Source organism: Anser cygnoides, chromosome 6 (genome assembly GCF_040182565.1).
Source record: "Anser cygnoides isolate HZ-2024a breed goose chromosome 6, Taihu_goose_T2T_genome, whole genome shotgun sequence".
NCBI classification, from domain to species: domain Eukaryota; kingdom Metazoa; phylum Chordata; class Aves; order Anseriformes; family Anatidae; genus Anser; species Anser cygnoides.
The window spans coordinates 40,828,869-41,101,525 of NC_089878.1; the positions used below are offsets into that span (position 1 = coordinate 40,828,869).

At 46.6% G+C, this 272,657-nt stretch overlaps 3 protein-coding genes and 2 long non-coding RNA genes across 18 annotated transcripts; 4 read left to right on the forward strand and 1 right to left on the reverse strand.

Annotated features, from left to right (window-relative positions):
* Positions 1-13,841: 13,841 nt before the first annotated feature.
* On the forward strand, positions 13,842-41,115 carry LOC106046895 (uncharacterized). 7 transcript variants are annotated; one of them, XR_010832285.1, is made up of 5 exons: positions 13,842-29,551; positions 36,875-37,039; positions 37,122-37,236; positions 37,825-40,025; positions 40,160-41,115. It is a non-coding gene; the product is annotated as an uncharacterized lncRNA (long non-coding RNA). The 7 variants fall into 7 exon arrangements; XR_010832281.1 differs by having other exon boundaries at positions 37,825-38,505; positions 39,349-41,115; XR_010832283.1 differs by having other exon boundaries at positions 37,825-38,505; positions 39,860-41,115.
* Positions 41,116-41,292: 177 nt separating this feature from the next.
* On the reverse strand, positions 41,293-43,095 carry RPRM (reprimo, TP53 dependent G2 arrest mediator homolog). Its single transcript, XM_048081013.2, has 2 exons — positions 42,064-43,095; positions 41,293-41,975 (listed from the first exon to the last, which is right to left on the reverse strand). Exon 1 carries the CDS (start codon positions 42,765-42,767, stop codon positions 42,426-42,428), a length of 342 nt encoding a protein of 113 aa, XP_047936970.2. The 5' UTR covers positions 42,768-43,095; the 3' UTR covers positions 41,293-41,975; positions 42,064-42,425.
* Positions 43,096-54,733: 11,638 nt separating this feature from the next.
* LOC106043870 (uncharacterized) lies at positions 54,734-77,698 on the forward strand. The gene is made up of 6 exons (XR_001211931.3): positions 54,734-54,988; positions 55,334-55,388; positions 55,520-55,692; positions 71,880-72,035; positions 73,328-73,489; positions 73,664-77,698. It is a non-coding gene; the product is annotated as an uncharacterized lncRNA (long non-coding RNA).
* A 13,586-nt stretch (positions 77,699-91,284) lies between these two features.
* On the forward strand, positions 91,285-213,609 carry LOC106043905 (polypeptide N-acetylgalactosaminyltransferase 13). Of its 8 annotated transcripts, XM_066999164.1 has the most exons (14): positions 91,512-93,170; positions 93,550-93,838; positions 101,756-101,855; positions 102,523-102,770; positions 133,535-133,703; positions 150,820-150,986; positions 151,983-152,190; positions 153,168-153,338; positions 161,083-161,200; positions 169,532-169,712; positions 185,094-185,233; positions 188,153-188,251; positions 198,718-198,852; positions 209,760-213,609. In XM_066999164.1, the coding sequence occupies exons 4-14, from the start codon at positions 102,629-102,631 to the stop codon at positions 209,898-209,900; spliced, it is 1,671 nt and encodes a 556-aa protein (XP_066855265.1). In that variant the 5' UTR covers positions 91,512-93,170; positions 93,550-93,838; positions 101,756-101,855; positions 102,523-102,628; the 3' UTR covers positions 209,901-213,609. The 8 variants fall into 8 exon arrangements, with proteins under 8 accessions (XP_047936957.1, XP_066855265.1, XP_066855266.1 ...); XM_048081000.2 differs by lacking the exons at positions 91,512-93,170; positions 93,550-93,838 and adding an exon at positions 91,285-91,440; XM_066999165.1 differs by lacking the exons at positions 91,512-93,170; positions 93,550-93,838 and adding an exon at positions 95,806-95,824.
* Positions 213,610-231,102: 17,493 nt separating this feature from the next.
* On the forward strand, positions 231,103-271,189 carry KCNJ3 (potassium inwardly rectifying channel subfamily J member 3). The gene is made up of 3 exons (XM_013193603.3): positions 231,103-232,000; positions 236,277-236,493; positions 267,902-271,189. The coding sequence occupies exons 1-3, from the start codon at positions 231,323-231,325 to the stop codon at positions 268,483-268,485; spliced, it is 1,479 nt and encodes a 492-aa protein (XP_013049057.2). The 5' UTR covers positions 231,103-231,322; the 3' UTR covers positions 268,486-271,189.
* The last annotated feature ends 1,468 nt before the right edge of the window (positions 271,190-272,657 follow it).

A 272,657-nucleotide genomic window follows, 5' to 3' on the forward strand; every position in this document is an offset into this window, starting at 1 on the left:
TTAAAGATGAAAGGTACAACGCAAGGTAGACAGTTTAAATGCTTAAAATGAAGGGAAGACAGCTGCTATCCGTATGCGTGACAGCGCTGACAGGCTCGGCTGTGATCTTATGCAGAAAATACCCTTGACAGCAGCAACCCAGGCTTTAAAAATATGATTTACCCAGCTAAAAGCTATGGACAAAAAAGGTTCGCCCATAGTGTTGTTATAGCATAAATATGCTTGCTGTGTTCTCAGTTCTACCCTTAGTGTTGGTCTCTAAGCATTGCAAGAGTGTATAGGTAAATTGGTTGGTTTTTGTCACGTTGTCTGCAGACACAGAACAGCTCTGCTCTGGGGCCAAGGGCTTCCAGCCTTCCTCCTCCTCCTCCTCCTCTCATTGTGGTGGTGGCGATTCCCCTTCCCCGCGCCCTGCTGCTCAGTGCTGCTGCCCGGAGCAGTGACTGCACGTGGCTGCAAGAAATGCTGAGAAAAAGCCTTTGTGCCAGCCCAGAGTGCGTTGGGAAGCCTGGCTGTGCCTCGAGCAGCGCCTCGAGCTCCGGTCGTGTCTCTGAACAAAGAATATCCCTGGGATGGGGGCACTCTGTCTGTGGAGTGCCTATTTCTGAGTGTACAACAGGTAAAAATCGAGCTCCGCTCCCGCTGCCACGTCTGTCCTTGTGGGTGGCACCAGATGCTGGTGTGAGCCCTCCTGCAACCTGCTTTGCCCAAGGAAGTGTGTGTGTAGCCGTGTAACGGGATGCTTTCCTTGCTCGTTGTCAGCTTGGGGACAGCTGCTATGGGTGGCTGTATGGGACAGATTTTAGGAGCAAGAACTGCATTACAGAGCTGCACCATAATTGGAATTATCCAGAACTAACTCCAAATACTTAGTACTTAAACTTAGTGTTTAAAAGCGGACAAAACCTAAGGAAAATGGGGAGCCAGCTCCCAGCAGTGCCTTGTTTTGCTGCCCCAGCCCTGCTCAGTGGCAGAGCTGCTGGAGAGGGGGAGAGGGCAGCCCACCAGCCTGGGACCCCATCAGCCACACTGCCTGGCAGCTCTGTGAGCACCTGCCTGGGCAAAGGCGCCTGGCCGTGGTCTTACTCCCAGACTGGTAGCTTTAAAATGTTACCTGAGGTGATGCTGAGCGGCTTTGAAGGGCTGAAATAGTTTTTGCTGAAAGTAAAAATCCATGTTGGGATGGAGGCTTGTGTGCAGGTGACCCAAAGCGTCAAAACAGACTTATTTAAATATTTGCTGCCGTTTGGATTTCCATCACTTCCAAAAACCCTGCAAAGTTATGCTCAGTAGTTATGCAAGGAGTCTGCAGTAAGAGCATTCTGCTTGATCTGGTGTTTGTTGTCGGTCTGAAGTCGGTGAGCGCGGACCGAAGCCCCCTTGCTGTTTCAGGAGAGCAGCAGGACAGGCCCATCGCCGTGCTGGGCTCCTGCAGCCGGGCGCGGGAGTTATGTCTGTGAGTGCTATTAAAAGGAAAGTCGCTGCAGGAGGGCAGTAGCTTTGAGGCGTATCTGCTCATTTGAAATATTTCAAAATCGCTTGCAACACAGAAAGGCGTATTACAAAACAGAAAATAAAATATTGCTCTCTGCTTTCACTCACCTCTAAAGGTAATAAACAGAACAAAATGCTATTTTATTAGTGTCTCCAATTTTTTCCTCCCATGATGTAATTTATATAGTAAGAGAAATAAATATCAATCTTTAAATTGCTCTCAGTGGTGCAATACCAACATGCATTGCAGCTCTGATAATGTGCTTGATTTTTTTCCAGCTCAGTTAGTGTCACACTGCAAAAGTAAGTTGTATTTACACATATTTCTAAGCCATGTGCACGACAAGCTGCAATATAAATCAAATCCTGTGAGTGCAATGCGAGACTACTACTCTGCCCCTGATTTTGTTATTCCAATTTTAGTTCCTTACGCCATAGTTTGTGGGGGAAAAAATCTTTTCAAATCCAGTCTGTTTGCTGCTAGCTCTGCTTTAACGTGATTTTGCAGGGTTTGGAAGGCAAGGTGTATTTATCCTAAACACACGCCTCCTTGCATGTAGTGAGAGCAGCTGACTGAAGTGCTGCCATCAATCTGATGTAAATCTGTATGGGCAGAGTTTCATTAAGCTACATACATTTTATTAGCAGTATGTCAAAATCATTAAAGTCATAAATTAGAGCTCTGAGTAATGAAATTTGTTTTTGTGTGTGCACATTAATGTGAAATAATGCAACCTGCTCTAGCGTGGCCGTGTGAGGAAAGGCGCAGGCGTGACCAAAGCTGTGGTGAGCAGTGCGGGGGGACAGGAGAACACGGCAATCCCTCCTGGTTTTGTTGGTGTCTGGGGGCTGTGCTGTGCCTCTCCAGGCTGGGAGGCGAGCCCCTCGTTCTCCAAAAGAAACTGCCAATTCTTTCACCTGTAGTTACACACACTCACTAAGCAAGGCTTTTAGCTTGCCCTGTGGATACGATGGCAAAAGCTAATCAAATACTTCTACTTCTTGGTGAAAACAGAGGGGCCTCATGTCTGAGGCCAGCGTTTTTGCACCTACTTTACTTTTGCGTTGTGCCGTTGAAGTCTAACACGGCATTGCGTTCAACCTGACAGTAAGCGACCGGTGTTGGAGGCTGCTGCAGCACCAAAAACGGGGACAACAGCTCTGAGTTCATATGTGTTTTGTCTCCTGCAAACTAGTGACTGTCTTAAGATTAATTGTAAGGATACTATTATTTCAGCTCTTCATTCTCCTCCAGTTTGGACACACAGTCCAATTTTCGTCCCATTTGAAAGAAGCACGCATTTCTCAAAATAACTGTTTCTGTTAAATTTCACAAAAGCTGGTTATTGCCAAGGGAAGGAAGTCCCGGTGATGACTCCTGCTGACCGACGTGCTGCTGGGGGCCCTGGGTTCCTCTCGGTCCTTGCTTGACCCTGGTGGTGTGGCTGCTCTCCAGGGACGCTCGGCGTGCCTGCCCCTCCCCGTGCTCTGGGGGGGCACGTGGCGGCAGCGCCGAGCGTGAGGACCTGTCCAAGCACCGTTCCTCACCTGCTGTAGGCTGGTTTTTGCTCAGAGCACCATCCACTGATGGGTATGGATCAGCAAGCCTCAGTGATGCTTGTGTTGCCACTGCTCTTCATTAAGGCTGGGCTAATTGCCCCGGGTCTGCCCAGCGTTGGCTCTGCTCGCCCGTCGTGTCCCCAGCACGCCGGTCCCTGCTGCCTATCTCACCCAGCTGGCTACGAAACAGTACTTACAAAATACTTACCTGCAGGGGCGGCAGGGTTTTTTCTGCTTTCTTTTGTCTGGTCTCCTGGAAAAGAAACCCATCGTAACCCACGTATGAGCCTTTAACAGTTCGATTTGTCTGCTTCTTCCCGCTGTTCTGCACAGTGGCCCAAATGCTCAGCCTGCCCAAGGGTGTTCACGTTTGCATGTTTCAGTAGCAGTTAAAGTTTGTCCTGCGGGAAAAAAAAAAAAAAAAAGCCTTGCCACAGACCGAGCTGCACACCTGCTGCCCTTGAGGTGTCATTTTCCCTTTAATAGCGATCAGTTCAGTAAAGCTATTTTTTTCTAGTTAGCACCTCGGCCACCTTCCCCTCTACCCCTCCCTGCCCTCTGGGGCTCGACTGCCAATTGTTGAAGAATTTATTTTTACGCCTGGGAACGTCGCCAGCTTGGAGCGGTTTCTTTTGCGGCAGATGCTTCACGCTGTCCATGTGTTTATTAAATCTCATGCTGATTACTGCAGGTTCCTAATTTGTCCTCTGGACTATATGCTTCAAAGAAAAAAGGCTGGACAAAAATACTTGAAATTTTAAGAAGGCGTATAGCGAGGGTGACATATGGCTGGTGTCATGGCTCCTTTTTTAGTCTCAGTTTACTGCACCACCTTCTCATAAAACCGAGAAGGGCCTTACCCTTTAAATTTTATTTGTACAGCTCCTTGGGATGCGAGACAAGAAAAGTACTTTGTAGAGTTTATTGTGTTGTACTCTTGCATCGTCAGGTCCCCAAGGCTACGAGCTGCGTAGCCCTCCGCGCAGTGTGTCAGAGTAACAGGAGGCGTGGGAGATGCACAAATCGAGGGGCACCTTGCCCCCGTGAAACCCCTGACTGGGCTCTGGCGGAGGAGGATGTGTGGCCACCTCGGGGGACATCCTGCATCCCGACCCCATGGGCATGCCCATGGGCATGGTGGGGTTTTGGCAAACTTCTCCCACGTTAAGGAAACGATCCTTGGAAGGGTGATGGAGCACCGAAACTGCCACAGCCATGGTGCACAGGTCACGCTGCCGCCCCACGGGCTGCTTTGGCTCTGCTCTGTGTTGCTTCAAAGCTTTATGGCACTGCAGCCCATGGGCGTCCTTCCTGTGGTAGTCCTTTTCACAAAAATAACGTGCAAAGCACGGTTGTTAAAACTCTCTTTGTATTTAGATATTAATCATTAACCATCTTGAGTGGAAATGAGTTGAGCTTCACCATGCAGTTGGCTTCCATTGAACGGAGAATTGTGTTTTGGTCATAAGCTTAACTGTAAATTAGACAAAACCAGAACTAAAGCTACTACATTTATTTCAACAAATGTTAGAGCAATTTGAAAAAAAAATCGAAAAGTTCAGCAAATTAAAAAAAAATTGGCCAAATCAACAGTAGCAATTAATACTTCAGGACAGACAGCATGAACAGGCTAAGTGTAAAATCAAATATTTATTTTTCAATCAAAACATTTTCAGATCAAAGCAGATCAAAAAAAAATTAATCTGTGCAGGGATGAAAACAGTTTTTACCCTGATCGGCTTCCTCTTGCTGCTAAACCAGCATGTAAATTATTCACCAAGTCTAACGCTAATGATAACGATTTTGCGCTAGGCTAATTTAAACAATAGCTTTACCCCTAACCTCTGCGTTGTTATCCAGCGTGAGGCGTCCACTGATGGTGTTCCCTGGGCTGTTGTACAAGAGGAAAGTGAGGCAGGGCTCGCAGGTGAGGGAAGGAGGCTCCTGTGGCTGTCCCCAGCTCTTGCGGCTGGGCGGGGGGCACAGGGAAGAGCCCCCCATCTTCCCAGCTCCCCAGCCTCTGCCCTGTGCCCCGCTGCTCTTCAGAGCTGGGTGCACGATCCACCCCCCTTCAGCTAGCTGCCACGTCTATTCAAATTAAGTCTTTAATTAAAATAAATGCAGAAGGCTTTCAGTTAGACCAGAATGAAAATTGGGAAAGTTGTCTGACTGTTTCTCAAAATCTTCATGAAGTATGATAAGACTTCGGCGTTATTATAAGACTTAATTATACCTTCAGTGCAGCATGCTGAGCTGATCTTAAAATAGCGTGATTTGTTTCCTACCGTTTGTTCCTTTAACAAGCTGCTAAACTGCTGCTTAGTGGCCCAAATTATTTCCATTAAAGAAATATTTATTGAACTTTATCTTAATTTAAATGTGAATATTTCCCTTGAAGAAAAACTCGAGTGAAACAACAGGTGCTAGTGCAAAGAAAAGTTCTCCAGGAGCCTGCAAAAAACAGTTCTGTTTGGAAATGATGGTTTTGGATGGAAAACAAAAATTTGATGGTAGAGGTAAAGCCAAAATGTTGGATTGAGTATAATTAACTGCCACCATGCGATGAGTTATGCAAGCCTTGAGGTCTTTAAAGGACTGCATAGCTCTCTGTAAGGTGCTGGAGACAAATGGTTGGGTGAACATGCTGGGTGAGCTGCCGGGGGGTGAGGTACCGAGAGGCCTCATGGCACTATTGCAGGGATTCTTTCAGCCCTTAGCATGCATCAAAACATTTTGGGAAGGAATGCGCCTATCTGACCATAACAATAAAAAATTAATTTGGTACCTTCGACTTCACAAACGCTACCTGTGGCTAAGTAGAAGGCGCAACAGGACGTTACTTTTAGCCAACTAATTGTAGAAAGTGATGTTAGGCTTTATTTCTGCTTCTGAGTTTAGAGGTGGGTTTTGCAGTTTTATTATTACACTCAGCTATCTTAAAAGCCTCATGCTGGCTTCTTCAAAGATCTGCTGAAGCTGGAAGCAGCCACTTACCTTTCTTTTGATTTTTTTTCAATAATGAATGTGTTATTCTACTATGTAAATGTAAAGCCTTTCTAAAAATAGGAAGTATTTTTAAGGGGCTGTTTTTGTAACATCACCTAAACTAGTTGTTCGTGTTCCCTCTGCTTTCAGTATTCTTCCAAGCGCCTGTTTGGGGTTAGCACGTGATGGGCCTGTAGCACCTCCACAGATAGCATGTAACAAACGGGGTAGGACATCAGTTTGGATGTAAAACACCGCTGCTGCTGAAGTCGATGGCACAGGTAGCATTGGCACCAGCAGGGCGGTGCTCGATCCTCGGGATTTTGTGCTTGGCTTTCAGATTTTTTAAATTATTTTCATGCCTGAGTACTCTGTTTGGACAAGGTTCATCTATATTCATACAGCTGTCTGCAGAATTGAGTTTCGTTCTGGAGTTGTTCAGTCCCTTTGTCTGAACTCGGGGCTGGGGCTGCAGGACTTGGGAGGCTGTTAGGCTTCGTGAGTAAGGAGCGGCGCCGCCTCCTGCGCAGTAGAGGGGCCGAGAGCTTTCTTACCAAATTTATCTCTGCCTTTGCTCTGGGCATAGTTCCAGGGATGAATTTGGCACTTTTCCCATATTTTCACCTGAGGGAAAAAACACTTCTCTGTTCCAGCAACCATTTCTAATTTTAGTTTGCTGGAGGATAAGCATGATAAATAATTCTGTTTTCACACAAGAGTTTCTTTGCATAAGTGTTGAATTTTTTGCCCACGATAAGCACTCTGACCAGGACATACATTTCTTGAAGTTATTCTGACTGAAATTCCCCATAGGAAAAACTAACGATACTTTATCACAACCTGATCTCCCTAGTCTAACTTGTACATTCAACAAACTCTAGAAGCAGCTGTGCTTTGCTTGATTTATATTGCTAAATTATTCAGCGTGTAAGTCCAATTTACCAAAGGGTTTAATAAAGCAGTTAGGAAACTTGTGACTGGCCAGAAATTGCTTTGTGCTTACCGTTTTGTGTGCCCCCAGCCCCCTGGCCCTTTCAGTACGGCACTTGGAGGTGTGGGAGCAGTGCGTAAGTACAGAGCAGCCTTCAGAAATGTCTTTCCAGCCTTCAGAAATGCACACGTGGTCTGTGCTAGGAAGCTGGGAGGGTCACTTTGCTAGGATGTCGTGAAAAGCAAATGAGAATGTCACCCACTGCAGGTAAGGAGACCTGCAGCATCTTCATGTCCTTGCAGCAGTGAAGAGGACCAAGCCCTAAAAGGGGGATGATGTGGGCGGACGATCTCAGGAACCTGACTTTTTTTAAAAATGATAGTGACAGTTTTTATGGTTTATGGCTTAAACCACTTTTATAGCATTACTTAAAGCCAAATTGAGAAAGTTGTGCTCCAGATGTTGCTCTGTTTATCCCAGTGCCACGGAACATCCCAGCTCCATTAATGACCTCAAATGAGAGGGGGGACCCAGGCCTGTCGCATCTAGACTTTGGACACACAAATTTTCATGGAAAAGAGCTATTTTGTCACATGAAAGATTACCACTTTACCTTATGGCTTCTCCAGACTCTTCTTAAGTGGCACTTTGGGATTCTGGGCATGCAGCTGTGGCTGCAAAGGTCTGTTTTGTGTTCTCATTGAACTCTACACCTGCTCAGCTTTGAACTGTTCCTATGAATTTCCTCAGAAAATGTGACCCTGGCTCACACTGTTACACAGACGAGGTCAAGCTCTGTAGTGCTGCTCTCATTTTCCTTCTTTTTAAGGTGTCATTAGATAAATTGCATTCTTAGAAACTCAGTAAAACCTGTATTTTTCATGTTGTTGGACTTCTTTTATGTATTGCCAGCGCCATTTCCTTCCTCTTTCAGACAAGGAGAGGCCCTGCGGAGCTCCCTCATGCTCTGCTCTGGAGATCTTGTGCTGTGAACGCTGCTCTGGCAAAGCGAGCACAGCACTGAGCCCTACTGTGGCAAACTAGATAAGCAGAGATTAAAAAAAAATAATAATTCTTGCTTTGAAGAAGGCTAATTTTGATTTTAAATTGTTTGGTGATCCTTGCGATCTATCCCAGCAGTCTCCAGATGCACTCCTAGCAGGTGCTTTAGCTTCGTAGGAATTTGGGGCCACGTCCATCCCCACGAGCGTGGAGCAGCATCGTGGACCCGTCCTGCTCTGGCTGCTCACCTTGCGAATTGTTGCAAGGTGAGCAAATTCACAATTGCAAATTGTTGGCAGTGGAATTTTTTGACTTTCCTTAATGAATGGAGAAAATTATTTTTAAATGCAAATTTGACTTAAAAGTACCAAATCTTAAAGGTCTCTTTTTGGGTGAATGTAGATCATTTCCCTAACTGTCTTGTTATCTGCCTTGATGCTTTCTTCATGCTATCCTTGAATGAAAGGAGTCAATGTGACTGTTCATCACTGAGATTTCTATTCTCCGGATATCCTTTAAGACCCACTTAGGCAATAAGTGTTCATGCTTCTCCTATTGTGGCTGGGAAGAAAGGTCAGAGATTTTTCAAAACTCACAAAGAATCAGACTTTTCTACAGGCAAACACTGTGCCAAATGCATTACTGCTTTTGAAGCTCACCCCCAAAATCTGGGGAACAGAGCTGGGCAGACTGTCCACATATTTTAATCTAAGACAGGTTTAAAATATATTTAAAAACATCCTTAAATGTGCAAAAAATAGGAATAAATAACATCAGTTTTTCTCATTTTTATCGAACTAGAAGGGCTCATTAAATCTATCACAAGATATATAGCTGCGAGTGTTTGTAACGTATCTCGTGCAGATATTTTATGTTTAAAACAAGATCATGAACTGAAATTTTGAGGTCAGATTAAACCTTGTTAGCAAACCATCTGTCTAATGGGTAACAGCCAGTGATGGATATCATTGAAAGATGGAATAATTTATGAAGCTTGGATAGCTTTTCCCTTTCTGGCTGCGTGCTGCTCAGTGGGGACAGCAGCGCTGGGGGGATTGCTGGGGCTGTTGGTGGCCGGTCCCATGGGATGGGGCAGCCCCCCCAGCTGCCACCTTGAAGCGCTCCCTGGCACCCCGTGCCCATCCTGGTACATACGTGAGAATAACCCAACAGGGATTTACACGGAGCCAAGGCTCCTGTCGCGGGTTGCTGCTGCTCTTGCACAACGTGGGGCCTGACCTTTAAATAAAGGCAGAGGGAGTTGTCAAAGGCAGATAGAGCAGCGTGAGGGAAAAACAGACTCTTACTGCTAACAGTGCAGATCAGAAGCTTGCTGTGGTAAGATTTTTTCCTTATTGTACCTCAGGGACAGGAAAAGACCTTGGGCAATGGGAGGCTGCTGGTGGCATTACGCATCCCGTTTAAAACTAACATCTGACAGTGACAGTGAAGTTGTCTAGGGAATTGACTCCTTTTTCTCTGGAATGCGATAATTATTGAATTTGAGTTTCTTTTTTATTAACTGGTGGTCTTTACAATAGAAGTGAGGCTTTAATTGCTACTGTTTTGATTTTCTCTCCTTTGTTGAAGAGTTGAAGACTTTCGAATTTTAAACCTGTGAAAACATGAATTCGTCATGAAAAAAGCAGTCAGGGAGCATTTGATGATTGAACCCTGCTGCTAACACAAGTGGTGAATAATTGAAAAGATCAAAAACAAAAAAAAAAAGCCAGCTTGTGGATGACTCTGTTGTGCTTTTCCCTGGGAGGCTGATGGCCTTTTTTAATGAAGCCTGTATATCTGAAATCCTGCTAAAGAAAGTAGCCAAGCTAAGTTTTTTTTTTTTTATTATTAATCATTTTTTATTTAACAAAAAGAAAGAAACCTCTCAGGCATCCTTGGGTGGCCTGTGGTTCTCCACCCATGATCTTGCTCCTCTGCTTGTCTTTAAAATGCGCCATGTAACCTGTTGCCTCCAGCTGGGAGGCACGGTGGATGTGTGTGACCATGGGATGCTTCCTGCGCTGAGCTGTCCTCCGGTGTGACGCCCACTCGGGACACACGTCCGTCTGCCTTGGTTTCCTGCACCTGCCCCTCTGGGAGGACGAAACACTCAAATGTCCCCGCGGGCAGGTGGTGTTGCGATGCTGAAAGCTGGTGCTGGCAGAGGGGTAGGTCCTTATTCAAAAAGAAGTGTTTCCCACCCAAATGAAGATGGTTTTTATGTTCCCGGTTGGCTTTTTATACAGATTAGGCAGCACGTGGAGGGAAGCTGGCTGATTTCTTATGTGAAGGTGTATCCGAGTTTTAACGTGGTCGTCTTCAGGCTTTCCTAGCAGAGCCCTGCTGAGGCTGTGGTTCCTCGCTGAGGTTCAGTATTTTGTTCAAATGCTGGAGGAGGAGAAAGTCAGGGGTAGGAGCTGGACGTGGGACGTGCATGGCAGGAGTGGTCTGCCTCCAGAAGATGAACTGCTCTGACCACTTTAAAATGGTAATAATAAAACCACACACACAAAACAAACAAGGAAACAACAAAGGCTTCTCAATAATGAATGATTTGCTGGCCACAACAAAATTCTGGGGGATGGCTGTGTAAAGGGCTAACGATTAATTCCCGGTGGGGTCTGGAAGCTGTGGGTGTATGGAGGCATTTCTGTCTCCAGCCCCAGCAATGCGGGGAGGCTTGCTGTACAGACCAGGGCAGCTTGCGTTTAGCAGCAGGCCTTTTTAAAACAGGCATCAGCATCAGCGTGAAAAATGTCCAAGGGAAGCAAGGATGCTCTCCAGTGACAGGGCACCACCAAAGAGTGCCCTGGAAAAAATAATTGCCCTGCAGCAGTATTGAAACCTAATGGATTTTCCTGTGCAACTCCAAGGCAGGCAAGAGAGGAAAATCAGCGTATTTCATTGGGCACAGCATCGTGTCGTTTTCCCATGAGGATGTGTTGTAGCTGCAGTGTGGTTATGTAAAATACCTCCACGATCAAGCAAGTTCTTCATTTCTTTTATGCTCAAATCAGTATGTTAAAAAATAAAAAAATAAGAGAGAGAGAGAAACTCTGGGAGATTTGAACAGTGTAGAAAATGCCATTGTACCCTGCTGTTACATAAATTCAGGTTCTCTCCCTCTCTAAAATCAATTGTCCTGGGAAGCTGCACTGCAAGCTGACACATGGAAGCACTTTGTCACAAGCAATTATACCATGCTACAGTAAATTGCTGCACAATCTATTACATTATGGGACACTCAATGTGTGCAACATTTTTCTCTAATCAGTCTGCCTAATTACCCATTAGCAGAAATGAGATTTGCAAGATTTTCCTAAGACTTTTCCAAAGAAAAAGTATTTTTAAAAAGGAAATGATAAGTTTCCCTATTTAGTATTTTAAATTTTATCTGTTGAAAAGACTGTTCTGTTCTGAAATAGGGGAAATTGTTGTTTAACTAACGCCTTCTCACTGGAGAGCATCCTATAGCCCAAGCCACCGACCTGCACTAATCTGGCAGGCCCATACACTAGATTATTGTTCTGGGTGGTTTGTGCAGGACGCTGGCCAGCTCTAACACTGACTGGAAGACAAAGCAGAAATATTCCTTTATCAGGTACAAGGGAATTTGAAAATATAAGCAGCTCAAAAACCACCTTATTGTGACTTTTCCTGTTTGCCATGACTAGCAAATCCAGTGCAGGAGGAGGGTGAGCAGAGGCACCCTCGGTTTAAATCCGTACAGCCAGAGTACCTTTGCTTCATTTAGATCATGACCAGTTGCACCAAGGCACAGCTTAAAAATTTCCTAAACACCATTTATTTGAAAAAACGAGGAGATGTTGCTGACTGCTGTGCGATATGGGAGGAAGAGCATGAAAACTGAAGCTGGTATGAGGGACCAAAACCAGCAATGCCTTTCGTAGAATGCTCTTGCAGACGCAGTCAGTGGGGCGGGTGGCTGTGGCAGGGGCACGTAGCACCATTTAATGATGCTATCCAAGACAAAGAGCTCTGGGGCTCTGTGCTGAGGCTTTAGTAGGTCTGCTTGGAAATCCTTTAGTTCAGTCTACTGCTTTATGTACACACAAAAAATGAAGGTTTTTGTACCTCTTTTGACCTTTGGCTGGCATGCCTCCCGCAGACTGTATACAGATTGCAGTGGCTACGCAAAGGTTATGTTTTTTAAGCAAGGTATTCGTGTTCACCTCGCTACAGCTGGACATCTTCAGTAGCAAAAGGTAAGCTGAGATAATAGCAGCCTTCGTACAAAGGAGAGTTTGGCTACTCTCAATGGGGAGAGCGTTTTATTGTCGCCTTTCTGGCACTTCACCTTCTTGATCACTTGAGACGTTTGTCCCATTTTTTCCTGCAGGTCTCCCCTCTGTTCGCCAGCACCTCCGACACCAGCGGTGCCCTGAGCACCCCGCGCTGGCAGGCGGGGGGGACGCGGGGCTGTGCTCCAGCTGCGCCCCCAGCACCCGGCTGCCGCCTCCAGCTAGCCACAGGTCTGTGTTCCGCACAGGGGCTGCGAGCCCGGCTGGCTCTGCCCAGCAGCGCTGGCTCTTTGCTCGAGCAGCCGGGCGTCACGACAACATCTGCTCTCCGTGCTGCTCTGCAGACGCCTTGGCTGAGACGAGAGCAGAACAAGCACGGTTTTCACCACTTCCCCCTCTGCTGTTTGTAAATTGCTTTTCCCAGATGAACTGCTTTATCTGTTAAGTGCTGCACTTCTGGCTGGTTTTGCCATTGCTTCTTGTAAAGTCTCCTTTCCTTCCTGCCCTTCGCTTTCTCATTACGCTTTTGTATGTCGTCGCCTGTTCTGGCATAATTTGGCTGGTGCTTTAAACTCTGGTGCCTTTATGAGTTATCACCGTTTCTGACCATCTTGACAAAGACTTTAGAAAGGCTTGCTCCTTTTTGCAGCCTTGCTTGGATTTTGATTTGATTTGGAGGTCTCATTTTAATTCACTTTCACCTTAGGAACATGCATAATTTTGTAGTGACTTAATTTCTTTGTTCCCTCTGGGTAACAGGGAAATGCAATCACACTTAGGTTCCTCCGGTAGCTCCCATCCAGCACGCAGCAGCAAAGTGTGTTTTGTGGCTCAGATGTGCTGCACGCATACTCGGTTTTGGGAAACATGACAGCCTTACCTATTTTGAAGGAGACGTCCCCGAGGCAAGAGCCATGTTTCATTTAGCAGTTAAATTAGATCAGTCCCAGCAGCTGCGTTTGGGATCTTTGGGAACACGACCCCTGGAGATGCTCTCTCCTTGTCTGCATGGCCGTGCTCCTGCAGCTCCTGCAGCGCTGCCAGAAGGCGCGTCGGGAGCTCCAACCCACGGCGCTTCCTCGGGGGGAAGTCAGAGAGCATTAACCTCTCACTCCAACCTGCCACTAATTGCAAAGCTGTGCACAGACAGAACTGCAATCGATGTCGCCGAGGAGTAAAGGGGGTAAGGAAATAATTCGGGAAGCAAACAACAAAGTGCTGCCGTACAGGGTAGCTAAGTGCTGTAATGAGCTCTGCTGCTCTGCTTGGCGATGTCTGGAGATGTTGTTTGAGTTATGTGGTAACGCAGCATGGACATTCACAAAACCTGAAATGGTCTCTTTGCATGCAGCTTTATAAACAGCTCCAACCTGGACCCTGAAAGCAGCTGGGATGCCAGCTGCTTGGGCTCCTGAGCAGCTTTTCTGTTCAGTTTCTGGGTCTCAGCTCCCTTTTCTCTCCCAGAAGGCACACAATGGGACCTTACGTGCCTTTTTATTTCATTTTTTTCCCCTCCTGTCCCTCAGAATGACTTCATCCTTCTTTTCCCTGCTTCGCCGATTGCAGCATGCCCACTGCTGGGTGTTTGTCAACTCCAGGCTGGTTTTCCCTCTCTCTTTACAGGAGTTATGTGGTGGATCCAGATGGACCAAGCTATAAGGCAATAGCAACCGTCAGGTGAACATCATCCTTTCAAAGGTAGGACCGTAGCACTTAGGCAAAGAAGTGAGTTTTTGGGACATTTTCCCGGGGCACAAAACCCAGGTAAATCTTGACTTGCCAGGCCTGACCCAAGCACATGCAGGCCCCGTGGCCAAGCTAGCGTCCTCCCTGCGGGGTGGTGTCAGGACGGGGATGTTCCCATGGCCCCCGCCTCCCCTCTGCTCTGCTGACACGCTGCGAGGCTGAGCAGAACTGGGAGAGACAGCAAAGCATGTCCGTGTGCGTACGTATACACACGTATATATGGCTTTGACAACGGGTGGATATTGCCTGGGCAGTTAGTGCTTGTGTGGCAGAGATGCGGTATTTTTAAACTAAAGGAAAAAAGACTTTAAAAAAATAATCGTGTTAATAAAAGCTGATTGGTTCCTAACTTAATTAGAGATGGGAACAAGGGAGCCCGAGTGACATCTGTTACTTCTGCCTTCTGCAACGTTTTGTTTTTTCTGTGGACGTCACTCAAGGAGAAGCATATTCCTTATCAATTTCTTTTGAGAAAGAGTTTCAATTCCTTAGCAATTAATATCAGAAATAGCTATTATGTCCCTATATTATGCCCCTGCCCTGCAGAGGAACACAAGACAAAAACCTTGAAACTGTTGCTTACACAAAACCACAATAACGCACAGGGGATGCACATGAGAGCAGTAAATACTGTTCTGCAGTTAATTTAACTGCTTAAAGGACTCGTGTGTAAAACAAATCACATTGTACATCCCCGACATTACCTTGGCGCTTTGTGCTCCACCTTGTAGCCCGCTTTACACCAGAAACCCTCCTTCTCTCACTCCCTCGTCCCGTGTTTTATTTTCGACATGAGACACGAGCTCCCGTCGATGACACTTACTTACCATAAATCAGCCGCAGTCAGAGCGGGGCCCAGGACGGGCTGCAGAAACCTGAGTGCCATTGATCCGCGTGATTACCGCAGGCACCAAGCCTTCCCTTCCTCCCGTCTGGTCGCCGTCTGCAGGCTCAGCGTGCCCGTCCTCTCGTTACTTCCGCAACCGTAAAATGCCTGATTTATTGTATTGGGCTGGGGAGGAAGGCTGTTTAACTCACCACTGCCCTGTCTGGGCCCCCGGGGTGGGTGCGAGGGCCAGGGACACAGCCAAAGTACCAAAGCATCTGGCTCTTCGCTAAGTACTAAAGCAACAGAGTTTTCTTCTCTGAGCTGTGTGACTGCGAGATTAAATGGGTACAACAAAGATTCAGGAGAGAGCAGTTGTTTCAGATGCCTCTGCAACTGACCTGCAGCTGCCCACGTTTGCATCCCTCACCGCTGTGGTTCGGCTAAAGGTCGGGGGGGAAGAAGTTGCGTGCTGCTGGTGGCACCACGCTGGGAAGAAGTCCAACCAGCGTGGTGCAAAGCAAAGAGCAGCGAGCAGCAGAGGGGCGTTAAAAGCCGCTCAGGTGATTTTCATTCTGCTGGCTCCAAGTAGTGTGCGTGGAAAGCGTGCCTGAAAGCTGGCTCCTGCCCTCGCCTTGTTCTGAAGGGGGATGTGTTGGCTGCTGCGATGCTTTTGGGGACTAGCCGAGTATTTCTGGTCGAAGCTTGCCCCGAGCATTGCTGGGGCTCTCAGAGCAGCACATCTCCACCAGCATTGCACCCAGCAGCGGCTGCCGGCCCCTCCGGGACCACGTCTCCAACAGGCTGGGCAGTGCTGGGGTGTCCCGGGGGGGCTTCAGGAGCACTTCTTGTCCATGACATCACCTGCAAATTCCTAAATCACGTTTAATTGCAGAACCTAGGGAGTACAACACACATCAGATTTGAATGGGCTGTGGAAAGGACAAAAAACATTAGCAGTTGTAATATAGAGCAAGTTACTGTTCCCCCGACAGATATTTAGCCTTCTGCCTTTAAACATATGGGGGAAATATAAAACAATAAAACATCACAGGAAAGCTGTTACCTTTCAGATCCAAGTATAAATATTTAAACTCGAGGTGGCTGAAGTTTCACTGCTCGCTGTCAGAAACGGGCTGAGGGAAGCCAGCCGGGCTGGCAGCCCCGCAGCACGGAACGTGTCGGAGGACAGCGCCGGGGCGGCTGCGTAAGCTCTTAAACCCAAACGTGTAAATGAATTTATTCTGTGCTTAACGGTGCTTCGGCACGAGCCCAGGCGCTGCTAATCCCGAGGGCAGGCTGCCCGCAGCACCAGAGCCGGGGCATTTTCTGGTTTGGCTCTTTGAGTTTATTCCCAGGGGGTTCTGCAGCGAAAGGCGACAACGCGCTGCTGGGGGTTCGCTGGAAATTTAAATTTTGGTGTCCAAGAATTTTATTGCAAGCTAATTTTAGTTAAATAGCCTACCTGGGATTCACATGGAAGTGAATGCTTCTGAGTTTTCATTTCATAAGAGCCGGAAAATTTGCTGGCTGGGCCACGTCCCCTGTTCAGCTGCAGCCCCAGCAGGGCCCAGCTGCCCCTGGGTGCTGAATGCACCTTTGCTGTGCGACTAGTCTGAGAAACCTTACATGTAAAGTCCACAAAACAAAATTACTTGTTCAGTCCTTTAACTCGCTTTCTGCAGGAATTTATTAGTCATCTACAGCGCATCTCAGCACTTAAGATCTCAGAAATAAGCAATCAATATCCTTGTAGAGGGGCCGGGGGGGTTGGGAATTACGAAGACCCCGGGCTCCCAGCAGGGTGCGTGTTAGCTAAAAGTGCATTTACAAACACAGCAGCTGGCATCTGTTAGAGGTAAATGGTTTGAAAAAATATCTTTCCGTTCCTCACTCTGCACTATTTGTTTTGATCATGATATAAACAGACAGCTTAATAAAATGCTGAAGTATAGCTGCTGAGACTAATGCCCAGCTGGCAAAATATGTGATCTCTGAAGCAAAATTCGCCATATTTTGAATGCATATATTAAAACCAAAGCTTGCTGGTATGTTTTTATGATGATTAATATTTACAATGCTGTGTTTACAAGTCACTGTGAAATGAATATCCATTTACTATTTTAAAGTGCTTAATTTTATGAATCATTTCCAGCTACTAACCCAGAACTTAGAGCAGTGTGTAACTTCGGTACAGCTGGAACTCTTCTGCCTATCCATAAATTCAAACAGTACTTCCCCAAATCCCCATTTCCTTCTTCTCCAGTGAAACCCAGCCTCTACCATGTGCCTCAGAGAAAAGTATTGCGTTTTGGTAAACCATCACAGGGGGATGTGGTTTGAGTTGATGGACTCATTATTTGCAGTGACACCCGTGTCCCCGTGCAGCCCCCTCCTCCCTGTGCAGGTCCTGGTTCTGGGGTTTTGCTTTGCTGTGAGCAGGGCTTCATGGTTAAACCGACGTCTACCTACGTGGTGGGATGGCTGAAAAGCCACACATTTTCATAAAAGCTAGTTTTACTAAAGTCTTTGAGATCCTACATAATTTTTTGCATTTTTCCTCATCCTGCAAGGTAAGGTTTCCTTGGAGATCACAGGTATATTCCTGGCGAGAGAACTTGCTGACGGAGCATCTTATTTAAAAATAAGGATGGGGTAGGTGGGCTGAGAAATAACAAAGCGACGAATCTACAGCATGAGGAGTGCTTTAATTATCTCAAAGATTATTTAAGAGAGGGCCGAACTGACCTTTGGGTGGAGTTGTCCCGTCCGTGCCAGCCCCCTCCCGCTGCCCAGGGCTCCGTTTCCTCCAGATTTCTGCCACGCTCCTCTGGCAGCTCGCAGGGCGAGGTGCTGGTTTCCTCACGGTGCGTGGTGCTTGCACCGTGCTTGCCGTGGTTTGCCTCCAGAGCAGCTGGTTGCAGTGCGGGGACGTTTGAACCTTGGATCTTGAAGGTCTTCTCCAACCTGGGCGAGTCTATGATTCTGTGAAATATAGCAGGGATTATGGAAGTCGGTGGGTCCAGGGGTAGTTCAGGGGGTTCCAGCTAGATGTGGCATGCAAGAGGTTTGTGTGTGATGCGTTTATGCAGGGACAGGCTGTTCTGGAACAGCTTCTCCAGCCCTTCCATCAGTATGCGCTCTTCCTCCACCGGTGTTACTTCACAGTCCCGATTCCTGTGGTAAAATGGCTAGGAAAGCCAGGCTTGGCCTGAGCCCAGGCTGCCATTAGGCGAAGAGGAGGGCTGGAGGAGGCGGCCCTCCTCGTTGTGTCTCGCTAGAGGCAGGACCAGGCCCCTGGCAGACGAAGGGCACTGCGCCATCACTGCCCGCTGCCGCCGGGTGCCCGGCAGGCTTGTGCGGCACCACACAGAGGGCTTGCTCCCTCTCACCATGCCGGCATCTCCCACGGCTGGAATTAAATGCAGCGTCCTTTCCTGGGGACCTCGGCCTCGCCTGGGTGAGAGACAACAGCCAGGAATGATTTGCCCTGTTGCCCCGCCGTACAGGGTTGCGGGTCAGCGCAGGCAGCCCAGGCTTGGCCTCAGCACGCTCGCTGCAACACAAAACCGCTCACGGAGGGAAGGAGCTGGCTCCTCAGGTGATAATTTCCAGTAATTAATACCGCAGGGAGAGCTCTACCCCCTAATAACATAACAACCCAGAAAGCCTGCCAGGGAAGTGCTTTTTTCTCAGGGTAATGCATTTTGTTTCTGCGGGTCATTTTCCCGACAGAAAGCAGAAATATTGCCTTGTAACAGAGCAGGGCTCGGAGCCTGGCTCCTCACACACACCTCTGTTTGTTTGCACCTAGCGAAACTGATAAATGTTAAAATAAAAAGCTGTGCCTCGTTTTTTAGCTAATTAATCACTTTAGTGCTCTTTGGCTTAATATTTATATAAGGTTTATAGATCAAATCCTGCGACTTGTAACTATTGGTGACTAGGGATCTATTCTTGCTAGGTGGCCTCTGAATTGGGTGGGAATTTTTATTACAGGGAGGCATGAATAAAGGTGTTAGGGATTCAGGTGGCACGAATCAAAATGCGAACATCTTCAGGCAGCGGATTCACTCAGCATTGAGTAAGCTCTGCTGTGGCTTCTTCAGAACTGGCTGCAAGCAGCTAATTACGGATCGGCTGGTAAATGGCACGTTCTCAAGAGCTGTTCTGCCTCTATCCAGGCCTGAATGCAGGATGCAGATAAACTGAAGGAGGGGAAAGGAGCAGAGCCCCTCTCTAGCGCATCTCCGTAAATGCGGCTAGTTGTGTTCAAGCCTTCGTGTTCTGGGGGAAGCATAAAAATTAGTTGCAGGAAGGAAAGAAAAAGGCAAAAGTCATTCCCCCGGTGCTGCCCCATCCGCTGGTGCTCCTCGCCGTGCACGCGCTGCGCTGGCTGCAGCAGGTGAGGCAGGGTGGCAGTGAGGGCTGCAACTAAACGGTGCTGGCCCTTACACCCAGAGCCAGTAACAACGTGCTCAAAAAGAGCGCACAGCCAAAGAAAAACAGCAGGTGCCTCATCCCCCCGAAATGAAAATGGTAACTAATAGGAATTATTTCATTTTACTTTATTTCAAGAAGCTCTATTAAACAAAAGTTTTAAAAAGCAAAGCTCTCTCATGCCTGGAATCCACCCCAAAATGCTTTCTAGAGAAAATAGTATATTTCAACTGGCTTGGCAGATGTAGCGATCTTTTTGTACTTTATTAGGATAAAGAGTCAGTCTTCTCCATCCATTGTGGAGATTTAATAAAACCTGCTTTCTGCTATGCTTACTGTAGCTCAGCGTTTCCTTTGCTTTTCTCTGCTTCTTCACTTCTTTTTCCAGCTCATGGCAGAGGGGAAGCGAAGTGCAGCAGTTTTGCAGTTTGCTCCTGCTCTGGGAGCATCTCACACACTCTCATGGTGATGTTCCTGTGAGTTTGTGGTGTGGGACTGAGCACGGAGCATGGCTTGCAGGGTGCGGGGGTGGGATGCCGATGCCTTTCCTCCCGGGGGGTGTTACAGAGGGAGCAGGGAGAGGGGTCTTGGCTCAGAGCACGCTTGTAGAAGGGAAGAGGAGAGAGCTAAAATACCGTCCTTTTACTTTTCTTTTCTCTTAAATTACAAGCCTCCCATCCTCACTCTTTTTGCTCATGTTGATTTGGGGGAACACAAGAGGAAGGGAAGGTTTTGTGCCCTCAGCCCAGCTCCCAGCTGGGCTCCCAGCTCTGTGCTCGGCCCCCCAGCTCCCAGCTCCATCCCCCCGGCGCGGGGATGCTGCAGGAGGTGGGTGCCCAGCTCAGGATGCCAAGCTGGTGCAGAGAGAGGAATCTGGGGAAGAGGAGGAAGGGTATGCTGTACTGTGCTGCTGGGGCTTGGTCCTGGCAGCACGGCTGTTGCAGCGCTTGCTCGTAACTACCCACCGAAAAACCTCCATTCTGAGAAGCTAATGAATGCACAGCAGTCTCAGACAAGTACAAAAAGCAGCATCTTGCTTGGCCCCAGGGGAAATTTTCCATTACAGCAGTGGAGACCTCACTTCAGCAGAGCCAGCTTCTGGTTTGCAGGACAGTCTGTGTTAGCAGCACCGGCAGAGTCTGGCCGAGGATGCTGCAAGTGCCCCCCCTGCTCTCATCATGCTCTGCAAGGTGCTCACATCCCTGCTTAAAAAATGACAAGGAATGTTGTTTTTTTTTTTCCTTTTTTTTTTTTTGGTCCCCCTAAGAATCCCAATAAATCAGAGCCTGGCTCTGCCCCCCTCCTGTCTGCTGTCCCACACGTGCACCCCCAGCACGCCCATGCAGGCAGGACAGGCACGAGGCGGCCGTGAGGGCAGGTTGGCTGCAGCTGGTCGTGCTGACCCCAGCAGTCCTCATGTCCCCAGGTCAGGATGACAGTAAAATGAGCACAAAGAGCCAGTGTTAAAGACTGCTGAAACTGAAAAGGAGGAAGAACCCTCCTGATTTTCTCCCAGTTTGCTGAATCCAAGTGCAATGAGCAAGCAGTTTTATCTACGGAGGCAGCATGGAAGTAGTCTGACCCAAACGAGTCTACATTAATACTTTCTTGCATAAAATGTCAAAATGAAACACACAGTAATTCATATTTATGGGGAATATAAATTGCTTTTTATTTAATCTTGCAAGCATGAGAAAGAAAATTAAATTAATTCCTGAAATCCAGATATAAATAAGTTTTGCTGTATGTATAGTAACTTGCCAGCTATTACTCTAGGAGATTTCTTAAATTTTGTCTCTGCTTTATAACTTGGAAGTCTCAGCAAGATTTGCAATAGAAGGGAGGATCTTCCAATCAGACAATGATGTTCTTCCCTGCGGGGTGCAGGGGCTCCAGCTCCAAGGCTAAAAGCATCCTGCTTTGAAACCCAACGGGGCTGAGCGGCTCTGGCATCACGGCACCTGCATTACTTTGTCAACGGGAAACTGAGCGGTAATGCGGATTTGTTAAAATCAGGAGAGGATAGGCAGCTTTTAGAATGGAAGGATGAAGGGGCTGCACCATTTACCCTGGCCCTCCCATTTGTGATGAATTTGGGGTTTTTGATGCATGTCTGTGCCCTCCCAGCTGCAGGCTGGGCCTCGCCGTGCAGGAGCAAAGCTGGAGGTGTAAATGTGTGTCATGGAGAGCTGCCGCTGCCGGCCAGCACGGGCTGATCCATGCAGTACGATTGCTGTGAGGCCCCTTCTGCTGCGCACTCTGACTTTTTCTTGTGGGGCTTATTTCAAACGCATGCAAACCATATAGAAGGCAGAAGCGTTCCCTGGCGATAGGCACCTGTGTGCTGCAGACTCTCCCAGGCGGCTGGACCGCTGCTGGCTTTACGTGGTTTCCAGTAAAGATTTCCCGTCTCTGTACCGGTGCCCCCGGGCAGCCCCGGTGCACGTGGGTGCAGGGAGGAAAGTCCTGATTGCCCCCAGCATCACCTCCTCTCCCGCCCCCGCTGCAGAAAGCACAAAAGCCAAAAACCTGCGCTTCCCCGTGGTTCTCCTGCTTCCCTTTGTCAGGTAAAGGCAGTGCTTGATTTGCTTCAAGTTAAAAGCAGTCCGGACACTGTGCTGTGGTGTATGTATTACACCATTTCGTTAGAAATTGGAAGAGGAAAGAAGGAGAAGGTGATTTTCATGCATCCTCTCAATAAAAGACAGAAATCTTAGAAAAATTCATTCCTGTTGTGGGATATGTTGGATGTTGGAACTCTTTTCTTTCTCTAATTATGCTCTTTAGTACAGCCTCTCTATTTAAACCGATGATTGTTGCAGCTGAAGAAAATATACTGATGTGTGAACTTTTTAAAGCTTGGAGTTTTGTTTATGAACTAGGTAAAATCACAGAATCATTTTGGTTGGAAAAGACCCTTACGATCATCAAATCCAGCCGTCAGCTAACGCTCCCGAGTCCATAACAAAACCATGTCCCTAAGTACCACGTCCACATGTCTCTTAAATACCTCCAGGGATGGGGACTCCACCACCTCCCCGGGCAGCCCGTTCCAACCCCAATCGCCCCTCTCCATGAAGAAATTCTTCCCGATATCCAGGCTAAACCGCCCCCGGCACCACGGAGGCCCCGCAGCGCCCCGCTGCCGTGCCGGCCCTTCCTTCGCGGGCGGTGCGTAACTCTTCCTGCTGCGCGCGCCGTCACGAATTGCTATCAATCAATTCAAGGCACAAACAAAGCAATTAAAAATCAATAGCTATGCAGCTATTAGAGAGCAAGATTTCATTAGGGTTAATAATCGCAGGAATTAGGGAACTAATCAGCCCTAGTGATCTCCAGGAGAAGCCATCGCAGGCTCTGCATCCAGCCTGCCCACAGACCTCAGTTGCTGTGCCAAACGCTTAGAATAAATGACTAGATGTTATTTTGTAACTAATGGTCACGATAATGACCAAAAATCAGGCTTGTAGCTAATATCTTACTTGTGTACTTGGCAGTAATCCTACTTTCTGTAGGATAAATAGGAGCAGTGTGCTGTGTGGGGAAGGCTTGTCCTCTGTTTCTCTGTGCCTGAAGAGACCATTTTTTTTTCTCCATAAAACCAGCTTGCAGGCACTTACATTTTTGTAAATTCACTTTGGTAGCTTTTGTCTCTGGGTCACAAAGCAGCAGCTGATATCCCTGTGGCCCCGTTCCAGGGTACCCACCAGGTGAGCTCTGCCCTCTCCCCATAAAATCCAGCCCGTTCTGGTGTTTGGGTCATTTCTTTTTCACTGCAAGTTAAACAGGTCCTTGGAGGCTGCTAAAAGTCTTAGCAAAACATCCTAATCACCCAGAAATCAGGAGGAGCCTTCTGGGTGTGCTGCCACTAATCAGTCCATTTGCTGCAGGCACGACTCATTCTGCTCCTTAATTCAATACAGCAGATGCGAACCCATTTCTGCTCTGCTCCGCATTGCTGCTGGGTGGGTTGTCATGAGCCCACCGTGCACCACCACGAGGACGGTGCTGCCACTTTTCCCTGTAACATTATATTCTACTCATAGTGGTGCCCCAGGAGCAGGCGCTGGGGCCAGAGACGTGAATTATTCGCGCCCTGCTCTTTGCTTCAGTGACAAAGGGTGACGGGTGTGTGGCTTTGCAAACCCTGCCAGTAGCAGTGATGCAGATGTGCAGTTGTTCACCACCCTGAATGAATACCAGCTCCCCCTGAATTACGCACAGGAAGGTCAGTGGGAGGTGTCGGACACATGCATCCCGCTCTGAGCAGAGCTGTTCCTGTAAATCTTTCATGGCAACACCACCCCAAAGCAGCAGGATGATGGTGAGGATCCACAATGGACCTGAGCAAGGTGGTCCGAGAGCCGTCTGTGGAAGTGGTGAGTATGCAAGACAAAATATAAACAGCGAGATGAGGTGAGGAGACAGAAATTGGGGTCTGAATATGAAGAAAATAGTTTTGGTCAAAGCCCTGGTCTTAGACCGATGAGAAGGTTAAAGGGATGACTTAGCAGTATTAAGCCTGTCGTGGTTTTCTGTTAATTGATATAAAAATATTCTATTCATCTCTTTTTCACAGATCCTGACTAACTTTCTGGGAACCTCTGGGGTTGTGGTGGCATGCTCCCTGGTGCTGCTGTAAGTTCCAGGAAATGTGCTGGGATATCCAGAAAAAAAACCTGTTTATTTATAGCATCCGACATGAAGAATACCGGTAGAGATATTGATGAAAGGCACAGATCAAGCAGATGAAAAAAAAAAAAAAAAGGCATGTTAATGTAGGCTGTCTCCAACAGTACTTGGTGAGCTTTGCTATTGCTCTGGCTTTGCCAGTCATTTTCCAAGCTTACCGTGTAGGGTTGTTAATTATATCCAATGACAAAGTAGTCAATCGAATCTAGACACTTTTTTTTTTTTTCCTTTTAATTGAAGTTAGCTAGAGAGCTCATTTTAAAACATCACGTAGGAAGTCTGAGATTTAATACGTGCTTCAGAAAAGTAGCAATAATAACAATCAACTTTGGCTTTACTTCTCAGCTGGCAGAGGCAAGGAGCCAAGAAAAACTCATCCATCCCATGTAACGACAAAGCCGGGCCAGGGCTCTTCACTGGGCTGGGCTCGTGCTCAAGGATGAGGCACTCGCGGTGTCACTGGGGCTGTCCCACCAGGGCTCAGCGCTCGTCGATGCCCCGTCTCCCCAGCTGTGAGTTCTGCCTTCTCCTTCAGTGTAGGAAGGGAAAGTGAGGTCCTTGTTTAATTCTATTAATTAATCTCCCGCATCAGCTCTTTGTTTCCATTGAGTCATACTAAAGGAATGCAAAAGCGATGCGAAAAGGTGATCACTTCCAGGCAGCTGGCGTTCTTGAAAAGACAAAATGGGGACAGTCTGACAAGTTATTCATAAGAAATAATTATCTTTAATAAGCCCTGATCAAGTGTTTGTACCTGCCAATGTGCATCTGTGCTTGGGAAATGATCTGCTCAGAGCCTCCCTCCAGGAACACGAGCCCTCAGTGCAGGGGCCAGGCCCAGCTTCCATCTCCTTCAGACGAAGCGATCAGCCCCGTTCTTCTGTGGCATGACCAGCTTTGATTAGAAGCACCTGAAGCACTGCTTCGCTGCCTCTGACACCGTGTGTCTCTGAATACACGGCACCGTGCTGCTTACATCAGCTGCTGCTTGTGGTGGCAGACGAGTGCATGTGTTTTCACATCGGGCTTGAAGCAGGAACTTCTACGTATGAGCTGTGTAAGAGGTGCAAGAAGACCATTTCTACTTAAAACTGACAGGCAAAAATAAATTATGCATATACTTCATTCAAGTAATTACAGACATGAAAATGTAGATATTTTTGTATGGGAAACACTAGTCATATGCCACCTTTTTATTACTGAATTTGTCAGTTAGCACTTTTACATTTTTGCTGTGATCTTAGTGATTAAAAAAAAAAATTGCTACCAAAAAACTTGCCCATCCCCTTATACAACAACTGAACCAGATGTGTCTCGTGTGCCAGACCAGCTCTGTGGGACAGCCGCGGGGCAGCCGGCGCCGGGAAGCTCAGCCTTCAGGCAGGAACCACCTTGGGCTCGTCCAGTTTGGGTCGACACAACTCTTCCCAGGTCTGCCCTTGACTGTTAGGGCTTCTTGTATTCTGAATAAATCAGAGTGAAAACGTGCAACAATGTAAGCAAGGAACAATCCAGTCCAAGTCCATCAGATTGCTAAAATGCTCAGACATTTGTATATGTTTGCATTTTTTTTTTCCAGATGCAGCCCTGTGATTTCAAATTATAATGAGGTGACCTGATTTTAATTGAACTAACCTTTATAGATCAGTTGATAGGCTTAAATATTTGCTTATATTAGCAGAGAGAAGGAAACCAAAGTCTTTTGCATAGTTACAATTGCCAAGGAAACCACTCTGCTGGTATCCACATTGGGCATTTCATCTGCTCCTGTGTGTGGCTGTTGGAAAACTGTCTGATTATAAAAAAAAATGCTTCCAGTCTGACTAGATGTCTAGTCAATGTCTGTGTAATTTTCTATCAGTTTATCCAAGAGCTGCTGCTGTCCTGTGAAAGTTTGTGGAGTCGCAGGCTCTTGCTTCTAAAAAGGTATGCAGCCAAATGTGAAATGTGACCCTTGATGGGAAACTACGAATTAAAAACTGTCTGTAATTAGAGTGCTTTCCAGACATCTCATAGTTTTTCCGAAACAACCTTTTAACTCTGTGATTTATTTTAGTCTTTACTTTAAACTAGGTCAGTCTTAAGAATTTCTACTGCTTGAAACACGCTACCAAATCAAACACATTCTAACAAAGACTAATTGGACTCCATTTAAAAATAAGTATTATGCCTGGAAAAGCAGTTTTCTGAAACTGAGCAATGTGTTTAAATGAGTAACGACACAAAGCTGTACACAATTTCTAACTCAGAAGCCCCCTGGGGATTACACGTGCACTTTACTAAAGAGATATCAAAATTAAGCACTAATCCAAGAGGCAAGCTCGTTCACGGTGCTCGTTTTGAGACCAGCCTGTCCCTCTTCAGGCGAGGGTGGTGGGCAGCGCCTGGGCCGCGGGCACATGCTGACGGATGGTGCTCTGATTTCTGTCTGCACAGACACCTCAGTTTTCACTCCTCTATCACCGCGTGTGCTAATGAGTCGTGCTTTGAATCAACTTCTGATCTGTGTTTTTTAATCCAGCTCGGAGCAGGCTGTCTGTGGGGCTTTGTGTTTGAGAGCCAGTATAATTATTACCGGGAGGTTTTCGGAAAGCTGTGCTCGCAGCAGAGATAGCATCTCCATTCCTCTCTTGGTGCTAATCAGTTTATGTGAGCCTGCCTTATGCACAGCTTTCTGACCATGCCAAATTCTTCCGAAACAAACACTTCATCCATGGTTATCAGACAGCAGCATGCCTGAGAAATTACATTATACTCAGCAAAAAGCCTCCGAAAGCATGGATTTGCCACCTCTTTTCCTCAGAGAGCTGGACAATAGCGGGTTTTTATTATTGTTCATTTTTCTTCTGTCATAAGATCTGTCTTTTATTTTTCTCTTCTATATCCTGGACAATTTCTAATCCTTTTCCGTAGGCCACACAATAATAGCTTATTTTTCAGTTTAAAATGAAATATGACTAAAGTCTCCAGTCCGCAGGCTGCCTGCCCCAATCCTCCTTGTTTTCCTCTTACTTTTATTTTTCCTACTTTAACACAGTTCAGATAGTAGCCATAGAGGCCTAACCTGCATGTTCAGAAGCTGGAGAAAAATACCTGGCAGGTGCTGGCCTGGCACCATGGCCTGCCAGCACTCAGGCTCTATTTCCAGAGAACAGTAGCTCTCTTATCCCAAGAATAAAATTTAAAATAAATAAATAAATAAATAAAAATTACTTAAAATCTCTTTCTATATAACTTAGAGGAGGAATGCACTTTCCTTCACACTGGAGGGATATGTAAGGTCACTGAGCAGTACTGTGTTCTTCATCACCCCAGTCCCCATGGGGCAGGCGTTGTTTCCAGGCTGGAGATAGTGGCCCTTGTGCCCCAAGGCAGCAGTGACCTCCCACACGTGGGCTGCCAGAGCCATCGGTCACTTGCTCTTGTTCCAGCACATGCAGGGCGCAGGACGGGTCTGGGCATCTCACAAGAGGAGAAAGAAGAATTAAAGGAGGACGGTGTTTTTGGTGTAAAGCTGCTGTGCTACAACACTGCCACACGCTGTATCTGGGCACGGCCAGGGTGGATGTCGTGGGTGTCCCCTTGTACAGCCCCTGGGGGACGTGCTGGCTCTGCTGAAGCCCCATAAAATGACATCTTCCCGAAGCATCGAGGCAGACATGCTGCTTGGGCCTGCCCCCAAGGTCTGCAGACCTACCCACAGCTGCAGTGGCGATCAGCGATGCGTTTAGCCTGCGTCGTGCTATGAGTTGTGACTGTCCTGCACCAAGCTTTGAAAGCACCATGCCTCCTTTGTCCCCTTGTCCCCCCGGGGAGCAGAGGTGGGATCCAGAGGTGGCTATCACCTTACAAGGATGTGCCGACGCGTACATATCGGCATAAGACACTGCATGCACTCTCCTAGATCTTGACTTTCTCATGAGCAATTAAAAATGAACATGACAACCTGTTGGACAAAGAGTTCAGCTCTTAAGCTTTGCTATGGCTGTGGTCCAGAGCGATTCCAACCTGGCCAGACACTTAGGGGGAGAAACGCAATTACAACGGCATGGCAGGAGCCCCGTCCCTTTGGTAAGGCAAAGGTCATTTTTCCTACACCACTGTCCAAAATCGTAAGACCCTTTGCAGTTGAAGGAAAAGGCTGTGTCATTCTCAGAAATAGTCCGTTTATTAATTCCTACCAAAACTGCTAGAGACCAATTAAATAATAGTATGCTGCGGACAGGGACAGAATAGATTTTGCTCTCAAGGGTTTGCATTAGCGGCCACCAGACTCATGAAGAATGGCAGCATTGCCCGAAATGGTATGACGGTATTTTCAAAAGCATCAAGGAGGCTGATGACAAATTTCCCTAGCACTCCGGTATGTAAATGCCTTAAGCTCCTTCTGTAGTGTTTGCCCCGATGCAAATGGTCTTTAAATAAGTGCTGCAAAGTCTGCGGTAGCGAGGAGCTGAAAGCTGTGTGAGCTGCACAGATGCAACGTATCCTTCACAGAGCAAACTACGGATCTCTGTCTCACAAACAAACAGTTTCCATCTGTTCCCTCAAATTAATGATTTCTAATTAGGCAAAATACATTATTTCTTTCATGAAATTCAGTGATGATTCTAAAAATGCAATAGGACCTGTAGGAAGCTGCGTTTGCATGAGCCTTATGAAAAATCTCAGGCAGCGGCAGAAGATGGCTCACTGCTTGTCAGATAGCCAGGGTGCCATCCAACAGACACACCAAGGAGGCTGCTGAACTTGCTCCTTTTGTAGTAGAGCCCTGAGTTGCCTTACATTTGCAAAACGAGGTCTTGAGCTGAGGAACGAAGTGCATCACGAAGAATAAAAGATGGGAGCAATTTAAGAACTCGTACTGATGGCCAATTGACTCATGCTCTCAATCTAGCCATTCCACAAGCAGAAGGAGTCGAGATGTGGATGGAGGAAAATGGCAAGCGAGAAGCTGTACGTGCCCATTCTGTTACAGCTCTTGGGGCATGGGCTGAAGTCTGATCCCGTGTGTGTGCAGCACCCGGCCCCCTGCACCCCAAGGGGCAGCACGACCCCAGCTGGTAGCTTTGTGGGCAGTCTGCACTGCCTGGCCTGTTCTGCTGGAAAAGGCCGGTTATATCACATTTTGTCTGCTTAAAAACACTTTAAAGAGTTCACAGGGCACATGCCTCGAACCCTGCAGAAAGCCTCCCAGTCCCTTTGCTGTTATTAATAACAGCACTCTTCCCAATTTACATATGCAGCTGGAAGCCTTGGAAGGGCTCCTTTAAACATCCCCTTGCATAAATAGGGGCGATTCCAGCCCACCAGCTTCTTGGTTCTGCTTCGAGAGGATGAGTTGGATGCCTGAGTCGCAGCAGCAGTGGGCTCCAGGGGTACGGGTGTGTGCTGGGAACAGGTGATGGTGTTTTAGGGGGACGAGGGCACTCCCCACGAGCTAACTACCACAGGAAGGGGTTGGGGTGGTGCAGGGACCTGCCTTACTGCAGTGGCGCTTGGTGCAGCTGGTATTTTACACTTTTTTTTCCTCTCTCTTTTTTTTTTTAAATTCACATTTTTGGTCCTCTGGACTCCTTTGCTCAGTTTTCCCATCTCCTGGCATTAAAGGTAAGATAATGCATCTCTCATTGCACCTGGTTAATTAGCTATCATTGGGTAGGCGATACTCTCTGCTTGTATTTTCTGCTTTATTTTTTTAAGCACCTGAGGATGTGCAGTCCAGGGACTGCTGATTTTGGGTTGGGCAGTAAAACTTAATCCCTTCTGAATCACTTATTATTACGGGTGACAAAGAGTTTATCGGAGCATTAGCTGTTTCTCTGGACTGTAACAGCAAGCCTGGTTTGCTGCTGGCTACAAGCAGCTCCCCTGCAATTATTACTTGAAGCTGATGGCTGATGTGAAAACTGCTCATCATCAAAGCCATCTCAGTACCATCAGGCTCCATTTTTCTTTCTCAGCATGCATGTAGAAATTTTACTTATCTAGGATAAATATTCATGCCAAATTCCTATTGAAGTATAGAGAATAAAATTTATCACTCATTAGAGAAATGGAGCCCAGAAAATATAATGAACAGTGTAGCCATTTTCAATGCAAAATCCATATACATTATCCTGCTATCCCCCAAATTGCTCTTCGGGTCAAACAAAGAGACACTGCAGAAATACGAGTGAAGTAAATTGATGAGCCTGGTAATTAAAATGTCACGTACCGGCAACTTGTGCTTACCCCTGTTCCTTACATCATTGCATGAAATTTGGCAGAACTTTTCAGGACTCTCCAAGGTTTCTGGTTGGCAATGGAGGCGTGCAGGTCCCAGCGTGGCCGTGTCACGCTGCAGGTGTTTATGTGCACCCACGGAATCGGGCTGTGCCAATTCACAGCTAGCGAGCACCAAAGTGCTGGAGAAATGCGAGAATATTTAATCGCATTCAGAACCTTTCCCTTCTCCTTGCTGTGGTGGTGTTACTCGGGTGGGCAGCCGAGCTCCACCACAACCGCTCTCTCACTCCCCCCCTCCTCAGGTAGGAAGGGGGAGAAAATACCCAGGTTATGAGGATGAGGATAACCACCCAGGTTATGAGGATGTGTTTTTGTGCATGTGGCTGCGTGTGCACACAGTCTGCAGCAGTGCAAATATTCTGTGCAGTAAGTTCTGTAGGTCAATAATTCCACTTGAGGAAAAATATATATATATATATGTTTTTTTTTTACACTAATCCCCCCCCTAAATCCATTTTCTTGCACAGTTCCTTTCCTGCTTGGAACGTTTACATCCCTACTGCCCAGGACTTGGGCACATAGTAAACTTTTTATTTTTATATTGTGTACTTTCACCTTGTTTCCTGAGGTCACCAGTGGCAGTGCAAGAGGAGAGCTCTCCAGGCTGAACTGGAGGTGAGGATTTGCAGGTGGAAAGCTGTTACCAGTGTGCTGGGCCATTTATCTCGGTCCTACATGCAATAGCCTACTTTAAATACGGATTTAATAGAGCCGATACTGGTATGGCTGGGGAGAGAACACCGACTTCAATTTGCAGTGTCAGTTCTGGTGACAGGTTCATCCGTAATGGCACGAATTAGTTGCAGCAGCTTTACCTGTGGCCATTTTGCATACATTGTCTGCCTGTTCTAGACATCTTAGCCAGCTCTTGTTTCCTAAACGCAGGCCTGTTTTTTCTTATCTCAAAAAACTCTGTTTCATTTGAACATGTCTTTACCTTCCTGAATCTTGTCCTCCTGTCCCATCCCAGAGGGGCAGCTGCTGGTGGGTTTCCTGGCCTTCACCCTGCCAGGAAATGACTCCTCGTTGCCTCCCACCTGCCCTGCTGGCAGTAAGGGGATTTTTTTAGAGCATTAAGGGAGCCTTCATTCAGCCCCTTCCCATCTCCTCACGCCCTGCAGGACAGCTCTGTACAAGGACCCAGGGCTGTGCTGTAGACATCCCTCTCTCTGGGAGGAATTTTTCCAGGATTGCTGTTCTTTGGAAGAGTGCCTGGTACGTGAGTATGGCTATCCATCACCTCTGGAGCCATTCTAACGCTTCTCTTTCAACTGCACGTATCCCACTTCCCTGGGATGTACTTTGCTACTTGCCTTTCGTACGTTTCCGTTTTCCCACTTTGGATTTCCACCCCAAACAAAATCATTGTGCCACCGAGCTGGGGCTTTCACAACGCAAATGAGGGCAGCTGCACCCAGGTGGCTGAGCAAACGATGACTGAAATTAACTCTGCCTCCGGCGTATCGTCAGAGGTGCTTCGTGCTGTACTCCTAGCAAGAGGTTATAGCGATGCAGTATGTCTGTTTTACGGTCTCATTAAGTCATAGCTGCGCTGGATTAAAGTCTCCGTCTTATCAATCATTTTTCTAAACCGTACTAGAAGTGAACAAAATCCGAACTGGAAGGCAAGCGTAGCCTGATGCTGTAATTATGGGCCAAACTTTGTGTTGCGTTTTAGCTTTTCCAAAAGGAATGCATGATACACTTACTTCCTACTTGATTAGTTTTTTCTCTTAGATTTGGAAGGAACAAACTGCATTTTTTTCTGAAATAAAATAATTATACCATAGAGATCTTGTTAAGTATGTTACAGTTCAAAGACGGGAGATATAGTGGTGTGTTATTCCTGTTTTGCAGCTGCAATACTAAATTGCGTCTCTGGAGAAGCAGGGATGTATCAGGTGTGGATTAATCTCAGTGCTCAAATATTACCTTTGGAAAGCATTTTGTTTGCAGAAATCAGAATGCCATCGTGGTTGGGAACAGCCCCAGCGATGCCATTACACTTAATGCTGTGCTCCAGGCCGATGTAGCAGGGATGTAACCGGACACTTGCGAGGCAGCACGGGGATATCCGCAGGAGAGCACGGCTGGCCAGGTGTTTTGTCTTTGCCTTCCCCAGAAGGAAGATGGAGATGGGCAGGAGGTAGGGGAGAGAACAGCGTGGCTGCTGCCCTAAAGCTGCTCAGAAACCCCTCACAGGCACCTGGGCCGTGTGCCTGAATCCCTCTGGGATCTGTCTCTCTGAGGACCGCCAGCTGAGGGGGAACGGCGTGCAGTCCGCAATTTCCTTTCCAGCACGAACTGTAGGATTGCTGTTGGGATTGTTTGCACGTACCCCACTATAAAAAATGACCCTGACCTCTAGACAGCTGCATAAAAGCCTATCTTAAATAAGGAAGCCATATATTTACTGTAAGAATTGAAGTCACTGTGGTAAAAGAAGGAGAAAAGGCATGCAGAATTAAGTGCAGCAAAGCTTTTTTTTTTTTTTAAAGTGTTTTCTTAAAGAATACTATCTATGGTATTGTTACTAGATTACTAGATAGGAACAACACAGCTGTTAGTCACAGGGGGCAAAGGCAGAAACATTAAACAAATTTGTTCTGAAAATAAGTACTGAACTAGCTAAGTGCTCTTAAAGTTGCCTGAATAAGCTCTAGCCCACTTGGGGCTACACCCCAGAGGTGTAGAATTAAATTTCACATCCATCCATCCATCCATGCATCCAAGGCATGGTAGGGGAATGGCAAAACTTTCAAATCATGAATTACAAAAGGCCAGTACAGCTGCTGATGATCTATATGGCTTTCTACAAGATAGAACTTATCAGCCACACTTTACCCCTGATACAATGTGCATTTTGATGTTGTTTAACTTGTTTAGCTTTCAAAATTTATTTAAGGATGAATAAAGCAGGCTACGGTTACAGGGTCTTGGACTGTGTCTGCGGAACCCTGGTTTTGAAAGGGCTTCTATGTCACGGCAATTTAATCAGCAGAAGGTAAGAGAATTGTGACATTGTGGCTGAAAGAACAAATATGCATTTGCTCTTTTTTGTTCAAAATACACCCATGCACTTTTTAAACAGAGGAATACAGATTTATGTGTCAGCGAGGTTGTGTTGCCTCTGTGTTCACTTCAGTGAGGCTGCTACTGGAACATTGTGTTCGGCTCCAGCATCCTGAATTTAAAAAGAAGATGCCAATTAGCTGGCAAAGATTCAAATAAGTTCTATGAACACAGTTACACTACAAAAATGTCTTGTGGTTAATTGCAAGAAAGTCCAAGGCTTAGAGCTTGCAAATCTCATTCATAAAATGGGAATTGGTAATGCAGAGCCTGTCACTGTGGAAAAAAATGTAAGAAAGAAATCAATGAGTGACATGAGATATACTCAGACAAAAACAGTGTGCAATTTCTGAACACTGAGGATAACTAGCCATTGGAACTGCTGTGCTGAATCTCCATAGATAGGAAACAAATTAACCTCAACATTTAATATTTTTCTAGACATGATCTAATTAAAAAATGGGTTATTAAGGGAAGACAGAATGATGATATCCCTCTATGGTGCATGAATAGATTTCAATGTGCACCTACAGAGATGTTATCACCCCAAACAAGCAGTTTACTGCTCCTTGGTATGCTCTTTCCAAGACTCATGTGCTTATTAAAATGTGAATCAGAGCTACTTAAATCCACATGCATGGGTTATGGATTGGTATCTTCTGGAGAAGACAAAGAGTCATATTTTTTTTGAAATAGGTCAAATTTGTCACTGCTTCCTTCTGCTCCCCAAGCAATCCTCGCATGGCTAACTTCTCTGAGGTGCTGGTAGCGGAGGCAACTCTTCAGGAGAGTGATGGCCCTGGGGGATGATATTGCAAGCACAAACGAACTCTTCTGATTAAGTGAGTGAGCCACCGCGCGCTTTGCTTCGGGGCTTGCCTCTTCGTTGAGGTGGCACGAAACAAATAGGAGCATCCAGCTGTCCGTGCCCAGGTACACCCTACCCAGTGGTGCTCCTGATCTTAAAGGATAAAAAGGGGGTTTGCGGCTGGAGGAGGGTGTAGGACCGAGGTTCTCTGGCACCTGCCATGAGCAGTGAGCAAGGAGGAGGCAGGGGTGGAGAAAGCACAGAAGTGTTATCAAAGAAAGGACTGAAGTGTTATGAAAGTTATAACCTCTCCTTGCCCTGCTTTCTTATGAAAAGGGGTGTTTCTAATCTTCTGGAAACAACAAAGCTCCCACTTTACTGTTAAATTGATCGTTGCTTCCCTACTGGAGCGCTGTAGCCCGTGGACACCGTCTCCCAGCCATGCAAGCCGAGCGGCCCAAGCAGTGAGGGCGAGGATGAGCAGGCCCCGACCGCTGCAAGGCGTCGTACACGTGTGCAGGCTGTCGGGATTCATCTGGCATTTCGACAGAAACATTTTAAGATGAAATGAAGAAGCTCCTGGCAGGAGACTGGGCATGGTCCAACACCAGCTATCGGGGCTGTCGGTCCTGCTGAGGTTGGTTAAGAGCAGGGCAAACTCTTGTAGGACTTTCATCTCCAAGCACTAGGCTGTCACATTTTCTGACAGGTTGGTGCCTGACTGAAATCCCTTTTTTGAATCAATTGGAGGAATGAATCTTTGCAACCCTGCTTAGAAACAACGTAAGCTGTTGCCTCCTTGCCCTGCCGGACAGCAAAGCCAGAGCTGAGCCAGACGCCCCTGACATGGTATGGAGCCACAGCGCTGATGGAGAGGAGAAGCACGGCACAGCACGGGGCTTTGATAAGCATTAAAAATAGTGCAGCGCTTCGATTACTCCCTGATCTCCATTTGCAAATGGTATGAGAACGTCCATGTAATTTCTATCAGAAGTGTTTTTGCAGTGTAACTGCATGCTTTCCGCAGTCCAGCTGCACTCCCACTAGATGCGGGGCCGGTTCTGCGTTTCTCCTGCGGTGCTTGTGCAGAGCCCATGGCTCTGGTGCCTGGCGCTCTCCACAGGCACCATTTGCACAGAGCATGCATGCTCCCAGCAGCACTTAGGATCTAGGAAATTGTGGTTTTCTTCCTAGAGCCACCCTTTATGAACTGGGAAGATCCCTGGGCTGAGTGGAGGGTTGCTGGGGTACAGGGCACGACTGGCTCATCAACTCCGGAGTTGTTTCAGTCATGGCACTCAAGAGCTGAAGCTGTGCCAAGTGCCTCGCCAGGCTTCACACTTCCTCTCTCTTCCACAGGCATTACAGCACGAGCTCATAATATTTTCCCCAAAGCCTGCTTTTAATTAATGTATGCAGTTTTGTTGTCTGTCCAGGATATGGCAAATGTTAGGTGTCATTAGTTAATACCTGCTGTGCTCCATTTCCCAATGATGCTGTATTTTTTTCTAAAGCAATTCATTTCTCGCTTTGAGAATATCCTGTGGACATGCTTTGTTCAAATTCAAGATGTTATTTGTGTACAAAAATGGTCACGGTGTACCATTTGAAAAGGAGCTAATGTGATAGCAAACAAATGGAGTGTGTAAAAAAACAAAATTACTTAAGATGCTGTGTGATTTCCTCTTCTCTAATACAGCATGAATATGCCAAGGAGATTTGTGCCCAGTGGAAATCAGCAGGCTGGAATTAGGCGATATTTACTGACAGGGATTAATCCTCATACAGGTGGTGCGGAGGGAGGCTGGTTAGACTGTGGGGCATTTCCCTGCAAATGAACCAGTGCCAGGCCAGTCGTAACGAGGCAGGGAAGGGGTATTTAGTGAATGACAGCATCGCATAAACTCATCTGGTAGGAAGAGTGCTGAATAATCTCAGCAATCTTTTCCATCTCGAACACATACATTTTGGTACATAGAGTTTATATTTGGCAAAGGGGAAGGGAGATGTAGGTGTCATTAATAATGAAGAGATTTTAATGAAAGTTTGAATGGATTTGTGAACCACTGAACATGTATTCTGAGCACTTTGAGTGGCGTTTCCATTACACACACAAATGCCCTAATTGGCAATCGGGTCTGAGAGCACCGCGTTTGCTGTCAAGCAGCCACCAGCCTTCTGGGGAGACGTGGCTGATGCCGGCGGAGTGAATTAAAGAAAACAGCTTCTTTCTCCACGTCCTGAAATTGCTGGTTATAATTCAGTTTGTTCTCTTTGTTTGAAAACCTTTGAGTAGTTCTTAGGTGTAGTTAATATTTACAGCATGATCGGTGTTTCTCATTTCTGTAGCTTCCTCAGTGCACAGCAGCAAACTGAATGACGGAGTTTCCTAAGGCAGCAAGGGAGAGGAGCAGGTCCAGCTCTTTGTGAATGCAGCAGTATCCCGTAGGGAATATATTCTTAAATTTAGAGCAAAAGTCACAGGTAAAAGAATTTTTATATCTTCCCAACAGAGACTGTTCCACAGCCTGATATCTCCCATGCTCAAAAGTTTCCTGCAAGCCAGAGAAATAACTCTATCCCATGGCCAGCCTTTTGTGTTTTTTTTTGTTGTTGTTATTTTTGTTTTTTTTTTTTAGGGCTGAGCTCCAAAGTGTTTTCTACCTGATCAGCTTATCCTTTACAGTTGTATCACATGTTCTGCATTCTTGTTTCCAGTTTTTTGTTGAAGCCTGCATTTATTTATTTGTTTATTTTTTTAACAGGAAGCAGGGATAATATGCTTTAACTTTTGGTTAGCCCTGAAGAGGTCAGGCAGTTGAACTGGATGATCTTTGAAAGTCCCTTCCGACTGAACTATTCTATTCTAATCAAGAAATGAGGAAAAAAAGGAAAAAAATCATTTGTTACCTGGAGGAACTTAAGAAAAGGTAATTTTTTCCTTTTGCCTAGTCTGAACCTCCCCTGGAGCAGCTTTGTGCCGTTCCCTTGCATCCTGCCAACTGTTACCAGGGAGAAGAGACTGGCACCTCGCTTTTACCACCTTTGTTGCCCTCCTCTGGATGCTGTCAAGGACCTTAACGTCCTTCTGATATTGTGGGGCCCAGAACTGCACGCAGTACTCAAGGTGAGGCCACAGCAGTGCTGAATCTGGTGGGCTGATCTCTTCTGGCCAGCTGTCTGTGCCACATTTAATGCACCCCAAAATGCGGTTTGCTCTCCTGGCTGCCGGGGCACGGTGCTGGTTCGCATGGAGCTGCTGCTGACGTGGGCGTCCCAGCTGCCTGCTGTGATGGCTGTGTACCCAACCGGAGCTGGGGCTGCCAGCCATTATTTATTGCACGGTATATCCACAAAGGAGGCACATGCAACACTGAGCTTTTGTGTGTGCGTGTACATTTTGCTTTCACATTTCTTACATTGTAAAATCATTCCCAAGGCTGTTGCAGGCACTGCGGGCCAACCCTCATGCTCCTGGCTGCAGCTCCTGGCACAGGGCAGAAGCCAGACCCCGTCGGGAGCCGGGCAGCAGCTCCGTGGCAGTGCTGCTCCTGCACGGCCCCGCCAGCGCTCTGAAACGGAGGCAAGCGGGGGGAAAATCCTAACCTGATTGTGGTGGAATAAAGGGCATAAAAGTGATAGATTGCTTTGTGTATTTTTCATATCATGTGCTCATGACACTTTTTTTTCCATGTGCTAAAAATACCTTCTGGAGCTGCGGAATGGGTCCCCAGCTGCTAGTGGCCAAGTTGATGGATACGCTCAGTTCTGAGCAGTCTGGGCTTCCTTTGGTTTCCTTCTTCAGTGACGGCATCTGGTCCTCAGCTACAAGCAATTTTCGGCATTAAAGAAATAAAGGTGTCCCATAAAAGAAACCAACGCCCCACAAGGGTAGGTGAATTGTGTGGCCACCAAGGTCACTTGCTCTGGGCTTAAATTTGCTGAAGGAGGAAAGAGAAGATGGTGCTGCTAAAACTTTGCGTGTGAGTGTGTGTATTTTCCTACCCAAGCAGGTGCTTCTAGCTCTCCTGTGAACACCCACTCCTTTTTGGAAGCCTGCTGATTTCCCCGACTTTGGCAGTACCTGAATTGACAGATTCACCAGGCTCTTTTTTAATGTAAAAAAAACTTTTCCTTTTTTTATCAAGTTTCAGGTTTTTGCCCCTCAGTGTCCGTGGTGCTTTTCCCTTGCATTTTGTACACTTTCTGCTGCTGGCTGGCTTCTCTCTTTCTTCTTTTTTTCAAAGAAACCTGCATCACCGTTCCAGTAATAGGAAGTAACGGTGCAGAGGAGACTGGGAGCAGCAGAATCGTCTGAATTGTCTGAAAAAAAGCTGGCTGCCAGCCACCGGGCACACATGAAAGTATGATGTGCAACAGCTATCACTTTTTAATGGTGAGCTAACTGAAAATTAGATTTTTGGACAGCAAGTTTAATCCTTAATTATGGAGAGGACACTGCTGTTTTATAACATAAAAGAATTGAAAGACTTGATGTCCCTCGGGGCTCCTTTCGCTACACCAGTCAGACAGCCCGAGTCATGGTCTGCTGAAATCAATGGCAACGGCAGAAGCCGTTCACGCACACAAACAGTGATGGGAGGAAGGAGAGAAGAGCATTGGTAATGATTCATTCTTTAATGGTAATTAATATGGGCTCAAACCCAGCTAGGGCTGTGTGTTCAAATGGGTTGCCTATCCGAATACGAGCCTGAATATTTTTAGGAAACCCTTCCTCTAAGGGTCCTAGCTCCAGCCAGAAGCAAGCGCTCTGCTTGTCACTTACAGTGAAGATTTTTTTTTATTTTTTTTAACTGCAAATAAACAGTGGGACTAGTTTTCCTTATTAAAGCTAAATTGCCTTTAAAATCAATGTGAATTTTGCCTGAATACAAACCCAGAGTAAAGCCCTGTACTTGCATATATCTTAACTGCTAAAGTGCACCTTTTCTGCCTACTTCAGACATGGTTTGATTATTATTACGACTAAGATGTGGGAAGCATACAATTAAAATTGTATAGCTATCGAGACAAATTTAGCCCGAGTACACTCAAAGGGTTATCTAAAAGCAGCTGCAGTTGCTGGAGTGTTTTTAATAAGTGTATCTCATTTAAAATATTGAACAAAACACTTCAGTGCCTGTTTGGGAAGTGGCTAAGATACCTTTTGATTTTTGTTCTGGAAGATTAGTGCACGTTTTGAGCTGAAAGGGGCAATCTTTTATCTCGTGTTTCTCAGGCTGCGCTCCCAGCTAACTGCAAGGAAAGAGGAGACCTGATGTGGGATGAGAGAGAAATCAGGTGGAACCTGGCAGGCTGCTGGCAGCACGCAAGGGCGTTTTTAGGAGTATTTACGGGGTATTTACACAGAAAAGGGGCTCTGGCTCCTGGCTGATGCTCCGCAGGCAGGGCTGAGCACGGGCACGGCCTGGCCGCGGCTCTAGGCTGCGTTACTGCCTTCCAGACAGCACAGCGTGTTAGGTATGGAGACGGTCTGAGGTGAGACTGCTCCAGCCTTGCCCTGAGAAAAGTGAGATTTGAGCTAATAATGCATTTTAGACCGCTACATTAGTAGCTGATGTAGTTTAGCTGAGGCTGCCCCATCCCTGTGGTGCCCAGCGCCAGGCTGGGGGGGTTCCCCGTCCATGGCACCGAGGAGTTGCAAATAGTGCCCAGGGAGGGAATTATTCCAGCTGCCGTGCTCTGGTGGGGGCTGTATGGACTTTTGGGGCTCGTTGTCTCTGAAACAGCTGCTGGGAGGCTGCGGTGAGGTCCTGGTGCGAGTCCTGCTGAGAGGCCCTGCTGCAAAAACCTGGCCCTGCCACAACCACCGAGCAGCGCGAGGGCCAGCATTTTCAGACAAACCCGGGATTTGGAAGAACTCATGTCTAACAGTAACAACGGAGAGCTGTTCAGGTCTGCCAGGTCACTCTTACTGAGTCTCCTGTCCCTCTGGGAATTTCATGGGTGGAAACATTATAGAGAAATGGGAATTCTCCTTTTTGGTGGTAAAATTGATTGTATTCTACCATTTAATCTGAATAAACTAGGGACAAGGATGAAGAAGCAGGTCAGATGTTCATACTGTCTTCAAGCCAACTATGAGGCAATGGAGCCCTTCCTCGAGGCACCAGCTTTATCCCAAATGCACCGCTTTCCCCTGACAGCTCAGCACCGCAGAGAGGTGTTGGTGGGAAGGCAGCCTGCGTCAGTACCAAAGCCATGGTGCTGCTGGCTTTGTTTCAGCCTGTTGTAGGAGCTCGGGGGGCTTTCCTGGTCAGCACCACAGCCCAGGGCTCTTCCGGGTACTTTTTTAGGCACATCCTGGAAGGATGTGTGAAGGGAGCTGCGAAACCTACGATCCCCCTCAGGTGTGCAGGCTGGTGGCTGTGCACGCACCGAACACTGCTCCCGGCATGATTGGAAGCCGCCTGCACCCACACCATGCAACGCGAGCTAAAGCTGGTATCAGGGCCATTCCTGCTGCCCGAGATGCTTCTTCCCCATGCCATCCTCTCCTTGCCTGCCCGAGTGGATTGTAAATATCCCAAATCTCCTCCTGGTCTCTGAGCACCAAAATCCCCACGGTACAGATGGAGAGTGCAGCCTGAGCGACGCCAATGGGACTGGAAGCGTGCGAGCACCTCTGCAGCTTGGAGCAGGAAAGCCCCTTCCCCAACCTGTCTAAATTGAGGTCTCTTTGTCGAGCTTAAAAAACAAGCCTCAAGCACATGATGGGGGCGGGGGTAGGGAGCTCTCACCTTGGAAGGGGTCCTTAGATTAGACTGACTTTGTGAACTCTGCAGTTTTCTTACAGAACCAGGAAATTACCATCTCTCAGATTTACAGTGCTGGAAAAAACTGTGGCTCCTGGCAAAAGTAAATCAAAATGTCTTACGCTTTAAGTGTTTGCTATAATTAATAAAGAGTACATAATGAATCTAGCCCTCAAACGATGTTCAGATATGCAGTGCCCTCCTTGCAAGGAGGTGCGCTGCGTTACCGTGAAGTGACGCGAGTTAAAAAGTTTGAGATGTTTTGCAATGAGTGAAACGTCTCTGTTAGGAGTTTTCACTCTTATTGTGTTGTCTTTAAACACTGCATTATCTTCTGTTCCTGCAGCATTAAGCAGTAAAGAAAGGAGGAGAGTTTTGGTTAAATTTCTCACTGATGTTTCAGTTGATAGATAGCTTAGTAACGTTTATTTTGATTTAATGACAAATTCCATAGCGTATTTGTTCCCGAGAGAACAGGCAGATCTGTTCTTTTTCTTTCCCTTAAATGAGTACACGGCTGAGATTTCTGCTCATCTTAGGGAATCATACTACATTGCGAAATTCTGTTTTGTCTCATTTTCTACCAAAAGTTTATTCACAGTCAGGAGGTCGTCTCAGGCTCCAGCTTTATTTCACACCCTTTTAAGCTCTGGTGCATGTTGTAAATGCTAAGTTTCACCTTAGTCTATCTAAGGGAAAAAACTCATAATAGCATCTCCTAACGACACCCGTAATAATTTGGCGGTTTGACCATCTTCGCACCAGCTCAGGAGCAAGTGAGGGAAAACCAAGCAGTCTGAAGCCCCCACAGCTCCTCCAGAAAACTTCCCGACTATTATCAGCATTACAAACAGCGACAATTAACAGTCTTGCTCCAGGACTCGGGGTGTCAAGAGGGAGAGCTGGCTTACGGGGCTTGAGCCTTTCCGCACCCGTCCCGCTGCTGCAGTCCCCAGCGAGCGTTTGTGCCGGTTCCACTCCTCCCACAGCAAACGTGGCCACATTGATTTATCGCCGGCAACCAGTCCAAGCCCTCGGGGATATGATAAACAGCTATGCAAGCCTCTCATAGAAAGATGTTCTGTTATCCCTATAAAGGAAATGGATGAAGGAGAAAAAAAAAATTTATGAGAGCATAAATCTCTCCCCCCCCCCGACGCAAGACTGTAGCAAGTCACCTGCTGGCGACCCTCCGGGCGGGCACTCGCGCTGTTCTCTTGCGGGGGGCACGGGGCCACGCGGCGGGGGCGTCGCGGGGCAGCCCCGGGCGCGGCTGTGGGGCGGCCCCAGGCCAGGACCGGGCGGCGGGGCCCCGGCCGGTGGCGCAGCCCCGCGGGTTGCCCCCGCCGCTTCCCCGCTCCCCGAGCCCCGACGGCGAGCCGCGGCGAGGCGGAGGGAAGGCGACCGGCCGGACCCGTTGCCCTCACGGCCCCTTTTAACTCGGCACCTGCCCAACAACCGCTCCCCGGGCCGCCCCCGTTTGCCCCCGGCTCCCCCGGCCCCGCAGCCGTCGGGGCGGGCGGCGTCGGGGCGGCGGCGCTCAGTAGGGCCCCACCACCACCGCCTCCGCCTCCTTGGACGGCCGCCGGTCCTTGACCAGAAAGTTGATCATGCCCTCGGACTTGATGAGCAGGTTGCAGCCGAGGAAGAAGATGCCGAAGACGACGGTGAGGGCGAGGACGCACATGACGGCGATCTGCACCACCCGCATGATGTACACGCTCCGCTCGTCCGCCGCCGCCGCCGCCGCCGCCCCGCCGCCGTCGGTGACCACGGAGGCGGCGGTGCAGCAGCGCAGCGCCCGCTCCAGCTCCAGCGCCGCGCTCCCGGCGCCCGCCAGCAGCCCCGCGGCCGCCGTGCCGCCCGCCGCCGAGCCGTTCATCCCGCCCGGCCGCCCCGCCGCCGCCGCCGCCGCATGCAGGCGGGCCGGGCCGAGCCGAGCCGAGCCGGGACCGGCCGAACCGGGGAGAACCGAGCCGTGCCGAGCCGAGCCGGGGCGAACCGCGCCGTGCCGTGCCGAGCCGAGCCGTGCCGAGCCGTGCCAAGCGGTGCCGAGCCGCGCCGAGCCGCCCCGCGCTGCCCCGCTCCGCCCGCAGCTCCGCGCCGCGCCCCCCGCCCCGCCCCGCCGCCCCCGGTGGGCTCCGGGAGGGGGCTCGGGGGCAGGGGGCTGGGGGAGAGCTGCGGGGGCGCAGGGTTTGGGGGACAGGGTTCGGGAGGGAGGGGCCGGGGACAGGAGCTCCGCAGGTGGGCGTCAGGGCTGGGCTTAAGGCGAGTTCTGGGGGCGGATTTCTCGGGGGTGGGTTTGGGGAGGGGTTTGGGGTTGTCAGGGCTCAGGGTTTGGGGTTGTCAGGGCTCAGGGTTTGGGGAGGGGGGTTTTGCAAGGTGGGTCTCTAGGGAGCAAGTTCTGAGGTGGGGGGGTTCCTCACAGGGGGCTTTTGGGGAACGGGTCTTTGAGGGTTTCTGTGAGCGGGGTTGGGGAGCGGTTTTGGGGAGCAGGTTTCAGAGGTGGGGGGTTCTGGAGGCAGGTTTGGGGAGCAGGTTTCTGCCACACAGGTTCCCGATGCTGTAGGAACAGCCAGACCAGCTCCCTGGGGACCGCTGCCGACAGGAGCTGCAGAAACCCAGTGGGATTTTGGGGTTGCACCCAGCCACAGGCATGTGGCAGCGTGTGGGCTGTGCCCCCCCTGCAGCCCCACAGCCCACAGCCGGCTTCTTGTCTCCCCCGTGGGAGCACCACACGTGGGAGCGTGCCAAGGAGCAGCGTGAATTTCCTAAATCCGTATTGCTTTCCCAATGGATTTGCCTGTGGGATTTTCCCTGTGGCCGTGGGGAGCGAGTGTCCCAGGAGGGGGTCCCAAACCCTGGGGACGCACCCGAGCGCAGTGGGGACCAAAGCAGCCCCTGAGGGAGCCCCGTGTGCCACGCCTGGGTGACTGGGAATGCCTCCAGGGGGGATTCTCCGTGGGATGGGGAGATGCTGTGCTGGGGCAGCGGGGACCAGTGTGGGGCAGGGCCAGGGCCCCCCTCGGGATGTGGCGGGGTACTAAGGGGGCCCCCAAAAGCAGCCCCTCAGGGCAAGGCCACTCGCAGCAGCACCCAGTGTGCGGTTTGGAGATTTGGGGGATCCAGGGAGGGAGGCGGCAGCCCCCCGGCCGCGGGGCAGTGATGAGGATCGGCGGCTCCCACGCCTCCAGCTGAGCCATGACTTGGGATATTGCTGAGCGGAGGATGTGGACGCAGGCACTGCCGGTGCCGCGAGCAGCAGGCGGCCGCTGCCATCGTCAGCACTGCCCGCTCTTTGCTTGAGTGGAGATTTAATTACTGCAAAGAGAGGGAGAAATCTGTGTGCCAGGGGCTGCGAGCAAACACTGCCCATGGCAGGCTGGGGGCAATGGCCATGCGGCACATCACGCTGTCCAGGGCTGCTCCTTGCAGGAATAAACGGTCCCATGGGAATAAACTAATGGGGCGGTCGAGGCCAGGCACACAGCAGTGATGTTTCCCGAGCCCCTTGCAGCTAATTCATCTCAGGGTGGTGGCTATTTTGTTAGCTGCTCACAAACAATTCCCCAGAGCCCAGACACAGCCCTCTGCTCACATCCTGGTCTCGCTGCCCCTTGTTCCCTCGGCGCAGGGCTGCGGGGTGCCGGTGCCGGTGCCAGCGCAGGGTTCATTCCCTGCAGCACTGAGTGCGCCTGCTGCTGCCTCCCGCCCAGGGCAGCCCACCTACGAGGCCGTGCTGGACGAAGTTTGCTGCCTTATCAGATGGGACACGAGGAGAACATTTTGTTTTTACTGTTGAAGTAGATAATATTAATTCTAATTAGCGACGGGAGTGCTGGCAGTTATTTCAGCCAGAGGAAAGTGCTGGAAGAGAAGTTCCAGCTCCACATGGCTCCTCTTTGCAGGGTGCGATTCCCTTGCCAAAAGGTGGATCGGGGTCGGCCCCTCGCAGGTCTCACAGTTCACCAACTTCTGGCACCTCTCCCCACTGGTTAGGAAATGGTTCACATCCCTAAGCTGTGTTGGGAAAGCGCTGGGTGCTCCTGCACCTGAAAAGTTAGTGGCTAAGGGTGGGGAGGATCCGTGTGAGTGCCGCGGGCCACTAGGGAGGTTTTTTTTGTGGATCAGTCATTTGAAAATCCTAGCCTGAAAGTGCTTCAGAAATGTGTCCTAGTAAATGAGTCTCAGTGCCCTGAGGTAGCAGCGACATTAGACCCATGCTAGATACCAGGATGTCACAGCACAATAAAGCAGTGGTCGTGTAAAAACACACAAAAGAGGGAAACTGCAGAGAAGGCACTCTCTGGTCATGTACGTGGTGACCTGTAACACCAAAATTTAATCTACTTTGGTTTTCTGTGATGAGGAGCCAATATAAAGAAAGTCTCCTGGTCTGAACAGGCAAAACTGTGTGCTTTCAAACCTCCCCTCTGTAATTTAACAGAGGGATTAAGGCAAGGTGTGCAATTTAACCTCCAAAAATTCATGTCATTGCTTTTGTTCTTTTCATCCTTATGATTTGCAAACCACAACTGGAGAGCTTTGAAGAGTGAAGTGTGTTTCTTCTTGCCTATTGAAAAAAGTTTCTACAAGCTTTGGCGATGCAGATTTCAGCGCGTGCAGCACCACGTGGGTGCAGAGTACTTGCTGTAAAGGATCGGGAAAGGGCACGCTCTCCTCCCCTCATCCAGGATTATGGGTGCTTGGAGGCTGGGGGCACCCGGAGCTCACCTGCAGGGCAGCCCCCAGCCTTGGGGGAGTTTGGGATGGGGCTGGGATGGGGCTGCAGTAGGAACGGGGATGGGTTGGGATGGGATTGGGATGGGATGGGATGGGGTGGGGTGGGGTGGGGTGGGGTGGGATGGGATGGGATGGGATGGGATGGGATGGGGATGGGATGGGATGGGATGGGGATGGGTGTTTTGGGTCTTTCCCATAGGTAGCAGCTGGCTTCCAAGAACAGACACTTGCGGGAGTGAGGGACATTCTGGCCAAACGCTGCCTTCATCCTGCGGGACTTGATCTGAAATCCAGCTCCCTAGGCGCTGCTTGGCCAGCACCAGAGCGTGTCAGTGAGGCCGGCGATTCCTCCGCCCGCGCCTGCTGCAGTGTAGCTGTGGGTCTGAGCCCCCGGCAGACAGCAGCGCCTGGGAGAAGGATGCCCCCCAAAATTCCGCTCACGACGCACGTGGGCCACCAGCGCTGCCGAGGGGGCCGTGCATCTCAGCACCCAGCACGCCGTGCTTGCACAGGAGCGGGGATCAGGCTCGGCGCTGGCTGTGGCTGTCCCCACCCAAGCCAAGGCACCCCACTGTGTGGCTGTGCGGCCTCGGCGTGGCTCTTGGTGCTGAGCGGCACGGTAACTCCGGGCTGCCGGGGCCGAGGAAAGCCGAGCGTGGATTTCAGGTCGTGCAGTGACATCTAGTGTGTGCGGGGAGCTGGCAGCCGGCGTGGCGGGGACACGGGCACGGGCACGGACTAATTAGTCTGACTAACGATTTTCAGCGGAGATGGTGGCTGCCTTGTTTCCTTGTGTTCTTTTTTCACGCGTTTCATCTTCAGATGCTCCCTCACTCGGGGTCTCAGCTAAGATGAACGCTGCGTGACCACAACATTTTATTCTTCGGCTGACATGGCGTGCACACTGAGCGTAGCCCGTGCTCGGTCGCCCCAGTGAGCAGGACGAATCCCCCCGGCATTTTGCCATCACTCGACGGCCACGGAGGTTTCCCCAGCACGTGCCACAGCCAGCACCGAGCAGGGCCCGAGAGCCAGCACGGGAGATGCCTCCAGCCCCTTCCTGTCCCTGTGTAATTCAGGTGGGCAGCCGCAGACATTTTGTGGATAATACTGAAGAGGATCGAAGCCAAAGGGCTGCCTGGCCCTCCCCACGGCTTTGGGTGGTCAGATGTTTCCTTATTTCCTGCTCGGTGGGACCCGGGAACAGCCCTAAACCTGGCCTGAACCCGTGGTGCTGGCATGAGCCACGTGGCCAGGGCCTGCCGTGCCCGAGCGGCTTCCCCCTGGGCACTGCGGTGCCTGAGGAACGGGAGAGCGGGGATCTCCCCAGGGGATTTTAGATTTATTTATTTATTTATTTACTAGTGACTTCGTTTATCATCTCAGTTTGTTCTATTTTGATCAAGGCAATGAAAACAAGGCTCCGTCTTCTAAACTATTTTATCCAAGGAAGTGAGAAATTGTGTATTTATAAAACATGCCAGTCAATGGATGCGTGAAACACACTCTGTTCCATTTTGGGTGTATTCCTCTGGTAATTAGCTATAAATACAGTCTCATTTGGTGACTGATTTTAAGCGTATTTATTCTACTTAGATGTGGAAAAATATTCATGTTGATCAGCTCCCCCGAGGCCTTCATCAGGCAAGCTTAATGAAAAGAACAGACAGGTGCTTTTTATGAGCGCTTTTTTTTTTTTTTTTTTTTAATTTAAAAGAAGGCTTGTGACCGTACCTCTTTCATCCTGGTCTCCAGCTGAGAGCTCATGCTGTCAGCAGAGTTAATATCTCACAACAGGACCCTCTGGGCTTCTGAGTGTAAATATTCACGGCATCATTCTCCTCCGTTTTCTTATAAAAATTGCAATAACTGATTACGGAAGCTCGGAAAATAATGCCATGAATTTACAGGGTTTGATTCAGTTCACAGTTAGGGTGGCGCAAACAGGAGTGTGAGAAAATGGAGTGACATCGGTGCCAGACTGCTGCAACTGGCTGCCACCTGGATGTACAATCTCTTTACAGAGTTCAGTTCACCTGCAAACACCCCTGCGGTGGGCACCCCTGCTGCAGGTCTCCCTGCAGAAGCGGAGGTTTGTCTCCCCGCTGCAGGTTTGCTTTGATGATCAGCTCCTTCACCTCTGCAGCACTGCTTCAGGCAGCAGGCGCTGCTGGGCGGATTGCCAGAGCACCTGGCCAGATGTGCTGCACAGGATAATTTTTTTTCCCAAAAGATTGCAGTTACGGAAATGAATATATTTACTTGTCTTTCACTGAATAAAGCCACCAGGCTCTGTGCTCACTCTAAGCTGTCTTAGCATGTAATTTGGCTGCCTACTGGGATGGAGGTAATTAATGACAGAGGGGGAGACAGCTGTTAACGATTGGATATGGACATGACACAAAGCGGTACGTCTCTATGTTACAGAAATACCCTTCCCTGCTAATCCTGCGGGAAGTGCGAGTCAGTGCCCTCACCAACACACCAGCGGTTTTCGGTGCCCTCCGTGAACTTACAAATCACACCCAGGGAGCCAGCCCTCGCGGGACGAGCCTGCCGGGTGGTTGGGCTTGTGCAAAACCGCGGTCTGACGAGAGGTGCTGCCGCGTAGACATGGTGCGGGCACTGCGCGGTGCCAGACGTGGCTGTGCAGCAGAACTGTGTGGGGACTGAGCTGGGGACATCGCCCCCAGCCCCCTGGGCACTCACGGCACGGCCACAGTGGGCCAGCAGAGCTGCCTTTGGGCAGAGAGGCTGGGTGCCCGGGCTGGGGACCGCAGGGGTAGCACCTGCCCGTTCTTGTGTGCCATCAGCGAGCTCAGGTCAGGCCCCGCGCAGCACCGCATGTTCATTAAAAGCTGCTTTCAAATTAAGTGAACTTCAGCAGCGGTTTTCTCATCTGAGTTACCGGTTCTCGGTCGGCAAAGGCATTTAAAATGTGTCTCTATTGAAAAATTAACCGAGAAATGGGTTTGTGGAGGCTTCTCAGCATGCATAGCAGTGATGCTTCTTCAGGGTCAAGACCTGCAAAGACGAGTTTACAAGTGATGCTTTAATGAAACCACTATTAGCATTTAAATGGGAAAGCATTGACCAAATTTTTAATAAAATTACCTCTAAAAGGGAGCTTAAAATAAGCATTTTAAATTAAACCAATTTCCTCAAGCTCAAACTGGAAAACCGTCGGGTGATAATGGAGTTGAACGAGCTGAAATGCAGGAATGCTAATACACGAATCAAGGAGGAGAAAATTGCCTTCCTTGACGTCAGATGAGTTAGCTGGTTTTAGCTGTACAACTGCAAGGTGTGGGCATCACCACGGCCCACTCGGGCTCTGCAGGGACCAGCCGGCTCCCATGCTGGGGACAGGTCTGGGTTGTAAATCGGCAGTGAAAACGGGCGCAGAGGGGACACGGGGCTTCCTGGGCGAGAACAAGTGCCAGCAGGCAGCAGCAGTCCCACGGGAGGGCCAGGGCTGCCCACGCAGCAGCTGCCCCCCCCCCAGCGCAGGTGTGGGGCTTTCTGCAGATAGCGCCCCGGCTGTTATCACACATCGCGCTTCTGGGGCTGGCAGCTGCAAGCAGGTCTCTTACACCGCTGCTGGCAGATGGCACTTCGCAATTCCCCCAGGGTCTGGAAAACACCAGAGGTTGCTTTCCTTAAAATGATATTTCTTTCTGCCTTGCTTTTCACCAATAATTTATAGTAATGTGTTTTAATTTCAACACCAAGTTTTGATTGTGCCTCTGCTCTGTAAGGATTCAGACCCATTTTCCTGTACCCATTTGCACTCTTCAATAAACATTTCATTTCCCTGCAAACCTCCAGCATGCAGTGCACAATCACAAGAAGTTCCTCGGGAACTAAAACCATCCCCAGCTGTGATGTCCCCAGCATGCATGCTCAGCAGCCTCCAAAAGCATAAGAAATACGGTGCAAACCAGGCTTTCAGCTGTAAAAATATGCTTCTATCTTTGTTAGGTGTTAGTGGTAGACCAAGAGTGAAACAAATTTTGGAGAAGTCTTTTGGAAGATTTTGTTTTAGGGAAATAACTGCCACTGTTGATCAGAACTTTTCGAAGTTATTATCAGTCTCCTAGTCACAAATTACCAGACAATATATCAGCCTGTTCAATCTGTCATAATCTGATGATATTTAGTCAATGTTTTACTCAGTATTTTAATACCTCAGCATGCCCTAGATCACAGGATAATGTCCTGCCTTCACAGGGTCTGGTAGCATTTTCTTATATAATGAGTAAATAAAAAAGCCCCACACGCTTCACCCTCTGTGATTTAATGATTTAAGGGCGGGCGCATTTGCTATGCAAAGATCCTGCCTGGCCTGCATGTGCTTTCATGCCACAGCCTTGTGTGAAGCTGGTGGGAAGAGAGGAGACGTCCAGAGGTCCCCGAGTGCCACCTCCTGCTCACAGCAGCTCCTCGGAGCCAGCACCAGCCCTGATTCGTGCTCTGCAGCATACAGGATTCCTGCTTGTAGCAGCAGATGAAGGGATTGAAGTGGGAAGGCTCAGCATCCTTCTTGAGAGTACTTGTCTAGTTGTTTACAATTGTTGTAAAATAGCATTTCCTCCTCCGCTGTCTTTTTAAGCTGTCTGATTTTTCAGCTTTTAACAGGAACCTTTCTCATAAACCCTCACAGTGTGACCTTACAACCCAAGACTGTGGAGGATGTGTTCTCGTTTCAGAAGTACAGTGAAGTTCGGTGGTATCTCTCCCTGAATGACACACCCCCGGAATCCTCCTCTGATTTCTCTCAGATGCTGTCAGTCTGCCTCTGCTAAGCGAGATCAATTCCCAAATCCATCCTCGAAGAGCACTGCTGAGATCCTTCCTTCGGCTCATCACTACTTGCTCTTTTTGCACACCATCGAGGTATTTTGGCCGACGCCGTGCCACTCACTAACCCCCCCATCCTCCCCTTGCAATGAATCCCACCTAGCACTGCTGTAACGCTTTTGCAGGGATGAAAGCCCACATTCCTTTTGTCCAGGGGCTGCAACAGTCTTCTGGTCTGCTACAGCTCTCACGTACGGACACAGCCCATCGTTATTTCACTGCCTGTTTCACTCTTCCTCTTTTTAAGCTGTAGGCATTAGTGTGAAATTAACTTTATTTCCAGTGGGGCAGTGGTAGTGGAACAAAGCCCAGCTCGGGTTGAGGCACTGCATGGACAGTGTCCTGGCGGAGGAGGCAGGCAGCCTGAAATCCCCCCGTGAGGGAGGAGACCCTTGGGTTCCTCCTTGGCTGCTCCTCGCCCCCGCAGCTAACAGCCCCCGGGAGAGGGAGATGGGAGAAGGAGGTTTAATTCTGCAGGGTTTTTTTGTTTGTTTTTTGTTTTTCCTGAGGAAGTTTAATTGCATTAGCATTTGGTTCTGCTTATTCAAATTGCATGAGCTGAGGTTGCAAGGGATGGATCGAGACCTCGCCTGGCGTCTGGCTGCTCCTGCAGCGGTGCTGGCTTCTGGGGTTTGGTGGGGAACGGGGAAAGGATAGGGTTGTTCTCCGAGCGAGTGCTCCTCTTCGGTTGCCCAGAATAAAGAGATTTATCCCTTCAAACCGTGCTCTCTTTCACTGCACTGCCACTGCCTGAAATGGGGCAGTGAGGTGAGAGGAAGCAAATTTCACCTTTCTAACAGCATTTTTTAACCTCTGTTCCTCACACAGCTATCAGTGGCTCTGTGTGCAGAGTCTGTGGTAGGGTGACTAATAAAAATGACTACAGTTACCGGATTAAATTTCAGCCTTCTGAAACAGTGGATCAATATTTTGATGTTTAGAGTAACAAGTCATTTAGAAGTTGAGTAATGGCTTAGCAGTCTTGAGATGGGAAAAGGATAAGAAAAAGTCTGTGCTTTTACCATATACCTGCTTCCTCTGGTTGGTAAATTGTGGCAGAAGTTAGAGCTCAGGGGAAAACGGGCTGCCCTACAGCGCACGGGAGCTCCTGCGGCGGAGCGGGCACTGGCTTTACCCTGCGACAGGGGCAGGAATTCTCCACAGGGTTTAGAAGGAAAAAGTCAGTGCCAATCTTTTAACTCTACCGATCGGTTAGCATGAAGCATCTTCCGAAAGACTAGAGAAGTACTTTCTTGTGTAGGAGAGCGTGTCTTTCTTGCAGCTGCGGGAGCTCGCAGCTCCCCATGGGGGAGCGTGGGCAGTGCTCGTGTGCCGGTGTGCCATGTGTGTGCCATGTGTGTGCTGTGTGTGTGCCGTGTGTGTGCCGTGTGTGTGCCGGTGTGCCGTGTGTGTGCCGTGTGTGTGCCGTGTGTGTGCCGGTGTGCCGTGTGTGTGCGCCGTGTGTGTGCCGTGTGTGTGCTGTGTGTGTGCCGTGTGTGTGCCGTGTGTGCCGTGTGTGTGCCGTGTGTGTGCCGTGTGTGTGCTGTGTGTGTGCCGTGTGTGTGCTGTGTGTGCCGTGTGTGTGCCGTGTGTGTGCCGTGTGTGTGCTGTGTGTGTGCCGTGTGTGTGCCGTGTGTGTGCCGGTGTGTGCCGTGTGTGTGCCGTGTGTGTGCCGTGTGTGTGCCGGTGTGCCGTGTGTGTGCCGTGTGTGTGCCGTGTGTGTGCCATGTGTGTGCCGTGTGTGTGCTGTGTGTGTGCCGTGTGTGTGCCGTGTGTGTGCCGGTGTGCCGTGTGTGTGCCGTGTGTGTGCCGTGTGTGTGCCATGTGTGTGCCGTGTGTGTGCCGTGTGTGTGCTGTGTGTGTGCCGTGTGTGTGCCATGTGTGTGCCGTGTGTGTGCTGTGTGTGTGCCGTGTGTGTGCCGTGTGTGTGCCGGTGTGCCGTGTGTGTGCGCCGTGTGTGTGCCGTGTGTGTGCTGTGTGTGTGCCGTGTGTGTGCTGTGTGTGCCGTGTGTGTGCCGTGTGTGTGCCGTGTGTGCCGTGTGTGTGCCGTGTGTGTGCTGTGTGTGTGCCGTGTGTGTGCCGTGTGTGTGCTGTGTGTGTGCTGTGTGTGTGCTGTGTGTGTGCTGTGTGTGTGCTGTCTGTGCCGTGTGTGCCGTGTGTGTGCTGTGTGTGTGCTGTGTGTGTGCCGTGTGTGTGTGCCGTGTGTGTGCCGTGTGTGTGCCGTGTGTGTGCCGTGTGTGTGCCGTGTGTGTGCTGTGTGTGTGCTGTCTGTGCCGTGTGTGTGCTGTGTGTGCCGTGTGTGTGCTGTGTGTGTGCCGTGTGTGTGCCGTGTGTGTGCCGTGTGTGTGCCGTGTGTGTGCTGTGTGTGTGCCGTGTGTGTGCCGTGTGTGTGCTGTGTGTGTGCCGTGTGTGTGCCGTGTGTGTGCTGTGTGTGTGCCGTGTGTGGTGCCCTGCCATCGGAGCCAGGTGAACGCTCAGCCCTCGCCATGGGAAGCGACACGTCTAGCACAGTGGCCAGGAACTGCTCTGGTAGCCAGGGGACAAAAGCGTGGCTTCTGAGTTCCTCCCTACAGCTTGGTGAGATGCTGTTCCTCGATAAAAATAGAATTTTTAACCAGCAGTCTTGGAAAGCACTTTATACCACACCATTAGGCTTACAGGGCAATAAAAACATTTCTTTGCCTGTCCAAATGTAAAAAGAAAAAAAGAAAATCAATCTCTCTGGAGCCAGTTGTTATTTAATGTTCTTACTTTAGCAACGTGGCTCAGTCTGTCATGGACGAAGTTAGCTTTCTGTGGTGTTTGTTCCAGGAGCGAACAAACGCATTTATCTCCGAGTTGCTTTCACCTAAAGCCAGCCTGGCACAGGACCGCGGCTGGGGGAGCTGGGGGAGCTGGGGGAGCTGGGGGAGCTGGGGGAGCTGGGGGAGCTGCTCTGCTGAGGCCTGGGGCGCTCGGGTGCAGAACGGGGCCTGGGCCTCCTGGTGCCACCCGGCTGTGGGGTGGAAGGCCGGCAGCTCCTCCACTTGGCACCTTTCCCTCAACGAGGTTTTATTTCAAAATAAAGCCAAGTGCCCCGTGAGCAGGACTGGCAGGGCCTGATGATTAGGGCTCGTGGGCAGCAATGGCATGTTTCCAGGGTCAGCCTGGGCCCTCGTGGGGCTGGCGAGGTGGGCGGGTGGCTGTCGTGCCCTCAGAAGCCTCTCAGCTGCTTCCCAGAGCCACCACCAGAGCTAAAGGGAAACTGAGGAAAAAGGAGATGACCTTACAGGTGGATCAGAGAATCATTAAGAGGGGCATAAATCACATAATCATTAAGGCAGACCCTGGTGTCCCAGGCCGGCAGGACGGGCTGCTCGGGCCATGGGGCACCGGCTGGGAAGGAGCCACCGGGCACAGCTCGGGTTCGAGTGCCCAGCCCGCAGCCCTCGCTCGGTGACGAGCCCAGGGAAGCAGAAAGGACATGCTTCAGGTGGGAGCTTTCCCCGTGTGGGCTGCCCTGCAATCTGCGCTGCGTGAGGCAGGTAAGCGGTGGTAACAGCCCCCAAGCTATCTGCCTGCCCTGGCGATGTGAAATGCGTGGGGTTGCCTCTGCAAACTGGTTTGAGATGGCTTAAACACGTGTCCAGTCGGCTTGCAGGCACCGAGTTTCATGCATGTGCAAGAAATCTAAAACCTTAATCACATTTTTCTTCTGTGCTCTCACAATTGACACAGAACACGGAACAGCTGCAAAACGCAGTGCGGTGAGATGGGGAGCAGAGCTTCTTGTGAGCATACCTGTAGTGGGAGCTCGTTGCATCTCTCTTACTTTGTGCATCTCTTGGGGATTATTTTGCTGTTGGTTTTGTCCCTAGATAATATTTATTATTCTGGTCAGAACCAGCCAAAAGGCATAAGCATAATGCAGCCTGCTTCTGAACCCCTGGCTGTTCAGAATACCTGCTCCTCTGCATGCCAGCCTGCAGCTTGGCTTTCTGTCCTGACGCTTACAGCCTTCTGAACTCCATTGCTGGAGCCTTGATCCTACAGAGCCTCAGGAAGGACACCAGAGCACACACTGTATCTGGGGAATCTGCACAGGGAGGTCTGAAGACAGCACCAGGAGCTGCCGTGCTCAGAGCAGCCTCTTGCAGGACTGCGAACACCCAGCACAAGTCCTCCCCATGCCCAGGACACCAACTGCAGCCGGAGCGGTGAGGATTCTCGTGCCCAGCCCACCTGCAGCTGGCACTGGTGTCCCCATGCCCCAAACTCCAGCAGGAGCCCTGCCCAGCTGCCCAGCATCAAGTCGCCCCATGCCAGAGGGCTTGCAGCTGGCTCTTGTGAGCCACCTCCCTGAGCACACTGCAGCCTCTTTAAGTAGTCTGCGGTGGCAGGGTGAGCTGGTTTGTGAAATATTTTAGTAGCAGGACGACTTGGCAAACCTTCTGTGCTGCTCCGCTGATGACACAGTGCCAGACTGCAAAAATGCTGCAAAAATGCAGTGTAATCAATAGAGTAAGACAAAAGAGCAATCAGTGCTTTATATTTACTTAATTAAATACTATCTGATGCTCGACCTCTAAATCTTTTGGACTAAATTAGGTTTAATATCTAATTATCAGTCACGTGAATGGTATTGATTTAAAATCATGATGTTTAAGTGGTCTGATTTTCAGATATATTAAAAAAAACAATTAAAGCTTTCATTATTGTATATAGGATGGGCACTGGAGAAGTTTTCAGGAAAACAAACTGTTTAGACTGAATGCTATGAAGCTGGAGGGTTTTGTTAAGACAATTTTCTTTTGCTGCCTCTCTTGTAGTACTCAGATGCATTTTTTTTCCCTTAATTTAATAAAGGCACTGGTGGAGCACAAGGAATACTGATGAACACATGTCCAGTGAGACGGGCAAGGTAGGTCCTCCAAGCCCCAGGTCCCTGCTAATGGCTAGGCACTTCCTAAAGAAGCTGCAAGCTTTAAAAGCCATATACTATCAGCCCCATAATATCGGCTACAGTGGTTTTTTCCTGTCTCCCCCTGCCAGATATTGAAGGAACTTAAGCTGCGAGGCTGGTGCAGACAGAGCCAGCTGGCTCTTAGTCCTCCCTTTAAAAGTCAGCTTTCAATGGCCATTAGAACAAATTGAGAAGACGTGTGTAATGGCTTTGGCAGGGCTCGATGCAGAAAGAAGGCTGGATAACGTATGAACAATGGGAGGTAAGTTTGTGGAATTCTGTCTTTGCAAACCCTGTGAAAGCCCCTTTCCACTTTGCAGAGAGAGAGGCTTTAAAGTTGGAAATTGTTAGAATACAGCTGCCTTGCCATGCTATTATTTAACAACTTTATAATCTAATACATGCGTTGCCCTTGGTTCTCTGTGCTGCTTACTGTGGGACATTGTAGGGATGTATTTGTAGGTATTTTTTCCATGTTTTGGAAGTCCTTAATACCAATATTCTTGGCTAAGACTGTAGGTGCTTTTCTCAGGATGGCTTTCCATGGGTGCTACCATTGCCAAGCAAAGTCAGAAAAATTGTTTTTCCCTCTCAAGGGCAACTGGGAATCTTCTGAAATCCAGCTTTTGTTTCTCAGAAGGATTCTACCCCTTCAAATATTTGCCCACGATGCACCTTCTAATGATGAGCTCTGTATTTGGCACCTTTTATTGTCCACCATTTTCCTTTCCTTTTTACAGGATGCCCACATTTTTGTATTTCTTTGCCTGAATCCTGAGCAGAGTTTAGTTATGTTTGTATTCTATATGTAATTATTTTATTGCAAGCATTGCAGAGAACTCCAGAAGTCTTCTGTGTTGAAAGATAATTTCTGTGAAGCATTAGATACATAAAATTTGCCAGACTTGGAAACTTTTTTGTATAGAGTATGTTAACGCAGCTGGTGCATAAGGGAATGTGTTTTTTTGGATGGTCTTGTTGAATGAGCACATCCCAGGCCCTGGAGCTTGGGATCAGGGTGCAGGTCAGGCTGGAAACGGGAGGAGAGTTATTTTTTTCCTTCCAAAAATGAGGGAAAAAAATCTGATAAGACTTGTGTGTACTGCCCCTGACAATCACCTTTCTGCGTGCTGGGACGAGATGCCCCTCACAGTAACAGACGCTCCCGTGCCCGGCACTTCACGGTGCACACCCCAGTTCACACTCAGTCGCACACACACTGTGTGAGCACACTTGGAACAGGAACAGGAGTTACACTGAGACCAGTCCTTAATAACCCGTTTTTCACACTTTCCACGCTGCTTGGGATTTCTTCCAAGATCTGGCCGGGAGGATGTAATCCTGCTGACATAGCTCTAGGCTTAAAATGAAATCAGTTAAGGATTTCATGATCTTCCTTTCTTTCCACCAAGTTATTCTGAAAGTGTGGAAGGAGGAAATTGAAGTGGTTGGATTTTTCAGCCGCTACTCTCCTGTTATGTGTTTGTTGAAAGGAATCAGTGTTTTGCTTCTTGCACTCATGCAGAAAATACTGCCAGAGGTAACTGGTGTTTTACTCCAGAGCTGGTAGGGAGCGAGGAGTGCTAAGCTCAGCCGGTGCATATCCTTTATCTTGCACAATGGTCCTGAAGCGCGATAAACACCAAGAGAAGAAAGTAAATATAAATTGTATTTTTAGGGGGGATCTTATTATTTACGAGTAAATAAGGGAATAACTTCTAATAAGTAATATGATAAGATGCCCGTGATGGTTAAGCAGCAGCCAGGCGAAGTGCTGTACTGTCCTACAACCACTGCAGGACGGGAGCAACGCGTGTCCCATGAGCCAGATGCTTCAGATTCCCAGGTCCCAAGGGAGCCTCACCTTCCTGCAGTAACTCATCCGAGCACACGGACAGGGAGGTTCATTTGCAGTGGCTTTGGCGTAAATTCTGCCCCCCAGGGACACATTGCTCAGCATCCATGGGGTTGCTTTGACCTGCGTGTGACAGTCTGTCTTGCACAAGCGCTTCTGGAGTTCCTGTCTGTTGGGGCAGTTCACAGCAGGGGTGCTGGTGTTCGTGGGGAGCCCAACGTGGGGCTGTTAGATGGGGAGGCTTTCTTTTTAGGCAGTTTTGTGACTCCATCTGGATATATATCTCCATATCATCAGCTGTTTGAATATGTAAATAGCTATATTGGGAATGTGGGAGAGGGCTGAGAGAAATGCAAAACTGGGATACTCAAGCAAGAAAGGTTCTGAGGTCGGCCTGATGCTGAAATCGACTTTCAGTGGAGTTCAGAACGCATTCAGCATGTCAGTGGTGCTCTGAGATGTACGAGAAAGGAGGGCTGTGGGAAACAGGCTTTTGCTGTGGCTCTTCTTGCCTAGCAGGTTATTAAATTTTCGAGTCACTGTTTTGTTGTGAAATAGCTGTATTGGAAAGCACTCGGATGATAGCACATTAATGCAGCAAATGGAACTAAAGGATAACTGTAATTAAAGCATTAGGACACAAAGAGCCTTTCAAGACGTTCCAGATGTATCCAGCCCTCGGAGAATCAGGGAATTTGGTTGCATTTACCAGCTTTTGTTGAGCTTGCTGGCCACCCAGATCTAGTTTTGGCAGGTCCATGCAAAAACCTTTCAGCAGCTTGTTGCTGTGTATGGGGTTGAAACCGGGGCTGGTTTCACCCCCAGCAGCTGGATGATGACCTGAGCATCGGGCTGGAGTTAGAGACAACTCTCCTCTAATTACAAGGCACAGAAAAGCCCCTTTTTCTGTGCCTATCCCGCCCCGTGCTGCAGGAGTGCTCGTGTTGCTGGTGGTGGTGGTGTTGTCTGAGTAGTGCCTCCTTGCCCACGCCTGCCCTGCTTCCCAGGCGAGAAGCAATTTATTCTCCTTTCCACCTAGTTCACTATCTCTTCTGAAAAGATCTTGTCAATCAGGTGTAATTGCACTAAGTTAGGCGCAGCAGATCGGCGCACAAGTACTGTGTCAGAGGGCCCGGGTCCAGATGAGCTGTTGGTGCAGCACCAGGCCAGGGGAGCCAGCGCTGGGGGAACTGGCCCCATGTCTCTTGCAGGCTTTTCACCGAAATATTTTTTTTTTTTCAGTTGTGCTGTATAGCTTTTCTTTCATTTGTCGGAGTTACTTTAGCTTTCCAGTCAGTGGAAATAACACAAAGCTTAGCCAGAAAGAAGATTTTAAATTCCTAGCTGATCTATGCAGCTAGCTAACAAGCGAAGCAGGCTGAATCCCACAGAAAGGTGGGCCACGAGCTAAAGTCCCTTCCACACACTCGGTTTAAGCCGTTTTCTGTAAATAACGCTTTGATGCGCCTTGCCTTGCCGTGGCCTCGTGCGTCCCGGTGCCGTGGGCTCTGCGCAGAGCCCAGGTCCCTCTGCCTCTCGGGAACACCTTATGAATCCCCCAGCGCTGCGTTTTAACCTCTCCATCGAGCACTGCAAACTCGAACTGATCAGCAGGTAGGGAAGTGGCAGTGGGGCAGGTGATGCCTGCAGGGCTCAGGCTGCTGCGTGCGGCTGGCAATCCACGGCCACCCGTGCTGGGGAGGTTTTCATGGCCCGTGTACAAAGGAATGAGGGAAAGAAATGTGTAAGAGAAGGCTGCACGTGCACCCACCTGGGGCTGGGGGCTCCCGCGTGCTGCTGGCCCCCTCCCAGCACTGATGTGCAGGGGGCTGGGGGCGCCTCGGAGGTCTCCATCCTGCCCAGTGCGTGCTGCTCCCGCTGCTTGGCCTCACGTATTCAGGCTGCCACTGTCAGTTCATTCAGGCAGTGCTGATTAGAGCGCTCAGCGAGTAATTAGCTAAACGACTTGTGCTGCACGCCAGACAGTCCGGTCTCTAAGCAGTCCCTGTACCTCAGTGCTTTGTGGTTTAAAAAAAAAGGAAAAAAAGAAGGGATCTTGTGAAAAGACACCAGAAGAGAACACTTTACTGCACCCACACATGTGACTAGATACAAAGTCATAAAGAGAAAACATCTGTTCCTTCCCCGACACCTCGCACAGCTTGTATTGTTTTGGTAGGGATGATACATATACACCAGAGGGACGCTTGGCCTATGGACTCTTCTACCCTGAGCAGCATCGGACGTTTGGGTGTTACTTTGCACTAAAAATATTTTTCACTAAAAATATTCACCTTCCATAAGGATAGGGAACACTAATCCCATACAAGGATTACATTTCTGAGGATAATATTTTACGGCACCCGTAAGCTCGGATGCGTGGTGGTTGTCCCTTGTCTCTGCTTCAAATGAAAAAAAAAAAAAGGCACGAAGCCGATCCCTCGCTGAATTACCATTTTCAAAGTGCGTCTTGCAGAAGTCCTTCTCTTTGTCACATACAGGGAAGGAGTTTCATGGTACCGTAAAGGCGAGCTTCTGACTGTTTCATTGGTTTTGGAACTTTTATTGGCTTTTTTACTCTTACTTTAAAGTCATTTTTGTTTTCATCTAGTAGCGGTCAAGGCCCACAAGCTGTGCTGTCTGACCCGACAAATCCCACCTTGCTGCTGTTTTTCCCTCCCTAGACATTTTCGGGAGCACCCAGAGTGCAAATGTTTGGGGTTCGATTACACCAAACTCCCCTTCTGTGAGCACATGCGTTGCAGTATGTCTCTGGTTGGCACCTGCTGTCAGCTGGCTGTGTGCCTGGCTAAATATCCGTGCGCTCCGTGCGGGGGTTATTCCGACGGCAGGGAGCTGCTGGGGCTCGTGGACACAGAGCTGGGTGATGTGGCTGCAGGGCTGAAGGAGAGGGATCCGTCTGTCCGCGTTTGTGCTGCTCCCGGTGTTGGCCCAAGGTCATTTCTTGCTCTGCACCGGCGTTTGTTACTGAAACTTTCTCACAAGTTTTCTGTGAGCCTTGCAGTAAGAGGCACCTGGACAAGGGGTGTGCCCAAGGGGCAGGGTGAGGTGACCGTAGGGGCACTGCGGCTTTCCTGCACGTGGAAAAAGTGGGGACTGAAGACCAAGGAGACTGGGAGCACTGAGGGCAGGGAGCGACCCGCCGTCACATAGCGATTTGATTCCTGTCCCCAGCGGAGCAGGGCTGCACCAGTGTGATGCTGTGTCGGCGCTAATTAGCCAGGTTAATCCTCAGCATTAAATTCAGCTGTGCTAATTACCCTGGGTCCCGTGCTGCTGCCAGCTTCTGACCCCATCTGCTCCCCTGTGGGCCCGGGCAGCGTTGCATCGGGCACGGGGCTGCCCCACGGGAACTGGTAGGCTCTGGTTGCGCTGCCATGGGCAGTGAGCAAGAGGCTATTTATTTATTTATTTATTTATTTAATTACTCGTTCCCTCAAGATTCCACCCAGTTGGCTTTGTTGCAGGCGGGCAGTGGTTTCACCCAAAGCAGAGGCTGCAAAGTGCAAAGCAAATGCATCTCATACTCTTGAGACAGGCTCGCTGGGGACCGGCACGCGAGGAGCTGCAGCCAGAAGAACAGCCGCTCTCAGGGCTGACAGGCTTAAAAATAACCAGTAAAAACCCACTACCTGTGGGTAGTGCAGAATAAATGTGGCAAAAGGATTTTTAATATGCACTAGCACCCACCAGCACAGATGCTGATGTTACGATGGTTAAGCAATATTAACTTGTAATCTCGTAATTTTAGGTTCATTGCCTCGCAGTGTGCAAAACCCACACCTGCCAGAAGCGCATTTAAAGGGAAATTGTAGCGCAGGTCCCATTTCAGCTTATTAAGCCAGTGAGTACTAATTATGTTTTTTGATGGATTTCTAAACAAAAGCTTTTTATTTATTTATTTTGCAAAGAAATCGCAACCTGCTGTTGAAGAAAGCGGAGCTCGGGTACTGCTTCTGCTACCCCGAACGGGCGGGCTGTACGGCTGCACCCTTTGCGGCTGTCCCCGCTGCGCCTGGTCCTGCTGCTTGCCCCTGAGCCCTGGCACACCTCGTGCTCGTTTGTTAAAGGTCAGCAGCACCCGAGCTGCGTGGGGATCAGAGCTCACCTCTCCGCAAGACGAGTGTGCAGTGTTTTTCTAAGAAATGAATCTCTAGAGGAGCTGCTAGCCGCAGCACTGGCTTTTCCCAGTTGCCTCTGTAAATTTAGGACATGCTTAGAAATATTTTACACACAGAGGTAACCAGCTTCAATAAAGAAAGGAACTCATAGCTCAGGAAAAAGTACAAAAATTAGGAAGATGATCAAATAAAACATCAGGCATGGAGCTATAAGCATTAAATATTAACGTGAAAACTCCAGGACTGCAGCATAGGATTTGCAAACACTTATGTGCTTGAGGAACTTTAAAAATTAAATTGAAGAAACTTTAATATTTAAGCGCTGTGTTTAAAATTTAACTGGTGCATTTCTGCAGGGCGGTGAGGCCGATGCTGGTGGGGGGAGCCCCTCGGCGGGCCGCAAGGCGCTGCTGCTGCCCCCAGCAGCACGGTCAGCGGGCTGGAGGTGTTGGGGTTGGAGCATCAAAGTCTGCGCCAGTGCTGTGCACGTCTGTATTGTTGGCCTCTCATGCAGCAGTGGGGATGAAAATGGGCTTGGGGATAAAAATAGGCTTGCCTTAAGGTTTTAGCACACATGCTAAGACTATGGAAGACATTTCTGCAAAGCCAGGGAAATCACTACATGATACTTTCAGTATTTTCCGTTAAAACACGGTAAAATAAATATGCTTTTCATCTCTCTTTAATAATTTTCCGAAGAAACTGTGAAGGCTACAGGAAGATCTAGTTGGGGAAAAAAAAATCCTTAAAGTTTTTTTTTTTTTAAAGGACTGCATGTAAATCTTTACTGGTGGATGCATTCACCTGAGTACCAGTTTTTGTTTGTAAATGGGTGAATCTCTGGGCTCAGCACCCTTGGGCCCATTCTTGGTGCTCATGGAGCTGCTCCATGCCCCATGTGCACAGCACCAGGGCCAGGCAAGGGGCAGCACCCTGCACCACCCTGCTGGGGGATGTGCATGGCCAGGGGCCCTGCCTGCTCCCTGGCAGTTGTGATATGGAAGAAATATCCTTTAACACTGTATTGGCAGTGCATACCTTCTACTTGTTGCTTTTGATGCTACTTCCAATGGCACTGTGATCCTTTAAATTTTTAAAAATATATTTATTATTATTTTATTTTCTAAAAAGAAGCTTGGTTAGATAGAACATCCTAAAGATCTCTTCTTTTGGCTCTGGTTTTTGTTCTGATGTGTCACCACTGCTGTGCTGAGCGGCCGTTTTCATCTCCGTAGGATAAATCCTAAATAAGTAATTTCCTTGTGAGAAGAGGGACTGCGCTTAGGCTGCGAGGAGGCCGCACGGAGCTGCTCACACCCTGCCCAAACCTCCCTGCTGGGGAGAGCATCGCGCAGCGCTTGGCACTCAGGGCACAGACCTGGAAATGTAAAACCCAGGAATAAAATTTAGAGCTTGGGAAAACTGGGTATTAATAACGTTCAGCCATATGTACGCTGATTTCTGCAGGGAGAGGTACAATTTTATGGCCAGGGGCAAGCTAACGCTCGTTTTGCGCCTCTGCTTAGCACAGCCCAGGGGTGCTCACCCAGCCAGCAGCTCCTGTGGGAGCCGGCTGCTCTGCTGGCAGGGCTGTGTTTTTGGGACAGGTAACGGTGACTGCAGACAGAAGGCAAGGCAGAGCCGTGCCAGAGGTCCTCCCACCACCACCAGCCCTGACACTGCTAACCACATCGCCAGCGAGAGCCTCCCGCGGCTGGGTCGTTCCCCAGCGGGATGCCAAAGCCCCATAGGATGCCTGTGGGGTTTAATGGTGCCTTGATTATCAGTGAGCAGCAAACAGCAACGCTGATGGTAACAACAGGTTATACACCGCTCCCACGGGGAACTTAACAGGTGCGCTTTTGGAAGGACGAAAGAGATTTTCCACGTGCTCATCTGATAAGAGGGTGTTAATGCTCGGTTCGCCCAGGTCTAACCCCAGCCTATGCTATACCTAAATCGCCTACCTGGGAAGAAATTAGGGACAGGTGATTTATTTGGATATTGATGTTCAGACGGTGAGCGTGTTTTTAATTTTAAATTCGTATACAAAGAAGGACACACATGAGAGACCATAACCTAAATTTTAATTATGTGAGTAATTGCAGTCCTCGGAGCAGGCATTTGGAGCCAGAAAATGAATAGTGTGAGTTATTTCATCTTCTTAATTAACATTCAAAATGCATTTTTATTAAGAGTCAGTTAAAAGGTCGACTTTAAAACAGCTTCTGCCATTTGCTATCATTTTTCAAACAAATATGGCAAAATTGCAGCAGCTCAAGCCCTTTCAGCTTGCATACGAAAAACTTCTTCATTTAATGATGCTATGTCTTCATTCATTTGTCATTTTTAATTAGCATTTTGAAGTAATGAGCGGTTGTTCTTTGCATGGCAGATCTTAATGCTAGATTGTGCTTTCCTGCGAAAAGTTAAAAGGGAGGGTTATTTGGCACATTCCATTTTTTTTGCTGTTTCCTGGCAGTTTGTAATTCCAGCAAAACATTGATCTTCGGTTTACATTCTCCAGAAGTATGTTGGGGTTATTTGTACCCACAGCTGAGAGCACTGTACGGTATTTGTACAGAACCAGGGTAATAAGGAGAGGTAATTGTGCACAAGTACTTTGAAAGGACGAAGTATTTGCACTTGGGACAAATAGTGTCCAGGCAGCGCAGCTGAGCTCCCAGCTTTTCTTGCATCTTACCCAAATGCTAGAGCAATGCTGGTTACGTGCACAGACCCAAGGGTCAAAGCAAGCAGAAAGCAGAACTGCAAAGCCAAAAATCAAACTAACAGCACAAAAATATAGTACCTCAATACAAAGTAAAGAAAAAAAATATTAGAGAGCAGAGCTGGCCTCCTGGTAATGAGCAAACGGAGCCTGGGAAACCTCCACTTATTGCCTCCTGCCTTTGTAATGCGCAGATCCCGGGACTGTAAGGAGTTTTTACAAGACTTGCAGGCTTGATCAAGAGTGGAGAATGTGCTGTGTATTCATGCAGCAGCAAGCTTTCCAGAACAAAAAGGTCAAACTGTACCTGAGCCCAGATTCTGAAACCTCAGTGTAATGCCGTTGGCAGCCTTTCACCAAAAATGGCATTATTTCCACCAAAATGCTGCATGATTTATATAAACCAACAGAGTGCAAAACCACTTTGTTTCACAAATGTCACCGTCTCGGGCTCTGGCCAAGCTGCTTCCCCTTTGTCTCCCACCCTTCTGCTACCCCTTCGCCCCACTTTTCAGGTACAAATCCTGGCTTCTTGCACGGGAAGAGGCAGAACCAGAGGGCTCTTCAGTCTCTAAACTCTTGTGTGTCAGTTACACAGCATCTCCTCTGCATTGTTAACTTGATTTTTTTGGGGGGGGGGGGGGGGGGGGGGGGGGGGGGGGGGGGGGGGGGCAGCACATGATATCTGAATGCAAAAGACTTGTGCGTGACTCTGTGAATGTGTTTGTGCTTGGCCATGTTAATTACAACTTGGTCGTGGCTCTGAGAAGCAGCAGCTCGCTGCAGAGCGGTGCTTCGTTCAGGGGTCTGGCACGGGGCAGCAGCAGGGCAGCTCCAGCATCGGCCGTGACGCCCCAAAGGTCGCCCGTCACAGCTTTCCCGAGGATGGAGGCACAAAGGCAGTTTCTAAGAAGGATTTTGAGATGCAGAGCAATTCAAGATTCGGGGTTTCTTCCTGTTATAAACACACGTGTTCATGTGCAGATAAGATTATCTTCGAGCCCAAGTTGCTTTATTGTGGCTATGACTGAGGAGCCTCCCAGCACGTTAAAAGCCTTCACCTTGCTCCTGGAGGACTGGTGTGCCACGGTTTAATGCGAGGCTCCGCATCAGGCCCATGGATGGTCTGAAAGGCAGCCCCCGCCGAGGTGAGCTGCTTCCCAGTGCTGCCAGCACCATCCCACCCCAAACTGGTGGGTGGGAGGCTGCTGCCTGCGGCGGGCAAAACGAGAGGGAAAGCGACCTCACGGATCTTTGACTCTTCACTGGCTCATCAGTTAGTGAAAAACAGCACCATGCCTAAGACCTTTTTTCTTAAGACCCTCAGAGATTAATCACATTAAAGTAGGTCTCATAAATAATTCACCACTGCTGACTTAATGCCTTTTTTGTGCAAAGGCCAATTATCAAAACAAACATTCAGCTCTATGTAGATCAGTAAATGAAAAACGTCATTTCTATGACATGTAATATATGTTTTCATTTATAAATTGTACCGGCACATGGAACTTTAAGTGTCTCTCCCTCCAAGCTTCTTTAAAAGGTTCCATTAAAAAAAAAAAAAAGAAGAAAAGGATGTGGTAAAAACCAGCCTGCCAAGAAGGACAGAAGAACTTTAAAGGTTGTTAAAGCTAGTTTTGTTTCCAGATTAATGGAACTTTATCCTAATGAAACCATTCTTTTACTGGCTCACGTAGATCCAACTTTTTCTCTTGTTAATAAAGCACTATAATTAGCTACTACGGATGGCTGCCTGGGAGGCTCGCAGTGCTCACCCAGGCACAGCACGCCGGCCTGATCCAGCCCTGGGACCTCCCGGGGGAGGCTGTGTGGGCAGCCTCGAGGTCTCGCCACCCAGCATCTGCACCGATGTGTTAGAGAGTGGGGGTCCGAGGGAGCTGGAGGAGGAGGAGCCGAAGAGGTCCTGGTGACCTGGTGGGGCCGGTGGGTTAAAGCCCACGGGTGTGTGCTCCAGCTATCTCCTCTTAGACGGTTTCCAAGGACCTCTGACAAGGCACTTTCAGTATAAGTGGTCTTTTATCAGGGTGGGATGCTTGACTGCAAAACCAGCACTAACCAGCAAACTTGAACAGGTTTGCTCTGGCTTAATGAAAAAGGCTGTGCATAATTCATTAATTCATTCCTGCAAAAATTTGCATTTTTCTTGAAAATATTTTCTCAGTTTTATAATAAGCGAATCAAAGTTATAAATCCTAAATGTGCTTTGTGGTAGCGTTCATAAAAATAATATACTTCAAGTGCATTCTAAGCACGCTCTTTAAAAAGCTCTTGTGGCTGATGCACGTAGGCAGAACCTGCAAAATGCTCCCTGACAACTCCCCGCAGCGGTTCGGGGACTTGGCATCGACCGAACCTGTGCTGTATTAGATTATCTCACCGGCAGCTGACTTTATAACACACGTGGCTAAATCCCTCATCTATATGAAAGTGAGATCTGGATCATTTCAAATTTTAACCTAGATGTGGGTTTGTGGAAAGGCATGTCTTTAAAGTTTTATGGCTTTAGTGTTCAATATTCAGAGAACTCCTTTGACTTCAGTAAAAAGTGATGAGATTTGAGGGAACTTCTGCTTTGCTAGATGAGATATTCGGTGTGATTTAAGTGACTCCGTTGATCTTGCAGAAGAGTCTCTCAAACATTATTCACTCCTCTGAGAAATATGGGATTGTTGAAAGCCGTTAGATTTTTACCATTATTGTTTAGGTTGTCTTATAGAAGGATGGATTGTCCCGTTTCGCTGATCACAAATCAGTATCATAAACACTATATTCTGTAATTGCATTTCACGTAATAATTTATAGTTTCTTTAGTAAGAATATGGCTTATGGCATATAAGATAGAAGATAGACATATTTAGCTAATGGATTTTTCTAAGCCACTGCAAAAAATTTATTTGCATTATAACTTCTCCAAACCATCCATTTTTACACTTGTATCCATTTCCAAAGCAAAGCAAAATAATTTTAATCAAGTCCATCTGCTCAGGCTCAGAAGGGGGAGGGAAGGGGAAGGAAAGGCAGGTTATTTTACAGGCGAGGTATTTGGATATGAGGTAGGAGGATACTTTGCATGCTGTGTATTAAGTTTGGGCCAGGTGTGCTCTGTTTCCTCGCAGCCATTCCAGCAGAGGAACGGGCAGCACGGCAGAGTCCCGCAAGGCTTCACCTCACTCTGTCAGGTGGCGGGCGAGCACCCCCAGACCCCGGAGGGCTTTCCCTTGCACGGCCGGCTTGCTGGAATTCCACGGCAAGTGCATGCTAGTGCACGTGCTCCCATGAAAGGTGCAGGGGGTGAAGCTGCACCGTGTGCCTTCCCCGCCGCTTGTGTCGGCAGCCCCGTGCCACAGCCCTGCTGTGCACCTGCACGGGCACTGCGAGGTGCCTGCGGCTCCCAGGCTGGATACGCCGTAGGGCAGCCGGCCTGTCGTCTGAAATCGGAGCTAAGGAAATTATTCTGAACGTCTCGGCTGCTGGAAGGGCTGCCTCCTCAACGCTGCACTCCGACCCCGTGACTGCTGCTCCCAAAGGGCAGTTTTCTTGAAAGCTGCCGCCCTGCTTTTTAGCCAGACACCAAGCCTAGAAATCCTCACGGCTTTCGCTTGGGGCACGGCCCTGACATCTGGCTAATTGCTTCACCCCTTGTGCGCTGCGGCTCTGTGCCTTCTCTGATGAAACGCTTCCCGGTTCAGCTGTTTCGCTCCTGCTTATTAACTCTTCCTTTCTGGTCATGCTCAGTGCTCCTCTGTCCGTAATGTATTTGGGAAGGAAGTTGGCAGCGGGAGATGCAGCTGGTGAGAAGCAGTTATGCCACGCTTTGCTTTGGTCACTCTGTGGGATTGTGTTTATAACACTGTGTATTTATTGCTCAGGGGCGTAAGGGGTGGCACTGAACCCTGGTGTTGGTAGCCCAGGAGGCAGGTTAAGAGGATCTTTCACCCTCCGTGTGCATCCCTAGTGAGCTCTGAATTTCACATCTATTTATTTTTTACCTTTCAGAAGCACCCTAAGGAAACAGAGGTGCTCGTTTACTGTGCAAGCTAAAGTGCTGTTTGCGTTAAGTTCCAACAATTGTAATGGAACGACAGCACCGTACCCCCCCCCCCCCCATTAAAATGCATTACCAAATAACGAACTCCATTACCCAGATTTACCAAGCCTAACTGCCTGTGGGATACAGCTGCCCTTACCCAGCCCGTGGGTCACGTTACCGTGCCGAGACAGTGGGTATGCCCCCGTCAGACCCTTCCTCAGGAGCCCCTCGGAGGCAGGCAGGGCGATGGTGGAGCTGGTCCCCCTGAACCTGCTGTCTGCCAGCCTTTCCCCTGGCGTCTCCTTCCTCTGGATCGCTCCTGGTCACAAAAAGTATTCTTACTGAAAATTTGTCATTTAAAGCATTACCAGTTTCATCAAGAAACTTAGAAACGTTTTTATTCACTAAGCCTGATCTTTGGAACCTATCTGTACATAGCCATCTAGCTCGCTCTGGTTTTCTTTGACACAGCCGAGTTTATACCAGTAAAATTTTAGCTGTAGCATAGATGTTTTTGCACAAGTTGTTACAAGGTTTTGCAAAATGTTTGGCCCAATTAATATTTGCCAGAAACAAGGATGCTGTGTACATGAGCTTCTCTGGAAGACTTAATTTTGTTTAACAATCCAGACTAAGAAGGGGTCTCCAAGACGTGCTGTCATCTGCCACCGCTCACCCAAACCCTCTGCCACAGGTTTCATAGGATTTAGGAAATATGCTAGGAACCATATGCTAGCCCAGGCACAAGAATCGTTAACTGATAATGTCGAAAGAAATAATCAGCTGGATTCTTTCTCATCTTTATTTTTGTTGTCTTCTCTTCTGTCTCCTTCATGTTCAGTTTCAGTTTTTCTATCTAGGTTAGGTGTTTGGGGATTTCTCTATCTCCTACTGTGATTTCTTCACGTCCAATTTTCTCTTCTAAAGACAGCTTTTCTGTCCACGGCTGATAAGGCTTGTGTTTGGAAGATCGGGCTTTTTCCTTCACTTGTCTTTACCTCCTTCTTCCCCAGTGCTGTTTCTCTCCCCTGGCCAGTTCTCTCTTCCTCTCCAGGGAGCGTGCCTGGTTTTTCTTTCCCTTCTGTTTTCTTTTTCTTGCTACCACTCTTATCTGCAGCTCAGCTTGTCTCACATCTTTATGAAAATATTTTCTCCTATTTTTTTTTTCTTTTTCCCTTGACCTTCTATTCCTCTTTTGTTTATATCTCATTTATATTCCAAATTAAGTAAAAATTTACTGCTTTTGCTTCAAAGAAGTAGATCAGACTGGGTTCGCAAGGCCTTTTGATACAGGACTATGTCACCAATGGACTCAAAACACCTCTGGGGTCAAGCATAAAATTGTTCACAGCTTGATGGGTAGATGTTATTTTGACATGAGACAAGGTGTTTTTGTTGTTGTTTTGGTTTATTTGTTTTTGGTTTTGCTTTTGTGTGTGAATTTAACTTAATATCCCATGCTTTCTTGGCAAACAGTCCTAAAATCCCTCTTTGTTTCAAAATCATCATTAGTCAGTACGCCCATCTGCTCTGAGGACCCTCGAGGTACTGGCTGAGTCTGGTTTCTCCGTGACTGCTCAGTAGCAGGAGATATTACAATCCACTTCTCCCCACCCTGAGCGGAATGCCACCATTTTGCAGCAACACAGTCTCATGTGAAGACGATACAAGGTAGCTATGATAACTCCAGGAAAAAAATGAGGCTAGGCATGGAGCAGCATTAGGAGTGGCCCATGACCCCTATGAAGCCCTGCAGGAAACCCCTGCAAAGGGAAATTTGGAGAGTAATTTCCAGCACGCTGATCTGTATCGAGTGCTCACCACGTGTGCAACTTGTAATATTCAGGATGAAGTCATACATCGAGCCATTTCAAAGAAAGCTGGTAAAAAACCTCCCATTTTAAAGCTTTATTGTTATGTTCAAAGTTGGTATTTTAATAAAGATATTGAATTCCAAGAATGCAGTGAGAATTTCTGGGATGTATTTTACTGCTCTTACCTTCATTTTGCATTAGCATTTTATGCCAAATTAATTTATCAGCTGACATGCATATACATACCTATGCATGTAAGTGTGTATATGTGCATATATGCGTGTATTATATATGGATAAGACCTTAAATAGCTTTTGTTGTTGTTACTGCTTTGCTTTTAATTTTGTTTCTGTTCATGTGACTCGTATCTATTCAAGTGATAAAGATTTGACTTCATGGGCTTCTGCATAGGCTTAAGTTTACAGTTATGTTCTTAGGCTGAGTGTTTCAGAAGTCTTTGGGGTATCTTCTGGAGCAATTAGCACTGCAGTAGTGTCAGAGAGATTGCATAAATTGCCACAAGAGTGAGGAGTGAGCAGCCCCTGAATGATATGTGTATTTGTGCTGCATGCTAAGATGACCCCAAACTGCAAGACTTCTCTGGCTAGTTTTAGAAAGCACTCGTTAGTGAGTAGTGTCCCTGAATTCTTGTGGTGGTGTGAAATTTTCTGATTTATCAACATTAAATCATGATAGATACTTATTTGAAAATGTATATGAATATAACCATGCTGTTTATCACCTTAGCTACAAAAAACACATACATTGTTCCAAAACTACAGAAGGTAAGTACAAAGAGATGTAGAACAACTTTCTGACTACAGCATGTAGAATGAGCTAAGTTAGTGATGATTTTGTTAACAATATTTGTCTACTAATAGGAAATCAACATCTACATTGTTTCACAACTGCAGTATTGCTTTTCTTGTACTTTCTGGTAAGCTCTGATCCAATAGGTCTGTTTTCAACGCCTCTGTTCACCTTTAACAAAAACATGAATAACTAAATACAATATCTTCTATTGATTCTTAACTACCCTCCATGCAGTTTCTACAGCTGAATGTATGAAACGTAGCCATAGCCTGTGCCACATGCAACCAGGTTTGAAATGATTGAATTTGCCTCTTTATTATTCCATTCTAATTCCCTTAAGGACTTCAGATATATAATTTGGGGACTCAATCTAGCTCTGATTTTATATCCAGTAGATTACCTTTCAAGTGTCTCCTTGAGTACCTCTGCACAGAAAAAAACAAAGGAACAATATGCAATTCAGAGTATTGCCTTTCCTCGCAAATATCAAGCTTACAATGGCTAACAACTGACTTTCTGTTCCTAGGACAGCAGTGTAATATCAGTCTCCAGACATGTTCTTGCAGCATATGACAAGATTTCCAGCATTTCTGCCTTTCAGTCAGAGCCAGTAGCCACTGAATAGATCAAGAAGTGTTCGCATTTTGCTCACTATTCAGTTTCATTTCCATCTAGTTAAACATGAGGGGGACGTAATATATTCATTTTGCAAGAAAATTCTATATTCCTTTGAAGTGATGAATGATTCAGCAAGGCACTATCAGAGTCAATAACAGTTTCGCTAAGCCGTCCTACTCTCCATTGTCATGTAATCAAAATACACTGCAGTAAAGGACACTTTGCATTCTCCCTTTCCGTGTTACCAGCCCGCTAATATTCTCTATAGCACATAGTCCATACATTATCTAAAATGCCTGTTGCTCGGATCCTCTGCTTACAATGCCTTACAGTTTAGCTATCTGAAGTTTCCATGCACGGAACTATTTTAACTCAACAATAACAGGTCTTTTATATCTCTATGTCTCTTTCATTTTTTAATGCAGGTTTTCTCATCCTTCCTGATGTGAAATCAAATCACAGCTGTAGGTAGCGTCAGAAATGAATCCAGCAACTGAACGGGAGTGGCAGGGAGACTGAATTACACCCTTACACCTTTAACATAGTACCTGGCTGCGGAATTGTGGACAAGCTGGTGGACGGTAGGTCCTGGCAATGTCTGAAGAGTATATATGCACGTACAACTGCATAACGGCCTCTTAATATCTTCCCTCATATTTACCCTTGAATCTGTGTGGTAAGGAAGTGTGATTGTCTCCATTTTACAGGTAAGGACAAAGTATTCAAGGAGAGCATTCACCGAGGTTAGCTGTACCCCACAGACACTGATTTTCCTGGCCTTTTTTTGCAGACAGTAGGAAGTGGTGTGAGGTATGGTTTGCCAGAGCTCTTCTCCCCACAATTCCTGAAGACGGCTTTGTGGGTCCCACTTCCACCTGCCCCCAAATGGCTTGCCAGAATTGCATGTGAAATCCATGGAAATGTCAGGATTTGCATCTGGATAATCCAGATCTCTAACCCCTAACCTTTGTTCTATCATTTCTCAGTGCACTTGTTTTGCTAGGGGAAAGAGTTGAGTTAAAGCAGGAGGATGACGCCAACAGCAGGGTGTGAAAACACGAAGCTACAGGCACGTGTGCCTGTGCTTGTTTGCTGCAGTGCCTGGAAGTGCAGTGGTAGCCACCTGGCCTCTGCAAAACCTCCACTGCTTTACAGTCAGCTGTGTTTTCATTACACAAGCAGTAACTGAGAATTACAGAGCATTTAAGTTCAAATGATTAAAAAGGACGCTTCCCAGGCAAAAATATTTCCATAAATACTGTCAAAGTGCCGGCAATAAAAATTTCTATGCCACCGCAGAGTTTGGACGTAACAAATAGGTAGCTCATCTCTGGTGCAGTACAGGCATAGAGATTTGCGTCCAAAATGTAATTTGTTTAGATGACGTTAAGCTCCTGAAAACACAAAATTAGAATTAAATACCTTCTCAGCCATAACCATAGAACTGCACTCGTGACGCTAGAATACGCTGGAGCACAAGTGCTTTAGACAAACATAACAGGCTGAACAAACAAGCAAGAAGCACTCCATATGCATAAAGGATGCAATTTGTAAGCATTCTTGTTCTCCAGCAAGGCAGAGCAAGCAGGCAGCAGTCAAAATGATCAGCAATTTCACAGAATGTAGATATTACTATATGTGTCCCCAACTATCATTATTTTAATTGTCACTTTGTCATTGCTGGTGATATTTTCTTAGCTCTTCTTTTCCATATGTCATTTTCTAAATAAAGGCTTGGAAAATAAAAGCCTTACTTTGGGCTGAGTTCTGTTTGGGGAAGACTTACCGTTAGCAGAAAGGGAATTCGATAACTCTCTAAGATCAGAGGCCAGAAACTCACACTGTTCTCCTCCACTGTGTGCCTTCTCTTTAGCTCGCATGGTCTGCAGGGCCAGCAGGACCGGGGCAGGACGTGGCAGGCTTACTGGTAGGGTCTGAGCTGCATTTGGAACGAAGACTTCAGTCTGAAGCGCTGTAGCCAAGGTGAACTACATCCAGAGCGAGAGATCCAAGGAGGCGCTGGTCTAAGGGACAGGTGAGGCTGTTGTCAAAGATCAGTACGGGGTCTGCGTGTCCCTTTGGTGCTCTACTTTCAAAGGAATTCTTTGCTAGGATTAGATCCTGAGTAGTTGTACAGCATCTGGTGTATACGGAGGAAAAAGAGGGTTGTTACACGTTAAAACGTGTCTTCTGTCTGCCTGTTTTTCAGAGGAAAGGTAATTTCAGTCTATGCATCTCCCTTCAGCCCTGGATACCAGAGGCAAACCACAGAATAAGGGCTACAAAAAGCCTCCAAGAGGCAACATGTATGGTGGCATCATCTGGGGAATAATTCGTTCTGAAAATCTGCATGTTTAGCTTTTACACTTCATTTAACTGCGAAGAAGCAAAGATATATTGGTGATTCTCTGCACAAGCATTCAACGTGGAGATACATCATTCAGATGGGTCTTCAGCCCTGACGCTAGGCATAGCAGGTGATAAACTGAGCTCTGCCGTGTGAGGTGTGTCTCTGAACACTGCCTTTCTCAGCTGCCTTCTCCATGTGCTGCACTGTGCACCATAATTTTTTTTCAGTTACAAATTTATTCTCTTTTGGTCTGTTTTACAGAACAAAAAAAAAAGGAAAAAGAAAAGCTCAGCTAGGCTCAGTAGTAATGACACAACGATGCATAGGCAGTGAAATGAGCAAAAATGTATTTTATTGCATAGGATTAAAATTAAAGTTGTACTATGCAACTCAGTGACTAGTATTTATGGATGATTTGGATGCACATTGCATGATACTTCTATCTAACATTTATGCCACATTGTTGTTGAAGAGATTGACCTGCTTTAATTTAATTTTCTATAGTTGATTTTCCTGGCCATCAAGGAATTATTTTTATTTTGTATGTACTGAGTGTCATGTTTGTGAAATCCCACCCAACTCATCGTTTTGACACACTTCTGAATTTCAATGTCTGTGATCATGGGTCTGTTCATTCTACTTCATGCCATGTTTGTCTCAGAAAAGGTTATTGAAAAGATCTTAAAATTAACAACTGTAAAGCTGAAACCTGTAAAGCTTCTCTTGTATGCTAATCTCAAACCCTTTTCTTTCTGGCATCCATCCATGTAGCTGAGGGAAGTAAATAGTGGGTCCCCAGACAGATGGCCATTAAGTCCATCACTTGAATGCCAACCAGTCTGGGAGCTATCAACCTTTCTGAGAACTGAAGGGTAAACCAAGTAGTTAAAACAGTGTTTATCTGGCCTCCTGTTTGCATGTTTTCTTCCTAGGCTTTGCTCACATTCTCTATAGCCTAAGGCAATCCCTGGTGAAATAAGTTTACCAAACTTGGTGCTCTGTATTCTTATCAGCTTTATTTTAGTTGTTAAATATAAAGTATCACAAGCTGAATATTATCCTTGGCATGCAGATGAAGGAAACAAACTCTCTTGTTCAGACAGTGGATCATAGATTCATTTAGGTTGGAAAAGACCTCTAAGTCCAGGTATTAACCTAGCACTGTCAAGTCCACCACTAAACCAAGTCCCCGAGCACCACGTCTACACATCTTTTGAATACCTCCAGGGATGGTGACTCAACAACTTCCCTGGGCAGCTTGTTCCAATACTTCACAACCCTTTTGGTGAAGAAATTTGTTCTAATATCCAACCCAAACCTCCCCTGGTGCAACATGAGGCCATTCCCTCTTGTCCTATCGCTTGTCTCTTGGGAGAAGAGCCCGATCCCCACCTTGCTACAACCTCCTTTGAGTGATAACGCCTCCCCTGAGCCTCCTTTTCTCCAGGCTAAACAGCCCCAGCTCCCTTACCCGCTCCCCAGAAGGTTTGTTCTCTAAATGTAGCACAGGTAGCCGTGGTGCTATGATCTTAACTGAAGTTTGGGTAGGCTGGAATTTCTGCTAAGGTGATATTCGTATCAAGGAAAGCCACAAATCTGAGGAGCTTGTTTATAGCTGGAGGCTAGCCTAGCTAATTGGACCAAGCAGTTTTTGATGCACGATCCAAGATTTGGACAAAACATTTTGATTCATATTATCTGAACGCTTCATAAAGTGTGATATTTTAATTGAGCCTTGGTGAAAAGTGGTGAAACACACGGGCAGTTTTACAGAACAGCTTTCATATGCTGTTCTTTCTTTCAAAACATTGCTGGTCTTTGTTTAGGAGATGAAAACAGCACAGGTATCAGGGGAAGATCCTTGCCTCTCTCAACTCCATTTGCTGTACATACATTTTTGACATGCCTCCCTGGGGCTGCCACGAGCTCTAAGCTAAATAGTTCATCGTGTCTGCACATGCCATTTTTCTTCCTAGCTGTCCTGTCTATCCTGGAAATTTTGCTACATCTGTTGCCTTTTTAAAGATTTAATATTGTGTGTTGTGGTAATAATGAGTATTAGTATGGGGTATTTCAGAGGCTTGTGCACAGGGGTAACCAGGTCTTTTTTCTGAGAACAGTATTTAAGGTTTCATCAAAGTTCAGCCTATACTTTTCAGAGCATGTTGTATTTATCAACTGAACCTGATCTACCGTTCCGCTAAATTGATGATTTGGCCAGAGGCTGTCAACCATAAAGTTTGGTAGTCTTACAACGTTGTTTCCTAGCTTGTATTTCAGGTTATCCTAACAGCTTTTTATCTGTAGTTCCCTAGATTCTTGCAGATTTCTTTGATGAGTGTTATTTGGTCATGGAGTTATGTAGCACTTTAATTTTCCAGTTTGATCCGACCTCTGCTCTTTCAGTCTTGGTGTTTCTCTGACAGTCTATTCTTGTTACATTTAAAGAAAAAGTATTTCTCCAGCATCTTCTATAATAAAAACTATACGGATAAATACTTCAGCTTTTCAAGAGAGTCTTTATCCTACAAAATTACTTTCCTTATACCCTTGTGGCTAAGCCTATTCCTTAGCTCTCTTGCAACTCGCCTGCTTCTGAGATAATTAAAGTTTTTATATCTTTGACTGTCTGATCTTTACATTCTCTCTAAGCTCATCTGTTACATCCTACACTTAACTACCAGAGTTTATTACTTGCACACACATCTTTGAAAGAAAAAGATATCTGTGCCACATCTCTCGTGCTGTTGGCATGATGACCTCTGACCTCCATAGTTCCATTCTCTATTGTAAAGTATTAAGAAAAAAATTTCTCATGCTTCTGCTCCTCTGAGTATTTCTTAACAATTTCCTTCTTCTACTTCTTCTTCTTCTTCTTCTTCTTCTTTTTTTTTTTTTTTTACAAAATGTATGGTTATTATTGTTTTTTTTTTCAGATAGTACAGTTTTATTGGGGTTATTAAACACTTGGAAAAGTTTCAGAAACAAAACTGGCATCTTAAGTGTTGTACTGCTAAAACATGATATTAGACTCAAAAAGAAATCATAGCTTTATCCACAAAGAAATCAGTTGCTTTTTTGTCTCCCGATAGACATTATTAGGATGCGAAAATTCATTACAAAATTAGTATAGTATTGGAAAAATGGCAATACATTAAATAGCTAAAATGGGCATATTAAGTCTTTAATTAGTCTTTTACTAAAATAATGTCCACAATCGGCACATCTCTGTAACTCTCTAAGTCCTTGATTAAGAAAAATATTTTACTCCTTGGTGGAAATTTAAAACTGAAAGAAGACCTTTTAAGAAACTGATGAAGATGTACTTTTTGTAATATTTATCTTTAGCATTACTTTTCACAAATAGGTAAGCAAAGTCTTTTGTCAGGATGATGTTCTGAAGTGAAGATTGCCAGAGATATTTGGGTAAACAAATAGGTTTTCATAAATGAAATTCAGTCATTGGAATTTCAGCTTGTATTCTCCCATATATATTTGTTCTGCTGCCTGCCAAGTTCTTCATGTGGACACTCACATCCAAACGCTGTCCTCAGTCATGTGAGTAGCCTCTTTTTTTGCACAACAAAGTACAAGGGGAAGCAGTTCAGGAAAACAAAAGAACTTAACTAATCTAACTCAAGAAAACTGAAAAGAAATTGTACTTTACAATAGGCATGCATATGAGAAAACAGAATGAAAACAAAATTGCAATCAAATCTCAGAAGCATATTATGGGAAAGAAAGTTATAGAAAGGAAAGAATGTATTGTGGATAATTTCAGGAACTATTAAATGTTTAACTGCCAGTTCAAAAGGAAATAGCAGAGCTGTTTCAGGATGAGGTCCTTAAATTTATTTGTTTATTATTACTATCCATCTGCAATAACTTGACATTCAGTCTCTCTTGCCCATCCTGTTTTATCCCCATAATGTTTCTCTCCTCCATGAAGCACTCTCCCACCCCCAAAACAAACAAACAAAAAAACTGGGGCACGCACACGAATCTGTGTAGAAAGTAAACCTGATTTCCTTTGGTATTATAGCATATACCAATGCAAAAATTATTTGAGAAAAAGGAAACCTCTGAAAATAGCAGTAACACTGCATTTCTGGCATTATTTTTCTGTTATTTTAATCCATGTAAATCATGTGAAAATTTATCACTGCATAATAAAACCCCACCAGTAACATTTCTTGCATTATTATTTGATAGTCATGCTAACCTAATGCCCCACTAGTACATTTCCCATTAAAATTCCCAAATTCATAAAATTTGAAATATAATAACCATAAGAAATGAACTTTTTTAAAAAATGTTTTTGTGATATACTGAACATGAAAAGAGTATTTTGACAACACTGACAATACTAGCAATGCATCTATTTAATTTAATCCTCAAAGTGTTTATCTGCATGTATATTTGGCTAGTTTCCTCCTTCTCTGCACTGCAGTGTTTAGCAGGCTGATGATTTAATTGCAACAATCTTCAGAGCTCTCTCAGTGCCTACAGGGGGATATTTAAAGGTAGATGTTAGTCTCAACCTCACCAGACATCTGCTGGGGCCCCCGTGCAGTCGCTCACAAGGCTGCTCAGCAGAGCCACCCGAGCAGGAGCACCGGCCGCCCTGATCCACCTCTCCCTGCCTGCCGCAGAGCAAGCCAAGGTATGTTAACCTCATTAGACGACCGTTAGCTTTTGTGAATCTCTACATCTAGCTACACAGGAGTGCTCTATATAATGTGCAACAATAGTCTTTGTGAAACACTTGGCTTTTTAATCACTGTTTTTTCTGCTTTTGTGCTGCTTTGATTGACATAGCTGCCCAGCTCCTGCTGATGGTGAGCATGCCTTATCTGTAGTGCAGCAAATAGAAGCTGTATACCCAACAATTTGTTTATTTTGCCCTTCTTGTCTCCATCTTGGCAAGAAAAAGTCTTTTCTCCTTTACTATTTTCCCACATCAGTTAGGAACAGGCCATGGAGCCAGCTGGTAGGACTCAGTTCACTTAAGGACAAAAACCGAGAAGCCATAGAGAAGCCTAAGCCATTGATTTCCAGGACAATGTAGGCTCCTGCAAGGTCGTGTACTTTCTGATACAGTGGGATGTAGAGATTCCTGAGATGACGTAGCTCCAGATAGATCTATACGACAAGCTAAAATGCTCACATTTCTGCTAGGACTTTTGCATGGAGCCACACAATGGACAGGCACTTTGTCATGCGTTGCAGACATAGCACAGGACAGTAAGTGCTCTTAGTCATTTTGCAAGAATTTAGGCTTCACATGGACTGCCTACTAAAATTGCTACTTGGCTTGGAAGTTATGTGAAGATTTTTTTTTATTATTTTTTCATTTGAATACAGAAATAAGGATACTAGTGTAGACTGAAATAAGCTTGTAATTACTTGAATTAAGCAGAGGTCTTGGAAAGTTAATACTCAAGCAGGGTATGCTACGACATTATGAATACACTGTAGGGTATCACGTTAATGATCGTTGTTTTTGACTTAGTCCAGAACAGTACCATTCAACTGTACTGCAGTAGTTCAAGCTGTAAATGAGGGGAAAATCGAGTCACTCGATAGTCACGCGCTGTAGTTAATGTTTGTTTTCTTTATATTGCATTCTTCTTATTTTAAGGAAAATATCTGTAAAATGTGAAAAAGAACACAGCAGTCACTATTACTGTATTACCATTTTAAGACACATTTTTAATTCGCCTTTATCTCCTTGTTCCTTTTCCAGCAAGGGACCAAAAGCAATGGCAATGACAATGGTTTCCTTCAATAGCACAGTATGTTGAAGAATCTTTTTTTTTCCCCTTTTTTTTTTTCTTTTCAAAGTCATCTCAGGTTACGTACACTTAATGGAATGTATCTACTCATGTCTTCACCTTAGAGTGAATTATACATATTTCTACCGGACATCTATGGGTTTGTCCTTTATTCCTAGTTTTTTATTTCATCAGTAACTCGCTGTCAATTTTGACATCCACTAGCTTGAACTGGTTTTGCTCAGGGATACCACACTGAAGAGGTTTTCAGAAGGTCTCCAGGAAAGTAGATTCTGCTAGGCTTAGTGTCTAGAACATTTTATTGAAAAATGTTTTATTGAAAGCCTACTGTTCCTTGAAAAATGTGGATGACATCAGTTTGCTTTGCTTGTCATCTCCTTTCTTTATACAGGGTGAGCAGGTTTGCCGTCCTTTTTTGCAAGAGACTGAAAATAAGAATTGAAAACATGTTGTAATATATGTACTTTTGCACTGTTATGTTAGCTCTAAGTGGTTTTGGACCCACCATAAACAATGAAATCCCAGTGGCAGCTTCATTGGTGTAAGCCTACACATGCTATTCTAGAACAACATGCAGTTTCAAGTAGCTTTTACAGAATGTGTGAATCTAACAATACAAATAATCTAGAGCAATGGTACCACACCAAGTGTCATGCCTGTGGGAGAACAGGAATCTAATTCTAAAACCTTACTTTGCACTTTTAACTCAAGAGAAAATCCATAACGTTAACTCCATGCCTGCTGACAGATAAAGTTTCAACAAAGTCTTTGAAGTCTTGAGGGAAGGGGAGGGTTTATGTCGAGGTCTCATGAATTCAGTCTTGTTTGTTTCTTGACCTGGCTCCTCGATGTGGCCCAAACCTGCAATGAGAAAGAAGGAGCAGTGCCGCGAAGCTCCTGAGCTCTGAGGGTAAGGATCCCAGGTTAAAAGCTTCCCGGGGCACCTACGCTGCTGGGAGAGCTTCTGTCAGTTAGAAGACGAGTTTAAGTGGAGGATGAGGGAGGATTTCTTGGCTCTGAAATCATGCAGTCATGAGAGTAAGACAGGGATAGCAGGAATAAAATGTAGATATTACTGGCAACTCATGCAGACGCAAAGGAGAAAACTGGATGAGGACATGAAGAAAAGAGAAAAACCTGGATGCTCCCTCCTACTGCGGTGTGATCTTGTAACGAGGATCTAATTCCGGACCCAAGCTAAAAGAAAATGTTTAATGGTCAGGGAAATAAAACACAAACAAAACTCAAAGAGTACTGGAATAATTTTATTTAAAATCAATTTATGTTCCAAGTGATAACTATTTATCAGAGAGATGAAATATGGAAATCAAAGGTACCGTACATGATATAAAGTTTCCCTTCCCAAAATAAGGCAAAGCAAAGGAAAACAAAACAAAACAGCACTGAGAAAAAAGAGAGAAAATGCCAATAGTCTTCAAAGACTGGAAAAAGAAAAAGTACATTTATAAAGACATGGTGTGAAATGTTAGTCACAAAAATAAAACAAGGTGTGGTGTTTGTTTGTAGAAGTCTTCATAAATTTCTGTCATGATGTGCAATGTTCTTGTAATTGACAGCTTCTGGGGGGAGAAGAAGGGATTTGACAATAGGTTGCATATGATGAAAAGGCTTGCAAAAACAATGGGCAATAAAGTTTTAAATTATCTTTTAAATATTCAGAGACATTTGAGGGCATCGCCTTTGCTAGCAGTTTTATTTTGGTAAGCACAGAGTAATGAGATTGGATTGGGTTATTTTGTTTCTACATGTGTAAATGTCTCTGCTGTCTCCCCAAATTGACAAAAAGCATTAAAAATGCATAAATGATGTTACGGCTTTGTGGTAGGAAATCATATTTTGAATTCAGATGCAAACAGCATTCTTTCAAATCAGAACTGATCAACAAAAAGAACATGGCCAGGATTAATTGGCTGTAGTGGGAGTCTAATGACTGCAGGAAGGAAAATATTGACAGGGCTGATACCAGAGGAAAGAAAAAACCCCTTGAGATTCTGCAATGTCAGTGAAAAATAAAAAAAAGATTCATCTTAAAAAGAAGGAACGACTAGAATAAAAACAAAAGAAAACAGAACAAAAACAGCCTCAGTTTCATAGAGTATGATACCAGCAGCAGAAAGTCTACCTGGAGGATGTGAGTGAGCACGAGAGGCTGTTCCACAAAGCCCTCTTTTGCCACGAAACCCAATGAATCTGCAAAGTTTGGCTTGACTCCGCACCGGTGTGTCTCCCTCCTGGCAGAACGCATTCCCCAGAATTACAGTAGCTTTTGCTGGTGCTCAGAGGTGGCAGCTGAAAGCAGCCTGGCACTTGCCCTATATTCTGTTTCTGTATCATTTTAACTACATAAATCAGGAAATGGGAGCAGTTAGAAGTACCCAAGGTATACACCTATGGATATTGCAAGTATTAAGTCTCTGGTTTCAAACTCTCCAAAGTATTGCTCATAAGGAAAAATGTGTAAACAATTTCTATTCTGCTTTATGTTCACATAGAATAATTTCAAATGGTGTCAGTACATTGAAACACTTCTCTGATTTTAATTAATTGATGAATAGGAAGAAAAAGTCTCAAAATTTTGGTTGTAAATAATGCCCCCTGTTTTGTAAGAACTTAATTTGAAAGATTTTCCCATTCAGCAGTAGAGCACTCATAGTTCTAATAGATAGTCTGAAATAAATAAGCTTAGAATTGGGCAGCTGTTCCCAAATTAGCACTGTCACAGAACTTGACTTCTAATCCTTTTCTTATGCAGACTCAAGATTTACTTCAACCCACAAAACTCCACTATACTTGAAATTTAACTCATTCTTAGCTATGTGCTCCTTCAGCATGAGTGACTGCATGCAAAACCACGTTGTTCTTTTCAGGGTACACAGAGATGCAGGAGAAAGCCAAACCATTTCCTCTGGTGAAGTTACAAGCCCTAACTGAGTTAGGAAAAAGTTGATGGTGGATAGCAGCCTCTCTGGATCTGCCATGCGTGAAGTGTTGACAGCAGCGCTGAACCAGGCGATTGAGTCACTTCCAGGCGTGGACGTCACTTGGAGGCTGACTACAGCACAGCAGATGCTCTCCCAAGGTGTGGGTGGCATTTTCCCACCACAAGAAAGATTTCAATGAACTGCATGGTTTCAGATGGATGTGTATAATGCCTCGCAAAATTAAACCAAATGTGAATGCATTTCTTTTTTTACATGGGAAATTCTGCAAGCAATATAAATGACATTTGGGTTCTGCCTTGAGAAAACATTTGGAAGGAGTATTTACAAAGGGAAATCTAGTTTCTCCTTTCACAGTGCACTTCATTTTTTACAAGTAATATTTCTGTTATTGTTGTAGGTGCCAAGGTCAAAACCCTCTTTATTTAAATGGAGTAAATGCAAATGTGCTGTGAGACACCAAGTTTACACCACAATGGGTAATGACTGTTCATTTATTTGTAAGAAAGAACATTTGCGGTTTATTTTTGAGCCAAAAAGATTGTTGGCCGTTATTACACGTATGAAAATGTGGTATCTCATTTAAAATGTGGCAGCAGCTACTGACAGAAGCAAAACTAACCCCCAGAAAACACTGTAGATAGAATAACTGTTTTCGAAATATGAATGAGGTCACACTTGGATGTGATCTATGTGTTATTAAAATCAAAGATTTCCCTAGGCAGAAAGCCATTAAGCCTGAGTTAACGCCATAAATATCTAACAGCTACTTCAGGTGGATAATTCTGATTAAAATACTGCTGTAGCTTTCTCAAATCACACTCCATGAATACAGGTCTGGAAATTAGGAATACGATGTTGAGCAGTTACCCTCTTGCTTATAGACGTGACAGGGGAGAGTTTGCCCGGAGCGCCATTAGGTGCTTGGTGGTAGGGCTCTGGCAGGGTCAGTGGGTGCCAGGGGTGCCTCTGGCACGGCCTCGGCTCAGTGGCTGCGGTGCCTGCACAGGATGCGAGGATTTGGATTTAATTTCCTCCTCTGCCTCACAGAACTTCAACCTGCAGCTCCCATTCCCGGGAGAGCTGGGGAGACTGCTGGCTAATGAGGCAGGAAGGAAATTTCTCTCAGTCCACCCTATTAAAGCCGTATCACTTTGTACAGAATCATTAAGTATTAATTGGGCCAGAAAGAAGGTAGAGGGATGCTGTGGATAGCTGAGTCCTAAGCCTGCTCCAGCCAGTGTTTAATTTTCTCCTATCAAGCTGCCTTTCGAGCAGGGTCTGGCCACAGGCCTGCCTGCTTGCAGCGGTACGAAATTAATTACCATCCCTTGCTGGTGTGCCTGGGGACGTGGGGTGCAGCACGGGGACAGCCAGCCTCACACCTCCTGAGCAGGCCATTTCTGAGGGCATGGGGCCGGGCAAGCAGGGATGTCTGCAGAAAGTCGGCTCTGGTGGCCTGCAGGCCTTGCTCGTCTGCATGGAGGTCACACCTGGGAGACCAGGCCTATCAGTTCAGGCCTCCCCGCGCAGGGCTGATAATTATTTACAGGTTTTCCACAGCCCCCATGGATGATTTGTGCGCTGCCCCACTGGGTTGAAAGGAGGCAGCCAGCGTCTGTGCCCTGTTTTGTGTGACATCGAGCTGAAAAGAGGTGCTCAGAAGTCTGCTGGAGCCAACAGAGCGGGGCCCTCTGGCAGCATCAGCCTCGACCACCTCCCAGTCCCAGCAGGTATTTATCTCCCCACAGCTCACTTTGTAAGCAGCGAGTACATCTGGACTACCCTTTGGCTCACAAAGGATGGGGGATCTTGATTTTAAAAAGAAAAGCCATTCTGCGTGCCCTTACGGCTTACAAATATGCAATCACACAGGTGGAAGGAAAATGAGAACACTCAGGCGGAGAGCTACATCTAAGCAGTGCCACCTCAAAGGAAGACAAACTTCCTCGCTCGCTGCCAAGGGAGCAGCTCAGACGTGCCCCGGTGTGCCAGCCCCCCTTCCCCTGGGTGAATCAGTTCTCTTGTGGCCTACGGGCTGCTTCAAGCATGACCCGCACGTAGCTGGATCAAACTCCCATTATCTTTTCATGTTTTCTAATTCAAGACTGCCATTTCTATACTGTTTTACTTTAATTTCAAGAACTCTAACCTCGTTGGTGAAGCACTATTTTTCCTCCGAGTTGAGACCAAGAAGACGGTAATCTCTCTGATCGATGCCTCTGAGGTTTCCAAGATAACGTGCTGAAATCCCAAAGGCAGTTTTATGGGGTGAATTCAAGATGCTTCCTATTTCTAATAAGAAAGCTATGTGATTTCCAATGTTCATAGTGTTGTTTCTACGTACGGTTTTGAAGTACAATTTGCAATTCACACGGATAGAGATTGGAAGCACAGATTAAGAAAAAAAATGAGAGGATAACGCTAATAACAGAAATTTTAGCTTTAAAAAAGGAGATCATTTGAAGGGGAAAAATAAATTGTGTTGTAGGAAGACAAGAAGAGGGTCAAAGAAAATTGAATTTTACTAAAATGATGTCTTCATTTATCATGTAAGTTTTACTAAGCGAAGCCAGAGAAATGATATTAGACGTGACCAAAATTGTTTCTGAGCTTTTGCAAGGTGACAGAGCCTTATAAAGTCTCTGATTGTGTAAAATGTTACGAATATCAAAAGCAAGTACTCCAAATATGGAAATTTCATGCACTTCTTGACAGAGGACCAGATCTTGTCCTGCATAATGGAACAACTATTGAGCTAGTGCAGTTCTGTGACCCAAGGGGCTACGATTGCCCCTGTGGTCCTCCAACAGAGGCAGTGCTTGGCACACCTTATACCACCTGGTATACCATACACTGATTTTTGAGGTTCTTTGCCATGAATTTAGGACTTGGAGGAAGGCTCCTTAAGTCTTCATCCATGTTAGAACATTGAACTTGCTTGGGACCATTCTTTGGCAATGAGAACAACCGGCATGGGATGGCCTCTTCCTCACAGATGAATAGGCAATCCAGTTTTAGCACCTGTGTGCAGATGCAGAAACGTCCCTTAGAATTTAATTTACTTGGTTTCTGGGACCAGGGACGCCTCACAATTAAGCACTCTGTTAAGGACTCAGTTGCGTTGATATAGTCACTATACTGGTGACACAGAAGTGAAAACATCCTGTATGACATAACCAGATCAGTCTGTCTTCTAGGCAGTGATTTGTTTCCTAAAGTAAATCAGAATGACTAACCAAACTTCTCTCTACCCTAGGAAGGTAAAACTTATCACCTGGAAAAAAATAATAATCATAAGTTAAGCGTCCCCTCCCCTCCCAAATGAGTTTTCTTAGCTTAATTGACTTAAAGTATTTTTATGCCCTTTCTGTTTTTAACAACTAGTCAAAATTAAATCACTTCTGGCCTAAAATTAATGGTAAGTCACAGGTAATGAAAAATCTGTACTTCAGACACTCCCACAATGGATGAAAGAGCTTCACTCAGAAGGGTATAGAAGTAATAAACTTGTAATAAATGTCAGAAAGATGTGAGCCCTTTATTGGAAAAAAAACTCATGTACTGCTTTTAACAACCAAACCTGTCAGTTATATAAATGATAATGTGCATTGAGGGAAAGTAAGCTATAAATCCCTTATTTCTGAAATGAAATTTCATCAAACATGAAGAAATAGGTTGATGACAAAATTAATTCTCTGTAATGCCAAATATAGATGCATCTGGATAACAGTGTTTTGAATTCGGAGCAAAAAGGGTTTTCCCAAATATTTTCCTGCCTCATAAAAGCTTTGCATCCAAAAGTGCCCCTGTCCTTTTGATCATTCTCACCTGAAACTGTGGACAATTTTGCAATATTATCTTTACCACCATGAGCAGGTATTGAGCAGAGGCTTGAGTGCCAGTTGCAGGATGCACACAGTCAAACAACAGCAGGCTGCTGCATTCAAGGGAACCATGAGCAGAAATGCTCTTTACCACCTCCAGCACAGGCTGGTTCAATGAGTAAATGCAGACCTCAGGCTTCTGGCTTCTCACTGGACCTGAAACAGATTTCACTGAGTTCACTGAGAGCTGAGATTCTTCCTGGGCCCACAGCTGGAGACAGAGACTCCCATTCGCTGCATAGGTTTAGGTTTGGTTTTATAGATGGTTCCCAGCTTTACTGATCTTACTCTTCCATTCAAATTTGAAGCAGACTGAAGCATTTAAATAACAAGCAAAACGTGGAGTGGTATTAATGCTAATGCCCTGACATCCCTTCAATTATCAGAGAAATGTATTTTATTCTTCAATTTAACACACGAGTAAACAAACAACAACAACAAAAAACAGAAGCAGAGGTAAAGTGATTCTAGAAAGACAGGACAACCTGTAGTAGCCTGAGGTTTACCCTTTATAAATAAGGAAGGCAAGACACAGGCAGTTACTAAGATGTGAAAAAAAAAAAAGGAAAAAAAAAAGGAAATTAAATCACAAAGCCCAGATGACATTTGTCTAAGAGTCTCGAGGAAAGTGAAGTCTGAAGTAACTGAACTACTGCCAAATGTATGTAATTTATCATTACACACACCTACTATATCAGATGAGTGGACTAAGTGTCATATCCTGCTTTAAAAAAGCTCTAAGATTTGTGTTCAGGACATAAAGAGAGTACAGGGCATGAAGTATTTAAATGCAAGGGTATTTCAACCTTCTCATACAGGGCAGGAAAATTTATCTCAAAGGTCATCCAATTTCTTTTCAAATGGTAAAACCAGGCTGTGTCGTTGTAAAGGAAATCTCTGTCAGAGGAGGTATGGGATTAACTGATGCATTAGCTGTGATTGCTTTAATATTATAAATGATACTTCATGGGTTTGATGAATAGTTACATTTGGTTTACCTGCGGTTCTGCATTTGAAAAGATAATATAGAGAAAGCAATAAAATTGAGTAAGTAGAACAGTATAGGGCTGCTATTACCTAAAAATAATAAATGAATTACACTGAAAGGCAGTATACATGCAATAACTGTCAGTCGGTTATCTATCAGCCCATTTGATTTCTATTAGGTGGCAGGAAAGACTTCTATATTTTGTGTAATTATTGATGTAAAATTCAGACGAAAATGAATTGGCTTCTTCCTTCAGCTTTGTTTTCCTTTCTGCATAAGACCATACACAAGTCAAAGGGATCTGTGCCAGGAAATAAATATACATATTTTTTTTTTTCTCCAGCCTCACCTGCCAGAAAAAAAAGGTTACCTTCTGGCATGACAGATTGGTTAGAAGGTCACGGTAGATATCCCAGTGGAGCTAGGGATACATTTTTTGGCACAACATCATATATACATTTTAAGTAATGCAACACAATATTTAAAAGTACTTGCCAAGAAAACACACTGGTTTTATTTAAGTGCTATTCAATTCCAGCCCGTTCAAGCTTAGCAGTCGTGAACTTAAGCAGGTCTCGACCCACTGGTAAGCAGGCTGACAGGGATGCTGCTAGTGTACCTGGAAAGCAAAGGGATGTTCTGTATCTCTGTTTTCTCTGGGAGGGAAAAAGAAAAGTTCTAGTAGGAGAAAAAAAAAGTACAGGGAGAGATGATTATCTGTGAGGATGTGGTGCAGCTTCTGTATGTAACTGAGGAGATCTGCACTATCCTACTGCCTCTAAAGACTAAGGAAGAGACCGAAGCATCTGAGATCACAGATATCATAAAAAGTGTATCAGAGATGACTGCCCACCATTTTTCAAAATACTAGAATGGAAGACCACCCAACAAGAATATTAAGCAGCCACTACAAAACTAATGTGGAGAATTTGAGGTACTTTTAATATAAAATGTATAATTAATTTTGGAACTCTGTGGCTCAAGATGTTGTTGAAACCAGAAGTCAAAAGAGATTAAAATAGGTATTAAAATAAATTCACAGAGTTTCTATAAATGTATGTTAAATTCAATGGACAGAATGCAGCCCCCACACTGGAAACTCCACACTTCTAATTGCTGGAAACACAGATTGCTGAGAGAAGTAATCTTTTACTTTATGCTACTTTATGATTTCTCTATTTCTTATACTGCTTTCCAAGCATCCATTCTAGATCACTGCCTTTGATTCAGTCACGTATGTCCATTCTTATGTTATGTGTCCTTTACCGTTACATATTAGGTATTGTGGATTATTTTCCCCTCAAAAAATGGAATTCTGTTTGTCATGGTTACCAGCATACAGCTCACCCACAGTAAATTATAAAACAGATGCTTCCGTGTAAACACCGCACTGTTACACAAGCCACACATGTAAAGTTTGCATACCTAATCTTGCATGTTTTATTCATTCCTCTACCTCCACAGCTTTATTTTGCATTCTTAAATTGTGAGGAATATGTCACTCTAAAAAGGACAGTACTGCTATATAACGCTATCCAATGCAGGTTTGGAGAAAGAAGTCTTTGCTTGGCTTTACGTATCATTTGGCCACGATATACCGAAGGATAAGAGAAACAATAATCAGTGACAAACTAGACAGGTTACTGCAGAACCACCGACAGGACTGAAGCAGAGTTGCTCAATATGCACCACCTTCACTGAAATCACCTAGACTTCTGAGTTGTCGAGGCCTTTAAAGGAGGGACAAGGACAATGGAAAAGGCAGGAGAAGTCTTGCTACGCACACATGAAATAACCACTACTATGGAGGAAAAAATAAGGTATAAAAACTTTTTGACATGGAAAGTGTCTTTCATACACTAGTTTAGAAATCTGTGCCGTTGCATTGTCAGGAGCTTGTTGAAAGTAAGTATCTTAGTAACATTTGGAGATTCGCGATTTTCATGAATAAAGATAGCAGATGTCTATTATATGAACTAAAAAGAAAATTATAGTGAAAAGTGAACGTTTCTGCTCTCTGACAGTGCATGGCAACTAGTTAGGTGGAGAAAACAGTCCTTCTGTGAGACAGAACTGCTCAGGAGTATTTTTATGTTGCTCTTTCAAACAGGTGGCGTTGCCTAGAATCTAACATGGCGCTGGGACGGAGTGAGTAATGCACACTCAATTTTGTTGTTTATTTTTTATTTATTACTTTTCAGGGGGAGTATTGTTTTAGCCTGTTGACCCAGTACTAAGAAGGATGCCAAACTCTGGGGGTTGTTATTTTCTCCTACTATGTTGATTCGCTTCTTCCTACTTGGAACAAACGTCCTAATACTAGTATTAAAAATGAACAGAGAATACTTTGCACTTACACAGGCAACGTCCATTTCTGCATCTCAACATACTTTACGGAAAGCAATTAATGCTTACAACACCCACGTGAGGTTAGAGATAAGAAAGCTGCAATGCAGAGGAATTGACTTGCTCAGCCTCAGAGAAGCACAGAACCATGGATTTCAAGTCTCGCACTCTAACCACTAGACTAAGTTGTCTACTTCGTTATACTAAGTCTATATTAGGAATAATTTAATACTTTGGAGGCTCTGTATCACATACTCTGAACTGACTTTGTACCTCCATAGAGAAGTAAAAAAACTCTGAGCAATCCTTCTGTATGTTTTGAGAAGAGAAACAAAGACCATCAAGCTATTTATTTAATGTTATTTTAGAACATATTGAAAAATGCTTCTACTATTTTGTTCTGAGTGCAAGCAATACAAAGTGTTAAGAGGTTTCTCATTACAAAGCAGCTAGTCTATGCAGTCAGTTCTCAATGTCAGAAAAGATGTTATGCAAGTGACTATATAAACTGTTGCAAGTCGAGACTTTTTCACCTTGCTCTGGTGCTGCTGAGTCTGATGGTGCACTGGTAGGAGGATGGAGGAGGCACTGCCACGAACTCACTGCCGAAACAAGGAGCCTCCTGGAGCCCTCACCTTCCACCCACTGAGAATACGAGTGCCTATCTGTGCAACCCTTACCTGGCTGTAAATGTAAGCAGGAGGGTCTGGCTTTGTGTTGCTTTCCTTTTCTAATGAGTGAGATTTTCTTACGAAATCAACAGTGCTTCAGCCTAAGCGAAAAACATTTTGACACAAGAGGTAGGGCCTCCAAGATCGGTGGGTGACGCTGTGAAAAAACATTGGATCAGCAGGCAGAGGCTCTTTGGGTGAGGTGGCAGAAACCTCCTTTGAATTTTGCCACAAGAATGGTGACGTACATCTACTTCAGGGCATGTGTTTCAACAATAATTGATATATTTTTTCCCCTCAATGGAGAAATACAACGTTTTGAAGGGTAGCTGAAACTTGCTGCAGGGTCTGGCAGCCAGGGCTGGGACGCGGGGCAGGAACACCCTCGCTTAGCAGGCGCTGGGAGCTTTCCCCACACACTGGGAACTGTAGAGAGCAAGAACAAGAGTGCCAGTCACTTTTAATAACCTGCAACAAGGGAGGGTTGGTTACACTAGCTCACAGCTTCCGCCAGGAGCAGCGAGGCTCCCCGTGAGGTGCTGAGGGCTCCCCGCTGAGGGAACACCTCAGGGCGGCACGAGCGGGCCCCTCGGCACCCGGCGGCCTGCAGCACAACCGCTTGGTGCCGTTAACACCGCGGCGGGCCGGGGGGCCGCGCCCGTTCCCGTCACCGCAGCCCTCCAGCACCGCCGAGCTCCCGGCGGTCTCGGGGAGGCTCGGCCGAGCCGTGCCGGGCCGTGCCAGGCCAAGTATCGCGGGAGCCGGGCGCTGCCGCAGCCGTTGGGCGGCGCCACGGCGGGGAGGCGGTGGCGGAGCGGAGCCCGGCCCAGCCCGGCCCAGCCCAGCCGAGCCGAGCCCAGCCCAGCGCAGGGCAGGGCAGCCCCGGCCGCGCTCCGGGCCGCTGCTCCCGGCGCTCCCGTGCCGGCGCCATGCGGAGGAGGAGGGCGGCGGCGGCGGCCCCGGGCGGGCGGCGGCGCTGCTGAGCGCAGGTGAGCGGGGCGGGACGGGGCGGGACGGGGCTGCCGCCGAGGGGCCATCCCCGCCGCCAGCGGCGACTTGCCGTGCGTGGCAGCCGGTGCCGGGGGGTCCCCGCAGCCGGCGGAGCCCTCCCGGGGCTGGGGCTCCGGGCGGCGCTGCGCCGGCTGGGCTGGGCTACGTCCCGGTGTGGGTGCGCGGCTGTCTCCCCCGATAATCTCCGCTTCTGGAAACGGGGGGCCGGGAGAGAGAGGACCCGAGCGCCTCCGGGAGACCCGAGCGGGGTTTAGGGCAGACGCGGAGCAGCGCCGTGGGCTGCGGGATCCGCGAGGGGGTCTCGGGGTGCGGAGCTCCGGGTGCGGTGCGGGGCCGCTCCCGTGCCCAGCGCCGGCAGCGGGGCTGGGGCCGGGCACGGCTGGGCTGGGGCCGGGCTCTGCCCTTCAGAGCATCCTGAAGTTGGGGTGCCGGCCGCGTGCCCGGGGGTCAGCCTAAAAACTTCTCCCGGGCTCACGGAAAACGCAGGTGGCTTCCTCAGGATAAAAATACCGGCGGTGAAGGGAGCTCCCTGCCGGAGCCGCCGCCGCTTCTCCGCCGCTGCAAAACGGCGGCGGGCTGAGTAATTTGTCTGGGTGCTTCTGGGCGCCTGGGAGCAGCGAGGGGAGGGATGGGCGAGGGGACGGGACGCGCTGGGCATTGCGCCCAGCAGGGCGAGTGTTATTCGCACTGCTCGGCGGCTCCCACACTTTGTGAAAGCAGGCGAGGCCTTCAATCTTGTCTTGGTTTGCGCTGGTTCTTCACATAGACTTTAACAGTTCCCTGTGCTGTGCCCAGGGTTAACAGCGCCCGATTGCCGGTGGTCGCGATGCTCTGCGGTGGTCCCTAAAGCTGTGCCAGGGTGCAGGGGCTAACGAGGGCAGTTATAATTGCGATTTAACTGGCAGGCTGGTACTTCAGGTAGTGCTTTAGGTGGGCTCGTTACTACAGATGCTGTAGGATTTTTTTTTTTCATTAAGAAGTAGTTACGGCTAGCTTTAAACTGAGAGCGTAATACAGCATAAATCTGGCTTCCCCTGGGATCTCTTCTGTGAGGTCTGGAAGCGATTTCTTCGCTGGAGCAGAGCTCTGAGGAACAAGCCCTGCAGTGCCTTCCTGTCGCTGCGCCCGTACGTGCGGCTGGTGCTTGCGACTCGCGGACGATGAGTGCGCGTTACCGTGAGGCGCCGAGGCTGGAGGAGTCGGGTGGAAAGCCAGCCTGGCAGCCTCCTCTTCGGCTGCGGGCGAGCTGTAAGAAAATACGAGCATAAACAGCTTCGCCTTTCAGGCACAAATCAAGAACGAAGGGGAGGACGACATAGCCCTGTATGGTCTGGGGATTTATGTCTGTTAACTCCCGCCTCCCCCTCCAAAAAAAACCAAAATGATTCTCCCTAAGCATTTCGGAAGAAAAGAGGTGGCGTATCTGTTCCCATCATCCATACCCCAAGAACCCTCCTACTAGGGAAGAATAAGTTGTAAAAGCGTTCCTCACCAGCTGCAGCAAAGCTGATGACCACTTTATATTTTAGAATCAGACTGCGTTACTTTCCTCGTAGCGTTAAGCACAGTTGCTTTGGGTTGAGGCAAAATATAGCAGAGCGCTACCTGACGCCTCTGTCGGATGACAGAAAAATTAAGGCCAAGGAAGAAAAGCAGAAATGCTTGGAAATAAGAAACTCGGAAACCTTGTCATATTCTTCTGTGTAAGGTAAGTAACAATTCTAGTGTTTTTTTGTGACGTTAGCAGATGCATTCAAGAAAATACTTTTCCTGAAGGTATGTGAGTCACATTTATGAACGTAGGAAATACTGAATAAAAATTATATACAGTGTAGTGAGATCTGTGTGCTTTTGGCATGCCTGTTTTTCTTCAAAAACTTAGAGATTAAGAAAGAATTAGTATGTACTCGACTACTTTTTGATGATTCAGTTTCAAGTTAGAGTGAGTATGATGTGAAATATCTAGGTTGTCAAAAACGGCCTTTTTAGTGTTCACAAACTTTGCTATTTCAAGGCCGTTTTGTGGGATCGGAAACAGTGACAGAGTTCGGATTTCTCAGCATTTTAAAGGGGTTTCTTTGGCTCAGGTACGCAGAAAAAAGAGCGGCCGGGCCGCTCTCATCACCAAGCAGGGAAGAGCGCACCTTCAGCTGGCGCAGCTGCAAACGCTCCTTGGCAGCCACGTCCTCCAGGTTCGTGTGAGCAGGGATCCTGCCGCTGCTGTCTGCTCAGCTCATCTTCTGGGTCGAGTCGGCGGCCGCTGCCGAGCGCTGTGCGCCGGTGCTGAGTCGGTCACTGCCCTTTCTGGCAGCGCTCGGTGAGAAGCCAGCCTTACGAACAGCACTCCTGCAGGAGACCGTCTTACGGAAGGCACCGGTAGGTTTTTTGTTGGTTGGTTGTTTTTTAAGTGATGCTGGTTTCAGGGGTTTAAAGTTTTGGGCTTGTGGTTCTGTCTTTACTCGCAGAAATGTCTTTGCCCGTTGAATGAGTGGGGTTGGTGCAACACAAGTGTTTAGCTGTTTTTTCGGTCTTACTCTGATGTTGATGACGAATGTGCCAGCATGGGTTGTTGCGGCCAGGGCAGCTGGTTCCGCATCTCCGTGGGACACGTCGTGTTGGCGCTGGCGAGCCACACGTTTGTCAGGAGATCCTCCGGTGCTCGGGCTGTGTTCTTCCTTGGGTGCTTGGCACATAAGCTTTGCCTGGTTGGTGTCTGACTTGCTCCAGCATTTTATTCGTGTTTGAAGGGCTAGAAAGCTGGTTCTGGGTGGTGTCTGCCAAGCCGTCAGTACCACTCAAGTACTTGTTACTTGTGATTTCAGTGGTGTGTGTGGGAGAGCACCCACCATCTGAAAACAAACAGAGCTGGTGGGGTTCCCGTGTCCGTTAGCTGCGACAAGGCCACGCAGCGGCCTGCAGGGTCACCGCGCCTGTCGCCTGCCAGGGCAGGGTGGAGAGCGGGCTGGGGAGGCTTCGCCTCCAGCTGCCGAGGCGAGGAGAAGCCCTGCAGGCCGGTGACCGAGGTCTGCTCGCGTGTTTGTAGCCATCGCTGGATGGCTGCACCTCGGGGATGGCAGGAGGGGAAGGAGCCGGAGGGGGACTTGGCATTTCCAATCTGTTACAGCACCTGGGATTGTCTTCTGATACTTGGGTATCGGGTTTGTCCCCATATTCTTTTAGGGTCAGTATTTCAGTTGGGTTTACATATTTTGTGCTTCTTGCCAACAGGTCTGTAGAAACAGTCTGCTGTAGTACAAGGCCGGTGTGTGAAGGCATGGGCTGAAGGCAAGGGAATTATTTACAAATTCGACATCCTTTACAGGCTAAGTGGCTTACAGTGAGGCTGCTCTGAACACAAAAAGCTTTTTTTTTTTGGTCTAGATATTGGGGATCCAAGACATGTGTTGCTTTGAGGCATTGATTCTGTGAAAAACTGGTGCCAGGCACATTGCTCAACTCCGGTCGGAACAAAGCAGCATGAAATAGAGTAGACTTTTATTACTAAGAAGTTTGGTTAGATGAATTAATAAGTCTTTTCCACTTTAATTTCAGAGCCATGGAAATGCTTTTTAAAATGAAGAATAGGTCTATTTTTAAATGTCAAGCTGCCTATTTCAGGAGAGGAGAGAGGGGGAGAAGCTAATTCTTAAGACACAAAACACTTGATAGCTCCACTAGATGCACCAGATGTTTTTTTTCTTACTAAATGTGAAAGAGCTTCCTGTATCGATCTCAGGGATTGACGGTTTGAATATTGTAAGTTCTTCAGGTAACTATACATGAATTAATAAACCTCTTATGGTATTTGATGATGATTCACGCTTTTTTGGAGAGTATAGTATGTATTTAGGTTTGGTTCAATCAATGTTAAGTCAGCTTTTTTCGTAGGTGAAATTTGTTTTAAATATATTTATTTAAAATGAAGGCATGTCTCGGAAAAATAGGGTGGCAATCCTTAGTCATTTTTAAAGCAAGCTTGCTTCTTCATTTTAAATGATAATTACTCACGTAGCAACTCTGAAAAATGTAATTTGTAATGCAATGTAGCACATATGGCATCGAAACTTAAGCAGTGGACTTCAGCTTGTTGGATCTAACTTTGTGATGCCGCGGTCCTAGCACGCATGGATGCAGTTCTGTTTATATAGAGCCTGTCCCTTCACGCTGGCCGGCTGCCATTTGGTGCAGCACTGCCTACGTTGCACTCTGATTCTGCAGCAGAGGTTGACAAAAATCTTTCTGTGCCAAATCTCTCTGCTTCCCGTGCTTAAATATCGTTGTTGCCTGTCTCTCCTCCTGCAGCTTCAGTGAATCGCAGGAAAGCTACGGGAAGCATCGCGTTCGTTCTTTGGTTTGTCAGAGGTGAGGACTGGGAACTCCAGATTTCAGATGAAGTGGACTCTGGTCTGTTCTCCTTAGAACAAAGGACAAACAAAAAGGACATTTGTGATCACTCCTACTTCTTCTGGAGAATTTCCTCCAGCAAACTTCTTCCCGAGTACTCTTCAGCTGACCTACCCGTCTTTTGCAGAAGCCAGATCCAAACGGATCTGGTAGAGCAGGCGTGTGCTGTAGATCAGCTTTGGAAGGTTGAAACGTGGCTTTCCTGGAGGCTTTATGGGCGCTTTCACTACTGAGTAGCTTCTGTTTTTAACAATCATTCTGCCCCTATCACAAACTCAGCTTTTGTTAATATAACCCTCATTTGAGTGCCAAATGTTGCATTATAGCAAGGATTTTGTCCAAAGCAGTGACTTAATGTTTCTGAATTGGCCAGTTCATAAAGTGGTCTGCTGGTCTCATGTGCTGTACTCTCGCGGTCAGTATCACAACAATAGCTATGGGCATCTGAGTTTTCTGTTTCTTAGCCTCTAGCCTAAATTCCTTCAGTAAGTATGAGGGGAGCATTTGAAAGGCTGTGAACTGAACTGCTTGCTAACATATAGAGATGTCAAACAGAATAAGTTTCAGTGCTGACTGAGGCGGTAAAGTTGCATATGTTAAAAGAATGGTCTGTGTGACAGATAATAGATTCACTGGAAAATGCAGTGTGCCTCGGTTAAATAATGAAAAGGCAGGAAATTACCACCTGAGTCATAACATACTGTAACTCCATCCACTTGCTCGCCTTTCTAAAGCACCTGTGATCTGAAGGTTGTACGCAGCCATTGGTGTGTACCCCCAGAGGTCAGCCAGGCCGTTTTCTGTTCCCCCATGCCCCAATACCGTGTTTTCCCCCTCAATATTTTCAGTTTAAAGGGGTGTAAAGGAAGTGAGTAGGAGGGATTCTGCTTGTAGTATGATGCTGTGCAGTTATTGGGGACGTAGTCTATATGGAAATGCGTAGCTTTATCCGACACTGCTTAATGAAATCTATGCTATAAAACACCCAGACAAATAGCAGATTATCAGGAATAGGCATTTCCGATTTTGCTTTGCAGCTGTGAGGCATTGCACCTGCAATACGTGCTGCTTAATGGCAGCAGCAAGAGCCGGGATGCGATGCAGAGACACAGCTCTGCCTGTCCTCCCCCGAGAAGGCAAATTGCTGCGGGTACCGCTGGGGCTGTGCCTCTGCTGCTCTCGGCGTCGTACCCATTAAAGCTTTCCTCGTCTGTGGCGAAACTCGGGTGCCTGCCAAGCAGGAGATGGAAGCGGGGCTCCCTTTTCTGTCCCCGTGAGGTGTCGGTGGGACTTTGGGGTGCTTCGTTGTTCCCCTCGGTGCTGCCCAGAGCTCCCCCCGCTGCCAGCCTGGCATGGCTCTGCCACAGATGGGGCCGCGTGTGGCAAAGGGGGGTGTGCTCAGTGTCCCCCTCGTGCCCAGAACGCGGTCCTAGGGCACGTGGCAGGTTTGGCTGTGGTTTCACCGGGCTCCGGCTCCTGCAGGCACTTCATTAAGCTTTGACTGCCGCCATCGGGAACGGCGTCGACTTGGAAAAACGGCATTCATCTCCATTTCTGATTGCATGCCATGAGGGGTTGTTTCTGAACCAAACAGTGGCTTTCACTGTAGCAATAACTTCCAGTTTGCATCCCTTCTTAGCTAAGCGTCTGCAAGTTGGTTCAGAAGTCGTTAGTCAGCGTAGGCATTGCTGTGAGCCCGGGTGGCTAACGGGGGCTTCGCAGAGGTTGGAGGCTCCAGGGCTGGGAGTTCGGGCTGAAGTTCTGATACCAGTGCTGGTACTGATCTGTGAGGTGTAATCTCAGCTCTAGGATTACATCCAGAGTGTAGGTGGGCTCTAGGTCTCTACTGGCTTAATAGGAAAAGCACAGTTAAAAGTGCTGAGTGATAAATTGGGCGATTCTTCTGATTTTCTTTGGAGGAACTTCTGTAAGCAGTTTGTTTCTGTCTTGCCCAAGGATTAGGACATTTAATTCATATGCAGCTGTAAGAGTGGTGGTAGATTAAGAGGCCATTCAAGGATGTACTCATACTGATTTACAGTTACTGGCCATTTGAAAATGTACGGGGATAAAGCTCCATTAATTTTGTTCTGAATAAAACAATTTTGCATGCAGTCCTTGAAGAGCTGCTGCCTTGGACTTGCTCTTAGTCCCACTGCTGTGTTGCCACAATTAGTGTCTTAGGTCCACACCTGAGCCTGAAATCACTGCAAATCACGCTGATAAAGTGTGAAAACAAAAAGCAGTCAGAGGAAACCATTGGGCTGTGAAATAGAAGGATGCTTCTGAAAGGCACCCAGATGAAGGTAATCAACAGGCATGTTACAGAAAGCTACTTCCAGTGCTGCAAAAGGTGTTCATACAGTGCTGCGAAAAGTGCTGCCGTGGGGAGGCCACGGAGGGAGCCCCCCAAAGGAGACCATGGGGCCGGTCCTTTTTTTTTTTATCATCGGCAGGAACGTACTGGCTCAAGAGATGGTTGTGGGTGTAGTCAGTGTGCTGGTGTGGGCTGCATGTCCAGCCTTGGAGGGGGTGAGCATCGCCAGGGAGCAAAGCTGGTGGGGGCTGCTCAAAGCCCTGGCCCTGGGAACGCTCCCCTTGTTTCTAAAGAAAGGATCGGTTTTCATCATTTTTTTAAAAATCTTGCAGAAATACCATGGAACTAAATTAAAAGCTGCTTAGGCAACTGCATGGAGTAGTGATGAATGCCGTAGCTGTGAGTCCCCGAGGAAATTAAACGTTCCTCGTTCCGAGCGTGGCTCGGCTGTGTGAAATAAATGGGGCACGGGGCTGTGCGGTGACGTGTGGGGAGAAATGCTGAAGCGCTGCTTCCTTCTGTGGATGGGACCTGCTGCGTGTGCCGAGTGAGAGTGGGCTCTGCGGAGGGGTCTCTTTAGTGCCTGAGAAAGAGAGCCACCAAACCACAAATTGCCTCGAATTCTGCCAGTTTTTCAGAGCCTGAATTTGCACCCTGCGTAACATTCTCTTACCACAGCATTTTATTGTGGCAGTTTTAGGAAAGCCTGGCAATGCACATGACTTCTAAATTTGCATACCGTTTTCTATTTTAAAGCCCTGTTTTTATTGCTTACAGCACTGCCAAACTGCAGTTTTTTTTGGGGCAGGGATTTCCCTTGCTTTGTTGCTGCGAGATACTGTTTTTAAATCGGCTTTATTCTTAAAGTGGTAGCTGAAAAGCCCAGCACGTTCACCTTCCTCCTTCTCCTGAAACCTCATCGCTTTGTATTTTAGTAAAAAACAAACAAAAAGAACATATTATTTGGAGAGCTTCATTGTTTTTGAGGTTGGGAGGAGGGGCTGTGGGCCATAAGAATGGCTGAGATGGTGCGGAAAGGTCCCCCCGACCCAGTGAGCAGTGCCGGCCACGGGCACCCAACGTGCCAGGAGGGTGCCGGGCGTCCCCCGGACGGGGTTCTGGAAGGAGCCCGCTTGTTGGCGGCCCTGCTGCGTGCACGTCTGGGGACCTGCCTCCTGTTGCCCCGTAACAGCGTGTGGGTTTCTCTGTTTCCCCACCTTGGGTGCCTGAACTTCCCACGCTCTCTTCACGCGCAGTGTTTTATAGAAGCGTCCCGAGACCAGTGCGAGTGGTCTGGGCTTTGCATTTTATTTATTCATTTATTGCATTTTGTTACCTTCAGATTGCAGAAGGAAGAAGATTGCTCCTCTGTGCCAAACCAAGGGCTAGGCAAATATTTTCCTTCTAGTACTTTTCAGAAAAGCCATCTTAGCTGGTCAAAACAATCGTCAAATTACTGCCCGAGTGTGAGGTTCGGGTGAGGGGAAGAAATGTCCATCCTGAAACAGAGCTAAATGTAAATATATTCCAGTTACAAACTTCCATTTTATTAAAAAAAGTAATTTTGCCTGAAACTATGTATATTTTTTTCAAATTCAACTTGGGTGTTGAATTGAAAAACGATTCCATTAGCGTATCCTGGCCATTCATATGTATCCATTTGGAATTCAGTACAAATAGGTTTTTCTAAATATATTTTCTTAAAAAAAAAATAAAAATAATAATAATGAGCTTGGTGCTGGCTGGGCCCGCCAGGGAGCGGGACGGCCGCTCGGCCCTGCCGGCTGCGGGACGCGGCTGGTGCCAGAAGGCCTCAGGGAGAGCGGGCAGCCCCGATCCCACCGCGTGGGCCGCATCCTCCTGCGTCTGGGAGGGTGATCGGGGGCTCCCTCCTGCCCCAAGGCCCAGCTGCTGAATTTGAGGTCCAAAACGTCGGCCTCATGTGCGCGGCTGGCCCATGGTCAGGCCTCCTGGGGGTGCAGGCGACTGGGATGGCGTGGACTGTTGAGCCGAAGGAACTGCGGGTGGCTTTCCGTGGGCAGTGAAATCGCCACTTAATGTCTTCCCGAAAACCAATATTTATAGGGCACGAGGAGTGGAAGTCGTGGTTCTCCGCCCCTGGTAATCCTCACTTCTTAGCGGAGCGATTTTTGGCTGGGTCAATGGTTGGAAGGTGAGGACAGAGGCCTCTCGCACAGGCGGCGCGGCGCCACCCCGCAGCCAGGCGCCGTGCCGGTGCAGGATCGGAGTTACCCGGCCTTCGCTGCACCTCCAGGTCAACGCAGGTTTCAATTTTTTTGAAGAAATAATTTTTTTAAATCAAAACGTTAATGCTTTTTTTTAAAAAAAAGTTGTCATTGCTGTTAACATTAGAATAGCTTGTTGCCCTGCCTTTATTTGAGCCCCCGAAACCTGCACGGCTAGCAGTGCTGTAGCGGACTGCGGTGGTTCTTGTACAGATTATTTGTTTAAAAACCACACAGCACTGGGAACGGAAGATTTTTCCAATCATCTCTCTACGACTGCTATACTTCTGAGGTTTACTCAGTTATATTAAAACAGGAATTGATGAAGAAAAAATTTCTTCTGTATTATTAAGTGCCTGGGGAGGAAGTGCCTTTGTATCTCAGCTGGTGCTGAACAAGTAACTATTCTACTCAGGGCTACAAAAGCCAATTACAGCCACCATGGTGATGCAGGCTGCGTGGGGAGGGTTAACACTTCTGCTATTTTCTCCTCTTTTCTTCTAATAAAGATCAGTGTTAATTTGGTTTTTTTCTTTGCCATTTTCTTCCTGTCATTAAACTGTTCCTGTTGGCTGGTGGGAACGTGAATTGTGCTAACCTAAAACAAGTATTCCACAGCCCTTGAAATTTTAAATCAACTGGCTGGGAATCATTTCGGTGAGGAAAAGAGCTATTGGCTGCATTTACATTTAAGACAGATGAAAAACTTTATTGACTATTGCATAATAAAATAGCACTTAAAGAATAATTTGAAAAACTGTATTGTTCACTCTCTTCCATCTCGTTTGTTCAAATGAATTGCAACTAAAATGTAATTTAAACTTCTTATAAAATATTTTGGAACTATTTAAAATGAAAATGACCCCTTAGGGAAGCTCCCTTAGCACTGTTCTTCCTGCGTTGAGCAGGGGGGAGAGCTCGGTGTGGTGTCTGTGGTCCTCTCACGTCTCCCCGTGTGCGGCAGGCGTCTGTGGCTGTGTGCTGTGGGGCGATGGCTCTGGAAGGGACAGACGCCGATTCACCGTACGTAACGTGGGATTCACCATACGTAACACGGCAAGGGGAGCAAAGCTGGGCCGGGAGCGAGTCGTTAAACCAGGCGATCTGCCCCTTGGGGTACAGCTGGATGGAGAAACTTAGTTTGTTATAATTATCCCCCCCCACCCAAACTAAGATAGAAAAGTGTTATATATAAAATGAAGCTTTGTTAAGATAGGTAGGTTAAAATGTGGGCAAAACTTATGAGAGCTTTCTTCATAAGCGCCTTGTTTCTATTCTAGAAAAGGCAGTCAAGTGGTAAGGATGCCTTCTGTTTGTGTTTTACAGGCACCTGGAAGGGTATCCGGTGGTTCGGGGCTGAGGCAGCGCTTTGGGAACACGGCCGAAGCAGAACTCCCACTCTTGACGTGGAATGCAGTTTATAATGGTAAGAGTAAAGTGTTTAAATATACCCTCAACATAACTTCGTAAAGTAGAGACTAAATATAGAGACCCTCACACTTAGCTTTTGTTGACCAAACTTTATACAAGAGCCTAAACATGTAGATGGGTAAGTGCCATATTCTCTGGCAGGTATTTTTGGTGGTAAGGCTGTGTGCAATTTTTTTTTTAATGCAAGATTAAAAAAAAAGAAAGCTTCTAGTCTTCAGAGAACTTATTTAAAGTAGCATTATAAACTCTTTCTTTGAGGAAAAAGGAAACTTCTGTTCTTTGTGTAAACGTCTAATGTTCAGCAAAATGATGGATATTGGTTAGCACAATCTGTTACCACTACTTTGGCCTTTTGTATGCTCTTTACTAAAATTTGTTACATTGCATTAGAATGATTATATATATCATTAGAATGATTAAAGTATTGTGCTTCTAAATGCAGGCATGTATGGAGACTACCTGTGAAGTATGAGAGTTTAAAAGGTTGCTGTTCATGGGGAGATGGTAGAAAGGCTTTAGCTTGTGTTGGAAAACAGAAAGTACCTGCGTATACGGAAAGAAACAAATACGTGATATGAAAGTGCAGTGTTAAGATGTGTTTTTTTCAATTCAGACTGTGTGTACTTGTTAGCTAAATATGACCTGTTTTCTTTTAATTGCAGTGGGATGCCTGTCTCTGCTTTCCTGTTGGATTTTAACTGCGGGAGTTGATACATCTCAGCAACTGCAGTCTTTCTTTAGCATTTTAGCTAGCGACAAAGGAAAGCAATGAGGAGATTTGTTTACTGCAAGGTGGTTCTAGCCACTTCTCTCATGTGGGTACTTGTGGACGTCTTTTTACTTTTATACTTCAGTGAATGTAATAAGTGTGATGACAAGAAAGAGAGGTCTCTGCTGCCTGCTCTGAGGGGTAAGTGCCAAGTCTGAGATATCTCTGAAGGTCATAGATATATTTTTTAATTATTTGGCCCCATATTATTCTCTGTACTTTCTAAATTGTTTTTCCAATTCAAACAGAGAAAATACCAGGATCTGCAGTACTTTGTTTTATTTTCAGATATCTTAGTATCTGACCTTTTGCTGTAATGAAGGCTGAGTCTTGTATGTTTTTTCAGCAAAAACAATATAAAATGTCTGATACGTAGTAGAAAAAAAAGTAATTACATTAAGTTCCTTTTTTATATCAAGATCATTTTTTAAACAGAAGGCATTCGACCTACAAAAAGAGTTGATGTTCTGTGATTCCTTTTTCATTTGTGAAAGGTACTTACCTGTAAGCTTGCTTTTAAACTCTTATTATTATTTTTGAAGTATTCGTTGGGATTTCTTCAATCAATTACACTTTCTGAAATGTCTGTAATTGGTTGACCTTTTCACTATTTAATTGGATGATTTGTGAAGAAAAATATTTAATATTAAAACAATAAATTTTATTTGAACATTATCAACTTCTGAAAAAGTAAATCTAGGTTATCTAGGTTAAAAACAAACAAACAAAAAAAAAAAACCTACAGCCCTGGCATATGCCACTGCCACCACCACTCAAATTTAAATTGGAATTGGAGAATTTAAGTTTTTAATTGGAATCTGGAACTAAGTATGAATTTACCCTTTGTACACTTTTGGGTTGGCAAAATGTTATGCAATACTGGACTTTTCATTTTAAAGTACTCTGTTCCTTGGGCTACTTGAAATGATGCTTTTGCATTGAATTTCCTGAATTCCCCGTTGTGTGCTGGTTAGAATCTCCGTGTGAAAACCTCATCTCTGTGTACGAGGAGCACTGCTGCCACTTGCTCTCAGCTTTGAGAAACAAATTATTTTGAATATATAATCTTTCTACTTGAAAGCCTGGTAAATGCAGTATTGAATCTGATGCTATACTTTGCATATTGTTCTGTGATCCCTGAAGAACACTTTGATTATAGTACTGTCTGCAAAATTATGACGGTGTATGCAATATGAAGACATGGAACAATTTTATTGGAAATTGATTGCGTGTTTCTTTTTGTCATATTACTGAAATGGGAAAAAAGTTTATCTGATCAAAAATTAAGGATAAAATAGTTTTTTTGTTGTTTTTTTTTTTTTTTAAATAACAAAAGCTAGTACTGTCGAGTTTAAAACTGTATCCTTGACTGATTCCTATACTCTGGTGCCAAGTGGAGTTAGATTGCAATTTCAGTAAACCAGAATTGCTGAACGTTCTCACTTAAAAGCTTTAGGGTTTAGGAAAACATTGTTTAGTAGATAAGGGCTGTTAATTCACCAAAGACTTTCATAAATAATTGCAACAAAACCACCTGTTGTCATTGGCAGTCGTAGCTGAAGGCTTGGAAACAGTATGAAGGTTGGGGTGTTGTGTATTAGAATAACCACCGTTTTGAAGTACTGTGCAGACAGCTCCAAACCTGTGTGGTTTTGAGTAAAGCTTGGATTCCAGTCCCCTCAATCCAGACTTAGCTTATCTGACTTGTGGTTTTATTCAGTGCCCTAAATATTTTTGCTGTAATACATAGTGATATCTATTCCCACGCCAGTGAATGTTTTGAAAATAAAATGACATCAGAGCTGTGTTTTGCTTTGTTATGGAGATCTTGCAAAAATTTATTTGTTTCTGCTGAAATTGTGTGTTCTGGTGGAGCAATTGCAAAAGTTCATGATAGCATTTCTAGCTTCCCATCCAACAGGCTACTAAATTTCCTTTACTGTAAGCCTCATGAGCTATTATGGTAGAAATTAAGTGTATCACTTCTTATTTTTTTTCTTCTGTAAAGTACCTGCTTCTGTACCATCATCTTTGTTTTAGATTGGCAAATATACTATTTATAACTCTGAGGATATAGATTATCTGTGAACATAAAAAGCAACATAATTACAGTATTTAAGTACATAAGAATATTTTATATATATATATATATAAAGACAACAATAGTCAACATACTGATAAAAATTTAAATGGGCCATGGTAATCCAGTATTTGAAGTCACTCTTATGATTAGAGAGGAAAGATTCTGCTTACACAAAATGTGTTTAGAGGTAAAAGAGGTAAACTTTCCATGCCTTTTTAGTCATAATTACTGCGTTGTAAATGATTCATAAAGACAACTTCAGTGTAGATGTAAAATGTAGGCAGTCTCAGTTCGTAGACTGGGACGCAGCTGTCAGAAATCCCCTCTGATGTCTCGCCGCACGTCTCTGAGCATACAAGTGGTACGTACAGGAGCTGGGTGTTACAAGAGCGAGCTGTCGCCGCATTGGGTTGGTGGCATTGGTTAACGACTTGCAAGCGTTGTCCTAATTAACCTGGAGCTGGCTTTCGGTCAAGTCGTCTTTACTTGCATCTATTTTTGTATCACGATCGAAGGAAACAACACGTACGTCTTAAGCTTACTTCCTGCTTAAGAAGAAAATTAATACTGGACAGCCTTTCAGCAGTCCCTGCGTATACCAGTGGCATGTGCAGAAACTTGTGAAATGTCCTGTCGGTAGGTGAGCAGTGCTGCTTCCCCGCAGCGTAGGCTCTGCACCCAGAGGGGCGGGTTCTTCCTTTGCTGCTTGCTCCTTACTTTTCTGTGTAGGCGGCTGAACATACTTCGTGGTGCTTGATGCACCGTTGTTTGTGCAACGTCGTCACCTCCTCAGGATTTATCAGACAGCAGTAAGTTCCCAGGACATGCATCAGAGCTGGAAGCCTTTCCACGAGCAGCCCTCCCTCCCCGTTCCCAGAGCTGCCTTGGGTCCTGCAGCCAGCTGCACGAGAGCCTGGAGACCGCCCTGCGAACTCAAGGCTTAGCGTGAATGGCAGGAGATTCAGTTCTGACCATAGCTAAATAACTTCAGGATAGCTCTAGGAGAGGTACGGGTTTTCTGGTGAGCATCACGTTAAGGGGAAGCTGGGTCTGGCCTCTCCCCAGCCTGAAGCAGAATGAGGCAGCCAGCGCGCAGTGTGCTGGAAGGGGACAGGGCAGCGCTGAGCATGCTCGTGCTATGAATAACAATTCTAGTTCAAATGATTTTTTATGGGCAGCTCCGTGGTGGTGAGGTGTGTGTTGTTGTGATTTTATTTATTTTTGCAACAGGTGAAGTGGCAGAGATGGGCGGAAAGGTAGCTGGCTCGAGGATGAGATTGCAAATGCTGTTTTCTGTTGTGAATTAATTGCGTTCAATCGAATATTCCCAGCAGATGGTTCTTCTGAACCATACAGTAACTGCAGCTGGCGGGACAGGATGCTCTCAGGTCTGCTTGAAGAAATAATCTTTTTGAGTTTTAAAGCAGAAGCCCTACTTACACGTGGACTAGAAGTTGGTTTACTAAGCACAGCGAGCTTACAGCAAAGGAAATGCTGTTTAAACCAAGGCAGTTTGGCAGCCTGGCATCTTATCAGTTAATCTTTATTGTAATTCTCTACAAACTGTAGTAATTCTGAGTGCCCCATAGGGCTTCTTTTCTGTGGTTGCTGTGGCCTCCTCCTTACTACAGCCGTGCGTGTGAGAGCAGGTGAAGACGCCACCCGTTTGGGCCAGGCGATGTGAAGGGGCTGGGGCTCAGCAGCCTGGCTGCAGGCGGCGGGCAGAGGGCGAGCGGCGCCTGTCAGTTTCTGTGCATTTTGTGCATTTTGGTGCATTTTGGTGCATTTAGTGCTTTTCCTTGGTTCATGGTGAAGGGATTTGAAATGCAGAAAGACTTCACTGCAGAAAAACCTCTGATCTTTAGTTTCAAAACCCAAATTGTTAGCTTTCAAAACAAAAATACTAAATTTAACTGTCTTTGAAGACACTTCTTGTGTGGAAGCTTTTGGAAAATATGTGGTGGGCTTGGGGGAAGTGAAGTCTTGCTCTCCAAACAAAAAAACGAGGAGCGTGTGCAGTGATTGAGACGGTAATTTTTAAGAAGGTGTGATTATCTTAATTAAAGTGAGTGTGAGTAATGAGATGAAATTGTAATTTTGAATGCTTGTCTTTGCAACGTGAGTAATGTTTTCCATGCAGCTTTGTAATGTGACTGTGCTTTAGATTTTCATAGTGACGAATCTTTAATATTTTGGTGTCTGGCGTTGTTATGCAGTTTTCTGTTTCTGTATTATTAACCGTGTTCTCAAGAACTACAAAAGGACTTGCCATAAAGTCGGTATGAGTTATTAAAATGCTATTTTGAGGAAAACTCCGTGTAAGAGGAAAGTTCACTTATTCAGATCCTGCAACGTATTTCTGTATTTAGGGAGAAAAGGTCTGTTGGGATCATGTAAAGCAAGTGAATGAAACATTTGGATGCTGTATTAAAAGTTTGGGGTTATGGCCAAGTTTAGAAAATAAGGCATTCATTTTGGCAGTTGCCGTGGCAACGTGTTTATCTGTCAGATTACTGCATGCATGGGACCGTCTGCAAAAACAATGGGAGCAAAGATTTTTAATAGCATACCATAAGGATTTAATAGATGGATGAATATGTACATTGCACTGAAGTCTTGTCACAAATTTGTTGACAAATAAAATCTGAAGTGCTGATTTGGATATTGTGACAACACATTAAGATAATTTATAGATCTTCATCAGGCAGTTCAAGAAAATGCATGATGAGGGGAAAACTGTAGCATAGCAGACATCTTGTTCTGATTGCAAACTTTATTAAAAAAGACAAAAAGAGAGGAAGCAAACTTCTTTTCTGAGAGATTTGGTGTCGCTGGTCTGAAGGCCCAGGCTCCAGCCAGAAGGCCGCGCGCGCCCCAGCAGGCTGCGGAGGGTCGGCTGGCAGGTGCCCCGTACGGGAGCAGTGCTCCTCCAGGGCTCCCTGCTGACTTATTTATGACATTTAAACATCTGACGTTAGAAGAACGCCTGCCAAGGTCTCTTGTGCTCTCTCTGTTGTGGAATGGGACTCGGTACATGAGGGTCTTTGGAAGTAGGACTTGCGTCTCCTGGGAAGGACGGCTGTGCTGAATAGGAGGCGTCCGTCCTGCCGCTGTAACCAGCTCTGGGAACCACAGGAAGCCAGTGATAACGTTGTGAGATACTAAGTAACCTTTTTTCCTGCTTTGAAGAAGAATTTAAAAAACAAACAGTACTCCCCCAGCGATTCTCTGTGATTCCTGATCTGCTTGCGAAGCAGCCGGCCAGGGAAGCCCTCTGGAGTTGTGGAACCCCCTCTTGCACCGTTCCTGCCCAGGAGCTGGGCTGCTCCCCAGCTCCGCGTGCCCCCTGGCGAGGGCAGGAGGATCCCCAGGGTTGTCCTGTGCCGTGTAGATGGTCACGGTTGTGGTGCTGGAGGCTGGGCATGCCTCCCAGCTGTACAGCTCGAGTAAGAGAGCACTGTGTGTGTATTCTGGGCACCGATGTGTACTGTGCACCGTGCGCCCAGTGGGTTTTAGGCGTGTACTTACAGCTTACATCTTGGAGCAGTTGCTCAAGCCAAGTCTAGTGAAAAGCATCCTCTGTCCCACCCAGTCTGAGGTTCTGTATGACCAGAAAGCTGTGGTGCGGTTTTTTTCTTTTTTTTTTTTTTTTGGCCAGTGCTTTTATAATGCTTGACTTCAGTGTAGCAACCAGTTAGTGCACAAATATCTAGCGGAATTGTGCAGCAAATAGTGGAAAGTACATTTTTCGATTGTTGACAGTAAATATGCAAATATTGGAAGATGTCAGGAGGACTTTCCATCTGTGGGAGCTGACAGCGATGACACAGTGGTGATAGAACTGAGGTCGTGCTCTCCCTCGCAGCCCCCCGCTTGGATACGTGGAGCAGTACGTGGCAGGACTGCATGTCAAAGCTCTCTGGGAACTTGGAGTTGTCGGTCCTGGGATGATTTGTTGAAATATGCCTCCAGCCCCCCACTCTCCTGCCTCTCCCCTTACACCGTGGCTTTTATAAAGATTATTCTTAGCTTTCCAGGTGATGTTTTGTAAATTAATGTGAAAAGCTTGCATGTGGAGAAGCTTATCTTATACCCTAGAGGTACGAATAAAGTGCGGCTAAATTTACATCACGTTACAGATTTTAATTGAGAAGGGTATAAACTGTTGTTTTGTTTTTGGCTTGTTTATTTTTGTTTCTCTTGAATTTCCCACGCTGTTTTGAAGTGTAAAAATGCCTGACTGACAGTATTATCCCTAATATCCAGATAACTTGCCAGAAGTCCCTGTAAAGCCTATTGGGAATTCTCCAAGTGGCAGCCACCGTGGGTGTAAGAGGAGAGGCCTAGCTCATCTCAACTTTGTTAGCAGGTAGAGCATATCAGCTTGTACTGTCTGTTATTCCTGTAGCTCTGTTTGGTGTTGTTTCTTTCTTTCAGGGAAGCTTTTTGCGTTTGCATTTAATCTTGCTTAGCACCAGAAGCGTTTGTCAAGGTGGAGTTCATGAATAAAGTGTAGAGGTAGACATGCCGTGCTGATTGGGGCTGCATATTTTTAATAAATGTGAGCATTTTGCCAGTAACAGCTTATTTTTTTTATCTCTAAAGGTATAAAAGAAAAATAGATTTCGTGTAAATTGTTGATAATTTGCTACCACCCATAGGTAGAAAAATGTTACTGTTTTTAGTGACGTAGATTTAATATAAAATCTTAATTATAAAAACAATGAGCCTTTAAAAACTTGAAAATACAGGGAAATACAGGATTGCTTGTTGAAGATGGACAGGCTTTTCAGTATCATCATTCTTAGAAACAGATACTCCCTACTTCAGAGCTTTTGTTCAAGATGGCCGGTTTAGACTGACTGGGGATGCTTGTCACTGCATGGCGTATGTGTTTGCACGTGGGGAGCACAGCAGTAGTAGACTTTTGGGCTGTAACTAATACTTTCCTCAGTAACAGGAGGTATCCTGATAGCAAGATGTGTAAACGGTATTGCAAGGCAGAAGAAAATGTCATTCTTTTAGCCCCGCTGAGAAGCGTTTGCAAGTTATTTTTAATAGGATTAACAGAAACAGATTTATTTTTTTTTCAGATCAACAGTCATTTGGCAATGGCAGAATATGCGGCCCAGCTGCACTGTAGGTTTATAGGTTTCCTTTTTATGTTCAGCAGGTGAATCATAAGGTTAGCGGAAATCCTTTTCAGACACCAACTTTTCTTTTTGCAAAGTACATGTCGCCTTGTAGACCTGCTTGCTTGCAAAACTCATTGACAATTAATACCTTAGTTTTAGGAAAGCTAAAAAAGATTTGTGGAAACTGTACTTGCAGCATCAGAAGCTTTTATAATGGGTATTGTCTATAAATTATGACTCCTTTCTTGTTATCGACGCCACAGTTCTAGACCTTGAATGAAGCTTCATTGATTTCAGGAAAGCTCTGCAAATAGTGTCAGTGTGCTCAAGTCTCTTTGCAAGAATTGAGCCTGAAAAATATGAAGCTCAGACTGCCGTCAGCCTCTCTTAATTCAGTTTTAAACAATCCTTACATTGTTCTACAAATTGTACAGTGCAGTTGAATCTCTTACTGTTTAAGACTTGAGCACAGCAGAGTGATTTTCCATCTTGAATGAGTTCTGTGTAGGTTTTAAGAAATGCAACAAAACGCTGGAGAAATCAGAGTTACTGAGAAGGCATACAGCATAATAACAACCAAATGTGACGGGCCACCTTATACGCTGCAACTCTTCTATTTTGCAAGGGAGGAGAAGGATTTTTATAATGCTAGATTTAAGCCACTGCTTTTATGACTGCTAATTTTTTCATCTCGAGTAGTATCAATGGTACGAAATTGGATTTATCGCGGAGAAATACTTTTGAGTTATGTTTCTCAGTAGTAGTACAGTTTGGAATTTGAATAACAATTACAAATCATAGTATCTGTTGTAAGGCCCTGATTGTTTATGTATCTGAATGCAATTCTTTGAGACTGGTTTTAGTAGACGTCGTGTGGAGTATTCATGTATGCTGTAATGAACGTTTTTAGCTACAGACATTCTCAAGGGCCTTGATTACCAAACCTGACAAGCTAAATCGTGCATTCATTTGCATAATAAAGATAGAAGAATCAGAGTGAAATTTATTCCAATGTCATCCCGCTTGTCCTTGGGATTCTAGTCTGTATTAAAAATAAATTAATAATAATAATAATAGTAAAACAACACCGACTCTTATCATTAGGTTGCTGTGCAGAAAAAAGTATTCTCATGAATGAGATTCAGAATGCCATCTGGTATTCCATGCCCTCTGTGATATGTCAGCTACTGGTGGTGCAAAGGTCTCGTTCACCTTTTTTTTTAATTGGTTATAAAAGGCCTACAGCTTAATGGGAAGGGAACTAGGAGGCACTCCAAGGCTAAGTTACGTGGCGGTACAACAACAGTGCACTGGGGAGAATTTCTGCATCCAATGGGTATGACTTCTGGCACCTCTGTATCGGGTTTTATTCTAAATAGTTAAAAGCTTTTCTGAGGCTAAAAAGAAAAAATATATAAAAGACCTTATTACTTCTATTCAAACATTAAAAAAAAATTACCTAGAAATATGTGGAAAAGTATTTTGTTTTTTATTGGGCCATCCGCACAGAACTTGTTAATGTCAGTACTGTACCAAACCCAACAAACCAACCCCCTCCCAATTCATGCCTTAGCCTCTTAGCACGTTACATTTGGGGAATTTTTGGCTCCTAGAGAAGTAAAATGCTTTAGCGGTGTGTTGCACCCTGCTTCCAGTGTCACCACCCAGTAGTGAAGGTTTGTGTTCATTTCTTCCTTAAACTGCCCTGCTGAAGGGACCAGTGAATGGAGGCTGATCAGTAGTTTATTTTGCACATGTTCAGACGACCTCTTGTAATTAATTAGATCTTGCACATTGGTCTCTTTCCTCGTTGTCTTTCCTGACTTCCCTAGAACTTTTCTCGCTCCAGGTACTCGCTGGGTTTAACTAAAACACGGCACGATCCTGTGCTTACGTGGAAATTCATCGTTTTGCCTTGTGTCGTGTGGCTTTGTTAGGGCTCTGTCGAAGCTGGAAGTAAACTGGAAACATTTAACCCCGAAGTGCTTGGTGTTGAGCTGTTTGTCACGGCGGGCTGCCTTGCTGCGACCGTCCCGTCCCCGTGCCTCCCCGGTGGGTGCTGGCAGCGGCGCTCCTCCCGCACCGGGCCCTGGTGGCAGGACCGCAGCCGCTTGTCGGGGGGCCCGGAATTAGCTGTGGCAGTAACAGCGCTGGCCTCCCACGAGTCGCCATTAATTGCACGCCCCATAGCCGTGCTATATATAAAACCAGTCTGTGGCAGTGCTTCTGGAGTCGGAGCTTTCGGCAGCGTGAGGAGGGGAGCGAAATCTGGCTTGTGGGCTCCAGCGCAGCGCGAAGTCACTGCCCAGGGAAGCACTGCGAGGCGCCAGCGTGCGTGGCGGTGCCTTCTCTTCTTGGTCCTCGGCTGCTCCTTCCTGTAGTATCCCTGGAAAGACAGCCCTTTCATCGAGAGAAGACAGCACCCACCATAAAGTTTGCAAAAATTTGGCCAGCCAAGAAACCTCTTAAGAGGAATGACAACATACATTTGGTAGGGAAGGCTTTTTTTAAAACGTACAAAGAAAGAAATATAATTCAATTATCAGTAAAGTTTTGTTTCCAGGCTTGTAGGAATAAGTACAAGGCTGATCTATTAACTCAGTAACACCTTTTTAATAAGGTTTTCTCAATGGATCCAAGTGCCTTCTGTTTTGTAGCGTTTACACCTAAGGCTAGCACCGCGCCGCTGGAATTAGCGTGTTGCGTGCATTTGCCTATCCGAGGAGGTGTGTGCCGTAGTGCCTTATCCCTCCTTAGCCTTCCCTTCCACGTGGGGCAGGGGTTTGTGGAAAGCTGTCCATGTGCTGACTGAAGTCGGTACTGATGCATTTGTTGTATTCCTTCTAATATTCCTGGAAAAAAAGATGCCTTGGCTTTCCAGTAATTTCCTTGTCTGCTGTTTGCACAGCTTGCTCTTAAATGTTAGATATTTTCACATCTAATCGTCTGGAAAGTGTTTTTATATGCAGAATGCCTATTTGTATACTCTGCTGCAGTCAAAGAAATAATATGTGGGAAATGTTATTTTGTATTAATTTAAGCAGCAGTTTGTCAAATTATGTTCTGAAAGTACAGTGGTCAGCAGCAAGCTGGCACTGTGCTGAAGGGCTATATTCACTATAGTATGTTGTAGAATAGTTTCAAGTATGAAAAACTAGTATTTAGTTAAAGGGTATTTATTTTGTAAAGGAGCATTCTGTCTGTAAAAATGCAGGGATACATTTGTGCTTAGCTTATGTTTTTTTCTATTCAAACTGAATTTCTAACATTTTGCCATTGGTCAGTGATCATGTGGTTAAAAAACTGTGAAGAGTTCTCATTTTTCATTAAAAAAAAGAGGTACCAAGTACTGAGAGTATTTACAAAGAACATGAGTGCTTTTCAAGAATAATTTGGAAATAGTAATAAATTAAATTAAGCTCGTTTATTTACAATGATGGCTTTGTGTGGAGATTTAAAGGTTACAGGTCTTTCAGCACATTTAATTTTAAAATTCATGGGATGCTTCTGCATAGATTTGCTGATAGGATTGCATTGTGAATATGAGGTAATTTTATCCTATAATTTTATTTAATAAATGGCATTTTCCAATCATAAAACCTTTAATCTAAAGCCCTTGAGTTCTTTATAACTTAACAGTGTAAGACCCCTGCGGAGGCGGTGCTGTCTCAGCAAAAACTGTAAACCAGCGTGTTGTCCAGGTTTGTGCCGCAGAGCGGGCGGGCGTCGCACGGCCCGTGCTCCTGGCCCCACGGCAGCCAACAGAAGTGTGCCCGAGGGGCTGTGGCGAGTAACATTTAAAAAACAAGAAGACCCCCACGTGTAGACCTCCATAATAGGGCACAGGGCGTGATTATTGCAGCAGATTCAGCTGTAAGTATGATACAGTGATAAAATGCACAGAGATAATTCTGCGCTCCAGTGCGTTGGGTTGCAAGAACACCTCTTGTAATGCCGATAGCTGAAAACCAGATAAACTGTAATCGTAAAAGGCTTTCTTCCTTAAGTGATGAGTACTTTTTAATAAAAAAAAAGAAAAGAAAAAGAAAAAAGGAGAAAACCAAACTTGTCAGCCTTTCATGGTGTAGGAATAATTTAACTGTGTTAAATTCACTTGTTTTAGGCTTTATATAATGACAATTTCTCTTGTTTGTTATTCCAGGGGAAATCAGAAGTTTTAGTACAGCATATCGGGACCTTAGTGCTGACGGGTTCAGCAGTTGGTTCCTCTTTTGATAGTCTTAAAATTTAACCGCATTGAATTATCCTATTTTAAACTTCATAAAACACTAATTTGCCTCATTTTGCTACTTGGTGGAAATGACAATTTTTGAGTCAAATGTACCATGGCTCCAGCACGGGCAGCTTTAGTGGTTGGCACTGGCGTGCTGCTAAATCAAAGGGCTTTTTGTGAGCTGCTCGAGGAGAATAGCTGGCGGCTGTGTTTGCGGAGTTCGTCCCCTGCTTTGCCATCATGGGGAGGCCGGGCTGCGCTCCCCCCGGGGACCACCAGTTCCCCCGGGACCTGCTCCGTGGGCACCGCTCGGTGCCGGCCTTCGGGCGCTTCCGAGTGAGATGCGGCCGCTGTTGCCCTCAGGAGAAATGCCGGAGTATGTGTTGAGCAGAAAAGGGGGTGGGAAGAGGCTTCTGTTGTGTTTTTTAATTATTATTTGTTTGTTTCAGTGCCTCAAAAGCCTGCTGCTGTTTATCAGCAATACAAATCTTTAATCTTCAAAACATTTCCTCTCAGCATTGTGTTTAATTTCCTCAAGGATTCGGTATTTGGTGTCATAATTATTTGTATGCCTATATAGTCCTGAGTGCTTTAATCCTTATTACATGCCCTGACAAGACAATGAAATTGGAGTATATGCTGTGTAAAAAAGCATCTGTATTTAAATACTGACTATCCTTCAGTTATTTTGTTTTAAGAATACATTATTTGATTGTTCTGGTATGGATGCTGAGCAAAGAGAGCTAACTTTCCTTATACCCACTACTGAGGTGGAAGAGAAGAGTGCAGGATGCGTTTCTTTCTATACACCCAAAAAGAAAGCAGAGGAATGGGCTTAGTGATTTTTCTTTTTTTTTTTTGGCTTGATTGGCCGGAAATGTTTATGCATGCTGATGGTAGGAAGCCAGTGTTTACCTGTAGGTTTCATTTCCTTCCAGAACGCACCCGGGTTTTGTCTGGTACCCGCTGCTTCGGCGCAGTTCCGAAGGTGCTGGTGCTGAAGGAAAGCGCTGTTGCTGCCTCTGCACTGGGAGCTCTTCGACTGCTTTTAACTGCCGGCTCTGTCAGCTCTAATTAAACTGCTGTGCTTGGAAAAAGTTCCTTGTGGGAATGTTTGTGTCTTTCTGTAGGTTTAGAAGCTGCTCTGATGTTGCTTTCAAAAAGAAAAGAAAAACTGCCAGAGCTGTGAACCTCAAATTAGGCAGGGCAGATGCTCCAGTACTAAATGCTGTTTATCTTGTGTGAATTTTATGGCATGGTGAAGGTATGAGCCTGAGAGAAAAGAATTGCTTCCTTACGAGTATGTCGGGCATCTTAAATTCAGCCAAACTAAACTGGTCTTGGTGTATCGACTGTTATCGGGGGTCTGTGGTACAAGGAATAAAGGCACAGATCATTTAAATGTATTAAAATTACTCACTGTGATTCTTTTTTCAGTTATCATCCTTTCTACTATTGTAGGAAATACATCTTATAAAACCTATTTTATACCTCTGGCTGTTCTCCTTTTGCATCCTGCCACGTGCTGGGTGCTCGCAGTGGGGTGCGGTGCTGAGCAGAAGAAGGCTGCCCCGTCTCATGCTCACCTTGCCCTCGGCAGCACCAGGCTGTGGCTCTCTGCAGCTCCTCGGGCCGTGCAACGTCAGGGAGAAATGGCAGAGGAAGAGGAGAGTAATGATGAAACAACAGCCGACAGGTCAGCGGAATAGCAAGGTGGTATGATGGGAAAATGGTAAAGCATCGGACTCTAGGTGCCTTTAATAACCGATGGAGAGATGGCCATTCCTTTAAAAAAAAAAAAATAAAGCCAACCCCAAACCAGCAACTTTAGGAATACAAATTAATAGTCTATTTCTTTTGCAGTATTATAAGGTATAATTAAAACCTGCTGCCAGAATGAAAGTGTAATTGCTAATGTGGATTACTACACCAAGGAGACCTACAACAAGAGGAAGTATCAGGCATTTGGTGGCAGTTTGGAGCTCCCAACTCTATATTTTCAGTTTCCTACTGCTTTTATGGTCAGAATTGTTACACTATAAGTGTGGAAAAAGAAGGAAAAAAGCCTTCCTAAATTATCACAGTGGGTACAGTTAAAAACAACCTTTTGAAACAGTGCAAGTAGATAAATACCGCCATCCATTTCATTTGTAAGCCTTAATTTTAGCTTGCAAATACCTGTATGCATAATCTTTTATTGAAAATAATTTCCGCTTTGGGCTTTCGGTAATTGATGGTGGAATTGATATTCAGGCTGGATCGTGTGCAATCCTTGCTGTTATAGCAGAAATAAGTTAGAACAATACTGAGCTTGTAGTTCTAGTGCTATCCTGTCCGGTCTGCTACTTACTGGCAACCTCGATGCTTTGGTATGTACTTGATAATAAAATTTAAGATTTCCTTTAGTTGGCTCATAGGAAAAATTTAAACTCTTGCCATCAAAGTTAAGCTTTTGGAGGGGATGGTGGAAGGACTTTGCAACCCAGCGGGCCTTGGGATAACACCGTCACCTGGCCTCCAAGGCAAGTTTGTAGGGTTTGCTTGGCGGTGATCCCTGTTGGTTAATGTCAGCCCAAGCATCAGAAATCATTCTGCACGCAGACGTACTGCACCTCAGGGCGCTCTGCCCACGAGAAACAACATCTTGGAGAAGGCTCTCTGGTGAACAGTCAGAAGCATTGAACATGTGGATGAAAAAAATTCTTCGGTAATGGCAGAATCTGTTCAGGAGGTTATTCAAGACTCTCGTGAGCAAGCTACAAATGTCGCTTGCAGATTTATCAGGGTGGGTATTTACTGGGTGGTTCTGTGCTGATCTTTTAGAATATATACTTTTGTCCATAGCATGCTTGGTCCTCCTCATGTTGGAATGAGATAAATATGTGAAGAAAATGATATAAATCACAAATTAAGTACGAAATAAAGCAACAGAACTAGTAAGATCTGGCAGTGGGAGCATTCAAGCCCAGTCACCCCAATTGCCTCTGGGGTTTTGTCTTTGCTAGTTAAATATGAGTGTGTACCTGTTGGGTTGAAGGTTGGAGACAAACGTAGTTCATCGATGGACATGAGAAGTCTGTGTTGCAATGGAAACTTACAAATTTGTCTATAACATGTGACTTTTATGCAGCTGTGCTCCTATTCCAGGTAAAAGCACAAGGCTGCAAAGTGGGCGCCGTGCATGGCTGTTGGATCGCCCACTGCAGGGTCACTTGGGGGGCTTTATAACGATGGCCCTCGTGGATGTTTGGTGCAGGTTGGTGGGGCACGGGAAGCTTTTATTTATCTTTAAACCAAGTAAATAGCGGGGACATGAATGTGTTTTCTTAGCTTACTTGCTCTGCCTCCTCTTGTGTGAGACCTGCTGCTGGGAGGTGGGAGAAGGGCTGCTCGTTCCGTCTGAACGCAGAGGGAAGGAGCGCCACAGAAAGTGTCTTGGTGGACTCTGCTGTCTTGAAAACATCGTGTTGTAAACTAAAAACCTGTGCTTTATCCTGCCCTCTAAGATGCTGGTAATGAGATTTACAGAAGTACTTCTGGGAATTCCCCAACGATAATCTCACAATTAATTCCACGTTACTGAGGGCTGTTGTCAGCCGCTCACCTTGTTCCGTTGCAGCTGGGGCCGTCTGTGATCGGCACAGGTCAGGGAGAGGAGGGCAGCGAGCAGGGCGGCTCTGATCCGCTACGGTGTATTGGGCTTACGTGGAAGGTTTTGGGGGGAGCACCACAAGAGGAGCCACGGGAACGCGGCTTGCTTTGCTGCTCCCCAGGCCCCCGCGGTGCCGGCCGTGGGACACGCGCGCCCCGGGGGAGGCATCGTCCCATGCGTGGCGCTGCCTTGTGCTCCCAAGGCCCGACTGCCCAACTTCCCAGCTCTGGAAGCAGCGTGCCCAGAACCCCTCTGGCTGTGCTTGAGCGCTGCTGTGCCTGTGGTGCAGGCAGAGCCTGAATTTATGCACGCCTTGTTTGTGCCAGCTGTTAAATGGCAGCGATGATATTTCACGGATACAGAGGAGCCGTATGAGGCTTATTACTGCTTGGAAACGTTGTTGGCTCTTAGGAGGCAAGAAATATTAACCTACTTATTAAACAAATAGCATCAAAATTAATTTTAGTTGCGTTTTTAAACCTTGTTGTTTTTCTCTTCATTATTCTGAAATCTTCCCAAACAAGTCTACGTAGCTCCTTTGCGCTGCAGGAAGGATTCAAGCCTCTGTGTGCTTGACTTCGCCGTCCGTGTTTATGTGAAATTCCCCTGGATGTCACAGCTTCAGTCAGTGTTCCTCGGGTTGAAAATGCTTGTTCTTAAATGGGTTCTTGTCAGGGAGCACAAGTAATTACTCTCGTGCTTGCGTTAGCTACCTGTTACTTACTGTAGTTTGTGGAGCTGATGCTTTTGAATTTGTTTGATGTCTTTTAATCTTGAGACCCCATAGTATGTGTTGCCATAATGATGATGCTAACACATCCATTAATTTAGCTAATGCTTTACAAAATTTAGTTTTCTCATCTGTTGCAGCCATACATAACTGCTGAAACACGCACAAGATGTCACACCCCCACAAAACCTCTACAGAAGAATAAACATATTTATGTATCCTCTAAATGCAGTCTGTCTGTTTTCCTGCAGGCTTCATGCTGTGCTGAAAATAGATTTTACTGAGTTTTAGAAGTACATGTTTAAAGCATAATTAAACTGGGTTTGGATAGAAATGTCTTCTCCTTTGCTTGCTCCCCCTGACAAGTGCTCTCACACGCTGTTTGCTTGGCTACGAAGCCGTTTTTGCTTTTGGCTTTCTTTGGTCTGAGAGCTGATTGTCTTTGACTACTAGGTGTCTATTTTTGCATTTTAAGTGTTTTTTTGTTTACAGCACATTTCCTGTCCTTTTGCTGTCTTTCTAGATTAATTTTTGTCACTGTTATCTTTCAAATCTTCTTTGTCTATTCTTTACATTCATCCATTTTTTTCTAAATCCGGTTAATGCCCTGTGGAGTTGTTGGTATTTTAACTTTATCTAACTGCTTCTCGTTGGAGACTCCTTATTTTTACCTCTGGTTTGTGGGTATGTTTTGAAATGCGTGCGTGCAATTTCCTTGCAAGTTTTGATGCAGCAAGCGGTGCCACTCGCACCCATCCAAGGCAGTAACAAGTGAGTATCTGCAGTAAGTTCCCAGCAAGTGCTCCGATGTGCGTCGGCGAGCCCCCGGTGGAGCTGGGGGGCTGCTTTTCCCCTGTCGGGGACCCGTGCCCATACGGCGCGCAGCCCTGCCTGCGGGGAGAGGCGCCTCCAGCCTGGCCGCGGGAGGGGAAGCTCCGTGGGGTGGCACTTCCACATTGCTGCCTTCTCGTCGGGATCCCGTGCCCGCAGCCTGCAGGGCCTCAGCCACCGCCGTGGTTCCTCTCGCAGGTGGGCTGCGGGGCAGGACTGCCGCGGCGCGCCCCGTCCGGCGCGTCAGCTGCTGCGGCTCTTTGATTGCCGCGTTGAGCAGAATTAACGGGCGCATCCGAAGTGGTGTATCGCGAATAAATAAAGGGGAGCCCGGTTAAATCAGCCTGTTCCCTCACTGTAAGCTCGCTTTCTTTGCTCCCTTTCCAGCCGTTGGCCGTGGGAGCCTCGCTGGCAGTGGATGGACTGCTCGGGAATTAATCTAAATGGAAAATTGCGATGTTCCTGACTCAGTGAGGGTTTGCTCTTCCAGCAAAGGGAGAGGGGGTAATATGTAAGTGAATTTTGTTTCTAATGTGAGCGCATTCATCCTAGCCTTACTTAGTGTAATGAATTTCCCAGTTTTGTATTGCAGGCTTTGTGCAGATTCCACAAGATCAATTAATATGTGGCAGGAATTGTAAGAAAAGGAGTCCTCTCAGGAAAATAAATGATTCTCAACAACATTTCATATGGGTTCAGCTGGGAAGTAGTGACAAGAGAAATACCGCATAATTTAATTATGCGAATGCTTTTTATTTCCATTTTACAGTTCAGGTTTTCCATTGGAGTATGTTGCAAGCTGGAAGACATTAGCTACGATATTGTCCTAATTCAATGGGAGTTGGTTTCTTTTATGGTTCTTCTTTCTCGGTGTTTGCATTTAAATGAGAAACCTTGGTACGTTCCTAGCTATGCGTTTGCAGCTGTGCTATCTTCTCTTCCAGGAACATCTTTCAGGAAAGATTGCTCCATAGGAAGCTAAGCTTTCAGTATAAACCATAGAAAGACTTTAATATATATCTGTATTCACAGTGTATTGTTAATGGCAAATTAGTTTTTACGTGATTTTATGGATTTTTTACTTTTATCAGCTCTTGATTTATGTGAAAAGAATGTGCCTATGAAGCACAGTTTATTGTGTAGTTAGCTCTTTTCAAAAATAACAGTGCTGTATCGATCATCACTGGTGTCCTGTATACCTGTATGTGCCTTTTGCTTTCCTTCATCTATTTCAGCAATTAAAAATGCATGAAGTGCTTTAATTAATTTGCATGTAGGGTGCAGTTTCTTGGAAGAATTAGTTCTGTGTATGGAAGCATCATTGGCTCTGCTCTGCCCACAAATTCTGATGTTGCAGTGGGGATCAGCACTTGGTGCAATGAAGCAGAGCATCTGGCTCGTCACAGTCTGGCTGGAAGGTGCTGTACACCCAGGGCATTTCTTCACTGACTGGAAGAAGAAAGAAATTGTTTTAAATTCTGAACGAGATGGCATCTTTTTTTTTTTTAATAAAAAAAAGGTAATTGGACATAGCTTTTAAAACTAAGTACTTACATTTACCAAGTTATATATTCATATGTATTTATACAGAATGAGTTATATATGGCAAGTGACTTGCATCCAGTAAAGTGGACTAATGAAGAGACTGACTTTTTTTGAAGTCTGATTCTTCTCCTACCGATGCATTAAAATTTTTCTACTGTAGGTGTTATGTATGTGCTCCCCTTCTACATGTAGGTTATTTCGGGGTTGGAAAGCCACCTGGTGCTTGTGTTCAGATACAAGTTTAAATTTTCCAGGTATTTAACTGATAAAAGATTTCCCAGTTTAATCTCAGATTGCTTATTTTGCAATTGTACTTTTTTTTCCTGTGCCTCTGTAGGACGTAATCTATTGGTTTAATTTTATTTGTCGATTACTATATAGACTGGTCAGTTGGCTACATATGTAGATGGGAAACTTTGGATTAAACCAGTGATGGGACATGTCACTGTTACGACAAGAACAACGTGGTCCTCTCCTCAGCCCTATACAGCGTTCTCTAACAGGATTAAGATGTGCATGTGGCCAGAAGGCTGATGTTTAAAATTTCATGTGTATAATACCACCTGCAGAATGTATTGCCTGCAGGTTAAAAAAGCATCTGTAACACTACAGATCGTCCTGCTTTCATTTAAGACAAAATCAGACACAATTTCGTATCACTTTGGCGCTTGACCTCATTGTTAATTCATGAATGGGAATTTACAGTGCTGATGTCTGATAATGAAAATCCTTCAGGAGGCATCCTAACGAGCACTGCAGCGTCTCATGTTTTTGGTGCTGCCTTCAGTGCCTGGAGCGCCAGCTGGAGCCGCGGTACCGGGGCAGCAGGGATGGGCTCTGCTCTCGTGCTTTCCCTCTGGGTTGTGGTCACCTGTGGTGTTTCTGAGGTCAGCTGCTAACTCTCTAACTGTCTGTATTAGAGACTTTCCTTTTAAAAAATACATATTTTTTTCTGTATTCTGAACAATAAGCCATGGTAAAATTGTAACACACAGCTACAAACCTATTTCATTTATGCTTTTATGCTTGTCTGTAACTAGAAATAAGACTTTTGATTCGTGGCTGCTTTCAGTCTCCATCTCTTTGGTGTTTTCTTGCTGCTTACCAAATCCCGCTGTAAAACCATAGCCTCTTGCTAGAAAGCAGCTGACAGGACCGATGTATAACCTTGCGCAAAGCATGACTTGGCTGCGGGGGGGAGCTGTGTGTGCTTGGGGGCTGCAGACCATGCGGAAATCCTTTCCTGTCCTACAGGCGTTCGGCCTCACTTCAGGAGAGGAAGCAGCAGAGCTCTGGAGGGTGAAAGCGGTAAATCCCAAGCTGATTGAGCAGCGTTCACAGTAAGAGGCAGCCCTATGGGAGAGGGTCCTTCATGTGCAGCTGGTGGCAGGCGTTTCGGGGTGCCTCGGAGAGCTCCGGGTGCCCTGTGTTGGGGTGCCCTGTGTTGGGGTGCCCTGTGTTGGGGTGCCCTGTGTTGGGGTGCACAGCTTCCCCACCAGCACGGGGACCCCTGTGCCCGCTCTCAGCAGGAGCGGGCCCTGTAAACACCAATTCCTCTTTGGAAATGGGTTCGCTGCTTGTAGGAGAGCAGTATGAATTTCTCAGGGAGGAAGGAGATTTCTGAAGTTGCTCAAGGTTTATTTGCAAGGCGGTGGCTCGTCGTGAAAGATCCTCCTTCCTTTTTTCTCGTGCCAAAATAACGTATTGTAACCTAGACCAAAGTACGTGGCTTCCATGAACGAGAGATTGATGCGTGCCGCCGAGATGTGACATAATTGCCCATCAAACCTTGTATCAAATACCAATTAGGATAATGTATGGCGCTGTGCGCATCCCGCCTCGCAGCGTGTCGATTCAAGCGGCAGTTGTCCGGAAAGCAATTAATTCCAGCGCCCGTAGCTAAATGGGTTTGGGAACCAGGACTCGCTCTAACGCTCGGGGACGAGTTACGTTGCGGCTGCTCCCCGTGGCTGTGGAGAGGGTGTGCGGGGAAGGCCCCGGGATGGAGCTGGGCAGGGTGCTGGGGGCAGGCTGGTACCCTCAGCCCCGCTCTGCACCCCCTGTCCAGGGCCATATGAAGCTGCTTTGGTGGCAGGGCGCTTGTGGGTCATCCCATGGGCATCACAAGCTCTCCTTCCCATCGCCCTCCCCTGAGCCTCCCGTGCCTGCGGCCTGCTGCCTCTGGGGCGCCCGGTGCCCTCCTGCTGGTGAGGGGAGTTTGGGGTGGTGAAACTTGCTGCTGGTTGAGACAGGGAGGGAGAGGGACTGAAAACATCGACCTGTTCAGCCTGACAGGAGAAAAACACAGAGCAACCACAACGAAGAATCTTTTTGTAAAGGTTTACGGAAGGTACAGCCGCCTGGATTTATTTATACATTAAACATTTCCCTTTTCGTAGACGTGGAAAAAGCAAGCGTGTTGATGAAAGCGGATAAAACGCTGAGATAGGAAAACTATATGTCAGTAATGGTTTGACTTTATATAAGGCACTCTAAAATATGAGGCTGCTGTTCAGGGAGGGTTTAAAAAATAAAAATAAATGAAACTCCTCTTACCTTCATTCCATTCAATTACTGGCTGCTTAGTGTTGCCTTGCAGAAGATTGGTTTGACCGCCACCATAAATCACACATCTTTTCCTCATTCTTCAACATTTTTGGCTTCATTTGTAATGGTGAATTTTTCAAAATAACTACTGCTGCTAAAGCAGAGGGTGTGTGGCCTGCGGCTGTCGCCCCACAGCAGCCCAGGGACCTGGAGCTGCCCCTTACTGGAGCTGATGGGCCAGTCCCAGTGAGCACGGGGGGTCCAGCCCCCACGGGCTTCTTGCTGGCTTAGCAGTCAGCATCGGTTAGGTATTTGCATAGCGTCTAAATTAACATTGGTGTACCGATACGTCTCTGCTGCGTTGTTGCTCGCTTATTATTTTGAGGGAGGTAACTCGTACCTCATTTGCTGTACAGGCACAGAGTTCATTTATAACAGCCCTATATGTGATAGATGGGCGTGTGGTTTAGTGGGACGCCATCCTTTCCTTCGAGGGAACGGGCTCATCTCCAGCCGCTGGGTGGACGCGAAAGCATCGCCGCTCCAGCGGGCGGCCGCCTCCTGCCGCGGGACTCGGCGAGCGGTGGGTTGCTGCCCCCTGCTTCGGGACAGCTGCTGCGGTGTGAGCCCCTTCCTTCGCTGGGATGGGTGCCCAGGGTAGGTGTCTGCCGCTGAGCTGCAGCGCGTGCAGAAGGGGGTGTTTCTCTCTTACCCTTTACTTTGGAATTTTCATTTTTACTACATTTCTGTGGTTCTCTGCATGTATGTGCCTTCCACTCTTTTTCCCTGAGCTGTTGTTAAGAAATACGAATTCCTGCGCTTTCCTCTGCTGGTTCCTGTGCCCAGTTAAAATGCTAAGAAGGAATCGGCATGTATAAAGCCTTTTCCAGAGGTCTGGCGATTACCGTATGTCAGGGCTCCCGCGTTATGTTGTACTCTTGTTTATCTTAGTCCATTATATTGGAAAATTAAAGCAAGCAATACCTGGGGATGCTGTATTTTCTTTTTAAAGAAGATATCAGCCTTTCATTGCCACCGTCATAAGAGACATTGCTTATTAACTGCTTAGGTATCATGCAGTAAGACTGGAAGGGGATGGCTTGGATTGGGGGATTGTTGGTATCCTCTTGAAAACAGCTTGACTGTTCAGCCCAGTATCTCTGGCTTCCGAATTTTGTATTACAGCTGATTTGCTAAAAAGAGTGGTTCTGAACTGCATTGAACTAGCATGGTATTTAATTAGACTTTGTTATTTTTTAGCAAAATCCAGTAATGTCTATTACTGCGATGCAAACAATGCTAGTAACTGCGGAGACCTTTTAAGCTTAGGGGGTTGCATCGTGCGGTTATGTAATTGTGCGTAGGCTTCTTAGGAACTCATGGAGAGTGTTGGTGAGAATGGACTTTTGTTTTTGATGTGAAGATGCCTTCCAGATCTTTCTTAGAAAACGACAGCCAGCATCTATAAGTAGAGCTCACATCCCCCCTAAATTATTATTATTATTTTTTAAAAATCTAATGATTACTTTATTCTCACTCCAGGCCGCCTTGTGCCCTTTTCAGGCATTTTGCTTTGAGGCGGTCAGTAACAGTGTAGTCTGCTGCGTCTGTAGACAACAGGTGGAGTGGGAATGCTGAAAAAAGGGTATTTACTGCAGGAGTTACAGTGAGTTACAATGCTTTTATTATTGGAAAGCAACTTTCTTTTTTTTCTTCCTCCAGATTCATGGAACTCTTATCTTGGAAGATATTGTAAAGTAAATGACCTATTTAATGATGTTTATGACAACTTTGCGGGATTTATTGCTACTGTATAATTAAAACTAGAATTCTTTATGTTCCGGATTAAGATAAGTCTGCACATAGTTCGGAGCAGCAAAAGATGCATCATGAAAATGGCAAGGGCTGTGAATTGATCCTGTCGTTTATTGGATTCTGTATGGAGTTGATAAATTATTAGGGCATAAAATATGAGGATTATATAGAGAGTCTTATAGCCACTATGGAGATGCAAATTTACGAGGAACATTGGGATAACTTTCTGACTAGGCAGTTCCTGAAACTGGAAAGTGCTTTTTGATGCCATGGGTGTTTTTCATTTTTTTTAAAGTCTCTCTTGATCGTGTTTGTACAACCACATAACACCCTCACTGTTCAGAGCACAGGCAAAGTGCAAAAGCCCTTACCCAAAGTGTGCTTGGTCGTTACTGCGTGGAGCTTTGGTTCCTGCCTGCCAGCATCGCTGCTGCTCACGTCTCACCGAGGGGCTGGAGGCACCGCAGGGTCGTGCCACGGGCTGCGGTCTTTCTGCTTGCTTCTCCTCGGGGGGAGCTGGTGGCTGGGCTGCCTCCCTGCCCCCAGGGACGCCAAGTAGCCCCCCAGGCTGCCAGAGCACCAGCACATCCTGCGGCGCTGGGCCAGGGGTGGGCATGGGCCCCGCTGCCCCCGCTCCCTGCTCGGCTGCCCGCTAAGCAGCAGCGTCGCCGCGCTTGAAGGCGAAGCGCAGGCGTTGCACCGAGGCGTACGGAAGGAGAACAAACGTTTGGAGAAAAAGCAAGAATGCATGGACGATGAGTCCTTGTATCTTCTGAGTGTCGCCGTGTCTTTGTGCAAGAGTCCCCGTGCAGAGCCTTTACGGAATTGTTAAATAAATTGAATGTTTTGGAATCTATTGGGGTCAGCTTTTTCTTTTTTTTTTTTTTTTCCTTTCTTTATCTTGAATTTTGTGCTTTCTATTCTCCACTCCACCAAAGACCTCAGCACTTCTCGTAAGCCCTTGTGAGGGGGTTGTTTTCATTTCCAAAGGAGGCCTATCTCCTCTGACAGATGATGAAAAATGTCTGCAGGCAGAATGCTGGAAAAATAGCATTTTTATTCTTTGTGGGCATGCTTCGTGTCAGTTCCATTATCCCCGCGTGCACCAAGATGGTCACTGAAGAGATGAGCAGTTAATTCTTGTGCTTGGAGGTAAAGCTATTTTTGATGGACGCTTTATTTAAAAAGCACATTTTTGAAAAAGCACAGTATTGGGAATGCTCTTCAATAAGTTAACAAGCAAAACTGCTGAATCACTGCTGCTGTTTAGGTGCAACTATTAAACAGAATTAACTGAGGCAGGGTAAGACGCATACGGATGCCTTCTTTGAATAGCGTTCAATATATACAGCTCCTGAAATCACACAAGTGTGACAAGGTGCAGAAGTCTGCTGGGAATTGTAGATTGCCTTGGTTTCAAGATCTTGAAAGATAATCACAGAAGAAGAGTTCTGCTGCAAATTAAAGCAGCCTCATTCTGCTAGAAGCCTGTGAGTTTGTGCCCTTGCAGGACGACAGCCCCTTGCAGGACAAAAGCCTTCCTGGTGTGCTTGGTTCGAGAGGGACTGCGCTCCTGGGGGCAGGGGAGATGCGAGGCCCTGCTCGGCCTCTCTGTGGGGAGACGGCTGAAGGAAGAGGTGACACCGCTTGGGAAGCGGTAACCACGGAGGGGTGAAGTGAGGATCTGCAAGGGCATCAACAGCCGGAGAAGGCTGGTGGGGGATTCCTTGTCTCCCGAGATAAAAACCAATGAAAACGTGAGGCAGCAAATGCAAATCACATCAAAGGAACAGGGCTGCTCTGCTAAGCTGTGCAGCTCATCAGAAAAATTAAGTAGATCTCAAAAGGGAGTACGCAAGCTGCCAGCTCGTAGAGCCCTCGAGCTGCCAACACAACGGTCTGGGTACGGCCCCACCTCAGCACAGGGAGACCTGGGGAGGACTCACGGTGTAACTCTGCGTGTTCTCCTTCCCGGCGGCGATCGGTGGGTCGCGGTACGCAGCCAGAAGGGTCCTTGTCCTGGTCTAGGAAAGCCCTTGTGTTCTGTCACCGAGTGGAAGGCTCTCCCCAGACGGGTGCAATTAACAGAGGTTGTTGGTTCCGGGGTAACGAATTGTAATATTAAAAACTGCAGGAGGCCTGCAGATGTTTCACCTGATCGGTTCTGCCGCTGATATTGTTTTACTCCTGTGTTTTTTGTAGGTCTGTTGTGAATTACTTGGCACATGAGTTTTTCTTAATTTGCATGCGGTATCGTCAGCACGGAGTTTGGGTTTAGTCCTTCTGCTCGGCTTTAGCTGCGATTTCTCTGTGCTCAGCTCTCCCCTCACAAACTTCTGATTTTGTCTGTCTGAGCTCAGCCCTTAATTATTCCTGAGGAGCATCAGCTCTCCAGTGTTTGTGTGCTGAGCTCGTGAAAGTTCTCTGTTTCCTCGGGTGGGTCAAGGTGGGAGCACAGTCCGCTAAGTTACCGCGTTGCTTTGATGTCACGGTAAGGCTGTAAAATGTCCGTCCGCACAAGTTTCAGCGGATGCTTTAAGTGCAGTTAATTGTGTTGTGTGGGGGAAGTTTTGGCGACCTCCTGAGACGCCCTTCTTCCCTATTTTTCTATCCCTTTCTTTCATCTTTCATTTTAAACAATGGCAAGCAGAGTACAACTCCATGTTCATTAACCATCGGGCTTTGATGTTTACTGAGGGTTGACTTGATTGGACTTGATGATCTTAGGAATGGTTGGACCTGATGATCTTAGAGGTCTTTTCCAACCTAAATGGCTCTATGATTAATCCATTGTTTGTGAATTCACCGAGTGTATTAGGGATGTCACTGATACCGGCTGGAACATTCATGTTCACAGAGCTAGCAAAGAGCTGTTAATGAGAGACTGAGACTCATTTCAGTCTGCGAAAGGGAACGTGGTCAAAGTGAGATAGAAATCTCGAATATAAATCAAAATACAGTTTTTTTGGTTCAGTTTCTCATAGAAGTGAATTAATCTGGTACATTAAAATTTCATTTTCCCCATTTCTTCAGCGTATAAATATATAAATATATTGGCTGAATGAATATAAATAAGTAAGTACACGTATATATAATCATCCTCTATTTCTCACTGGGGGCTTGTTTTGAACTCTCTGAAATCTGTTTCCAGTGCCCTTGCAGTGGGTGGGGATGCATTGCAGCTCCACAAATCCCCGTGCCGTCCGTGTGTATTTTTCAGGAACACGCGGAGGGTCCCCCTTCCTCCTGCAAGCGGGCAGGTTTCCTGGTTTCAGGATCTCTAAAGCCGGGTGAATGTCACGCTGTACAGACTGCCGGTGCCAAGGTGTACGAGTGAACTTGAGCGGCAGGAGAGGCTGCCTGACGCCCGCTGCCAGCAGGATGCCTGGGCCTCCCGGCTGTGAGTCCTCTGGTGAGGAATGAGAGCCTTGAACAATGCTTCTTAGATAATATCTTAGCAAAGCAAGTCAAGGAAATGAATTTGGGAGATTTTTGCCTGTACGTGGGTCAAAACACCAGTCTGTGCCACGGACAGAGCATGAAGTGTAGCAGCGTAAGACAAACGCGTCAGCACCTCCCTCCCCGAAGCTCAGGAAGCTCATAAAAACTCCATCAAATTACCGAGGACTGGTACGAAAGACCAACATGAGCCTGTGGAGACCTATTGGCAAGGGCAAGTCACAGAGTGAGGCAGGAATAGGAGAGGACAGCCCAGCGTGACATTGAAGTATTGCACAAGTGTACCAACAGCAAGAGGAAAGCGCGATAAGGAGGGACTCGGTTTTCAACACAAAAGAGAGGCTTATAACAAATGAGGCAGGGTTTTTGTTTGCTTGCTTGTTTGTTTCGTTTGGCATTAGTATTCCCTAAAGATTTTGACTTAGGAGTGGTAAAAGCGCTTCCAAAGCGTTTGTGGATCAGACACACCAATAAGCTTATTGATGGTCTGCCAGGTAACATTGGTAGAGGAAAATCAAACACGGGACGTGGCAGCGCGGCCTTTTACCCGTGGGATTGGGCTGGGAGGGTTGCTCCTGCTGGGCAGCCTTCCGTGGGGTGGGTCAGCTCTTCCCATGGCGAAAAGGGCCTCGAGGCAGCCGGGATTTGACAATTTGACTCTCCTCTCGTTGCCGCGGCAGAGGGTCAAAGCTGTTTGCTACTCAATCTTTTCAAGTCGATGATCTCCATAATACTACCAAAAAGACGCATAAAAGCTACTTGGAAAAGGTATTTTGCACAGTAAATCCTAAGTGATATATTTTAAGACGTACTCTGTAAGGAAATTGCTTGCTACGCTCATTTTAGCTTTTAAACACCGGTACGGACGGAGTAATTCATAATCAGCAGCAGCGTGTGCTTGCTGATTGTTGCCTCTTTTACCATGCATGCGTTCTGAATATTTAAGAAGCAGATTACAGTGGCGTTTTTTTTAATCCTCTAGATGCAGAGGTTGTTATGGTTTTGTTCTGTGATTGAAATATATATATTTACATCGTGATGACTTTGGTATGAAAGCCTGGGATACAGGTTTGGTATTTCATAACATGTTGGAATGGTTGGGTTTGAAGCATGCTGCACTAATGAAGTATCCTGTCCTTCCTAGGAAGGAGGTAAAGCAGAAAATAAAAACGTGATGAAATGACCATAGTATCATTATCTGGGGGAAAAAAAAAAAGTTGTGTTTGGGTTGAATAAATAGCAAAGCATTCAGGTAGAAATATTTGTTGTGGCTTTAAGCAATTAGAAAACCAGGTTGGATGATATACCTGGTATTAGAACTTTAGTGACAAGATCTTTAGTGTCTCGGAAATATTCAGTGCTAGCAAAAACGTAAATTCAATTTTCTATGAAAAATTGGGTCAAATTGAATATTTGCAGTATATCTGTTTGCTAAATATTCCTTCCAACTCTGGTGTTATGATATATACTTAGTCCTGATTTTAGTATTTTACCACGCAGCTTGGTTTAGTTACAGAGCCAAACTGCGTGGCCCGGCTGGACTTCAGGTAAGGAAACCGTACAGAATTGTAACAGAACAGTCACAGATATGTGTAAGCCATGGCTGCAATGTAGTGTGATACTGCTTGGCTTTGATAAAGCAGCGAGAGTGGAAAGGCTGGTTAGGAAATTCCTGATTAGTTTTATAATAAACTTCAGGACGGCAAAATCTCTTTGAAATTTTATCTTGATGAACCTTAGCAAACAACAGAACACCGAATCTTGTAATGAAAAATAAGCTTTGCAGATGGAGTATGTAACTCTTGCTTTCAAGAAGAATGAGCAAAATTTTTCAGGCAGAGGTAAGTTTGAGTCCCTGTAACGGTACCGTGCAGACGAGCTGGGATTTCTAATGAATTTCCAGTGAATTTACACTGGAGCATGACATCCTCTGCAGCTGTCTTTGTTGTCTGGGCTGCGGTCTGGAACCCTTCACTGAAGGTATTCTGCATGTTCTAGGGAGTACACTTTTAGTAGTGGGATAACTATAAGGAGAGGCAGCAAATTTACTGTCATAATTATCACTCTGCTAATAATACATTGATAAATTATTTTCACGTTTTTTTTTCGTAGACAATATGTTTTAATGAAAAGTTTCTGATTTCTATAGAAGAAAACTGCCACTAAGAAGTTTTTAGCCAAATCCAAAGCATTTCAGCAGAAAATCAAATCAAGTCGGTATGTCGCCTACTGCTTCAGCCGCATTTCAGTGTGGGTGCCTTGCTCCCCGTTTCATGGGGAGGTGGAACTGACCTCCTGCCTTTTTTGAGGAATTTGTTCCTTTCCATTAATGTTGTGTTTTTCATGGAGGAGGACACTGGCCAAGCGTCTTTCTGTGCTTCTCCATCATCTCTGTGGCTAGGCTGATGCATTTATACAGTCTGTTCCTGGCTGCTTTTTGGATAAATTGGTGACCTCAGCCTTCAGCAACCATAAGGAGGCAGAATTTATTTCCATAAACAAAATTTGCAGCTTGAGGGACCAGCTCGTCAAATTACAGTCTCTGCAGAGCCTCATCCTTTCTCCAGAAAGTGATGATATAGCAGAGTTTAATTACCAGCCATTAATTCCACGTATTTTATGTTCCTATTACGCGTTACATAAATATTCCGTATGAAATGGTCCAAGAGGCGTTTATCAGCACGCACAACGTGTAATGGTGTGCGCACGTGTACAGCGCAGGATGGGGAGGTTCCAAGAAGTGCTGGGTGGAGGTGGTGCGGCTGCGCGGAGGTGCAGGGCTGCTCGGAGAGGCAGCTGCAGGAACAGCAGGCTTGTTTTTCCCATGCTTGCTTTCTTTCTGGTGGTATGTCTGAATGGGTTTGACTGTGAGGTATGTTCTCTAAGATAAAATTCTACCTAATAGGGAACATAAAGAGCAGTATAATCATTAATTCCCTTCCCAGAGCCAGGTGAGAGGAATCAGCAATTCTGCTCAGACATGAAAAAAGGTATCTGGTAATGCGTTGAGCGTGCACGCAGTGCTGGTGCCAGTGCCACCGCCTGTTTGGCTCCAGGGAGGGTGCTGCCTACCCCAATACACGTTAACCACTGAGGCTGTCATCCTTCGGAAATCATGTTGGGCGCAGAGAGCTTCCGAATCGCCACTTAGGATGCCAGAGCAGCCCAGGACTGAAGCAGCCATCTGATAGTCATTTCATCTCGCCTGTAATCGCAGCGAAACCTAATTCATTTCTTCTTGTTGCAGCATATAAAAGTGCTGCTTCTGATCAGGGGGAAGGATGAAAATGTATCAAATAATACTGCTAAAATGTTCTTTGCTCAAATGAAGCGTAAACTAGAACCGCAGAAACAAACCTTTTAGTAAATTTCTGGGAGATTCTTCTAGCAAGCACTGATGTCTGGTTTGCTCAGAAAAAAATCACTTTTCTCCTTAAGAAGTAACTTGTTTTACTTCCTGTGCATTGCTTTAGAAAGGGCTTTATTCTCCTAGCACTCTTTGTTGCAAAACCAAATGATTTAATTACTGTTCAGCAAGCGGAGCCGTCGTAAGTGCCAGCCTTTAAGGACAGCAAGAATCAAAATTTTCAAAATACTTTTGCTGCTAAAGACGAAAAGTGAAAGCGGTGGCAGAAAAATAAAAGCAGGACTGCTAGATCCCTTCCCTAAGGCAGACGGTCCGTGTTGGACCAAGGGCTGTGTTTCAGGCACTCAGCCTGACGAAGGTCACGGCCAGCGCCGGCTGCTGCCCGCTTGTGCCCGGGCAGCCCCGGCCGAGCCCCGCTCTGGCGGGACGTAGCCGTGGCGCTGGGGTTTTGTTATTCCTGAGAGCAGCAAGTAACAGTTATCGCTGGCGAAAAGTGAATCAGTATTAATTATTCAGCCTGAGTCGAGGCTGATTTGGGGTGTGAATGTAAAATCAGTCACAATTCAGGCTGTCCCGTGTGCAGTTGGCTGATGCAACTTCCACGTAGCGGGTGGGGAAGCTGGACCCTGCTGGTCAGCTGCACGCTGGGGTCGGAGGAGGACACAGATGGTGCTCCTGTCATCCCTTTGGGGGCTGCTCGCCTCAGAATAACCGTTATAATCACTTGTATGCTTGGCATGTTTCTTATTATATACTATTTTCTAAAAAAGTATTCTTTAATTTGTTCCTTTTTTTTGTGTGTGTTCTTGCGGGAGGTGCTAGGATAACATCGTTTTCGTTAGAGTTCAATTGTTGTCACTGTGACGTCAAATTTTTCAAAGTTAACAAGATTCAGACCTAATAACGAATTGACTGTACAAATATTGCGTAAAACTAATCTTTAATTGTAACGAGGTTGGGATACTATATTTTTCAGGATTATTTTGGAGGCTAGGAAATGAGATGGAGGGACAGGGTTTTGGGTTTGTTTTTGTTTTTTAAAGGACAGGTTTATAACGTAATATGCCTGATAGTTGGGACTAAATTAAAAATAAAAGAAGTTGGTTAGAATGACTTTAATTTACATGTTCTTCAAATACTTCCAGTAGCTATAAAAGTGTTGTCCAAACCTTTTGTTTGCAGGATCTCTCTGGGAATATGGTGCTGTGCATTGTAACTCTGGTGTATCTCGTGCGAATACTCATGTGCTGCCAGTGTGATTCCAACTAAAAGCTGGAAGTGCACAAATCTGTTTTTATCATGTTAGAAAGGAAGCGGATATATATTCAGATCCAGACAGACGTAAAATCTCACAGTTTAGCATACAGAAAATTCTGATGTGTTGTTATTGTTCTGTATTTTTTCTAACATTCCTTCTCGAATGCCCAAACTTGTGGAGCCCTGTTGGTACAAAATACAACAGACACCCATGTATTAAAAGTTGGCCTTTTGCTGTCTTGTATTCCAGCTGTTATCTCTCGGAACCAAGAAGGACCTGGAGAGATGGGAAAGGCTGTGCTCATTCCTAAAGATGACCAGGAGAAAATGAAGGAGCTGTTTAAAATCAACCAGTTTAACCTTATGGCCAGTGACTTGATTGCTCTAAACAGAAGTTTACCAGATGTGAGACTAGACGGGTGAGTGCCCAAGGTACTGTACGACTCTTGGCACGGGGGCCACAAGCAAAGCCACACTGGGCTCCTCCTCATTTCAAAGCATCGGGGACAGCCTGGTTGATCCCAAGTGGGTGTTAGCAGCAGTGCTTGCCTGAAGAAGCTGCTTGAAAAGTCCAGGGTTCACCAGTTCTGCATTTGGCTTCTTATACACACATTCGTAGGAAAAGAGTTACTGCATCACAAATGTTATGATCCTATGTGATTTATTTTGTGAATAGATGAAAATTGTTAGCTTACAGCAATCAATTTACATTGTGGCGCATAGCAAAATGCTGTTTTGCATTTTTTTCCCAAGGAAAACTTTAAGATTTTAAAATAATATGAAATACCAATGTTTACTTTGTAAATTTTCGTAATTGTGCTACTGGCATTTGAAAAATGGCATTAAAAGTTGACAGTTTAACTCTGATAAGAGGACACTACCAATACTAGCAATTGGCGTACAGGAATTAATTTTCTTTTAGTTCTGTCCGTAGGCATTTCTGGAGTAATCACAATTTTAAAGAACCTTTTTCAAAATGTGCCGTTTTTCAAATCTGAAGGCTTTAAAGTTTGATTATTTGTTTGTTTAGTTATTGAAGTCTTTTAACGTACAGCCATCGTTTTTGGGTGATGCTTGAAGTTTCTGTGTTGACTTTGAGACTGTGCAGTACAAACTATACAAACCATAGTTATGAATACAGATGCCTATTGTTGACTTGCCAACATGCATAAAATACCTCCTTTCTACAAGACGTACTAAAAGCAAAATACAGAAACCTAGATGCACTTAGGTGTCCCGTGTGTTTTCAGTTTGATGGGAATTAAAAGATGGGGGATCCTGTATAGAAGCTACTGGCTGAGCAGGTGAGAGAGCTCGTGAACAGCTCTGCTGTCTGAAGGCTCATGTGTTCACAGCTGGGTAGACCCCAGTTACGCTGCACTGTCTTCTCTAGTCTCTCAGCTCTGCCTTAAAACAATTCTCCCCATTCAAACCAGCTGGAGCCTGCACTGCTGGTAATGTAATGACTGATGTTCTGGATTCCTTAATACGTACTTGGGAATCGATTTATGCACATGAGCATTTGCAGGGTTTATGAAAACTCTAAGGCAAGCTATATATCACAAAAACCCCTCAATATTTCCCATTATTTTACAATATGGCATTTTAAGGATAATTTTGTATCCTATCATTCTAGTTGCTGCAGCTTGTAAGAAATGCAAATGTAGAGAAATATTAGCGTAGCTGAACGTATACAAGTTGCCAGGTCTTCTGAAGTCTCCCATTATTTTTAATTTTTAAGCTGAATTGTCACTTAGCTGAAATCCTTCTTATTATGCTTTGTTTCAAATTAAATTCTTCAGGTTCCCATCAAATTTAAAATCAAGCAAGTACTTTTTTCCCCCTGGATTTTATTTGTAAGTGTATGCAAATAATAGAAGCGTTGCTTTAACAACAGACCTTATTCACAAGCAACACAAGCGATGCTTCTCCAGAGTGTGATCATTTGTAATTGGTTGATGCCAATTTTCCACAAAGCAATACCTAAGACTGTTGCCAGTAAAGATGTACTTCATGTAATGAGAGCATCAGGAAGGCTTTATTGCTTTTTGCTTGTTTGCTCTTCACTGCTTGCCCTGCAGAAGAGCGCTGAGTGCAGTCGTGATGAGCTGCTGGAGCTGGCTCCGGTGCTGAGGTGGTTCCAGCAGGCGCAGGGACCTCGTACGGTTCTGGGAAATGAGGGGGATGTGGTGCGCTGCTGGCCCGGCTTTTTCCTTACTCCTACCTGATTGTTTTCTTGTACCACGACGCCCTTGGCAGAGGGCCCACGTACATTTAAACCACCCAAGTAATGGTCAGGTCAGCACGACGTGCTCCTCTCACTCGAGACCTGAAGCAAGAAACAGGACCGAGTGTTGCGCACGCTGGAACGAGGACAGCAGTGCTTCTCGGTCTGCTTCGAGGAGCTTTTTCCTTTTCCTGTCAGCAGTATTGAAAGGAAAGTGAATTCTGAATAAACAAGTAAAATGAATGCCCACTCTAAGAGGGAGATGAGTTACTTAATACTGAGAGAAATCAAAGTGCTTTTCTTTGATGAAAAGAAGTTTCGTATTCTATCTGTGTTGAAAAGACAAATTATTGTGGGGTTTGGAAAAAATAATCACTTTCATACTTTCCTCTTCTGACAGATGCTTTCTGTACGTATTCTGTCTTTAAGGAGTATTAAATTGTTCTCAATGCCGCTTCATAATGCTTTACTATTAAGGAAGAGTATGATTTTATGGTTAATGCATTTAGTGTCTGACAGAAATAACTATTTTTGTTGGTGGGGGATGGAGGCATCCATCTGATTAGCACTGGGTGTCTAACTTACCACACCTTTTACTCAGAAACGCAAGCTTTTCTTTCAGAGGCCAGGAAGTTCTCTTTGGCAAAATTAGATGAGTAATAATAGACGCAGCGACCCTCAGTCTGGGGCCGGATCCACGCCGAGGTGCTGGAGAAGGGGCTGGCTGCCTCCTTCTCAGTGATGGCACCGCCGAGCACGAAGCAGACAAGCGTAGGCTCAAAGCAGAAAATGATGTGTCTGAATTCCCACACCCCCTCTTCAACAAAAAACGTACACTCAGCTTGTACATAGGTCGTTTGATGACTGTGAGCTAATGTAGGATTTACACGGCACCCACAGTACTTGTGTTTGTAAAATGAGGGAGAAAAATGTTAGACTCCTTTAAAAATAATAATTAAAAAAGTCCTCTCTATCTCTCTCTCATCTCATCATTCTCCCAAACAGGGATGTTTATGAATAGACCTGATGTGAAGTCAATGAGAGCTTGCTTAGACTTCAGCAGGAATGAGGTCCCTCATCGGGAGATCACAAAATCCTCCTGCTGTGTGCTGTAAAGAATGTGTATGCCTGAATTCCTCTCCATCCCTGCTTCTGTGGTGATATTTTAATTCCCTCTAATGAATGCAACTGTCACGCTAACTGGTTAACTTGCTTCCCATTATGCCTAGCGTAGTGCACCAACGAGTGCCATTCGATTGCCTGAGTTCTGTTGGTAATGGCCAACTTGAAGATTTTAATCAATGTCAGATCTAATTTGAACTAGCTATTGATTAAACCTTAAGAACAGTTTAATTCAGCATAGAAATGTGTAATTTTGCTTCTAAGTGTATTCTGCAGCAAGAGAGGAAATCTGTCTTTTATGAATGAATAGCTGCAAGTGCTATTCTACAAATTGCTAAACCATTATAATCGGACTTTCTTATCATGGAAATTTAGGGTAAGTTAGCTGTTGTGCTCTGTGTGTGTGCTTACGAGCATACATTTTCTGATCAGAAACTCACATAAGAAAATACTTCTACTTTTCTGCTCTGGAAAACCTTTTTTACAAACAGCAGTCTGGGGCGTGCAGAATTTGTTTATGCCAGTTATCGATAACCACAACATTTTAGATGCTGTATAGAATCAAAATAACTGAGCAGGGATGTAAGCTGTGATGAATACCTGCATCATTAATCTTTGCATTGTCTGAAAATCGTCTTAGTTTATCTTTGAAAACTTCGAGTGGACTGTGGTTAGTTCTGACTGGCCTTGTTGGCGTCATGTTATTGAAACCTCTGAATATTAAGAGACGTACCATAACCATGTTTCTTGACTTCTGATGAAGGCAAGAGAATCCATTATTCAATTTCAATAAAAATTCTTGATATTCTTAATAAGCAATATAGTTTTCTGAGCAGTGTGGTAAATGAATGTTTAGTATCTTTATTTTGGTTAAAGGAACTGCACTTAAAATTATCCATCAGCTTGGGTTTCCAGAACAAAAGCTGCAGGGAAGCTTGTCCAAGCCTGGGAATGGGGAAAGGCCTTGAAAATTGTCATGTGTCTGAAAAGCAAAATTTGGTCAGAAATGCTCAGTGCCTTTTGGACCAACCATAGCAAAACAAGACCAAAACACTGCACAGCCTGGGGGAAACAGGGTGTCTCAAACTTCATTGCTGAGAATCTCTTGTGTTGAGTTGCTTGATCATTCAGAACCTCTTTTTAAAAAACGATTAACAAAAACATGCTGTTTTCTTTCTGTAGTGATTTTCTGATGAGTTGTGTTTTTTGTTCTTGGTTTGTTTTTTGGTTCATCACACATTGTGAGGACTGAAAATGCTCAGCTATTGCTCTGATGCTTTTTACAATGCAAAAATCGTGGTTATTTCTTGCTGGGTTATTTGGTTTGTCCCAACTCCCTGACAGCTCTGATGCAATTTACAAGCTGCTGTTGCTTCTTCCTGACATTTCACAGTGGGAAAGGTGAGGAAGAACTTCAGAACTGATTTTCACAACTCTGGAGGGAAGATTCAGTAGCAAATGCCTTAGGTGACTATAGTTAACAAGGTCTTTTGTGACTGCGGTCTTAGTGAGATTATTTTTGGTATCTGGACCATTATATGTATGTATTGCTGTCACTGCATGTCCAGAGGCCTCCTAGAAAGTGCATGGTACGGAATTTCAGAAGCAAAAGGAATGCTGTCATTGCTGTTATGCTCACCCTCACCTTTTTCTCAGCTGTAATCCTGGCTTAAATGCGGTGCTATGGTTTTGTGCTGGCTCCTTCAAATCCAGAACCGTGACACACAGTCATGGGGTGGGAAAGAGAGGCCCTGAAAGAAGTGGTGTAGAAGTAGCAATCACTGCCTGTGAATATCTGTGGAAGTCCTTTGGTGCCTCTGACACTCTGTTCCTGGGCAAGAAGCTTTGATTAGATTTTTTGGTAAGGCCACTACTTGTTCTTCATCCAATTTAGCCCTGATAGGGGAGGGCAAATTGTTGTGTTTTGTGATGTTCACATCTAATCCATTTGTCTTGCACCATCAAATATCGTTTTTGTGCTTTTACCAGCTCTCAGTTGCGGTGGTTAAAGCACACGAGTTCCTTTATTGCCAGGTTTTGTCTGCCCACTGCTTCATATAATTAAAAGCTAATTTATGTTTTAAGATTTTACTGTGAGTATAAAGTTATGCATAGAGAAGCTATAAACCACCCATGAACAAGAAAGGTCAGGGAGAAATCATAATTAGTTTCAGCTAGAAATTATTTTTAAATGACAATTCAGACATTATTGCACTTTGCCTACGTGGGGCAGGGAGGGGGGTGTTTACCTGGGGAGACTGCCAGTAGGGAGGAAGGTACAAGCAGGTAATCTGTACAAGATCGAAGGCAATTCCCAATGCATAGATTAGCTAAAGGCTTCTTAGGATTAAAAAATGAATATTAGTTCTCCAGCAGTGAGAAAGATATGCTCACAAGGCAACAGATGGCTTCTAAACTGGTTTTCTGAGTCTTTCACCTGTGCTTTTGTATCACGAGAGGCACAGTTACAAACTGTTGCTGTTTCCCCTTTGCTGTCGTGTCCCCCATAAAGCTGGGGTTCGGTTCCATCTGGCTTTATGCTGTAACCGCGTACTGCAGCTTCCTATGGAGGGGGCTGGTGGGGCAGGGGCAGCAGGCCATCACCCCCATTGCCTTGCCTGCCCTAAGGGAGGGGAGCTCCTCTCGGTTAAGCTTCCACATAAACGTTTAAGGTGGCGCTTCCAAATTACGGCCTCTCTCAAAAGCATCCTGGTATATGTGGGGAAATTCAACCTGCACTCCGTTTTCTAACAGCATGGCAGCTGGTGTGTCTCAGGGCAACCCTAAGGAGCCACAGGAGCTCACAGGGTGTTCTGTTCGTTACTTGCATTGTAGCCAGGCCCGCTGGATGCCCGAGAGGGTGCAGCTGCACCTGCGAAGTGCTTGCAGCCCCTCCTGTGCTAGCCTGCCGTCTCCTTGGCTTCCCCCACTCATTAACTTGCAATTCCCCTACTGCCAAAGCGGTACCAAGCACCACGAGATTCTCACCCTTGGAGACCCCGAGCCTCTGCCAAGCATGCCAGAGCTGCGGGAGCACGTCTTCAGGTGGGCTTGGGATCGCTCCTGCGAGCCCTGCTCAAAGCCAGCAGTTTGCTTTACTTCACGCCGCTACTGCTGAGCAAAAAGTGCCCTTCTTCCAATTACTTTATCAGAGTGACAGCTAGTTATTTGTGGTTTTGGCAAGGAGCGAGCGATGCAGAGATGAGGACGTGGTGCGTGTGCCAAGTGGAGCCTGCTGCATGTGAGAGAACAGCCACGGATGCAAAGGGGAGGTGTTGGATCCGGCACCGCCAGCAGAGCGCCCGCGCGGAAGGAGAGCAGAACACGTAAATGCTCAGTAGGGTGTATTTGTACGACAAGTTGAAATTGAAGTGGCTTGCTATTGTTGATCTGAAGTTGGATGAAGCTTCTTTACATCTGGAGGTGCACAAAAGTGGCAGAAATGCTGCTACAAAGGACTGCGTGTGGAGGCTGTGCAAGCGTTTTTGGCTGTTGGCCGAGTTCTTGATGCTTAGTGGTGGCATTTATTTGTAGACACTGATACACACGAATTTTTGAAGACGTCCTTTGTTCAAAGAACTTCCAAAGAGTGTGATTTCCAGAAATACAAACCTACTTCTCGTTGGCACGCTGCTTTATGCGGTCTGCAGTCTGCTTTGGAGTTGGGCAGTTAGTATGGGGACATATGGAATAAAAGAACTCCTTACTTAGCTGTAAAGTAGCTGAAAATAAATTTCAGTTCCTGGGAGTGCTACTGTCAGCTTAGGGGAGTGGCCTCACTGGAGAGGCCCCAGAAGTCATTCTACTTAAGTGTAAAGAATGATCTTATTTATGGAAAAATTGCTCTAAAGCAGGATCAAAAAGAAGAGCTATTTCCTTTATTGATGGTTTCAAGTGACTTTGGATATTAATAAACACTTTAACAGTTTGTATAAAACGAAGGATATTTAGTTCCTGTGGCAAGCACCGTAGCGTTATTTGGCAGGTATTGTTCTCAGTTTCCTTCTAGTCGTGAATTTGCAGACTGTCTTGGAAGCCAGCCCCAGTGGCCCCTTACATCGCTCCTTTCCCACGGCGTCTGCAGGACAGCTGGCACGCAGCCTGTCCCCCGAGGCTTGGAAGTGGGGACGGTGATTGGAGCTGCGAAGGTGGTTGATTGAAGATGTTGATTTACCTGGCTTGCTTGTCCTGTAAAACTGTTGCTGTTTCACGTTTTTTAGGGTTATCCGCATTACAAGGATTAGCACGTTCCTAGTTTTACCGCAAATACCGTAAATGACATAACAATGAGAGGTTAAACTGTTAGGTGCTAGTCCTCACGCGGTATGCACTTTGGGAGGATATGTAGTATTTAAACACAAAAGATGCATATTTCTGCTAGATAATCTTGTATCAGTTCTGCTTTTCCTTCGGCGGCAGCCCCAGGGCAGCGCCCCCATGTACCCCCAGACCGGTCCTGTCCCTCTCCGGCAGCAGCATCCACCCTGGGAAGCGGCTGAAACCCATTTTGCTGCTTTAATAGCGCAGGGCTGCTCAAGCATGAAATTGCTTCCTTCGTGTAGAGCCGTCCCCTTTGCCTGGCAGGGCAGGGCTCGCAGACTGCCGGTTGCTGTGGTTGCTGCCGCTGGCCCAGCCGGTTGTCGTTCAGCTTTCGTATGTACCTGTTAGGGAAACGTGGGGATGAGTCTCGAGGTTCAACTGAGAAGTGAGAATAGCCTGCAAAATTATATTCCGCAGCAAGAAACCAGCCAATCATAGTTTCTTTACTAAAATAAGAGCCCTTAGTGGTTAAAACGCATGGTTATGCTTGGTTTTTTTTCTTTTTTTTTTCTTGAAGAGGTCAGGGAATGGGACAAGCAAATGCCATCTCAGCCATGCAGGGCGATAGGTGCTTCTACAACCGGATCATCAGTTTAAGTGTGTTTCTGCAGGCAGTCGAGCACTGAACGTGGACAGTGAAAGCATTGAGGATCCCTGGTTCAGCTTTTATCAGCATGTATGGAGGGGGCTTCGGCACCGCAGGTGTGCACATCGCAGCATTCTGGCTTCGCCGAAACAAAAACCGGCTGTAAGGGAAACTGACAGCTTTTTTCTGGGCTTCCAGTTCTGCAGCGCTTGACTCGGGCTGTGCTCCGGCGGGTCCCTGGCAGCGCAGGGTGCAGGAGCAGTGGTACGCCTGATGTGCTGCCTCGGCGAGCCACCCCTGGGGGGGACTTCTTGTCACCTGTGGTCGCTCCACGGTGTAAAGCAGAGGGTGCAGACCGCCAGGATTGTGGGTTATGTCCATAAAAGAGAAGTGTCGTGTGGGCTCAGCCCATGGAAAGGGCTGCTGTAGAATGAGAGAAGCAGCCAACTGCTGTGAATCCAGCACAGCGGTTTCGTGCCTTGCAAAGCACGGCATCGAGGCGTGCCTTATCGGAAACGCGGGGTGAAGAGCCAAGCGGCTGGCACCAAGGTGTGCCACTGCTCTTGTCTTCACGTGATGCCAGCAGAACTTCCCCCTTAGCTGGCGGCTCCAGATCCTGCTCTAGAGACTGCTGCAGAGCCTGAAGGTCAGGGTGCCACCCTCTCTGCCCGGCAGATCACGACAGAAAAGCGGTCTGTGGAAATGTTTCCTGGCGTCTTATTTTCTATACTGCAGGTACGAGTAAGAGGTTTTGGGACCCGAAGTTAATACTTGCTCAAATATTTTGGGAAATACGTTAAAAAGTAGGGGAAGGTTAGCCTGGTGAATTTCAAAGAGGATTCAGCAATGATATAATAAAAAATGGCAATGGAAATGGAACAAAATTAATGATGAAAAGCCATCCCAGAAAGCCTTATCTGATCAATTGTAACTTCCATTACAGACTTGTCCTGAATTGAGCTGCAAGCCACATGTAATTGCTATCATTTTCAAATTTGTGGGGGTATTGATACTTCCATTTAAGGATAATGTAAAAATCCCTTCAGCTGACAGTTGAAAGACTTAGGAACGGCAGATCTTAGATTTTTTTCTTAAGTGGAAAAAGTAGAGAAAGAAAGAAGGGGCCTGTAGTAAAGTCCTCTGAAATAGCATCCTCTATGCAATGCTGTTTGCTTATAATATAATTATAATAATATAATAATGCTGTGTTGTATTAACATGGTCTTCCTCAAACATAAAAAGAACTTTGAGCATTTAGTAATGAATTCTGAAGTAACTTTTAAAATATCGAAGCAGAGTTTGGGGTTGAAAACCCCCAAGGAATATTTGATGTTCAGGCTATACCCAAAGCCTGATGAACAGAGGTAGCTGAAGGTGTGATTGGAGGGTCTTCGCTCCTGCAAAGTGCAAACCTGTTTGTACTCTGCAATGACATACTGGAGAACAATTTTCATGAGATTTTCACATCTTTCATCTGCTGGATATCAAAATCGATTAGCTTTGGAGTATTTTGATACAATAGCATTCAGTAAGGCAATGTAGATGCGGTTCTGGCACAGTTCTTCTTTCCTCCAAGTGAAATAAATTCCTTTTCAGTTAGTTTCTATTTACCTTTTATTTGCATAAATTTCAGTTTAAAATAGGAGCTGCTGCAATTTAAGCGAGTTTATTAAAGTAGAGTTTAAACCTGTGTGTATTGAAACATTGCAGCAGAATCTAATACATGATAATGCGATGTTTTTCCTGGCGGAGTGGTAGTTCTCTGCACGGCGATCAGAAATGGGCTCTTCTGCAGCTCCCGCCGAGTTAGCACTTACGTGGGGCATGGCAGGGGGGAGAAATGACAAATCGAGCTGAAAATAATTCTCCTATTCTGGCAGGGAATTCAAGCGCTCAGTCTTTTCTTCTGTTCATAATATTGTACCACGTATTTCATCAGAGCGGTTTGAATTTCCTTAACTAACAGATCTTATACACGCTGTATATGAGAGAGCTGTATTTAGGCCGCAGGATTCTCTAGTACAAAAGTTACCGCTTACTCAGAAATAAATTATTGCTTACTGTGACTGCTTAACTTATACTCCAAAGTGCAATTTTTAGAAAACAAAACCAAAACCCCAAGCTGCGGTGATCTGAACACGGTGCAGTTACTGGCGTTGAAGGGAAGGTTTGCGCCCTGGGAGCATTCCCGAAATGCAGCTCTCCACAGGCACGTGCGGCCGCTCCGAAGGCTGTGTCACACCAGCAGCTCAGCTTCACGTCAGGTTCGCGGTGTTTTTTTTTGCCAAAGGGAGATGTTTTTTTGGTTGTCCTTTTCCGGGGAGGGAAACCAGAAGTGGCCCTCTCTCTTATTGCTGGCCATGGAATAAGCTGTTGGTTTGTGGGAATATTTTTGAGCTGAAGTGTACCATTCCTTACACTTTTAAAGCCTGTTCAAGATGAAATTACTTTGAATTCAATTACCTATCAATATTTCTGTGGATACCAGCGCTACCCACCTGGAATAATGCAATATGCGTGTGCTCTTGAAAGCCAGATACAGCAGAGCACAAACAACTTCCGTTATGTGCTATAAACATAGAATAAAGCGTCATAAAGTGCCTGGCGTATAATCAATACCCATTAATATGGTTTGACGTCTTGTGAGGCGATGATGGCAGCTGGTTTTGGTTCTAGAGGGAGGTAAAGGAACAAGGCTGGCCGCCAGCTTTGCGGAGCAATGGTGCATGCCTCTCAGCAGCACTGAGACCTTGCACGCTGGCTTGATTTCATCGAATCACAGAAGGGTTTGGGTTGGAAAGACCTTACAGCCCATCTAATTCCAACCCCGTGCCATGGGCAGGGACACCTCCTGGCTGCCCAAATCCCATCCAGCCTGGCCTTGAACACTTCCAGGGAAGGGGCATCCACAACTCTGGACAGCCTGTGAAATCCTGAGAGCGACAACAGCCGTGTGAGCCGGAGAGGCCAGCGCCGGTGATCCACCTGGCTCAGGTCGCCCAACGTCCGCTGCCCCAAAGGCAGCCCCGAGCGGTGCTGCTTCCCCTGCACTGCCTGCCTGCCAACGGTGACTGGCAGCAGCACGATAAAAGAGCTGTGTTTAAGTCACCTATAAATAAATATCTGAGTTTCCCTGAGCTCACTTGGGAAGTGGTAAGTGCTTTCCCCAGAATTGGCATGTGAGATACTTCTTTCCAAATAAGAACACATTTAAATACTTGGAGTTTGTTCTAGTATGTGTTAAAAATTAATGATGTTTCTTTCTGTTTTCTTCTTTGTCCTTTATTTAAATATTAATTCAATATTGATTCATCCTAGAAGGAAAACCACTTTGGGAACGTGATAACCTATTTAAAGGTGAATTCTTTCGTTTTGTGTAAAGTAATTTTTGATCGTTCTTGGAAAAATGACATACCTGGACATGACACTAAGACAATAGTAATAATAATACTGCAGAGTATTAAGTTTACTGGAAGGTAACCATTCCATACAGAGATGAGTTTATTGATTTAATTTGCCATATAACTTCTGATGCTTTGGCAGTTAAATAAACTCCAGTGTTGTCATTTTTAACAGGCAGTGCTGCAGATGATCTTGCTGCATAATGGGAAATTCATCACTTCTGGTTATGCCATTCTTTGTTATGGGTCTTAAGGTGCATTACTGTGAAATTAGGAGTGAGTTTTTCTCGTGTCCTGATACTGCTCTGGGTTTTTGAGCTATGACCTTGTGTTGTATGTGACAGTGTAGGTACGAGGCGTGATGGCTGCCCTGGATGAAACGACGGCTCGTGGTTGCATTAGCTGCAGGGAGACATCCGTGCTTGGGAAATGGGCAGCACTGAGGTGGTGGCTGTGGGGAGCTGCAAGAGGAAGAGGTGCATGTGGCAGCGCTGTCCGAGGGGTGTCAGGAGACCTCTGCCTTGTCCGCTTGCCTTGCTGAACCTCTGCGAGCACGTGGCAGGCAGGTCGCAGCTGAGGGTTAAAGGGGTCGTAGGCACGGTTCAAGTCCTCTTCATATCTGCCTATGTGTGTATGTTTATGTATGCATAGGTGTCCGTACATGGTCATATAAATAAACATGTGTTGGATACCTGAATGAATACGCTGCCACAGTTGCGCATGTAGTATTAATCAGAACATAAATCTGAATTTAAAATGGACGGAGGATGCACTGTGTGGCAAGCCGAGGGTTTACTAGTTCAGCGCTGGGAAGTGGTGCACTCATCCCTCTTCTCTTCCTATTACCTCAGCCTGCGGCATGCACTGCTGCTGGATGCTCGGTCTGTCTGCGCCTGCAATCCGGGATCCCTGTGCTGTATCGGGCTGATAACCCCTTCATGTCGCTGATTCCTGGGCTGCCTCGTGTTTCTGTTTTACCAAGCCTGTCCCTGAGCTGTGTGAGGCAGCTGCCCTGCCCCGCCGCAGATGGGGACGGAGCCGCGAGGGCGCATCCTGCTGCCGTGCTCCCGGAGAGGCCGTGTGCGCTGGTGCTGGTGGCGTTGCGGTGGCCGCGGTCCTGCAGCAGGCTGGTCGGCAGGGCCGGGCTGGCTCGGCACAGCACGCCAAGTCTGCTTCAGTAAGAGGGATCGTGCCAGTGTTCAGCATGACAAGCCTTTCCCTTGCATTTTCATGTTTTGCATTTTCACTGATGCAAAGCACCAGAAGGTAATGACAAAATAATCACGAAAATCCCACGAGCCATATAAACTACATATATTTAACATAGTTCTTTGTTCCCCAATGCATCACATCAAAAATACTACATAATAAGTGGTATATAATAGTTATATTCTCATTTTTTTCCTCCAAGTATTTTGCTTTTCTGCATGACTTTCTGTCTTGAGTTGCTTCCTGAGAGCCTCAGTACAATTCTGCAAGAGAGAAAATCGCAGCGCAGCCCTTCATGTGCACGTAATTTGCCAACGGGAAAGATGGTAAATAGAGTCTCACTCTGTTTCCGTGTTATTGATCTTGAAAAATGTGTTTTTCTCGCGTTTAAACAGCTGTATTTACTTCATGTGTATTCATAAAGTAACATCTGATGACTGCATGAGAAAAAACAATGTTTCTGGGAAAGTGTTTCCAGTGTTGGTGTATGTTGAACAATCAGCATGCATTGTAAATAACGGAGGGGTGGCAACGCAGGAGTCCTTGTGTTTGATAGCTGTGTGAGAAGCAGATGACTTATTTATCACTTCTTCAGTGCACGGTGTATTTTTGAAGTAGAAAAAATGCAGTGTGAGTCACTGTAATTATTTCGGTAACGGGAAGTGAAAGGTTTTTATCTTCCCTGCGCTTACAGACACCTTCATGTGAGCGGGGTGTTCAGCGGGTGTCTGCTCGCTGGAACACCGGTAGAGGTGTGCTGCAGGGGTGGGACGGGGCCTGGTGGTGGCCAAAGCGTCCTGGGGAAGGGCACGGCACACGGCAGAGCCCAAGCCTGGCACGCCGCCCTTCTCATGGGATGTGCCGCACCAAAATATCCAAGCTGATAGCGGCGTAGGTGCTCTGGGACGTAGTGAGGCTGCTGGGTGCAGGTTGGTGGTGGTGGGGCGGTTGTGCTGGCTGTCCTTTGTGCAGCTTGTGAGTGGCAGTGAAGAGCAGGAATAGGGATTATACACGTGCTGCATGGTTGTCATATCACTGGCATTCATGTGTTAATCTTTGAGGTGGATCCAGCGCTCATGAAAATTGCCTTGAGTGAGTTAGTGGAAACTAACTGATGTCCTGCTTCCACTGGAGAGCAAAGGCAGATTGTTAGAAGTGTAAGCTTCTTGTTCAGACCCGTCTCGGCCTCGTGCCAGTCGGTATTTCAGCCTCCACCTGCCTCTTGTGCCTTCCACCTTACTTCCCCTCCACGTGTCCTTCAGTGCCGAGCTGACAGGCCAGGCTCGCCGTGAGCGGTGCCGGTGCTGAGGTAGGTGAGTGGGGCCTGCAGCGCGGCGCCTCCTCGGCGGGAGGTGACGGGCAGCTCTCTGGGGTTCAGTACATAACCCGCAGCTCTACACGCTAACGGGGTTTGTGTTTCATTCAGGCAGTAAATGCTCACTGTGGGACTGGTGGTTGTGGACTGAGGTCCTCCCAGTGACCGGCACAGGAGGTGGCCGTGTTAACGTGCACGCGTCAGTTAACAAGCACTGAGGATTTGTAGCTGTGCAGTTTACGGCTCCAGAGCAGCTGCTTTTTTCAAGTTTGGTCCTTAAGGCACTGTCCTGCTGTGGTAAAAACCTTCTTTCTGAGGAAAGGAGGAAGCAACGTTCTGTAAGAAATAAAACGTGGAAAATGCCTTGAACTTCTGCCCTGCAATGCTCAGGTCTTTAAGGTGAGTGTAACGTATTGCTACGCCGTGGTACTTTGTGTTTTTCTTGGAGCCAAAGTGGCTGGAATCATCAGATTGCCAAAATAACTTAGGCTGTCAAAATTTGTGGTGCTCAAAGGTTTGGAGGGAGCCCAAAAATGTGTACAAAACCCTTTCTGGTAGCTAAAGCACAAACATCCCCAAATTTACCTTTGCTCGCAGCGTTACTGCCTGGGCGGTGCCTCGCCCCTGGCCTCTGCTTTACCCCAGCAGCCCTCCAGAAGCTCCCAGAAAGCAGGAGGAAGTTAAACTAGCTGCAGAGCTGCTCCTCCCGCAGTGCCTCTGTTGTCACGACTCCTGGGCTTGCTGCGTGTTGTGGGTGGAGGTCAGCGCGGGGCCCACCGTGCCGTCCAGGCTGGGCTAAAGGTTCCTCTGGGCAGGTTAAGTGCTGCAATAACATCTAATGAAATATGGATTTTATGCTATAATGCAGACAAAGTACCGGCATTTACATTTTCTACTGAAACCAAATGACCCAAATTAAACTAAGTGTATGGGTTTAATTTAGTCTCTGATGAGCAGACCAGATATCAACAAATCCCAGTTCATCACTTGATGTAGCTGAGAAACTATACATAGCATGCCGCCAGAATGAACTCGTCTGGAAATGGAATAATCCTCCTCCAGGGAGGATAATCCCACCGTGTAATTGTCTGAGCGACTAAGGAGGGGCGTGCAGAGAGCCCTCTGTAGTGACAGGAGGAGAGGGATTCCTGCCTTCACGGAGCATTACCTCACGTGGTCACTGTGGAAGCTCTGAAGAAGGACGTGCAGTAAGGATGCTGCTCCCAGGCGTTCATGGCAAGATTTGTTATCGTTTAGATGGGTCTGCTGCAAAACGCAGGACACGCGACCTCTTGAGAAATGTCCTAAACTCACCTAGCCCTTAGCTTCTCTGGGTACCCTCACGTACCTTGGAGAATAACGAGAACAATAGCTAAAATTCTGGAGATCTTGGCAAACACTAACTGATGACAAGCATTCTGTTCCTTAATATTCCGCTTGTACGACCAAATTAGCGTTAAGCTGCAAACAAGGAAATATCTGTTCCTTCTATTCTTGTCATTTCACTGCTGGTGCATATCTCTGAACATTTTTAAACATAATCTTATATAACGTCTCTCTTCCAATTTCCAGAATTGTATCTGTTTTAAATGTAATTAAAATGATTGTTGTGAAATATGGGCCTAGCAGAATTATGCCAGCTTTGTATAGACCCTTTCAGTGTGCCTTGGAAATAAATAAATTCGAAACGTCTGGGTTTGGACACATTGTTCTGCTAAGCTTGCACTCTTAGGCACCTCTGTGGACGTGGAGGTTAATGAGCTACAAACTTTTTAAAAATGAACTTTGAATCTAAATCATAGCTGATGTCTAGACACATAATTAACTGGATGGCTGAAGTTGCAAAGGTGAGATGAGTACAAGCAAACTTCAGCGGTCCTCATCAAAGGATGTCAAGACTGTTACGTACGTGTGCGCACATATGTATGTGCTTATATATATATGGATAGCTACTGTTAGCACCGTATTTTTTGCATTTTTTTTTTTTTAGATGACAATGAGGCAGAAGAAAAGCTTAAAGAGAGTTTTGTTATGGTAGATGATGTTTATGAAAGAAACTGCATGGACAAGCTGACTTCTCTTTAGGGACCTTAGCCATTTGTCTCATGGATTCTTCATACAGAAGTTTGATGTACTAAGGAGGCTTCTCCTAAAGAAGTACTGCATTTGCTGGACTGGTTGATTTTTCAGATAACATAGATAACTATAAGTGATATATTGTGTTTATGTCACAGAGAATGCAGAGTATGTAAATGCTAGTAAATAATTCACTAATTTAGAATTCTTTGGTAAAGCTTTGAATATGCTGTATTATAAAGAATATGCACTAAAATCCACATATAGTTTATTCTTACATTATGTACAGGTTAATTCCCTAGTGTGTGTATGCCTCTGCTGAAAAAAGCAAATACATGCTTACCTCTCTGTGCTGGAAGTGCTTTCCTGCATTAGGAGCACGGTAATAATATAATGGTTAGAGCTAGAAGATCCTAAAATGATGAAATATCAAAAAAAAAAAAAAAAGAAAAAGAAGTGGAAACTCTTTTAAGTCACCATGGTTAACAGTCCATACTGAGTGTGTTTAAATAGATTTGACCTGTGTTGACAGATGGTTGTAGGTATGCTTGTATTTTTGTGTCAGATCTGGAGAGAATACACAGATTTCTGGATTGACTTTTGTAGGAAGCAAATAGCTGTAATGTGCGTTTGTAAAATCAGCTGTGTTTGGTGCCTGTTGTTCACTTTGCCTTGATTTCTGCAGTTTCAGAAAATAGGTGAGATATTCGCTGCTTGTTCTTGCACTGAATGGGCATACAGAGTGTTCTGGAAAATAGTAATCTTCTTCTTTAAGAGAAGCCACTGAAAATGGGAAGGTCTCGGAGGCATGTGCATCTGAGATCACAGGATTTGGGATTTGTCACAAGAAAAGACTTATTTAGCCTGTTAACTGCTTGATATGTTGTATGTTAATTGCACCTTGTCTTGTGTGCAGCCAAGTTTTTGCATTTGAGGTGCCAGAAGCGCTCAGGCTGTGGCTCCAGATGCCGATTTCTGGGCGCAGAAACACATGGGAGCGAGGAGCCCTGTGTCTCTGTGGGCAGTGAGTGCAGTGGTACCCCACCTTTGGGGGTTTCTGCCATGCATTCTTAGCAAGAAAACAGAATTTACAAGTTCCTCTGCCTCTTGGTCTTCTCCCTTGGGAGCATGAAGAGATCGATAGCTGGTTTGCAATATATCCTGTTCAACAGGCTTAAAGCCCCTTTTCCTTGAGACTCTCCTGTTGGTAGAGTTCCTTAGGATTTACTTAAAGATTAATTTCCCCCTTTCTATCTGTTTTTTCTGTATGTGTTGGCAGGTGCAAGACAAAAGTCTACCCTGATGAGCTCCCGAACACAAGCGTAGTCATCGTGTTCCACAACGAAGCCTGGAGCACTTTGCTTCGGACCGTGTACAGCGTTATAAATCGCTCGCCTCATCACCTGCTTGCTGAAATCATCCTGGTCGATGATGCCAGCGAGAGAGGTGGGTGTTTGCACCGAGGAGTTGCACTTCACGTGTCCTTGTAGCGCCGTTTGAGGATGCTGCACCATTGCATCAATAGGCAAGAGCTAAAATACAATTTCAAGTAGTAACAGAGACGAAGGTTGGTTATCAGGCTGTAAGGCTAAGTGTGGTGCTCCTATCCAGAATTTCATTAGTGCTGTTTTGCACTATGGTTTCTCATTTCACGTTGCTGCGAACAGCAGGATCCTTCTCCATCTCTCTCTCTTTTTGTCTCTCTCTCACTGTCTCTCAGGAGCCCTGTGCTGTGTTTCAGGTTTTACTGAATGTCCAGACTGAGCCAATTTCCTTCTACTGCTCTATTGATAAACTGGTATTTGTGGCTCAATTCTTTTGGTGTTGGCCCTTTTAATTTAATGTAACCTTATTTTTAAATCAGTGTTTAGAAATAAAACTGTGAAATGTGAAACCGATTTTATCTGGAAATAGAATGGTATTCTGTAAATGGAGTGGATGGAACCATAAACATCTTCACCTTGTGCAAGACCAAGTAATTTTTCTAAAGCAACAAATTCAGGAGTTCTAGGGGGTTCAAATGGTGAAATTCTTCAAAAATAGCCGTATTTGTTTTTAGCCATAGCAAAAGTGTAATCATTTTATACTCAGTATTGATTGTTGACTTATTTCTAGGAAACTGATTGTGACTTACTTAAAAATCTTTTTTTCTGTGAAGTTCCATGAGGTGCTGGGGTAATTATGTGTGTCTGCGCAGACTGTTTTCCATGGCTGAGTTGAACCAAGTTGCAGTGTGAACCTCTATAGCTCTGCTCTTGGTCTTCAGAAAAACTATAAATGTGTCCAAATGCATTTCCCGTGTTATGCCATTGTTCATGCATGGCAGCCCTTGGACGGCTGAGCACAACACAGACACTGCAGGTAGGTTTGGAGTCCTCAGTAGTTGCTGAAGCCAGCTAAATAGTGTTTTTTGTCTTTTATTTTTTCAACCATCTTTGGCAGAATTTTTGAAGGCCTCATTAGAGAATTACGTGAAAAAGCTGGAAGTCTCCATAAAAATCATTCGGATGGAGCAGAGGTCAGGACTGATCCGCGCGCGGCTGCGGGGGGCGGCGGCCTCCACAGGGCAGGTGATAACCTTCCTGGACGCGCACTGCGAGTGCACCCTGGGCTGGCTCGAGCCGCTGCTGGCCAGGATAAAGGAGGACAGGTGAGGTGGCTCTCACGTGGTCGGGTGCAGGGAACGTGCCTCCAGCCTCAGCTGGGGCTCCAGGCCATTCCTTGATCGCTATGCAGCTAAAAAAAAAAAAATAATAATAATAAAAACAAAGTAAAAATGAAAAAAATGCAGTGATCTGAAAAAGAAGATTTTAAAAGATTTAAGAGGAAGATATAGTATTCTGTACTATTTATATCTAAATCTAATTCTAAATATATAAGCTTTTGATTCTTAGAGCAGATTTCTGTTGCTGACAGTAAGGGTAGCAATGCCAGCAGTAACAGTGACTCAGACCATTTACTTTCTGAGCTCCAAGTGTCCTGGCCCATCTTTCTCCCTTCTTTTCACCAGGTGCTACTTCTTGTCCCTGTGACCTCCCATACTCTGAAATTTGCATGCTTTTTCTTTTTCCTGCACGTGCATGCCTGCAGACGCAGGAGATGGGCTTTGTTCTCATCTACCAAAGGCGTATTGCGTCTGCTCCATGAAGCATGGGCGCATCTGTATGATAAAAGCAGCCCTGCTCGAGTCCTGCAGCCCCAAGCAGAAATAGTCTTGTGTTTGTCTCACCACTGCCAGTGTTAGAAAAGAGGAGAGGTATGCAGAGGGAACTGGCACACGTAAGAAGTGAGGAGGAGACTTTGCCAGCACCGAATGGTTCGTGCTGCAGGGGTGAAGTGTGCGACAGTCACCCCTGCCATGCGGGGAGGATTTGGCTGACAAGCAGGAGGCCCCGGGCAGGGTTAGGAGCGGGCAGCTTTCACCTCTTGGGAGCGCAGCAGGAATCAACATCTCCAAACAGCTGCTGACCACAGAAATAGTGATGTTTGCACAACCTCATTTGTGGAAGAGAAGCTGGAACCGTGGTAAATTGGCTTTTGTGCACAGGAGCCTCAAAATAAAACCATGGGATATTCAGAAAAAAGAGTTTGTTTTTAAAGAAGCCTTTTTTTTTTTTCTCCTTACAGGAAAACTGTTGTCTGCCCAATCATCGATGTGATCAGCGATGACACATTTGAATACATGGCTGGGTCAGACATGACTTACGGAGGGTTTAACTGGAAACTCAACTTCCGCTGGTATCCAGTTCCCCAGAGAGAGATGGACAGGAGGAAAGGAGACAGGACCTTGCCTGTGAGGTAAGGAGAGTGAACCGAGCATACTATGGTGTTTGACTCTACTCTAGATTGTTCATGCAGATAATAACACTTAATACTTAAGATTTTGCTGCAGTATCAGAGAATACATGTCAGATAGTTGCAGCACACCGTTCTGGGCAGAAAACACCAAAATCTGACTTATTCTTAATGCTGTAAGGTGGTTATCAGAGCTGAGAAAACTCATTATATTTTCTTTTGAACATTTAGTAATTCAAACTAATACCTGCTATATAAGTATTGAAGTTCCCCATGTGTTTGTTTTCTGCCAATAGCCTTGTTGAACTTATGTTTACAGTTATTACTGTTTTCATAATTTAAAGATCTAAGAATATGTCCAGAATTCCTCTGATCCTTCCTAACCTCCTCCATTTAATTGCTCAAACCAAGGTCTGTAGCAAAACCTCGAGAAAAATTTTAAGTGAAGTTGAAACCAAACAAATTCAATAAATTACTTGCCATGGGTTATTTGCTCAGCTCTAATAGCTTCTGTGGTCTTCATGAAAACTAAAAGAAAAATTAAAAAAAAAAAAAAAAAGCTCTTAAAAGTGGATGTAATGGTTTCAAACCTGTCTAAGAGACATGATGAAGTGGAAAGAATTTCAGTCCTGCATACCCCCAGCTGTGGGCAACAGGCAGATAAAGAGAGAGCCAACTCAGGGGACAGCAGTTCACAGCAAAGCTTTACAAAAAAAAATTCCAGGTAAGGCAGTGGGTGGGCGAAGAAAAGCTTTTCAGAACTACTTATGCTGCAGATGGCCAAAATCTGTCATTTTATGTCCTTCAAAGGCTGGAGTCAGGGAAGCGCTGCATTTTTTAGATTTCTTTCTCAGGAAGCCATCTGAGGAACCATCTTTTTTTCCTCTTCTTTACCGAGTTAAAGAGGAAAGCCGTGCCTCACCGCTGAAGCTGGTACTCAGAGGAGGCAGTAGATGCTCGTGCACAGGCGGAAGGGAGGAAGCCGCAGGAGGCTTTGGGGTTGTGTCTGCTCCCGGTGTGGGCTGCTCTGTGCAGCTCCCCGGGTACCTCAGCCCTTCCCTGGCTCCCACATCGCCCGTCCCTTCCTCCTGGGTACCGGTGGGTCAGCCCAGGACCCGGGTCAGCCCTGTGCCGAGGGAAGGTCTCAGCAGGCCATCTGCCACTGGGTTGTGGTCTGGGTTTCTCACCCTCTCTGGGCCAGTTGTGCCCGGTTTCCCAAATGCGTGCTTGTCAGTGCCTTCTTTGAGTGTAAAACCCTTGGGAAACGCGCGGTGGGCAGGGAGCAGAGCTGTGCTCGAATCCGTGGAGTGCCCTTAAACGCAAGCAGCGCCCCAGGGAGCAGAAGCGGACCCTGTTGTTAGCAGAAGGGTGATGGCAGTATTTTTTGAGTCAAAAGAACTGTTCTTCTCGTGATCTAAAATTTTATCAGCCAGCTGTGAAGTCAACTATTTCAGTCAGCTGTGCCAGAAGCTATTCCGTTAAAGCTGAGGTGTGCGTTAAAATTCGTAGAGTTCATTATCCTAATGAGCTGCGCAGCCTCACGCCTCGCTGGCTGCTGCTCCTCTCGCATCCTTCGCCTTGCGCTAGTTCTCCTGTCTCTCCCGTGTCAGATCCATTCACAGATGTAGGGGGGGTTGAAAGAAATGCAAATCCAAGTTCATATTTCCTTATTTTGAAATAAAGGAGTACTTAAAGTTAATCCAGAACCATACATGTAATTGACTTTTAAAGTTATTAAAACAAGCAAACAGAAAAAGCAGCTTTTCATTTTTTCCTTGCCAGCTTGTAGCTGGTGATTGCTTGTGCGTTTTGGGACTTCTCCTGGTAAGGATGGGTGTTAGTGAGCAGAGTGGGGGTGAAGGAGCCAGAAGTTAATGACAAGAGCAACGTGTTCCATAATTACCCCTTTGACAAGTATTTCAGAGTGAAGTGATAGCTGCAGGGATGTGTAATTGTGCTGGCTGAGACACAAAATGTTAGCTTTTAGACACAGATGCCCTTTCTGGCCACCTAGGGGAGAAATTTTGCTCTCTTCTGTATTGGCACGAGATGCTCCCTACTGCCCATGTCATCTCCCATTTTACCTGGTGGGAGGGGAACCCGAGAAGCAGCTGCAGCTGCCCTGCTCCAGCATCTTACGGATGCAGGAAATGAGAAGTGAAGGCAAAGCCTTGACGGAGACGAGCTGCCATGCATCCCTTTTACTTGACCAGGGAGACTGGGAACGCAAACAGATCATCCGAGCATCTCTGTTATGGTACAAAATTTAGTCCCCCACAAAACCCTTGCCATCCCCAAACCTTCTGAGTTCATCCTTCTGAGTCAAAACTGGTATGTGAGATTTCATCTGGAAACACCGGCAGCTGGTGGAAACTGGGCGGAGGTGAAACAGACTTCATCTAGGAAATAACATTCAGGAGGGCATCAGCTGCTTTCAGTGCTAGCTGGTATCTGCAAATGCTTATCAAAAGCGGTCCAAGAGATTGTAGCAGTAAATCAGTCTCAAGGTGTCAAACACAATAGCAAATTCAGCATCCCAGGAGAAAAGGTATAATATTTCAGCTAAGTTCAGAACGTTTTTGGCAACCACTGCTACCTGACTATTCAAGAATTGGGAGGCTGAAAAGACAGAAAAGCGTAACCCACACCAAAAATTTAGAAACAAATTGATGACTTCATTTTTTTGTTTGTTTTATGTTGCTTTCACCATTCTGTAACATTATTTTAGTCTCACATATATTAAATATGTATGCATTCATATTTTTAATTTGTAGTCAATGGAAAAAGCATAGAATACATAAAAATTGTTGACTTACATGTTTGTTTGTGCATATGCATAATATAATCATTGCACTCAAATTCTGCTTTTTGTTACACTAAAAAAGCCATGTAGTTGGAAAAATTACTCAAATTTTTACCTTTTGTAATAACATTGATAAATTCCTAACATTTCTTTTAGATTTAATATCACAGCGCATGCGTTTTCAAACTATGAGGGCAGTGAGGCCGTGGCCCAGGCTGCCCCGAGGTGGGGTTTGGGCAGCCTGGGCTGGGGGAGGTCCCTGCCCATGGTAGGGGTGGCTCCGGGTGGGCTTTGAGGTCCCTTCCAACCCCACCCCCTCTGTGGCTCTTTGAATTATTTTATATAGGATTCCTTGTTTGGGTGTAACGTTTATTATTGTATATACATTTTTATGACAAAGACCAGAATAGCTTGCTGCTAAGAGATCGCTAGTTGGCATGAACAGAGCTCAGCCATCCTGTACCCTGTGACCATTAATCCCAATGCCAAGTTGAACATAGACCATGCGGTGTTCTCAGAAGGTACCAGGTTCTTTCTAGTTAGTGGGTGTGAAACACAGCTAGCTTGTTTGCTTATGGAATTAAGAAACAGTTAAAGACGTAAGTTAGGTATTTGAGTCAACTGCAACATCCGCCCTTGCTGGAATCTCTGGAATTGATGGGAAAAGGTTAATTAATTCAGTGACTCTGGTGTTAAAACCCTACAGCTAATTGTCATGCGGTACAGCTGTAGAAGAACTTTCTTACTGGAATCCATTAGAAAAGTTAGGCTGTTTGTCATACTTTCAGCAAACAGAATGGTGGGAATGCGTAGGTGCCTCCCATACTAATTAGCAAAGCTTTGCCGTGGACAAAACGGGTTCTGGTGTAGGTACAAGCACGTACGCTGTTGCAACTGCTGGGCTTTACACGTGAGCCCATAGCACTTTTCCCCCCTTATTTTCTTCTTTTGATTCTTAAGCACTCACTTAACATCCTTTTTCTTGCTTTCGTGTTCTTCTTCCTTTAGCTAGCGTTCTGTCAGGTCAGCTAACACCATGACAGCGTAACCTTTCCCAGAGCAGTCAAAGCGGGTAACCTTTCCCCAAAGAATCACAGTTTTTGTGAAGGTATCAGAAGCGTTTGCAGGTTGCAGATGCTCCCGTTCGCAAGTGGTAGGTGAGGGGCGGCAACACTGACGGTGCGGAGCCCGCTCAGTGCCCCCAGCCAGGACGGAAGACGGGTAGGAGTCAGTGGTCGTTAGGTAATGGGATTTCCATCCTTTTTTCTTTTTTTAATGTAATTACAATTTTTTACATGTATAATGACCAGAAGCAAAAGAAGGAATATCGGGGAGCTTTCAGATGGTGAAGTATCTTTGCTAGGACCAAAACCATAAAGTGAGAGTAGGAAGTGGAAATATTTGGAAGAAATACCTGAAGAAAAACTTGTTCATAGAGACAGAGCTGTTGAAGACAAATAGTTCATTCTGTGAGGCGCATTGCAGAAATCAAGTGCGATCTTTGGCTTTGAGAGCAAACGTTACCTGAGATGGAGAGCTTGGGGGGCTTCCAGGCAGTGCTGCGAGGTGTGCTTCATACTCTGATGGTACAGCACCCCTCAGGGCTCACGTCTGTGGGCGGATACACACCCAGGCCCTTTGGTTTGAATAGTGAATTCTGTTCCCTGCTGTTTTAAAGCACCTCAAGGATTTGATCTTGTTGCCATGCAAAGTAAATGCAGTCGCTTCCAGCGATTGTCACGGGATTAACCTCCTGCTTTGCACACTTTGTAAGTGGTTAGGCCTTTTCAAAATGTGTTATTTAAGTGCAAAGCTGGCTTCTGTTCCCAGAGGGCTATCTGGGAGCAGGACCTGGGTGGCTGCCCCGTGCACAGGGGGAGCTGGCAGCCGGAGCTCTGCCCCCGGCAGCTCCGCGATGGCCCTGGCCCCGAGCCTGGCTCCAGCACAGCGCCCTGCTCGCTGCCTGGGGAACAGTCCTTGGGTTTAGCTCTAGATAGGGCTTTTTGGCCCTAGACAGCCGTGCAGTAAAGGTGCTTCCTGCGGGTGCTCAGGTGGGTGTGGTTAGGTCTGAGAATTACTGAAACGGAGTCCTGGGCAATGCGGTCATCTCCCTTGCTGTGGTAAATGGTCGTGGAGAGTGCCAGCGAAATCCAGTGGTCTTGTTAAAACTTGCATTATTACCTTCCTCTTTTTCCACTGAAAAATCCTTGGCCAATATTTGTACATTTGTCATTAAGTGAACTCATTGCTCCTTCTGTAATTTTCCCAGGGGCACTAGAAAACAGTCTGTGCCGTGGTCAATTTACAAACATCTCGTCTTACATCCGCAGTGTAGTATCAAACCACAGAATGTTTCTCACAGCACGTTTCTGTGGGTATTTCCATACCTGCCCTTCGTTTAGTTAGGACTAATGCTGAACTGATCAGCAGGAAGCAAGGGCCTTGCCCACCATTGCTTGAGGAGCGTTCCTGCACCTGACGGCTTCGCTGAGCAGCGGTCGAGCCGCTGACCGCCGTACAGATGCACATGTACAGATGTGACTTTGGACCACGCTGAGCCGATGTACGGGGCTCAGGGCTTAGGGAGGTGATGTCGGGTGGCTGTGGGCAACTTGCAGCCCCATGGGGGGCTGAGCCCAGCTCCCCCGGCTGCAGCAGGGTCTGGAGTCCCACCAGGGCTGCTCCGGGCTGTCCTGGGACAGAGCGAGGGGCTGGCTTTTGGGGGATCTTTGGGATGCTGCAAAACCAGGGTTGTTAAAACCCCCTTCTGCTGCACTGCTGTCTTTCTGTGAAGTTAGAGATGTAGGTACAGGAATGGGAATCCTGCTTGCTGCTAACAGTTACAGAAATTAAAAGCAGACCGTATCTCCAAAATGAAATGAGAAGTGGGTTTGAATGATGATTAGCATTAATCATAACATATTACTGTAGTTGCTAGTATGACTCCAAGTAGGCAAAATATAGCTAATAAGCAAAAAGCTGAGAAAAAAATGTAGAAACCCTGCCTTTTGCTAAAATTACTGTTTCAGCTGTTTTTACAGTGAGAGCTCTGCAGATCTGTTTATGCAACATTAAATTTACATAGCAGAGAGTAGTCCTGCCTGCTACATTTCAGTTATTTAAGAATCTGTGGCACATATCGGTACAGAGTTACTTACATTTTTACAGCCTGAAATTCAGCACTTTCAATTTCAGTTAGCAAGTAGTTTGGGAAACACTGCTTTATTTTTCATAAACTTTTGCCTATGGCATTTCAGAAGAATCCTGATCTTGATGTACAACTCAATTGCATCATTCAAAAATCATTTACATCGAATCTTTGCAGGAATGGAAAATTTGACGGTATTCAAGCAAACCGCCTTCCTCCAGGGAAGGAACTGAAGGGGGGAAGAGGAAGGGCAGGGGGCACAGGCTGTGGGTTTCAGTCCCAGAGCAGTGGGGATGGCTTTACTCGTGCCACACCGGTGGCATTTGCCATCTCACTCATGCAAGGTGAGGGCAGTGAAGCGGCTTTGAAGCCTGTGAAGGTTCAGCTGCATCCCAGTGCCAGCCGGCTAATTAACCGAGCTGTGGGTGCTGAGAGAAAAATAGAAACAAAGTGTGGGTAAACCCGGTGTTATTTCACTGTTAAACTGTGCTTTTTTTTTTTTTTTTTAATGGCAGTAGCGATAGGCAGCTGGAAGGTAATTGCTCAGCAGACACATTGCCCTGACCGAGGTCTGGGGGTGAGCGGGAGCTGCTCGCGGCCCGGCTGTGCCCCATGGCCCTGCAGCACGCGGCCTGCTGGGCAGTGTCGGGGTGCCTGCAGGGTGCCAGCTCGCCCCGCTCTGCCCCTGCCTCTGCTCCTGACTGCAGGCTGGTTTCCGATTTTACTGAATTTTCTGGAAGTGCACACAACCAATTCTTGTTGGTGCTGACGTTTTTTGGAAAAATCCTGGGATGGCGTTTGCGTAAGGCAGTCCCCAAACACATGAACTCCGGTGGAAGCTGTGCTTTAGGGCAGAAGTGCCGCTCACGCTTCCCCTGCACAGGTCCAGGGGACAGAGGTCTGTGCTAATCTGACCACTGAATAACAACTATTCCTAGCAGAATGCACAAGCAATTCACTAAACAAGATCATGGAGTAAATGAGTGTGTTTCTGTGACCGAGCCCTTTGTTAATGGCTGCAGGCCGCAGCTACCGGCACGTGTACGTGCATGCGTACCTGTAGGTGCTGGGGCAGCCTTAGGCCTCCCTCAGCAGTGGGCAGCTGCGGTGGCAGGGTTGTGGCTCCCAGCCCGGGCCGGGAGCAGCCCTTTGGCCTCCCCCGGGGTGCTGGGGGTCTGCTGGCACAGGCTGGGGGCCAGGCTGGAGTCCAGGCCGGGGCAGGGGCGCGGGGCTGTGCTCCTGCAGGCTCCAAGAAGCAGTCTTCCTCCAGCGTGGGCACTGAGCGCTAAAAAAAGCCCCCAAACACGTAGAGCAGATATTTACAGGGAAGTAGGACATCTTTACACGAAGAGAAGTTGCACTCTGACTGGATTTGCCTGTTGTAAGGATTTATAATCCTGTTAAGAGAGATTATGCCTGGTAATTTTATGCACATTTAGTCTCCCTCTAAGGCAAAGCTGAGGCATTAAACTCTCTGCGCTAAGCATTTCCGATTGGATTTACACTGCTGTTCTGGGTGCAGCAGGCCACAATTCCATCCACTTTACCATTGCAAGGCTCTGGCAGGACGCGGCGGCGGTGCGGGGCTGCGCGGGGGCAGCCCGGCCGCTCGGGCAGCGCTCTCGCTGGCACCGGGGGGGCTCTTATGTCCGTGCATAGCATATATTTACAGTCAAAATGTCTGGGGAGATGTGTGCTGTAGTGTCGCGTGATAAATTCCACAGTGTCTTTCAAAAGGTATTTTTTCTTTTCTTTTCTTTTTCCTCTTTTTTTTTTTTCTGTTTGTTTTCAACTAGGACCCCTACTATGGCTGGTGGCCTATTTTCTATTGACAGAAACTACTTTGAAGAGATAGGAACTTACGATGCAGGAATGGATATCTGGGGTGGCGAGAATCTTGAAATGTCTTTTAGGGTAATTGCCGTTTTCCTTCATTTTCTGTCGACAAACACGGTTTTGCTGTAACAGTTGCTACGCTGCAGATAGGGTGATTGTGTTTTAGCTGTCATGCAAGTCATGGGTTAATTTTAATTCTGAAGATGTTTGGGGATGCCTCATAGCATTTGGTCCTTTTTACTGCATGAAACGTTTTATTACTATTTGGAAACTTCTACTCTACACTTCTGAGATGATAAATATGTTAGTAATATCTTTCTGTATGAAAGAAGCAAGGCTTTCTGTGAGATGGTGCGAATGCTAACTGACATAAACAAAGTATAAATGTGTATAGTTTTTAAAAAAATACATGTTTTAACAGAAGTTTTTGAAAGTGTATGCTGTCATGAACTTGCAATTTCTGGCTGGGATTTTTATTCTGTGTGGGATCCAAGCACACAGAAAAATTTCACAACGTGCAGAGAAGCGACTGTATTTCTACCAGGGATAGGTATGTTGTCCGTGACAAGATGAAAATCTCATTGAATGAAATGCATTTAGCAATTGTCCTCAAGGCATAAATGAAAATTGGAAAACTGAGTCTTCAGTAAATCATTTTTAGAAAGGATGTTGAAAATGACTCTTAACATCTCTGATGTATCACAATTTTTGCATTTTAAGTAAGTATGCAAAATAAAACCTGTTATACCTATCCAAAACCCATAGAACAGCATGGATATATTCTTTCCTTTTTATTTTTTTCCTCTTTTGTCTTCAGCCAGGGGTTGGTGGAATGTTTTCTATTGACAGAGACAACTTTGAAGAGTTTTGTCAAGCACGTATTTCTAGAGGAGGTCAACTGAGAATTTGAAATCATTTTCAGGCCATTTTTTATTAACTATACATGGTTCACTTTCCAGTAAAATAGAAAGGTAGAGAGACTTCTTCTGAGTGTTAATGTCTCAAATCAACATTTGTTGGTATGTAGGCTACTAAAAATGCTCCTTGGATGTATGTGGGCCTCTGTGTAGGAGCATATTTTTAATTTAAGCCTGTAGGATAGTAGACTTGTTTCTCGTGTCGTTAGAAGTGATCCATGAAGCAGAGAGTGAATAGCACTGCTTTAAAGCATTAAGTATGTGCCTCTCCTGTGTTAAATCTGCATGTTAGTACTGTTCACTTTTCACTTAGTATCAGCGAATGGTTTCTGTGAAGTGAAGTTCACCTCATGCGCTGAAATTTTAAAAATCAGAAATGCTGATGCATGTAAAAGCCTGACCGGGTGAATCCTGAAGCAATTTGCTGTTGCTTGTCTTTGTTACCGCTTCCAGAAAGTATTTTACAGAAACAGTTTTGGGCCTTCACTTTGGAAGGGTCCCGTTCTCATTAGCCTAAACATTCAACTGTTTTTTTTGGAAGAACACTGGGTTTTCATTGTAAAAAGGGTAATCCCTGAAACACTGACTCTAATACAAAGAGACAGACGAGATGATTTTTGGTCAGAGTGCGTAATGGATAATATGGAAACTGATTCTTTGTGTGCTCCTTCCGGCAGTGGCTGGTTTTGTTAACAAAGATACAAACACCGATCATTTTTCAGCCAGGCCCTGTAAATGCAACAAAAAAGAATAATTTACAATTCCGTGGTCTTTTCCCACTCCCTGGCATAACAGATTCTTCTTGGCGGAAAGCATTTGATGATCTGCTGAGAGCAGCGTGTGAGCATGTATTCGGCTTCCAGCCTGTGCTGGAGACGTGCCCTAGATAGGACATTCCTAATGCCCCCCCTCGCCGAATAATGCTAACGTACTCTGAAAACCTTTCCTGAGAGGTCTGGCGGTTCCACGGAGCTCTTCTGTCTCCTACTTCCCTGCGGCGCTGCCGGAGGCTGCGTTCCTGCTGGGGGCCGAGGGAGTGGGGCCGGGTGCGGGGGATGGAGCTGGTGAGGAGCGCTGGCCGCAGCTGGCCCCACGTAGCCGGGAAGGGCACGGCCACCCTGGGGACCCTAACCCCAATGCTGCGGGGCTCCCGGCAGCGGCAGGGCATGGGTAGCTGCAGTGGCTGTGCTGGGGGCTGCCTTTGGTGTGGCTTGCAGTTCTGCTGCCTGGGTTTTCCTGTAATTGGTACTTGGATTTTTTTTTTTTTTTCGTTAATAATCATTGCTTGAGGTCTGTTTCAGTTCGGATTTGAAAGCTATTCAATGCTTCTGTGAGCAAGCCGGTGATTGGCCTAAGTTATATAAATTCCGTGGGAGCGCTGTCATGAGAGCTGAATTTCGGCTTTAAATTAGAAATGTCAGTCCAAACTCTGTGAGCAGACCAAGAGCAGTGAAGCAACGCTCTCAGCGGACGGCGTTGCTGCTGCAAGCTGCCCTCGTGGCCAGCAGCTTTCCCTCGCTCCTTCGGGCTCCTCCGAGCAGCTCCTTGGGCATCCTGCTGGAAAACGTTGTGCTGTGCCCTCACATTTTCCCTCTTCAACTTCAAGAAACATTACCGGCTAGGAAAGCATACATTGGATTAATAAGAGGGCACGGTGTCACAGATGGAAATGAAGTGACATGTTTGCAGTGCAGGGATTGCCCTGGAAGTGGAAGATGGCCGTGCTGTGCTGTTTCCTAGCATTTAGAGCCTTTGTCTTTAAAGAAAACCAACCCCGCAGTCAAGTGCAACAAGTGCAGCTTGATCAATAAGGTACCAAGGCCTCGGAATTTAAAAATGTGCCTGATGTAAAGCACCTGCAGAAAATGAGAAACAAAGAGAGGCTGCTGAGGTTCCTGCAGCAGCCGCCCTGCGAAGCTGCAGTTACCACGGAGCTTCCCGCACGTCTCTGTGAAGCCAGGGGCACGCTGAAACTGCCCCTGGTTCGAGAAGGTCGCTGCGGTAGGAGTCAGCCCCAGGGACAGCTCCAGGTCTTGTTACGCGGGGCGTTGTAACACGGGGAGAGCCGCTGGGTTTGCTCTCAGTTGGGTGTGCAGCAAACAAGCCCCCAAAGTCCTGTCCTGAAAATCAGCATGTTACAAACTGCCCGTGCCACCCCGCGCTACCGTCTGCAGCTGTTCCCTGGGCAATTAGCGGAGGCGGTGGGATTATCCCCGACGGGATTATGAGAGGGATCAGCAGAATTACTTGGGTCCTGCCCCCCTTATTGCTGGGGGCACGTGGGTGCCGAGTCCTGGCCAGACCTGGCTTCCCCAGGGATTTCCTCCTCTCCCTGTCGCCTGAACGGGCAGCGCAGGGGTAATGGCAGGTGACGGATGTCTGTCCGTCTGTCTGTCCTGGGGCAGCCGCCCGATTCCTGTGAGATATCGAGGTAACGTGCACTGCTGTATACAGTTTCCTCACTCCTGGGCAAATCGATGTTTCATCTATTAGCTGTGCTGCTGCTCACTGCTGAGCGGTCTTTAACGATTCCTTCTGGAGGATGTCTTTTAATAACGGCAATTTGAAAAAAAAAAAAATCCTGGCAGGAATCTCTTATAGCCGGGGAGCGGAACTTTATTACACTAATGAAAGCATCATTTATTCTTAAAGATTTTATATATATATATGTATGTATATATATATATTACTTATAGAATTCTTCGAACATTTTCAATCTTCTCTTAAATTCTGCATTATTTTTCCAGATCAGAAAACGCCCTGAAAACTTTATAGCCAGAAAGGAGCTTTTATAACTTCAGACAGGCTATTGAAAATGATCTGTCCATCAGAGGAAAAAAATAAATTATTAATTCTTTAGAAAAAAAATCCAAATAGGACAAAACAAGGCTAGAAGAAGCAAATGCACATGCTACCAAGACTAAGGTGCTGCTTCCCTTTGTTTGCTGGTGGATGTCAGAAGTGCAGCAGGCTATGCAGACGTGTCCGTGTGCATTTCCTAAGAGGCGTGATGGACCGATGTGTCGTGCTTGGTCTCTGAAAGGTCTGCTTTCTTTCTTTCTGCTTTTCTGGTTCGGCTGCTGTAGGACTTTGCACAGTAAATGCTGAAGGCTCAGGGGTGCGTGATCCACCTGGCACTTAGCACAGTGCCCCGTGCTTAGAGGCTGCTCGAGCCAGCAGCGGCAGCCGCGCGTTGGAGGTCGCTGCTCTCCCGAGGTACATCTGTGAGGCTGGGTGCCGGTGAGGAGGCTTTTCCACAGAGCACAAAGCACTACTGATAAGAAATTTCCAGCCCGACGGTGCGGGAGGCCCTTACTTTCAATTGCAAAATTACAGGTGTAACAGAGCAGCTAAACATGTCGAAGTAAGCGCTCTTAGCACGGTCGCTGATTTGGGCGACGGGGAGACCTGCGCTGTATAATTACAGGCACGATGGGATGCAGCATCCGCGAGGCTGGAGAGGTTGCATGAATGTGAGATTATTTTATCTTCAAAAGTACGCTGTGACATTGAAAATCATTTTCTGTGTGGCTGAGTGGAATTTGGGGTATATAAATCCCTAATCGCCTGGCAGACAGATGGAAAGTACAGCTCTGTGGTTTTCAGTATTCCTTAGGTGCTGGACTGTGCTCACTGATTTTAAGAGCCTGGTTTGCTCATATATTGTACTCGATATAGTTGTATACATAAGTCTAAAATATACAGCATTTCCCCCCCTTTTTGGTCCACATTAATTTTTACGTATGTCATGATTCTTGTGTTTGTGTAGGGGAAAATATTCAAGGTACACTAATTCGGTTAACTTCATTATGGTGATCTTGTAGATGGGTATCGGAGTTTTCAGGTTTTTGTCCTATTACTTATGCCTCACTGCATAGCAGCCAACAAGTTTAACTGATTTAATGTAACTGTGCTCAAGTGTTAACTTACTTTCTGACTGCAGAAATCACTGGGGATTTTTACCATAGCCTCGATCTATGAATATACAAGATAGGTTTAATCTAATACCATCGTCAATAAGCGCACATTCAGAAATGAATCCAAAAAATCCCCCTGATGTAAGTAAATATTTATTTCCTAATATGAAGTAAATAAAATCATTAACATAGGAACAGCAAAAACAAATACTTACAATCTCTTCAGCCTGAAATTTTTTAGTTTTATTTTAATCCCAACCTCAAAAAGCAGTATATCTCCTGGGGAGTTGGTTTTACGTGCTTTGGCGTGGAAGGAAGTTGCAAGGAAGCCCCGCTCCCCGGAGGGAGGCGGTGAGCGGTAGCGCAGCAGCCGGCGCCGTGCAGGTTTGCTGCTGCAGCAGCTGGGCCAGCACCTGGCCGGCCCCCGCTCCACTGGCCCCGAGGGACGGGGCAGCGAGGGGAAGCTGGGCCCGGAGCTGCTGTAAGTGTGCTGCCGAGATGCACCCGTGAAGGATGACTCCGCATGCGTGGTGGTTCATTTGTGGTCGTACGTAGGTAGTAAGTACTCCAGCCACCCAAAAATAAACAAACACCTAAGCTAAGCCACAGGATTATTTTTTTTCTACTTGTTTTAATATTTGGAGTAAAGCCTCGGTGTTATTTTTATTTGCATACAAATTATTCTTAGTAGCCTTAAACATTTTTGATTGATGGGTGCTGAGATTTGTGGGAAATGACTTTACCTTGGTGTTCAAACATGATGGAAGGGAAAAAAACTCCTGACAGCAGTCTGTACAAAAAGCAATCTGATGGACCTTAATGCGCTCATTTTGTGCAATAATGGGAATGACTTTCAAAGGTCTATGAAAACAAAGGTAGTTTTAAATAATTAACGCCTATATTTAAAAAGGGATAAATTATGTGGGCAAATATGAGCCATAGGTTTAATTCCATAGTGTGCAGTGTCTTACCACAAATTTTGAAGGAATTAATATTTGTAAGCCAAAAGATAAGTAGAAAACAGATTAGTCTGGCATGGATTTACAGAAGCTAAATTACAAAATGCTGTGGGTTTGACAGCTTGGTTTCCAGACCAAGGCAATGTGGCATCTCCTCTCTTCTCTGACACATTTCAACAAGGGGTACTCTGGAAATTATCTCCCGAGTCAGGAGAAGATGGAGATTGTGAACTGGGTACAAGAGGAGAGGTCCTGCAGCGAGGATGCAGTGATGGAGACGGCAGTTGTGAGGCAAGAGCTCATGAGCTGGAAATTTCCGAGGGAGGAGAGAACCTTGGTGGTGTATTTTTAAGGCTGTTTAAATTTTCAGACTCATACAAGGAGGAAGGCGTCTTAAAAATGATGACGTGACAGTAACCAGTTTATGAATAGTTTAGTGTGAAAATTAGAATTATAACTTTTTTTTTTCTTTTAATTTAAATGCAGTACATCAGTCTTGTACCAGAATATCTGTGGTCAGTAAAACACTCCTGGCAGGAATTGGATACCTGACCTGAGGTGGTGTCCACAAGTAGCTCCTCGATATCAAAGTGTTAGGGACAGTTTTGGTATTCACCGTACTTGCAATTAAGTGTGATCAAAAGTATGCCATCATAAATCTTGTCTATGTTGTGCACAAATCTGTGCAATCCCACAGTCTCCAGCCACTGTATTTGAACTTTTGGAAAGTAGTCCTTTTACCAGTGAGCATTCGGGAAAGTTTTTTCTTTTTAATATTGAAAAGATGGAAGTCCTTCTCCTCCGAACACTTTGCAGGTTTATCTGCATTCCTATGGCAACTGTAATAAATAGCAGATTGTACCAAGGGCAGCCAAAAATATGCTTTAAAAGTGTACAGGAACACACGTTTTAAAGTGTTAGCGTGGGAGGAATTTCCTGCCGAGGAGGGCGGTCGGGGGGACCTGCGGGAACGCCGATCCTCAGGCGGAGACGGAGGGTTAAAGTGCACCCACAATTGTTTGTGCTCGTTCCTGTCCTGCCCGGTGGGTGACTGCTGTGGTGCTGTGTCGATACATTAGCAGCGTGTATTTCGGTTTTAATGTGTGCTCCCTTTTTGGGGCGGCCGTATGTTCCTTGGCATCCATCAACTTGAAGTTTCACCTGAACTGACTGCTTGTCACTGAGCTGCAAAACACAAGATGTTAAACACAAGAATATTTTGATGTTGTCATTGCTTATCCCAGCGGAGTACATCACTTAGCATACTAATGAAATTATATAAAATGATCTAGCCCTAATTAAATAAAATCTGCATTAAGTTACTATGGTAACTGTTATGTCTGTGTCAAGGAGCTCTAATTACAAGACTGTACCAGCGTTCTTAAGACACCAAATGGTCCTTAAACTCTGCTTTTTATTAGTAGGAGGTATTGGAAATTTTAGTTCTGCTCTCTGCTTAGGCGGAGAGTAAAGTGAAGGGTGGGATGAGCCTCAATAGTGAACTGGGCAGTTGGTAATAACCCTTGTTGCCAAAAAATGTCAACAAACTTGGTGCAGAGCGAATCTCAAGGAATCGACGTTGTCTGGCAGAGCAACAAGGTTTTGTAACCCTGCTGGCACCCAATGCAAATCTTCATTTGGCCCTGTTGTACACATCAAGACCCAGCTGCCCGTGTTATGCCTCCAGTCATGCAAAGCTGGACCTGCAGCCTTCTGTAGTTCCTTCCCTGGTTCTTTCCAGAGCCTAGAAAGACGGGATATTGCAGAACAGATTGCAGGTAATGCACCAGCTGATGTGTATCATCCCAAGACTCTAGCGAGCTGCCAGAAAAATATGTTACTTCATTTAACAGCAGGGTGTTGCAGTCCAGGATTAAATGATTGCTTATATTTGGGCAGTCATACTGAAGGCACTGGGCTTACTCAGAATGTGGGTTTGGGCTCCAGCAGGGGAAAGGGAGAACTCACAACTTGAAGCCATCAAATTCTCTTGTCTATCTGTGATGTTAAGGGTGCCTGTGCTTCTCTTTCTGCTGCTTTCTATTTGTGTGTTGTTAACCGTGGTCTGCTGTGTCTTTGCTTGGGTGGCCGTGAACATAATTTTGCTTTAAAAATATGTGTATGTGAATAGATACAGAATTAAAAGTTCTGCTCTGTTTCTTTAAGTATTACGTATTCCTGGAAAACTTAAGTAGACAGATAACATCTGTACCCTACACTTAACAATCCATTACAGGATTACACCTTTCTAAGGCTGGGATTTGTGTATAGTTATGTTTATAGAATCACAGAATGGCTTGGGCTGGAAGGAACCTTATCGGTCATCTAGTTCCAGCCCTGCTGCCATAGGCAGGGGCACCACCCCCTAGATCATGTAACCAAGTGTGCCATTCCCAAAAGCTTTCATGTTGTAGCTAAAGTCTGTGCGCTTCCATTGCTATCACGAATTGTGCCCCAGCTATTGCCCTTAATCTTTTGTTTGAAATTCCCTGTCGAACTGTGACCTGGGGAAATAAATCAGGAGATAACTGCTAACCTGTCAGAGTCCTTCCTGCTATAAACTCGATGTGTTTTGGATTGGTTTTAGTCAACGTTTTCTGCGTGTTTTGATTTCAGATTTGGCAGTGTGGTGGCTCCCTCGAGATTGTCACCTGCTCGCATGTTGGCCACGTTTTCCGTAAAGCAACACCTTACACCTTCCCTGGTGGCACGGGGCACGTCATCAACAAGAACAACAGGCGACTGGCAGAGGTCTGGATGGATGAGTTCAAAGATTTCTTCTATATAATATCCCCAGGTAAGAAATTACTTTCTTGTTGTGTAATGAATGATATGTGAAGTTATCCAAAAAAAAGAGGAAAATGTCAATATGAGGTGCATATAGGTAAGTGTACACATGTATACATGTATATGTACCAAAAGTTTTATGTGACATAGAGCAAGGGATTTTCAAAATTCAAGGGAATGTTCTTTCCATGTGTCAAAGCCCATATTCGGTTCCCAAGGTAAAAATACTAGCTAAGAACGCGCTCCTTCTGAAGATTATGAGGATTTCTTTTGAGAACGTGATTCTTATCTTACCAGTTTGAAACCAAGTAGGAAAGCTCTTTGTCCCCTATCTAGTCTAAGAAGCACATTTGGCCAGATTGTCCTTTTGCTTTTATGGTCCCTGAAGGTTCCTTCAGAGGATGTTAATGGGAAGGACAGCAGCGATGCTCTGGGTCACTGCACTCCAAAAGGGCTCCTGTGCAGGGATCAAAGTGCCATGAAGTATTTTCACCATGTCTTGCTGTTTCCCCATTACCAAATATCAGTCCTGAGGAGAAACATTTAAATATACAGATTTTTTTTCATTTAAATATACAGATTTTTCTTCCTTGTGTAACTGATTTTCACTTGTCTTAGTATGACACCCAGAGCATGCAAGTTATGTACAATTATAGTCACATACATCACACATACAATTATATGTGATAAAATAGATCTTCCTATTTGATCTTCCAACATTTGTAAAGGGCTATATTGTGGGTAAGTATTATAATGAAATAACCTAACGTTGATGTATTGAAGCTCGGATGTTTTTATCTAAAGATAAGTAAGGCCTCCATATGAGTGAGCTGAATGGAGTGGAGCCCTTAAATATGAAGTGGGACGTGAAGGTTTCTTCAGTCTCTGAGTCTCTGATGTCTTCCTCGAGAAGGATGTCTCTTAGCTTGGTATAGAGTTGCTTCCCCACAGGTTCCCTGCACTGGGCAGAGCCATTGCTTCACCTTGTATAGAGAGTGAACATGTGAAACGCCATCATATTTTAGTTTCACTTGTTTTTATCTTGTATTTAAACATCAGCTTACTTTATGAAACTCTTAAATAAGCTTTAGACTTTAGAATAATAACAACTTCCTTGAACACTCTCACATGGCAGTTTTCATGTTCATACTTTCCTCATTGAAAATTCTTTTGATCACTTGAAAAATTAGACTTGGAAACATTTATTTTTTTTAATCAAACTTAGAAATTGAAATAAAACCTTTTTTTTCTGTGAACAAATCCAAGAATCAAAAACTTCAGCCATGGCCATGATCAGGGAAAAAAGAGTGTGTAACTTCATTGCTGGCTCTCTATAAAGACTGATTTGCACCTGTATTTCTGTAGTCCTTTGGTCACAGCCAACCTCCTGAAGCAGGCATTTTGAGCTAAACCTTTTTTTTTTCTTTTCTATAAGTCAAGACAAATAGTTTTATGTAATTTGATTTGGCTGAAATAAATGAAAAAATAATATTAATATACTCTATAATATTATCTTTGTTTTAAAGATTTATTTATAAAATGGAAAACCATTTGGGTATTTTTTTTCCACTCCAGACAGTTTTACCGGTACCACAAAATTGTGCAGTGAATAAAAACTGAATTGTTTCTGTTTAAAAGCCAGAATATATAAAGTCTTCACATACAAAAGTCAGTTATTTATTTTTTATAATATTTATAAACTATTATCTAAAATGTTTGTGATAGAGGGCAGTCATGGATCATATAAGCTATTCTTATTTTATTTTGTGTTCTGGGATAATCTTCCCGTTCTTCCACGTTTAAACTTTCTTCCAATTAAAATTCTATAGCAACAGAATCAGTTTACATTTTTACTGTCACCAAGAAGTAAACCCCGGACCATATTATTATCTCTGTAAGTTTTGTGTTTCATCTCCAGCACAATTTACTGTTATTATACCTCAGCTCATTCAGGCTGTAAGCCTGCTTGTTCCCACAAGCTGTTTTGGTGCTTTGATTTTCCAGGGCTTCATGACATCTCAGTCAGTCATCGGGTGCCAACATGTAATCATCAGCTGTGATGTCTGAAAACTCTTCGTTTCTGAACGGGCTATCACAAGTGTCCTGTGGCTGTCACAGCATGCGCTCATAAAATATTCTCAGCCTATCCTGGAAAACCTTTATCAAGCCAAAGAATTGAAAATACTGTAAAAAAAGATATTTATATCTGCACCTATATGTGCACTAAGGATAGACATATGTAAATGTGTATGCAGGTAAAAGATGGAAGCATGAAACCAATGGGAAGCGTGACAACAAACTGATTGCCATCAAATGGAGGCTTGGGTTGGTACTGAGTCTTTTGGGGAAGTGTTTGTAGGTGCTGCCTGCCATCTGGCAGGGAGGTAGGAAAGGCAGCTGCATTGTAAGGCAGGGTTTTTTTTTGAAGTCCCCTCTCAGTATTTGCATCTTCTGCTGTTCCAGTTCAAGGCCAGGCTGGATGGGGCTGGGGGCAGCCTGGTGTAGCGGGAGGTCCCTGCCCATGGCAGGGGGCTGGAACTGGAAGAGCTTTAAGGTCCCTTCCAACCCAAACCATTCTGTGGTTCTACGGTTTTGTTGTCTTCCACTGCCTGTTTCTTCTGAGTCACCACGAGGATGAGTGGTGCTCAGTCTGGAGGAACAGACCTGCTCTTAATGCTCCCGGAGTTTAGTCATCATTTGCAGCGCCGACTGAGCAGGCATCTGCCCCCGTTCCACACCTCATGGAAGGGCACTACAGGTTTCACCAATTTAACAAAAGGCAGAGGATTCACACGACGTGAGTGAAAAGCAACTGCACTGATGGAATCTTCTTAACTAGGGAAACTGAACTGCGTGTGAAATAGGCAGGATCGTCTCCCTTTATAATTGGTACTTGTATCTACCCAATTAAAGCTGAAAGAATAGAGTACGTGATGGAAAATTTGGCTGGGCTGCTACTAATGTAATTGGTTTCTATCCTCCTGCAAGAGGAAGGAAAAAAAAAAGAAAAAGAAAAAAACCCGAAACGCTGAGAAATGGATGTCTAAGATGATGTAGAAGTGAATTCAAACCCGATACACAATGCAATAGAGTTCAAACCATAAATGTTATCGCATGGGATTAGCCATTCTTTTATTCAGTCATCCTTTATTAAGTTCTGGTTTTGTGCGGTCTCATAATACCAGATTCCCATTGTATTTCTACATAAATGCTTTTCTAATAATTTATCCTGAAAGCGTACATTTTCTTATGAGTCTAAGGCAGGCAAATGCTGATAATCCATCGCATCCAGGGGACTGGCACTACGTGCTTTTATGGTCTGCCCTGGCAGTAGGTTTTCCTAGGCTGATTAGGAGTTAGCTGCTTTAAAGCATTTAGGTAAGCTGAAGCTCCAGAAATACCATACTAAGGGCTATTTAAAATACAATACATTTTAAATGAGATTTTATGAAAATACATATCAATGTGACTAGAATGGTGATATTCACGGTAGAGAAATTTAAAATTTCCAGTTTCCAGAAGAGTGCAAGGTGAAATTGCTGATGGGTAGTTTCTTTCTTTTTTTTTTTTTTTATTTTTTGTGTTCAGATTTCAGCTAAGAAATACGTCAAAATTTTCCATATTTTAATTTTCAGTTTCCCAAATGCAAGACTAAATATCCCTGATTGGAACAGTTTTTTGCTTTTTGTTTTTCTTTTCTCCTCTCTTCCATTTCTTTTCTTTTGGTTTTGGGATCTTCTAAGCAAGGGTCCATGTGATTACAGCAGGACTCCCCCAGTAGGACATGAGTTTTTTAATATGTTGTTTCCAGAGAGCTTCTACTGAGGTATTCTGAGTTGAGTGAATAATTTAGTGCTGGGCAAAAGGTTAGGTTTGACTGTAGAAATTAAAATAAAAAGGACATGGAAAAACGTCTGGTTTAAGCCTACATTTGACAGGCTTGACTATTTCTCTAGCACATCTGCAAAAGATTTTTCCTGTTCTGCTCTTTCGATGATTTGATGTGTCAAAGCTCCAGCAGAATGCAATAATTTGGAACCAACCAATTTAAAGGAAATACAGCTCAGGAAAGTGGATGTGTTTGTTGCCGTCTTTATAGTACCCCCTCCAGTAAGAGAGCACTGTGTCTTTCAATGTGTGCTCAGGCTCTTTGTGCCACCCTTTGGCCATCAGCACTGCCAGGAATGAGACCTGCAGTGTTTTGGGGTGCACAGATCATATACAAGGTTTTAAATACTTGTGTGGAAATTTAACTTTATCAAATATTTTCTGGAGGATAATGCAACATCTGTGGAAAACAAATGAGTTAGGGGAAAAATGGTATTTTAGTGGTCAGTAGGTTCTGGGGGCAAATGCAGGCAGCTGAGAAGGTCAGATGACAAGTAAATTCACAGATGCTTCTTACTGTTTTGTTTGGGTCAAGGTACAACAGTGAAGCATTGCCTGCTGAAAAAATAAATGCTTTTCAATGCTATGAAAAGTGGTATATAAGCTGCAGTATATAAACTGCCAGAAATATGATTTCTGAACTCTGTAAGCCAGGTGGCTGAATTACCTCACTCTGAGGGCTTAAAAATGTGGGACAGTTGAAAGCAAAGATATAAATTTGATTTTCAGAATATATTGTTACGGAAGGGCTGCATGGAATGATGATAAGAAATACCTATTTCCATCTATCAGAGCGTGCACATTGCAGAATGCCGTATGAATTGTCCCTCAAAGCCATCCCTCTGTAGATTTAAGTAGTTTAAATAGGGGATTTAGTTTCGGAAGTGGATATGAGGAATGTGCCGGGCGATACAAGTCAAGCCCATAATCCTTTCTGCTGCTGGTGCCCACCTGGAGCTGCCTGCACAGGGCTGCTGGAGCGGGCACGGTTCGGTGAGGCTGTCTTTTGTCCTGGAGCCGAGGGGATGCTCTCCGGGTTTGGGAGTGGGGTAAATATCGATGTGTCATCTTCTGAACTCACTGCTATCCTGCTGTTCGGCTGGTAGGAAATGCCCAATTTGAAAGTTTGGAAAGATGCAGACACCTTTGGCCACAGAAGCCATTGTGAAGCGCTGTCTAGAAGAGCGCCTGCCGTGTAAGAGGTCAAATAAATGTGCATTTTGAAGTTTCCCGATTAGAACTCGTGTCCTAGACAGGGCTAACAGATTATTTTCTATTATATTAGAGAGGAGCTTCTGCAGTGACTTTGGACAGCCAGTTTTGCAGCTACCTTTACAATTTCCTAGGTTTCAGCAAGCAGCGGGGGAGACTTGTCAGCACCATTTTTTAACTTGGTTGTCCAATATTAGGCTTCCCAGCCTGAATTTCATCAGCTGGTTTTGGAAGTGAAAAGACATCCCTTTTCCCATTGAAAAGATCAGTTCTTGCCGTAGGCCATTTTAATTTAGGCTTCTAAGCACAGCTATAAATGCAAGGCTATCTTTAACGAACCATTTTTCAGCAGCCTGTCATCTAGGGGGACAGCAAGCATTGCAAATACCGCTTTCCGCAGTAATGTCTGCGGGAAGGGATGCTGCTGGAGGAGGCATCGTTTTCCTCCCTCCACCTGGGGAAGACATTTCTCCGTCAATTCCCCTGTCAACATTTCCCCAGGGATGGCACAGGGCTGGGCTTCTTTGCCCTTTTTTTTTTTATGCCAGTAGGGTGCTGAGGTGGCTCTAAAAATGCAGTTTCCATGGGAAAAGATGTGAAACTAATAAGATGGAAAATTAAAAGCAGCCCGCAGCATTTCAGCGGGGGGTGTGGGACTGTGTGGGAAGGGGACATTGCATCTGAAACCCAGGATGCTTGGAGATTGAGTTCAGCCCAGGCCGAGCTTGTGTCCCCCTCCTTCGAGCAGGCCTGCGGCCTCCTGCCCTCTGCGTGCGGCGGTGCTGCCCTGGGGTGCCTTTCTTCAGCCCCACGTGTACGAGGGAGGAGTTTGGGCAGTTGTATGTCATGGTGGGTAGGAGATGTTCATGGCCCCTGGTCCACCACCAAGGCAGGGTGACTGTTGGCTTTTCTTCCTGTTCCAGTTGGTCACTATTTCTTCTTCAGTTGGCCTACTGAAACCCTGAAGAAACTGGCTAAATCCTGACGTGGGCTGGAAAGTGTGCGTACTGCAGAGAAAACACTTTCATTCGCTGCTGAATACGGCTACTGGTGATAAAAATAAGGCCTCAATTAGACAAAGCAAAGGGGCTTATCTGGCCAGCCTTGATGTACACAGGGGTCGTGCTGCCTGAGGAGGGAGGGAGGCAGGTTTGTTCTCAGCACATGTAGGTGCCTACAGAAACTGGTGATTTCAGCATGGTGTTAGGACTGTGCCAGGGCATCCCTTGAAGAGCCCTGGCCCAGTCACCAAGGAGACCCTCACAAGCCCATGAAGTATCACCGTATCACCCCTCTTCATCTCCCCTCCGAGCCAGGCTGGGAGATTATCCCACCGGCCGAGTTGTGCGGTGCGTTGGCTGTCCTGGTGGTTCCTGGTGGTTCCCTGATTGCCAGGTCCTCCCCATTCCACCCGGTGAACTTTACTTTTTAACCTCCTCTGTATTTTTGCATGTTCCTTGCTGGTAAGCATCCCGTGGGACAGACATCCCCCCACCAAATGCGTGAGCTCAGCTGTGGCCAGCTGCTCAGGACTGCTTGCTGCACTGCTTGCAACCGTCAGGTGTAGGTACAACAGTAGAGCCAATCCAGGACAAAAATACTTGTTTTTTCTCACAACAATTTTTAATGAAACCGTTTCTTTTTTTTTAGAAAAGTTAGGGCAAAATACCAATACACTTTCTGTATTTATTGTTAAACTGAAACTTATCTTTCTATGAAGAAAACTGCCATTTGCATCTGAAGTGAGCACAAAGCAGCAGAAATTTGGTGCTGCTCAATGTCCTCTCTCTCTGCGCAGTTGTGCATTTGCATATTTGCACAAGATTTCGATAAAAAATTCAAACAGAGAACCTACAAAATTTTATTAGAAGAGAAGAGTGAAATTAGGTCAGTCATACGGTGATGTTGGCAGGACAAGATTTGTTTAATTCAAAACTTAATGGCTACTGCTATTTCAGTGACTGGAAGGAATTTCAGTATTTCTGTCCTTCATATTTTCAGATTTTTTTAAAGTTATTTAAGAATGTAATTTATAAATTCTCAAAATATGATCATGTTTTTCAGGATTAAGAAGCAAATAAAGAAGAAGTGTATTTTATGAAATTAAAAAAAGGATAACATTTTAATTAAAAAAAATATAAAAATAGTAAATTTTTTACAGGTAATTGCAAAATGTCAGAAATTGTTCACAATATTGTTGAACTTCTTTTTTATCCTTTTGTCCGACATATGTTTCCTTTAGGTTATTAATCTGAAATATACAGATCTCCAGATAATTCTGGTAGAGAACAAAGCAAGTTGCATTTTAGTAATTAGGTCTCTGAAGCTATTATCTATCAGCACACACTCATCTCCCCAGCTCTCCTCTGGGACCTGGTTCATTTGAATTTACAGATTATGTACTAGGAGAAAGAGGAACCAATGGTTGCTCACAGTGGCATTGTGTTAAATATATCTCTCGGCATAATGAGGGTGCACACCTGGTAATTATAGTTGGAGGTAAAAGTCTTGATTAATCAAGTTATGAATTGCTTTCTGGAGGCTGTCTACTATTAAAAATACAGCTAACTCCACTACAGAAGAGCCCATCTGAAATATTTTGTGGTCTTACGTATATTTAAAACTGCTACCTTCCCTTATCTTTGTAGAAGCTATGTGGGGATAAGAATAAAATCTTCTATTTCCGCTACCCTTCAATTTGGCCATCCTATGTGTTGCCTGCTCATTCATGCCTCATGCTCAGGTGAGTTAGGAGCCAGAATTATTAACATAACCAACACAGATTTAAGGAAAAAAAAAACCACATTGAAAAACCTTATGGGTTAAATTTTGTCCAAAATATCTTGGGCTGAAAAAACAGGCTGAATTTGTCACATGGTGCATTTTTATATATGTGCAAGGACAGATGCATTGTGTGCTTAGGGAAGGAAGTTCTTTTTTTTTCGTGCTGTTATACATTGGTTCTAAAAGGCAAGAGAGATGTCTTCCTTGAAGAAAGCAATAGGGCGGGGAGCTGTAAGGACAGGCAGGGCGATGCTGGCAGAGGCTCAGAAAGCAGGTAGCAGGGAGTGAGGTGGGGCCTCGGTGCCGGGGGGAGCAGCACACTTGTCCTGGCACTGCCGGCTTGGCAGCGGGCAGTGACTGCTCAGGGAAGCTGGCATCGGGTTGAAAGGTCCCAAAATGTAGCCGTAGTACGGAGCACTTTTTGTTTTAGTGGAAATACTGCATTTGACAAGGAGCTTTGAATTTTACTTGGCAGGAGCCTAACTATGAGTCTGCAGAGTGATTACAGCCTAAAACTGTAAGAGCTCAATTCAGGAGAGTTAAAAAAAATATCTCAGAAATACTAGATACACTTCAAATGGGATTAAAGGAAATCCCTTTCTTAGAGAAGAAGAAAATAGATTAAGTTGTTCTGAAAAACAGTGGAGTTGCTGCGTACATATGGCCCACGTTCAAATCGCTGTCAGCGGTACTCTGAGACCCGCTTCATTTATGGTGAGGTTAAAATGGTGCCGGCTGATTGAGCCTGCAGAGGAGACTTTCCTCCTAAATCAGTACAAATCCGTGCCGTTTTCTGAATGCAAAAAATGCTCTTTCCTGCCTCCTTTGGAATACAAAGTACCCACAAAGCAGGATGGCTGACCTCGTGCCAGGAAGGCAGAATGTGCCCAAACGCAGCACCAAGTGGCGAAGCAAGGTGCGGCGTATTCATCTGTTTTCACCAGTTCTCACACTGTCCCTCCATATCAATCTCTCCTTGGCATCTCTAATGAAAAAACTACTAGCTTAATACTAACACATCACTATTAGTATATTTAGTAGTCAGTTTTCTGTTATTTTCAGTGTTTCGCATTAAAGTATCAGTGTAACTGATGTAAGTCAAGGGTGCAAGGTTACACTCTGGATAGTTCTTTGCTACTACCAACGTCTTTCTTCCTCATATGCAAAATGTACATCTTATTTTATTGTTTCCGAGACACCTAAATATTTAGGTGTATACCCAAATAGATTTGCACGTATGTGCCTCCTCAGCTTGCTCCGGTTACCTGCCATAGTATTCCTAGCAGCATTACTTACTTCTTTTTCTAGCTGTTCCAGCATATCTCATTCCACTCAGCCTGCGTATTTCTAAATGTAGGCAGTTATGTCAATTTATGCATTAAAATACTGTATCTAATCATTGAACGGAAATAATTATATGCTCAGAATAGGCCTGCATTTGCACAGTCAGCTGAAAAAGATAATGCACATAATAGTTTGGTTTCTCTGTGCACTCACTGCATTGCTAAACCACTTATCGTCTTAATAATCAGTTAGTATTCAATTCCCAAATACTAGCTAGTCTATTAAGGCTAAAATGCAAAGTTACATTATTTTTCATGCACTTTATTTAAGGCATTATAGAGAATTTAAATATAGTATTTTAAAGTTTTAATTTGGGATTACAAGATAAGTGCTTGTGTTTTACCGAGATTTACTCAGCAGATGATGTGCAATCCTCCTTTCAAGTGTAATTGTATAATTAGGTTGATAATGACTGTATCAATTTAGCAAGTAAGAGCTCTTGATAAACATTTTCACTCTTCCCTTACCGATTTAGCATTTTAGTGCTAAAGGACTGCCAGAGCTGCGAGTGCAGTCACTCCAAAATAAGTTCATTCGACCCGTGGCGTCACGGTGCCGAAGGGAGAGGTGCACGCTGCCCTCACGCACCACGTGCTGGCTCCAGTCTGTGCTGGCACAGGGATGGAGCCGTCGGGGAGAGCTTCGTGGGACGAGTGGTGCCACCTCACCCTGAGCCTGCCTGCCTGGGCCCTGAGCCTGCTCAGAGTAAAAATAATGGGGGAAGAAAAAAGGAAGCAAGTACAAAAAATATTACAACTCCTCTAGCATCACAATTACCAAAGGGGCTCTCTGGGTTCTTTGCTCGACCTCATCTTCCAGTCACTGCAGCTGTAGGGCTGCACGCATCGTGCGCCAGGGATGGAAATCCTCCTGGTCAGTCAGGCGTGGCTGTAGGCTAGGCAGTAATTCTGCCCGAGGCAAACGTAAATGTAGGTCCTCATAAGCAAAAAAACTGTTCCTTGACTCCAAATGCATGAATGTCTCCTGAGGTGCCTTGTGCAGGCCTTATGCAGATAGCAGCAGTACGGCTGCTGCAGCATCAAAAAATACCTTTACTCTGTTCTTCCTGTTAATTTTGCAGACACTGATGTTGAAGACCCAAATCATATTAGTAGTCCTTGCTTACTGAGCTTCCCTGAAAAAAAAAAAAAAACATCATATTGAATAGAAGCAATTGCATTGCACAATACTTCTCTTTATAGCATTATCCCGTTTCTAAACTGCTCACATAAAAATTACACTTGTCTGTGTACATACACACAGACGTTTTTTGCACACACGGGAGAGGAGATGCTGAGGCTGCGGGAGGGCTGAGGACAGCTGGGCCAGCCCAGTGCCTCCTGTGTGCCCGCAGGCTGCACAGCTCTGGGAGCGGGTTTGCCCCCAGCGTTGCTTGTAGGAGCAAAAGCTCTGCCTTGTGTCCTGTGTGGGGCTGCTGGCAGGTGAGTGTACTCCCAGTGCCGCGTCTTCAGCCTTGAGCCTTGGTTAGCTCACCCGGCCACCGGAATCGATCAAAGGTAATGGTCCAAAAAATAATAACGTTCTTCAGAGAGCATTTCATGTTCGAGAGTCACCAGAATAGCAAGTTACTAATGTAGAAAAAGAGCAGAAGAAAGCAAACAGTGGGTCGGTGATGGAGCAGTGGCACAGTAGGTGCAAGGATGACAGGAGCCTGGTCCCCCTGTGGGGTGTGGGAAGTAGCCACGGGCCGCCCGCCCGTGGCAGTGGTTTCCTCAAAATCTTCATTGCATGCCGTGTTTGAGAGTATGAAACAGCTGCATCAATGTATCTTAAATTGCTCACAAATTGATGCAAGACCTTTTCAGAGAGAGGCATTTTGTTGGTATTGTGTTTTTTTAGCTTTGCTTTTTGAGTAAGCACATTTCTTGGTAGTTTCACTTTTTGGTGAGTTATGCGTGTTGTTCTGGCAGTATAAATAAGACATCAAGGAGTTCCCCAGCCAACTTCATTAATGTTTTGGCTAATTAGAAAATGCATTTGTTACCAATTAACGTCTGCTTTTGATAGAGGTATAAAACGGAATTCCCTGGATTTTGGAAGCGTACAACATCACGTGCTATTTTCTGAGCTGTGTTATAAGCAGTGTGGAAAGCACAGCCAGAGCTGCCTGGCGTTCAGCTGTCGCCCTGGGCAGCTGGAGGAGGCGAACGGCTCCTCTGACGCCAGCAAAGCGGCGGTGGGGAAAAGGAAAAGGCAGCAGAGCATGCTGCAGACAAGCGTCCTCCCAGGCACTGGTTGAGCCACAGTGATGCAGAAAGTGGTGTTTTTCCAAAATGACTTGCGAGGGTTCTCAGTGCTTCTCTGTAACGTGCCCCAGGCATCCTGCTTTTGCAGACTTAATTTAGCACTTGGCCGTGTTTACCCCTGTGAAACATAATACAATTCCAAGTACAATGTTGGTAGTAAAAAAGCAAACATCATCAAATAAAAGCATTGCCAGCTGTGGAGTTTGCAGGTAGACCCGGTTCTTAGCTTTGTCATTTAAGGGAGGCACTGCAGATAGCGAGCTGCTGCTGTGCAATGCAGCACGGGTTTTCAGATCTGAACTACAGCCTAACATGCTTGGACTGGCTCCTCTGGTCCGTTGCTCTCCATTTGAATGCTCTGGAATATTGATTCAGTGAAATGTTTTCTCTTAGGCTTTTCAAGGCAGCAAAAGACAGCAAAAGCCTCATTTGGATTAAGTTTTCTAAGGGTTATTCTTACATAAAGAAAATGATTTCCAGTTCTGCAACTTTGTACTTCATTCCAGTGAATAGTTTTCATCTTTATCATCATGAATAAATGGCTTGTTACGCAGAAACGGTACCTTTAGCCAATTTCCAAACTATGTCCTTGTATACCAATTTACAGGGCATGACCATTGGAAAAAATGCAGGTGTAATGCAATTCTGCAGCCACTCAATTTGTTCCACTTGAAGCGCATCAGCCGGCCTGTTAATATAACCTGCTTCTTTCCTGAGAGGTTTGCTTTTCAACATTACACTTCCTTTGGCTTCTTGTGATGTTTTGTTTCTTTTTTGCATCCGAGAACATTTCACTTACATTTTCTTAGTTAAATGTAAGCAGACTTATTAGTCATTAATTATTTTTATATTTCCTCTGAGTCCCACTGATTATTTAGCAAGTAATGACACCGAATAGGTATTGATTCCTAATAGCTTGGTTTAAATCGAGCAGAAGGGGCTATGAAGGTTTACTGGAGATCTATACAAATTAGGTCCTTGCTGGAAGCAAGAGCGGAGCGTTTGGGCTGGCATCATGCAGCGTGAACGAGTGCTGCCTAAACAAGTCAGCCTGGCTCATGCAAGACGAGGAATGTCTGTAATGAAGGGGCTTTGGGAAAGGAGAACGCGTCGGGGTTGTGGTGGGGAGTATTCTCCATTTGGTATAGGAACCTGTGGAGAGGAAGGGAAGGGAGGGCTTCATTTGGAAGGGGCGACTCCTGCCTGTGTGCTGGGGAGCCGGGCACCACCACAGGGCACACGGCCAGGTCTTGTGGGATCCCCAGGTGTAAGAGCCTGGGGATAAAACTGCCCCACTGCGGTGGGTATGCCAAAGCCACCAAGGGCTCCCAATCTTTACTGCTAGGCTTCATTAACGTGTAAAACCAAAATTTGTCTTGCTGCCATTTGTTTAATTACAGAAAACTCAAGTATGAAGCTGAGTCAGATTGAGTGGAAAAAGGTTTATTGCTTTCTATTCCAGCAACACCAGGGCTGAAACAACTGTGGAATTAGAAATCCATGTAAGCCAAATAGAAACAAGGTGTTTGGTGAATCCACAGGGTTTTTCATTGAGGGGCAGCATTTCTGATTTGGTTTACAACCAGCGTATCAAAGTGTGCGTGTGCAACGGGGGAAGGCTGTGTTGTTTGTGATCTCAGAGCAGAACAGTGTTAATATCCTTTTTCCTCATGTTCAGCTTCATCAGATCCCCACAGTACAGAGCGCTATGCAACTCAGATATTGCTTTTCTCCTAACCCCTCCAGTGCCCTCCCACGAGGAAGATTAGCCTGATTAGAGGTAAGGACGGAGCAGCACGCGTGCCAGCAGCACGCTTCTCTTCCTCTGCAAGTGGCAGCACTCACAGGCCCCCACTCCCCTCTTCCCAAAAAAGCTCATCCTGAAAACATAAGAAAATGTAAATACAGTCTTTTTTCTGTAAACAAAGATGTGTCCAAGTTGCAGAAATCCTGCCGACAAAACTTGTTTAACAATCCAGTTTAAGTCTTCACTTTTCCACTGTCCCGTAAGTTACTATGATTTAAATATGGATAAGAGTGGCGTAAGTTAAATTTTTGTTAATAGCAATAAGTGGTTTTACTGTTGAGTACTGAATTTCTTTAGAGATGGTTATCATCTTGTGCATTACGGCGTGATTTCCTAGCAGAATATGCTGATATTCTTGAAGTTTCACCTCTAAAATGGTTTCAAAATGAGATCCCATAGATAAATGGAAAGTAGAAGATGATGGAAATGCAGCATAGATTTCAGGTATAAATCTGGTGGTGCCTTTCAAACTCTGATCTGAAACTATTTCTATGTAGCACTATCACTGTGGCTTGAAAACTGGCTGAGGACCAGTAAGCAGTCGTGTTATAACCAAAATAACACTGCGCTGAATCCGGATGCGCCGCAGCTGTGCAGAGTGCTTCTTTAAAGTAAAAATAAATACCTTGCTAAATATAGTTCAAAGTGAAGCCCAATAGGCTGAGGAACTGTTTCTAAAAGCCTAGCCCTGCTGAAGAAGCAGTGGAGGTACCTGGAGACTGGCCCTTTGTGCTGGTATCTTTGTGCTGAGCTCCTTCCTTCGCTGTCCTGTTCCTGCAGCGTGTCGGCCTTGAGAGGGGTGTTGCAGGCTGCCGGTTCACTTGTGTGTTAACCTCCGAGAGATGCGCAGACCTGCACAAGTCAGCCTGCTAGGAGGGTGGGAATGGCGATGGTATTTGCCTGTCATATGCCCTTCCGAGAAAGTGTTAAGAAGTTGAGTATATTGGTTGCCTTTCTTTGGCACCGGACGGGTACACCTGATGGGTTTCTTCTCCACGTAACGAGCTTCTAGCCCCTTTTTTAAGGAGCTGTTGGGAAGGCGTGGTGCCGAGCTGGCTCGCTGCGGGCTGCAAGTGCTGTGGGCAGTGCTGGTGCGCGCCGGCTGTCAGAGGGGGGTGTTTGTGCGCGATGCAGCCGTGTCTGACCTCGTTCGTGCCATCTCCAGTGTCTGGGGCGTGCAGCCCTGCCTGCGTGCTCCCACGTGCATTTCCACCTCCCTGGGCGCACGCACGCCAGCAGGTAAGTACGTGACTTGTCTTGCTGTCGTCTCAGCGGCACCGTATGTTCTGCTAATCCATATGGTCTAAATTAGCACGCAGACTGCCGCCCCCCTAAGGGCTTCCCAGCTGATTTCCCCTCTCCCTGACTCTTCATCTACGTTTTCTCCCTCTGTGCCCCACGTTTCCTACTGGTGGCCCTCGCACCACCCCTCGCTGGTGGCAGCAGGATGCTGCTGGGCTCGGGTCTGGCACCCGGAGATGGGTGCTAGGAAGGGTGCTGCTAGGAAGGGTGCTGGGGATCCCGCTTTGTTATCGGGGCACAGCACCTTGCAAGGAGGAGTGGCGGGGTCCTGGGAGAGGGAGCTGGAAAAGTTCAGCCAGCGTGCTAATGGACCACGGGGGTAAAGGTGTTCATGGACAGGGTTTTCTTTCTGTGAGCATCAAAGTGAGTAAACAGGGTATAGCGTTTTTTAAAAGGGGATCTTGAATTAATCACTATTTGGTCTGAAATTCTTGGATTACATACATCTGAACTTTGGTCCTAAATGATTAATGTCTTGGGATACAAAGGAATCAAGGAATTCAGTGGTCTTTGCTTTCTGGATTGGAAAATTATCGGAAAAAGAAAAAATGTAATTTTTTCAAGAGTTTCAATCTTGCTAAATTAATTATTTAATGCTTGTAAATATCTGTGGTGTAGCAGCAGTGCATGTATTCACCCAGTGCTGTATTATAATTTCAGCAAATGGCCCTTGGTAAGAAGGAAATTGTTAAAAAAAAAAAAAAAAAAAAAAAAGAAAATGATCAGTGATGTCTTCTTTGTAGCTTTGCAGGAACCGCGCTTTGATCATGTCTCTTAACAATTTCAGGTGTCGTTAAGGTGGATTATGGTGACGTGTCGGTCAGAAAAGCACTAAGAGAAAACCTGAAGTGTAAACCCTTTTCGTGGTACTTGGAAAACATCTACCCCGACTCGCAGATCCCGAGGCGCTATTACTCTCTTGGCGAGGTAGGAATTACTCATTTATTATGCTGAATTAAACAGTAAGTGTGCCACGCACGTGGCGAATCACTGGGAAGGTGAAGTGGCTTTGGAGAAAGAATTAAAGTGCTTGTGTGCATTCTCTGGATCTTATTCACCTTTTATTTTGAGCAGGTTATATATATGCAAAATCTTTTTTAAGGGGGTATTGCTGTTATGGAAGTGTTCACCATTAAAAATCCATCTTTTAAATTAAGTTGCGTATCGGAAAAACAGGGTTTGTGATTAATGTTTTCAAATGATTAAATAATGTGGAATAGTTGAAAAAGCTTTCCATCATCATTTATCACTTATATGTAGAATAGAAAGTAAGCTTCTTTTTGCCCCCCTTCTTTTTCTCTTTTTTTTTTTTTAATGAAATGTGGTTGTTCATTGATACAATGTTTTCTGTCTAGGCTGCCTGGAGCTGAATATCACAGGCATTCCTAATAATCTGATGATTTGAGTACTACCAAGAACCGAAGGCTCTTTAAAATTCAGATAATTTGCTGTTAAAAATATTCTATTGAGTTGTATCTAAGCTGACTTCTGAAAGCTCTTGAATGCTTTGATTTAAAGGTAGCTACTGATAGAATAGCAATCAAAGGAGCAAATGGCTTTATTGCATCCAGGAAAGTAATTTGCTATTGAAACTTGCAATTGTAGTGAAAAATAAAAGCCACAGTAGGGTTTTGAGTTTAACTATGACAAAATAAAGTGAAACATGGGTTTACAGCAAGGAAAGAACTCATCTAACAAGTGTCAAATAATAAGGATTTGTACAGTATTGTCAGACTGGAAAAATAAAAGTATGAGGAAGTAATACAATAGTTATTAAAACACCTTATTTTTAACAACACAGCCTCAGTTTCTATGGAAACAGGCATTCAGGCAGGATCTATGAATTAAAACTCATGCTTGACTGTTGCAGCCGCCGACTGCCAGTTGAGCAGTAAAGTGGATTTTTACACCTAAAACTCCAGTCCCCTAATCAGCAGTAATGGAGAATTTTAAAAACATCTGAGGTGTATTCTCAGAGTAGTTTTCCTCTCTTCCAGCGGCGAATTGAAATATGACTGTTGCTTTTATAAACTAAGTGCACAAATTTAAAATGAAATTTCCACAGTGTGGAGCTGTACGGAACTGAAGTTCTTCGGTAGCTGGTGCAGCTTTTTCATCTGAGACTTGCCAGGCAGATCCTGAAGGCTGCCAGGTCTTCATTTGCAACTAAATTTTCCCTTCAGTTAGAACATAACCTACATGCAGTTACTGCGTTAGATTTGAATTTCCTAGACGAACAAAAATATGCCTCAGATAGGGCATAAGCTTTTGGCAAAATGTGGTGAATGCTGAATATGCTTTTTTGTATTTTACTCATTTCACGTTGTAAGTGAATAGAAAGTAAATGCAAGACAATTATTTTGTAAAGCTGAGACATAATAATCATAGAGGACTTTTCAAGTCACTTTTCATTTTAGCCCTCTGCTTTAATGAATCAAGGGGTTGCAAAAAAAAATACCTTTGTCATGAAAACACTTGACTGTCTATTTCTACAAAAAGGTGATTTAAGAAAAAGAGGCTTGACTGCAGCTTTTCATGAAAACGAGTTTGAGAAAATTGAAGTAGCTCCATAACATGTGAAACGAATGTTTCAAACATTTCACACTTTGTTGTGAACAAAGATGAAGTTCAGGCATTTTTCTCGTTTACCCACAGTTCAGGATTGGAATAGTGTCCAATTCCCCGATTTGTGATGCTTTTTAACAAGGAAAATTCCTGCTAGTCTCAGCTGGGCGAATGAGCTGACTGCCAGGATTATTTCTTTACGAGCTGGCTCGTTCGTCCCCACTGCGGCTACGGGGGCATGGGTTTGGGGAGCTGATGGGCAGCGGTGGGGTCCGTTGGTGGGTTACCGGCTGGCAGCCCAGGGCTGGAAACCGTGGGTCACAGCAGTCTCCCGAGGGCATACAGCCCTGCTGCTGGCTTCTCTCGGGGGATCAAGCAACGAAGAGCGCGAGCCTCGAGGGATTATTCCCCAGCAGAAGGCGGTGCGATTTCGGTCTGATCGATTACAGTGCTGGAGCAGGTGAAGGAAGAAGCGGCCGCGTGAGCACTATTTCGCAATTCACTGCCGTGCCTGTTAAGCCTCTGAAAGTGGCGCTGGGAACTGGAGATGATTGAGACGTGCGCTAAATGCCATGCAAGTAGTTTCAGAGTACAGTTTCACACCAGTTTTGCCAAAGCACCGAGGCCCAAGACGTGTCTTGACCTTCCTCCCATTAGCAGGAAGATCGCCGCGTGCTGTTGGCAGTGGCAAGGAGCAGGGCCCCCTGTTTGTGCAGCCCTCCTACAGGAGGGCTGGGCTCTGAGAAGAACATTTTATTGATGAACATTGGCAGTATCAGTAGGTGACAGCACCGTACTTGTTAGAGCAGAGGAGGGAGAAGGTGCTCAGTCAAGAAGCTGCCCGGCAGCCCCTGCTCGGAAGGAGTCAGACACGAGACACCGAGACACTGCTCACACTCAGTTTGTCTGTCTGGGGACAGGCTCGGCCCTGCTGGAAGGAAATAAAAACTCGTGTCTTAGGCAAACCACTGCGTTTGCATCGTTAAGCATATTTCACTTGTTAACAAAACAGCACAGGGCACCGGATGAGATGCGGCTTGAATGCCGTTCATCCTCTCACTTACTATGTAATTTAAAACCTCATTATGGTTTTTGTAATTATTTCATATTCTTTTGGGAGTGTGACATGCTTACCAATTGCAAGTTGAAATGCATTCATATAGCTGAATGCATAGATAATGTACTTTTCCTGCAGCCTACAGTTATGTAATTTTTTCCTGTGCAAATATGGCATTTAGAGATGTACTTTTTTACGGAACATTTCATCTCTTTTTTTTTCAGATCAGGAATGTTGACACCAACCAGTGCTTAGACAACATGGGCCGCAAGGAAAATGAGAAAGTGGGCATCTTCAACTGCCATGGCATGGGAGGAAATCAGGTAAAAAAAGAAATGAGAAATAAATGTTAAAAAAAGTGGTTTTTGTATAGTAAATGCTTCAATCTGCTGCTGTGTAACCACGGGCAAAATAGTTATCTGGAAAAACTGGTTAGAATTCTCCTGGAGTAATGCAGGAGCTGCAGTTTCACCTGTCAGCATTCCTTTCCCTCTGCAGAAACAAGTGCCGCTCGTGTCGCTGCAGGCAGGTGGTTTGTGCTGGGCACCTGTGATGTGGTCGTGCTGGAGACACGTGGGCCCTCGGGCACCGCAGCTCAGGCATGGAAGTGCTGCATCACTACAAAAAAAGAATTGCAGCAATTAGCAAACATAGTGATGGAAGTTCCAAACTTTCTGAGATTTTGAGCTTCTTAGGCACTTTAAAGGTACTCAGAAAGCCACTGTTTCAAGTAACAGCTGCCCATTTTGAAAACATACCGGTTCACATCCATAGGTCCTGCATTTATAGGTCCAGAGAAGTATCTAAGTGAAGACATTGAATTTATTCCTGTTATTTAGAGGGCAAAGAAATATATTTAAAGTTTACAGATGCTAACGGTAAAAAATTTGCTCATGGATGTTAGTTTATTTGTTGATGTTGGGGGAAAATACATTTTTCAATGTAACAGGTAAGAATCTAGATCTAATCTAGATAACTCACCCCTGAGTCATAGCTGACTCTGTAGGTCCAGTGTCCTTTATACTTCTCACGTCAGCCGGAATCCACAGATAAATGGGTTGTGTACGCCTGCAGAAGGGACCCAGGGACACTGTTCCCCTGTGTTTGCGTGAACAACGAGCACTATCTGTGATCTGGTGGAGGTTTTGCTAGGAGTGCCTGACCTACATGCGGAACATTATGCATCCTTTCGAGCTCATACACAACCCCCATTAAAAGTTATCTCTATTAACTTCTGTTATAATGAGAAATTAGAACTGAGCTAAGTCATGTAAATGCTGGGGGCGGGGGGGCTGTACGGTTACAAAAATAGCTGAGGAACAAAACTGCTTCAGAATGAAAATGAAGCAAAAATAATACCTAGCTCGTTAGAGCCGAGCAAGATGCATGTGTGCTATCCAGCTGGAGGCACAGGCAAATATCTCATGGCTCCCAAAGTGGTTTAAAGGACTCGAGGATAATAAGATTCTAAAAATATGAACTTCTTTAAAAAAATAAAGAAAAATGACGTACATTGACTGAGGCCCCTCATTTGGGAATCGTTTTGAGATTACAGAACTGTGGAGGATTCCTTGTTATGTTGGCATGGGCATTTCTGATGGCCCTATTTCAGTCACCGGGTCACAACTGAGTTAGGATTACTGAGAGTCTCTAAAATAAACACTGCAAATCTAATGCAGTAAAATGTGACCTTAGAACTGTTTTCTCTGCTTTATATGGAAAGAAAATGCGAATGTCCTCAAAATCCTGTCTTCAAATCAGCTGCAGTGGGACAGGGCTTTCATGGCAAGAAAATTAGGTTTGGGCATCGATGCGTCACTTTCCCAGCACGGAGGGCGTGCACACCCGCCTGGTGAGGTTCCGGCTTTGTGGCATTTTAGAGGAAATTTATTCCATTCACTGGCCTGGCACTGGGCGAAACAGTCCTCTGTTTTTCCTGCCTGCAAGCATCCCGACGGGGCGATGTTAGTCCTTTACTGCGTTGCCATGGCAATGGCATCTCCTCCCGTGGATGTTCGGGGCGCTGCGCACAGCCGCCGCCAGACGCCGCCATCCCGCACGGCCCAGGGCACCGGGGCCATGTGGGTTCTCATATGGGTTTCCACGTGGGTTCCCACGCAGGTTTACCCGTGGGTTCCTACACAGGTTCCCATGCAGGTTCCTAAATGGGTTTCCCCGCAGGTTCCCTCCCAGGTTCCCACACGGGTTTCCCTGCAGGTTCCCCCATAAGTTCCCCCACGGGTTCCCACGTGGGTTCCCCCATGTGTGTCCAGGCTGTGCCGGGCAGCGAGGGGCCGTGGCACCGTTCCCTCCCCTTCTGAAGAGCAGACAAAGCCACAAACGAGTCCCCACCGTCCTGCATTTCCCTTAACAAGAAGCTTCACATCAACCAAAGCCCCACTGAAGTGACGGTCTGGGGGGATTTTTGCCATTTTTCCATGCAAATGGGGAGCATTTTATCCAGATCCGTTTTGAGTGAGTGGGGAATTGCATCCACCGGGAGTTTGCTCAGTGGTACCGTGTCTGGGGCAGCTGCTGCAGGCTGCCATCAGAAGGAGTCTGGTGTTTTATAGGGTTTAGTAAGCAGGCAAGGCGAGCACCACTGCCTTCTGGCAGTGCTTCATACAGAAAGTTCAGGCTCAGTACTCACTGACAATTAAAAAAACCAAAGACAAAAGCCCACGCTTGTTAGAGGTTTTTTTTGCCCAGTTAGCTCTAAGTAATGAGTCTTTCAGAAACTGTTCTGTTCCGTAGGTTTTTCATAGATTTTTCATTTTTTCCCCATTCACAGTAAACGTATAAATTTTCAAATGCCTCTCAAACGTGAGCACTTTGTGTAGCAGTATGTAGAAGATTTTTCGTAAAATCTCCCTCTGGAAGGATTTATTTGTATGCTGTGGTAGATTGCTTGTTGCTGAGGATAGGTAGAAGCATGTGAGCTGCCTGACTCTCGAGGCTGCCCTTACACAGCGATCCTCCCTCCTGAGGGCGTCAGGCAGAGATGTTTGCAGTGCGGACAACTGTGCCAGCAGTGGGCAGGGGCACCTCGAACCCCGAGCATAAGCCTTCTGGTGAAAGCTCCTGCTTTGGCCATCGGAAACACTGAAACACAGCAGCCATACTTCACGTTTTTATGTAGATAATTTATCAATGGCTGCAGCCATTCAGCAGTGCACCTAACAGCACTTCGGGCACAGGGTGCAACAGAACAAAACACTGAGCTCGGTGACAGCTGGGCGCTCCTTCGTGCTGCTGGTAGTGTTCTGCAGCTGGTCTCAAACCAGTCGGCTGCAGCCCGTCCGTACAGGGAGCGCTGGATGCATAAACACAGCGCCCATGAGAGGTTTCATGAGTGGAGTGCTTTGATTTCATTTCTTAATTGTAATATCTTAAATAAATGCTAGGTTTCTTAAATGGGTACCGGGAGGTAGCTTAGCCAGCCCTTCTTTGCTTTTCCTGCCTTTCTCACCTTTGGCAATCTCCTGTTTTCCCTGATCTTGATCTATGTGTAGCTTTTCATCCTCTAAACAAAACCGTCGTGAGCAAAACTAATTATTTCTGATATTTGGCTAGTGCATTTTGCTGATATATGATTCCCTTGCAGACTTTACATCATTCTTATGTATTGATGTTATAAACCTCTGGGCAGGAACTGTCTGACACTCTGGATTTGCTCAGGGTGCAGCACAGCAGAGCTCTCGGTGATCTCCAGCACAATCATAATAACTATGATTAATAGGGAACAAAGGAGCAGTGCCTGGCTGTTAAATAACAGCATCTTTTGTTTAACGCAGTCAGAATGAGAATACTGACTTATTTTTAGAGTCTACGTAAAAACTGAATTGCTTCTTCTTTAAATTGGCAGAAATAGTCCCCAGGGAATGGAGGAAAACTAGCAGTGGATGTATAAAATCGCAGCAATGAAGCCTGGGTAGCTAAGGTGCAGGATAGGAGCATTGGCTGTACCTGCTAGGAAGCATGAATTCAGTGTGGTGCTGCTTCTCGGGAGGAAGGGGGAGAGATGCTTCAGAAAGGCTCTGAGAAATGCTTTGCACTAACAGCTTTTGTTGCAGATGTGTAGGAAGCCATCCATTATGAAGTGACAGCAGCCTGAGAAACAAAACCAAACCAACAAAACAAACAAGCCAGCCACAGCCCTGCCACCGCCGTGGAGCCAGAAGTCAGCTTTTGTTGCGGTTTTTGTGCAAACTGCTGAATGCACTTGAAACCCCTGTGCAGTAACAGTGGTTAAGAAAGGACAAAAGATTCCCTCGTGGAGGACAAAGGGCTTGATATCAGGAAGCTGTGTTTGCCGCTCACACAAAGGGGTGATTCCACGTGTGTTTTCCCAGTGCCATCTTCTGAATCTGACACAAAGCCAGTTCCTTAGCAACCTGGGAAGCTGTTTCCTGCGGCACAGCTCTTCTGTGGCTGTCCCTGTCTCCAGTAGGCGCTGCCAGCCAGCACTCATTTCTGCAATTTTATTCATTCTTTCGTGCTCGGACCATTTAATGTAGCTGCAACTACTGATTTCAGGCTATGATAGCTGGTGGTAATTACAGTGTTGTCTTGGTCTGTGGGCCTGAGCACCAGGATAAATGAATTCTTGGCACTGGTGGCTGGAGGCAGAGGGAGCAGCGGAATAATTTTTGTATGAGCTTTCCCATGTGAACAAGTCGATCCTGGCTTGGCGGTGTTGGTACCACTGGCTGCTGCAGGTGACTGTCTGTGGGATGAGATGAGTTGCTTTCATGCCACTGAGGATCATCACCTAACCTGTTTTTTAGGGATAAAAGCTATCACTACTTCCAAGCGTAGGAGCAGCCCCACAGACAGCAGTGAGGTTAGGTTTATGCCTTCCTGATGGGACACAACTGCCTGGGTGGGTTGGTTTGGTGGTTGTTCGGATATCAGGTACCGTTAAGGTACCAAAGACTAAAGCCTGCTGCTTACATCATCTGGAATTAAAATAGGGCTGGATCCATCCAATCCCAAGGACTCCAGAGGAAGGGCTGGCTCGCTGAAGAAGCGCGTCTGCCCCAAAGCAGAAATTGCACTTCTGGACGAAGTTAGCCTCCTGTCTGACCAGTGCCCAGCAGTGCCCAGCTTCTGAGGAGGTGGTTCGTGTGATTAGACTTGATAAAGACAAAATTTCAAGTGAATGGGCAAAATATCTAAATCTTTTCTCCCCAAAGTGACATAAGAGGCAATGTAACTGTCAGAGTCCTGGATCTTTCTTGGACGGTAGTGCCGTCAGCATGAATTTGCGTGTTTTAGTAAGGTGACTTTTGGTGTTTAATGTGTAAACAATTCGAGGACAGGAAAAGTGCTTTCTTTGCAGCTTTTAATGGAATATTTTAAATCAATTATGAAAGGTGAAATCAAAATTTACCTTTGGGACCTCTGTAGATAATTAAAATGGTTGTCAGAATAAATTAGATTTTTCTGTACTTGGTTATGTCAGGTCTACAACTGTGTTTAGTGCTCAACAGACTTCTTCCTTGATTTCACAGATGCATCTGCCACATTTAGTTCCACATAATACAGTATAAACTAAAAGTTTATGAACAGTGTTCTCAACATGGGACTTCTTATGAGTTGACAAAATACACTAGCTAATTGTTTTCCAAATAAAATGTCAACTAAGGAATGGGAAAGGACAATATATATGTGGGTGTATATATATAAACAGCGACAAATTTGTATTGATTACTCGACTGATGGATGTCCAGCTAATAGTGTTGCTTGGCGCTTTATAAGCATCGAACAAATGAATTCTTTTCTCAGACTTTTATTGAGGGGGACACTTTGAAAAAGTAATAAGATGGTAAGTGGTACTTCAGGCACCTCTGGCAGCTCAGACTGGCCAGCGTCTTAGTCCCAAATGTAGGCTTTAGTGGGGTTTGGCTTTATAGGGCTTACATCTGCCCCCCAGCTTGCTGTATGGAAACATATTAATAAAGGGTATAAATGAAATAAAAAAACATAAGCTGACTCCTGTAAAACATGCTGTTGCTAATAAGCAATAAATCTGTCTATATCAGGATTGTAAGCTTTATTAAGTCAAGGTGTTGGTGAAAAATATATGGTTCCTTTTCGTTTGGAGCAGCTTCATAAAAAGCAGAAGAGAGAGAAATTTTCTCTGTGTATCTATATAGAAAATTACTATATCAGTTGTGAGAGTTTTTTGTGGGTTGTGACTCTGGAGATATTGCAGGGGCAAAAGAAGGGTTTTACCATTAGGGAAAGGACTAATTCAGGCACCAAGCCTTCTCTTCCATCGTGACGGTTCCTACTGGTTCCTGCACCAGGGCTCTCTCTCTCGCCATCTCAGATTTCCTTAACAAGAGTGATGGAGATACAAACTGTTCCAAAATCATCTTTTACCTCTTGTTTATCTTTATTAATGTCTACTTCGGTCATACTGGGGGCTTGCGTAGACGTGATGAGGATTAAGCCGTCAGGCAGCGAGGGCCCCCCAGCCAGCCCTCACAGCTTCCCCAGTTCCCGCCTGGCTCTGTCGGGCTGTCACGCATCGCTACTGAAAGTAGTTCTCTTAATAAAGAACGGGTGGCGTAATGCATGCTTTTTGTCAAATACAGTGCTGCTCAATATGAACAGGGCTGACTGAGTCCATGCCTGCACATAAGGAAGAATTCAAGGAGCCCGTACTATGGAAAGGGGGCGCGAGGGCTGGGAGCCCCTCACCGCTGCCACCAGCGGGAGCAGGCCGCGCGCCAGGACGGGCAGGTGCTGGCCCCTGCGCAGCCTGCCTGTTGGTAAACACATTGCAACCCGCTAAAAAGGCACCATAGCCGGCTGCTCGTGGGTCCGTAAGCAATGGGGAGTAAAGAGGCCTCTCTCCCTGGCTCCTGGCGCCGTGGTGGCGCAGCACGCTGCCGCCAGGCCCAACGCCTGCACAGCACCAGCGTGCCCCGCGTGCCCGCGGCACCTCCATAGCGCTTACGGTGCTGGAAGGCTGGGCTCTCGGCAAGGGGCTCTCCTGTCGCGCCCTGCAATGTGTCGGGTGAAATACGCTACTTAATTAGTGGTAAGATGAGACATATTGTTCCTCAGCCGCTATTTTTATATGGTGACATTAATATAATTATATCTATAATTAATATGGATGTTAGTAAAATGGTGGCCTGATAATTTTACATTGTCTTAATTAGCATTCATTTTTCTTTCTGAAGACTGCATGTTTTGCAAATCCATCTTCTGTAATCGTTAATTCAGACATCGCTTATACTTTCAAAAGTATAATGGAGCAGTGTATTGCAATTATCAAAGAAGAGAGGAAAAAGAAAGATGCAAATGGAAATACATTACAAAATCCAAGTATTTGCTTTCCATAAAGCACAGAAGAAAACATCTGCTATGTCTCTGAGGCTAGAAGTGTCTGATGCAAATATGTTTACTGTATAAAAAACACAACACAAATAAGTTGAAAATTAAAGTAGAAGTTGCTTCAGGATAAATGCTACTGGATAAATCTCTTAATAATTAGCATGGTAAAAGATAAACTATCTGCACAGTATATGCATGGAAGTACATGAGTGATTCCTGCAACCAAATTCTGCTATTTCAACTGAAAAATACTTTGTGCTACAAATGTTATCAGTGATTTTCAGATTAATAGAAAACTTGGCCATTTTTTTTTTGTTCCCCTTAGAGCATGAGAGCAAACAAATAATTCTGGCATTTTACCAGAGTAAGATTTTTGGTTGAAGGCACGTAAAAGAACGAACAAAGCCCCCCAAAACACTTTTTGTGTTGGATATTATGGTAGCATGGTAGCTGAACAGCTGCTTTAGATTAACGGTTCCTTTAACCCAGGCCTTCAATATTTAAACTACGTGACATCTTTCTCTGCCCAGTCTGGTCCTGAGCCAGTTTTGGCCAAGGATCGTTTTTAAGGATGTGACAGATTGGAGTTCTAATGCTGAGCGCTGCATTTAGTATGAGTAGCACTGCTGGAAAATCAGGGAATGTTTTACTTATAAATGAGCTATGTCTAGGGGGGATACATATCTCTCCCAACGCATAAGTATATATTTTTCAATAGATGCATATAGATATTACAGATTAATAGGAACACCAATAGTATTTTCGTCCTGACTTAGGTTGTTTATTAATTTATCTCAAATTACCATTTCTTGACTTCTGTGCTTATTATTCAAAAAATAACAATAATTCAAAACAATGTAGTGAAGGTGGATTTTCTGAGGCCATGATGGATGATCGAAGAAGGTTGCTTTTGATGCTACTGTGTTTTATTCTGAGAAGAATTTTCAGGTGATGGTATAAATGAGAAGTTCATGAACAGATAACTATTTTTTTCCAAAACCTTCAGATGTTGCTGTTGGTCCTGAACATGGACTGCTCTTATACCTCTTTCAAAGAAACCTTTTCAAAATGATACTCATGTCTCTTCCTTGGTTAGCCTTCAGCTATAAGTTTTCTTTTCTAAGTTCTTCTGGGGGATAAATGAATGAGATGGGTAGTACATGTACTTAGTTTTCAGCACATTGGCAAGCACTGGCAAAGCTGATGTTTGCAAAATAGCGGAGCAGTCATACGGTATTTTTAAAGGCCATGGAACTTGCTTTTGTACACAGAAAAAGGGGGGAAGGGAAATACGTATTTAAAAAATACTCATTTGAACACTAACTGGCATTTCTGATGCAGACTCAGTTCACCTGCTTCCAAAAGACACTGTGCTTCAGATTATGATCTCAGCAGAGCACTCATAGCTTGGTATTTAAAAATCTCTTCCCTCTTGAGAAAAGCCTGTCTGAGTATGGGCCCGTGTCTAACGTGTTTTTAAGTGAAAGCAAGACTTTGAGAACCTCAGATTTGATGTCAGTGATTTATCGCAGGATGAATAAATGCAAAAGGCAGCTGGTACTTTACTGTACCTGTGGATCCTAGATTTTCATCCAGACAAGTCGCTGGTGAGTCGTGAATAAGAAATAATAAAAAATGGGAAGACCGCTGATCCTAGCAGCCCATGGCTTTCCCACCTTTGTCTTGCTGCTGTGAGCTGACAGCTCCACAGCTTTCTTTGCATGCTTGTTTCGTATTCCGTGATCTAAATGATTTATCTGAACCTCCAACTTCAAAACACTTGCCTCTATTCCCTTGGCTGCTTTATGCAGTATATAGATCCTACAGGTTATTTAGGGAGAATTATCTTTACTGGCCCACCACTGCAAAGTGTCACGTTTCCAAGTGACACGGAATCCTCCGCCCTCAGCTTACTGCACTGAAGTTGTCGTTTGCTGCTTGATTGATTCTTTTTCGTTGAGTACAATTAAATTTTTCACCGAAAGTCTCAGTGGATAGACACTCCCTGGGGCACTGCAGTGTTTGTGGTTCAGAGTTCAGTCTTGGCCCTTTTAATTATCCTGCAGGCCTTTTGCGAGTGGAATAGATTTTACAGAAACTGTGAAATTGCCAAGTAATTGTTGTGTATGTCCAGATGTTGTATTCATCTGTGTTCTTATACCTCTGTTAATTGAAGCGTTGCTGCGTACGTGAGCATTTTACATACTGCTGACAATGCTGTTTCTCAGTTGTATGTGTGGATACAGGTTTATACTCATCAGAACCTGAATGGGACATCATAATTTTCCTATTTGTCATGGTATTTACACTGTCTTATCAGCTGTAGACTTTCTCCTATTTCTCTGCTTGTTTAGGTGCAGAAATGCCTGCTGCAGTGGTGCTGAGGTGCTGGGAGCTCTGGCAGCACGGCAGAGGCTGTTTGTAATGGGGGAGTGGATCCTCATGGGGAGGCTGAGACTCTGCTCTCTGGTCTCCCTGCGCTGAGGACAGGGAGCAGGAGAAGAAAAATAATTTGCTCTTTTGCAAAGGAAAGGATTTTTTGAAGTTTTTGTGCTGGGGCAGGCAGCATTGTGGTGGTTTTGAGCAGTGGGTTGGGAGCACAGAGATGCCCTGTGTCCAGGCCATGCAATTTAATGTAAATACTGGCGGTCCTACCAGAATCCTTCCTTTCCTCCCTCCTCCTTTGGTCTCCACATTTTAAATCCCCTCCTCGCTGTCTTCAAAGGGCAGACTTTGCTCCTTGCGTGGCTGGTGAGGAACATACAGAAGGGATGGCTGCACACCACACGGTGGATTATAGTTGTCAAGAATCTGTGGTCAATGTTATTTAGGGCTTCTCCAGCTCCCAAACCCATGGCCACATGTATAGGTGTTCTGCCAAACTAGTTTGATAGAATTTTGTTGGCAGATGGTTCTCTCATGCCTTCATTTATTTCCTAGTTTTATTAAGAGATCTGGTATTTCTGAAATACGCACATCAGTCTTTAACATAGATAACCCTTGGTACCGAAAGTTCAGGTCAGTGCTAGGAGGAACACTTAGTTTGAGAAGGCTCCGATTCTTCAGATGTTGGGGTCTGCTTGCCAGTAGAGCTGTGAAGTAGGCCGTGCTCACAACTGAATCCTGCTGCAGACTTATCTGATAAAGTCTTTGCTCTGTTTCTCTGCTGCATCTCCCCAGGAGGCTGAGTGGATGCTGGCTTTCTGTCTCAGAAAATTTCTTTTCCTAAACATGATACTCCTTTTCTTAGGTACAACAGACTTTCATCGTTGGAGAACCTTGCGTGAAACTCTTGCAAAACGCAAGACACCACCTCGGTGTTGGGAGAAGAAAGTCATTTTTCTTCACCAGAGTAGAAATGTTGTGTATTACGAATCAGCAATTATTTAGGACCGTGTTTTGCTGACGCTTTGTCACCTCAAACAATTTCTCTTTCCAGGTATTTTCTTACACGGCTGACAAAGAGATTCGCACGGACGACTTGTGCTTGGACGTGTCGAGGCTGAACGGCCCGGTGACCATGCTCAAGTGCCACCACATGCGGGGGAACCAGCTCTGGGAGTACGACGCCGAGGTACTGGGGCTGCGGGGCTGGGGCCGGCCGGGTTCCTCACGGGCAGGCCCGATTTGTCCCTGTGCCCCTGGGGCCTCCTGCCGTAGGGCAAACTCAGGAGCGCAAAATAATGCGGTTGGCTGACCAGTGTTCACGTATTTCCACAACATTTATCCTCAGAGGGGTGAGAAGGTCAAACTGCTTATCGCTTTAGAAAGCTCCTTTCTAGTAGCTGGCACTGCTATGCATCTTACACAATTAAAGAAGCATTTTTATATATAAATGAACTAGAAAGCAAGATTTTTTTTTCTAAGTTACAGTTTCTCAAGTGTGTTTCTTCTGGCTCTGGAAGATTATTGACTCTGGATCTTTAAATTGTTTAATCGCTTTCCATATACCAGTCACCTGTTTAGCTCGGCACTGCAGTGGAGTGGGACGTGGCTTTCTCTGGGTTTTGAAAGGTAGAACAGGTTGTAGAAATTTGGTGACTTACGGAGAAATTGCAAAATTAATACAAAAGACATGCAAGCATCTCAGTATTTGATGATTGAATTAATTATTTTTAAGTGCAACAGGAAACAGCAAATGAAAATGAAAACAAATTAATTTCAAGCTTTTGCTGTAAAATGTGAATGTGAGTTTTGCTTGGTGAAGTTCATGCAAAGGTATTAGCATTTTTTTTTCCAGATAGGACCTTTCTAACATATTATGGTAAGAAAAAAGTGTACAGGCCTGCCGTTGCATAACCCCGAACTGCCAAGTAGAGAAATCGCAATGATAGTGCGAGGTGCAATATGCTTTCTAAGTTTTGATACATTCTTGATTTTAACATCTGAATTTAAGCCAATTTTCTCTTTAGTAAAGAAGATGAATTTTCTTCTCACACAAAATGCATGACTATTTTGGTAATTTTAAGTGTTTTTGAGGTTGTTCATGCCAGCAATTAACGCTGGGGATTTAAGATCATGTAACTTCCTTCGTTTTATTCCTGTAAGCAGATGGTGGTGGATTTTTGCCCAGTGCTAGATTGCTTTAAAGGGAAGTGAGGAAGGCTTGGGCTGGGTCTCGTGCTGACACCCAGCACGAGAATTCGCTCCTGCCTGTAGCACAGCAGCATCCCAGTGGTGGGCATGGCTCTCTGTTTTCCAGTGTAACAGTGTCAGTCACCCTAAAATACCAGATTTTCCGACTATTGAAGTGGACTATTTGTTTCAAGTTCATCTCAGAAATACATTAAAGGATGAATTTTGAATATTGCATAGACACTGAATTTTTAGCATTTTTTGAATATTGCTGTTTACACACTTGAGCTAAGCGAGGCCAGGTCCCCTGGCACAGCACAGGAGGCAAGCTGCGTGCCAGCCCTCGGCCAGGATCCGCGGTCCCAGGGAGCGCTCGTGCACCACGTCCATCAGCTTCTGCAGGTGCCAGGTGCTGGTCGATAGATGGGCACAACAAAACTCGGGACAAGGTTTCTCCCAAAATGCTCCTTCCACTACCACCAGCATAGACAGCAATCTCTCCTGATAAGAAATTGTGCTGCTGGTTGCTTTTCTTTGGATGTTTAGGGCACAAACTACAGAAGATGGATTTCCACAGTGAGCAGTTTTAGCACTAGCTGCCCAATGGCCGCAGTTAGGCAGCTATGCTGTTCTAAGCTTAAAAATACCAACTTAGTTTTGGCATATTTCCATGACAGCAGAGCTAGAAGATACTGCACAGCTAGAACAATACTGCCTTGTAAGTCCATATGGTCTTTTAAGAACTATTTGCAAGGCTTCACAGAAACAGCTGCTTTCACTGTTCTGTAGGAAAAGATAAATTTCTCTCAACCCATTTCGCTCGCCTTTACTTTTAACTCTGGGAACTTGCTATCTTCTTCTCTTAGTCTAGCATTGTAGACCATCAGTGGAAAATTTCTCTGTAGCTGTGTAAAAACGACATCAACCGTTAGATGGAGCTCATAAAAAAGAAATACACTGTGTTTTGTGCTCAGATCTTACGTAAGGTATCTCAGAGGCAGCTGCTTCGCTGCCTCTCCTGGGTATAAACCGCAGCCCGTTGCACTGCGTGCCTTCCTATTTGCTTCCAAGAATAGTTCTGTTAACACACAATTTTACCCTGCAAACATTCAGGCTCAGCTTGCAAACCTTCTCTGAGATGTCAGTGCTCCTTGCACGTGTCAGTGCACGGACAGATGATGGGTGGTGGTGGCCTGGCACGGGGGCTATGGACAGAATCGGGGGCAAGGCAAGATGCAGGCACACATCTCACACCTGTATTACATGTGTGCTGTAGTTGCATTTAATATATTTATATTAAGTATCGCATTATGTATGTATATTCAGAGAAACAGTTGCACCATGCTGCCTGATCGCTGGTATCCATTCATTTTTCCAGCCAAATTGCACTCATTTTGACATTTCTGTACTCAGGAGTTGAGCTGAGATGATTTCTGGGTGTTGCACCATGGGTGCAGGCAGGAGGGATCCCTCCTCCTGCTAAAGGCATGCAGGAGTTAAGACTTGCTAATGGAACACAGTGCCTTGGCCATGTCTGGAAGTACAATGAGACACAAATAGTAATAAAAAAGGAGGCTTTTCTGATTTTTTTAAAATTTACATACTGTTTGATTTACGTACTGTTATTAATTTTTGCATCATAATGTTCTAGTTTATTTTAAGCTATAGTATTCAAATATTATGCATATATATATATATATATAAAAATCATGGTATGTAAGGCTTTTCCATGTATTCATATGTAGCTTAGTAATGCTAAGATTCCCTTAGATATGCCTAGCAGTTGTACTTTTTCAAAAATAAACAAAGAACTAAGAAGATTTAATGGTAGAGGTAAGAAAGGGAAATCTCAAACATTTCCTATGTACTTGTGAAGCTTTCAGATTTAGCTTGAAGCAAACTATTCAAAAAGCCCCTTCTCTCATTTGGGCACCAAAAGTATCCGAATTTGTGCAAAATGCTTTTAAAGCTTAAATTATTTGTACATTTTAAGGCGGGCTCGGGATGCAATCATCTGTGGAGACAAAGACAGAGCTGTGCAGTGGGGGGCACTGGCTCTCGCAGGCCCGGTGCCACGACGTGTTGGTGCTTGGCAGCACGGCCGCATGCCTCCTCCAGTTCTGGCGCCGGGACCCCTGAGCGTTTTGCCTGGTACAGCAGAAGAAAACAGCCATCAAGGCCCCAGTCAGTTTCAGAACAGAAAATCTCTTGCTGAATGAGAGGACAAGACCCCCCAGGATTTGGGGTCAGAATGGAGGTACGCAGGCAGGATGGGCAGAAATTCACTACTGACCCCTACGTCATCCCCGGGCCTTCGCTTTCACGGGTGCTGGATTCACCCCGAGCTTTTCCAGTGCAGCAGGCAGCATAAAGTGAAAGCACAAAGAGAGAGATCCCAAGGGGAATGAAGTAGAATTGAAATGTTCAGAGATATAAGGCGTTTGCAGAAAGAGTTCAGAAGATCTGCTCCTGGGAATGAGTCATGGAGCTGCACAGATGGGGAGGTAGTGAGGTTTTCAGAAGTGTCTGATAACTTTTAAAAAAAGTCGTTTGCCCCTGTAAATTGTATTTTGATGATACAAAAAATGACCATGAACCATTATCAGCATCTTGTCTTGTATTATCAGCTTTAAATCAGCTGATTGCTGCTTTTCAGCAAGACTATCGAATGGGAACACACAGAATACATCACATTATGTCTTAAAGAGCTACAATTGTGGTAGTGTCTTTATGACTTACATAAATAATGCAGGATTGTATGTCATTTGGAAAAAAAAAAGAGTTGCTTTTAGATATGTTTTGATTAAGCAAAAGTAATTGTGATTGAGGAGATCCTAAATGCTGGCAGATGGCCACAGGTTGTCTCTGCAAAAAGGTCATTGAAGAGAAAGGCGTGGTTTTAAAAATGAAGAAGGTGGGTAGGTTACCTAGCTTGGGGGGGAACATCGTGGTTTCCAACCAATAGCTCTCGCCTTAAAAGCAAGCATTTAAGTTGGTACTAGCAGGGGTTATCGCCTTGTCACATAGCTAGATGAATGCTCAAAGAGCTGAACTATTCTTGCGTTTTTCTCAAAAAAAATAAAAAAATAAAAAAAAAACAACACACACACACACAAAAAAAACCTTAAAAATTAGTTTTATGAATTTTCTGCTTAATATTCTCCAAAAGGAGAGTGGGAATGCAGAAGCATGTACGGTCCAGATTGAAAATTTACAGGAGTGCTGAGAGAATTGGGTTTCTGAGCACAAGTGATGCTTGAATCACAGCATCAGTGAAGATTTTGGGTGAGTTGCTCATAGCTCTGGGAAGGACCGATGTACAGTGAGTGGTGGGCACACAGCAGTATCGGGTCTGGGCGTCAGGTGCAGCTGTAAACTGATGGATAGTCTGCCTGCCTGAGGGAGCTGGTGTTGGAAGAAAGGCTGCTCACCGTAACCGTGTGGATAACCTGCTGCTTTCTTGTTCATTTGGTTTGTGAGATGGAGACTATTTTGAACCAAGCTTGAAAAGCAAGCTGATTTTCTTTGCAAAAGCCCAAAATTAAAAGAACCACTTTTAAGACATTATTTTGTGTTTGTTATCTAAAAGAAAAAAAAGGAAGTCCATGTTGAAACAAAATAGTTTTCAATCCAGATGTGGATTTTTTTTTTTTTTTTTTTGGTTTTCAGGTAGATTTTCCGTACTTCTGTTTTTCATTATGTCTGAAGCGTGGTGTGTGCTGGCTGTGGCTCTCAGGGCTGCGAGGCCGGTGCTGTAAGTCGCACGGGGTTGCCTGGGCCTATTTTCCTGTCACTTTTCTCTGCAAGGCCCTTTTCACTCAGCTAAATCCGACAGGGAAAATTACTTTAGGAATTAACCTGAAGGAGACAAACGGAGAGTCCAGTGTCAGTACTAATATTGGTGTAGCCTAAAAAGGAGGCCTTCTGCGCCCAGACCGATAGTGGATGTAGTTGGGATGTAAGGAACGCTTGCTGAGGACACCTGGTGCCGCGGGTAGCAGTGAGCTTCCCTGCTCGAGCCCCGTGCGGGGCAGGTGCCCCAGCCTGGGCAGCTCTCTTGTTTCTCCTGCAAACTGGCTCTGAGCGTTTCAAGCAATAGTAGTTCACAGCATTTTTAAACTGCAGGTCTTTTTTTTTTTTTTTTTTTTCTTGTGAATGTGTTTACATCTTGGCAGGAAATTCATTTTGTTTGATTTTTTTTTTTTAATCCATTGCCTTCTATTATTGATTTTTAATGCTTTCATTTCCTGCTTCTTCAACAGCCCATTACAATTCCTGGCCCTTTTTCAAGCTGCCTATTTCATTGCCAGGGCGGCTGTATAAATCAGCTCCATCAATGGGATGTGTCACGTTGGAATTTCTTAGCTTTCAAAGGCTTCCCATCAGCGTGTGTTTTATAACGTATTTATAATGCGTAAGTGCTACTTGCTTTGGGATGGGGATGGGAGACGAGTAGAAGGTGTGGGAGTTGGAAAGCCCTGCAGAGTACAGCTGCGTTTGTGCTCACGGGACTGGTGAATCCTGCGGTGTCTCCCTGCGACATCCAGGCCAATTTCAGTATGTGCAGCGTGGTGAAATCTTATGACATATAACATATGCAAATGCTCTTAGGGAAAAAGAAAAAAAGTCGCATCTGATAGAAAATACTTTCATTTCTTCTCACATGAATAATGATGTCAGGATTCAATCTTGCATAATTACTGTTATATTTGTCACTAAACATGACATCTGCGCAAAGCTGTCGAATGTGCATTCCCTGAAAGATGAAGGTCTTCGCGAAAAACGTGTCTTGAGTCGCTGAATCCAATTTCCCTTTTTTTTTTTCCCCCTGTCTGTCAGTATGCTGGTAAATGGGAATATAGCTTTGAGGTAAGTTTGGAAACAACTGCAGCCCCTGTGCCAAACCCTAGAATAGTGAGTGCCTCCCTGCCTCTCTCCTCCGGCAGTGCTGCGTACAAGCGGCTCGTGTAGTGCCTTTCTGTAGGCAGACTGTAGGGTGTCGGCGGTGTCAGGCTGCTGCTGTTTGTAGGGAGTACTTGGGTTCAAGTCCAGTAGCTCAGAAATATTTACTGTTCTGCATCTCCTGAGCAAGTACAGGTCCCGTGACTACCTCTTTTTAAAGTTATGGGACCCGTTGGGGCCGGTGTAGTCAGACCAGTATGTAACATAGCAGCTTACGGCCAACAGTTTGAATATTCCTTTAAACTGCAGCCTTAACAGCGAGTGTGAAAGGACTTACTCAGCTCCTTGGAAGTGAGTATGGAAGACATCACAGGTTTTTTATCTTAGAAAGTTGTGTTTAATAAAATGAGAGATGATCTCGTGCTTCCATTAGCACAGATATTCCACAGTCAGTGCTCCCTCGCTGCTTACACGAGCTAACTGTACTGTCTCATCTACCAGAGGAAACAGTCTGGTCAGATTGCCAAACAAACGCTTAATACTAATTATACAGGCGTGAAGAACCTGCTAAATTTAGGCATTAAGTGTAATACAGACATGCAATATAGAGAGATCATCACTTCTAGAAGTAATTTCTGTACCCCTGCTTTCCTTTAAAAATAGTAGGCAGAAGTGAACACGAAGCAATAACACGTAATGAAAGAAAAACAAGCATCGATGTTCATGCGGGTCGCTCAAAGTGACATTATAAGGACATTCGCTCTTGATATTTTTAGTGGCCTCTTTATATGGGCTTTACTTTCTCCCTTACCAAAAAGAAAAAAAGACTGAAGTGAGTGGTTCATGCAAAGATAGTTTCAATGAGAGGTCCAGACCAAGACATCATCTCTGCCCGAGCCTTGTGATGTGAAGGGAAAGTCAGGATAAGAGGCTTGGGGGCAGGATTCAGAAGCTGGCCCCACGGGCATTCACAGCACCGTTTGACAGCAGTGTTCACAGGCAGTCATCCCTCAGTCCCCTACGAATGCTGCTTCTAGATTTAGCTGCTTCGCTGCTGCGGATGTCCAGTCAGTCTGCTGCTTTCTCCCTTTTTTTTGTCCTCGTGTTTGCTGGTTTTGCTTACTTTGACCACCTTTCTGTCACGCAGACCCATACATTCCTGCATATAATCACCCAGTCGTGCCTGACGCTCAGCAGGATAGAGGACGGCACCCACGGCCCCACTGTGGAGGCTTGCAATGGTAGCCCCTTGCAAACCTGGATGCTAAGGAACTACACCAGGCTGGAAGTCTTTAGAAACATTTTTTACAGCCCCACTGACTATTTCCTTTAACAAACCGCTGGAGGTTGGTATCCAAACGTAACATCTGATGCAAATACACCCAAGTATAACATGTAAAGCAGGTATAACAGCTGATGATTTAAGCTATTTGCAGAAAAATACTTTTCCATCTTCTGCCTCTTTAACTCAGCTGAATTCTGTTCTTGCTTCCACAGATGTGTGTGTGTATATATCTAATAGTATATACGTTTAGTGTTAGTTATTAATTATAACTAATTTTGGATTATTTTAGCAGCCTTGAGCTACCTCTGTGATCTGTTTGTGTGACCATCATTGTTACTGTTTGCGATAGTTGCGGGTTTGATCCCCATTCCAAGACGTATAAATAATGCCAATAGCATGCTATTTTTGAGACACATTCATTCTGAAAATTCCCAATTTTAAGTAACCCACTTCTAGAGATAGTAGTGTTGATCAGCAGACAATTCCAAAACATGAACGAGTGGAGGAATCAAAATATCGTGGCAGCCACTGGTTTCGTTTCCTGGACAGTTTCGCTGATGTACGTAACGGAGCGCAGCGGGACAGCACAGGCTCAGAATACAGGCGGGGGCTGCTTTTCTCACTTCTAACTATGCCGCCTTCGCCTCTGAGTGCATCCCATTGAAACCAGAGCGCGTGCTGCTCTCCTTACGGCAGCCCCCTAATTAATAGCTGTAGCAAGGAAGAAGGATCTTGGCAGGTAGCGCCGAGTTTCAGCTGACAAAATCTGGGTGCTGGTTTCAGGCAGTGGTGGCCCAGGCTCGAGGGCACGGGTTGTGGCAGGGCTGGGCTGGGGCGCTGCAGGTGGACGGCTCTTGTCCTGGCAAGCTCATTGCAAGGAGGATGTGGCATGGTGTCTTCGTGCGAGCTGTGCGTGTCCCACTGAACGGCTGCGCTGCAGCAGAGTGCTCCGTGCTATTTCAAGAAATGACTTTTCTCAGTCAAGTTTAAAAATTATCTATAAATGTCTCTTCTGATGCGAACAACCTTTCCTGGTATCTTTCATTCGCAAAAGTCACTTTTTAAAGCGACTGAGAACTTTGCAGTTTGGTGTCAGTGGCTGCTAGAGCACAGGATCGCTGCTTCGTTGTCGTGCCGTAACACGCTCAGATTCTGCCCTCGTCAGGGCTATTATTTGCATACATTTGGTGAGCGTGAAACAACACCGCTTGCTCCTGCGCATCTGAATGGCTGTACAGCCCGCTCCGCATCCAGGCATGTGTCCTCGTGGTGGAGTAAAATCAGGATTCTAGGCTGGCTTGTATGAGTGTCATACTGCCTAGTAATTAATTGTTTCCCAAGCAAATGAGACCTTTTTTGTAATAGCACAAATAATGATAGAACACAAAAAGAAAAAAAAAAGACGAGACAGTTGAAAGTCCCAATGATATGGTAGCCTAGCATGAAATTATGCACTGAATAGAAGGGAACAGCTGATGGAGGCAGCAGCAGCATTTTTAGACCCGCTTGCATTTCTGGTTATAGTGGAAAATGATAGCAGTTTAATTGCACTTAAAACAATATAAGTGAAGAATCAGTGATGCTTTGAGCAGTGCTATTTAGTAAACAAGCTACTTCTGTTAGCACTGCTAATTCTTTCCTCTCGTAATTAGAGCAGAATGCCTTATATTCATCACTGAATGCATGTCAAATGGCCCCTCTATGATTTCTTACAGTGCCTGTAGGCTTTTCTTGGAGAATTGTGTAATAGTTTGTTTTAAACTGAGGAGCCAGTCTCTAGGGACAAGCTAGGGAAAGAATATTCGTAATAGACATTAAGAGTGTTAATATATGACATGTCAGTCCGGTATGAACGGCAGTGTAAAATTGCACAGCACAACAGCCCAGATCTGTGTGTGGATAATAAAATTGCATCAGCTGGTAGCAGAATGTTCTCATCTCCCTGCAGTTTAATTGGAACACCAGACAATGGTCTGGTCTTTAATATGGAGATAGCAGATGAGGCTTATTAGCAGTGAGACTGCATCAGAGAGTCGTTTCTGAACTGACCCCGTGTGCGTGACTCGAGGTAGGGGCGCGGTGCCTGTGCTCTGCGAGAGACGGCTGCGGCAGCGCCCTGCGGCTCCGGAGAGCCAGGCAGCACGACGCAGTGCTACTTCAGGTAGGGCTGTTTGTTTTTATAAGCCATGGAAGAACGTGGTCCATAAAACCCCGTGGGGCAGCAGAGCTGCTGCAGGACCTGCCACACGTGGGGCAGCAGTGCCACAGCAGGCAGTGCCAAAATGGGCAGCTCGGGGCCGGGGCCCGGTGGAGCTGCCGACGGCACCGTGCGAGCTGGGGCTCTGGCGGGGCAGGAGCATGGCTCTGGGCACAGTCCTTGCAGGGCACAACCTTGATTTTTCGGAACCAGGTGCAGTAGCAAACAGATGTTTGCTGTGGAAGTGTTAAGTCTTTACTGAGCGTGTAAAACTGTCGGTGGGTGAATGCTCATCGTGCAGCTGCTGGGCTGTGCCAGGGCTGTGCAGGACGTGCTTGGGGCAAGCCCCGCTGCGAGCCGTGCCCTGATCTCCGGCACAGGGAGCAGGGGACGTGGTGTTCCCAGTCCTGCGGTGGCAGCGTGGCGTGGGGCATTGCCATGGGGAGCCAGGGAGGCATGTCCAGCCACTTCCAGCACGGGGCGCGCATCAGCTCCAGCCCTGCACGGGGCTGTCTGCAGCGTTGCTCTCCCCGTGGCCTCTGCATGGTTCCATGTGGGAATCGCACCGCTGTCACAGACGGGCAGCTGCTGACACACGTATTTGTGCGGGTGCATGGGCAAGTCTGTGTGTAATGTGGTTTTAATTGTTTTTTTCTGGAACCGAAGGACCTTTTAGGAAACAAACATATTAACAGCAGTAAATTAGTAACTGCAAAGCTTTGTACCAAAGGTGCCTGAGGTACCGAGATTTTGTGTGCAAAATCCCAGATGAACCCCAGAACAGGGGTGCAGAGAGCACCACCTCCTCAGTTGTCAATGTGCCTGCCCGGTTTTGTTGAAGTCCACAACTTCATGCTCAGTTTCCCTTGATCTCTTCATGTATGTCCTCCCAGTGCTTTGGACCAGAACATTGTTTCTGCCAAGAGTGTTTCTGCCAAATATGTTCAATTTCCTATTGTCCCCTTCTGACTCTCCCATTGCCCAGAAACATAGCGTCATGTAGTCAAAAAAAATGAAAGGGACAAGTGTCCCAAAGGAGAAAGAATATATTGTAAACAGAAATGTTTTCACCTGTATGTTACTGTTGTTAATATAATTCTAAGCAAATACAAGTTTTAGTTTCCCATTAGCAATTATTTCTGAACTTAGAATGCACTGGCCTGAAATGCGTACACGGTTGGGTTGTCAGAGCCTAAATCCCTTAACCCAAACCACTGTTGCTTTGAATTAACACTTGCTTGCACTTACTTTTGTACTTTTCTGTTGCGTTTATTTGTTTCTGGGTTCAGCAGTGGCGCTCGCTCCCCAGGCTTGACCACTCGAGAGAAGGTGAGCGGGGTACCCCTCGGGGCAGCAAGGGGCGTGTAGGGGTCTCAGAGCTTGGTGAATGGTAACGGGCATGGGACAGGGATGAGCACTTGTCTTGTGGCTTGTGTAGTGCCTAGAGTAGGACTCACACAGCTCACAGATCTGTTTTCGGCAGTAATGATGGTGCTGCAGCTCTTGCACTTCTCTGTTGCAGAAGCTCACCCTGAGGCACGTCAACAGCAACCAGTGTCTGGACGAGCCGTCGGAGGAGGACAAGATGGTGCCCACCATGCGGGAGTGCGCTGGGAGCCGTTCCCAGCAGTGGCTGCTGCGCAACATGACCCTGGGCGCCTGAGCCGGCGCGGAGCCGCTGCCTCGGCCGGCCCGCCAGGGCTCTCCTCCTCCCCTCCTCCTGGCCAGAACAGAGTCCCCAGGTGGGCTTTCCTGGGGGCAGCGGGCCTCCACGTGCCCCTTTGGAACCCGTGACTGTTCGAAAGAAGCACACGGGAGCCTATAAATGGCAAGACGTGTGGAGTTACCAACGCAAGCGCGCTCAGAAATGTTTAAAGAGAAACCTCGATGAACCTTTATCAAAGAGGTGGGGAGGGAGGTTATCTCCTGTGCGTGTCGGACACCGTGGCACAGTGTCAAATGCCTTATGAAGCTCACTGGCACTGGGAACGATTCTGTCAGAGGCTTTATAAACTCCATGTTTGGGCACTGGTCTGTGTTTGCTGTTCACTTGTGTTGAGTGGAGCTCGGTGGAGCGCTGCTCTGAAAGGGCAGCAGGGGCACCGTGCAGTGAATGTTTGGTGCCTGGAAAACGTGGAATCCCGGCACACAGTGCTTGGAAAAGCAGCAAAACTGAGCAAAGAGCGCATCCAGAAACTGGAATTAAATGAAACAACCTGAGAGACATTGGAACAATGCTAAGGAGGAGTGCCTCGCCTTGGTAACTCAGCTCGGTGCAAACTGAGGTCTCTGCAGTGGGAAGACAAATGGCTGGGCCTCACACCTGGGAAACTTCAGGGGCTTCTGCTGCCTCAGTGGAAGTAGCAAAAACTGGCCCTCTGGGAGAAAAAGACACTGGGTGTTTGGCTGAAGCCCGCCTGCAGCTGCTACCTTCGAGCATTAGTACGTACCTGCATCCTGCGTGAAACATCCCAGAGCGCTCAGCCGGGGACCCCGAGCCCAGCGGGCAGAACTGTGGGTCGGGTCCCAGCTCTGGCTCCAACAGAGACAGCAGATGCTTATTTATATTTTTAATAATTTTGTGGCTTAACCATTTTGTTTCATTAGCGTGGTTATTAAGAACATGCCGGTGACACACAGTCATGTTGGAGCACCACAGGAGCTGATGTCAGCCCGTGGCCAGGTATGGGAAAGTGTCCCGTCGTGTTGGTGGCGTTTCTGTTGGCCATCACAGCAGAGATTTAGATCGTTATGGATTAATGTTCTCATATGTAGGTATTATAAATTCATAGGGCATCCATATTTTCTTGATACCTGTCATTAAATGAAAATTTGAAGCCTATTAAATTTGAAAAGTGATTGCTGTGCGTGCACAGGAGCTCACAGACCAACTCAGATGGGAGGCTTATCCAGTCCAACCTCCCTGCTCAAAGCAGGGGCAAGCACCTCCAGTTCCCATCTTAAAGTCCCCCCCCAAATACACAATGTGGCTTAAAAGCTAGCAAAACAAGACGACTGTAATCTTGCTTCACAGGAAGAGCGTGCAAGCATCACAAACAAATGTAAACAGCGATCTCCCTGCAGAAGTTGGTCTTAAAATTCCATCTCCTTCCAAAGGGCTGTTACCAGGTGTGCAGCCGCCCAGGCTGGTGGGTGATACATCCAGGCCCGTGGCTTTTGCTTGCCATTGCCGAAGTAAGAGTTGTGGGAGGTCCCGCAGCACCCAGGAGCATTAGGGAGCGCACTCGGTGGTGCAAGCTCTGCTGGCTACCCCCAGTGTTTCCGAGAAAGCACCCCCAGCTGCACGTGGCCACAGCCACAAAGCTTCTGGCACCGCCGCCGGCGGGTCCGGAGCCTTTCTTGGCATCGCTGCTGGAAGGTGACGAGAGGTGCAGTCAGTCTGCAGCTGCCTAGGCTGGGGATGCAATCCAAAAGCAGTTGAAGAAAAGAGTATTTTTCTCCTTAGAATTACTACAAAGGTTGATGCAGAGTGTGTACTCCCTTGGCTAAGTGCATTTACTTTGTTACTCTGAGTACAGCCGGCGTATCTGTGTATCTGTGGCTGCACTGCTGTGCACTGGCTGGGGAGAGGTAGAAGGGAAGTGTGTATTTGTTCTGTTTGACCTGCTTAGAGCAAGTACCCCCGTTCCTGACAATCGCAGCGGTGTTGCTGCAAGCCTTCAGCATGCTGGCAGGATGGCTGACGTCTGGCATTACGCTCAGACCTAGAAAAAAGCACCAAAGCACCTGCTTAATTCAGTCACAATGAGTATTTCCATTGGCTTCGAGGGACTGAATCCTGGATCTACCTCCTTTGTGAGAATACAGAAACCCTGAAAGCCCTTCCAGAAGAGTTTTGTGTAGAGCTTCAGTTATATAGAATGAGGTGGTGATGGTGTGTGGCACCTTAAATGCTGGTACAATGTCAGGGATGACAAATACATGATTTAATGAATGAATGTAAGTTACTGAGCACTCGGACCCCAGTCCTTCCTCCAACCACTAAATTCCTGCATTGCCTTGGCAAGTAATTTTGGCTAAGATCATTTGAAATTGCCCCTTTGGTTGCCTCTGTCAGTGTCTGATGTGCAGCACCCACAAAGGGGAGCATTCAGAGCTACAAACCTGTCTGAAAAGCATTGATCTGTGTTTGGTTCCCCATTTATAAAATATCCCAGAAAGGTGCTGGGAGGACTGGTTTCTATTTGCACAAAGTGTTTGAAATGAGGAGAACTCTACAGGTACTGAATATGATTGTTTATTGTTTTCACTGGAAAAAATGCTTCTGGTTCTCGTATTTTGTGAGAATTGCTTTGATGAAATGAGCCAGCCGTAATGCAAGGTGGCATCAGCAAAGGGAACATTTAGAAGAGTAAGTTGAGCCGTAAGCACTGTAAGCAGCAGTATTTTTGTTTGTCTCCCAGTGCCAGAGACAGGAGAAACCAGGGACAGCCGAGAACTGAAATAGCGAGGCGTTTTGAGCAGTCGTAAATGAGTTTCCTGCTAACACATATTTCCCAGTCACAAGAAGGATTTCTTCCTTTCCTACACTCTAACAGGAAGAGTGTTTTGAAGGAAAGCTGTGTACTTGAATGTCAAATTGTATGTTCTGATGTTTTTCTTTGCACCTTCTGGCTGCATCTCCCGTGGGTGCTGGGCAGAGCCTCCCCTAGGTGACTCAGGCTGGCTCCTGTTCAGAGCTGTTACGCACATCTGCTGCCTGAACACTCTGGGAGGCAAAAAGGAGCTCACGAGCCCTGGTGAACGCCACGACATGCTCTGCTGTGCCAGCTCGCTGGAGACCTGCCCTGGCTCTGGCCCTGGGGTCCCCCCAGCCCCAAGCCCCCCGGTGCCCGTCCCCGCGGGCCGCGCCGCACCACCACGCTGCCTCTGGTGAGCTGCCGCCGGGTCCGCTGGTGTCGGCTGAACACCTGCAGCGTGTTGCCACTCGCTTCCGTGGCTTCTGTGTCAGTGCTGATTTTCCAGCGTTGGGTAACAGCTCCAGTACCACCGCTCCGGTAGGTTGTCATCCCCATTTATTCTTTTCCTCCAAGAGCACGCACTCGGGCCAGCTTGGCAGGGGTCCCTTGGAACACCTGCGGCACGCAGTCACCTGAGAAACGTGGGGGTCGTGCCGGGCTTTTGGTCGAGGTGGAGAAGACCGAGGGACGCGGCGGTTTGGGGACCTGCTTACGAGCGCTCCCGATGAAGTGCTAGGAACATAAAATTTAAATTTATAAAAGTAGATTGTGGATAAATAATTGCACATTTTAAATGTTGTAACGGTTATTAAATGGTATACTGGTACTCTTTGCTGTACATTTAAATATTTATACATTTTTGTAGAATTAAAATATACTGGTTTAGTTTTCTTCTGGTGCCTTCGTTTTTTTCTAGATGCACTTAGTCGTTATGTGGTCAAGTGTTACTATCCGCTAAAAAGTAGATTTCCAGTGCTAAAAATTAGACTTTCCTGTTTCCACATCCCCTATTTCCCGGTGCAACTTTGGAAATCGCCAGCAGAGCCATTCCCATTCCCGCCTCAGTGAGTGGTGGGAGGTGAAGGCACGAGCGGTGCGGCTGGGCACGTCGATGCAGTCGTGTTCAGCAGCTCCTCAGTTTTTTCAGCCTGTTTTCCTCAGCTCCTCAGGATTTTCTTTCTTTCAGTTACATCTTGAATCCTGAAATGGGTAAGTTGCGGTAAGAAGGGGGGAGAAGGGTCTATTTTAAAAATAAAGGATTTGTAAACGTAAACGAAAATTAATCCTCAGGAGACTGAGAGGCAGAGATCAGGTCATAGCATCAGTGCTGTCAAAGTGATTCCTGAGAAATGTAATCACAAATGGCGACACACAAATATCAAGTCATTTCAGATTTTACTGGTAATTTCAATTCCTCAACTAAATCAAACCTTTTTGGTATTAACCCTATGAAAAGTTAAGGAAAGCGATAGAATGTTAAAAGCCATAGAAGATTAAGGAGCCTTCTTCTGCATTATTTTAGAGGTACTGACAAAGAAATGATGAAGAGAGAAAAATATATTTTATAATAGCACTTTTAGATGAGTTTCTTGATTCATCCTTCTACCCAGTTGCAGTGTATTCTGATGAACCAATTGACAAAAGTGCTCCCAAGTTAACGGCCCATTTAACCAGATGATGTCCTTCCAAATGTTGCTTATGCAACTACAGAGAAAAAAAAATATTTAAATCCTTTCTAGCAAGGTTTACCTGCTTCAGTGTTTTCTAAACCTACAATGATCCAGATTGTCTGCGGAGAAATATGTATTTGTGTATTTGTTTGTGTTGAGCCGGAGTTTATATAAAACATCCATCGCATATATGCGATTAAAAACCGACTGTCAAGTTACTACTCTGATTATTAAACTATCTTGCAAAGATGCAATTAACTGTAGAGCTCGTTAATTATAGTATGTGAATCATTTAGATGAATCATAAAATAATCTATTTGTGAGTAATGAATGCAGACATAGAGGTATGTTTCTTTTTTGCATTTCTCAGAAATGTTAACAGTTAGGGCTGATTATGGAGCTAAAATTACAGTGAGGGAAACAACCTACACCTGAATTTCCTTAAGACCTGTACGTGTTTTTCTCCCTTCTTTCGTGGTATATTTAGGAGTTTAATGGAGACAAAAACTTCCTGTGGACCAGGCCCTTAAGCAATCACTGTGAGTTAAATGCATGCGAGATGAGTTAAATGCAGCTATTCAGTGGGCTAAAACTTCAATTTCAAACCTGAATTTGAACGTATTTTTGCAGCAGAAGGAAGGTAGGATCTGCCCTGAAATCCATACTCCTGCAGCTTGCAAACCAGTGGGACGGCGTGACACAAACTTGGGGTCTGCTTCTGTAAATTCAGCTCAGAAATATTCAGCTTGGTTATTTTATTTGTAATCAGGCTGTCATGCGGTCAGTCTGTAAACAGAACGTCTCAGGTGCGCAGTCCTCCTCTATACCCTCGGTATGTGCAGCGCCATACTGCTAGAATGGCGTCGCTAAAATTTTAAGGTGTTTCTGTGCTGAAATTAAGCAATTGCAGCTAACAAATGGATGTAGGCAGAACAGTGCAAGAGAGGTAAGGATGGTCTTGGCAAGTTTGAACCAAACCAAGCGCGAGCCTCTGAGCCTCGCTGGCAGTTGGCAGCGATAAAGTTTCTGTTTCTGCTATTGTGAGACAAACACTTGAGACTCTCAGCAATGTAAACTCGATTTGAAGAATCCATTTTACTTCCTTCTACAAAAAGTTTGTTTTCTCTTTTTAATTGTTTCCCAGTCATTCCCCTTCCAGTGCATACAAGATAGCGTTCATTACGGTTAGGTTCAGCTTTGAATTAGACAGCTAAGGACCAAAATAAATCTTCCCATGCTTAAACAAATCACCCTCCTCCGTGGGCCCTGCATTTTCACCGACACCCAGTGTCACAGGCGGGTGTTCCTGCCTAACGTGCCCCTCTGTGGCCTTTCCCCTGGGATCACAAACCACAGCCCACATGCAGGGAGGGTGCGTGGGTACCGGTCTGCTGAACGCTGGTGCCGTGGCCCTCGTAAGGACAAGGGCTGCTCCGAGGGGGGCTGTATGGGATGCCCTGAAGCAGAGGCAGTGTGCTGAGGGAGCCGTCCCATACGGATGTGCTTCTTGTGGCCATGAGCACTAACAGAAATACGTGAGTGCTGGGTCTGGCCCTGCACATCCAGCACAATTCACCTGCGTGAAGGCCCTCGGCACCGAAGAGGAGCCACGCAGTTCGTCTCTGCCGCTGCATGCTAATACCGCCCCCGTGGTCGGCCAGGTGCCATCTACCCCAAGGAGTGGGTCACAGCGTGGAAGTGATTAAATTGGTGCTCTGTAATTCAACTTCCATTAACGCCGAGAAGGGTCAGTTGCTGGTGAAATGAAATTTCTCACCCCTTCTCATCCTTTCTGGACAACTCTCGAGTCTCTTGCCACAGCAGTTATTAAACTCTGTGTGCTTCAAGTCCCAGGAAGTGCTGGGAGGAAAAGAAAAACAAACACAAAGAGGATTTCAGCTTCCAGCCCTGCATTGCAAATAAAACTGCTGTTTGTCCACTCAGCTGTAAGCCGAACTGGAGTTGCCTGCTGTGCCCTGAGTGTATTAAGGCTCTGTTTGGGGGCACGCGGTGCTGAGCACCGGGCCGATGCTTATGGAAATGTCAGAGCGCAAGGTGGCTGCTGCGTCTTCGGGTGCTTTGGTCTTAAGGCTTTTTAAGATGTTAGAGTCTGCTCTTATCTTTCTTTGAAACTCTGAAAGAGTTTCCTTCAACTCTGCTTGCATGGGGCTTTAGGACAGCGCTGTCGCCCATGCCTTGCCCGGCAGGGCAGCAGGAAGGCGACACACCGATACCCCCAGCACGCTGAGGCTGAACCACACGCAGGGCATTGCAAGGTAAGATTTTAAGTTATCCATGGAAACACAGCTAATGCGGGTCGATACGGAGCAGGCTGGCAGATAGCAGTGTGACATCTGGGCACCCCGACTGCGAGCACCCTCCCGTTGGTGTGCAAGGGGAGCACAGCTCGTGGGTTACGGGCACAGGGGGGGAGGTTCGGCAGGCCAATAAAGCCGACAGGTTTGCTCATTTGTGTGACGTTACCCAGCGTAATCAATGTTTCTGGTTCCCTCCTGTGGGAGATCAGGAACCAGAAATGCCAATTCTGTATTTCTTTATTGATTCCGATTGGGAAAAAAAAAAAAAGTAGTTTTTTGCACAAAAATTAATCTATTTCCCAACAAAACCCCGCTGTGTTCACATCCTGCCTGGGTTATCTGTAACCGAAGGCACTGCTGCAGAATTGCCGTTGTACTGCATCAGCCTGAGCAATAAAGCAGCAATAGAGCAGGCTCTGAAGCCAAGCGTTTGATACAGGCAGGAGGAACAAAGGTTTCTGACACTCAGCTTGCAAACTGATCCATCTCCCACACAGGTCTGGGGACAGCCCATTGCTCTCTGCTGCTTGCCAAACACATTTTATAAAGTTTCTAACCCACAGACGCAGCAGCAAGTCATTGCTTTAAAGCCTGAGCATCTCGGGTTAGGTGCAGTCCTTTCTGTGACTCTAAAAAAGCAACAGCAGCAAGGCAAACTGAACCTCCTGATAGCTGCGTGCAGAACCAGGGGTCCTTGGGGAGGGTCTGCTGGGGGCACCACTGTGCGCGAGGAGCTCGCCCCCCTGCCCAATACCTTGTGGCATCGTCCCTTCGGACCCAAAGTGTGCCAACAGGGACGTTAAACAGTTGCGTAAAGGTAATAGCAAGCTGTCTTATCAACCTGTGCGCGTGCAAGATCCTTAACGATCCTCACGGTGCCCCCAGGCAGGCACCTGCCCCTCGCCTGGGGACGGGAGCGCAGCTCTGCTCTGCCTCCTGCGTGAGGAGAGACCTGAAAAACGCAGGGCCTCGACCCCAGGCCCCTCTGTGGAAGTGGAGCTTGATTTGTTTTTGCCAAGTTGTTGTTGTTCCCTAGGGAACCGTAGTTATGATTTGTTTTATGCGTCTCGTTTGGAAATGCAGATCATTTGCCTTTCATTTGCTTTGCAAAGCTGCGCCGTCCTGCAGCTGCGCGCCTGCATGCGAAGTTCTCGCTGTCAGCAGCTGGAGCTGCAGGAATCGGGGGCCTGCCAAACGGGCGCTGCACAACTGCTTCACTGCGTTTGTCAGTCTTGCCTCTGCTCCCCCACACATTACGAGATTTTCCTGAAAAATGCAGTGCTGGGCTCTCGGCAGTGCCTTGTAGCTGAGTAGCATCATCACATGCCAGAGCGGGATGCTCAAAGTAAGCTACAGCCCCAGATTTTATCTCTGCCTAAATGGTTTCTAGCCAAAACTGCGAAGATAACTTTTTGTATGGTCTATGAATAAGAGCCTGCTTTGTTTTATTTACCACTTATTCTAACTCTGAAACAGAAAAAATTAGAAACAGCAGTGCTGCTGCTCTGGATCGGCGTTTCCGCGGGGCAGCAATTAGAGGAGGTCAGCACGGCGCTGTCTGGGGGCAGAGGGGAAGCTGGCGTTGTATTTCATTGCAAAGAAGGAAAATTTCTGATGGCCCTGTTTTGGGTGGCTGCTGACAGAACCGAAGGAATGAAATAACTGATCATAGGTTCAAGGGTCACACGGGTCACCAAAATGGTGATGGTAAATTAAAGTGGGATGCCAATGGAGAATGATCAGTGAAACAGGAGATGGTAAATGTAAGTATTTACGGATCTGAATATAAAAAGGTTAGCTTGCTGCAGGAATTTTGGGCAGTCAACTAACAGCCAGTCATTCCTGAAGCTTGAAGTTTACCAAGGCTTTGGGCACCCTGGTCTTAGAGGAGAGTTTACTTCTGTGGAGTAAAGAGAGTGCAGACACAAAACCTATTTTACTAGCAAAGTGCTTCGCTCCCCTCTTTGCACTGGCTGGGCGTACCTAAACAGATACATTAGAAAGTAATGCAGAGATCAGAGGGGAAAAAAATGTGCTAAGGAGATGATAGGGTTGGAAAGTGCTTTGTAGTATTTAACATTTCTTAAAAAATGAAATCTGTAGAATGGAATCATCTTCGGGCAAAATTTATAGGAAGATGTACTGTAGGGAGCCTCTGCATTCGCAAAGCAGATGAACTGAATAACTTCACAGAGCTTTCTGTGTCCGATAAATGTGTATGTAGAGGTCTATACTATCTGTGTGTGTATATATATACACATATGGATATGAATGAACGTATATTTCATTGATGCTATTTTTCAGCAGATTCTGATGGTCCTGTTGCAATTTGCTCCAGGCTTGACTTAGGAGATTTTCAGAGCAGGAGACGGGTGCTGCTCAGAAGTAGTTACCTTCTCTGCTCTTATCAGCAAAAGAGGAGAGCACAAGGTATCAGCCCATTGCTAGGATGAGTGAGTTTGTTTTGAGATTTTTGAAATCTCTTTTCTTTATACCTGTAAAGTAGAAAGAAGAGATTATGGTGGCTAATTAGTTAGGATTACTAACATGCTCATTAACCTCTTTTAATCCTTATGATATTGCTTAATGAAGACTAATAACAGATTTATATCCCTGTAAATTGCAGCTCCTTTGTATGTGGAATATATTGGAAAGTAATGTTCAATGTGAAATCCCGTTCTCAGAGGGATCGTACACCTAAACTTACAAAATCTGTGGGTTTTGTTTGTGTGTGTGTGTGTGTTTGTAGGGATCCATCCCATGGGTCAGGGGTCCGTCTCGTGGGTTAAGGATCTGTCCTGCACGTTAGGGATCTGTCTCGTGAGTTAAGGGATCCATCTCATCGCTCTTGGCAGTGTTTTGGCGGATGCAGAGCAGGCTCGCAGGGCGCTGCTGGCAAGCATTCCATTCCTCGAGATGCAAAGAGCTGGACTTGGATGGCTTTTTATTCCCTCTTCTGGAACATTTTCTATTCTTCAGATCAACTGGCTCGTGTACGAGCAATAGAAATATCAGGCCGTGACTGCCTTGCTTTTAATCGAAACTGGGTGCGGAGGAATGGAAATTTATTTCTGTTATGAAGTCCCAGGAACCATAGTGTGAACTGTGCGTTTCTAAAAAACATTTGAGATGTGAGGAAAATGTGTTTTAAATCATATGGTTTTGAAGCGTAGTAAAATTTTCGTGGCATTTTGTAGGTTCAAAAGCAGAAAGGAAAGAAGGATTTATATTCCATACATACAAAAGTAGGTAACGAATGTTTTTGAAAGCCCTGAAGTTATGAGCACAAAATGAACTAACAAAGCATGCATTGCCTGCCTTCTGCTCTTGCGGTTTAGTGCTTACTCTTGATTTTAAACTACAAGGAAAAAAAGAAACCTCTGCCACTTGAGCTTTTCCTTCTCGTTGTGGCTATAAGAAATTATTCAGCCAACATCTCAGAAATCCTGCCTGAGGTGGGCGAGAGATAAGGAACCTTCCACACAGTGCAGATCCTAGTGCACAAGCTGTATTTCTTCTAAAAGCTACCAGTTACAGCTCATTTAACGCCATGTATTCTGGGTATCTGTATAACTATTGATCATCCCTGCGAATCGAGGGACTTTTTTTTTTTTCACCTTAATGAATTTTGTTTCACTAATTGCACCCTTTGTTCTGCCCTGGGTCAGGGAACATGGACTATAAGTTATTATTAAATAAAACGGGCCAGATAAAGATAAGGATTTGTGAACGTGGTGCTAGCCTTTACGGGGCTCCCTACGTGCCTGCATTTAGTGCCGCAGATGGGGCGATTGCCCTTCTTCCCTTCTCCTGAGTCTGCTGCCTGGGGCTGGCGGCTGCTCAGGCCTCTGCATCCATCGGTGGTCCCTCGCGCCTGGGTTTCATGGTGGTCTCCCCTGCAAGACGTGGACAAGCCCCCCGGGCAGGTGGGTGCCGTCAGCCTGAGTTTAACGAGGTCGGTGGTAACGATCCTTAATGGCAAAGTCAGCAGGAAGTTACGTGGGAAGGGCTGAAGTGTGTGTGGTTATACCAATAAACCTCTCAGACAAATAAGATCAGACCCAGGCTGTTTTCCAGTCTGTTGGTCACTTTTATCTCTCTTCTTTGTACCTCTGCCAATGCTGTAAATGCTTCTGAGAGAGGAAAAAACCCCGTACTGCTTCAGCACTCAGACAGGGCGCTGCACTCCTTCGGCCTGCTGCCGAGTTCAGCAGGCAAAGCTAAACGCGGATTCATCTTTTTCACTAATCACACCTACACCAAAGTGTTGTGGGCTGGTCCCACACTTCATTTTCAGTAATTCAGTATTTTTCTGGTAAAATAAATTCTCAGAACTTCCATGACGTGAATTTCTGGAAAGAAAAAAAAAAAAAAAAAGGCAAATAAATGTCTGCTCCAAAAGGATCATGAGCACAAAGTAAACAGTCCCCTCCTTTGATGCACTTCTCATGTCTGAGGGGAATTAAACCACATGAAACAGAAACGTGATTAAAATCAATTACTGAGAATTGCAGGCGTGCCTTGTTCCGAAATCTTTCTGTAAAAGTCACTGAAGTCATCAGACTTCGTAGCAGGAGCAAGGACTGGAGCTGGACGCAGAACAGTTTCCCCCATGAGAAAACAAATGGGACCAGCAGAGCTAGAGCAGAGGGCAGCGAAGGTGTCTCCATCCTGCAACACCAAGGGCAGTCCAGAGGGGACCTGCAGCAGGTTTTAGCTCAGGTTTTTGGAGCTGCAAGGGGTTATTTTCCCTTCCCTGGCTGCGTGATTGTCGCTCTGGGAGATCTTGTTTGGGGAATATATTGAGCACTTTGCTAACCTCACAAATAAGCGAGCAGCCTGGCTGGCAGCCGTGCGAGGCAGGGAAGGTAAGAGGGCTTGGCAGGGTGGATTGCAGGCTCTCATTTTCCCCTGTTTTCTCGCAACATCTCGTTTACTGCATGGGTGCCTGAGGATGCATTTAGCTATTGGGATATTCACAGAAGGCAAAGAGAAAAAAAACACACAGAAGAACGCTGCCAATTTGCGTACTGCATATCGAGATGCTAATGGTTATGTTTTCTCCAGTCCCGATGGCCCGGCTGTGCAGAGCACGGAGCTGACACCAGCCACTGTTTCTAGTAGAGCTGCAGCTGATCGTTGGAGGCCTGGGAAAGGAGCTATGGCCCAGCGCTGAGCATTAGCACGAGAGAAATTGCTCAGTAAGTTCGTGGCAGAGCTCTTAACCTGTGCAATGCAGAGCAAAACTGCTCTGTTGCTTCTGCTCAGACTCTGGGCCCCCTGGAACAAACCCAGGCACCTGCTCAGTGAGGGTTTGCACGGTTTACGGCTCATTTTCGTACGAACTACCCGTTTTACATTTGCTCTGCTCTCTCCAGGTGCCGCAGTATTGCCCTGGAGCGCGGGGCTGTGCTGGGGCAGCTGCCGGTGCCCCAGCTGGAGCCACCGTGCTGGGGGACCATGGTCGTGTGTTCCCTCCGGTGCTCGTGCTTTGCTGTGCTTCCTGACCTCCTGGGAGAGGAGAGGGGATGTGCCTGGTAATTAATCTAGCCAATTATAACAGAAATCAAAGAAAGAAATTGAAAGAGCCAAGTGAGGTTGAGCAGAATTTGTCCTTTTTAACATGCGACCTCTGGTTACAATAGAGAAGTCCTTTATGGGCCTGGGGTCCTTTAACAACTCCTGATAGGAGTCAGAGCATTAGTGATATTATGTATTTATATGTTTTGTAATGTTTTACAAACGCTAGCATTATTCACCGGGATTTATTTTGGAAGTCGGACTGAAGGAAACCCAAAAGCTGAGGGACTTGGTTACTGCAGCAGCTGCAGGTGAGTTGCTTCACTTTAAGCGAATTGAGAAATAAGTGGTCCTATGCATATTGCATGCCGACATCCCTAATAATGGCTTTTAAATCACTTAATTGTGCGAAGCAGCACGGGGTGGCCTCGCAGGGCTTTCCCCTCCCGGCACAGGGCTGCTGACACGGGGAGGTTGATATTAAGCCTGCACAACCCAGGTTTTAAACAACAACGCCACTACAGCACAGCGGCGTGCTGATTGCGTGCCCTGACTCTTGTTTTTTGGTGTTCACCCTGCAGTTGTTTGCTGTGCATTTCGGCCTGCCTTCAGGGCACCGTTTCAGGCGAGACGAGCTCATCGTGCCACGGGGCAGGCTCGGCAAGGTGCTGTGGGCTGGGGGTGCCTGCCCCTGGGTCCTCTCCTTGGCTGGACGGGGGTTTGAGGAGGAAGCAGCTCCTCGTTTGGAGAATTCCGGCACTTCACGTTAAAGTCTGCTCAGTCGTGCAGGCAAGCTTATGCATTTCAGTCGTGTTCCTCTAAACGTTTCTTATGGAAAGTGCTGTCTCAGCGTATCCAAAATTATTCTTGCAACAGATTGGTACAATTCAGATGTTATCCCCCTCATTACGCATTATGTGTGGAGATTGGGCATGCAAGCTTTTTTTTTCCTCTCTTCTTTTTTTTTTTCTCCTCCCCTTTTTTCCACTGTGTTTGCAGGTGATTTTGAGATTGTCCAAGGCTCTCCAGCCCCTGGATCTGTATGTCCGTGTGTCCGTATGGACCTTCCTGCAGAACAGGGTTGCTCCTGCGCCTCACCCCGCTGGGGGCTGCTCCTCCACGGGGACAAGCTTTCCTCGAATTTCTTTTTTTTTTTTCTCCCTTTTATTTTTTTTCCTTCCTGCAAACTTTTCAAAGAAGTCTGACCCCTGACCAGCTTCATATTCACTTCCCTCGCAGACTTCAGGAGCAAATAAAACTTTCTTCCTTTCTTCTCTGCTAGTTTATTTAAGATGGGAAAGGAATAATTTCCAGATCTGTCCGCGCTGACATTTCAAGCAGAAATAATTGGCTGTATTTTAGCTGTCCACATCCCAGAAGAAACAGAACTAACCGCACATTTTCTCAAGGTGTGAGTTTATTTAGGGAAGAATTAATGGTTTGAGACTTCAAATACGAATCTCATGAAAGCCTACAGATGACCTGAGGTCGACTCACTGGCACTGTAACTTTGAAAATACATTTCTAAGGGAAGCCAGGGAGCTGGAAACACAGACACTTTGTAGCCCACGTGAATCTTTTTGTTCTGTCAAATGTCACGGCTGCATCTTGCCCACTTTGGTATTAGCACTGGCAATTGAAGAGGAGCTGAACTCCTGCAGCTGGAATGGGGTCGTGACAAACAGGCAGAAGTAAGTCGCTGAAGTGCAGCACGGGTGTGTACGGGGCAGGTTCTGCTGCCGTAGAGGGCACAAATTTTAGCCTTTAATTCACAGAGCGGGTGTGCAGACAACACTGTGCAGGGAAGAACGAATGGGAAGAACAGCAGACTAATTAAAACAATTGCAAATTGGTCTTTTCGGGAACTAAGAGCATTACAGCAGGACAACAGACTGTCAGGCTGATTTTTCCCCAGTGTATCGAAAAACGCAGTGTAGAAGCAAGAAAAATACATTCGATTCTTACTCCAAAATTCCGGGTTCTACATTGCCAATGCCGCGCGCACCCAAACGTGAGGGTTTGGTGCAGTGCCCCTGCAGTGCCCAGCACCCTGCACCCCTCTGGGGGCACCCAGCCCCGGCTGCGGGCCCCAAGCCCCCGTGCAGCCGTCACCACCTCTGTGCCTGGCCCGGTGCTGCTGCGTGGTTGGTGACAGGGCTGAAACCCCCACGGGGTGTTACACGGGCTGCAAGAGAAACCTGGGCTATCCATGGAGGTCTCGTGGCCCTCCTTCAGTTAATGGAGCACAAGCTCTCGTGACGCACTGTCCTTCGTGGGGCTTTAAAATATCCCAGTAAAATTTAATCTCATGCAGCAATGCTGCACACTTTGGCTTTACTTTCCCCCTTTCATGTCATTCCCTGCACAAGCTTTTGCTCCAAGACCAGAACAATTTTATTTTTTTTTTCCATTCTGAACCTCACTGCAGTATGTTGAATTAATTATTGTTGTTGTTGTTGTTGTTTCCAAGATTTGTTGATGACAAGTGGAAGCACCGAGACAGGGCAGAGAAAGCAGCGCTGCAGCGGCCCGGGGGCTGGCCCCGTGGCTCAGGGTGCCCTCGGGGCTCTCCTCCTCAGCGGCCCCACGCTGAAACTGAAGCCATGGAAAAACATGAAAACACTGAAATATGTGCTTCTGTTTGCTTGTTTGATTTTTCTTTATCACCCCTTTAGAACAAGGTAACAGGGTTTTTTTTGTTTTTGTTTTTGTTTTTTTCTTTTGGAGGCTCTTTTTGGGATGCCGTCGGGTACCGTCTGCTCACCCCCAGAGCACCAGCACGTGGAGGTGTTCCCAAGGGGTGTTTCATGCCCAGGGGGGTTGCCTCGGACAGTAAAATGTATGCAAGGCCATGCTGACTTATGCCAAAAAAATAACAAGGTTTTAGAAATGTCAGGTAGCTTACCTTTCCCAAGCAGAGGAATTGATTGGAAGGCGCAGGCAAACCATGGGGGGTGTAAAAATGGGGATGTTTGAACCTTGAACACCCGAGCTTCCTGTAACTATGGTTACTTGTGATTTTGTACGTGAGCGCTTCATGGCTGGGAGAATCCCTGAATGGGAGATTTGTTCTGGCTCCGTGGGGGCGTTTACTGCACGGGCACGGGTTTTTAGCATATCTTAGGGGAGGTGATGTCCGTGAGCCAACCTGCCAGAGACAAGGAGGACGGTTTGGCCAACGAGAAACTGGGAGGGATGATTCCCAGCCCTGAGCTGCCCGGAGCACAGCTGGTGCTGGAGGCCAGCACACAGACCCCCAGTGCTGCACCCCGTGCCCGGGGCTGCCGTGCGGCTCCCCCGGGACCAGCCGTCCCCTCCTGTGCCCTCCCCAGCCCGGCCCAGCTTCCCGCAGCAACTGCCTCCTCTTGTCGGGCCCTATCTGAACACCAGGGAAACTGCTCGTTGGCTAATAGCACAGATGGGAAATTTAGAGACCATTTGAATGCTTGTCTTCAGCTAATAACCACTTATTGTCTGCAGAAGAAAGATGTTTGCTGCATTTCTGCTGTAACTGTTGATCTGAAATGAAGATTGATTTAATTTCTCAGCAACACAGATGTATTTTTCTGCATTTGGCCTTTACCTGTACATTTTGGTGAACTATTGATCTAAAGCTGTGTGAGCTATAAGTAAGTGCCGTGTTCTCTTTCTTTTCTGGAACTATTTTAGCCACTTTCCTTTTATTGTGCTTTTTTGGAGGTGATTATTCCTCCAGGTCTAGTACTTTGCCCTTCTCATTACTGAATTACATTTTTTTTTAATTCCAAATTATTGTCTCAGTTTGTCAAAGCATTTTAAATTCTATTTTTGTTGTCTTTCTTCTGTCAGTGCCTCCGAGTTTGGTATTGTCTGCAGATTTCCCTGCTTCCAGCTCCATCCATGGCTAGACCAGGAGCCACTGGAGGCCACTGCCGAAAGTCAGTTATTAATCCCTCCAGCCCGGCTCTAACCTTTGGGGGAGGCACCAGCTGCAGCTTTTCAAGAGCTCGCACAAAAGGTATTGCACTTTTTACAAGAGAGATAACAATTCAAAACCCATAATGTCTGTGAAGAATTCAGCTGGAGATAGCACGGGTGTAATGGACAAGGAGGTTAAACACGGTGCACGGGAAGAGATGTGGGCTGGGCGGTGCTGTGTCCGGTGCTCAGTGTGCAGAATCTGGTCCCGAAAGGAAGCAACAAATGCAGAAGTAATCAGAAATACTTCAACTTTCAAACAGAATACAGAGTCCTGCCTGTTGGCTCTGTAAAACTTGGTGCTGATGAGCTGAATCTCTGTGATCTTTGTGCGTGTGCACACACACAGCTCCCTGCTTAGACTCAGAAAACTTACCTATTTTGTGGAGTTTTAGCCTTGCTGACCTGCTTTCAGGAAATCTCCCACATGCCCCGAATACACAATCATTGTTTGATATAGTCCTGCTGACATGATTATTCAGCACATCAAAGGCAGCATAGCTTGTTAACTGAAAAAGAAATACGCAGCTCATTTGGAAAGCTGCCCCTGCTTGGGGTGGGAGAACACCGTGTGAGAACCCCAAATTCATTTGTTTTGGGTTTTCCCTACTGACTGAATCCTTTGGCTCTGATCCCCCTAAAACAACCATGTGTCTGCCCATGGTCCTCTGGCGGTGGCTGCGGAGAGGAGTGCGTCTGGCCACAGGTGTGTTGTGTTTTTCTGAAACTCGGCTCTTGGAGTGTGGCTGCAGTGCCCTAGTACTTGCTCTAGTACTTACTCGTTGCATGGAGTGGCTTTGTCGAGGAGTAACACTGCTGCACTTGTCTCCAGATGCATCTAAAAGATTATTCTATGTGAGGAGTCACAGGAGAGCAAAGAAATAAAAGGTGAAGGCAAAAATATAAACAATAGAGCATAGAAGCCCGGAGAGATGTCATCTCAGAAATGCAAACAGTGACAGATGGCACTGAGCTCCAGGACTTTCGCCTCACGGTAGGTGTGTGTGCATACCTGGCCATATTTGCCCGCATTACAGTTTTGGGAATGAACCCAGTCATTTTGCTGTGCTACAAGGACGTCAGTGATCCAAGGCCGACCAGCTTTTTGGTTTCACACTGGGAAAACATTAAAGAAAAGCAAGATACCTGCAGGGTGTGTGGAGGAGGTTCGGCAAGTGGCAGAAACCTGGCGGCGCCGACCCGCAGCTGTGGGGTTTGTTTTGCTGCTGTAGGTGAAAGGACGGGGTGGAAGGAACGGCTTCTCTGGAGCGAACCGAGGAAGGGCTGGAGGCAGGAAGCCAAGGCTTTTGCCTCGTGAATTTGATAATTTCACATGGACTGCATGGCACGTGAGGTGGCGTTTACTGTGCCCAGACCAGGCACGGCGAGGAGCGGCCGGGGGGGAGGGAGGGAGGGAGGGAGGGAAGCTGCCTGCGGCGTTGACCGCTGCAGTGCCAAGCGAAGGCAAGGGCTTGGATCCCTTGCAACACAGAAATACGGCACACAAAAAGTTTCTGCTTCATTTTTTTTAAATTGGCGTGGCACAGCCTCTGATGGGGCTCTGGCAGGACGGCAGAGGGGACGCAGCGGGTTTGTCACCCGGTCCCAGGCACGCCGCTTGTGGGAGATCTGTGGGCGAGGAGCTCCAGCCCCAAGGAGACAGAGCACTAAGAGAATAATGAATTTGGTCTGAAGCCTTTAAAACGGGGAGCTATGCAGCTGCAGAGAGCTCATTATCTACCTTTCCTAATTAAAGCACAAGTTCCCAGCCCAGCCAGCCCAGCGAAGGCCCACCGAGCGTATTGATTTCAGCACAGGCAGTCCCTAATGAAGAGCGGGCGATGCCCAGCCAGCGCTGCCAGATAATGATGCCCCTTGTCAGCCAAGCCACCACAAGCACGCTTCCTAAAACATCGGCGCTGCTAAAAACAGCAAATTAGAGAGATTTCCTTCCGTCGGCGAGGCTCCGGCAGGCAGGGCCCAGCTGCAGCCATCGGGCTCGGAGGAGGCCTCGAGGCGGTCCTGTCACAGCTCCGAGCCACAAAGGGCCGCAGCGAGGTGGGTGCTCGGAAGCTCAACACAACTTCCTAAGGGGTGCTGGTGTGGTCTCACAGGGGTTACAAACCGCCCAGGTAACATCACCAGAGAATCTGCAGACCCGGGAATGCAGAAGGCAGTGTTTGGTGACAGTTCTCCCAAACGCTGACCGAGCATCCAGCCGTGGCGCCTGGGGGCAGCCATTTGAGGCGGTGTCTGTAGCTGCTGCCCCGCGATAGATCCTCATTGAATTGCTCCGGTTGCTTATTGAAGCCATGTATATTTATAGCTTCCCCGGTACCCCGTGAGGAGTCCTGCAGGGCAGGAGGTTTTTGCGTAAGCGGCCTGTGAAGAAGCACTTTTTTCTTCCCTTTGGATGTTGGTCTATGTGTGACCGCGTGAGAGCAAACCAGAAAATGGGCATTGATCACGAAACCAAGGACTGCAAAATGCCAATGTAAATGCACACGCTGTAGTCAAATCGATAGTTCTGATGGGCAGCCTAATGCCTCCTGCCGCCAAACAACCATCCCCTCTTAGCTGAAGAAATCCATCCTCAACAAGGGGAGCCTCAGCAAGGCTGGCGTCTTGCTTAAAACCTACACAAATCATGAAAGCAGCATGGATGGGGGCAAAAAAACCCACATCATATTGGAAAAACAAGGTCAAAGTAGGTATTTATTTTATTTTATTTTATTTATTTTTTCTTTTTCATATTGGAAGTGAGCCAGAGAGCACTGCACCAGGACACGTACGCAGGCGATGCCTTTGCTCTTCTCCAGCCACCAGAGCGAGCCAGGAGCCACCAGCAGGCACCTCTTGGCCCTGTCTGTGGCCAGCCATCAGCCTCTGTCCCTCGGAAGGGACCTCGAGGGGAACAGAGCTGTGCAGGACGCCAGGGAGGCCATGCCTGCCATGTGGGGCTGCCTGCGTTTTTCAGAGAAACATTTCATTTGGCTTCTCCTCAGAGTGAAAAGAAGCCGCTCTGAATTTGGCCAGGCGTTAGCAGTAGCAGTAGAACTGACGTTGCTTCGTAATGGTTGGGTGTACTTTGGTGGGATGTTACTTTCTGCCGGGTGGGTTCTTCTTTGGTTTATGGCTATCCAGCCCTTCCTGCAAGAACGGGAGGCAGAAGACACGTGCTCCCATGGTAGTGAATCACAGAAATGGAAGGGCCACTGCTGACCTCCAGCACCTGATGCCGTAGGACTCCGAGGTCAGTGTCGCACCCAGCCCATGCATGGGTGCAAAGGGCCCCCAGGGAGCCATCCCCGCTGCAGAAATCCAGCCAGGTTTGCAGCTCTGGAGCTGTTTTCCTGGTTTTACTGTGCATTTGCTTACGAACCAATTTGATGATTCATGGTGGAATTTTCTGTTCTGCAACCTAAGAACATTGAGAGTCTCAATTTGAATTTGAATTGGAAATCCCCACACGGGTTTCCTGAGTGGCTTTGCATCCAAATGAGTGTTTCCTTCTCCTGCCATGCATCATTACGTTCCCGGTTCTGGGAGCGGGACTGTTTGTATCAACGGCATGCCTAATTGCTGTGAAAAAAATCACTCAGCTCATGACTTGGATGGGGAAAATGGTTCTGGACTTTTCCTTCCTAACTCTGGCGTGGTTGAGCTCTGGATTTAATTGAGAAGCACATGTGAAGTGAATAGCATCACGGACATCAGAAGGGAGGGGAGTTTAAGACAATTCCTGGGTGTTTTTACCTTCCCCTCCAGGTACAGCATAAGGACATGAGCAGGCACCTCCATCGGTTTCTGAGCTGCTGGCTGGCAGGAAACAATCCAACAGTCCTTCCAGGGCGTCCTTAAGAGCCGAGCGTTAAGAGCAGAGCGTTGTTGTCACCAGGTGCTTCATATGACAAAGGACATTTTTAATGTCTATGATTTTTTCGGCACTCACCTTATTCCCTCACCAGGTAAGACAGAGCACACGCTTTGTAAGTCTGTGGGTCTCCCCAGGAGCAGGGAGAGTTTTGGTTTGAGTTTCGGTAATTAGAAAGAAATGGCATCCTTTATGCTGCTGTGGTTTCCGTAACCATAACATCGTGACTAACAACATAAGAGCTATGCCCACCCCCTAAAATTTAAACATTTAAACTACATCACTCCAAGCTTCTTTAGCGTGTAGCATTGGTTCGGAGCCTCGCCAACGCCCCGGCCAGCAGGCGGCTGCCACCAGCTTGTGGCCCTGCCGCTAAGCCCCGCTCTGTCGCTGGCTCAGCTGCTTGGTTTGCACTGGGTCATGCTGCTTCTGCTTTTTTTAAACCATTTAAAGATCCCAGTGGCCAAGCACCCACCACACCCTAGACGTGATTTCCATTTATTTACTTTTTTGCTCCCAGTTTGAAAATGTGTGCTGGCCTGGCCTTCTGGACTGCATTCCCTCTGCCCCTGCCCTTGCTCCTGGCAGGGGGCTGCGCTTTGAGGCTTTTGGGCGCTCGAGGGACCTTCTTGCTGCCTTGCAGCTCTGCACACGAGGGATCTTCTCGATCTTCTCGCTGCCTTGCAGCTCTCCCCTCGTTCCTGTGGCCACTCTCCAGACCCCTGATCGCTTGCATCCCTCCTGAACTACGGACACGAGGACCGCGCACACCTCCCACGCGCAGCCCTGGGCACGAAGATAATTAGCACACATCCCAGCCCCTCTCCTGCCCTGTTTCCACCTGCCGTGCGGGATGCTCCGACCGCAACGGGGCGGCGGGGCGGGGCGGGGGCGGGGCCAGGAGCTGGGCGTGGCCAAGGGGGGCGTGGCCAAAGGGGGCGTGGCCAAAGGGGGCGTGGCCAAAGGGGGGCGTGGCCAAAGGGGGCGTGGCCAGGGGGCGTGGCCAAGGGGGCGCGCCCTGCCCGGGGCCGCGCCGCGCCGCCCCTGCCGCCGGCTCCGCGTGGGTGGCGGCCGCGCACAGCGGAGCCTCCGCGCCCGCAGAGCGGCGGCGCCGTGCGGGGCCGTGCGGGGCCGGGACGAGCCGTGCCGAGCCCAGCCCAGCCGTGCCGAGCCGAGCCGAGCCGTGCCGATCGGAGCCGCGCCGAGCCGTGCGCGGTGCCGTGCCCGCGGTGCCGTGCGGGGCGGTGCGGGGCGGTGCGCGGAGCATGTCGGCGCTGCGGCGCAAGCTGGGGGACGAGTACCAGGTGGTGAGCACCTCGGCCAGCGGCGGGGGGCTGCCGCCGCCCCGGGCGGCCCCGCGGGGGAAGCGGCAGCGCTTCGTGGACAAGAACGGGCGGTGCAACGTGCAGCACGGCAACCTGGGCGGCGAGACCAGCCGCTACCTGTCGGACCTCTTCACCACGCTGGTGGACCTCAAGTGGCGCTGGAACCTCTTCATCTTCATCCTCACCTACACCGTGGCCTGGCTCTTCATGGCCTCCATGTGGTGGGTGATCGCCTACATGCGGGGCGACCTCAACAAGGCGCACGACGACAGCTACACGCCCTGCGTGGCCAACGTCTACAACTTCCCCTCCGCCTTCCTCTTCTTCATTGAGACCGAGGCCACCATCGGCTACGGCTACCGCTACATCACGGACAAGTGCCCCGAGGGCATCATCCTCTTCCTCTTCCAGTCCATCCTGGGCTCCATCGTGGACGCCTTCCTCATCGGCTGCATGTTCATCAAGATGTCCCAGCCCAAGAAGAGGGCCGAGACCCTGATGTTCAGCGAGCACGCGGCCATCTCCATGCGGGACGGCAAGCTCACCCTCATGTTCCGGGTGGGCAACCTCCGCAACAGCCACATGGTGTCCGCGCAGATCCGCTGCAAGCTGCTCAAAGTAAGTCCCCGGGGACACCCCGGTGTCCTCCTCCATGCCCCCCCGGAGCTGCTGGTGCTGCCGAGCAGCCTTTGGGCAGGGAGCATCGCTGCTGTCCCCTGCCTCCGCTGCGGCTGCCTCCGTGTGCCCGCGGTGCTCGTCGCGCTCAGCGGTCGGGCGCCAGACTTACACGCACCCAGCCATCTGGTTACCCGCAGCCCTATAGGATATATATATATATATATAGTTTATGTGCTGTACTGTTTTACATGCCCATCTATCTGTAAAATGCTTGGTTTCTTCTCTGAGAGGTAATACTTTGTAGCTGGAACTCCTCGGTGTGCATTTTAGAAGGAAGTTGTGTGCCTTTCTGGTGTGTTTCTGTGCTCCCAGACAGCGGTGTGTCCCGCTGGGCAGAACTCCATTTACGTGGTGCATGAGCTTCACCGAAAGCAGGATGTTGGGGTTGCATATTTAAAAATAACGCTAGCAGTCCCACATGCCTGAGGAAAATAGAATATTTGTCTGAGACTTATTGCCACAGTCTTTTATTTATAGGGGAGCGGAAGGAAATGTGGAGCGGGTGGCAGGGGATGGCTCGGGTTATGTTTGGTGTGTGCAGAGCATCCTGCACCTTGCCCTGGGCTGGGGGACGTGGGAGCTGTGTGCTGGGTGGGCGCCCCTCGGGGGTCCCTCAGGGGCAGCCCCCACTGCCTTCCCCCCCCCTGCCCTGCTACTGCACCTGCGTCCAGCAAAGCACAGGTGCATTTTTTTAGGGGCAAGATTTGTGGTGTTTTGGCCCAAATAAGTGTTTCTGCTGGGGTTTGCAGGCAGGATCATTGCTGCTTTCGCTGAGCTCTGCAGGACTCCCACTACATCCAGAATAATGGGGGAGTCCGTGGCCCAGAGGCTTGCCCTTGCCTGCAATTTCCGTGGAGTCGTGGGGGACACAACAGGAATGTAAAACATCTGCACAATTTCTCTCGTCTCCTTCCTACTGTGGCCGGCTGATTTTTGTAGCTCGGGACTGACATCACTGGGGATGCTCTCACTGCAGCTGACCTGGAAGCATCAGTTCCTGGTCCCTTCTGTTTGAGTAATCAACTCAGACTGCGGTTACGTTCTCCTGATGTGAGCTAACGCCGCTTGTTTCCTCGCGGCCGAAGTTCAGATGGCTAAATTGAATTATGTGCAATTAGCCTGGTAAGTAAGCATCCAGTCTTTAGAGGGCACCACAGTGACCCCTCAGCTGCCTTGCCTGCTGAGGCCACGCTGGCCAGGGAGGGATGGGACTGCCGCATTTAACATGCATCTTTAATAGCTTTAAGGAATCAGAACGAGTCATTTCTATTACAGGTTTAAAAAAATAGCCCTTTTTGTATCTGTGTGGTGCCTCTGATGGAATTTTTAAAGTTAGAGCTTACAACTTAGTGTGGCTCCACCAAATTTCCTGAACTTTAAATGTGTGAAAGGCTGCCTTTATGGATGAAGCCATATATTCGTGTTCTGTGATAACGCTGGAGTGACGGGGCTGAAGGTTTTGCAGCTGTTTTGTTTCTTTCTTTATTAAAAAAAAAAAAAAGGGTAAGAAAACCAGGAGAGCCCAGGGAACCTCGCCATAGCAGCAGTTCAGACAAAGCAAGCTGTCATTGCACAGGGACGTAATTTGTGTTGTAAAAATGCTCCTCTGTAGGAGCTCTGTACGCGGGCAGGTATAAATGGGTAGCGAGAGGGAGAAGAGCAATAAAGGGCTAAAATGAGGCTCTCCTGTGGATGCAGTTGCTAGCCAGCGCTGCACATCACCTACCAAATTTCTCCGCAGGGCGCGTTTCTTACGCTGCGCGGGGGAAGCAGTGCCTGGCCAGGCTGCTGCCCGGGGGGGGGAAAAAAAATTAAATAAAGGAGGAAAATCCAGGGCTGCAGCAGGGAGAGCGGTCCCAGGGTGCTGCCGTGCAGAAGCAGCCCGCTCGGCTGGCAGCAGGAGGGGTGTGCAGCTGAGGGCTGCTGCCGCTGCTCCGTGTGTTCTCGCTGGTTGCACGCCTGTGAGTGCTGGCACCGAGGAGAGCTCGGCCCCACGCAGCCACCCGGCTGGCTCCCATGGGTGCACCCTGCCTCATGTCCCACCCTGTGCGCCAACGCGGGGCCACCGGGACAGCCGCAGGGCTGGTGCAGACCTGCTCTTGGGTGCTGCTTCTTAGGGAGAAGGGCATTCCGCTGTAACATCTATGTCCGATTGGAAATCCTGATAAACTGCTGGAGTTTGGGCTTTCTGTTTTTTCCTGGTAAGACCGTGCTGGAGAAAAAAAATAACAGAAAGCCATAAAGCTGGCAACTTAATGCAAAGACATTCACTGGAATACTCACTTTGCCAAATGGATCTCCAAGATTGTGAGCAACTTGGAGGAAACTTAGAAGCGCTGATCTCTGCGTGACACAGTCAGAGGAGTCATTCAAGGTCACATCCCTCACAGACGTAGTGACTAGGGCAGCAAAACAGTAAATAATGGGAGTTTTTGCACCCTGGCTTGTGCCGAATACGGTCTCTTTCTCAGGTATAGCTGTAGAACAATCCGTGGTTTGTCTGTAGCGGTTCAGCTCTCAGCATTTACCTGGGCTCCCCTGGAGGAGAGGCAGCCCCGGTGCCCGTGCCTGCCGCGCCGCTGGGCGACGTGGCTCCGACCCCACCGCAGCGCTCGGGGCTGCCCTGGTGGTCCTGAGGGACGTCAGGGCGCTCGGGGGGAGCGTGCCAGTGCCCATGGACTGCGGCAGCGGCACAGCTCTGGGGTGCCAGGCAACATCCCGCCCATTTTTAACCTTTTTCCCATCGTTTCCTTACCCCGTCTGTATTTTATGCCTGTTTTCCCTGGACTTCTCTTTCGCTGTGTCCCTCAAGCACCGAATTCTCTCTAGCGCCCATTTTTATCAGCCTTCCATCTGTTAAGATGCCCATTCTATCGCGATGCTTTTTGCAAGCTAACAGTTCGTCCTGCAGCATCGTCTCCTGCGGCCAACCCGCGTTGGTCGGGGTTTGGTTGCTTGCTTCAGGCCAAGCTTTCAGGGAGCTGCCCTTGGGTCTTGCTTGGAAAGCAGCCGTGAAAAAGCTCCACTGAGGCTGGAAGGTGGCACCGAAGGCCAAGAGGAGGCAGTGGAGGGAGCTCACGGAGGTTTGCAGCCGGGCCTTCGCCTGCTTCTCCCGGCACGGCGCGGGCTGGGATGGGTTCTGCTTCCCGCGTGGCGGTGCGGGCGCAGGAGGTCCTGTGGCAGTGGTTCCCTCCCGGCGCTGCTCCTTGCTCTCCTTACGGGCCGTGTTTGTTGCTGGGCCAGCAGCTCCGTCCTTTTGCTGCAAGGCAGGGCCCCCGGCAGGCTGCTGTGCTCCTGGGGTGTCTTGGCCTGATTCCCTGGTGTGGAACCGCGTGGCGTTCGGACACCGGGGGCACGGCCAGAAATCTGGATTTGCACACACATAAATTAAAGCCCGTTTCTTAGCTGGAACTCCGGGGCACTGGAAGAGGTTATTGTTTATTTGGGATTAGATCTCCTTCCAATCCAACCACCATTCAGTGAATATTTTAAAAATAGAAACCAAATCCCAAGCGAGGCGCGTAATCCCTTTTTGCTCGGTCTGCTTCCTTTTCTCGTGGTTTCCCAGCCGATTCCCACCCGGTGCCGCCCTGCCAGGGGCAGCCCCGAATGCTGGGTTTGCTTCACGTCGGTTTGAAGCGTGGGGAGCGAGGGGAATTCGTTTCAAGCAGTGATTTAACATCTTGGGGGCTGCGCACGACAAACACAGATTTATAAAACCCGAAAGGAAAATAGTGGCAAATTCTGTCATAAAAATACTGACCAGAAAGGGCTGTAGCGTGCTATTCCTGCTTGTTCACACCACGGAGAGCAGAAATGCGGTCAGAAGTGAAGGGGTGGGGGAGCGTGGCTACGGGCTGTGCTGATGGCAGCTCCCAGCACGGGCTGCAGGCAGCACGGCGCACAGGGTGCGTGAGCCGATGCGCTGAGTTTGGGAGTGATTATTATCATGGACTTGTTATTTAGCTGTTAAAATGTGGTTTATAACGTCTTAGTGGACAGCGGTAACTAAAGCAGTAACAGCTTTTCTGGGCTTTTTTTTTTTTTATGTTGGTCTAAATGACAGTGAAGTCAAAACTCTGTCGGAAAACCCAGTGTTGGGTGGGTGCTGGTCGTTGTTCGGCAGCGTCGGGGGGCCCTCGCTTTGTGGGGAGGCCGGCGGCTGCTGTGAGCTGCCCTGACTGCTCTCTCTGCTCTCCCCTCGCTGCCGCTCCAGTCCCGCCAGACCCCGGAGGGCGAGTTCCTGCCGCTCGACCAGCTGGAGCTGGACGTGGGCTTCAGCACGGGGGCCGACCAGCTCTTCCTCGTCTCGCCGCTCACCATCTGCCACGTGATAGATGCCAAGAGCCCCTTCTACGACCTCTCGCAGCGGAGCATGCAGACGGAGCAGTTCGAGATCGTCGTCATCCTGGAGGGCATCGTGGAGACGACGGGTGAGTAGCGGCAGCTCCAGGCACCGGTTTGCGAGCAAGATGTTGCGAACGCTTCCGGGCGGCCAAAGTCTTGTTTTCACTCGAAGTGAAAACATTTGAGTGATTTTTTTTGGGAGCGTCTTTGTTTCCAAGGCGATGCTCCCTGCGGGAAGTGAAACCCCTGCCGCCTTTGCGCTGAGATTTTTCCTTTCCTGGCGGGCAGAGCCTGGGCGCTGGAGCCTGGTGCCAGGAGCAGTCGCCGTGCCCTGCTCTGCTTCCCGTGCTCTGGCATCAGTGGGAAGGCGCTCGGCGGGGACACCAGAACGTCTTGTACCATTTTTCCGGGGTTCGTGCACTTTTCTAGCACAGGAGGTAATCCCCGTGAACCTCAGGCTGTGGTGTTTTGGTAAGGCCAGCCTTCTGCCACCCCGTGAGGCTGGTGACAGCAGAGACGAATCGTTGGTGCTTTTCAAGAAAACCTCCTGCTGTTTGCGTAGCTGGCTCGTGTACAGGTTTCAAGGCTGACACACAGACCACAGGACTCCGGTGTTGTTTTGTTTTCTTTTTAGCAGAACTGTTTTAAACACAACTGGCTGCAGAAAAGGAGTTTTGTAAATACCTCGTTACAATTTTAAAACAAAGTCGTGTGTTGGTATACTTCTGAGTTTGTTTTTGTAAATATTCTCAATGTAGACATTGTACACAGAACAACAAGAAAAGGAAGTATTTTCTGAATCTGTCAAGCCAAACTCATGTAGGCTTGCAAATGCTGTGACCTAGTTTTGTAAAATGAGATGAATATTGGGTAAAATAGAGCACAGTAATTCTATCTTGATGAAACATGGAGGGATGAAAGGTTTTTTGAAAAAAATCATTAGAAATGTGAGTAAAGGAGAACAGAGGAGAATTTGAGGAGAAAGAAACCCGAATAGCAACCTTCCCCAAAGGTGTCTGTTTTTTAGGGGAGGAGAGGCAGGTGCTGTGTGGGGTTACTGCAGACTCTGGGGAAGCCCTTGGTCCCAGGGGAGCACGGAGCCAAGCACCTGCAGGACTCCAGTACCCACTGGAGCTGGGCCCGTAGACATAACCCCCCGGTAAAGCAAAGCGAGGATGTCAGAAAATAACTTGCAGCTTGCTCTGTCAGACTTCTTGCAGCAGAAGCTGGTAGGGAGCTGGGTCTGTGCTTCCTTCCCTCCCAGCGTAAGGCAGCCAGGTGCCCTTGCTGCAGAGCGCAAACCATGGCAGAAGGCAACCCAAGTTTTAAATGTCTGCTGGCGCGGAGAGAGCGGCGAAACTGCGGAGACCAGAAATAACTTGCAGTTGTTTAGAAACCAGGGTGCTATTTTCGGGTCGGTGTAAAAATGCTGCCTGTTTTTCATTTTGTCTGTGAAAGCCAGTCATGAATGTGAAGATTCTTTTCCAATTAGTTCAGATTGCGAGCAGCTGGAAGGAGAGCTGTGGTGTGCTGGTGGGGCTCACGGGACCGGGTGAACCCTGATCATGTTGTGTGTGGTTTGGGGAGACCGGCCCGACGGTGTATGTGTGGGCTGCAGGAGGCAGGCTGCAGGAAGGTCAGATAAACCCTGGCTGACTTGCAGAGGAGCTGAAGGGATATTTGTGGTTGGAGGGACCCGCAATGGATGGGACGGGTCTGGGAGCCCAGCACAGGCCTGCTCCATGCCAGCCCAGGGGTCAGGGCAGGGGCTGGCAGCTCAGCCCGAGTGCCGCACGTGGGCACTTCTGGGCTCTCTTCATATCGCTGGAAGCGGTGCTTGATTTAATTACAGATGCAACCTGTGTGCAGCCACCCATTACCCTTCCATCAGTTTCTGCATGAGAAACATGATCTTTATTTTATATCATTAATTTTTAAAGAAACTGAAATCCAAATGCCCCAAGGAGCTGTGCCTCCCCATCCCTGGGGAGGCTGGGGGGGTTTGGGCAGCCTGGGCTGGGGGAGGCCCCTGCCCACGGCACCGGGTGGGCTCTGACGTCCCCTCCAGCCCAAACAGCTCTGCAGAGCTCTTTGAATTGGATTTTAAAACTTAGAAGACTGTAATTCAATACTAGAACGCCACAAAGATGGATGAATTTGTGTAATTATGCTGTCTTGGCATTTGGTTTCTTTCCAAAGGTCTGAAAGTCAAGTTCAAGCAGTGCTCCCGTGCTGGCTGCGATGGGGGCTGCGTCTGTCCGCGAGCTGTGAGGGCTGCGGCAGGGTATCTGTCTGCTGGGTCTCTGCTGGGTGGCTGCTGCGTACTGTCCTTGAAAGCAACTCATGTGGAGAGAGCTCATTCCACTGGGATGTGGACGGGGATGGTTGGACCAGGCGATCTTGGAGGTCTTTTCCAACCTTAATGAATCTGCGATGTCTTCGTTCCCAAGAGCTGGAATGTGTGCTGAGCAGAGTAGCGGTTTTAGGGGAAATTTACCCCAAACGTTAGAGGCGTTGTTTTGCTCCTGTGCTGTGTCTGCTGGCTTGAGAAGGCAGTTCAGAGGGTGTCAGAAAATAACGTGATTCTCAGTGTCGCCATTCAGCAACCATCTAATACAGATGATTTTCTAAAGTCGCTGTATTATTTTCTGTTTTTGTAACGTCGTCTTGAAGAGCTTCAGGACCGTGGCGGTAAATAGCTTTTTGCAGGCCCCAGAAATGCAGTGCAGAACTGCACTCGGTGCTTTCTGCTCTGGTCCTTGCGGTGCACTGCAGCTCAGCAGACCTTGCCAGGGTTGTACTAGGGGAATATTTGCTACTGATCATTTGTAGCACATTTAACAGAAAAGGCTTTGATATTCATCAGTTCTGCAGCTTCCAGAGTTTTAAAGGGAGATCTAGTCCTTGCTGCCTACGCTCCTGCTTTGTTTTTCAAGTAAATTATTTTCTGTGTGTGCCTGAAGAGTGCTGTGGCATTGTGCTCGGATCCACAGCATCCCTTGTAATTAACTGGGTGCTGACGCACGTGTCTTGTGTCTCTTGGAGATCTGCTGGTCCCAAAGTCAAGAATTAGACAGCAGGCAAATAATAGTAAATAGCAAAAATATTTATTTCATGACATACTCTTCGCTGTTCTTCTATTTGTATTGACATGACAGAAGCGGCCTTTGGTCTGAAACAGAACAAAGTGAGAATGAGAAGGTGAAAAACAAACACAGGCTTCTGGTTCAGCAAAGGGAAACTGAGAGGTAACGAGAGGCACTGGAGGGATCAGTGGGGTTGATTCAGGGCTCTTTACATGTCTGATATTTTGAAATGCTTCAACCTTGACCTATTCTGTAACTCGTGATTCCAAAGTACGCTTAGCGATCCAGCTGGGTCTGGTGCGTGTTGAGGTCTCGGCTGCCTCTCGGGCAGCGCAGGAATTCCTCCACAGTTCTTTGTCACCGGGATTTTGAGTCCCTGCCCTGTGTTTTGTAGGGGTCTGAAAAGAGCTACGAGAGAAAGGAAGCCTTTGCATGCCCTCGTGCTGCAGGGCTGCACTCTCTGGACCTTTTATTAGACTTACTACGGTGAGAAACCGTGCCTCCCTTTGTCCTTCGTATTGGTGGGCACAGTGCGCCTTACAGCGGTGCTGAGCACCTCTCTGCTATAATCCATGTATTTGTAAAAATAGGAATTCAGCACTCCTGATGGCGTTTGGCCCGTGTCAGCTCGTTCTTTTGATCAGGACGTGGAGCCTCTTGGTTTTCTCTAGCAGGTGCTTATGAAGATTTTTTTTTCTTTGACTTTGTTTTCTGCGTTAAACTTTTGATATGCAATGCTACCAAGGGGGGCAGAGGATTAGTAAATGTATGCAATAAATTTTGTGTTGACTGTCTGGAGGGACAGTAAAGATTTCTTGGAGAAGTTTAATGAGTTGTTTAAGCAGGATCTTCTTGCTTCTAAGTCCCACTTGGCTGATTAAAATCACCGTTTCCGATGCCTTCTCTCATTAAATCATATGAAAATGATCTCTCATAGATACCTCCCAACTTGATTAAATTAATTTACTGCCTAGTCACTGAAATTTTAATTTCCAGAAATGTAAACATTTCCTTCTGCTTTCCATGCCCTCCATTGCAGCTTTTAGCTTGCCTAGATAACACGGTGTGATGTATTTTTCAGGTTCCTAAGGGCTGAGTTAAGGTGTTTCTGTGCTCCACAACCGAGGAAGATGGGGGGCAGACCCGGCTCAGCCCTGGAGGCAGCGGGGCTGGCTGTGTCCCTCTCCAGCAGGCCCTTTCCCTCAGGGAGCAGAAGGCAAAACATCTCAGCAGACGTGTTTTCCAATGCCTGTTTTCCCTCCTCCCATCGGTTCCGTCCAGGCTCACCCCGCGGAGCCCTCCCGTGCGGAGCTGTGCCCACCCAGCACCTGGGGGCTCCTGGTCCCCTCGGCACCTCCGGCGTGAATTGCAGGTGGAAAACTCGTGCCCTGGGACTGCCACAAAGACCGAGCCCTGGGTTGCTCCCCGCAAACATCCGAGGGTGCTGGACAGGCTCTGGGTCTTTGGTTATTTCGGGGTCTTGGAGCGTCGGCTAGTGATGGAGGAGTTGAGTAGCTGAAATGCTCAAACGGCTTTTCTGAATTCAAAGATGGTTATGATTCATAAGGGTAATTGCTAATCATTTTGAATTATTTTTGATACATATGCAACCCCTCCATTATTATGATAGCATATAATTTTGAAGAACACTCAAAGCATTTATTTTCACAACCTATTGTCCCGATCTCACATTGTTGTGATGGAGAATTCTCAGCTCCATTGTCAGCCCTGGAACAGCAAAACTTGCAGGTGCTGTTGGAGGGGAGAACAAGTTTTGACTCTTATTCTGCACTCCCTTTAAGGGCCCTTGCCTCTGTGTGTATTTAGGAATACAAAGCCTTTTAAAATTGGAGCATTATCCTGCGACTTACTGATAAGCGGCGGAAATTGCTAAAAGATGATGAACTGTTAATAAGAATGTACAGAAACCTGGCAGGAATGGTGTATGAATCCATTTTCAAAACTCATTAAGTGTTATTTTGAAAACCTTTTAACACCATTTTCTGATTAAAGAAATCAAACAGCTTGCCATGCTTTTTAATTAAATAAGTAGAGAATGGAATCAAAGACTATCTCACTGTTTTTACCTTTAAAAACACGAATAGCTTAAATTATGGAAATGTGGGTCTTCATAGAAAGGTTTCTCTCAGAAATGGATACTTGTGAATGATTTCAAACCCGAAACAACTTGAGTGAACAAAGAACCGTAATACAAATCTGAAAGCTGGTGTGATTTAGATAATTTCTAGAGCTATTTAAAAACGTTTTTCCTATGCATTATTCTCAAGGTCACTTAGCTGTGAAGAAATCGCAGTACGAATTGAGCAAATTTAGAGTTGGAGCAAAAAAATGTATTTATTCTGTTTTTATCTTACCATTCATATTTTGGGGTTTGGCTATTTTTTATTTTTGTCGGTTGGTTGGTTGTTTTGTGCGGGTGCGGGCAACGTATTGTGGGCAGAGGTGCAAGAGAGTGCAAATTCTCTGCGGATACTCCGGATAACCCCGGCCAAGGGCCAGGCTGAGCCGAGCGCTGTGAAGTGGGGCTGCACCGTGGGGCTTCCACCCGGGCACGGACGTGGTGGCGATAGTATCACGGCGGGGTTGGTGTCGGAGCCGCCTGTCTGAACCGCTCCTCCGTGGAGCATCTCCGCCGCTGCACGACCGAGAGAGCCGTCAGCGCGGCGTGCGGCTGGGAAGGGGACGGGAGAAGAACAGTTCAGCAGGTCTGCCTAATGAGAGGGGTTTTCTCTTCTTTTGTTCTTCTTTATTTTTTTAAACTTAACCTAAACATGATAAAATAGCCACTTAAAATGTCACGGTCTCGGCAGTTCACCAAATCTGTTTTCAGTGCTGGCATCGTGTAGAACCTGCTAGCGGAAAGAACAGTATTTATCGGAGGTGAGGGCACGGACGTTTGTCACTGTCAAAGCAGGGATGTGCTGAACGGCCCCAGCTTCCCTCTGGCCCCTGCGGCTGGGCCAGGTACAGCCAGCTGGGTCACAAAAGGGGGAAAAAAAGGAATTTGTTTCGATGTCTGGGCATTGCCTCTAGAATAGCCACAATGGGCAGTCTGACCTGGTTGCAGCCCTCCGCGGTGTGTACTCAAAGTGTATCGCCGATGGGTAGCACTCAGAGAAGCTACTGAAAATGGCAGATTTAACCAACACAAACTGAAAACTGAAGGTGAATACATATGATGAGAACCTGGTCTTAAATTAGTTCTGGTCCGGAACCTTTTCTTTGGTTTTTATCTAGAAATGTAAATCTCTCTGCGGAAATCTGCATTTCAGATGGGGGCATGGAAGTGGTGAAAAGAATGAAAATAAAATCATGGAAAATAGGCACTTTTTTTTTTTTTCCCTTGGGTAGCTTCTGCTTTGGTGAATTAATTATGACTTATAAATGCTTAGTATTTTTTAATGATAATGAAAGGATCTAAGGTTCAGTGGAAATGTAGCAAAAGCAAATGGGTTTATGTGCTATTCGTAAGGAGAAGCAGCTGGAGGAGAACAGTTTTGGTAACTGCATGCCTTATGTAACTTGCAAGCATTGAATTTCGGCTAACGTATACCTCCTGCTTGAGGCAGAAATTCCCAGGAGTACCGAATTCCACTGCATAAAACCTTCATGGCTCTTTCTCCTTTTTTTCTTAGATGCCTTTAGAGATACGGAAGAGAAAAATGGTAGTGGTTTTAATCTGGAGCTCTGCAGGAGCTTTCCTTTCACCACATATAAGCTGAATAACTGGTGATTCATCAGAAGTCATGTCTTTGTAAAAATACTTGCTCGCGCTTAACCAAACAGAATACGTGCGCCTCGAACGCGCCTGCTTGTGCCGTGTGTGCTCGCACCGGCAGGCCTCACGCCCGCAGCCCGTGCACCGAGTCCCCTCTCCTCTGCGAGCCGGTGCTGGGACCTTGGGCCTGACCAGCCGTCCGAGTGCCCTACGGGTACGCTGCCAAGGAGAGCTCTGCCCGGCAGCACCACGCGAGGGTTTGCGTGTCTGCATCGATCAGAGCTTCCCGGGGATTTCATCAGCCAGGTAGCAGTTCTATCAGCTAGGTAGCAATTTCCTCCGAAGCGTGCTGGGGGAGGTGACGGTGGAGGGAGGGAGGACGGACTCTGAAAGTCCAGCACTTTGTACGTTTCGGCGATGTCTTAAGGGTTTCACTGTGAATTGTTACTGCAAAGAGCGAGGGTAACAGTTTTGTATGACTATCAGTGAAAACCTTCAGTAAGGCTCTTTAGGAGTTCCCAGGGTGCATCTGAATCGTCAAAGATTTGCTAGAATTCCCGAGAAGGAAATAAGCGGTCATTCTGCCTGTGCTTTGGACATGAATAGTCTTTTAATTCTCTTTAACATTTCCATAATCACTTATGCTGACATTTTTAACTTGTTGAATGCTTCATGTGCTTTTTATTCTATAATGAAATCACTGAAGCAACAGCATTTAACAACCCCTCCCAAGGCTGTGGGTGACACAGAGGCACTAGGATGAGTTTCAGTTCCTGGAGAGTCCCTTGCTGTTTTTTTATGCTTTTTTTTTTTTTGGGCTGATACTGGGCCAGATTACTGGGTGGTAGGGTAGTACAGTGTAGTAAATATAGTATATGAGTAGATGCAAGTATAAATACATACTGAGCATATATGAGTTATATATATATACATATAGATATATAAGTAAAATAAACTCAGTCCTGCAGAGGGGTGAATGAGGTTGAAAGGCGGCTAACTTCAGTGCTACCCCTCTGGCTGAGGTACCAAACTGCGGTATGTTGTGCGTGGATTATTTAGAGTTTTTGCTGTTGGCAGGCTGCAAAGGGAGGCCACGTGCTACCGGCAGCCTTATAGCCGTGGCATGGGTGCATGTGCGTGCGTGCACAGGCAGGTGTGCGTGTGCGTGAGTGTGCAACAGAGCAGAGAGCACGTGGCGGAGCAGGGCTGCGCGGCCTCCCGCCACGCGGGTTTGCCACGGATCGTGCGGTGGAGGCGTGAGTGGGGCTGGTTTGCTGCAGCGTGCCGCTGCAGCTAGCGAGTGAGCTGGGCTTGCTTTCCGCCGACGCCTGCTGGATGGAGCCTGCCAGCTCCCCTGCTCCCATCTGCTGCTGCTTCTCGCTCCTCGCCGCCCAGGCTCCGCAGCAGCTCGCGGCGGTGATGCGTCTTTGGTTATGCCAAGGGATGCGAGCTGGAATTGGGAGGGCGGGGAGAACCAGTAACTCCTGGTTCACTACTCTGGTAGGAGGCTCTCAGAAAGATATTTTTCTTTCATTGGGTGCAGAAATGCATTTTCTTTAACTTCCGTCATTGCAGCCAATTTCCTTAAAACTCCATCTAATTTTTTCTCATAGTGAAGCCTTGATAGCGAAGCTTTACCAATTCATACAGGGGACCACACAAAAGCTTCGGGAAGGAGAAGGCGTGAGGTGAGGGCTTTTTGTTGGGTTGTACAGCACAGAGGAGAGCACTCAAGGATTGTGGGCCCATTCTTGAAATCATTTAAGAAGGTGTTTCTTTCCCAATTGTAAGTATCACAAATTCTGGTTAACAGGGTAAGATGGGCGGCACATCCTGGTGCGGCTGGGAAGGCACCAGGTGAAGGAAGTCCCAAGGCATCGGTGAATATTTTAAAGTAACTCATTGGAGTACCAGTAAGGCTTCAGCTTCCAGGACTGATTTCTGGTTCTATGGCCGGGTCGGGTCTGTAGCATCCGTCTGGCTCGGTGGCGGCTGTGGGGAGGCACTGGCCAGCTGGGGCCAGGTCCGCATTCAGACTGTGGCTGGTCGTGGGGCTGGTCGTGGGGCTGGCTCCGCATCCCTCAGCTCTGGCTGTGAGCAACAGGAGCAGGGCTTCAGGCTTTCAGCCTCCCGGGCAGCCCAGCGCAGCGCTGTCAGCAGCTCGTTGGCTGTGACTGGGAACGGGCCCTCGGGCACCGGGGGTTCTGAGAGGTGGCGCAGACCGGGGGGACCTGCAGGAGATGGGGGCAGCTGCTTTCCTTCCGAAGCAGGAGGAAGCTTTGCGTTAGGAGTACCGCTGAAAGCGGATTATACGGCAGATTGTTAATAAAGCCCTGTCTCCAAACATCGATAACGTACCTTGCATGAAACATCCGGTGATGTACCCTGTTTATGCATCTCATTTGCTGTTGTAGGTAGAGATACTGGTGAGAAAATACATGGCTAATGCCTAGAGTTTGTTTTCTTCTGGGAAAAAAAAGAAACAAGCAGCTGCATTTCACCCTTCTTAAATGTCTTCCAAGCTCATCCAAATGGGGCTCGGGGGCGAAGCGCAGGAGGAGGGGAGGGAGGAGGGGAGGAAGGGAAGCCAGGGTCATTTGAGAAGGCAGTAAAATGAAATTAAAAATATTAACTTAGTTAGGACGACGAACTGTCTGCTGACTCTGTTTCTTGTTGCTCTGCATGTTATTAATCACGGTCTCGGTGTCCTTGCCGCTCCCGGGAAGCTCGGTTTGTGTAGTCTGTCCTCGCCGGCCGCCTGCCCTCCTCCATCACCACAGCTGAAAGGGTTCACCACGGGGTGCGAGAAGGGCTGGCTTTGCTTTGGGAGCCACAACTGCACCCAGGGGTTAGGAGTGAAGCCTGCACCCTGCACGTCCTGTGCTGCTGGAGCCTTGGCACAGGTCCTGAGGCTCACAGAAGGAAAAACTTCCTCCGTCTTGGTGATGCTTGGCTGGGAAAGAGAGTGATAAACTGGAGTGTGCTTCCTGTTCCCTGCTGCGAAATAAGGGACGGCTTAGTGTGCTGTCTGAAATGAATGCCTCATCGCAAAACTTCCGTCTTCTGGGTTGCGGTTGCAACTCTTTTTGTGTATTTAACAGTCGTACTGGGTCACTGGTCCAGTTTCCCCAGCCCAGTTTGACACAGAGGAAGGCTTCCCTCTAGTCCTTGGGACTGACTGACAGGGTTTCTCATCTCGTAAAAAAATCCGCAGAGGTGCAAACGTAGGCTGTGCTCGAAAACTGAACTTGATGTCAATGCGGTAATTAAAAGACAAATACATGGCAAGTTATAGAATGTTCATTTTCTGCTGTTACATGGAGTAGAAATTAAATAAAACAAATTCAGCTGAAGTTTTTTAGCTCAGTGACTAAGTCATTGTTCATGGGAATGGCAGGTGCAGTTCTGGTTTCCAGTAGCATTCCTTCTGACGACGGGGTTCTCACCATCTGCAACGTGCCAAGCCAGCATGTGGGACCTGCGTGGACGTTTCGCGTCCCTTCCCAGTACACGCTCTGTTTTTGCCTGCTGTGGCTGCACAGTGGGGTGCGGGTGCTGCTCTGGGCTCATCCCTGGGACGGGGCTGCTGGGAGGGCGCCGGCAGCCCCAGGGTGTGGGGCCTGTAAAGTAGTAGCACAAGGGTTGGGGTGGGTGATGGGGTGGAGGCACCCGAACACCGACACTGGTTTCCTATCTGCAGGAGCGAGTTGGTTAAAAAGGCAGGGAAAATTGAATTCAATAGGATTCAGGGAACATCAAAAACAAAGTCAATGTTTCAGGCTAGGACCGAGGTCACTTTCTGCATGCTGCTGAATATTTTAGTATAGTGTGAGCTATTTACTCATTTCTTTGGATACTCGTTACGAGTGCTGCACTTAGCTGACTTCATTATTAAGCCTGTGTTACTGTTTTGTGACTCACATCACATCTCGCCTGTCAGTTGCTGTGCTGCACTTGAGCTGGAGTTACTGGAGTTATTCTGCTTTTTGCCTTGTGGAAAGGGCCACCAGGGCTGATGCTCCCTGTATCAGGCCGCTGTGCCCGGCCGTGGGCCTGGTGTCCGGTGGCACCCGGGACGTGGCGGGGACACCTCTTACAGGGTCAGGTTGTTGTCAGCTGCAGGGGAAGCATTATCGGCTCTGCTTTCACCTGCAGAGCTGGAAGAAGAAATTAATAAAAGCAGGCAACGCGAGCTTCCCCGTTCTGCAGAAAATATATTTGCAGTCCTGCTAAATGGCGATTTCATGCTCGACTGAGAGCAGAGCCCTTTGGTGATACTTAAAACTTAGCAAGCATTATGTTCTTTACATTTATAAATACCCACGTGGCCTCTCATTTTGCAGTTTAATTTAGGGTGTTCTTTGTGTCTACACGGCCAGACGGGGGAGAAAAGCTTCCTCCTGCTCTCACAGCACCTCGGTAATAGGAGCGGGCGCGTTCCCAGTAAATGTGGGGCTGAGCCCACCCCTGGCCGTGGAGGGGCCGTCCCAGGGTCCTGCTGGGGGTTAGGGGGGCACTGGGCAGCCCCTGTATTTGTGGGCAGCCTGCTTGCCGTCCTCTGCCAGTACGCTGGGCTAGTTCAGCAGAGCTGAGGTAAGCCAGCGGAAATGCAGGCTGCCCCTGCGAGGTTATTCTCAATAAAGCATTGGTGATGTTGTCGGCTCGTTCTGTCAGCAGCCAGCCGGTGCCTCCTGCGTGTTGCTTTACAACGACATGCAGCAGGGCGCTGGGCTGCTCGTCGGCACAGAGGTAAGGCTTCCAGCCCGAGCCGCTCCGTGGTCCTGGGACCCCGTGTGAGCGCCGTGGGCAGCAGCTTCAGGGGGTGCCAGGCATGCCGGGGGCAGAGCCGGCTGCGGGGTGGCCGCGCCATGGGGCTGCCTGAGCTCCGGTGCTGCCCGCGCCGTGCTGCAGCCTTGGGGCCTTCCCAGAGGGGGCTACCAGCCCGTCAGCAAGTGCGGCTGGGTTGAAGCAATAATGCGGTCCAAATGGCAAACTAGGGCTGCTGTAAAAGCTTAAAAACTGAAACGGTTGAAGAAATTTCCGTCTACAACAGCAGTGAGGGAGATGCTGAGAAAATGTGACCGCGTGGCACCAGCGGTGGTGGCGGAACCGAGCGCGTTTGTCTGAGCTGCTCCCGGCTCCTGGCGTATCTGCCTACCGTGGGCAAAGTGCTCAGCACAGGCTGCGTTTGCAGGGCACAAAGGGTCGATGTGTCCGTGTACGGCACCACATGGCATCGGGAGAGGGTGCTACGGGTCCTGGGAACAGCTCCCTGCCCCAGGGGCATCATTTTCTATATGTTTGTTGTCCCTTTATTTTATTTTTTTTCTCTTCACCTATTATCTCCCTGTAGGTCTGTACCATATTACTCGTACAGCAGTTTCAGAAATCACCATGTAGCAAACTCAGCCCTTCTGTTTTCGATAACAGTGTGCAAAATCCAGCTACTTCTAATCGAAGGATGCAGGGTGGTGCAGCAAGGTGCGGTGCGGACCAGCGGCTGCGCGGTGCCTGTGCATAAGTCAGCTGTAATCCTCCGCCTCCGGTTCTTGTAACTTTCCAGTCAATTGACTTCCAAGGCTGGGATTTTTCATGCTTGCTCTTTGCTTAGAGGAAAATATGTTTTGGCAAGTTGGTAGACAATAAATCGTTGCATTTTGTGGAGTATGTGTTCATGGTACGGAGCCATGCTCACTGACTGCTATACTGACTGCTATAGACAGCTTTGTTGGTGGGCAAAGAGGATAAATGCAGCAAGAGGTAGAGTTAACATTGCTGAAACAGTGGTTTCTCGTTCAACCTGATTCCAATCTGCTGTCACATATGACTTGCTAAAGAGCTCCGCGATTGCCTGAGGATTCCTAAATACCAAGAGCCTCCACGTCATGAAGCGGTTTCCCTGTGTTTCAGTGGGAGCTCACGGGGCTGGGGCTAGCCTCAGAATTCCCAGAAAGTTTTCCATTTTTTAAAAAACTTGTCTGATGTCAAATGATTCATTTCTTAGCGAGTGTTAGGAAAAGCCTTGATTATAGTTTGATTTCCAATATCCGCAGTGTTTTCTTAGGAATTGTGGTTTGCGGTCACTTTTTAAACAAAATACAAACGCCAGCTTTTGTTTTACTGCACAGGTCATGCAGCAAATCACGCAGCAGCTCCTCACGGCCGTTTCCAGCTGCCAAAAGATGGCTTATATTGAAGAACCATTGATTTTTCAGAGAGTCGTCTGCAGTGTGCCAAGCCACTGCCACGGTGATGCATGACCATGGGGGCAGGCAAAGTGCTTCTGCAGGGCCTGTGGTCATGGTGCCGTGAGTGCTGCTGTGCTCAGAACGCCGCTGGGTACGGTGCTCAGGTGGCCCGTGTGCTTTTCAGAGTCTGGTCTGATTTTGGCAGCTAGGTAAAGCTGTGGGAAGAGTTATGAGTAGCCTTCACTGTTTGCCCTCTGCCTACGGAGAGGAAGCTAACTCCCTGAGAGGCTGTCCGAGTTCAGAGGCTTTCTCCTGCCTGCTGAAGCTCTCCTGTCTCCTTGCCAGCCCCATCCCTGGGCAGAGGAGCCCAGAAGTGACATTGGGACAGGTCACCAGAAGTGCGGTGCTGACTCACTCCGTCGTGGAGGCGCAGAGCTCGCCCCGCTGTCTGTCCCCGGGGGGATGCGCACGTTTCCTGGAGGAAGCAGGTATCGGGGCAGATACCAGGTCCGTGGTGCTGCCCGGGGACAGCGGCTGCTGGCTGTGCTGCCCAGCTGCATCGGGGCACGGGGGGCGTCCTGCTGCCTGCGGGAGCGGCCTGCTGCAAAGGTGTTAAATTGTTGGTGGGATTTCACATGGGCGAGGGAGTCTGGTTGTGCACCCTGGCCGTCAGCTGGAAAGACAGCTTCAGCACAGCCACTTGGCGTGAGAGTACTGCGAAATATAGGAGTCTGCATTTGGGGCTTTTTTCCAAACACATGGTTTAGGGCGTGTGCTTATTTGTGTTTGTTTCATTTTATCAGCCCTCACAAATGTCGTTGTCCCAAACTCCTCAGTCAAGACTGCTCCCCGAAGCCTTGGGATTAATGCTGCTGAGCTTTTCCTTGCATCGAGTGCCTGGACTTAATGCTTACACCGCCTGTGTCGGTGCTGTGCCAGCACAGCCAGACGCACTATTGGTGTGCGAAGGACGTAAAAAGCCTCTTACCTATTAAAAAGGCAAAGGTTTAAAAAAGTAATCACCTTCTAAAGTCATTCCTCCTAGCGCCTTTCCCCAGCAGAGGCATCGTGTGAAGCAGCTATTTCTGGCTGAGAGGCAGTGCTGGGAATGCAGAAAGAGCGCGGGGCTGGTGTGAACACGTGTGTGGGCAGCAGTCGTGTTGCAAATAGAGCTGGAGAATGGTCAGGATGTCTGAGCAGAGCGAGCAGCGTCCCGACAAGATGCTTTACCCAGGGGTGCACGCAGGGCTGGCGCGGGGGCTGCCCACCAGCCCCGGCTGGAGGTGACGGGGTGGTTACACGTCCTGCTGCTGCTGCGGGAGGTGGTGTCTGTACGTGGAGAATGGATTTTACAGAATATTTAGGGGAGCAGTGGTTTGAGATGCTGTGGGACCCCACTGCTGCCTGGATGTTGGTCAGGCACCCCAGTCCCATCAGGGATCGTCCCTTTTTAAATCTGGGTTGGCCTTAGAAACACTAACACGGAGATGTAGAGATAAATGAAGCAAAAATGAGGTGGCCTCTTCAAGCAACAATTTTTCTAACAAGATTTCCTCTGCTCCTTGTTAAGATATTGATCTGTGTTTGCAGCTGGATAGTTCAAGACAAAGCTGAGAGCTCCCATCCCCTGCATAAATAACCGAGGACATGGCGTGACTAATTGTTTGTGATTAAGGACATGTGTATGCTACCATGTCAGACCGCTCTGTGCTGCGTTATGGTCTTTAAATCTTTCTTCTGTCGATTGCTGTTAGCCATTTCACGGTTCTACATTGCAAAGTGGCTTCTCTGGCAAAGATACGATGCTTTTGCTCCCTTCTGTATAGTTTTTAATGTCAGATGGGTGTGGGTTTCGGGCTGATTTTGGCTTCCGGAGGGCTTTTGGGACCAGAATAACTGAAAGTTGGAACAACTTTAAAGTTAAAATTATGACCGCAGAGCATAGGAAAGTGCAGGGGTAATAAAGACAATGTCTGGTTGGAGCTGTGAATCAATAATATCCTTGTTCCAGCGCTGAATTAGGTTTCCTTTAAGTGCAAAGAGCTGCAGACCCATTTTCCCAGCCCATCGACCGGTCAGAGCTCTTTCTGCTGGCGATCCCCCTTTCACCTGCACTTCTGCAGCTGTAATCCTCGTTCCACATTAAAAACCGCATTTCTGCCCAGTTCACAGCTGCCGTGATAAATGCTGTGGCTGCACGGAAAGTGCAACATCTCCAATTTAGGAATCATTACCCTAGATGATAGGCAGTAAAGAGGCCAAAATGGGTCCAGAAGGTAATCTAACCATAGTCTGTAATGTGCGCTGTCTGTTCCCGGCCATCAGGGAGATGTTTAAGGAAGTGCTAGAGGCCCGAGGTTCCTGGAAAACCTTTTTCCCATGGCCCTGGGGCCATGCAGATGTTACTAGCTGGTTATGCAGTAGTTGCTAATTAGTTATGCAGTAGTTACTAGTTAGTTAGCTGGTAGCTGGTGTTATCTGCTAAATTCTGCTCTCAGAGTTTTGCTGCCAGATTGGAGCCTGAATGTGCCAACAAGTACTTTGTTGTTGAAGTGAGGAAATAACATCCAAGAAAGAATGGAATTAGAAGAAGATTAAAAACAAAAGGAATGGGGAGAATAACGCATAACTGAACTAAATTGCAAAAATTATTTTCTTTAATGTAAATCAGCTTAATTTTGACTCTTGAAGAGCACATAGATTGCTGTGTTTCTGAAGTGGCTTGCTCTCGCTTGAAGATTTATTGTTCAAATCACATTATTACTATTACTCCTAATGGGAAGTGACATTTCTAAGTGGTACTATTGATGTTGTCTCTTGGAGGTGCCTTTTTCTGTTATCCTACAATAACCTGCGTTTCAGCTACCTCGCCTGGGAAAACACAACTTCGCTTTGCCTGCCGTCCCCTCAGGAGAACAACGTAGTGCGACGCAGTGGTTTGGTGCTGGTGATTTCAAGAGAAGCTCAGAAACCTCTGCTGCTTAGTTCGAGTGCCTTATTAGGTCAGTATAGAAGCAGTCTTTATTTTTGGCATCTGAGACAGTAATGCTTTCTAAGAACGATTATCTGTGCCTTAATATTTAAAGCTGCCTCACCGCAGGAGGATTTGGCAGCCGCCGGCCGCGGGCTGTGCTGGTGCCACGGTGCCGGGCTCCGACCAGGACGGGGTGGGCAGCGACAGCAGCGGGGTGGCTTTGCTGCCTCCACGTGTGCAGGACAACTCAACGCAGGGAAAGAGCCATTTCTGCATGTTTTGGGAGCTGAAAAGTGTGGGATGTGGGAGCTCTTGATCTCATCCCTGCCCAAAGAGCAGGAGCCAGGATGGGAAGGAGCCAGCAGGGCTTTGAACTCGGCGGAGGGGTGCAAGCTGCAGACACTGCCCAGGATTTCCCAGTTACAGAGCTATTGCTCACGTGCATAAATACTTTAAATGAGCTTGTACTGCCTGACTGCAGCTAGAAGCTCATCTCTCTCACTTGGTGTGCGTTATTGGTGTGTCTTCTTTTTCTTCACCAAACTGTGTAATGCCTTGCTTAGGAAGTGTCCTTGACCAGTCCAAGTTCACCAACTAGTTGCTCTTTGAAATGCTCGTGCTCTTCTGCCTCTAAAGAGCTGTTCACGTTTACCTGAGTTCCAGCCACTAAAAAACAAACTCTGGAAGGCTGAGCACTATGGGTTGCCTCACTTATCTTATGTGATTGGCAAAGAGCCAGGCTGAGACTGAGGCAGGGATGTTTCTTCTCAATATTTTTATAGGAGTTTCTGGAGAGGGCTTAAGCACGCAAAGCTAAGGCAGCAGCAGCAGCAGAATAGAGAAGTGAACGTAGGCATGCTGCGGTTTTGTTTTTCCTGCCCTGACTCCCCTGCTCGTTGTGACCCCGCAGCAGCAGCTGATGGGTGACGGTGCCCCCGGGGCAGGAGCAGGCATCACAGTGGTGGGGCCCCATGTGCAGGCTGGCAGGCATCGTCAACCTTTCCCTCCATCCCAAAGCAGCTGAATCCTGTTAAATTATTAAATGCTTCCCAATATTCTCCATGTAAGCCTTCTCTGCATGCCGTCGTGACCAAGCCAAGTGTATCTTGTGTTTTTTGCTTCTCTGCCAGCTTCTGAGGAGCAATAATTAGGTTTATTTTCTTCGTGGTTTCTCATCTCCAGTTTGTCAGCTGCCCTGCAGGACAGAGTTTGCTCCCAAGTATTCTGCATCTCAGAAAGGCACTTCCAGCTCTTGGAGATGCCGATGTCTACACTGCAGAGACTTGTCTGGCCACGTGCTGGAGCTGACCGTGTCCTGCGGCCGCTTGCCGTGGTCACGCCAGCTACCTGGGGCACACCAAGGAGCAGGAGTGGAAGCAGGAGGTGCTTGAAGAGCATCCTCGGCACCATCTGACTGAAGTCAGCTGTATTCAGAGTTGTACTCGGCTGGTAAAACAGCAAGCATGGCTGGCCGCCGCGGGGAGACGTGTCACTGGCTGCCGGTCATCTGCAGCGAGCGAGCTTCAGGAGCACAAGGACAAGAGAGAAAGCAGACCCAAGAGGCTTGCTCCTAAATATAGACATCTTCCAAACTTCCTGTTGGAGCTCTATTAATTATTCATTCTTTTTTGCCTTTTTATTTTTTAGCATGACGCCTCACATATATTAGATGCAATCATCTAACAGGCACAAATTGTAGCGCTAAGCATATTCACAGTGTTTCACTGTAGCCTGTTTCGTCTTTCTCATTATACTGCAGATGCTTTAAATTCACGCGGTACGCAGTAATGGGGATGAAATTTCCCACAGTGGAACATTGCTGACTTAATGTTGCGTGATGAAATAGCACAGATTTATATTTAATATTTCTTTTCAAGCAGGCATCGCAGTGCAGGAATTCTCTGCTTGTGGCTGCTTCCCACAGTACCGCTCAGCAGCCAGACCTGGGCAGGTTTTTAAAGCTGCAGGAAATTCATGTCATGCTTTATACTGTGCGCCTTGTACAAGGTGAAAAAATGGGCTTACTTGTTCTCAGCACCCCGTTGTCCAGCGCAGGTGCTTGGAGCAGAGCAGAGGCGCCAGCAGACGGCTGAGCGCTCGCATTGTAATTAATTCATCTGCAAAGCTCGCTGGAATTAGAGCTCGCTTCTGAAGGAGGCTTCTAATTGAGAGTAAATGCCTCATTAGCGCTGAGCAGATCAACCTGAGAACATCAGTAAACACAAACAAAATAATTAATGACTTCAGGTAGCGTACTGTGGCACCCTGGCTGCCGTCGGGCGCCGGAGGTGGGCCAGGCCCAGGCGCGGCTGAAGGGGGGACTCCTGGCCGGGAGCTGGCGTCCAGGCGCCTTTCCTGGGAGTTTCAGGAGGTGATGAAGTTATGTGCCCGAAGGTGATGAGCAGGACTTGTGCACGTTCCTTGCTGCGTGGGTGCTGTGGCCTGGCCAGGGCCTTGAGCTTGAAGTGGAAGTCGTGTCTGCTCTGCCCTCGGAGCCAAACCTCTGTGACAGACTGCCATGCGGGTGCTAGTTACAGCTGTCTCCACACCAGCACCCAGGTTTTGAGATCGTAGAGTACATTAAGCGTGATGTTACCACACAGAATTGTGGAAGCTTTGAAATACTGCATTTTTACGGAATGCTTCTCACATAAGAGAAGCTAGTACGTGGATTTCGTGGAGGAAAACCACAGATGACAGTGGCTGTTAATGAGAAGATCTGTGCCAGTCCGTGCGTACAAGAGCTTGTAAACTCTTTTTCTTCTTTCTTCTTCTCCCGTTATGCAGTGGCTACTGTTCTGGCCGATGAGGAGGGGCTCAGGTGAGGAGGGGCTTCCTGTCCCATCCCGTCCCGTCCAGTCCCAGGAAGAGTGCCCTCGCTGTAGCTCTGGGATCACAGCACCACCCGTGCTGGCCTGAGCCCGTGCTTCCTGGCAGCAGCACATAGCCCAGGGTGCTGTGGTTTCCCGAGCGCGTGATGCCAGACTGAGAAAGCAGCCACCTCTTGTGTGGTTCGCTCAGCTGCAAATCACTGCGATAACCTGCACGCCTGTGGCACGGGTTTATTAATTTTGTGTCGGTTTTTAGAAGGGTCACCACGTGTTGCTGTCTGCTGGTGGAAGGTTTCCGCGGCTAGACGCAGTCACCTGAGGAGCTGCCCCAGCAAAGGGGCACGTGCAATTTGGCACAAAGGGTTGTGTCCACTGCTTGGTTACAAAGCAGTATTTCTTGTCAGAAAAAAGCACGATGCCTTTAGATAGTCCTTCTGTAGCAAAGAATGGAAATGTCTGCAAGAAATGGCTTCTGTGGGCATCCAGAAGAGAGAAGACCCAGACCTGGGACCTCTCTGCAACTGTGCCCACTGTCCTGAGGATGGGACAAAAAGCTGACAGACAGACCTTGCCAGCACCTTGTTCTTTTTTATGGTGTCTCAGCATAAAAACAGATATTTGGGAAGTAATTAGCAAATCTTTGACTTGGGAAAAGTATTTAGCTCAGATAAGCTTGTTAAATTTTATGTATTCACCAGGGGCTTTCTCCGTAGTTTCTTGGATTTACTTTTCACATTTATCCTATGGCTTAATAAGTGATGGAAACTGGTGACCACTGCCCCGAATTTGAACTGAGGTCTTCTGCGGTGATTGCCACGTGAGCATCTCAGAGCTCCTTCTGCCTCACGCGGTGTGAAGGCGTGCAGGCACCTCAGCCCAGCGGGGCTTTCCCCAGAAGAAGAGCAATACACTGACATGTAGGATTGGAAACAAAAAAGAATACCATACAAAATTCACAAGGAAATGTCAAAAATAATGTCTCAGTTCTGAGATTTCCGGGAAAAAAGTCATGATTTTCCCCAAAATGTCGAAAAGTCCCAGAGTTGCAAGATTTTAAACTGGCCTTTGGGTTTGCAGGTTGGGGATGAGAGTTAATGTCAGCGCAATCTGCATGTAAGGGAACGGGTTTATGTGTAAAATTAGAAGCTCCTCATAGGCATATGGTTATTGGTACAGCACAGCTTTCAGTTCTGTCTCATTTATTCTCCTGGGGTGCACACGGGAATAACAAGTACGCGGCATGACGTCACATTACAATATATATAGTCACTAATTAACCTTTGCTTGCTGCTATAATAGTCTCGCTCCTGTGCATGCTGCAGGAAATTATTTTCTGCTATATTATCTTCTCGATGCTTTGTATATAAACCATAATGGAAGATGGGGCCACATGAAGAAAACAGCGTGCAATAACTCAGAGCCTTATCTGCCTTCCCTGCTTTTGCACCAGGAAATGTTAGGCCTGTTTTATTTTGGGATTTTTATTTTTATTTTAATACGGGAGAGGTTTGATGGCACTGCAAAGGAAGGGACAGCTCTGAAATGTTGTGCATCTGGTAATCAGAATGCACCTCTGTTATCCGCAGAGATCAGACAAATATATTACCAAGGGAAAAAAAAAAAAAAAAAAAAGCAGTGGCTTCCTGCTCGACGTTGGGTTAGCGCTCCACCACCACATCCTTGGGTAAAGGGGCAGCGGAGCTGCTTTTCTGCACGGGGGAGCCCATGGCTGGAGTTTGGAGCTGCGGAGCCCCTCGGCGTGGGAGGAGGGTGGACGGTGACACCGGGACCAGCTGGAGGGCTCGACCCAGACTCTTCTCCCCGGCATTCATCTGAGGCTGCTGAAACCACGCCACAGGCAGCAGAGGCAGGGCAGCACGAATCTTCCTGTGCTCAGTTGATTTTAAAAATTAGTTACGCAGAAAGCATGTTGTGTTGTGTCATGTTCCCAGCATCTCTGTGATGCTGGCCATAAAGCCCCGCACGCTTTCTTCTGAAGGGTAACTGGGAAGCGAAGCAGTTCCATGATTTTTCACAGAAGTGCATCTTGTCTCTTTCATCTTCTCTGCTGTAAAGGCAGCAATCAGCCATCAGGCTGGAGCCAAGAGGCTTTCCTTGGCCAGAGACAGTCACGTTGTTCTGATGAGCGAGCCCCGTGTTCAAAGGCTGGAAACCCAAGGTAATAGGCAATTTATTTTACTGCTCTTTGCGGCCAGGGACCATTCAGATGCGAAGAACAAAAACCAGTTATGTCCCACTGGGCATCTGGGGCTCTCTTGTGGCTCTTATGGAAATTAAAGCAGCTGAATTCCTCGTAATTGATGCTGAAGAGCATCCTTAAAATTATTGCCATTTGAGTTTCATATTTTAGCAGCATTCATGAACTGGGCAGCCTGAGCAAGCTGTGAAGTTGATAATAAAGTCGAGCAGTGGTGGGCAGTGGTATTTTGGTCTCATGTGTAGGTAAAGCTTTTTTGTAGAAAAAATGCGGGTGAGAATATTGTTTTTTCTCCTTGCTAATGGCTTTGGGAGAGATGTAACATCAGAGGTGAAGCCAAACAGTGAAATATCCTGCTCAAAGGGAGCAGAGCGGGTTTGTTAATGTTTGTGGAAAGCCTGTGTGTACAGCAAGCTTCCAGGAAGGGAAAGAAACCTGGAACGAGCGCTTATTACCTCCCAAAATCCAAACTGATGTTGTGTTAGCTCGGTAAGCTCATGTATATTCCAGGAGCTAACTACAACACTGTCAACAAATTACTGCATAAAGAGGAGAAAATTCTGTTTTTAAGGTGTTCTCTTTTCTAAAGTTTGTGATTATTTTGAAACCTCAGAGGCATTTCTGGTTGTATATAGATAGGTAATTTTCATGAAAACCTGAAATTGCTGCCAGGAAATGAAGCCTAATGAACAACTGTATGCTTGCAGAGATATACTGTCTGCTTTCCTGCTCGTCTCCATGCAGCTGTGTTTATTTTCTGTGGGCACTGCCGGCAGCAATAGCCCTTTCTGAAATTGCATATTTTAGGTGGGCACCTGCCTGGGTGCTGCCTTCTCGTGGGGAAGTGTCCCTTTACTGGCAGCGCCTGCAAGGATGCTCTTCTTGCTGATTGCTTCTGAAAACATGTGAACGCTGTTGATCTCACGGCTTTGCTGTAATTTAAGTTAAATTCTTGACATGATGAGACAGCAGAGACAATTTCTGCTGGCACTCAGTTCCCTCTTTGCTTGGAGCACTTGTGTCCGTGGGCAGGGTGCACGGGCTCAGGAACGTGAGTTCACCTCGGCGCCCCGTTATGTCAGCAGCAAAGCAGAGATTTCTCTGCTGCGGCTAATGATAAAACTGTGGACAAACACAGCCTCATTCTTGATATTTAAATGACTTAAATATTAACGAAATGAACCCTCGGACGCTTGGTGGGAAGGGAGTGCTCTGGCAGGGTGCACAGCATGGCTGGGAGAAGCTGCAGGGTCAGTGCAGGGGCTTCTCGCCCCCTCCCGAGGGCATGACTTGTTCACTACGTAGTTGTGCTGTGCTCACGTGGGGTGCAGCAACGAGTGCCTGGTTTCCTGAAGGTACCTTTACAGCCCAGCGATTATCAAAGGTAATCAAAGAGATTACCAAAATACTCGTTTCACCCAGAACTGACAAAATTTAGGCATCTATTTCTTGGGAAATTCTGTGTGCCTGACGTGTTTGCAAGAAATGTTTGTCAGCTAAAACTGAAGACTCTGCGGCAAATGCTATGTTTAGTTCAAGGGATCTTGTGTTAAGCACTGTGAATTAATTTTAAATACATGACACAAGCTGTGCACGCGGGGAGATGCTGCTGATGGAGCTGGTGACTGGGACTTTTTTGGGTGCAAACCAGGCGCTCTCGCGAAGGGTGGGTGAGGATGAAGTAGCTGCAGGCAGGAAGGCTGGTTTACACGTTATGCCAGCAGATTTCTGCGCAGCAGAAAGTCACAGAGCGTGCCCTCAGAGCAGGCTGTGACCGGGTGCTGTGCCGATGACGGATGAGCCGATGCCACCGCTGCAGGAGGACGTGGCTTCTGCGCGCAGCGTGGCTGGTGCTGTGCCATCCCAGGAGTTCGCTATGTGTGTGCTGCAGGCAGCCCCTGCCTAATACCAGAGGCCATTTGCTCCCTTTTTCACCTGTATTTGGAGGTGTCCCCTGGTTTCCAGCAGACGAGTACCCCCTCCTTCACTGGATCTAGCCCTGAGATACGTGTGGGGTGTGTGTGAGTACAGGGGCGGGCGGTGATCATCATAATTTTAAGTACTGGTACATCAGGAGAGGATGGTCAGTCAGGTTTTCTCTTTTACAAGAGGCTGGCAGTCTTCTTCAGGGTGTCTCACGCTGAATTTGCTGTTGGAAGAGCCATGGGCTGGAGGGGGATGCGGGTCAGAAGGGCAAGTCACAGCAGCACAGGAGCGGGTTCGTTTGAAGCAGGTCTGGGGGTGGACGGATTGCCTTTCAGTCTCCGGTGTTGTGAAGGCATCCAGCAAATTAATACATATGTCAGACCAACAACGCTAAATAAGGAACATTTATTTTCAAACACAGCTCTGTGTTGCATTTCATCCTTCTATTGATACAGCCCATACCAAATGGCACGTCATTTTCAGCGGCGTTGCTTAGAAAGCGGCTGTCAGGTTGATGGTATCTTTAAACAAGCCTCCCAGCCATCCCCGAGGGCCCAGTCTCTGGCTGTGGTTGCGGACAGACAGCCAGACGGACAGACACGAGCTGGGTGCCAGCGAGGCGGGTGGCTGGCAGCTGAGACATCCGCGGTACCCAGGAGCACGGACGGCGGGGGAGCGTTGTGTGGCACCAGCGAATCGTGCCCGTCCCTGTGGAGATGCACGCGTTTTCCATCCCGGGAAGGCGGCCTCGAACGTGAAATGCTTCCTCAGACTCCTGTAGGCCTGCCAAAGCCCTGAAGATCGAGGAGCTCTATTTTGGTGTTGAGCAGCATATGGTCTGGTGGGTGTTGGAGAAGCATGGGACCGGTGAGGAATTTGCGTATTCAGAGGGCTGGGCTGCTGCTGGGCTTTGTGTTGCTTGCCTCATAATGAAAATGTTCTCATTCGAAGAGGATAATTTATTTTAAATGTCTTTTTTTTTTTTTCTTCCCTTTTCTGACAGCTTGGCATACTTCTCCTACATTTCATTCAATCTGTGTTCCTGCTGCCTCCCCTGACCACCAACAATTTTGTTCTGATTTAACAAAACAATCCTGCCTTCCCCTGCCTCTTCCCCAGCGTCCCCAAACGCCCAGCTCCGCTGAGCACAAACCCAGCACCGTGTGTTCGCCTGCAGTTCGGAGGAGGGTGGCGCAGACGGGGGGATTAGCAACCTTCCCCTGGGGGAAGTTATCACGGGGCTTGGGATCACTGAAAATTCAGGCTGGAAGGGAGCTCTGGAGGGCGCCCAGTGGTGCAGGGATTGAACGCTTCCACCTGGGAGCTGTGGCTTGTTCAGCGGCGTGCCAGTGGGAGGGAAAGGATGCAAGAACTGGCGTGTGGCAGATGGCTCTGCAGAGAAATCTGCTCAAAGAGAGGAGCTGAAGGGCTGAAGTCAACCCTGACTCACTCCTGCACGTAGAGGGAAAGGAACAGATTGGTCTTTCAAAAGAATATGTATTTTTTTGTGTGTTTAAAAAAAAAAAAAAAGAAAAATACTGGACCAGATTCTTGGATAGTACAAATTGCTGTCACTGCATTAAATGTGTGTTCAAGATTTCTGTTTGGGTAACTGAGAATCTGGCCCTGTTTTTCCAAAAGCAGGGGAAATGGTGCTGTGGAGTATTTCTGCGTGCAGAGCCCAGCATGGCAATGCTGGAGGCTGCCGTGCTTTTATTTCCACCCACATTGTCCCCTTTTTTTGGGGACCATCCCCATCAGAGGGGAGGTTAGCTCATGGCACGGTCACCTGTTGCACTCTAGGCAGGAGCAGCGCGGATGCACGCAGCGGCGCATTGCTTTGACACGCGGGTTTGGTGACATTTTCCAAGCCTGTTACAACACGTGCTGGTGACAGCTCCCGTGGTCCTGGTAAGCATCAAGACGGGCTGTCTGCAAGGTGTCAGAAAGCTATGCATCTATCAGTGATTAAAAATTGCCCTAAGAGGAGCAGCTGATAAAGACTACCCTGGCTGTCACCAGCACTTTTTAAGCGTGGCGATAGCTCCTGGGAGAACAGCACAGCCTGAGCGAGCCGGGAGGTATTTATAGTGCCAGAGCATAAACACCGTGTCTAAATCGGGTAGCAAAGCAGAAGCCTGGGTCTGCTATTCGGTGACGAGAAATTAAAATGTTTAGCATAAGAATGATGTCTGACTGTTGCATAAATGTGTGCATGTTGTTACTCGATAACCCCCGCTCCCTTTGTTCCCCTTTAGCATAGGTGCTTCACCTGATTAATCTCTGCCCTCCTTTTGTTCGGGCAATTTATAGATTTCAGTGATAAATGGTGGTCAAGCACAGCGGTCTGGAAGAAGCCCGCTGCGGATTTAAGTTTGAAGAGGGATCCTGCTGTGGCTACAAGGGGCCATTTCTCCTGCCGGCCCCACGACGCCGGGGTCCCTGGGCTCCGGGCTGAGCTGTCGCTGTGAGAAGCAGGAGGGCTGGGAGCCGCTTCTGTGGGGACAAAAGCCTGCCAGAGAGAACCTCAAAAGGAAAGGCGCTCTGAAAACACAAGCAGTTATTCCTTCAGTTAAGGCTTAAATGAGAGAAATTATTTGAATTGCACATGCTTGTGTTTTCATGAAAACATTGAGCACCTTTCTACGGTTGTTACCTTGAAGAATGAGTTTGTCTCTGGCATTTGAGGATTTTTTTTTTTCTCTTTAGAAAAGCTTCTTTTATTGAAATATTATTTAAAAAGTAATCAGATGCACTTTACATGTAAAGGTGGCACGGTGTCTGCCCAGCTGCCTTCAGTTAAAGAAAACCAGCTTGCAAAAGGGCTGCTGCTGTAAATCAGACACTTACACCAGGCAGCGGCAAGAACCTCAAATTGACAAAGTTTTATTGCACTTCAAACTATCCCGCTTAATAAAAAATGTGTCCTGAAATTATAGTGGAAGAACGCTAGTGCTAAAAATAGCTGTTCTTTCAAAATGGATGGGAACTATCTGAGTTTAGGCACCGCACTTGCTGTCAGGTTAGAAATTGGGCTGTGTGTTTCTCAGCCGTACATGGCACAGCTTGTCATTTTAAGTTATATTAAAAAATAATGTTGCAGCGAACACTGAGAGGAAAAGCCTGAGAGCATCCGTCACTCCAAGTTTTGCTGAATTGTTTCTGACCTCACATTTTGGGCACCCATTTTCTGGCTTGCTGCAGAATTCAGACATCTATTTTCATTTCAGGCACAAGGAGGCTGAGCGGCCAGATGTTCACATCAGGATATCGTGCCGTGACTTAGCTAAACGTGACACAAGCCAGCTTGTTGTTCCCTTGATTTTAAAAAGCAATTATTTCACTTCTCTTCAGTCCTGGAACCCCAAGAGAAAGAGATTTCTGTGGAAATCACGCACCTCCCTTTTGCTGAAGCTGTAAATCTTCCCTTGGTCCCGTGGGAGCACAGCAAGAAGTGCGGTGTATTGTTATGTCAAGTCTCGCGTCAAGGCTCTCTCCTTGCACTGCCTTCGTGGCCTTACATTGCAATGGTAAAATGGTTTAATTCTTGGTAACCACTAGAACATTCCTGGCTGGTGGGCTTCTAATGTTGCTGGAGGTTTTGAAGCTTTACAGGTCAGCCCCAGGTTTCAGAGAGGGCAGCCTCCCCGGCCTGGGCCCAGGTGCCTTAACCTGCGGGGCCCAAAACTTAATGAGAAAAAAAAATAAAAAAAGACAAACATAAGCGAGCATTCCTTGCATTTATGCATTTTCGATAGGAGCTCTTCCTGCAGGATTTCCCTTCACCCTGAGGGCTGGGGTGTGAAGACGCCCGAAGGATGATCTCCTTCCTTCTCGAGGTCCTGCCCCTCGCTGGCAAGCTGCAACCCGAAAACAGGGCAGGAGCCAAGGTGAAACTTGGGGGCTTCCGTGGGGACAGAGAGAGGAGCCAATGTCCTCAGCGTGCCTACAGTTCTTTTGGGGCTGCCATGGGGGCTGTTGAAGCTTACGAGCTCCCGCTGTCGGCCGGCTCCCGCAGCAGAGGCCGCCAGGATAGCAGCGCACTGCCAGGCTTTCCAGGCTGCGTACTGCGAGGTCTGGAAACTGCCTGGATACAGCCAGCTCCATCTGGGTACTTTAGAAATTTAGAAATAATTTGAGGGTTATTACAGGATAGAATTAGTCAACCGGCTTATTTGCAGAGGTTTTTGTCCCCCACCTGCCCCTGGGGGAAGGCAGGCAGGCAGCTGTCGGTGCCGCGGCGCCGGGGACGTGTGACAAGCGCATGCAGCGGTATGAGATTAGGCTGGATTTTGGGGTTTGGTGGCAACAGCGGCTGTCCTTTGGGATGCCGTCACTTCACTGTGGAACTAGTCTTGCCCTGTAGCAAAGCTAGAAGCAATCAGGATAATTATCTTAATTATTGGGATTTCAGATGGTGGGGAATTCTGACCTCTCCTCGTGACGTGTTTACTGAGCTGGTGTGCTGTCAGCTCCCCGTCTCAGCAGCTGTGTCTGAAGTGCAGGCATAGCCCAGTTTCTCGCTGGTGTTTCCTGCAACTGGGGTATTCAGGCCGAGCGTGCTGGAGCCAGGGGCAGGGGAAAACAAAAGCTCGAATAGCCGTTGCCTGGCTGAGCCTGAGATAATTGCATTCACTTCTCCAACCCGGCTAAGGCTCTACAAGCGAGCGTTCTACCTCGTTAGAAATAATAACTTGTGTTTAATAACTTACAATATGGCAGAGAGATGCATTTTTCTCCAATGATAGCACTTGCTTCAGATAGAGCAAATGATGAAAGGAAGAGGCATGATTATTAAAAAAAATGCTTTCATATAAATCACAAGGAAACAGGCTCACGGATTTAACCCGTGCTCAGCCTCTAGAGCTGCTCTGCTGTACTTTATTCGAGGAATTTAATGGAAAATTTTCTCAGACGTCGATGGCTGGGCTTTTCCAGCGGTCCTGTGGCATTACACACCAGAGCGTGCAGCGGGTGCCAGATGAGCATGGAGGGATCCCTGCATGACTGTGCTGCTGGGATGGAAAAAGGGCATGCAGGGCCATGTCCACAGGGCATCGGCAGCAGGAAGAGCAACCGCATCTTCTGATAGCATTTCAGCATCCTCCTGCAAAGGGATGCGTCCAAAAGCTCATTATTCCTAATGCTTTGAAAGGTGAGAGTCAGGTGCTGATTTCCATGGAAGAAATGTAATTTCTGGAAACAGTGTAAGACAACCTGGGTAGAGGTGGTCCAAAATGCCCAGAGATTTGTGAGAGTGCAGGCCACCTTAAGAGCAGCTTCTTTATGGAAATCTCTTCCGTCGGGCACAGTGAACAAAGCTTTTGCGGCCTGTGGTTTTGAAATAGTAGAGGTTTTCCTAGTGGACATTTGGTTTGGGGTTATGTGGGCATATATGCATAAGCGTACCTATTTTCAGGTGCATTATCACGATTTGTATTCAGCCAGAGCTTTGCTAATGTGCATTGCAATCATCGGCTGCTGAAGAGCACTTCGTGATGGACGCATGCATTTGGGGTGATGAACAACATGCACCCAACCCTTTTACTTTGACAAATAGATGGCTTCTTAATTACAAGCACAGCATACAGCATGTTTATTCCAAAAGAGAATTTAAAATTTATCCTGCGAATGAATATCAATAATATAGACAACTTGGTAAAAATTTAACCAGCCCATTAACATGACGAAGGCATCAAAGGTTCTGTCGGCTTCGTCCCCTGCTGCTGAATACCTCCTCAGGAAAAAAAAGAGTCTTCCATGCCAGCAGAAGGAGAGGGAAGCCTACGAGCCCAACCTCACCACCACACCGGTGGGTCGGGCCTGGCCGCGGTCCTCCTGCGTGTTGGAGGTCTGCTTGGCTTGGTGGGACCAGGAGGAAGCTGCCTCTGCCCTGAAATATCAGGCCTGTCCGTTTCGGAGCATGGCTTATAGATATACGGATGGAAAATAGCACAGGGGTAGTTATCTGCAAGGGCTGTCAAGTGCACTGGGGCCTTATTTGTGCTGGCCAAGGCGAAGGCCTCCCGCCTATGCAAACTGTGGGCCGACGGCCCTGAGGAGCATGCTGCTGCTGTATTTCACACCGTTAATTTTCCCACAGGAGGCAGCAAGGGCTGCAGGCTTGGCTGCCTGCGAGGGGCCACTTTCTGTCCCGCGCAGGGACACGGCCACCAGCCGGGGCCTGGCCGAGACCAGGGACGCGGCCACCAGCCAGGGCCTGGAGCGTGGTGCCATGGCCAGGGCTGCAGTGCTGTGCCAAGGCTGCAGCAGCAGAGGCGCTGCCGTGCCTGTGGTCTGCTGCCCTTGGGAGTTTGCTAAGGGAGTGGCAAGGGAAGGGAGAGCCGGGAAACGCAACGGAGCTGGAGGAAGATCTGAGAATTGATTTCTTGTCCAGTGCCCTATCAGAGCTTGTTAGGCAGCTCCTCGCATCTTCTGCCTAGCGTGACAGTTACTCCCTGTGCTGACAGGCGTGTTAGTTGCTGCTGCTCATCCTGAGAGACTATTGAATAATTTGCAACCCTGGGTTTGTTAGAGAATAGGATGAATTGATTTTGAAGAAAAAATTATATACCTGCAAATATTTCTCTCTCAGACGAGCTTCCAAAGGGTTATATCAATGTAACGAAATGTGCAGTTGATTTTCTTTCACATCAGCTAATAAATTTTCTGATAACAGGCAGGTAAAATGCTCCTCCTTTAACAGCCTAGTGACAGCCACAGGTTTGGTAGATGGCAGGGTGATGGCTTGGGGTGGAGAGAGCCTGGTGCCCTCCCCTGAGCCCATGCATCGCGCGTCCTGCTGGTGCTGGCACCTCCTGCCCACCGGCAGCGTCGTCCGCTACCAAGTGCTCTAGGAGAGATTTGCATTGGAGGTGTTTGTTACCTAAAGCGCAGGTCACCGAGTTAACCGGCCATCTGCTCGGCAGCCACCGCAGGCCGCCGCAGTGCTGCTTCCCCAGCACACGCGTTACGGGAAGCGCTCGGCTCCTGATGGGGGCTCCGCGGCAGGCAGGCCTGCAGGAGAGAGGGGAAAGGGCTGTGCCGGCCCTGCGAAGGTGCAGCTAATGAACAGCTGCAGAATAAAGGACACAGATGGAAGTACTCGCTATAATTACCATTTTTCTACAAATTATGTGGTTTGTTTTGTTTTGTTTTGTTTTTCTAAACCCATCACAGAGTATAAAATGCTGTCCTATCCGTGGTTGGCGTGAAGGGGCAGGGATGGTTTGGGTTTTGTTGTGTGCACTTGCAGAGCCGTCAGCCCAGGGGAGGCTGTGTTACTGGCAGAGGGAGAGCACCCTGGGCAAAACCCTACCCAGGCTCATATTTTTCTCCTAAGAGATAAAATGGAAAACTGTGTTTTTTATGCCTTGTGAAATGCTCAGGGTATTAGCAGTAGAAATTGCTATGCAAAACGAAAAATTCCATTCTGCTAGCAGTAACATGAAATGCAATAACATTTTATTTTTCTGGCTGTGTGTCACCAGATGTGTATTCATCCCCCACTACCCTTTCCTACAGCCCTGCTAGCAGTTTTCTTGTGCTTTCCAGTTTCTTTTAATTTGCTCTTGACTTAAAGGCATTGTTGTTAGCTAGGCAAAGGATGTGTTTGTCCAGGTAGATTTAACGTTCTGAAAACCAAATGCCATTTTTGCAATTTGTTACACCAGGATAAAATGGTAGTGCAGTTGTACTTCCTGATTGCTATAGAGACTATTTATAAACAACATAAAAAAAAAAGGAAAGAAAAAAAACCCAACCACACATTTCACATTTATTTCTCTGGTTCTTCAGGGCAGGTGGGTGGCCAGGGGCCAGCAGTCAGCAGGAGGAGGAAGAGGAGGAGGAGGAGGAGGAGGAAGAGTGGGCAGGGGTGGGAGGCAGGGGGAGAAGGGCCGTACTGGGCTCCGTGGTCATATTTCTCTGTCCATGCTAATGTTTTGAAACTTAGATCTCAGCCAGGCCATTATGTATCTGTGAGCAGATTGCTCATGAAGCACTTGAAGAGAAATAAATACATTTCACAGCACATACTTATTGCTCTCCGGTGGACTGAAGTGCACTAGTGTGGGCTTTTTTTGTGCACATAACCCGTAAGTGTAGGGTCTGGTTTTGTATAATTTCATGAATATGATGAACATGCGGAACAGCTGAGTAATACTTTAAGATCCCATCAAGTCCAACTCCAGGTTGCAATTAGCATCTGTGGCTAACTTAATGCTGGGGTTAAAAGGGTAGCTCTGTATTTTCACTTCATCAGCAGTGCCTTCAGAAGTGGCCGTAACAATAGATATGAATTATTCATGCGGTTACGCCCCTCGCTCTATTTTTGGCTCCTCTCACACTGAGGATGACAATTTAATAGCAACTGTATGAAAGTGGTAGACACACCAGTGCCTTCTCTTTTATACATTTAAAAATATAAAATATGTTTCTTTGAAGTGTTCAACCCCCCCCCCCCCCCCCCCCGATGTAAGTGCTTCCAAAATTATCCATAACCAATCGAGTTTTCTCCCTTGCTGGTTGCAGGGATGACGTGCCAAGCCAGGACGTCCTACACCGAGGACGAGGTGCTCTGGGGTCATCGCTTCTTCCCGGTCATTTCCTTGGAAGAAGGGTTCTTCAAGGTCGATTACTCCCAGTTCCACGCGACGTTCGAGGTCCCCACCCCGCCGTACAGCGTGAAGGAGCAGGAGGAGATGCTGCTCATGTCCTCGCCCTTGATAGCGCCCGCTGTCAGCAACAGCAAAGAAAGGAACAACTCAGTGGAGTGCCTGGATGGTCTCGACGAAGTTGGCACAAAACTACCTTCAAAACTGCAGAAAATAACTGGAAGGGAAGACTTCCCCAAAAAACTCCTCAGGATGAGCTCCACCACCTCCGAGAAGGCCTACAGCATGGGGGATTTACCCATGAAACTGCAGCGGATCAGCTCGGTCCCTGGGAATTCGGAAGAGAAACTGGTGTCCAAAACCACAAAGATGATGTCGGATCCCATGAGCCAGTCCGTGGCCGACTTGCCACCCAAGCTCCAGAAACTGTCGGGTGGCGGCCGGATGGAAGGGAACCTTCCTCCCAAACTGAGAAAAATGAATTCGGACCGCTTCACATAGCCCGGCCGGGCGCCTGGCTGGCTCGCAAAGCCCGGACTGCGGCGAGAGGCGCAGCGTGGGCAGGCCGGCCGGCCTCCGCACCGCCTCCCGCGCCGGCTCCACGTGCCCAGGGGTGGCGGTGGCAGTGGTGGTGGCGGTGGTGGTGGTGGTGGCGGCAGCGGGGCCGTACGCATGCTTACCAGCCTGCCGACCGTGCCCGGCATGTAGTATCACAACGCGCATGCAATAATAGTGTGCAATTTTTGCATATAGTTTTATGGCATGACTCGTACTATATTTATACTGTATATTCTGAAAAATATATAAAGGGGTGTTCTGTTCCCCTTTATTTCTTAAAAGTATGTAGTAGGTAAAATATGAGAGTGGGTAACTTTCAGGGTAAGTTATAATTTGAGTTAATATTTTTTTTCTGATGTGGGTTGTGATGTTTTGTTCCACAAAGTGGCTATGGTGCATGTTTTTTTTTTCCTTGAAAGAAGGTGTATTAGTTACTTCCTCACACCAAATCTGCTAGCCTTAAATTAACTGCTGGTTTCCATTTTGCTTTAACATTTTCTTGGGTTTCTTTTTTTTGCCTATAGGCTACAGGAAAAAGAATGTATTTCATAAGGCACTATTTAGAAAAGAAACTTATATTAACAAGGCTAGGCAAAACAATAAAAAAAGGAGTAAAATTATCAATTTAGGTATGATTAGAAAATAATTTTGGAGTTCTTCCATAATTTATAACAGATACATATGAAAACCAGAAAACCCTTTCAAATAAACAGCATGTGCTTGGTTTCTCACATTGATAGGACAGCTCACTGTGGCAATAGCTGACCGTCCGTGAAGTCAAGCAGGCTTTTGTTCTGGATGCTCTGCCCCCAAGGGCAGGGCCAGAATCCCCCCGTGCTCCAGCGGTGCCAGGGGTTCTCTGCGCTGCCGGGCGATTCCCTGCACTGTTTCTCTGTGGTAAAAACATGTTCAAAAACATTAACCAAGGTTGACCCTGTGGGTTTTGAAATGAGTAATACTTTGTATAAATGTCTGCTTTGACAGCCTTCCGTGGCTGCGTTTGGTTTTTGGGTTTTTATCCTGTTTTGCCCCAAAACGTGGGGCCACGAGGTGGGGTGGCTGCTTCGGAGCTGGGTGGCGGAGGGGCTCCTTGTCCCTCTGGGGCTGGGCTGGGTGGTGGTGGCGATGGGGAGCAAAGCCTCGGGGGCTCTACACCATGAGGGACAAAACAGTTCGTTTTTGTTACAAAGGCTGTCCTGGAGCAAGAACCGAGAGGCTGAACGTCGCTGGAAGGGTTGGCTCAAACGCCGTGGTGGCTCGGTGCTCGTCCTGGAAGTTACCGTGTGGGGTCGGTCAGTTGTGCGCTCATGGACTTGGTACTAACTGAAGGTTTTTTCACCATTTATAATGATTTTTGAGTGGCACTGCATGCTTTTTACACCTTTGGCTATACTGAAATTCTTTGCACGTTGTTGTTAAAGGGAACCGTGTGTGCAGCTCCCTGTGTGCTGATCCCCAGCGCGCGATGAGCAGACCTCTAACGCTGCAAGGTAAAATCTGAACGTTTTCCCCTGTTTGCTAACACTTGCTCAGGTTGTCCTGTAAAATTTGTGTGCCAGGTGTAACTCTTCCGCTAGCCCTTGGCTGAGTGAAAACAGCCACGTGCTGGTGGCAGCTTCCTCACTGGGGGGACAGCCACAGGGGTTTGTCCCTGCCCAGATCCCCTGCTGCCATGGGACAGCTCACTGCCCAGTTGAATTTTCCTTGTGGAAAAACAATGTGGCACATCCCTGGACTAAGAGCAATGGTATTGCACCCAGCCGTGCCTCCTCCACCCAAAAAAAAACATTGGGAACATTTGGGCAACAGGCTTCCCCTCCTTGCACACCCGCGGCGGGGCAGTGGGTGCCCAGCTACAGCAGACTCCTGCCGTGCAGGGGGAGAAGTGGCATTTTCCCCTGGGATCCGGGCACGGCTGCGTGCGGGGCCGAATTAAGCAGGAGCCGTGTCCACGTGCTGTACAACCCCAAGGCAGGGAGCCAGCCGGGAGCAGGGAGCCTGAGGGGCGCGGGTGACTCAGCGGCTGCATACAAATACCTGAAAGTATGCGAAATGCTGGGAAAGAATCCTCTCTTTTATTCAATTAATGCCAGATAAAATACTAAGTTATGATTAATTCAGAAGTTTGACTTTTTAAAATCCAAATAATCACTTGTCCTTGCTGGACCCAAGATTTCTGAGGCTTGTGGCTTGTACTGCAATGTGTTACGTACGTTAAGGCTAAAATACATGTCTTTCGTTAATGAGAGTGAAAGTACAAACATGGATGATAACTTTCTTTAGTTACTTGGTTTAAGAAGTTATTTCTGGTTAATATTTCATTTTTATTGGTGTGACCCCTTTTCTGTTTTTTCCTAACCAATTTAGCTCAGCCCTAATGCTTATGCTAAGAAGAAGTATGTCTGTTTGTTCGATTGCACAGCCGGTCTGTGTTCTCTACTGCTGAATTTATGCTTGAATTATATTGTAAATTGTACATATTCAAATTAGAATAAACTAAATGCATTTTCTGGCATGCACTCTATAACTGTATAAATGTACAAGTTTATTTGAATTATACAAAACAACAAACTCTTGTATTCATTAATACTGCAAGCTCAGTTTTATCTACAGCTATATTAAACTTTCAAAAATCGTTCGGTTTAAATGCTCTGGTGTGTTTCTCTTTTCTCCATTTTTTAATACTTTAATAAGTGGCTATGTATTCAAGCTGTTCAGGGACTTACAATTCACATTTGGTGTGTGTAAAAGGCCAGTCTCTTGACTGGTCTTAAGAAAAGCAAAAATAAAACACAGTTTAGTTGTAGTTTTTTTAGGTCCTGGGGGCCCATCTGCCCCCTGTGTGCAGAATATTAGATTTCTGTAATTATATGTATATTGAATATTAGCTTTCTGTAATTTATGACATGCGCTTTCTTTGTGCACAGGGACTTAGGAGCTCTTCATGCAGAGGGAAGTAGGAATTTATATAGTTATCACCCAGAAATCACTAGCGGCGACCAGGCCTCCCCCCTTATGGAGCAGCCCTTCCTCTTTGGCTTCTTAGCATGAATTGCCCCCTCGGTGCCTGGGTGTCACCACTCAGGATGGACAAAAAGCATTCTGTGCTAAAAAAAAATAGAGAATGACTGAAGGTATCATTTGGCAACGATAGCTGACTTCTTAACTCTTGCCCTCCCAGTGGCTGCTGAATGAACGTTACCAGCGCATAACCACGCTTCATCTCTCCCAGTTAACCTTGTTGTGAGTCCCAGCCTCGTCTGGCAGCCCCAGCACATGCTCGTCCTAATGCATTATTCACCTGGCCCCAGGCCCGTGACATTGCTAATACGAATGCATATTTTTCCATACGGTTACAAGTGATAGTAAAATTCAGAGATTTCTTTGAGTACTCCTGCACCTGCTTTCCATTCAGAGCTTTATTCCTGGTGGTGTTTCCAAATCCCCCAGTACAGCATGGCTCAGATCACCTAGGAGTACTTGTTGCAGCTAACATGTACGCAGGCTTCCCAAGCACTCAGCTCCTGAGAAACCGCCCTGCTACCTGTGCGAGACACGCCACAGCCCAGGGAATCGAGGCTCTGCTTAGCATAATTGAATTACCGAGTGTGGCAGAACAAAAAGACACGACAACACAGGGCTGTATCAATCATGCCGTGCCGCCAGACGTGGAATACATTTGAATTTATTTCCTCAGCTCTGGTTGTAAAAGAGGGAATTTGCGGTGCTTACTGGGAGAAATGAAATTGCTGGTAGCTTTTAAATGCTTAGGGGGAAAAAATCTGCCAGGGAAGAAGGGCTAGAAAGAAAGAGAAGCATTCCTGGTATAACAGTGCAAAAGGAAATAGATCCGCATCCGGTGTTGGTGCACAGACTGAGGAGAATGTGAATGCTTTTAAATCAGGTCTAAGGGCTTTATTCTGCCTGCGGCAGCAAGAGAGCCCCACAAGGGTAGGATTTGGGGATGGGCTCCCTGCTGGAGCACAGCTGCATCCATAGAGTCTAAAAATTTTAGATGGTGGCTGCACATCGCTCCCGAATGCGCCTGCCGCTCACAGCAGTGTGCTGTGACAGTGCCAGCGGGCATGGGTGCCAGGAGGGCAATTCAGCACTCA

Excerpts from the sequence above, each read along its gene's own strand:
- LOC106043905 (XM_048081006.2), top strand. The coding sequence starts at position 102,629 with ATGAGGAGATTTGTTTACTGCAAGGTGGTTCTAGCCACTTCTCTCATG. Across the intron at positions 133,704-150,819 it reads CCAGATGTGAGACTAGACGG|GTGCAAGACAAAAGTCTACC; the intron begins GTGAGTGCCCAA and ends ATGTGTTGGCAG. Across the intron at positions 152,191-153,167 it reads GCCAGGATAAAGGAGGACAG|GAAAACTGTTGTCTGCCCAA; the intron begins GTGAGGTGGCTC and ends TTCTCCTTACAG.
- RPRM (XM_048081013.2), bottom strand. The coding sequence starts at position 42,767 with ATGAACGGCTCGGCGGCGGGCGGCACGGCGGCCGCGGGGCTGCTGGCG.
- KCNJ3 (XM_013193603.3), top strand. The coding sequence starts at position 231,323 with ATGTCGGCGCTGCGGCGCAAGCTGGGGGACGAGTACCAGGTGGTGAGC. Across the intron at positions 232,001-236,276 it reads TCCGCTGCAAGCTGCTCAAA|TCCCGCCAGACCCCGGAGGG; the intron begins GTAAGTCCCCGG and ends CTGCCGCTCCAG. Across the intron at positions 236,494-267,901 it reads GGGCATCGTGGAGACGACGG|GGATGACGTGCCAAGCCAGG; the intron begins GTGAGTAGCGGC and ends TGCTGGTTGCAG.